The 212,097-nt window shown below is 41.7% G+C and overlaps 18 protein-coding genes across 34 annotated transcripts; 10 read left to right on the top strand and 8 right to left on the bottom strand.

Annotated features, from left to right (window-relative positions):
- The first annotated feature begins 33,493 nt into the window (after positions 1 to 33,493).
- derl2 (derlin 2) lies at positions 33,494 to 37,531 on the top strand. 2 transcript variants are annotated; one of them, XM_053851357.1, is made up of 7 exons: positions 33,494 to 33,638; positions 34,398 to 34,463; positions 34,599 to 34,672; positions 34,758 to 34,851; positions 36,040 to 36,235; positions 36,309 to 36,399; positions 36,787 to 37,497. In XM_053851357.1, exons 1-7 carry the CDS (start codon positions 33,546 to 33,548, stop codon positions 36,890 to 36,892), a joined length of 720 nt encoding a protein of 239 aa, XP_053707332.1. In that variant the 5' UTR covers positions 33,494 to 33,545; the 3' UTR covers positions 36,893 to 37,497. The 2 variants fall into 2 exon arrangements, with proteins under 2 accessions (XP_053707332.1, XP_053707321.1); XM_053851346.1 differs by having other exon boundaries at positions 34,398 to 34,672; positions 36,787 to 37,531.
- Positions 37,532 to 37,822: 291 nt separating this feature from the next.
- Positions 37,823 to 43,434, top strand: LOC128750806 (SWI/SNF-related matrix-associated actin-dependent regulator of chromatin subfamily B member 1-like). Its single transcript, XM_053851332.1, has 9 exons — positions 37,823 to 38,069; positions 38,781 to 38,892; positions 39,152 to 39,260; positions 40,253 to 40,390; positions 40,702 to 40,829; positions 40,922 to 41,088; positions 41,604 to 41,794; positions 41,882 to 42,013; positions 42,465 to 43,434. The coding sequence occupies exons 1-9, from the start codon at positions 37,980 to 37,982 to the stop codon at positions 42,502 to 42,504; spliced, it is 1,107 nt and encodes a 368-aa protein (XP_053707307.1). The 5' UTR covers positions 37,823 to 37,979; the 3' UTR covers positions 42,505 to 43,434.
- Positions 43,435 to 44,404: 970 nt separating this feature from the next.
- On the bottom strand, positions 44,405 to 52,245 carry LOC128765663 (stromelysin-3-like). The gene is made up of 8 exons (XM_053876626.1): positions 52,132 to 52,245; positions 49,471 to 49,772; positions 48,027 to 48,170; positions 47,032 to 47,165; positions 46,745 to 46,959; positions 46,474 to 46,678; positions 45,331 to 45,591; positions 44,405 to 45,251 (listed from the first exon to the last, which is right to left on the bottom strand). The coding sequence occupies exons 1-8, from the start codon at positions 52,243 to 52,245 to the stop codon at positions 45,124 to 45,126; spliced, it is 1,503 nt and encodes a 500-aa protein (XP_053732601.1). The 3' UTR covers positions 44,405 to 45,123.
- Positions 52,246 to 53,686: 1,441 nt separating this feature from the next.
- On the top strand, positions 53,687 to 57,329 carry ppp6c (protein phosphatase 6, catalytic subunit). The gene is made up of 7 exons (XM_053866890.1): positions 53,687 to 53,884; positions 54,397 to 54,492; positions 54,670 to 54,735; positions 55,853 to 55,994; positions 56,071 to 56,150; positions 56,302 to 56,511; positions 56,762 to 57,329. The coding sequence occupies exons 1-7, from the start codon at positions 53,810 to 53,812 to the stop codon at positions 57,008 to 57,010; spliced, it is 918 nt and encodes a 305-aa protein (XP_053722865.1). The 5' UTR covers positions 53,687 to 53,809; the 3' UTR covers positions 57,011 to 57,329.
- Positions 57,330 to 58,081: 752 nt separating this feature from the next.
- scai (suppressor of cancer cell invasion) lies at positions 58,082 to 75,111 on the top strand. 2 transcript variants are annotated; one of them, XM_053853975.1, is made up of 17 exons: positions 58,082 to 58,203; positions 60,334 to 60,449; positions 63,502 to 63,597; positions 63,720 to 63,806; positions 63,895 to 63,993; positions 64,843 to 64,939; positions 65,917 to 66,015; positions 66,139 to 66,291; positions 66,497 to 66,598; positions 67,804 to 67,905; positions 68,159 to 68,237; positions 69,021 to 69,120; positions 69,409 to 69,490; positions 69,573 to 69,645; positions 69,734 to 69,907; positions 70,041 to 70,141; positions 71,893 to 75,111. In XM_053853975.1, exons 2-17 carry the CDS (start codon positions 60,343 to 60,345, stop codon positions 72,037 to 72,039), a joined length of 1,698 nt encoding a protein of 565 aa, XP_053709950.1. In that variant the 5' UTR covers positions 58,082 to 58,203; positions 60,334 to 60,342; the 3' UTR covers positions 72,040 to 75,111. The 2 variants fall into 2 exon arrangements, with proteins under 2 accessions (XP_053709950.1, XP_053709949.1); XM_053853974.1 differs by having other exon boundaries at positions 58,095 to 58,348.
- A 510-nt stretch (positions 75,112 to 75,621) lies between these two features.
- Positions 75,622 to 82,111, top strand: odf2a (outer dense fiber of sperm tails 2a). 2 transcript variants are annotated; one of them, XM_053878477.1, is made up of 19 exons: positions 75,622 to 75,783; positions 76,226 to 76,342; positions 76,527 to 76,634; positions 76,724 to 76,903; positions 77,152 to 77,339; positions 77,695 to 77,833; positions 78,002 to 78,133; positions 78,459 to 78,533; positions 78,693 to 78,764; positions 78,860 to 78,976; positions 79,070 to 79,255; positions 79,326 to 79,435; positions 79,629 to 79,758; positions 79,886 to 79,996; positions 80,075 to 80,338; positions 80,893 to 80,993; positions 81,099 to 81,261; positions 81,399 to 81,524; positions 81,601 to 82,111. In XM_053878477.1, the coding sequence occupies exons 1-19, from the start codon at positions 75,781 to 75,783 to the stop codon at positions 81,766 to 81,768; spliced, it is 2,490 nt and encodes an 829-aa protein (XP_053734452.1). In that variant the 5' UTR covers positions 75,622 to 75,780; the 3' UTR covers positions 81,769 to 82,111. The 2 variants fall into 2 exon arrangements, with proteins under 2 accessions (XP_053734452.1, XP_053734463.1); XM_053878488.1 differs by having other exon boundaries at positions 75,641 to 75,783; positions 76,229 to 76,342.
- A 911-nt stretch (positions 82,112 to 83,022) lies between these two features.
- On the top strand, positions 83,023 to 106,789 carry sptan1 (spectrin alpha, non-erythrocytic 1). Of its 6 annotated transcripts, none has more exons than XM_053858298.1 (56): positions 83,023 to 83,136; positions 88,707 to 88,946; positions 89,163 to 89,288; positions 89,677 to 89,817; positions 89,992 to 90,272; positions 90,358 to 90,502; positions 90,583 to 90,737; positions 90,805 to 90,940; positions 91,025 to 91,126; positions 91,206 to 91,343; positions 91,412 to 91,522; positions 91,625 to 91,702; positions 91,791 to 91,946; positions 92,045 to 92,249; positions 92,322 to 92,503; positions 92,584 to 92,827; positions 92,931 to 93,053; positions 93,128 to 93,345; positions 93,450 to 93,542; positions 93,633 to 93,767; positions 94,131 to 94,279; positions 94,467 to 94,523; positions 95,437 to 95,635; positions 95,735 to 95,839; positions 95,913 to 95,945; positions 96,018 to 96,053; positions 96,408 to 96,455; positions 96,858 to 96,949; positions 97,333 to 97,477; positions 97,621 to 97,802; positions 97,909 to 98,008; positions 98,096 to 98,293; positions 98,370 to 98,516; positions 98,593 to 98,696; positions 98,857 to 99,019; positions 99,198 to 99,212; positions 99,894 to 100,025; positions 101,024 to 101,161; positions 101,239 to 101,343; positions 101,545 to 101,753; positions 101,819 to 101,939; positions 102,045 to 102,166; positions 102,243 to 102,375; positions 102,460 to 102,558; positions 102,619 to 102,778; positions 103,100 to 103,176; positions 103,250 to 103,459; positions 103,533 to 103,829; positions 103,984 to 104,096; positions 104,279 to 104,296; positions 105,382 to 105,436; positions 105,524 to 105,720; positions 105,789 to 105,842; positions 105,918 to 106,064; positions 106,141 to 106,288; positions 106,374 to 106,789. In XM_053858298.1, exons 2-56 carry the CDS (start codon positions 88,710 to 88,712, stop codon positions 106,497 to 106,499), a joined length of 7,440 nt encoding a protein of 2,479 aa, XP_053714273.1. In that variant the 5' UTR covers positions 83,023 to 83,136; positions 88,707 to 88,709; the 3' UTR covers positions 106,500 to 106,789. The 6 variants fall into 6 exon arrangements, with proteins under 6 accessions (XP_053714273.1, XP_053714304.1, XP_053714297.1 ...); XM_053858304.1 differs by lacking the exon at positions 83,023 to 83,136 and adding an exon at positions 85,736 to 85,888; XM_053858329.1 differs by lacking the exon at positions 94,467 to 94,523.
- On the bottom strand, positions 106,788 to 109,372 carry dync2i2 (dynein 2 intermediate chain 2). Of its 3 annotated transcripts, none has more exons than XM_053858351.1 (9): positions 109,139 to 109,372; positions 108,784 to 109,032; positions 108,596 to 108,699; positions 108,381 to 108,538; positions 108,203 to 108,312; positions 107,693 to 107,860; positions 107,398 to 107,630; positions 107,157 to 107,314; positions 106,788 to 107,086 (listed from the first exon to the last, which is right to left on the bottom strand). In XM_053858351.1, the coding sequence occupies exons 1-9, from the start codon at positions 109,214 to 109,216 to the stop codon at positions 106,848 to 106,850; spliced, it is 1,497 nt and encodes a 498-aa protein (XP_053714326.1). In that variant the 5' UTR covers positions 109,217 to 109,372; the 3' UTR covers positions 106,788 to 106,847. The 3 variants fall into 3 exon arrangements, with proteins under 3 accessions (XP_053714326.1, XP_053714336.1, XP_053714344.1); XM_053858361.1 differs by having other exon boundaries at positions 108,381 to 108,526; XM_053858369.1 differs by having other exon boundaries at positions 108,784 to 109,028; positions 109,139 to 109,330.
- Positions 109,373 to 109,942: 570 nt separating this feature from the next.
- LOC128765592 (protein SET-like) lies at positions 109,943 to 113,428 on the bottom strand. The gene is made up of 8 exons (XM_053876385.1): positions 113,186 to 113,428; positions 112,294 to 112,351; positions 112,080 to 112,222; positions 111,883 to 111,986; positions 111,694 to 111,807; positions 111,390 to 111,560; positions 111,125 to 111,244; positions 109,943 to 111,053 (listed from the first exon to the last, which is right to left on the bottom strand). Exons 1-8 carry the CDS (start codon positions 113,253 to 113,255, stop codon positions 111,033 to 111,035), a joined length of 801 nt encoding a protein of 266 aa, XP_053732360.1. The 5' UTR covers positions 113,256 to 113,428; the 3' UTR covers positions 109,943 to 111,032.
- A 1,827-nt stretch (positions 113,429 to 115,255) lies between these two features.
- pkn3 (protein kinase N3) lies at positions 115,256 to 128,502 on the top strand. Its single transcript, XM_053853192.1, has 22 exons — positions 115,256 to 115,515; positions 117,177 to 117,453; positions 117,699 to 117,868; positions 118,142 to 118,265; positions 119,335 to 119,486; positions 119,814 to 120,027; positions 121,258 to 121,431; positions 121,524 to 121,633; positions 123,371 to 123,514; positions 123,602 to 123,677; positions 123,769 to 123,928; positions 124,411 to 124,483; positions 124,585 to 124,640; positions 124,887 to 124,956; positions 126,083 to 126,174; positions 126,556 to 126,732; positions 126,803 to 126,865; positions 126,935 to 127,011; positions 127,091 to 127,233; positions 127,458 to 127,565; positions 127,636 to 127,716; positions 128,026 to 128,502. The coding sequence occupies exons 1-22, from the start codon at positions 115,495 to 115,497 to the stop codon at positions 128,224 to 128,226; spliced, it is 2,763 nt and encodes a 920-aa protein (XP_053709167.1). The 5' UTR covers positions 115,256 to 115,494; the 3' UTR covers positions 128,227 to 128,502.
- A 12-nt stretch (positions 128,503 to 128,514) lies between these two features.
- On the bottom strand, positions 128,515 to 131,902 carry zdhhc12b (zinc finger DHHC-type palmitoyltransferase 12b). Its single transcript, XM_053853193.1, has 5 exons — positions 131,539 to 131,902; positions 131,337 to 131,476; positions 130,812 to 130,904; positions 130,140 to 130,306; positions 128,515 to 130,007 (listed from the first exon to the last, which is right to left on the bottom strand). Exons 1-5 carry the CDS (start codon positions 131,633 to 131,635, stop codon positions 129,692 to 129,694), a joined length of 813 nt encoding a protein of 270 aa, XP_053709168.1. The 5' UTR covers positions 131,636 to 131,902; the 3' UTR covers positions 128,515 to 129,691.
- Positions 131,903 to 132,253: 351 nt separating this feature from the next.
- Positions 132,254 to 137,155, bottom strand: uap1l1 (UDP-N-acetylglucosamine pyrophosphorylase 1, like 1). The gene is made up of 9 exons (XM_053884487.1): positions 136,623 to 137,155; positions 136,251 to 136,455; positions 136,018 to 136,193; positions 135,780 to 135,952; positions 135,061 to 135,254; positions 134,664 to 134,804; positions 134,402 to 134,587; positions 134,154 to 134,220; positions 132,254 to 133,008 (listed from the first exon to the last, which is right to left on the bottom strand). The coding sequence occupies exons 1-9, from the start codon at positions 136,900 to 136,902 to the stop codon at positions 132,925 to 132,927; spliced, it is 1,506 nt and encodes a 501-aa protein (XP_053740462.1). The 5' UTR covers positions 136,903 to 137,155; the 3' UTR covers positions 132,254 to 132,924.
- Positions 137,156 to 138,642: 1,487 nt separating this feature from the next.
- On the bottom strand, positions 138,643 to 151,387 carry slc25a25b (solute carrier family 25 member 25b). 3 transcript variants are annotated; one of them, XM_053884475.1, is made up of 11 exons: positions 150,638 to 151,387; positions 145,682 to 145,808; positions 144,831 to 144,918; positions 144,611 to 144,646; positions 144,391 to 144,502; positions 143,491 to 143,649; positions 143,280 to 143,432; positions 143,100 to 143,207; positions 142,605 to 142,772; positions 142,380 to 142,530; positions 138,643 to 140,812 (listed from the first exon to the last, which is right to left on the bottom strand). In XM_053884475.1, the coding sequence occupies exons 1-11, from the start codon at positions 150,947 to 150,949 to the stop codon at positions 140,628 to 140,630; spliced, it is 1,599 nt and encodes a 532-aa protein (XP_053740450.1). In that variant the 5' UTR covers positions 150,950 to 151,387; the 3' UTR covers positions 138,643 to 140,627. The 3 variants fall into 3 exon arrangements, with proteins under 3 accessions (XP_053740450.1, XP_053740461.1, XP_053740458.1); XM_053884486.1 differs by lacking the exon at positions 150,638 to 151,387 and adding an exon at positions 148,103 to 148,690; XM_053884483.1 differs by lacking the exon at positions 144,611 to 144,646.
- A 1,460-nt stretch (positions 151,388 to 152,847) lies between these two features.
- On the top strand, positions 152,848 to 155,580 carry psmb7 (proteasome 20S subunit beta 7). The gene is made up of 8 exons (XM_053875376.1): positions 152,848 to 152,942; positions 153,254 to 153,347; positions 153,508 to 153,605; positions 154,310 to 154,450; positions 154,548 to 154,663; positions 154,784 to 154,842; positions 154,918 to 155,069; positions 155,369 to 155,580. Exons 1-8 carry the CDS (start codon positions 152,881 to 152,883, stop codon positions 155,478 to 155,480), a joined length of 834 nt encoding a protein of 277 aa, XP_053731351.1. The 5' UTR covers positions 152,848 to 152,880; the 3' UTR covers positions 155,481 to 155,580.
- A 142-nt stretch (positions 155,581 to 155,722) lies between these two features.
- nek6 (NIMA-related kinase 6) lies at positions 155,723 to 169,405 on the bottom strand. Of its 2 annotated transcripts, XM_053853719.1 has the most exons (11): positions 169,314 to 169,355; positions 167,197 to 167,309; positions 162,465 to 162,565; positions 162,019 to 162,159; positions 160,312 to 160,374; positions 159,771 to 159,881; positions 159,598 to 159,706; positions 159,430 to 159,537; positions 159,008 to 159,102; positions 158,811 to 158,924; positions 155,723 to 157,192 (listed from the first exon to the last, which is right to left on the bottom strand). In XM_053853719.1, exons 2-11 carry the CDS (start codon positions 167,207 to 167,209, stop codon positions 157,082 to 157,084), a joined length of 966 nt encoding a protein of 321 aa, XP_053709694.1. In that variant the 5' UTR covers positions 167,210 to 167,309; positions 169,314 to 169,355; the 3' UTR covers positions 155,723 to 157,081. The 2 variants fall into 2 exon arrangements, with proteins under 2 accessions (XP_053709694.1, XP_053709695.1); XM_053853720.1 differs by lacking the exon at positions 167,197 to 167,309 and having other exon boundaries at positions 169,314 to 169,405.
- Positions 169,406 to 170,864: 1,459 nt separating this feature from the next.
- Positions 170,865 to 185,378, top strand: dennd1a (DENN/MADD domain containing 1A). 3 transcript variants are annotated; one of them, XM_053864847.1, is made up of 23 exons: positions 170,865 to 170,997; positions 172,725 to 172,789; positions 173,826 to 173,869; positions 174,072 to 174,121; positions 174,330 to 174,449; positions 174,991 to 175,060; positions 175,273 to 175,353; positions 175,653 to 175,706; positions 175,896 to 176,006; positions 176,119 to 176,219; positions 177,064 to 177,109; positions 177,480 to 177,581; positions 177,670 to 177,795; positions 177,869 to 177,970; positions 178,033 to 178,120; positions 178,197 to 178,237; positions 179,451 to 179,522; positions 179,598 to 179,654; positions 179,878 to 180,024; positions 180,105 to 180,169; positions 180,740 to 180,877; positions 181,883 to 182,126; positions 182,206 to 185,378. In XM_053864847.1, the coding sequence occupies exons 1-23, from the start codon at positions 170,981 to 170,983 to the stop codon at positions 183,232 to 183,234; spliced, it is 2,970 nt and encodes a 989-aa protein (XP_053720822.1). In that variant the 5' UTR covers positions 170,865 to 170,980; the 3' UTR covers positions 183,235 to 185,378. The 3 variants fall into 3 exon arrangements, with proteins under 3 accessions (XP_053720822.1, XP_053720830.1, XP_053720838.1); XM_053864855.1 differs by lacking the exon at positions 180,740 to 180,877 and having other exon boundaries at positions 182,206 to 185,375; XM_053864863.1 differs by lacking the exons at positions 180,740 to 180,877; positions 182,206 to 185,378 and having other exon boundaries at positions 180,105 to 180,179; positions 181,883 to 182,028.
- Positions 178,445 to 201,855, bottom strand: crb2a (crumbs cell polarity complex component 2a). Of its 2 annotated transcripts, XM_053864836.1 has the most exons (14): positions 201,602 to 201,855; positions 199,771 to 200,173; positions 194,103 to 194,795; positions 193,305 to 193,500; positions 192,590 to 192,729; positions 192,338 to 192,508; positions 192,154 to 192,267; positions 191,138 to 192,085; positions 190,180 to 190,748; positions 188,786 to 188,951; positions 187,849 to 188,719; positions 187,668 to 187,784; positions 187,268 to 187,394; positions 178,445 to 186,914 (listed from the first exon to the last, which is right to left on the bottom strand). In XM_053864836.1, exons 3-14 carry the CDS (start codon positions 194,719 to 194,721, stop codon positions 186,693 to 186,695), a joined length of 4,260 nt encoding a protein of 1,419 aa, XP_053720811.1. In that variant the 5' UTR covers positions 194,722 to 194,795; positions 199,771 to 200,173; positions 201,602 to 201,855; the 3' UTR covers positions 178,445 to 186,692. The 2 variants fall into 2 exon arrangements, with proteins under 2 accessions (XP_053720811.1, XP_053720803.1); XM_053864828.1 differs by lacking the exon at positions 199,771 to 200,173 and having other exon boundaries at positions 178,446 to 186,914.
- A 2,861-nt stretch (positions 201,856 to 204,716) lies between these two features.
- fbxw2 (F-box and WD repeat domain containing 2) lies at positions 204,717 to 211,139 on the top strand. Its single transcript, XM_053883463.1, has 8 exons — positions 204,717 to 204,977; positions 205,800 to 206,092; positions 206,228 to 206,450; positions 208,439 to 208,633; positions 208,724 to 208,857; positions 209,146 to 209,232; positions 209,313 to 209,482; positions 209,761 to 211,139. The coding sequence occupies exons 2-8, from the start codon at positions 205,826 to 205,828 to the stop codon at positions 210,047 to 210,049; spliced, it is 1,365 nt and encodes a 454-aa protein (XP_053739438.1). The 5' UTR covers positions 204,717 to 204,977; positions 205,800 to 205,825; the 3' UTR covers positions 210,050 to 211,139.
- The last annotated feature ends 958 nt before the right edge of the window (positions 211,140 to 212,097 follow it).

Here is a 212,097-nt window from a genome sequence, read left to right as displayed (position 1 = left end):
GATTTCCTTTTTAAGTCACATATATTATATATGTATACAGTATTGATTGAATTTCTTGCAATATATGAGATATCACAGAAATTGAATATTGTGATTTTATCATTATTGTGGACCAGATATGACCACAGTATCAAATCCCATACTGTCCCACTCCTACTCAGATCAGTACCTACAGTAAAATGAAAATACAACAGAGCCACTTAGTGGCAACACTTTTCTGCTAAAAACTACAGAGCTCTGAATTTCTGAATAAGAAACTGCATTATATTCCTGTTCATTGGTTTTCAACATCACGTGTTTAGGTATGACACTTGATGAGATCAAACCTTGGAAAATTAAAAAAAAAATGAAACTGCCTGAGAATAAGCTCAGCTGCAAAGGGACTATTTACTCATACCTTCTAAAACTGACAGAAAAAAGAGCACATCTTCTCTGAATATGTAATATGATCGCTATCTCAGTCGTCAACAAAAACAACAAAACCATCTAAAACAGTCCACAAAATTCATTATTACTGATCATATTGATCATAGTGCAATAAAGAAATAACTATGTTCAATAACAAATAACAAGTTTACATCCAGATAAGTGCCACTTTCTGTTATTACGCTCTTCTACTGCTGCTACTTGTGTATATATTATTTATTCCTTTTTCCTTTTTCTTGTTTTCTGCATGCTTGATTGTTTTGATATGTTCTTTTTTACATTGTTTGCACCAAGGGAGTAGCGCTCAAATCTCGTTGTACACTGTACAAGGACAATAAAGGCTATTCTATTCTATTCTTCTATTCTAAAACAATGGTGACGTGTTGAACCCCAGCGATGATGTGTTGATTCTGGACCTCAGTAGCTCCCCTTGACAGTCCGTACATTGACTGTTAAACCGGATGGACTCTCACTGGGTCATGTCGGCAGCCTCTGCAACTGGACTAGTGCTGAAGTCTGGATCTTTGAAGTTAACGCTTAATATTTTATTATCATTTACACCTTCATGTCTGGAGCCCAGTCGTGCCTCACTCTGCTAAACACTAAAATCAGTTCATGCCTGGCGTGAAGAGGGTCATTTAGAGGGCGGACGGAAAAAATATATATTTTCGAGTAAACGGACAACTTCAAGGCAACAACTGCCTACGGAAGCACGATCCCACATCTGTGACAATTAATAAAGCATGAAATTATGAAACAACATTATTTGTAAAACACATAGCCTGCCTGTGGAGATGCGTGCTGATCTCAGCAATCTTGCTCAAACAAACAGATGGAGTTTTAAATATGCAACGAGCTGCTCAACAACCTGGCATTAAAAATGAATACCCTTTATTCTTCTATCAACATCAGAGTCTGGGTCTGTAATGTTGTGAACATCAATGTACTTTTTATATAAGTAGTCTGGATCCAAATATCCAATATTTTTGGATACAAATAAAGCATTTTTCTGAAAAGTTAGCAGAGGATGTCGACATTAGGTGATACAGTGCAGTGTTCTAAGATCATGGACAAGTCACTTATATGAGAAAAACTCTGTTGCTGTTGACCTGTGAAGAAGAGAGCCGGACATTAATAACTGTATCAGTGATGCTGCATTATATATGGAACTAATGGTGTTTTTGCTGTGATTCTTGAGTCACAGTTTAGATGAAAAATCAACTGGTATTTCAAGTATTTATTGTAGGATTTAAGTCAACGAATGGTTTGCCTGTGATTTAATGATGAATGATGGGGGGGAGATATTCTTCTGACTTTCTCAAATTTTCCCTTCAGGCTGGTTTACTTTTCTGCAATTCACAGTGTTCCGCCTAATGAATGCTTATCAGCGATCGAACCCGGGGGCCCCTGACATATTCACTCCGGCTCGCAGTCGGGCGGTGAAGACATTAGACTTGGGTCTGTTCTGTCGCTGGTCAAACAAGTCAGCTGGGAATCAGGGAACATCAATCCTGCTGCCAATACTGGACTTCTGAGCCATTCATCCTGTATATACGTGTGTGTGTGTGTGTGTGTGTGTGTGTGTGTGTGTGTGTGTGTGTGTGTGTGTGTGTGCCCGCGCGTGTGTGTGTGTGTGTGTGTGTGCGTGTGTGTGCGCATGTGTGTGTGCGAGGGAAAGGTGGCGTTGTGTTTGTTTTTGTCTCCAGCTGAAAAATGTTGAGTCTCTCAAAGTAACCACACATTTACTTGATAATTGCCTTAAGAGGAGCAACTTTATTTTTCTTCACTTACGCCTTACTTAATCATGAGATTGAAATATTTAAGGGTGAAGTTGCATAGGCCACAAAGCAAAGTAGTTGACCTTCTCTAGAACACCTTCAAGTGTGGTTATGGGGTTCCCTATTTTAGGCTACTGAATACAGCGAGGCATATTTCCTCTTTTGTTTGCTGTTCATTGTAATAAAAGAGTAGCTGAAGTTTTTGTGTCACTATCTATAATAAGCTCCACAGCTGTTGCTGAATGAGCGCTTTGAGGTTATCACTTGTGACATGATGACTTTGAGGGGACAGAGACGATGCAGATGTGGCAACAGGTTGGAGTTCAGCTATACAGATGGATGCAGAGTCAGCATTTTCAATTCTTTCCACTCTGGCTTCCAGTTTCAGAGACTAAAACTGCAGGCTACGTGTGTGAAAAAAGGCTTATCCGACACAACTTGTTCTGTCTCAGAGTGGAGCTCAATGTGTTATATGGCAACTGGCTCCGATGCTCCATCAATGATAACCATTCTCTGTCTATTCCCATTGATGCGACTAAAAACCACTATGTTATGAAGTGTTTTGTTGAGTTGTTTTTTCCCCACACACCGACTCAACAATTTATTCTTGTCATTTCCTGCATCTTGATGTTTCCTACGGCAAAAGTTCACACTCCCTGTTGCCAAAGAAGTCCAGGATGAAATCCATCTCTACAGGCAAACTCAAGTCTGTGGCCAACGCCTGGTTCATTAGTGCTCACATCACTGAATTTTGAGCCGAGTATGTGTTGTGAAAGCCCAAAATGTTTTCATATCTGTTTGAACAAAAATACTAACAAGTAACAATATCCTACCCACAAGCTGTTTTGGGCTGTGGGAGGAAACTCGAGCGTCCAGAAGGAACATGAGAAGAACATAGAAATGCCAACAGAGGAATGCATTTTGACACATTAGGCTTTCAATCGACCCACATGTTTGGTCTTCCATGGCGTACAGTGACAGTGTGGGTTGTGTGTCAAGTAAAAAAAAAAGAGGTCGGAGTAGGCCATGGGGTGGCGCTCTTTTCATTTAATCACTTATAGGATATAAAACAATTTACAATCAATGACTGTGCGCTTTAGTTTGTCAGTATTTGACTCCATTGTTTCATCTATGTGTCAATATGCCACTTGGGAAGGCTTCATCATCCACATTGAATGCAAAAGTACACTTGAAATTTGACGCCTCAGAGTGACAATAGGTTGCAAGCAGTGCTCAAATTGAGGGGAGGTGGCATCCTTCCTGAACAAAAGACAATTAAAATCATCCACCATCATTTCCCGTTCCATCCTTCTGCTTTTAACAGTAAATGCTGTGAATATAACTTGGCAATCTTTAAGCCAAAAGAAGGAATCAATAGGAGTGGATGTCTTTTATCCCACAAACCGAAGATTATCAACATCTTTTGACTCAACACAATTAACATGTATCACTGTGATGTGCTTTTTTTTCTCACAAATCCAAGAGTGAATAAAAACTTTGCGCTTTTCTCATGAGGCTCATGCTCGACCCCTCTAGAGGGCCATTAACCCAGGAACGTAGCCCCCTCGCTCACTTTTTTTAATGGTGAAAAAATATTCTCCTCACTTTCATCTCGCTCACTTGTCCCAATGATTGTGTTCATTCTTGCCTTTTCCAGTCATCTGTCTGTTTTTTTCCCCATGAATCCAGTTGTACTTTGGAACAGAGCTGCTGTTGAAATGTTATTTTCACACCCATATGTCCAATTAAATCAGAATCTGAACAGCAGTTCATCACCAGGCTGCAGACGTCGACTCACAAAAGAAACTGCCTGTTATGATTCATGTGAATACTTATGAGAATTCATTTACATTTATTCAGCCCTCGCCTGTGTTTTTCCTCGTCCTGAAGCGGTTCACAGTGGGAAAGGGGCTGATCCCATCTGACATGGACTGAGTGGCCTGATTCACCCAAGACAGATTATCACAGGACTGACAAACACAAAGGATTCTGAATCTTCTTGCGGGTTTCAGGACTGGCTGAGGTCACAATGTGAACAGCTCTTTAAGTCTAAGGTTGCTGCTGTTTGTTAGTCATTCGGCAATGATCTTTTATCGTCAGCGCTTTGTATTTCTAAGATGTGAGAAACAAATGGCTGTTTTGAATTACTAATGGAGATCGAAAGGAGACGAAAACCGTTCCCTAAACTTATCCAGCCCTCCTGAAATATAGAAATGTGTCTGACAGGTTTGTGTGGAGAAATATTTATATATTTTACTTTTGACTATGCTATTGTTGATTCATTTTTAAATCTTAAATCTATCGCTTCCTTTCCTTTTATTTACTTTTTGGATTTGATGGATTTTTTTTAAATTATTGTATTGTGCATAAATGAATGTGATCTGGAAGGTCCCAGAGAATTCAAATCAGTGTTTCAGCCAAATGATTGTCCATTACTGTCATTTGTGTCTGATATAATTCATATCATATCAATATATCAATTCATTCATTCGGCTCTCTCTTGACCAATTTGAAACTTGAAAATGAAAATTGTGACCTAACCCGAGTTACCAAATTAGGTGAATCAAAAACGGCATTAAAAGGTTTATAAGTCCTCAAAATATTGAATGTTTTTGAGCATTTTAAACAGGAGTAGGCATTTTGTCTTTGCATGTTTGTCTGTGTGTGTCACAGAGAAGAGAACACCTGATCAAACCTGGCCTTGAAACTTCCAAATCCTCTACTCACCACTACGTTGGCTCCTTGGTGAGGCAGTCAGTGAGCGTACTCAACCTCATGACTGTGCTAGATTGCTTTTCTCTTGTGGGACGCAAACTCTCTCAAGCAGCCATCACTGACCCTCCCAAATCCATATTATGACCCTCACTCAGGGTTTCCTCAAATTTCTGGTGGCTTCGTGTGATTGTCATCCCACTTCTGCCTCCATCTTTTTATTGTTACCTGGTCTTCTCTGGGGACAAGTTCTACACCCCAGAGGACATTATTTGTGCAACATAAGAGAGGTATGACTTGTGAGCAGCTGATGTCCATGAATAAAACATATGGATGACTGACTAATCTGAATGATAGAGAGCAGCTAGGAACACAGTACGCATCACTTTACCATATCCGGGTCCCAGCTGTGTATAAAAAATCACTTCTGCATTAGAAGAAATGAAATGTCACAAGTCAAGTCAGTCCACGACCAGTGCATTCATCACCGTCCCTGACGCCTCTGTCCCTCTCTGTGCGTTCAGAGTGAGGAAGCTGCTGCTGGCAGCGCAACGGAGAGCAGATGAAGGCCGTGTCAATAGTGGGTGCTCACAGAGAAATGTTTTTTCATTGCTCGCTGTCACAAGACAAGTGTCTGGCCATGCATCTTCAACTCCACCTCACTCAGCCTACATTTATGAAGCATTTGAGTGCGTGTGTTCAGCAGGTAAACATGCATCTTCGGTCAGGAGTGGGATCAATTCAGCAACATGGAAGACTGAATACTGAGCAGGAGGATAAACGTGAGCTAATTTGTGTGCAGAGCAGATCGAGCTAGAATCAAAAAACACTTCAAAAAAGCAAGTGTACTAAGCTAGAGCTGACACGATCAATGTCATTCGGAAATAAATATGGAAAGCACAACCTCAAACAACTCAGCAGCAGGTGACAACTTTGAAAATAAACAAAAACTTTCTCAAAGTTTCTTGTTCAGAACCAGCCTGCCTCCCACACAGCTCCACTGTCAGCCACTTGCTCATCTTGACTCCTCAGACCGCCGACAAGCTTAGCTGAGAGGAGACAATTGCTGCGAAACTTTTGAGAGACAGTGCAGTAAGAGTGCAGACTTGTTTATTAATCTGCGCTTATGAAAATGATTAGGGTCATCCTGCGCTGTTCCTTCTCAATTCAGTGCTGCATCAGTCTAAAGGGGAACTTGTCTGTCCAGTATGTGTTGATGTTGGGGATCCAGTCTGTCCATGATGGAACATGATGGAAAGCATTTTTTGCGAATGATCAATCAACCATTATGTCATGTTTTTGTTACAAATAAATGCAACATTACGTTGTGTATAGAATAAGAGAAAGGTAGTGCAAACTGAACTCATGCTTGAAGATCAGTATTGTTAAAATGTTTTGGGCTCTCATATCCAGTCTAGAAATTTACAGTTGAGGAAGCACTATCTGAGGACCACCAGCATTCAGATCAAATAAAGGGACATAACAGAACCAGGAGTTTGCCGGCGTGAAAGTGTGTTTAAATAATACTCAAATTCAATCACAGAAGGGGCCAAAATTTTAAACAAAATATCATAAATACTGCAGAGTCAGCGGTTCTCAGTATCCAGTTTAGTTATTACAGGCTGTCAAATACAAATTTATTCTCTTTCACTTCAGCTATCCTGACATCATCCATTCCTGTCAACAAGTTCAATCCCATTCACTTTTTTCTATATTAATTGTTGGCATGTATAATCTGTTCATTACAAAAAAAAAACCTCATGCACCTTCAATGATTCTGTTTTTATTTTATTTGCATTACTGCAATATTAATAGCCATTTCCCCATCTTAATATTTTTTGGCACACCTTGCATGACAACACAGACACAGGCTCTCTTTTAGCGAGTGAGCTCCCCAGTCAGGGTTGTTGCCTGTCATGCCGTGAACGAAGGGATGCCTCAATCGAGTGTCCTCAGTTTCGCTGAAAAATAAAGGCAGTCTAGTGTCATCTCATAAAGAAGACCCATTCTGAGCCAGCCCAGCAATTATGTGAACTAAGTGGCTGCTTAAGATACACCTCGCCACACTTCCCAAATACCCAATGGCATAGGAGCAATCGTAATTCAAGTAATGGTCAAATCCCTCCAACACTCAATGACCACCAACCTTTCATCAAAACGACTTCACAGGACAATTCCATATTTCAAAGGACAGGTAGCAACTCTATCCTCAGTTCACCCTGCCAGTGGTCTATCCTAGTCCTAAATATTATTGGTACTATATTGGTACTGTCATACTATAAATGGCTGTATACTTCATTTTAAAGTGATAATTGAAACCTAAAAATAAATTCCTGCAGACGCACAGTCAATTTATTCCCCGCTCAACTTCTGATCCCAGAGTTGAAATGGAATGGCAACTGATGGTTGAGGAGAGGATGAACCTTTTTTTCTGTAAATGTATTTAATTTGCCTGCAAATCGTTCTTCCCTGTGGTGTGAATTTGTCCGCCAGTGTTTTCCTTCAGTTTATAGACGTAATAAAGTTAAAAGTGTTATTGATTTGGACTTGCTCTGACTCTTGCCATCAGCTTCATCTCCATGTCGACCTGTATCGACCAGATTAATTCCAGTAGACAATAAAACTTAAACTGTTCCACTAATCACCACTGCCAGACTCTAAACTGATTGTTCTGCACTATTAGTATGGGGGATGGTGAGAGAGGGATGCAAGAGGAGGGTGGATGGAAGAGAAGCGCATCCCAACCCACTATAGAGAAGTTGCAGCTGCAGCTGTTTCCTCAGGAGGTCACACTTGAAATACTTTTTCATACAGGTTTTGCAATGAATAATGTGATCCTCTGTTTCATTTCAGTACTATGCCATGTGACTGTTATAAAATACATTATCATTTATTCTATTAACTCACATCAAAGAATGCTTCACACTGGTGGTGTATAAAGACGTCACAGCTACAAATGGACATGTTGGTTGCTTTAACCTTCACCAAGAAAATGATTCATTGTCAAAAACCTTCAGAATTCTGTTTTTCTGGAGCAATATTGCAAACAGTAACTCCCCTGCCACCTTCAACTGGCTCAAAAGTATTTGATATTGTCCTCATCAAACAAAGTTAGACTCACAAAGCTAGACTTGCTGGCAATTGTTCTTGCCAGACTTCATTGAAATGTATTCACCCATAACATTTAAAGCTTATAGAATCCATGATCAAGACTGACAAAAAAATGTTAGACAGGAATGTACGGAAATGAGTGAGCAGACTTGTTTGTTTCTTATTTTCAAATAATGAAAAAGAATGGTGATAAAAGTCAGAACAGTTGATGTGCCTCATTGAGATGTTGGGGTGGAGTATGCAGGGAACAGCATAATCTAAAATTCCTCTCTCATTTTCTCTTAAGTTCAAACTGTTTTGTGTTGTTTTTTTTTCCTAGAAGGGAAAGAGATCACTTGAGTTAGGAAGTAAGGGGGATGGCAGCAGTGCATAAGGCTGCTTTTCATGCGCACCACTAAAGGTTATAATACAGATGCTGCACAAAAGAACCCAGGTTAAACAGAAGTTAGAATAAGTCAGTAGTTTACAAAAGTACGGTGAAGCAGATGGAGCATAAATGATTTATAAGAACACACTGAGGCGGCAGCGTGAATGCATATAGGTGTGGTAAAACAGGCTGAGGAAAGAAAAAGCTAGAGAAAATGAAATATTGATCAGTCCCCTTAATGCCGATTAAAATGACAGTCATGTCAGCAAAATATTTGACATGTAGACGAGTCGCTGTTTGATGTTTTGACAGTCCAACAAAAGTCTCATTCTGATTTGTTAATATATTCAGACTGCTTAAGTGTGACTCATTTGGTTTTAATTGGCAACTGCTTGTGTTGAAGTTTTTATTTTACATCCCACTCTTAAATGTAACACACATTTAGTCTCAAAACATAATTCAAATTATCGGGTTATGACTGGCTACATACCAGCAACATGAACAGAGCTAAGCTCACCTGTGGAAGAGAATGCCTCATATGCGAAGAATTTACTTCATGAATTAATCTTTTACTTTTATGATGGCAGATGGATTCCAGCGAGCTTCTTCCAAAACTGACAGATGTTGGTACTTTTGTGCAGAAAATTGCAGTTTAATGCTGAAATATACTGTATATTGATATTATTGATTTATTATTGTTGCATGTAAGACGTTCTAAGTTGAACAAACTGCAGTGCTTCCTTTCTTGGTGGCAAGACCAATCGGGTCTCTGTCTTGGTCTGATCACCAAAGTGTCACAGCGGCTGTTGGCTTTCGCTGCAACTAATCAGAAGGACAAAAACCATTAAATGTCTGGTGACTCTTAATGGTCCAACTGGTGCTGTTTCAGCTGCCACCTGAGGAGCTTAACCAATGTGACCCTGCACCACTACGCCTCATTTTTGGATCAGTTTGACACGCCTTATATCAGAATCAGCTTTACTGACTTAGTCTTGACTCGGTCTTGACCTCCAAATATCTTGGTCTGGATAGTCTCCAGTCTCCATAATACCTTGGTCTTGACTACAACACTGACAAATACTCAAGTAAAGCGTTAATTAAATCTGCATTACTGCATATGAAACACCATATCATTGCCTAAAGAAATACCACTTGCACACATAGATATCAAGTTCATGGAGTTCAACACTGCATATACCTTGTATGGTGAAATGGGGAAATAGCGCAGGCCTCAGTCAGCCTGTTAATAACCCAGTAAACATGTAGTTAGCCCCAAATAGCTCATGAACAAGGATGTAGCAGCCTGCTCTAATATGAAGTGTTGACTCTGCATGTCCACTTGTTTAAGTGAGATGTTTGGCCACATTTAATTGATGCAATATATCGAGCTAATGTAAATAAGTCAAGCCTCGATGGATTTACAGGTTTTCGGGAAGACTAATTTCATGGCTGCTTGCTTCTGAAGATATCCTACATTGTTTCCGTCCGCATGCAACATCTTGTGAAGTTAGATGTGTTCAACTCGGAGTATCAACTTTTCCTTCATTGATTTTAACTTAATCAATTTGCATTAAACAGGCAGGCGACTCGCAGTGTTCTTACCAATTAAATCTAAGTGACCACAGAGCGGTCCATGTGGACTCCTCGCTTTAACTTCAAAACAATCCAGCTTTACTGGAAAATGGAAACTTCACGTTTGACTTCAGGACAGTTGTTCTTGTATTCTTCAGTTGGTCATGACATCATCTTATGCTATGTTCCGTATGAAACATTACTTCATATAAAAGTCATAAGGGCAAAGCTTTGCAATGGTTTTTGTAAAAAAACAAATAATAATAATAATATTCATTTACTTGCTCTTAAGAATTTAGTCGTAAAAGTTTGCGCCCCATTGAGTTTTGAGATGACATTGTTTACATTACTGTTCTCGCTCACAAATCAGTCGTCTGAGACACAAATGCTCATGTGCATCGAGCCACTCTCCACCATTTGTTCTGGCGATCTCTTGTGCCTGCTACGTTATATCAAAGAGCCTGCAAAGGAATTGCTGTGCATTTGTGGTGTGGTGGAAGTAGTAGCCGCAACCTGGAAGGGTTGATGCCTTAAAAGCTTGGGTTAGTGCATTCAATGTGGGTGTCTTTAGAGTCACTTTGCAATTCCTCAAAATCATCTTGGAACACCTGTCATGACATCACGCTGTACCGACTGTGGACTACCTGCTTTTGTCCAGCACTGATGGACAGGAACGGGGTGCACTTGGGTCTCTTCATGGGCATCTCTTCAGCTGGTTTGTTGGGAACTGCAGCAAAGTTACCAGCCCCATATGCAAGGATTTGAATCCGGGAGCATCTTGCATTGATGCTGCAGCAGCTGTTAATTCTATGAAGGGACCAAAACAATAAGAGCTCATTCACCAGTGAAGTTCTGGCCGACTGCTCAGCTTTCTTGTCTGGTGTGGCGAGGGAACTCACACCCTCACCATGACTGGAATTATTATCTTGGAAAAAATGGACGACAGTCAGATGTCTCTTATTCTACCATTGACGATGTTGTGCAGTTCCGACAAAAGGGGTGTGCACGGCAGCCTTGCACCACTGAGATATTTGAGTCGGGGACCTGCAGGGCATTTTCATCAAACATCCAGACACCTGCTGGCTTCATCATCTTATTGATGTCAGGTCAATCAACAACCCACACAGGTGGTATCCCTGTTTTTAATCTGCAGCCGTCCTCGGGGCACGTCAGAAGGTCACTGTTGGAACCAAGCTGCAGACCTGGACACGGTGCTGGTGGACACATTTGTAATTACCCTGACAGATTTAGGATTACTTCAGGTCATTTTTTTACAGTGTCCTGTCTTGAATATCCCGCAGAATTATGAACACTGCCCACGGAAAATCTTTTAACTGTCTTAACTATAATGTCACGATCTGGTTATATTTTCTTACTGCTTCCTACCACACTGCTCACAAGTGCAACCACTCTCAAAACCACACTCCACCTGCAGCACTGTTGAAGTGCCTTTGCTACCTTGCAGATGAGCTCCTTGGCTCGACTTGTGTTTCACCCCGGGTCTGTGATGCCCTTGGGTCTTCCTTGTGTCTTTTTTTTCCATTAATCAATAAACCCTTGTCCCAATCGCCTTGCAGCTGGTTACCACCTCAAATCTTTGCCATCCACACGCGTAATCACTGCCCTCGAGCAGATGGCTTCCCAGTCCCACCCTGAAGATCGTTCATGCTCTCCATGTTATTATTTCTATAACAGAAATAAAGCAACCCTTTCCTGTCTTGGTTTTGGCTCAGCACATTTAAAGCAGCAGGCTCAGATCTGACTGTTATGAATGATGCTTCATAATCGCATAAGCTTCGCCTCAGGCTGCACAGTGTGTAATCACTTTGCGAATTTAATGAATGCAGATTATTAATATTATATAATTAATCAATACCACGAAGACAGTGATGGTGCACAGAAAACAATATTTTTAGTTTTTCTAATGAATTTTCTAACTACAATTATACTTAATATGCAAACCAAGTTCATGACATTGAAATTCAAGCGAGAAGCCTCAAGGAGCGTAACTTAACCTTTAGCCCAACTACTTTTTTTAAACCTTCCATGTCACTGTGGGACACAAAGGTCCATTGGCCAATATGTTACACCTTAGGCAGGAGAATGTGTTGGATAGTGTGGCAGGGAACAGATCGCTACATTTCAGTTGTGTTCATAATTACCATCTGGGTGCATATATCTTTTGGAGGATTTGTCGCACTCTGAAAGAGAAAGCTGCAGCACAAGCTCCACTGCTTTTCGTCTGTGTCGCTCAAGCTACTTCCAGAATGCTGTTTATACCTTCTGTCCAAATAAAGTCATTTAAATATGATCATGGATGTGATAGATAAAATAATGAATTTAAATCCCTTATTAAACTGTAAATATGAATTGGATTTGATATCAAGACGAGTCTTCAGAGGCACCTTTTGACAACCTGAAAATGTCTTACAGAGTTGACCTAGCTCCTTGGTCACCACCCTCATTTTAGCAGAACGATGGAGGATTTTGACATCATCATTATTCTTTTTCTTTCATATTTTCTGTGATTTTTGGTTTGATATTGAACAATCAGTATAGCTTTACATATAAGAGTTGCTACTTTAGCTTTTCCTGGTGTCTGCCTAGGTCAGAGGTGGGCAATTAAATTTCCTTAAGGGCCACATTAGAAAGTGTAACGGTTGTGAGGGGCCATCATCAAAAGAAACAAAGCAATGACTACAAAACATGACAAAAAAAATATTTAAAATACTTAAGTACAAGGACAAAATGAACCTAAGGAGACGAAATGTAACTATGGATATTAAGAAGTGTAAATATGGCATGAAAGCTAATGAAATATTTCATTTCATATGCACTTAATTTGAATATAAATCAAGTATGAACTAGACGTTCAAGATAAAATGGCAATTTATCTCAAAATATATTTTCATTATTCCTTTAATGTGTTTTGAGGAACAAGAAAAACACTTTTTTTTTTTTGTCTTAAAACAAGTACATGCTATATTTACTGCTGAAGTGGTAGTGGTGACTAAAAGAGAACAAAAAAAGGCAAAAAAAAATTAGGACACAGTAGTTATAGTTTTAGTCAAACGTCAAACGGGCCGCATATAGCCCCCAGGACGCACTTTGCCCAGCTCTGGCCTAGGTGAACAGCATTCTGCTGTAAAAACTATTATTTCGGTCAGTTCGTTCTCTATCAGTTTCTTCAGCCTTTCTCAGGACTTTCGACACAAGTTTGCCATTACACTCTTTTACCAGTACTGGCGCCAAAAAAAAGTGTTCTTCAAATACGTAGTGCTGCTTTAATCTGTTGAAATTCGGTGCTTATTGTACACAGCCACAAAGATTTCATTTGGCGTCTGACTCGGGAGGTGAAATCCGAGTACGAAAGTTCCAAATAAAGTTCCAGCGAACAAATCCCAGAGAGAACCTTGAAAACAACTGAACTTAATTTGGCCACGGCTGTATCTCTCCACTTTGTCTGTTGCTGCAGGCTGGCGATAGAGAGACGTCAAGTCTGGTGGTTGATGCACTTGTTTGGCAACTTGGAATTACAGATGACTGCATTAAATTTTTTATATTTGACTGAAAAATATGTGCATTTTAAATGTTTTTGTTTGTTTGTTTTCTTTTGTGTGTGTTAGTTAATTTTTCAGTTGATGCTAAAAGTCTATCTGCCTGTTTGATTTCACTGAAAACATCAGTGGGCTTTTCATTTCACTCTGAATCGACATTTGCTTTGTGCCACTGTCCTCAAGAGGTATCTTTCCATTAACCACTGTGTGTTTTGTACTGTGGGAAGAAACAGGAGTGCCTGGAGGAACTGCATGCAATAGCGGGAGAGCATAAAAACTTAGCATGGAACCATTTGAGACGGAAATATTAATCTCAAAGTTAACACGCTAAGTGGTCCTTTTTTAACGCAGAACATAGTTGAGTGGCATTGAGAAAGTCTAAAGATCTCTGAGATCCAAACCAGTATCTTCAGATGTGACAATCATAGCTTAATATTTCAGTTGGCTGGTCTTGAAAAGCTTCTTTCATCTTACGTGGCGTGAGCTAGCGCCGTTACGTGTCGCCATAATGACCATGCCTGTGCGCTGGCGTATGTGACTTGGGCAGCAGACGGAATGACAGAGGAAATGATAAGCTGCAGTGACCTCCCTCTTCTCCTCTTCTCGCAGCCTCTTTAACCTTCCTCTGTGACCCAGGGGATGGTGCTTGCTATGCTGCGCACTCCACAGCCAGTGAGTAACAAATTGAAGCTGCAGATGCTGCAGGTGCAGGGTCGACTCATGAAAGAGAAGACTTGTGTTTGAGCTGACAGATGTGATGTTCTCCCATCAGGAGGAGGATTCAACTGTTTTTTTTTTTTATTTCATGTGTGACTCACTTGACTGCTACTCAAAGGAAGAAGACAGCACAGGATAAAAATATTCAATTGTATTTGATAATGTTCATGTGTTTCAGAGACAAAAAAATGTGCATTACCAACTTTTTTTTTCATGAACATCATTCTGAGATGTATTCACTACAGTCTATTAGCAACTGAAAATAATATAATATGCCACGTTATGATCCTTTGTATTAAGTGGTTTAAGAGGTTAAAAATGAGAAACTGAGCTTCTGCCATTGACTGACAGCAGTGTGCCAGAGAAATGGTTGCACCTACTTGGTCCTTTTCAATGGATAATGTGCCCAATGAAAATGCCCACTCACTGGACTGATAACAACCATATCGGTTGCCATGTTTGGTTACTTTACTTACCGACCGTCTGCCAACAAATGAACTGAATAAATTTGAACGGCAGCTATTTTGAACAAAAAAAAGCCATTCTTCAGTTTGTGCTTTGCCGTGTCTTCTGTGTTTTCAGGCGTATTGGTGTTGATTTAGAAAAGTATGCCAAATTCAAGGTTTACTCTCTGACCTCTCTCACTGAGTCTTAATATTATCAATTAGAAATTGTGTTTACCTATTTTGATGGGTTTGGGTAATAAATAAAATTTAGGTTCATGCCCTTATAAATTGATCTCTTAACTTTGGGGCTCACTAGTCAACAATTACATTTTGCCTTTACTTGTTAGGTGGAAAAAGAGAGACAAAGAAGGACATCTCTGCTTTATAACACCATAGTGATGAATTAAAGACAGTAATGTTAAATACAGCAGCATCATTGGATTTCAGTGTCATGCATTATTGCGGACTGATAGTGGCAACCTCGAAGCTGGTTTTGTTCTTTTCTCGATGCGTCTTACGTAACTGCGATTTAGCAGTCGTCCCAGGCCTCACATCACTGTCAAACATTGATTTTATTAAACATGGTTCACAATTTTTAGCCCTACTTCCCCGCCAGTGGCAGATCTTTGAGCTCATTTGACAAAAGGCTCATATCAGAGCCAACACGTTGCTCGCTAATCAGATTTTGAGGCTACATCAAAGTCTCAAGCTGAGCCGCCCAGGGACTCGGCAGTGAGGACTCCCAGATGGAGAGCAGGTTAAATATTGTAGCTCCTTCAGCAAGAAGCCCAGACAGTCAGCTCACTTACTAAAGACTCAAATGCAGGTCACATGTTTCTATCATTTATCGGCTACTTTCAACTTTCAACAAGCATATATTTTAGTCAGATATGGTTGCCAATTGCTCAGCATTTACTAGCTTCCTTTGGTATATACAGCATTTATTGCAAAATAACTGCTCATGTAATGCAACTTCACATACTCTTACAGCATTTCTACGACTCCCAATAATGTCGACGAGTCAAACGGGTGAAGAACAAGACAGACGCGAGGAAAATTCGATGACCTCTCTTATGCCATGGCTGTGATCACTTATGTAATATAACATATATATAATAACATATTATTTAAGCCACACTTCACCAAAAGAGGTGCGTCTAGCCACTAACCTGAAGCCACTCCAAACAAAAGTTGGTCTGCGGGACAATTAGGTGAGTCAGATTTTCACAGAGATTAGATTAGATTAGATTAGATTAGATTAGATTAGATTAGATTAGATTAGATTAGATTAGATTAGATTAGATTAGATTAGATTAGATTAGATTAGATTAGATTAGATTAGATGGGATTAGATGGTTTGTATTAGTTCCGCAGTGGGGATATTCAACAAATGATGTGGCAACTGTTAAGGAAGATTTTGAGCTGCTACACATATTCCATTTTCTTCAATGATAATTGGAAACCACATTGTGAAATATGTGCAGTATATTACTATTTTGCATCGCCTGACTGAGTTCTCTGGGTCTTAAGCGGTCAATCATTTGTCCTACTTCTGGAAAACAACACTCCATCATATGCGACTCGCCAAGTGACCCTGACATCAGTGGTGATGAATAGCATTGAGCAACGTGTTGTTTGATTTACCAGTCAAACAAAACGATGCTGTCTCTAACATGCGACACCACCTTGAACCTCCTTAAACCTTTTTGGGGCTATGGAAACATGACAAGTGGACTGAAGATCGAGTTGTAAAAAAAAAAAAAAAAAGGTTAATTTTTTTTACCATAAAAAAGGGTGCCGACTGAATTTGTGACGCAATGGGACGGCCACAGTTTCCCCTTCCATGGTGCTAGAGCACCATCCGTTTTTCCCTCTTTTTCCCAGCATGGGGAAGGTGCCTCTTCTTCTACTCCCTTGCTTGTCATATAACAATACCCAAAGAACTTTCAGAAGAAATGATTCATAAATACTATATTTGTCCTGGTGGTGAGCTATGTCCAAAGCCTCAGCTGCCTGAGGCAGACAGACACATGGCTGTCTAGTATAATGTGCCACTGTACTTGATGGTCCCACAAAGCCGCCGATGGCCCACTCTACTACCTGAGCCACAGCCAACCCAGGAAAGAGGATGAAGGGGAATTTGGCACTGCACTCTGAAACTTGGTCCACAGCCCGAACTCCAGCCCCCTCTCCCTCAGCGTTGTGGCTTGAGTTTTCTCATTTAGAATATTTACACCTACCTATGCATTGCTACTAGCTTCAACTGTTGTTGTTCCCAAACAAACATTTTTTTTGCAGGTAGGTGAAACATTAATGGAAACACAATCACATGTATTCAAAAACATCACTGAAATTGATTCAGACATGTACGGTGAGAGGCAACTGAAGGTAAAGCCATCGTGAATGTTTCATGCATACTTTTTTTTTTACATTCAAATTCAGTTGTGTGACGGTGTGGGAGTTTTTTCATCCTGATTTAGCTATTGGCAGGCCAAATCTTCTGCCTCAAATGTAAGGTAATATATATATATATATATATATATATATATATATATATCATAAAAAAAATCCTTTTGATTTTTTATTATTGTTGTTGTTTTTAATGGTCTTAAAAAAGTATTGTTTTTAGTAGCAGTAGTATTATCTCCATGGACATTGATATTGATTATGTTCTTCTCTATTGTGTCTTTATGATATTCCTGATTCACTGATCTACATAACTGATTCATTATTTTGTTGTTTTTCTGGATTATAAGACATGATTCAATTTGTACGTATCATCTCATCGCCTGTGTGTGTGTTGTTCTTGAGACCGGAGTAAGCAATGAGTGGTCACAGGCAGAGGGATGCGTGTGATCATTCACTGCTTCAAACCAGACAGCCGGTGGTCTGTCTTCCGTCCCCCACTGAGTTTCTGTCTGTCTGTTTTTCTTAACAACCTCTCACGCTGGGTGCAGTTTGTGATCGCTCACTGAATATGTCTGTGGTTCTTGTTTAACCGACTGCCTGACTTGGCTTTAGAGGAAGTGACATTATCATCAACAAAATAACAGTCAACAAATGTTCTCAGCAGGACAAAAAGTAATTTACCCGGTGACTGAACACCAGTGCTTGTGTGTGGTATTTGTTTTTGGAGGATTTGAGCAAGGTAGCTGGACCTTTAGTTATAAGAATTGTTCCACGTGTCTTTTCATTCGGGAATAAAGCTGGATTGTTTTCTCTCTGGTAAGTAGTAATATGAAAATGTACACAGTAATGTAACTTGATAGGACGAAGCAACACGGCAAGCCCGCAGCATCCAACGCTCCTCCTAATTAAACGTTTCTCTTTGGACTCACTCAACAAAAGTCCCTTTGACATCATTCTGGTGACTAGGGCCCATCTAATTAAATCTTGACAAAGGCAGTGTCCTTTATTTACATAATCCTCCGGAGGAGTGTTAGTGTGAGTAATCATTCTGAATCTAAATCAACATCAAACCCACAATGGTATGACAGTGACGAATCATGTATGTGAGCGGATTTCACTTTCATACACTTCCTTAATTTGAGCTTGTCCCTCGAGGGAGGAGAATCTACCCACATCCAAATCACAACTCTGCCGTTTGGCCTGTCATTAAAGGCTAACTCACATGTCAAAGAGCCTAAAAGATGCACTTCAAGTCAGTGAATCAGTCTGTTCTGTGCACAGAAATGTCAATTATTTCCACTCGTGTCTGACATTTAGACGTCTATTCTTCAGTGCATTTGAAACCAAAGTGTGATTGTTTGAGCAACTGAGTCGGGCAATGATTTCCTTCAACACTTGAGCCACAAAGGCTGAGCAGATTTAAATGGAAATTAAAAAGAAAGACCCAAGAGACAGTTTAGGAATGAAGCGTTGGACTGACTGTTGCCCACTCTCCTCGGCGGACCCCCTTGTAGGGAGTGAGTTCTCAAGAAGGTTGATCTTTGTTTTTTGTTCTACAGGATCCTGGTGACCCTCCTGTGGTTTGTCTCACCAGGGACCTATTTGCATTGTGACGGATTCTCAGATCATTCAGTCGACGATTCTAGGAGAAAGCCTGTATCGTAATCCAGTTTCACAATTTTGTCTTTCATGATATGTAAGGATAAACCAGCTAGCTCAGCCAATCCATGCCAATTCTGGTCCTGAAACATCATATTCTCCTCCAACCCCCCTCGAGGAGTAGGACATTCTTCTGATACCTACAGTAAATGAAAGATAGTCTTGAGTGTGATGTTAACATGTGAGATCCAGCATGCTTTAATGCAGAAACATGAACACAGGGAATTACTCTACGTGAATAAACCATACGCCCACTTGAGCCCGCATCCATGCTCATATATCTGTCGGCGTCTTGTCCCGCACTTCCTGTCAGCTTGTAAACAACAAGAGTGGTGTCCGATTTGCAGTGTTGCATTTACAGCCTTTACGCACGGACACACCAACAAGTCGATGTCTAGAAATGCTTCCGCAGTGTAAATGTTGTGAGGGTCAAGCCATGCTACCAGCTGAGCAACATCAATCTGTGAAATGTATCAAGTGATGTTGTGAGAGCTCAGAAATTGTATTACCTGCGAAGAATTAATGTGCAACAGCAGCATGGGGCTGTACAGGAGATGCTGGAGCTGTCAGGTAGAGTGAGGAGGGGTCATTACTTACAGATGAATCCCGCAGAGCAGTACAGGGTGACCTCTGCTTTATTAAATCAATGATGTAAGCTTTGTAACAGATCCCTGTTAGCGGCTTTCTGAAGATCAGCATTTATTTTAATCATGCCATCATGTCGATGCTTAACAGTAGAGATGTGTGAGTGAGCATTTGTCATGGCATAGCTGCATTTCCCTCCCATCTTTCTCTTATTTTGCTTACAAAACTTAAGCCAGAGTTTTGACTCATTTTCTGCTGACCTTCTGTCTTTTTGTTGCAACAGTCACAGTTCTAACTGTGGTCGCAGGGGAAATGTAATTGTCTACCACTTACGCAAGGCATGGAAAAAAAAAAAAAAACAATAGTACTTATTTACCACAACATTAAACATTCCCGAATAGTATAAATATATAAAAGGGTGGTGCAAATGACATGTTCAGTGAAGAGACTGCTGATGGGAATATGGTCCTGTGGAAACTGAGGCACTTACTAGATGGGAGCGGTTTAAAGAGTCCATTTGAGAAGAGTCCACCGTGACCCCCCTGCCCTCCTCTGAGTCCTGTATTGAGGGCTTAAACTCTATAAACTGAAACTGGCAACATTCCAGCAAAATGTCAAGTCGTTCCGATATTCTGCAGCAATTCTCACCCAATTGGAGCATGAAACACGTAAATAAAGCTTGTCACAGGCTTATACTATGTATGTCTCAGAGATATATGTGTGATACATATACCATAATGCTCTCTGTAGAGACTTTAAAACTCCCGTACACATGACTTTGCAGTAGTGTCGTGGTGAGACTACAGCCACCTGTATCACGAGGTTGTGAGTTGGCGTCCAGGTAATTTCTTTTATGCATTAATTTTGAATTAAATTATTTTTCCGTGCGCTAGTACAAAATATAATTCCTAACAATCAGCCATAAATGTACCTTCTACTCAGGCTCGAGACGCTCTCACCTTCGTATGTCTCACATATTGGAAAGTAAGTTGTGGTAAAAGTTGAATAAAGTGAATGTGTCAAACTGGATGTGTCATTTCAGGATTCATCATTTAGCACTCATTCTAAAACACGCTCACATGGGCACTTGAACCAATCCCAGCGACCACGTGTAATAGATGGGGGATATCCCGAACCATTTCCAAAAACCAGTGAATAAAATCTGAGAACAAGAGTCTCCATCATGGCGCAACACCACAGTGAAGCATCGACGGGACCTTTCATGTGTACTCTCCTCTCATTCCTCCCCTCTCATCTGACATGTGCTCTCCGTCCACACCAGCCAGCCCTCGCTTAGTTAATCATCCTGAGTGGATAAGTCAATAACTCAACTTGTGCAACAAAGCTGGGCTGCATTAGCATCAGAACAAATGTCACAAACTCCATGAAAAGCAAATTAACAGTTCAACCATTATTAATTTTTTTGACCTTTCATTCATCCACTAAGTCACGACGCTTCCTCCAACCACAGTGGTCTGTCATTATACAAGCAGGAACGCTGCTGAAACCTCTTGTGAGCGTTAACATTTCACGCAAGGGTGCATCACTGACTCAAAACCCAGTCTGTAATTTCAAATAGAATTGCTAATTTCAAGAAAATGAAAACTAAAACTGGAGAGCCGGGAGGCGAGGGAAACCCTGCAAACTCATCGAAAGTGTGTGGTGCATCGTCAGCTACAGGTATATATTCTATCACCGCTATCGGCTGCCTGCGTTTATGTGTGGACAGTTTCACATAATTAACAAGCTCCCTTGATGTGTGTGTCACATGACCAGTCCACGTAGTCTCCAGGGAGTGTGGAGTCCATTATTAACCACATGCAGTCATTTGGTGCTGGAGTAAGCACCCTGCGTCCCGGGTCTACTGGACGCATAGACACAAAAGGATTTATATGGAAAGAAAGGCACAGAGACAGCGCATTGCCATGCCATATCCACTTCACCACCACTATATTAATATTAAATATGTAGGTCATTGAGGCCATCCTTTCCCTGTTGAAGTGTATTGGTACACTACTGATCAGTCTGATGGATTCGGTGGATAGATTTGAGTAAAACCCTACCTGTAGGCTCAGCTGTTTTATGGCACCCACCGAGAGGAAGAGAAACTGAGGGAGGAGATATACAATACTGTATGTGTAAAGTTGAGAAAGGGGCCATGTTATGTTATCCAACAGTGCTGCTAGCAACATGATGAGCAAACGGCGGAGTTGGGGTTGAAAGTGAGAAAGTAATGACATAGCGTCACCCCGAGCCTAGTCCCAGTTGGAGGAGTCCGGAAAAATAAACAATAAAGCAATTTTACTCAGTGAAATAACATTCCTGATGTGCAAGCTTGCAGGTTCGAACTAAAATAACATGCAAAATATTTGTACAAAAAATATGTGTCCGAAGTGCAAGGACCTAAATGCTGTTGAACACATTTTTAGGTTCACCTATTTTTAGATATTATAAAATTGATTTTTTTTAAATGATACAAATAAAAATAAAAGTACGATTAATATAGGTATTATCATGGACTAAATGGAAAGGGGGCTGAGATGACTAGCTCATACTGAATACACCAATACTGAAGGCTGTGACATCAAACTTGGACATGAAAACTGAAGTCATCCCCTCAGGATACCACCCCAGAGAGGCAAAGAAGTCAAGCTTTATTATAAACTCAACGTTTTAAATACTGATGTCCACAGTCCTGTTCTTTCTGTCTCTATCCAAAGCTTCTAACCATTAGAGTTCCATAGATCGACTGGTAAATTGAGAGCTCTGCCTCTTTGAGAGCTCTTTTTCACGCTGTCCCAATCTGTCTCTCAACCTCCTTCTGGAGTCACTCGTAATAAAGACCTTGGAGGAGCACGTCTGGCTGCTTCACGATTTCCACTCACCGTTGGAGGTCTCGTTTGATTATGTTCCTAAAAAAATGTCAATGCTAGTGCTTGCTGGAAACAATCTGAATTATTTCTGAGGAATTTATCTTTCCTTGGCTCGCTGGAACCAGCTATGAACGACAGAAAACAGCCAGCACATGATTATTTCCACCCTGGTTTTAAATATCACACTTTTTTACACTTCATTTCTGCAATGCTGAAACATAAAAGTATTTTCAAAAAGTGAGATAATCGCTGCCAAAACACGTTTTTACCACAATTCAAATGTGATCTTGCCCCATAATCGGCTTTCACCTCAATAGTCATTCTGTGTTCCAGTCCTCCCCCCGGTGGTTTGTTCCCCAGCCTTGCTGCCCTCCAGTCTTGTCTGGGTTTGCTGCAATTGTCCTGTTAGATGTGTTGCCTCATTGTGATGGAGGCACAAGAGGAGAAGCGCGCTCTTTTCTTTTCTCTGTGTTTACACTCACATTATCCCCAAGTACCTTTGAGAGGTAGGAGGAAGGTTAAATGGCAGGAGAGAAGAAACAGAACTTGAGAGAATTTAAATGAGACGTGAAGGCAGTGAGCAACAGAAGGAAGAAAGGTATTCGTGAAAAGAGGGAAGAAAAAGGTGGAGATGAGAGGAAGAAGCACAGTGATGCGGAGAGGAGGATCTTGGCTCAGCTCCAATGAGCTCATAGAAGAAGACCCTGCTGTCAGTGCACATCAACATGACTGACGTCTGAAAATTCAATGCAAAGCTGTGGAAAATATTACACATTCATTTTTAGGAATCACTGTATCTTTCATTGAGCATAAACAGAAATATCATGAAAAAAAAAAACATTTTCCACAGAAACCGATGTGTCCTATGTAATGTTTCTTGAGAGACACTGTCCTTGCCCCGTTGTGTAATTTGGTCCAATGGGACTTCTCCTCTGTCCTTGTGACTCCTTGTGTGCGTGAGCACACATGCACGTGCTTGTGCCCAAAAAACCTTCAGCACTTGCCCCTATATTGCTGATAATGATGACACCATTGACCCCAACGTTCCACTTTGTCCTTCAGTGATCACCAGCCAATCGGTACCGGAGGAAATCTTGTTAGTGCCCTTACAGCAATTAGGGAGCAGGATGGGAACCCTGGTGGCATGAGATGGGATCCTGAGCACCTCCTCAGAACATCCTTGACGAACTGCAACGTCTCCTTTAGGATGTGTGATGGTGTGTGTGTGTCCATCATGGCACTGGCTGATTTAATGGAGGCAGCAATGCCATTACTGTACAGCAGTTTGGATCGATAACCAAACCCTTTTCCTGACCTGCACCTCGCCTCACTGGTTATCTGTCATTCCCCTGTCCCTCCTCTTCTGTCGGCTTTCCACCACACATGCACAAGCGCAATATTCCTGCCCACTACCATGCTGTCAGAGCACGTGTGGTGTTCTCACAACCGATAGATTTAAAGTCCAAAAAGAAAGTTTCGACGTCTGAGTTAAAATGACTGAATAAATAAAGAATAAAATAATGGCATGATTTCTTTTGCAATGCATGCAATTTTTGCTTCACAACATGCATGGGTTTTCTTTTCTATTTTTTTATTTATTTATTCATTTTTTTATTAAAATAATTTGACTCCGCCAATGGTTCCAGCTAATTGGAATTGCAGATTGTCAGATAATCATAATAATAATGTTGATTAGCCTTCTTGAAATATTCATACACACCTGTGGACCAAATACTTACTAAAATTGAGATTAAACTGTGATGGTAATCACAGATAAAATGACTTTTCATTCCAGATTTTTGGACGTACATGCTTTTTCGGGCCCCTGATGGTGTATTCCATAAGTTTATGGCAGTTAATTTTAGTGTTCTTCAGAAGACCTTTTTTCTTGGGGTTCCCTGCAGGAGTTTATAAACAAATGTTAGCACTGGTGACCAGTGTCAGAGCCTGGTCACAAGGTCAGTCAGTACTTCCATTCATCCATTCGATCCATTTCCAGTAAGGATCGAGCTCCATTCCTGTTTAAGATTCCGCCAGGGTGCAGAGGGTTTCCTTTGTAGGGGCCTGAAGGACGGCACTAGCACGCAAAGATTTTCAAAATTTTAGAGGTCCACTGTCCTAGCAGTCTGATTGGCCTCAAATATTGCATTTGAATGTGCATAAACTGGGGTAGACACTCTATTCTGACACACCATCTTGAAACTGCTCGGTCTTTTGTGAATTCCGCTGTGACACGACAAACTCAGGCGCTGCTCATGGTTAGCGTTGGACTACACTGGACGTAGCGTCTTCTTCATCCAGAAAAAAAATACAGACTGATAGTACCTCTCTCACTTTTTGTTACATTTCATTTCAATTGACAAATGTTATTACAATGTAGAAAAATATAATTTTTTGTTATTATTGTTTATATTATTGTTAGTCGTTGGCACAACACCGGCAATTACTTACGTAACACTTACATACGTAACAAGCAGAAGAATTCATCATTTGATTAAAGGATGTCGTGCACTCGAGATGTTAAAAAGACAATCGATAAACTCCAATTCAATCTCCAATGAGTGGTGACGCGTTAGCTTAGCCATTAGTTGAGCTAAAGCGAGTAACATTACTTATGAAACAGCAACACAAATGCCTTGATTCAGATCATGCCTATTCAAACTTTCCATTCTGAAATGCTAAAATGATGTTTGGGGATCTGGCGGTGTGAGTGAGTGAAATGGTCAGAAGGAATGTGTCACACGGTTAATTCGTGAGACTTGAGAACCCTGCCTATTGCTATCTGGGTAGATATACATGGACGACATCTTGGCATTTTGAAACATGAAGGCTCCTGTAGCTGTTATACTGTATGTACTTTCTTGACTGCAGTACATAGTCTCAACAGTAGATGGGAGAAATTCTTTTAAGCAATTGTATTTTTATCTGACATTGAGATTTTAAAAACTGTCTTGTCTAGGAACACCTCGATAATTTAACCGCAGCAAACCACACAAAAATATCTGGAGGTCAACATGATGGTGGCGATTTTTAGATGTTTTTGTAACATGGACATTCCTGAAAGAAGTATTTTAACAACTTAGTGACAACTTCAGTTCGCACTTGCTGCCTGGACACCAGAGGGAACGGACCGAGTGATGACGGCAGCAGATTGGAGTGAGATTTACTTCTCATGATTAAAAGCTACCATTTTTATTGTCATCAATTCTATAAATGTCAAAACTGTTTGCTGGACCACTGCCTAAAGTGGTATCCTGGACACATCTCACTGGGCGCAAGCCCTGGCAGACTAAGATATCTCTGGGGAGAGTTTTCTCGCGGCATAAGAGACTAAGCTAAGGCTCTGGATGTTATCGGTCCATTGAATGGCCATTTTCACAGTAGCACATATCACACATTCATATGGGCCAGTAGGCCCCTACTGAGTTATATATCCCTAACATTAACCCAGATCCCAACCCTGATGGGATGATCACATGCAGCTGTTCCAACGACAAGGATCAGTAGTACTAGCCCACATGAATGGGAGATATGTGCCATAGCAGTTCCTTTCAGAAGACTGATAACAACCATACTCAGGTTGACATTGCTTTTCTTCTTACTATACTATGAAAGTAAAAAATCTGACGTGGAAACTCTCAACTTGTAGCGGATAAAGTAATACCAGAAACTGATTTATTTGATCAAGAAGATGGTGCACTTGTTGCCCTCTGCATGACGAGAGTGGTCCGTCCTCTCATCCTGTTCTATCAATCCAACTGGAAAGCCCCAAAAGCTTTTGACTGATGAGTTTGTGCTTCTACATGGTGCACCCTCTAAAAAGAGTTCAGTCAAACTGAGGCCCCACAGGGATAAATTCATGAAACGTTTTGGCACGTAGACATCCACCCTACTTAACATACAGTTGCACGGTGAGTTTCCCCAAGCTCATCCACGTCTCAGCTCATAGTTTGGTCAGCTGGTTTCAAAGACTGCGGGTGATCAAGAGGGAAGAATGAGAGAGATGCTGCAAGTGGCAAGGCAGTTGGATGGTGATGAGTGATCCACCATGTGTTCTGAATACTAACCACGAAAACTGAGAATTCAAATTCTGCATCTGGCTCCTCTTCATCATCCATTATTCTATCTCTCACTTGTGATCCACTTTACTATTATACTATTCCCACTGCTATATTTAATTGTCGTCTGCTTTCTCTAATCACCCTTTCAGCGTTTTTCACAGTGTTTAATTTTTGAAGTAGAAGAGATGTGATGCATTCAAGGCTTGCACATTAATCCTACACAATCCCTGAGTATGCAGCTTTTGTAAATAAATCAATATGCCACCAGGGGTCAAATATATACATAAACAACTGAGGCTGCTCCAAAGGGTTTTGACATGTAACATCCACCATGCAGAAAAAAAAATAACCAGACCCTGCCTGTTGTCTGATTGTTTTGATGTGTCAGTATTGTTAGGGCGTAGACATTGATGTCTACTCTACATCAGACCTTTTGTGTGGATATTATACTTCCATTCATAAGTGTTATTTGTGCCTATGTGGCTATGGTCATCGCATTTTTTTTTACTTTTCTAATCTGCACTGCTGTTTTAGCTCATGGACTGGGAAATTAGTTTATTGTTATTTTTTGTCACATGGGAGGTTGCATTCTCAGATATAATAATAATATATAGAATAGTAATATATCTTATGAATAAGAACCTAAAAAGGTGAGAAGCAAAATACAGACAACCCACTGATAGATATGATATCAAAAGATAAATACATCTACGTCTACTTTTTAGAAGCACTCCTGCTGTTCTTGTTTCACTCCCCATAACACAATGCAACATCGCAACACGTCACACACCACATTTCAAGAGGGACTAACTGAATATATGCAAACCATCGAAATACTTTTAAAATGCTGTTTATTGGCCCAGTTTGTCTCCGATTAAAACCAACTAAGTAACACAGAATACTTCAACAGTGCGAACATCTGGTCAAGAGCACTGCAGCCATGATTATATTCACTCGTGTTTATTGTCTATGATGACCACCATTTTTGCTGACTGCAGCAGTGCGGCATGTGATCTGCTGAACATGGTGTACATCTTGTTGGTGATAGAAAAAAAACCCTGCAGATTTATGATGTGATAATTTACTGCTGCACTTCCGGCAGTAGCAACTGTTGTAGGTGCGGGCATGCGTGCACGTGTGCTTGTGTGTGTGTGTGAAGGAGAGAGAAAGTGAAATCAAGACAACACAGAGATCTAACGCTTGTGTTTGTAACTACTTTTCTTTTCATTGTGTTGATACAGGTGTGAGTAAATCTCAAAGTTCGACAAGATTTTTTTTTTTTTTTTTCTGTAAACGAGACACAGCAGTGCTCAACTGAAAGTATCAGCCATCCAGAAGCGGGCATATACAACAAGAGTTAATGAATCCTAACAATAAAATGGAACTCATGTTTCTAAAAATGTGAATTTTTATTAATGTTTCTGGTGTTTCCTTTTACTTTGTTCGTGTTCTTCTGCCTGTTCTCAGAGAAATGTCCTTCCTCTTTGTATGATGACTGCATAATTAATGTGTCCACTATACATGTTTTATGTTAAAAAAGCACCTTTAAATTATATATTGTACATGTATATCATACATGATTCATAGTTTTCTGTGTGTTTCTCTGCTTCATGCTCACATTAAAGTGAAATATTGGTTGAGAACAACGTGTAAGTGTTTTAATACAACAGGAAAAAATCTGCCGTGTTTTTGAGCGTTTGTAGGAACAATGAGGGGGTCATCATTCTCACTGTCAGACTGAAGACGTGGAAAGGTTAAATCAAGGCTTGGCAGTTGAAGGAGAGGGCATGATTGATGATTTGGTGTTTTCACTGTGAGGGAACGAAGGTCCTTTATTCCTAATCAGGTTCGGCATTTCTGAGGTCAAAGATCATTGTGGATCTCTTCAAACAAATTGGGAGTTAATATCTCAACCAAAGTTCATGTGTACGTCAGAGAAGTCACGTCAATTGTGCATGTGTGTGTGTGTTAGTTAGTCATCAGCCAGCAGGTCAGTGATCTTCCATAAATTGCAGCAGCACGCTCATGTTGGCACTTGATGACAAACATTGCTCCGATATCAAAGCATCCTTGGAAGCTGGACAAGCAACTTGACTTGTCCAGCAACATTAAGAGTGACACATAGAGGACACTCAACCCTCCTGAAGTTGACTATCTTGATGTTATCATCTTTTAATTGTTGCCAAAGCCAGAACAACACTGAACATACCTCAAATGTTTCTTCACCTTGAACCACACGCAGCATGCTTGGTAAAGAGCAGGTAATTAATGAGTGAGTGTTGTAAATATAAAAAATAAATAGATTAAATGACCTCAGTGGAAACGTGATAGATGCCAGGGAGGGCTCAGCAGAGCCAGATTACCAGGCTCATACGACATTACCAAGAAGGCATTTAAAATCTGGTTTGACTGTTGAGCTTAGACCCACGATGTTATGCAATTTGGCTGTTTTTTTGTTTGTTTGTTTTTTTGTTTTTTTTTGTGGCAGGATTATCTCTGATAATGTGTAAGTGTAAATGTTTTTAGTCATAGGTAAATTGTACCTATCTTTATCAAAGTCGGGTTTGATTTTGATGTAATTCCATCAGAACAAATAACAGGCAAAAGAGACATCAATCTGATATCTCCTGGTCAGGTTCGGATGTGTTTACATGTTTAATTCCAGTCACAGCAGTTCATGTAAGACTGTGAAAGTTCGATTAAAAAAAAAAAGCCCTAGCACATTGAATTATGTCTGAACCTCCTTTCTCCTGACTGATATAGGATACTGACAACAGAGAGATATGGTGATTACAGAAAACAAAATGTTGCTAAAAAAAATGTCCATTTAGAGATTGAATTGGCTTTCAGATTTCTGTCATGTTCACTTCCTTTATATTGCTTTTCAACAGGGACTCAGCATGAAGGATCAGTGTGTGGCCATCACAGTGTCTTTGACCTTGCTATTCTGGTTTTGTCCTTCTGGAATCCTCTCCCCCTGTTGCTTGTATTGGCTGTGGCAGGGCCAGAATGCTTAAGATACCTCAATCACTCAGGATTCCCGTCCTCATCCTGTCACTCCAAATGGTCCCACAGTTTCCTTCAGACCTTCTGTTCCACTGTCTTACATTCCCAAGTGACTTTCAGGGTGTTCTTTTTTCACCTTTGACCTCTGCATTTTTTTCCTTTTTTTTTCTTTAAAAATGTTTCCACTTATCCTTGGTTCAGTCACAATGATCCTTGTTGCACATATATATTTAGTGAATAACCTGCAAACATGGGCCAAGAAAATTCCAATTCAAGAATAAATTGTGGGAAAATGAAATGCATGAAAATGATCTGCTGTCTGAATGAAGGATCATTAGATACTCGAGTGTTTCATACAGAAACAACAAATAAACCTTTTTAAGGTTAACAAAAAAGGAATATTGTGCAGTCCAATATTTTTTTAAAGTGCAAGTAAACGTTTGTGAGAAAGTGGAAAATGGTCAGAAATCATACCCTCATCAAAAAAAAAATGATAGCAAGACAAAAATACATACAAACAACTTGAAAACAGTCTTGCTTTGATGGACCATGCAAACAACATGACACATGAGTAAACGGATAAAAATGATCCGCAAAAGAAGTTAAACTAGGCCTTTACCTAAAAAAAATGACTTGGAAGCATTGTAGGACCAGGTAAACAACAAAGACACAGAAAGAAAAGTGTAGAAAAAAATGTCCGTCCTTTTGTCCGGCTGTACCTCAGTGTCTGCGGTGCAGCGCACGTGACCAGTTGCCGCGACTTACAGCGCCCTCTACCGGCTACTCGCTGAAACACAGCGTCTAGTCAACTTGTTTTGTACACCACCTGCCCCGTCATCAGTGTCTGAGTGTAGCTCTGCTGTCTGAATGAAGGATCATTAGATACTCGAGTGTTTCTGAGGGAGTCGCTGGCTAATCACTTAATGGCTTTGAAGTCAGAGGTAGAAAGAGGACTGGAACGCTGCGGTGTGGTGCCCATCAATCGAGAGGCACCCACACTCACACTCACACACACACGCACACACACACACACACACACACACACACACACACTCACACACACACACACACACACATGCACACACGCCTGTGGAACCCTCAGGTTACCAAGGAGGGTGTATGGCTTCCATCTGTCTGTCCGTCCGTCACTCTTTTTGCAAGCAGAAAAACTCAAAAATAAGAAACAATTTTCAATGCAATTTTTTTTAAGAAAATGCCAATAATGGTACAAGGAACTGATCTTTTTCCAGAACGCTTCAGGTGATTGGTCACTCTCTGTTGATAGTAAGCAGCAATGCGCTCAATCTTCAGTCGGAAGTAGAAGATCATTAAAAGTAACTTACACTTTTCGACTTCTGTATCATAAAATAGGAAAGTGTAATTACACCATGATATTATATTATGTAAATGTCTTGTTTCATTACATATATTCTTTGCTTTTTATGTACATTTTAAAGATTCTCAGGACAAGTACAATCTTTCTAAGTGGTGAATAGAAGCTATGGGTAAATCAATATAAGATAAAGTCACTTTTTTTCCTAGATATTTTTACAAATACAATTATTGCTTTTTTACAGACAAAAATAAATATGAGTATCACAAGAATACAAATTGAAAACATAGATCTAAAAAAAAGAACAAATGAGTATTTACTTGAAAAGTAATGAATGATGATAAATGCTGGATATATTGTTTTTTGTTGCTGTTTTGCTTATGAGGGCGTTTTGAGCAAAAGACCACCACTGACTCAGGCGCTGCTCGAACACACCCAATGTCATTCAATAGTATGATCAGTATCCCAAAATAATGTGATGATATTGGAAAATAACATGATAATATCACAAAAACACAGAAAATTGATCCAATAGTTTTGTCAATCTGGGTAGGGAAATAATATTGAGTAGAACATGAGCAGCTTGACAGAGCTCAGAGCACTTTTGTAGTTGTTTCATTCCTGATGTGATTTTGATGATTGCGCCTTTAAATTGTGATTCATGTTTACGTTACAAATGGGCAATATACAGTATTTCCAATTATTTGTGATAGTAGGGCAGCAGCGTTTAATGCTACCAGACAGGAGAAATGAATTGCTCAATTCATCAAATGGAAGTGTTGTGCCCTTCTCTTCTTCAACACCACCTGGAGGTCAAGCCCCTTGAGAAGGGCAAAATGCTTCCTGCAAACAACCTTGTGAGGAGATTGTTGACTATGAACTCTGGATGGTTGACAGATTGATGAATACAAATCCAGCTGCTGCTGAAGTAGCGTGAGAGACAGCAGAGGGGAGAACAGACGGAGAGCAGAGGAGACGAGGACTGCGGTATACAGACTGACAAAAGACCAAAAGAGCTTCTGGAAGGGTAAAGAAGAGGACAGGATCAGCCTGACAAAAGAGTCTGTCACACTTCAAAAGGAGTTGGTGTCAAACAATAGAGGGGAAAGCTGCAAGCACAAGTTCCATATAAAAAAACGGAATGAAATCCTTTTTTTGTATGCCATATGAAAGTAAACAAAACATATGCTGAAAGCTTAGTCGAAACTAGTTTGTATGAAGCAAACACAGATGGGATTGATGCAACTCGAGTTTGAGACAACTGGATATCCCACCTTGATCATGGGTTGTTTTCTTCAATATGAAAAAGGGTCTTTCCTTCCAGATACTGTGACATGACTTGAAAAGCTGAAATTTGACTGTGAGTAAAAAAAATTCTAGCAAATGCTCTGACTTCTCTCTTGACTTTTCTGTGACCTATTAATGATTATTTCCCTTCATTCTGTTGCTTCATATGAGTCAGGCCAACAGAGGGACAGCCTTAGTAGGACTGCACATAAAATAGGTTGCTACTCATGTTGATCATCTGTTTTCTTATACCTTTGTGTGTATGTGCGTCACAGAGCTTGGATCAATCTAATCCAGCAAGAGTTCATAAAGAAAAATATATCTCCATATTCTCACTTGAAGCGTGCAGGCATCCACAACAAAAAGTGCCAAAACGCTTTCATGTTGTTGTCACCACACTTTAGGGTTATCTGAGAGTTCCTTGCGACAGCACATCTGAGTGAGCTTGATATCTTTATGTAACACGAGAAAAAAAAATCAAGGGGTTTGAGAGGAATCGGGGCACGTCTGGATGAATCATCACGTATCACAAAATGCTTCACAAAATCATTGAGGCACACAAAGGCAGGAAAGAGGGGAAATTCATCAGAGTGAAACTGACGGAGGTGAAAGAAGAGAAAGTTCCCACAACCATGATGCATACTTTTAAGGCAATGTACTTTATGCAGAAGAATTATATTTTATAATTTTGAATCATTTTGTTTGAATACATGAGAGAAGTTATAATATACCTCTGTGCGTTGGTATAAGTTCGATGAGTTAAAAAAAAAAGACTATAAATTCTGGTTTAAAATGGATGAATGTGGTGGAGTACAAGTATGCAAATATGGTCTTGCTCATGATTGAGAAAAAAACATCAGTCTTCACCATCTATGTTCTCACCCCCATCTACTGTTAAATCGACCTAAAAAACGATTTGTCAAGACACCCACTCTGCCGTAGGCCTCCCTGGTGGGATGTTCTGCCCATGTGGCCCTTAAAGAGGACCCTGAGTCCAGACAGATCACTGCGACAGATCTATTTGAAATTCCAATTAACATGCTGTATAATCTAACTTAATCTTAATAGACCTTTGGTCAAATTGAGTAATGTCCAGGTTGAGGGGGCAGCAACTAAAATAATAAGGTCAAGTCAATAACAGGGACATAATCACTCACACATGTCCACCTTCCATGGACATGTCCAGAGCTGGCCCGCCTCAAATGGCATTTCTTTATGCAGCAGTCCAGTCTCTCTGGTGCAGCTTCAGCTTTTCACCCCTGGGAGAGCGGACCTTTCGAGGACAGTCCATTCACCCTCTAGAGAAACCCTCTTTCAATTGCTACACAAGGCTCTTCATCATCGGAGATGTTACTATATTTATTCTATTTATTTTAATAATATAATCATCATTGTAATGACGTTATTATTATTATTGTTGTTGTTGTTGTTGTTGTTGTTGTTGTTGTTGCTATTATTATTATTATCATTATTATTATTATTATTATTATTATTATTATTTCTTGTAGAACTACCACGACTGCTAGTTGGCGTTTTATGGACGCGTCATTTTCACGTTGGCGCTTGCTGATGTCACGAGTCACATGACCTGCCACCACGTTTAGTGACGTGTCAGAAAAGTGCCGGAAGCTTTGAGCGCATCCAAAATGGCTTATCAAACATTACAACAGGAATATTTACAGATTCCTGTAGTGACCAGAGCGTACACCACCGCGTGTGTCCTTACAACCGCTGCCGTGGTAAGAAGCAACCTTCGTGTGGTCGTCATGTGGGTCAGGACCGGGTTGAAATGGATTCGTGAGTGAGGAAGGGGCTTTCTTCTTTGCTAGCCCCGTGTTTAGCTGCAACGCTAGCACCGAAAAGAGACGTGTCTGAAAACGGTTGTATGCGTGGTCCTATGGTTATTTTATTTTTTAGTCAAAATGTTGGATTACGTGGGTGGCTGAGTGCGAATATAACTCTATGTCTCGAAGAAGAAAAACGGTTAGCATATTTAACATTGACAGCATGTTTTATTTTTTTTCCACGTTGAAGTACTTCTGTCATTTCCCATCGAAGGTTGCGGTTGCAAGTCAGCTCCCTGCGCCTGAACCTATGACGCGCATCTCCCCTTGTCACACCTGTCCTTTTCACTGACCTTCTTTACCAGACCCATGAACGTGGCCATCCTCCCTTGGTCCCTTCACCTCATCTCTCTCAACATTCTTCACCCAATATGTCCACTGTCTGCCGTTAAGACTTGTTTAGGATTCTGTCCTCCCTCTGTTTCCCCCAAACTTTACTGATGCTACACCTTCTAGTCTCAACCAGAAAACTAGAAGTTCAGGAGTTATGGTGACCCGCCAAATCATACCATCAAATCATATTTTCATTGAGGAACATGTACAAAAATAGATTAGGTTATTAAACTAGATATGTTAGATATCCAGGATCATTTGTTTTTGGCCAACAATATTTTTGAATGATGGAGTAATTTTATTTTATTTTTTTCTTTCCAGCAACTAGAAATTATCACTCCATTTCAGCTATACTTCAATCCAGATTTAATAATAAAGAATTACCAGGTAAGATTCAGCCCGTTCTTGTTGCCATGGCAGATATGCGTTGCTGTTATTTTTATATTTTATATTGAATATATATTGAATATATATACATTGTTGGTGCCCAATGCTATGCTAATGTTTCTTGTGTTTCTACAGGTATGGCGACTCATAACAAACTTCCTGTTTTTTGGGCCTGTTGGCTTCAATTTTCTCTTCAATATGATATTTTTGTATCCTTTCACTCTCAGTTTCTGTCTAAACATGACAAAATGCAAAAATGCCCTTGGGTATGTTCCCTTGACTGTAATTTCACAGGTATAGATACTGTCGCATGCTTGAAGAGGGATCTTTCCGGGGACGTACAGCTGACTTTGTCTTCATGTTCCTCTTTGGTGGACTTCTCATGACTGTATCCTTCACTGAATATGGTTGCTTCATTTGAATATGGCTGCTTTTCTCGCCAAAACAGCACGGCTGAAACAGAATGTTTTGATCATTCAAACAAAATGTGTGGCCTGCATGAGATGATCTGGATTCGCCAACTGTGGTTTAGAGGTATTAATGCATCTGAGAGACCAACGAATGCCGTTTTGTAAGATGTGTATTGCTGACAAGAGGCTGCATCTGCAAAGTGTTTCTCTATGTCGCACTTGGTACATGCTGGAAGCCTCTATGCATGATAGCAAGTCTTGACCGCAGCACAGTTCATGAGCTGCGGTCTTTCATGTCAGCAGTGGGTCTTCATAGACAACATTATCTCTTTTTCTCTCCACTGATGTATCTGTAGCTGACATTATTCCTTTCATTGCCGCAGTATAATGCCTTCCGAGCAAAGAGGTTGAGACGGGCCATGGAATGAAAACAGTATGAAGTACATTCAGAGTCTGTCAACAAGCATTTCAATGTGCTCTACTTTGATCTTTTGCTCTTCGTCGTGACTGATGAACCCCCAATATCCCGTGTTACCTTTTTGTCTGATATGCCTACCCTTAACGTATTTGGTAGTTTTTGTTTTGATCAACAATCGTGTTTTTGGCAGAGAAAATGTTCTTATCGTTCATCAGTTGCACTTTTTCTGAATGCATTTTGAGGACATGTTTAATAATACTGTCTTTCAGCTGGCGGGTCTGTTATTAGCCTGTATCTCATTCATGAGTGGGGCACAGTTTGACAACAAACGCTTTGTTTTTGATTTAATTTTATTTTATATTGTGTATTGTCAAAATGTTAGTAGTAAATGTATATTTTCATATGACTTGATTCTTTATTTAAAGTTACTAATTTATGCAATTTCAATGGCTTGTTTAATGATATCTGCACTCTGTCTTGTCCGTAATGAATGCAGTGGTGCCAATAATTGGCTTAATAGTCCTTTGGGTTTTCAGCCTTGGTTACTTGGTTTCCAGTTTCTGCTAAGAATTTTCACTTTGGCGCATCCCTACTGTGAATGGAAATGGCAAAATGAGAAAGAGGTTTACTGTGGTGTTCTCTGAAATGCCTATTTCATTGTAAAACATTGCTTTTGTCATTCACCATAATTGTGTTGTTTATGACAAGACTCTAGTTGTGTTTGCTGAGTTCTTTAACAGCTATTCAGATTTTTGGCACTTTTGTGAGTCTAGTGTTCCTGGGGCAAGCCTTTACCATCATGCTGGTTTACATATGGAGTCGGCGAAACCCAAATGTCCGCATGAATTTCTTCGGTCTTCTGAATTTTCAGGCACCATTTCTACCTTGGGTGCTAATGGGATTCTCGTTGCTGCTAGGCAACTCCATCATTGTGGATCTTTTAGGTTCTTATACAGTTATTTGTTACTATTACTTGCATAGAATTGAACTTGACATGTTTGTTTGGTGTGTTTTAAGGTATTGCTGTTGGTCATGTGTACTACTTCCTGGAGGATGTATTTCCGAATCAGCCAGGTGGTGGGAGATGGCTCAAGACTCCGTCCATCATGCAAGTTTTTTTTCCCTTAGTCTTCTATGAAAGTATGTGATTAAGTCTCATACATAATACCGTCGTCCACTGAAGTTGACAGGGAGAAGTTTTGCCTCAGAAGCGTTTCCAATGCTGCACAGAAGTACATTAGGTAGCAAGAATGACACACTACTGAGTCAGAGAAGCTGTTTTCTAATGAGTGTTCGTGCCTTTCCTATGTCCAGACTGAGAATAATCCCATTTTAAAAGCATCGCTTTTATATTGCTGTTCTCTTTGGCTCCCTAAGACCAGAAAGATTTTTAAATGATCAATGTGTTTTTAAGAAGAAAGATCATTCTTTCAAAACAATTCAGGTCATGTTGCAACTCACGTTAAGGTCCTTCCGTTGTGTCTTTTTCTTACAGAAAGATGTTGTTTGACACACCAGAAGAAGATCCTAACTACAATCCACTGCCCGAAGAGCGACCAGGAGGGTTTGCCTGGGGGGAAGGACAGCGCCTGGATGGTTGAACGTGCCCCACCTTATATACGAATGATGGGTTACATATGTGGACGCACGCTTTATGATGCAGAGGGAATGAACAAGGTTCCTTTTTTTATTTCATCTTGGTCAGAAATGCCTAATCAGCCAGGACATTTTCTGGAGATCCGCATATCCTGAGCTTATGCTTTTGGGTGAAGTCATCCCCAAACTCCTCAAGATGTCTCTTGGAGGGTCTTGAGTTATTCAGCAGGACTTCAAGTGGGATGGTACTCTGGATATGGACTCTTAAGGCATGCTGCTACTTCTATTGCGACACACTGGTCCAAAATTGAACAATGACTGCAGAAAAGCATTGGGATCTGGAGTGCAGTTTTTTGTTTGTTTTTTTCATTCATTCTTTTTAAACAATAAAAAAAGATGTCTAATATGATCTTTTTTAATTTACATAAATATTGTGATGTGTGGTTGCATTATCTGTTTTAACCTGTTCAGTTTATGTTCTCCTTTAATACACAAGCAGCCTTAAATTGGACATCTTTCCATTTAGTTTCATTCGTGTGTTGTATTTTTATAATCTGATAATATGCTTTTCTTTCAAATAAATATGAAAGCAGTGGTGGACATTGAATATAAATGAATTAATGTAAATTTCTGTCATACCGACTTTTCATACAGAAACAGTATGTGTTGATTGCATTGTCCCTAAATGACACATGACACCATCTCGCCCGTAAAGCATCCATGTGAGGCACAGGCGTTGCCCGTTCGTTGTCTTTGTAAAGCACTGCGTTTGGAAAGTCAGTTTTAATTTTAATGCTGGCTCTGACGCCAATACTTACATTGAGCGACAGATGTCGCTGCCCTTCCACTTGAGTGATTCGTTAAACTGATAAAAAAATATATTTATATAGAATTTGTTAATGCTTATTCATTTAACTGCGGCGATGTCTGTTTGTTGCCCTAATCATAATAATGTCCATCGTCACTGTTTCTGTCACATGCATGCATTTTTTTATCTTTCTGTGTTTTATGTCCTACGCTTATTTCAGTACTTGAACGCACCCTTGCGAGAGGACGGCTACTTCTAGTTAGCCGTTTAGCGACACCGCAGAGATGCAATTAGCTCTTAGTAAAACGTTTGGCCAGAAACCTATAAAATTCCAACTCGAAGAAGATGGGGACTTTTATATGGTTGGATCGGAGGTATGAAACCATATTCCGCGAATGCATTCATGCATGAATTTTACGTTTTAGCTTTTTTTCGCGGCTAATTTGTGTTAGCATGCGAGTGTCCTGTGGCTGCTACACAACAAAGAAACGCTCAGCGTAAACCCCGCGGATCCAAACTTGTTACAAAACTTTGTGTTTTGTTCGCCACTTCTCGTTAAACCTGGCTTCTGGCATCTCTGCGTATCTCTCGTGATATTCAACATTAAAAACTGTAACGAAGCTTAAAGGACATAGTCGTCATTTGCACTGATTTATATTGATGTTCTAAACGAACATACCACTGTAAAAGACAAACAAAATGAAACAATGTATGTATTCATGTAGTGGCCACTTTGTTGCACGCATTTTATGGTAGTCAATAGTATGCATATTCCCTTGTCTTTATGATCCGTTATTTTCATGTGCGGGCAGATCTGACTTTTAAGCAAGGCTTTTGGTTATTAAATAACGGTTCTGCGAAAAATATGTCCGATTTGAGGTTAAGATGCTCCGTTATAGCACTTACTACTAAATGTTGTATTAGTTATTATTGCACAACCTAACACTGAATGTGTAGTCTGACAGCTCCAGTAACTTTTCATTGATCTGTATGCTAATGTTACTTATTTCGTTTCAATTTTAATGCCTGTGAACATTTATTTAAATGTTATTTGTAAACCACATTTGTGTCCAAACTCTTCTCAGGTCGGCAACTATTTACGTATGTTCAGAGGCTCCTTGTACAAAAGATATCCGTCTTTATGGCGAAGGTTGGCTTCAGTGGATGAGAGGAAGAAAATCGTTGCATCGTCACATGGTGAGTGTCTGTGGTGTCCAGGCTGTTGGATTTCACAATCTAGAGCACAACTTGTCCCTGTCTCATTTATCTATTTTAATTTCAAGCCTAAGTATTTAAGTCGTTTTTATTTATCAAGGTCGTGGTACATTTTTAGGGAAGAAAACACCATCATCAGAAATCAATGGGAATATAGTGACAGCATTAAAACATATTGGTGGAGCTGGAATGAGTCATTTACAATTGTAACTCTACATTCTGCCCTGCCATGTTTCTGCAGCAACCAGTGTCACACTGTTGAAGGCATCAGAATGTGAAGAAATCTTTGATGGGAATGATGAGAAATACAAGGCCGTGTCCATAAGCACAGAGCCCCCGTCCTACCTCAGGTACATTTCTGTCTGGTTTTTTTTTCTGATGGAGTCTTTACAATGTGACTCATTGTGAGCTATTTGTTCAGGTGTATCTGTGTTGTGCATTTATTTATTTTAAATATCTATATCGTCCGCATTGGTTATGGCTATGTGTAGACTCGACATCACCCAATTCTGCACAGGGCAATGAGCAGCTCCTTCCCTTTGTAAATGCAGTTTCACTAGAAGTGAAGATTGTGCATCCAGTCGCATTCACTGGTGCCATCGCTGGGTAAACATAGCCTCGTCAAGGCCAAAGCAAAATGAGGCCAAGTCTGAGACCAAATACATTACAGAAGCATAGGTCTATTAGACTCACAGACTCACACATTTGTTTCTTACTGCATAAAAATGCTACTCATTTTTCTAAGTGAATCAGAAACTGAACTGCTTTCACTGGAACAATTTGCTCTGCATTCAGTTTGGTATCGGTCTTGGACTCTGCTCCTAAAGACTTGGAACTGTATTCTGAATGCGCCGCTCTCAGCCCACTCTCGACTGCAACATCAGTTTGGGCATCCAACGTATGTCAATGAGTGCCTGCTCCCCGAACTGCTCACCGAGGGATTACAGCCTTATTATTTGCTGATGGATTTCACCGGTGATGTCTGTCTACATTCCCTGATCTGCTGGTCCAACAGTGGATCAGCGCCACACAATGTCCCGGGTCCTAGTTGTGTTGTTCACTGAACAATCAATTATTCTGTTATCTTTGTGTCTGCAATTTTTTCTATCCTTTATTTTATCTTGTGTCTTGTCTGTGTATTTTCTGCTGCTCTTACACCATAATTTGGGATCAGTAAGGTATATCAGTTGTCCCTAATGCTATAGCGACTCGCCGTTTTCCTGTTTCAATTCCCATGATAATGGCGAACAGGAATATCAACTGCTAGATTAATTCTAATATCTAAATATATGTTGATGTTGTGTGTAGTGTAGGTAACCCTACTTTAACTTGCCTTTTACAGGGAGCAGAAAGCGAAGAAGAGCAGCCAGTGGGTCCCCACTCTGCCTAACAGCTCTCACCACCTCGATGCAGTGCCTTGCTCCACCACCATCAACCGCAATCGGATGGGTCGTGACAAAAAGAGAACTTTTCCACTCTGGTATGAAAGTGATGTCTGTGGCTGGATGTTTTTGTTTCCAATTTTCTCCAGAGAACAAAGAAATTAACACTACATGTTTTATGAGTTTCTCATTCTAAGAGTTCCATGCTTGGTTTGACTCGCTTATCGTGGTTACGAATAGAGATGTGGTACTTCCTTGGAGGCAAAGATAGTGTTCTTGTGTATCTTTGCTTACTCAACAGTTCATTCATTCATTCATTCAAATTATTGTTCTAGTATTAACACTGTTCATATTTGTGATTAAGATATTTGGAGGTCACAAACATTTTGATGTTTTGTCATTCTTTAAGCTTTGATGATCACGATCCAGCTCTGATCCATGAAAATGCTGCTCAGTTGGAGATGCTGGTGCCCATTCGACTAGACATGGAAATAGAGGGACAGAAACTCAGAGATGCCTTCACGTGGAACATGAACGGTAAACACCAGCAACAGCAAACTCACAGAAGTGACCCATTTAAGTCGTTTAAGTTCATGCGCACTATTTTCCTCCTTCACATTCACCCACAGAGAAACTTATGACTCCGGAGATGTTTGCAGAGATCTTATGTGACGACCTGGACCTGAATCCTTTGGCCTTTGTTCCTGCCATTGCTTCGGCCATCCGTCAGCAGATCGAGTCGTATCCAACTGATAGCATTCTGGAAGAGCAGGCGGACCAACGGGTCATCATTAAGGTGTTTATGGCATTATAATTTAGCTTATTTTCTTCAGTCATTAAAATTATTCAGGTTGATTTATGGATTTTTCACAGTCAGATGTGACAACGTCCTGCGTAGTATTTGCTCTGGAAGTTAGATATAAGTAGCTGCAGTTGCTGTGATGTTGAAGCTTCAATATTGCTTTTATTACATGCCAAATTAAAAATGAAGATTAATGGAGACCAACTGAGTTATTCTAACCGTTGTAGGGCTGCAACAACTAGTCGACATAGTTGACTAAAATTGACAATCAAATTAGTCGACCAGTCGTTCAAGTGTGTAAAGTTCACCTTGGAACATTCACTCTGGACCACTGGGCTTGTTTGTAAATAGTATTTGTCCTATCTTCATTCTAAGATGATATTTTTCAGTCTGGCTACCATGGGGGCCAGTAAAAGCTTCTCTATGTTACCATCGGGCTGGAAGTTCTCTGGTCTTTAGTTTGCATTGATTAAAGTTCTCGTTCTTCTATTTTATTATGAATAATATAGCTCAACATCCACGTTGGCAACATCTCTCTGGTGGACCAGTTCGAATGGGACATGTCAGAGAAGGAGAATTCTCCCGAGTCCTTTGCTTTGAAGTTGTGTTCCGAGTTGGGTCTGGGTGGAGAGTTTGTCACCACTATCGCCTACAGCATTCGCGGTCAGCTGAGCTGGCATCAGAGGACTTATGCATTCAGGTGACTCACTTATTGTTGGTTGACATATAGCACGTCTCAGAGGAGCTTTGGTCAATGGGAGCTAATGTGTCGTCATCATTGTTCCAGCGAGAACCCCTTACCTGCAGTTGAGATCGCCATTCGGAACACTGGCGAGGCGGACCAATGGTGCCCTCTACTGGAGACCCTCACTGATGCTGAGATGGAGAAGAAAATCAGAGACCAAGACAGGAACACGAGGTGAGATATTGAGATGGTAATAGCTGGTTAGAAGGTGTAATTGCATGACATTTTGTCGTAAGTGAACAATGTTAGTCAGAGATGACTAGTTGTCTTGTTAAATAGATGCTTTTGTCAATGGTAAATTGTATCATCTCTTCTTAAAGTGAGAATATTTGAGTGGTGAAAGCTCAAATTGTTTGGCAACTGGTCAACTTAAGCCTTTGTAGTCCTAGTAGAAAGTGATGGTCATTAATATTTGATCAGTCAGAGCAATAATGTGACTCTCTCTCTTGTATTAATGCAAATTTTTAATCAAATTATATTTTTACAGAGATTCAGAATTTCTTTTAACGTTCTTTTAATGTAACGAGGTTAGGCCAGTAAATGCTAGGTTGAGACATTAAATTAGTCAGTGGTTGTATTCAAAACTTGGTGCCGTTTCCATGGATTTTTGTGGTGTTTCCTTCAGGCGCATGAGACGTCTGGCCAACACAGCTCCCTCCTGGTAGACTGAACCGGATACAGCAGCAGATGCTTTCTACTGGAGGGTCCTTCTTGTGGGTGACACACACCGCAGTCATCCATAAAGCACCTGGAGAGTTCTCATAAAACCCACTCATTTTTCCATTCACAAACTCACATCAGGTTTTCCTCTGTCTTTATGTCTGGACAAGTGATAGTAGATGAAATCTCAGATGTTAGATTACCTTGTACTGTCGCAGTCGATGGTTGTTTTGTACACTACATGTCATTCCAAACACTGACGTCTTTTAGCTATAATAGGAAGTGCCTGATGAGCATGATGGCAGCTTTTTTAGGGTACTTTGTTACATACACAGCCACTTTTGCTCACGTGTACAGGCTGTGGGCTCTGTTGACTCTCTATATTGACGACATGTTTGGGATTTGTCGGCTGCTGCTCCATCCTTGTGTGTTAAAACTAATATTGGTCACATGAAAATGCATTGTTAGCAGTGTTGTTCTTTCCTATTGCAACAAATATAAAACTGCAAGTGATTTATTGTAAAAGCATGGGCTTTTTTGATTGCCTGAATGGGACAGGCAGCCCTTAAGAATTTTGTTGTTTCTTTAAACCAAAACGGAGGACATTTAAGGTGTTTGTTTCCTGTTTTGTAGCTATCAAGCCACATGACTATTATTGTTACATTTGACCTTAATGGAATGTCAAGAAGTGTTGTTGTCCCCATATGAATGTTGATGGTCTTAAATACGTGGAGGATAATTCCTTACAACTGCTCTAAAGAGTTTTTTTTCTTTGCCATTTAAAATGAATGGAAAATGATCTGGCTCACTTGCATGCTAAAGCACAGATCATGAAAAACTAGGGTCACATGTAATGCGTATTAATAAACTATGGTTGTTTTTGTACTCAACTTTGTTTTTATTGAAATAAACCATGTTTGACAGAACTTTTTTTATCCTTTATTAGCACTGTTTCATAGCAAGGGAATTGGAATCTAGCTATAAGTGTCTGCATCACATTGTACCTGTTGAGATTTAGATTTAAATTTCTCCCCTTAAGGGGACACAAGCTGTTTGCTGTTTTTTGTCACTGTTTAACCAGTGATTGTTGCACCTTAACCTGAGGTTTTACACACAAGTGTGGGACGCTGACCTTCATGTCAGCTGTATTTAGTTGTGTGACGTCTTCTTGATTTGTTGGAACAAAAACCTACACCCACTGTGGCCCTTTGTAGAAGTAGATTCAAGCAAAAAAAAAGGATGGCATCCATTGAGGTTCATGTTTGCACTCAATCAGGACATGAAGAAGATACTGGCGAGCAGATTAATTCTCCAGGAAACCCTACTCGATAATTCTGCAAGTAGGAAAAAAAGGTGTCTCTTGATTTAGAATGATTAGTTCCACATACTTGGAAGACAGAGTCACACACTTTTCTTCATTTCAAAGCTGTTCTTTTCTACGAAAACTGTTCCTTTAATCAGACAATTGAAAACACGTATTTTTCAATATTTTCCAGTTTTATTGTCAATTGAGAAAATTGGTTAATTTGGAAACAAATGACACTCTACATTAGAAAACATAACATGAGCGGACACCACGATTCATCAGTGTCCTGCACTGAATATCGTCAGAAGTACATTGACTATATGCAGTAAAAAAACACGGTGATTTTAATCGCTTTGAGTCTGATCTGTACTAGACGCTGAAGTATTTCATCAATGTACTTGCAACATCGTAGAATGTAAAGCAAAAGATAAATATTTTTCCTCAAGTTCTAGAACTACTGAGGTAATGCTTTACCAAGCACCATGAATATATACATGTCTTGAGTGCAGTCAATCTGATCAACGCAACTTAAAAACAAAAAAATACTGACAGTCAATGCTAGCTGCAGCATTTCTGTAGAGGCTATAATAATGCTGCCTTGTTTCTGGAGAGAGCTTAAGTATCCATTAAGGGTGACTGCTATAAATATTTCCTGATGTAAGCTGTAAACAGACAAAATTTGTTGAAAGACATCAAGAGTTCAATGAGTGCAGCGGCTGCTCCTGAGGACCTCTGTGGCAGCATCAGCAGCTTCTTTGAGGTGGTCTGTTGCTGCAGTGGCGGTTGCACAATAGCTGATTGGAAGACGCTGAAAGGGAGTGATAGAAATGGCAAGTTGTGTCTTGAGACATTGACTAGAGCCAGGACGTGTGGTGGGTGACGTGCAGGTTTTGGCAAAGCTCTCATTCATCCTGAGAAGCTGTCTCACCCCCGTGATGAGAGCACTGTGACTAAGCAACTGTTGCAGTGAAGCCGTGAAGGAGAGCACTTTTCTGCAGCTGTGAGAACTTTTCTGAGTCTTATCGTCTGCTATTACTATTGTAATCCAGTTGTTGATTGTATTGTTAAACATGGCCAAAGAGTAAGAAGTCTAACTTCATCTCGATGGAATTGAACGGCATCGGTGGTAACAATCTTTCGAGTAGTTGCATTGCAGCCTTGAATACAATTGCTCATTAACTATCAAAACAATTCACCTAAAACTAAAACACAGCCGGTTGTATACATTGTCTTGTCCAATATATGCACCATGTGAATACTTATACAGTGTTTTCTTCAACTCAGTAGTTAACCTTCTCCAGGTCTTGGACACGTGAATCTATTTATACAGAAACGGCGCACATCCGAAGAAATCCATGCCAATGTTGCGTGGATAACCTTCCAACACCCTCAAACCTGCTGGATCGAACCTCCAGTAGTCCAGCCCACTCAGGAAATTGACATAACCTGTCGAGTGGAGATGAAACAGGTCATGCTCACAAAATCTTCCCCCTCCCCAAACTACACCTAGTTGGTCCATTCTCACCATATTTGTCCCGATAGGCAGCATCGATATGGACCGGCACTCCGCGCCACTCGTGCATGCTGTGAGCGTGGACAAAGTCCACCTTGTTGGTCTGAGGATTGAAGGGCCAATAAGAAGTAGACTTGAAGAGATAAACTTTCTCAATGCCGTCTTCGTCCCACTTCACTGCCGCTTCAATGTCCGAGACAGGAAGTCCCAGCTGGTGCACAGAGTCGGGTCCGGTTATCATCCTCTCGGCATCAAACACCCAGTACCTATCACCTGTCCCACAACAAAGAGTCATATCAAAAGCTGCAGGCCACATTTGCACCCCAATATATGTGGACTGTGACACAATTTGTCATTACCGTAACGTACTGCAACAGTTCAAGCTCGTGCAACAGCTAACATTTAAATGTCCCTTCTTCTTCTTCCCCAAAAACTGCTTCTAGCTGTTCTCTGAGAATACAAGTCTAATCTGTCCAGCATGTCCTCGGGCCTCCTCACAGATGGACATGACCTCACGAGCAAAGAGGCAACCTGAGAAGATGAAGAGCCACCACAACAACCTATCTCGTAGTGGGAATCCAAAGACCCCGTGGAAGAAACTTAAATGTGCCATTTGCATCCGCAATTCATCGGTTTCAATCCCTTCCCAAAGACTGAGAACATACTGTAGGTGTGAGTCAAAACATAGATCTACAGGGAAATCAAAGCTTGCCTTTTGGCTCAGCTCTTTCCTCTCCAGATAAACCAATTGAAAACACTGGCCTGTTATTTCTATCAGTCCCTTCATTCTTCAATAAGACCCCAAGAGAAGTGTACCTCTCCAACCTGGAGGTTTGAGGGATCATTCTTGGACATCAGACCTTGGTTCTGGCCACCTCACCTTTCACCACCCAGGGTCTCAACTGGATGACACCACTTCACCTGAAAAATGCTGTGACAAGATCTGTGGGTCCCCCAAGCCAACGACCCTTTCTGACTCTTAAGATGTTGCACACCACAACAGGGGCCACAAAATAAAGGTGTCTGATGGCCTGTGTTTGGTTATGATGATTTTGTTATAAGTTAACCTCCAAAACCAGTGGTTGCTGTGTTTTCAGGTTTTACCAGAGCTACCATTAGAAATGGGTATTTTTTTAAATCTGCATTGCGACCCACCTTGGAAGAACCAGATGTTTCCAGATTTGTCTTCGTAAGCTGCATCAATGCGATCTGGGATGCCTCGCCAGTGGCGAGAGGCCAATGCTGGGTAACCTGCTTGTAGCTGTCCATCACGAATTCTCCAAACAAAATGAGACTTGAAAAAGAAAAGCTCTCCTCGGATCATGGACACGGCATCAAAGTGCGTCCTGCAGGCGTCGGGCTGGAGCACAAACACATCAGAGTTGAGAGATCATACTCTGAACCATTCTGCTCACAGTGATCTCACCACTCCGTTGTCAATCTCATTGGTCTCTGCTGAATCAGGTAAGACTTGGTGAGGAGGTCCATACAGGTGCTGGATGCCCCTCTTGTCATCCTCGCTGAGCTTCAGGGGGTAAGAGGCGCTGTAGAAAGGACACATCACAGCATCCGGCTCCAGGGAATGCTTCAGGCCCAGAACATGGCCAAACTCATGTGCTGCCACTGTAAGTAGGTCTGTACCTGCACCCGATGAAAGTCTTTCTTCATTTCACCACCAAGTCAAAGTTGAACAGTGATATTAGACATACTCACCAACTCCATTGCCCACGGTCCAGTGTTCGTCATAGTCAAAGTGGACTTCTCCTTGTCGGTGTGTCCGAGGAAAGAAGGCGTGGGCCAGGATTCCACCAGGGCCATCAAATGGTAAACTGTCTCCATGCCAGTACCTGGACGAGAGACAAGTCTTTAGCCTCCTATCAAGGTTAAAAGTTTTCAGTCATTTTGAGTGAAGTCCACACTGAGTTCCATAAAAATGTGCTTTATTAAAAATGAAAATAAAACAATTTAAAACTGATAAAGCACAGAGAGAGCCCAACCTCTGCCATTGAAGAATCCTATTTTAAAAAATGACTCTCCCAAACCGAATTATATGCTCCTTGTCCCGTTTCACACATTTCCAGGAGACGTCTTTGAAATCCATCCACAACTTATTTTGAACGCTGACAAACCAAAGCTGTTGAAAATATAAGCTTCTTGGGAGAGGAAATGAATCTTAAACGCTCAAATAAGTTCCACTTTATTTCTCATGTGGAGGGACACAATTGTGGCGCTAAATCCAAAAAAACAAGTTTGGAATCTGACGTTGAACTTTGGCCACACAGTGTGGTATGTGAGTGTATTAATAACTGTGTTAGTGAGATACTGTAACTAGTAGTGATGTTTTTGCAGCTGTAATTGTTTACATTGGTAAAATTAGAGGCACTCCTTGTACAGTACAGTAGTAGCAGTTGCATAGAGTGTGCTATGAAAGTTATGAGTGATCTTATGAAAGCAGATTACTAAACTTCCACCGCCGCAGATGATTGGCAGTTGACGAAGTTCCAGCGTGTTGACTCAAACAATGCCACAGGAGTTGGTGCAATCACGTCTTCCTCATTTGCCGTGAAGAATATGTAGCTGTGGGCAATTGGAGCTGCTAAAAACATCCCAGTGTTGTGTTCATTCATGTTCCTGAACTCTTACTTTTCCAAAGCTGTTACACAAGCGAGTGAATTGTACAATCAAATGCTGGTGAGCAGATTTCTCACCTGTTGAAGTCGATGATGACGTCTGCTTTCTCACCGGTGACCTCTCGGAAGGTCAGTGGTGTCACGGCACTCCAGATTCCCAGTGCTTCCTGCACAACCTGCCGGACCCTACTTTCACTCATCTGCCATGGGAAGCGTTCGATCCTGTTGAAGATAATCCAGACACGCTTGTGTGAATTGGTTCTTGTAGCAGTGGTCAACATTAGTGTTACATTACAGTATGTAACACTAATGTTCAGCTTGACAACATTTTTTTTAAATCTCAATATCTTGTATAATAGGCTACAGAACATCTGCTGCTTATATCCTCATTATCATGTTCCTCCTTTGGTTGCAATGAAACTGCTTATAAGTATGATAAACGGAATAATAATTTCATAATAAAAAACTTTCATAATAATCTATATATATGTATATATAAATATGTATATTAATTCTAATAACAACAATATTATGTAATATAATTGTGCAGATAATTTAATTCTAATGCTAATAAATTATATAAATATATATATGAATTATATTACAAATAAATAAATTATAGACTATATGAATAATAACAAAATAATAATAACCAAATGCAATATCTACCTCAAAAGCAACTGTTTCAATAAAAACACTCTTCTCTTTAGCACTCCTCTAGTAGTTGTTCTCCTAACTATGATCTATGGTCTCCTAACTATGGTCTCAGGAGGACAAAAGGCAAATCTAAAAAGCACTACATAACGTGAATGTGTGCCAAGGAAGGCACCTGCTGCACCGCAGTGCTTATATGCCAGGAGAACAACATGGATATTCTTCTACCTATGATGCAGCTAACCATGTACATGATGTTGGATTTCGATGTCAAAGGAATCTTATATCCTACATTTTGGTTTATAAAGCCAAATGGTGATTTACTTAATGTAGATTTACATAAACATGACAATGACAATATCTCCCTTTGTAGATGTGATAAAAACTACAGTTTGTCCAAACTATCACTAAGTTTAAAAAAGTAAGAACTAGTTTCACCAGCTAAACTAAACTTCCAACCTGAGCAGTTCACATTGTATTTACTCACACATGAGAGTTGACTTCCTCTGAGTCAGAATTTTGTCTTTTGTTCAAGAGAATGGCCTTCAGATGGCCATGAAAGGATGACGTGACTCTATAAGTGGCTAAATTAAAGCCTCCTGTTGAAGTCAAACATGGGTCTGTGCATAGCAACAAATGTGAAAATTGATCAAACTGTCTTTCTGTTTCCCATGCTGCACAGGGAAATACACTGTTTTCAGGGCCCATCTTGTGTGCAGCCGCTTGCACTGACCACTACGCCACCATGCTGCTCTGATTCAACATTGTAGTAATGACAAAACATGCTTGCAGTATGAGCTCTAGCTTGCGTTAATGTGTTCATATGAAGAGTTATCACAGTCAATTCTGCTTTGAACGTCTCTTGTACCTGTACGTGAGGTCATTTTTCTCCCACCGTCCTCCAAACAGGGCGTATCTCTTCCTGCGCTGCTGCTGTTGCATCTTCTGTATCGTCTCCTCTTCCTTTTTGTGGGCGTGGTGAGGCAGGCGGTTGTGGGTGATGATGGCATGGTCTGGGTAGTCAGGAACGCCACAACGGGGACGCCTCCAGAAGACTGTGTCATTTTGATGATGCAGGATGTACTTAGAGTAGTGCTCTTTACTCAGTTCGTTTTCTTTCTGACTCTCTTTCTTCTTGTGAGAAGAGAGGCGACTTCTGCGTGGTCTTTCCTGCAACACAGCAGTCAAATTGGATTTTATGACCACTGACTCAAAGAAAGGGTTCTCAAGATACTCCAAAACTAGAGAGGCACAATGCCCCTCCATTTCACCCTAAAGCTGTTGACCCTTGACCTGTTCTACTAAACATCCAACAACCTGACTTTTCAGTTGTGACTCAATCCATCATGAGGCAATGACGGCTATTTTTCAAATCAGCACCCATCCTGGACTGATTCTCTGGCACCCGTTTTGCTCTTCAAAATCCCCTTGCTAGGGTCAACAAGTTCACCTTTCACTCAATAGTCTGGAGCTCTGCTCCGTTTCCTCCAGCCACTGATGAACTCAGACAGTTTGTCATGGATGAACGTCTGTTTCGTTCCACAGCCAAAACGAAAATATTGTTACAATTCAGGTCTAAGTCCTGAGACAACATAATTCAGCACCAGTTTCTCTTGACTGATTTTGTTATTTCAAAGCTTAAAGTGATAGTGTCGTGACCCAAAAACAACGCTTCTCCTATTACGGGGGAATCCTGGGGCGGCAGCTGACATGCCCGAGCAGGATCTTAAATCATCTGAAGACTGCTGCATTGTTATTCTAGTTAATAGGTGTCATCTGTTATACTGTCCAACCTTTTTTGGTGTCATTCAGGTATGCGAGTATTAAGTGGGCATGCAGGTATGAGCATGAATACGAGATGAAGAATGAAAGGCGCACACACACACACACACACACACACACACACATCTACACATACATATCCTATACTTCTGATCTTCACACACTTTATGACACACACAGACAGAGCAGATGTCTGGAAAGTCCCGCTTCAGGCTCGACATCAGTGTCTGCGCCAGACAGTGGAAGTTTGTGGAGAATGCTGATATGACAGAATATAGGATTCAGCCGTATACACGACTCCTGTATCTGAAGGATTCTGTTTTTCATGATGAAAGGTCAGCTGGTATTTTTGGAAAATCGAGGATGGAGTGTGAGTCACTGTTCAGTAAACAGATTTAACTAATCTTCAGGGATTCTCTCTGCCACATTTATTTAGCTTTAATTGCATTGTTTTCCAACAAAACCGCCCTTGGAAAATAAAAATACTATTCGTAAATCATCGCCAACAAACAGAAAGAGACATGTCCTGATTCCAGCACATTACACCCAGGTTTATGGAGATTAATCCATCAACAACGCGACTGATTTGGATTAGCAGATTATGGTCTTGCAAGTAAAAGTTATGATTTCTTACATTCCCAAGTCTTTATGACTAGCGGTGTTGTGATCAACAAATTAAAGTGGCACGCTGCCTCCGAGGTTGAACGTCTGCTCCTGTAGGTAGTTATCTTCTTCTGTTTTTCCTTGTGAGTCAGCAAACTAAGCGATTCTTTTTTCATCGGGAGACTTGTCTCTGCCTGCACGCCCTCATGCTACCGACAGTTTACACCCGATCACCGGCCGGGCTCTTATCAAGCCTCGGAGAGACTGGCATCCTGTTTGGACATCCAATATCATGACATAATAGACCTTAGGTAATTCATTCGATGATACATAAAAGATCACACTGTCAGACCTCCTGCGCCATTTGAATCAGACGAAAGGCAAAAATCAGCTACATTGCTGAATGCAATGGTGACTATATCGATTTCTTTATTCTGCTCTCTAGAGAGTACAGTTAATCTTAAATTTATCATTTCATACTCAAACAACAGTTCAATACTTTTAATGCATTAAAAAAACATTCTGATCTTTGTTGATATGATGTATTAAATGACTATTAGGGCAAAATGAGCCTGTTCAGTTTTATGTCAGCATGGTATTATTAATCCTCGGAGACGTGCACAGTGAATTTGTAATGAAAGAAAACAAGGTCAAGCCATTACAATACGTCTGTAAAGGCCATTAGACAAATCAAACACGTTCATTTTTTATGAAAAAGTGATTTCTTTTCATCTTAAATTAACTCTAACTTGACAACAAATTAAGACGAATGAATGAATTCATGAAAATCAGTTTGATTCAGTCACTTTGTTTTCCTTACAAATGAATCACTCATTTGTGTGGCTGGTTTGCTTTTCATATTCATGCATTAAACGTTGCTACTTTAAAAGAGTATCTGTCAGTCTTGTAACTAATTCCACTGAGCTAAAATTAAAAACAAACTTATATAGCAAATACATGTAGCTTTTCTAAAATCTCAGGGAGTTAAATGTAGAACTACAAAAACACTTCAACTGGTTCGCTTGGCTTTGATAGCAAATTAAATACATCTTACTTTATCACATATGACCACCGAACTGCCAAACAGAAGAAACCTCTGACCTGAAAATCTCCTTTTATCTTCTCAAAGCTTCACTTCACCCACCTGTGGCAACTTGTACCTGCGGCTGGAGGTCCGGTCGGGTACTGGAAAGGAGAGAATGCAGAGGAAAATGTGCAAGAGCAAAAAGCAGCCACAGAGCAGGACGGCCCGCACCATCTTCTCCCTCTGACGGCAGAGGCTGGGATACCACTGATTTCTTTACCCCAAACAAATGACACTTTTTACTGGCACCTGAGTGCACAAGGATTTACGTGGGTTAACCCTTGTTTTGCCAAACACAGACGCACAGTGCAAGCCAAAATTCAGGCTTGCAACTGTGGATAGCAAAACATAAGGATATAAATAATGGCAAAAACTCAACATATATATGTATCTGCACAGTCTAATGTCACTGTTAATAAATATTCGGGTAATATATGACCAGGTTAGAGTCAACTGTTAAAACATCAAAGGATTCTTTATCATTAAGAAAAAGATGTTGGTTTTCTGATCAGGCTGAATATGTCAAATTGTTTCACCTATTTGTTGGGGGGCAATATTTCGGGATAAGTCAAATGAGTACACAAACTCCTGTGGTTTGTGACTCCACCATCTCTTCTGACGTCGGAGGGTAAGGGCAAATGACCGGGTGGCGTTTTGATTTAATGACACCTTCAGGACATCAGCCTCACCTGACCCTGACAAGTTCACCTCCACCCACCGTTGAAATGCTTGTCAACCAAATAGTTTTTGTGAATGAGAAAAGTTTGTAAAATACTGCATGTTGCACATTTTATTCTACTTTATGGTACAATTCTGTGTTATGCGTCCTCAGAAATGTTGAATGGATGGCAGAGGCAGGGAAGGAAAGCTAGCTTTTCGCAGTGTTACTGTCATCGTAGCTCAGCATATCCGCACCTAAAATGCTTTCCCTCTGTTGCTATTTTTAAAATTGACCATAAAATGACCATTTACATTTTTTAAATCTTATGAATACTGGAGCGGCGAACAATGTGATGTCACATTGTGATTGGCAGATGTTAGTCTGCCTCCAGCACAGCTATTAAAACGTCGACTTCCTTATGAGATTGAGCCATGCTGAATAGTGTTCAGTGTCATCTGCATTGGATCAGTGCATATTATTCTATAAGTAAATGAAAAATATATCTAGCTTTTATAACAAAAAGAAATATACTACACAGTTTCATTGAGATCCGATATCAGTTTAAAATAGATTTTCTCATTCTTACACTAAATTGGGTTTAATACAACCATTTTGTTATCATAAAATGAATTGTGTAATAATTCACATTAAAACATAATCTAATCTAAAATACATAGTCAACAATTGTACCACTAGAGGGCGTTGTTTCTCTGTTTCTCGTTTGTCACACTCTAAAGTCAAGCTGTATTTCTGTGTTACGTTATCATTCCCCTCGTCATTTCCTTTCAGATTAAAATAAGCACATTTATTATTCCCACAATTTCCCTCTGCGGATGGTATTAGTTCGATTACTCAAAGTATAGTTGAAAACATTCAAAACGTTTGTGTTTGATCATTGGTGCATCCGTGGATCCAGGCCTCTGTCATTTTATTTTGAAGGAGTTTTCAGGATGAGTTGTGACCGAATAACTTTACACCGGTAATGAAGGTTGACAATGAAGCGTTGGTGAGGAAGACGTGAGCAAGCTTGCTAACCATCTTCGCTTTTCGCTTAAAATTATCGTTAAGCGTTTCGTCATGGCTCCTTTAGATTTGGATAAATACGTGGAAATAGCGAGACACTGCAAATACCTCCCGGAAAATGACCTGAAGGTAAGAGCTCGTAGATTAACCAGAGGTAGAAAAAAAACAAGCTAACATTGTGCATAAAGTTTCTTAAGAAAACAAATGCGACTGTTTTACCGCTTCGACGGGCACATTTAAAAAATCACATTTGTTCACCATTCACCCGCGATGGTGTGTGGCGGCTAACGCTCAGAAGAACTGTCGTTTGTTGGGATATCAAAGTTTTAAGGAAGCTACATGCTAACGTTAGCATAAAATGAAACTCGAGATCTCCGTTGCAACACAGCTCCGACTGGACGCTTGAACTGTTTACTTTCGACGTCGGTAGTCACTTCTAAAAGTCAGTTCTAGGTGCACTCATCTTTGCCAGTGTGATTTAATCTTTTTCATGATCCCGTAGAGAGCTTCGTCCGTCATGTGTTATGTGTAGACCCCTTGCCCGTAAGCAATATACTGTGTATACAGTCTACAGTTGTGTTTTAAAAACAGTTCACTGAATGGCTCCGCATAAGTAATGGTGTTATTTTTTTTCCTTCCAGCGATTATGTGACTATGTTTGTGATTTGCTGTTAGAAGAGTCCAACGTTCAGCCAGTTTCCACGCCTGTTACTGTTTGCGGGGATATCCATGGTCAGGTAAATGTTTGTTAGGCCTTTTAATGCTCGGATAGTGTACGCTCTGGAGATGCTTTTAAGATGTCAACATTGGTAGCCTAAGTATTGAATCCTGAACCCTAATATTGAATGACTGGTGTAACGTTTGTGGTATAAATAACTACACACATGCAAAGATAAATATCTTTATTTTCACAGTTTTATGACCTGTGTGAACTCTTCAGAACTGGAGGCCAAGTTCCAGATACAAATTACATTTTCATGGTGAGTGTCAATTTGTCTTAGAAGAATGGTCGATTACAAAACTCTAATTTTGTTGTTACTCTATTTTGACTATAAATATTTAATCATCAAAAATCTAACTTACATGACGGCTAACTGTAGCCATCACTGAAATAACTGTTGAACCACAGGGGTGCCCAGACTGTTTCAGCTCCCCAGCTACTTATAAAGGACCAAGTCACAATGATCTGCCTACCATAAAAATGCAAAAGTAATATTTCTATATAAATATATTCAGTAGTCTTTATTGTTCATTTTTCTATCTCTCTATGCTGCAGGATCTGAGAAAGATGCTTTAATTTGGTGACTGAGACAAAGTATCTTCAAACTGCTGAAAAATACTGAGCATATCAGCCAAATAAAATATAGTTAAACCTAATAATAATTGAAGTTTCACGCATCAGACCAATAACATTACAGGCATCTTGTTGACATTAGAGCACATAAATGCGCTGTTTTTGTCCTGGTCTCTGGAGGTGGAGCTGCACGGACGCTGGTGAGTTGGACAGCATTATACCAAAAAAAAAAGAAAAAAAATTGGTTGGTTGACTGTGATTGGTTGACTGAGCTGCAGGGCATCATGGGAATTGTGCAGCTTCAAGCCACCGTAACTGACGTTATTATGATTGGACCGCACATGCTGAGCGATATACAATTGACCTTTCTAGTTCCCAGAAGGTCTTGCAATCTACCGGCTCTGCCTTGGGCATCAACCAGTAGATGCCAATCGACGTAATCTGCACCCCTGTTTTACAGTGTTACATGCTCAAATATAGTCCTTTTAGGTGCTCACTGAGCTCCACGATTGCCTTTGCATTTTCTTTGCCATGGTGATGAGGTGACTGAAACTGCTGTTTATCAGCATGGTTGCTTATAAGCAAACAATTTGATATTAAAGTGCTTGGAATATATATATATTTTTAATCGAATTTTTATGGAATGTTCGCATTTAACTATTGACGTTTAGCTGCATTGCTCAATGAGCAAACCTCCCAATAAAGGAGATTATTCATGTGCATCTACGTTTTTAGGTTCACTCACCAAGTTTCTAATGACTTTCACTAAAATATCTATCACACCTTGCGGTTCTTTCATTCAGGGGGATTTTGTAGATAGAGGATATTACAGCTTGGAGACCTTCACGCACCTGCTAGCTTTGAAGGCGAAGTGGCCGGATCGCATCACACTTCTCCGAGGAAATCATGAAAGCAGACAAATAACACAAGTGTATGGGTTTTATGGTAGGTTCAGTTTTATTTACTTTTGCAAAGATTTTGGTGATTTATTTATCAATTGGATGTTTTTTCTTCTTTTCAGATGAGTGCCAAACAAAGTATGGAAATGCAAATGCCTGGCGATATTGCACCAAGGTTTTTGACATGCTCACTGTGGCAGCTGTAAGTCTGTTTTTGAAATGTTGACTAAGGGAAGCCCAAGTTCCCATACAAACAGTAAATGACCACAGGCAATAACCATGATATTAACCATTGAAATTAAAAAAAAAAAAAGAATGGTTCAACTAACATGTCTCTCTCTTTCCTTTGTTAGTTGATAGATGAGCAAGTTCTGTGTGTTCATGGTGGTCTCTCCCCTGATATCAAGACCCTGGATCAAATCCGCACAATAGAACGAAACCAAGAGATTCCTCACAAAGGCGCCTTCTGTGACCTTGTGTGGTCTGATCCAGAGGATGTTGATACCTGGGCACTCAGTCCAAGAGGAGCCGGCTGGCTGTTTGGTGCCAAAGTCACAAATGAGGTGGATTTTTTTCCCTTTAAAACCACTGCCCAATATAATGCCTTCCTGTCAGTCACACTGGTTTGGTGGCAATGTTCACTTCATTACATTTGTGTACCAGGCATATCAGTGAAATGTTTATCAGCATAGAGGCTGTCTTTGATGACAAACAATTCCCTGTTGTCCATAAGAGCTTTTGAACTTTCTATCGTTGAATTAATTTTTCTATTTTTGAGGGTCGATACTCATAATTGCCCTTTTTTTGTCTTAGTTTGTGCACATCAACAACCTGAAACTCATCTGCCGAGCTCATCAACTGGTCCACGAAGGCTACAAGTACATGTTTGATGAGAAGCTGGTGACTGTGTGGTCAGCGCCCAACTACTGCTACCGCTGCGGTAACGTCGCCTCCATCATGGTTTTCAAAGACGTGAACACACGAGAGCCCAAGCTATTCCGTGCTGTGCCTGACTCCGAGCGTGTCATACCTCCACGAACGACCACTCCATACTTCCTCTAATGGTCTGAGTGGTATCTCTTCACCTCAACATTATTTATATGCAACACTTTTTAAAACAACCTAGAGGAAATGTCTTTCAGCTCATTCACTTTCTGTACTGAAAGGTCTTTCCTCAGGGGTGGAAGTCTGTTTGCACCTCACTACCTTATGTTCATTCTTTAAGGATAATTCTTATGCTGAAATGTTTTAAAGGTGTATTCATATGACATTGACAAGAACTATTTTAATTCAGACATCACAGTATCCCGTAGATTATGTACCAAGACTGCTTGCTCTGACCAGTGCATCAAATAAAAGGTGGATGATTTCATTTTCTTAACTTTGGTATTCTAGTTTGCTTTTGTTGCCTCTTTCCATCTTTTTCTACCAATCACACCCCTCTGTCTCCTGTAGCCATCATCTACACTGTGTCAAGTGCGTATTTCATTTTCCCTTGCCCATGAGCAACAACAATATAAGTTTCGCCCATGGTATTGTGCTCAGCAACATGGTAGAACTCACAAAAGGTGGGATTGTGATTTCTATGAAACACATTTTGTTGTGGGATTTGAATATTTTTGGCTCTTGGCATGCCTTAGATCCACTCAATAACTGTAGTTTTCTCTGTTTTCTAAATGAATAAAACTATTCTTGTGATCTTGTTGATTTTTTTTTTTGTCTTGTTTTGAAGGGGTCATATTGCAGAGCTATGATTAATCCCAGGCCACAATGACGTTTCTATCAATAAAATACACTCAAATGGTCACTCATGTCCTTAAGTATTTCAGTCATGATTTCAGTCAGGAAAAACTGTAGAACAGCTGGAGCAAATGAATTTGTGGGTCTCATATAAAGAGAGCAGAGCAGGCTATAATAGAGGACGGTGGCTTATCTGATGCTGAGTTCAAAATCCACTTCTCTCAATAATGTGTCACATATGGCCTGAGTATTGGGGGGTGTCAATATAATTTTTTTTGCCTACGGTGTTCATTCTGATGAACATTAACCACCGTTATTGGAGGAAAAAGCAGATCCGGTTGCATTACTTCAACTCGCCATGCTTTTATTTTGAAGCACTCGACCCGGATGAAGCTAGCCAGTGGCAGTGAAGGCAGCAGCTGTCTTCTTCACCCCGCCGTCCCCTGCCACCTTGTCCGTCACAGGACAACTGAAACCTGCGGCGCCACTCCGGCCGGAAGAGACCGCAGTGCAGTGTGAGTTAGTTGCGGGGAGATGCAAACAAAAGCGGGCTTCGCAGACGCAGCGCAGTGTGGCTTTTACTCTGAATTGTGAGCCGCGTCTCTGTCACCGCCGTTCTTCACCGTTAGCCGGCAGCCTAGGTAGGACCACCGAAGCGAGGTAAGATTAGTCGAGGAATTTGATTTAAACCCGCACTGCATTACAACCACGCCAGGTTGCCGAAGTCACAATGTTACATCATCGTAAAACTACAGTGCTTCCATGTGATAGTCTGCGGAGTAACAAGGTAACAGTGCTGTTGTCAATGGCTAGTTCGAAGTTCGAGCTATTTATTTGGCTCAAAGCATGTACCTTTCTGGTCAGTAGATGTATGACGCACAAGTTACAACCCTGGTTATACAATTCTTAGTAGGCTTTTTCTTCTTCTGCCTCGCCTCCCGGTACTGTATGAGAACTTACAACCATCCGTGCCAAGTGAGCCTCCATCACTCCAAGTCTCATTCCACTGTCAGGCAATTATCCTGTAGGAGTCACTAGTGTTCACTTATAAAGCTGTAGAAGAAGTGCTGTCCTGCTCCAGCAACATAACAAACATGGCACATTTGATCAACCGCCTTTATTTTCCAGGGAATGAAAATGTAGCGAGCCTAAAAGAAACCTGTACCATTTTAAATGTGATGAAATTATTACCAGTGAGTAATATTTTATATAAACCTTTTTTGGACTTCACATCTTGTTTTAACTTGTGTTTCCAATTTTAAGTGGTATTCTTTCATACTGGGTATTTTGTTTAGCATTCACGTTTATGTACATCTTCATTCATTCACTTATGACACCAATGTTACGGAACACACAGTTAAGATTGCTCATCTGTCTTTGGTTTGAAGGGAACAAAACTTCAAATTAATTCAGAAGTGCATATTTTTTTACACACATAAGTCTTGATTTTTATTAATTTCAACTTGTTTTATTGTAACTGAAGAGACTGGTTGTATGATGGAAGAAGAATGTTAGAAATGGAAGTACCAGGTAGATGAAGAGGAAGATCTCCATTGAGTGAATGTGAAAAAGGTTGAAGTTATTGTAGCTAATGTGACTTGTATCCACACCATCACACACACAACTTTGGAGTCATGTTGTGTCAGCTTCAGTGCATTGAATTGACTGTTTTCAAACTGTTGAAAAGCTGACTTGACTTGTTCTACCTTGACCTGATATCACAGTTATCTTGGCCCCACTGCGAAGCTGAAATCTGGGACACATTGGTTCTAAAAAGGGTGATCATGTGACATCCTTCACAGTGTCTTATTAATGTTCTTGTTAAACTGGGCCGACTGTCAGGTGTCAGAATTGAGAAATGTCTGTTTTCCCAACAACTTTTGCCATTTTCAGTCAGTTCATAAACCATGTGCTATACTTCTGTGTCACGTGTTTTTAGTTGGACTTGCATACACACTTTTTTTCCCCCCACGTTTTATTTATTTATTTGTTTAATTTTTTTTTTTTTTGCAAGAAATACAGCAGAAACATGACATTGCTCCTACAGTCCAGTGTTCATTATTGTTTTGTGCTTTCCTTCTGGAGGGGCAATTTCTTCCTGAGTGCTCAGGTCAACTTCTGAGGTTTGAAAGGATCTCTGACTTTGCTGGATGGGCCTATAATAACATGGTTGACTGGAGACTTTGTTAAGCCCATTATTTCCCCAATGTGAGCATATGAATAGTTTGTATAGCTAGTGCATGGCTACAACTAGCAATTGTATGATTCTCTGGTATTCCTTTATATGTTATATATTTGGTATATTTGCACGCTGTGTGTTTTTGGACAGTGGGATGAAATCTGGAGTGCTGGGAACCAATGCTAACCCACAACATACAAACTTCACACTGAAAGGACCTATGTTCACTGGAAGGTCACAGACCAAGACCAGGACCAAGACCAAGTTGAATCCTTTATCACACATCAGGAGTGTGAAATCACTTGCTAGAACTGAGTTAAATTGCACAAATATCGACCCTAAAGCCCAAGTCTTTACATCTTGGATCTGTTGTATCTGTGTTGCATAATGGGCTGGGTCGCACCATGCCGCACAAAGGGCTGCAATTTCTGTGACAACTTCCATCATTTTTCTTTTTCACCTTCAGGTTACTGCCATGACTGGAGCTGAGAATGAGGATGATATTCCGCTAGGTGAGAGGAAGACTGTCACAGACTTCTGCTATCTCCTGGACAAGTCCAAACAACTCTTCAATGGTCTCAGGTTAGTTGAAGTGTCAAAGCTGAGAGATGTGAGTGACTAGAAAGGAAAGATTTAGTTCATCAGAGGGAGAATTAATGTGGAGAAGTTAGAAGAGGCCAGGTGTCTGGGGACATGAATGTCTGAGATGGTGATGCATGGAAAAGGTAGAAGAGGGAGACACCCAATGAGCAATTGCAGTGGACAGTTGAGAGGATGACTCTTGCCAGGATGACAGTGAGCAGCAGGTTGAACGGGGTATTGTTAAGAACCTCACAGTGCGATTACATTTCGATTCTTTAGGTTGTGAATTAATATCATATCATATCAATTTCATTCGGTTCTAATTCAAATGGTGTTGTGCGAGTGCATGAGAGAGAAACTAAGTTTCCAGCTTCAATATCAAACTTGAGCAGTATCAGTTTGCATCATATATGTGTGAAAATTTTATGTGACGGTTATCCAAACCTTGTACATATTGCTCATCTGTTCGATATGAATTACTTGTATATTCAGTGAAACTTGTATTAAACAAACCTAATTCCTTGAAATGGCCTTGGTCAGAACATCACAAGAGTAGACGCTCATGCAGCGTTCTGAATCACAAAAACAATGATGGCTGCTTGTTGGAAACGTTACATTAACCAATGATTATTTGGAACCTGATATGAGCATGAGAACGACTTTTTTTTTTTTTTTAAACAACCGACTTTTGTCAATGTACTGTATGAATTGATACAACAAATTTAAGTTGATTTCCGTTTAATTTGTGGACATTTTACTCCTTTACAACAAAAAAATAAAACACTATTGGGCACTGAAATTTAAAAATGTGATTCCCACAAATAGATATGGAATTCAGAAAAATTAGACAGAGAGTAAAATGGAAAAAAATACATTGGAATTTGGAAAAATAAACAATCATGAGGGGGCAGTTCTGACATGTATTGATTTGGTTGGTAATAATCATGAGAAGTAAATCTCCTATCTGCAGCCACCCTCACCCCGTTTGTCTTTTCATTCTTATGGCTGGATGCTCGACTTAAGTTCCTGTCATCTAGTTTTGTTTGGGGATTTTTCCGTTAAAAACACACCATAACTATATCCATGTCCATGATGTGTTATGTGTCTTCCCGATAGTTTGATGTTTCCTCATCATTTTAATGTTTGATCACATGAGAGTTCTTTAAAATATATGGCTCCACGATCATCTACATGTTGCGGAAACCCTGAAATGTGTACTCCATGTATTTTTTTACTCTGTGCCAGTTTTATTGCTAAGTTAAAGATCAGCTTTTCTAAATGTTTTCTAAATGCATACTTATATCATTGGTAAACCACAGCGACTTTTCTGATTTCAAGGCTGCGATCAGAGAATCAGCAGGGAGCCAGTCACCCAACTTTCAGGTGTATAAATAGGCCTGAATCTAATAAAAACAAGTCACTTCCTTAATTGTCATCCAGTCACAGTGTTAAGCTACTGTTTGACTTCAAAGCTTCATCTGTTTTCAAGGAAGAACTTTGTCAGTTGTTTCATTATTTCATTTGTATAAACTGAGAGCACTGTGAGAATAATAATATTTGGCGTAGTATTAATAATGTAATTGTGTAGTACCTCTTACCTTCTGTGGTGATTTTTTTTTAAGCTTTGGCTTTTAGGCTTTGGACAACATCATTCCTTTATCTATAGTTGCTCCCGCCCATTCGAAGATGATTGTACTGCCTGCATGTTACTAATAGAAATCATTTCTAAATTCTTTTAAAATTACACAGGTGTCAAGTTGGGCAACTAATTGTTATATGCTAGAATGTATTAAATATGCAAATTGAATTTGTTGCAGCTCTTCATTTTCATTTAAAATCATGGAAGAAGTCATTGCAGTATGAATGTGGCTTACAAAATATTGTTTGGTCGAGAGACTGCGAAGGGCTATCAAACTGTGGGACCATCTGGAGTGGTGGTATTTTTCACGCTGAGTTAGTGAACCTGCCACCTACACAAGTGCGAGCCAAACAACACATCACTGCCAGAGACAAACACAAAAAGGCCCGGGATATTGGAGTGGGACTGACGGATGGTTGCTTTCAATTGTTTAATGATTTGATAAATCAACCGTCAACTCTCCCACATATGTGGTTCTATTATTCTGCATTGATTTGGCTTTGATTCTGTTCCGCTGCTCGATTGTTTTATGGAGTTATAAATTATTTAGTTCAGAACCCAAGTGAAATGTTCCTCTCTTCCTGTTGTGGTGAGGTTTTGCTGGTCTAGTTGGTCAGACTAAGCACTCATACGTAAAATATAATCACTTGGACATATTATTGATCAAATGGAAAACATGACCTTGAGCGAACGTTCGCACACAGTGATTTCACATCAGACATTGATGAATTCTAATAAACTCAGGTGGATAGTCATTCTTTGTGGTCTGCACTATGAGCATGACATGTCAAACTTAAAGTTTAAAGTTAAATGCTAGTTTACCGTGTAGATAGATCAAAAGCTACCGTTTCTCTTATGACTTGGAACGTGATGGACTCGACAACTAGATCTTATTATCACTGCTACGAGTAGTGGAACTGGCTAAACATCTGAGGTAAATAGCGGAGAGGTCATCTCACCCAGCGTTGAACAATTGAGGTAAGTAGCCGAACAGAGGCAGATGTTTAAAGAGAAGTTGTTCCTCAGAAGCAAGGAAGGCGGTATCTTTCCTCCTGAGATTCGAAAGCACGCTCCCTGGAAATGTAGCATTTTCAATGGGCGAAGCCTATGCACATTTTCTAATGTACGTATTTCAATCCACAGAAAGTATGGTGTAAACAGACATACTGATGTGTTCAATAGGGGTCCAATGTCGTTTTAAGAGAAATTGTCACATTAGTTCCTCTTTAACAGGCTGTTTTCCAGCAGTCAGTCATGATAAAGTTCCATTATTAGACTCAAAATAGGCATATGGAGATGGGGAGTTTGACAACATATTTATGTAGATACAAATGTGTTGTGTATTCATTTATTTTCCCCCCACAGATCTAATCTCGATACAATGCTTTCTCTTCCCTCCGTACTTCTACTCAGAGACCTTCCTCAGTATGGACACAAGCAGTGGCAGTCCTACTTCGGCAGGACCTTTGACGTCTACACCAAACTGTGGAAATTTCAACAGCAGCACAGGTAACATCTGTTTCACTCTTGGTTGGAGTAGGAGACATTGAAGTATAAAATTCCACTGAATGAGAGTGTACTGCTTACTTAATGTTTACTTTACTATGTAATGTTTCCTGCTTTGCTGACAGGCAGGTTCTAGATACTCGCTACGGCTTGAAGAGATGGCAGATTGGGGAGGTTGCCTCGAAAATCGGACAGCTTTATTACCACTATTAGTAAGTGACCTGTTTTCTCTTTTGCAAATAATAATGGCGCTTTAAAACGATAACATAATCCAATGAAATCTGTCCTTTGTTTCAACAGCCTTCGTACCTCAGAAACAAGTTACCTGAATGAGGCCTTTTCATTCTACTCTGCCATCCGCCAGCGATCCTACTACTATCAGGTCAACAAAGAGGACAGGTGAGTACTGGTGCTGAATATAATAAGAATAGCATTTGGCACAAATGAGTTCAAGGTTTTTAAACTGTAACATCACTGTGACAAACATGACCTCCAGCCTTTGAGAAAACTGGTGATTTTGACCTGTTCTCTGGTGCTACATCACACTGACCAGCCATGCAGGTGACGATGTCCAAACCTAGTTGCACTTACTTTGCCGACTGAAGAGACCCATCTGTGGTCGCAGATGACTCTCCCAACTATCAATTGGTCCGTCCTTATCCATCACAGTTGGGTTCTCTGGAACTACTATAGGTAGAAAACAGACTGCAGAGGACAGCATGTTGAAAGTTTGGGTCAGGACAACCTGAGCCAAAACCTGCCACCTGTCATCCCTCCATCTGGAACTTGTTTTTTTTCACTATTTGTCAACCTAAAACTCTTTATCTGGGGTTTTAATAAGTTATGTTTGTTTACTGTATTATTTAATTACTGTTTCACATCACTCTATCGCAGTCCTGTCCAAGCTGTTCCAGAACGGGCTGCATTGGCTGCAATGGAGGTTTTTGTTCCAACTCATCATGGATTCACAGTGTAACCAATCAGATGTCAGCGGAAACATGCAGTAACTGGTGAAGCTGTGTGCTAGCTGGGTTGGAACATAGACATGCACCCACTGCAGCCCTCGAGGACCGGTTTTCTAGAGAGTTAGTGTGTCACTTCTTACCTGGCTGAATCAAGTGCATTTGTACCCTTGAGGTAACAAGAAATATTATGTAAACGTTCATACTGTCTGTAGTAGAATTGATTGATCAAGAGTGATGTTGTGATCATCATCAAGTTCTTTCATGTCTTTTTTTTTTCTCATAGGCCGGAACTAGTCGTCAAGAAGCTTCGATATTATGCTCGTTACATTGTTGTGTGTTTACTGCTCAACAAAATGGACCTTGTCAAAGTTTTGGTGAAGGTATGGAAAAATGTGTTTTATACTGCCTTGCTCAGTGTCACTACTGATGAAATCCCCTGTAGCTGAGAGTATTCTAGTAAGATTATGTGTTAATGTACAGTCTGGAAGGGATTACAAGTGCTAAACTCCTGCTGAGATGCAGCTTCTGTCACGGAATGAGGGAAGATTAAAAACCGTTCTACTACCAGAATGTTTTCTTTTTTAAAGTCAGGCCTTTCAGAGACTCCTACACCTTCCTTTCCCCAAGACACTCAAAACACTGTTACACCTCAGAGTTCACAGGTAGTGATGGCTGCTACGTCCTTTCTCTTCAATAGCAGGTTTTATTGTACCTTTCATGAAAACATGGGCTCAGGTGAAGATAGGGAAGAATTCTTAAAATTAGCATTCAGAGAGCACAGACCTCCACCATTCTGCCCTTTCACCCCATTTTTAACCCAGTATTATTGATCTACATTTGTTGTAGCTATCTAGTATGATGTCATTTAGCATTTTAAATACCATTGATTGCAATGAGCTCACTCGGACAACAGGTGGCAGTAGCATCGTACAACTTTCTTAATTAACACATGCCATAAGTGTGAGGGAGCATTGTTTGATCAGTGCTTCTCGACAAAGTATCTGTGATGTTTGTCATAAGGTTTTGTGTTACCTGGATTTATACCTACTTACAGCCTGCCATTGAGGATAGCTTTTAATACCCCACAAAAGCTAAAAACCCACTCCCTTTCAATGACGTCTTTAATGTCACTTAATTTGGCAGTTGACACCATAATAGCAGCCATAATCTGAACCACGAAACAGTGTGACTTTATTGTAAAAGAGTGTCTGTATCAGTGTCCAATCCAAACAAGATGGAAACAATTCAGTAGTGTTGTGAAAACAAAAGATTATGAGGCCCACTCCAAGATTAAATTAGTTAATTGAAGGCCTGAAGTCATTTCATTGAGTTCTTAGTTATGATGCTCTGTCTGCAGGAATTATCAGAAGAAATTGAGGATTACACACAACGATTCAACACAGAAGACCAGTTGGAATGGAATCTAGTTCTGCAAGAGGTGGCGGCTTTTATTGAGGTAATTTCTATGTTAAATCATTATTACTTGTGCTTATATTATTGTTTGAACTTGTCCGTGTTGTGTGCATGAAAGTGAAGTTGGGCTCCACTCCAGCATGACCTTTCACAATTTGACCAACAGGCAGACCCAGCTGTGGTTCTCAATGACAATAATGGAGTCATGGTCATCAGCAATCGGCTGCAGGAAGGAAGCGTTCCTCCCCTTGAACAGGGCATGGTGGTCGGGCAGCTCGTCCTTGCTGATGCACTGATCATCGGCAACTGCAACAGCCAGGTTTAACTCACTAATTCTGACTCTTAATCCTGAAAGCAAAGATTTCAGAGAGGCACAAATGCAATACCTCTTTTCAAAGACACTCCTACTATAAAATTTGAATTCTTATGCGTATATATTTTTCTGCATCCTACATGTTCTTTTTTTTATTCAAAAGTTATCTGCATGCTAATGTTGAGATAGTTTTCCATTTTTTTTTTTTCAGGTTAAGTTCAGCGAGTTAACCATCGACATGTTCAGAATGCTTCAAGCTTTGGAGAGGGAACCTGTAAACCTTGCAACTCAGACTTCCAAACAAGCAACACTTGTAAGTCTTGTAATTGTTATTAATCTGTCATATGTTTTTTCTATCTTCCTTACACAACACATACCTTTATGTATGCTCCTTACTAATGCATAATGTATCACAGACACCAACATCAACCAATACATAATTAGAAAGAAGAAGTACATCATTTCATATCATTTAATTGATACAAAAAAATTCAATAGAATTTCATTTCCACATACTACCATAAAATACATTGTATTTATACAAGGTTATATACAGTTAGTGGTCAAACACAGCCACCAACTTGTGTCCTCAATGGAGGTACTGCTGCACTGTGCACTGAACTGGTGGAAGTGGCATCAATAACAGCAAATAATAATGGATTTGCCAGTGTTTTTTTTGTAGGAAAAAGAGCAGCTTCATGTAAACGAAGGACTTGTTTTTATTGTTTTTATTACTCAAGCTATTGTGACAAGTGTTGAAGTGTCTGAACGGATGGGAGACGGATGGAATGGTAACACCGAACTGTAATGTAAATGTAATGCAGAACTCTTGTTAGAAGGGTCCGCTGTACAAAACATATAATGCGTTTGGGTAAGGAGTGGATAAAGAATTTGTCTTTTACTGGCGAGGTTTGCCTCCTCACAGATGATTTTATAACTTCTCTGCGCTGTTTTGATAGTATTGGTATCATTGCTTGCTTTGCATTCGAAAACCGCGGGCATTTCCATTTGGTTTCAAACCCGTTTGAGGCAGATTTTTCCAGGCAAAATAATCCTGCAAAGAAGTGAAACACAGGTTTTGAACTTGCTTCACCTATTTCTAATGATGTGCTTCCTTTGGTTAGAAGAACAGGCTTACATGCTCCGTGGCACAATTAGGACATCCAGCTCTCATGCAATCGTTCACTTCACTTCGAACAAGATTCATTTGCATTGCAATTCAGCTCAACCACCTCTGTTGACGATATACTGTATGATCATTTCATACTGCCTACTCATGCATTGTTCCTGAGGTTACATTTAATTTTTAGTTTATTGAAAGTTGAATGCAGAACAAAGTGTGAGTATGAAGCAGTTTTAAATGGGGATATTGACTCCAAACATGTTAAAACTTCATGATGCAACACTCCTACATCATGTCAAACAGAAGTCCAACATTTTAAACCTACCCATGCGTCAATATATCCATGAAATATCCAATATATCCAGCCACTGAACGCTGTTTCTCTCTCTCTACAGGAACCCACTGAGAAGCCAGCGAAGAGGGAAAACCCTCACAAGTATCTTCTGTATAAACCAACATTCAGCCAACTTTTTACATTCTTGTCTGCCTCTTTTAAGGTCAGTGTTCCATTTTCACAACACTAACAAAACACACAATTTTCGTACAAACCAATAGTTTATGTATTGATGAAACAAAGTCCAGTTCTTTCAGTCCTGAAGTTTAAATGGCCTGGAAGAATGAGAACCAACTCAAACATATCTCTTTTTTATTATTAGAATAAACCTTGCATGATAGTGATTGATCATCTTAAAAATGACCATCATTTTTAATTCATAGCCTGACTTTTTTTTTTTTTTTTGCAATTTACAGGAATTGCCTGCGAATAGTGTCCTACTTGTTTACCTGTCGGCAACTGGAGTCTTCCCAGTTGGACATTCAGATTATGAAGGTAAACGTCAACTATTATTAACTATTAGTCATACTCCTAAGTTATGTCGTGTCAAGATTTTATGACCATGGGGAGAGGTCTGAAAAATATTTTTTTTGTGAAAATTACTATCTTACCCAATTTGGATGTAAAATGCAACTTGCACAAAAGTCTTAACCTCTCACACAAATATATACTCACTCACACATCAATATACCCACTAAATTTAAGCGAGAATATGCACCTGTCCTCAAAATGATTCGTACCCCATTAGAAATAGCATCCTATTTTACATTCTTCAAAGGCTATTATTCTAATTCCTGTGAGTCTTGTCGTTGGTCAGCACAAACCCACATATGAGTAGCTATACTGTACTGTTGTAACTCAATATATGGCCAAAACTATTAATACCTCTGGCAAAATCTCAGAAAAACGTGTCATTTGAAGTATAGTTTAGCTAATCATAAGTAGGTTTGTGCCTAGCCACGAGATGACAAAACATACACAGGTATGAGCAGTATAATAGCTTTTGTAAATGAAGAATCTAATATATAATGTTTTTTTTCATGTGGTTTGAATCATTTTGAGGCCAAGTGTATATGTGTGATAGGTGAAGAATGATTTTTCCTCCTTTGTCCTATACGGCCCCTCATATATTTGCACTGTCAGTATTTAAACATCGTACTGTGTCATAAAACTGTCATACAGAAATATGTATGATCGTGTATGAAATATGTTCAGGAAACTTTTCTGTTGTGGACTACAAGAAAATGATCTCACTGAAAAAACCCTCTTTATGGACAGGGCCATATGATTTTGGTGGAGTCCTCACGAATACAAATCGAGACGTGATAAACGGCGAGACTGTCCAGAAGAGGACTCAGGCCCAGAAAGAAATGCACTGGTGAGGACTTTTTGGGGTTTATTACCCCTCAGTTTACTGAATGTTTAAGTGTTTTTGACACTTTTTACTTCCTTTAATATTGTTAGTATAAATCCAAATTGAACCTTCATCCATTCAGAAATTGAATGCATGAATGACAATAATCAATCATAGGCCCTCACTGACCTACTTTTTAGTTTATATTTTTACCTTAACTATTAAAACAGTAGTGATGTCTTGTGTTTAAGATACATGATTCCTCACTCAAAATGCTGCAATCCCACGATTCTCCTGTTTATTCTGTTGCAGCCTTCATCCTGGTGACTTGTTCCCTTTCACCCGAAAGCCTCTTTTCGTCATTGTGGATTCCACCAACAGCTCAGCCTACAAGGTATCTGCACCGGTTGTCACGGCTATAGTAGCAAGGATTTGCTAACGCATTCCGCCATTTTGCTTCATTCATTTTTCTCTAGAAATTCACAAACCTTTTTGGTCAGCCACTGGTTTGCCTGCTGTCACCAAAGGTCTATCCCAAAAATATTCAAGGTGAGGTTTTTTTTTGCATTCCAATCAATCAAATGTTTCGAAAAAGTTTTGTTTTTGTCATCCTCACTTGCATCTTCTCTTTGATCAGATCAATCCCAGCGTGGAAGTCTCTTCACTTTGTTCCTCTACAATCCGCTCATGGCTTTCTTGTCTGTCTGTGGATTAACCAGCGTGCGACGAGGACTCTGGGAGAGAGCCCAGGAGTTTCTTCAAAATGTCTACCGTGACATTGGCCAACTAATAACTAGATCGAGATCTATAGGTATTGTGTTTGTCTGCTGGAGTGGTGACAACATTGGTGGGGATTTGGCCTCAAGGCTTTGAACTTGTGGAACAAAAAATAAAAACTGAAATTAGCTGAAGTTGTACGTATTTGTTTTCTTTTTCATCCACAGATCAGGCCTTTTTGCAATTCTTCGGTGATGAGTTCCTCCGGCTGCTCCTGATACGCTTTGTGTTTTGTTCCGCTACATTTCGACTGCATAAAGTATTCCGGGTAAGTGACCATCCACATGCAATTCTCAGAACTTCTTCTTGATTTGGATTCATGATGTTCCCCAAATATACGTCAGCTCTTCATTTCCACCCGTGGCTTATGGACCGCCGTCTCTCAGAGATATCTGTCTTCTATCCTGCTGCACCAGGTGTGGAGGAGGGACTTCTCTAGCTGACACGATGATTGCCACATTGCACTATAGGATGGGAATATAAAGAGATAAATGAACTGGCTTTGTGGGAGTGGTGTCATGTTCGGACGTCCTCCAGCGTTGTGTTTGTGTGTGAGAGTCTAGACACTCCTCAAAAGCAGCAGCTGCTGCATCACCTCCTCCTTATGTCAGGAGATGACTCTACAGCAGTGCTTCTCAATCACTTTCTGTGCCACCCAACTGTAAATAGTATCATTAGTATAGTATTAGTAGTAAAGAAAATAATATAGATCAACTTCCAATAAAGAATAACTTTATTAACATTATCATTGTCTGTAACAGAAAAGACTTCAATTTGTACATCAATTTGCCTGAAAAAAAAGTCATGAGTAGATGTGAAATTACACTTACAAAATACACTAGTACGGCAAAAAACTATGTTCCCCCGAGGTCAAATGGGCCGCTCGCCTCCATGGGGGCCCGCCCCACTATTTGAGAAGGACTTCTCTACAGAAATGGTTCAACACCATCCAAAGATTAAAAGGGCTGGGCTGACCATTGTCTCACCGTTCACCGTTCACTATATCTCATACATGTCATCCTTGGTGTCAAGTGTCAAGTGAGATCATCTTTCATTTGACATCTTGGTGCCAGTGCCGGTACCTCTGCTGTCATGTAGGTGTATCAGACTAAATTCTACATTTAAAATGTAAGCTTTTCTTCAGCTGGCTTCCTGTCTGAACTACTACTCTTATTTGACGTCCCCAAAAAAAATGGAACCACTATGTTGCAATGCTCCAACTGACGTCGGGGACACTGACACAGGCTGATGGAAACACTCTCATTAACTACAATTGAAGCAGATCAGTCGCGAGACGGCAGCGCTTCACTGCTGCATTACCCAGTACACACACTCCCCATAATTCTGTTTGCTACCTCACTTCAGTCCAACAGTGCTTTCACATTAATTGATGGCTTCAGTCTGTCTTTTGGTGCATGTTCAAGATCACATTTCTGTGAAAATTAGTTACAAGCGTCTGTTAAATGTTTACTTGCAAGACAATTTATCTATTTTTCTGTCACAAAATTATCTTTTAGGGATTTTGGAATGAACAAGTGCTGATCCAGGCTGTCACAAACCACTATAGGTTACAGTTTAACGTCAAGCATTTTTAGTCTGCTCCTGTTTTGACTTAAATCACGCACCAGTTACTTAATCTTGTTTTGAAAATGGGATTCGATTTTTAGAAAGTTTTTCCAACGTTGTTGTTTTGGCTGGGTGATAAATTACTGAAGAGCTTTTCAGAGATTTTGCTTTCCTCAGTGAATTCCGCCTTCACCGTACAATTCTTTTAATACTCATCTTTGTTTTTAAATGATCGATAACTGACTATGTTAAAAAGGGAATCCAAATTGTACTAAAACATTTGGCTGTTGGCATTAGATTGAACTGTTGCAGTGCATTGTGAGACAAGTGGTGAAAAGTCTTTTTCAGGCGTGACACTGTCAAATGAATTCTGTTGGTGAATGTCACTTGGGTAAATGTCTGTGTTTCAGGCTAATATATGTCAGTCAACAGTATTTCCCTGTGTTGCTGCAGGAAGCACACAGCTTCCCAGAGTCGTACCCTGACCTCCCCAAACAGGAGACGGTGGAGAGCAGCTCGCTTCAGAGGCATGTCCTGGAGCTGGCCACCATGTTGGATGTTCAGAGTCTATTTTGGGATGATTCTCTGGAAGCCTACTGACATCGCTGCAAGGACAAAAGGAACATGTGTACATAGTGACACATCAACACACTGCCTGTGTTTTTGATTTGCATTGTTCATTTTGTGGGCAAAGAAAAAAAAACCTTTTGCACAAACACTTGTATCAAACACTCATATTTGTTTACTGCAGCGCACCATGGTAATGTTTACATACAGATGGAGTGAAATTCATTGTAAATTCCCCATTTTGCCTTGTAATTTTCAGCATCATGTAGGATGTGAGAGAAATTGACCGTCATTTACATTCCAACCAAAGGTGAAGGCCGTGCATACAGCAGCCTTCACTGGTGGGATTTTTGGATTTTTATTTTGAGTCATGAAGGTTGTGATGAACCTGATGGGACAGAAATTAAGGGTAAATTGCAGGTTGACATTAAATGGGACGAAATGTTAGCATTGGAGGAGATGCACACAGTTTATTGTCTTGCTGCTTGCCATTCCATTCATCGAAGCCCCACCCCAAAGTTTTGGATGTTACATTTGGAGTTGATCAATTCTACTTCGTCTCCACCAAATGTGACCTTCGCTTTTTACATAAAATTTGCATGTGTGCAGGGTCTCAAGTATGCAAGGAGGTCGTTTTTGGGGAAAGTAAGACAATCTAATGGTCGCACACTGATGACATGCATCATTCTATGAATGCTGTGTCAACTCTCAATAATGTAAACACAACAACCTGAACCTGTTGGTTCAGTCTTAAATTGTTTAAAACCATGTATATTTAAATCACTTTCAAAATTACTTGCTAAAATTCTCTCCTTACATCATAAATAGATTTTCACCAGTTAAAAAAATGCATTGAATTCTTAGATAATTTAAGTTGTCATCCAGCAGACTGAGACTCATCTGGAGGTTGTATGTTAAATAACTGTAATTGAAGCACATTTGTCCGTGTATGAAATCATTGAAGCCCCATGAGGCTTCTACAACCGTCCCAACAGCCCTGATTTTTTTTTTCCTGGGAGACGACGATATGTTTCACAATTTCAACTACTGAAACATGAGAAGAGAGTAATAGCTGTTAAAGAATAATTACAATTTTTACTTATTTATCCATTTCTCCTCAAGATTCCATGTTGCTCTTAAAATGGTTTTGCAGAGGTATGTAGCATCTCCTGGATTCTCTTCCAAAAACTCGCCCATTGTGCATGAAGGACATGTCTGAATGCTCATATATTTGCTTATCTATTTGTTTCTGTCTCGGCAGAATCAATGTACCCCTAGCATGCTCATGTAGCGAAGTTAAATTGCCAAAATGTCAACCTTATTTGACATTTGGTTATTGTTTTTAGCTTCTTTTGATTTTATTGTGCTTGTTATTTATTGACAATAATTGTGACAAGTGTTGTGGCATTTATGTGCAGAGCAATTATGTTCATTACAATTATGTGATACCCAGGCCAGATGTGTTTTGCTTCTTTTTTAAAAGCCATTTTTGTAACAAAATGACATTCCAGCCTCACCTGAAAGTGGCAAGAGGTTCATTGCAGTTTACATTTGTGTGTGAGCGTGGTCTGTTAATTTAATTGTGAAACAAGCTTCTACATTCCCCTGGTGTTGACATTGTAAAATTGCACTTTAAACTGTTTTGGTATTGTTCTGATCTTGTTTGCGGTGTTATGGTTAAAAAAAATCTTGATGAACATACCTGGCCTTCACATTGCAGTCAAGGTCACATTTAGTTTATTTTTTTCTTCTTTTTCTTTATGCACCTCAAACACATTTCCTCAACAGCTTCTGTCTGACTGTTCTGTTTGTTTACATGCTGAATAATTGAAAAATCCATGTGTAAGAAGGTCATTCCAGATTTGCATAAGCATATGTGATTACTGGATGAATTATATTGCATGTCACATCTTCTATGGTTTTTAATGTGTGGTGATTTAAACTGAGGCAATTGTGGCTAAAAGATTAAATATGACATTCATAAAGGAGCATATTTTGCAGTGAAACCTTTCAACGGGTTTGAGTTAACCTTTTTTTTTACATTTAACAAAAAGTGAGTATATTTAAAATTCCAGCACATTCATTGAATAATTTTATTGTCTCTTTATTTTTATTTTATTTCAAAAGGCAGCCCAGCGAGTCGAGACTCAATGCATGATGTTTAAATTTGGTAAATGTCTTTTCTACTTAAATATCCAGTAGTTTTAATGTCATTGCAGCTGCCATGTTGCACAGACTCTGTTGGTTGGCAATGTTAAACGTTACCAGTATGCAACTTCTGTTCTCTGCTTCATTGCAAAACATACTTATGGAGATTGAGCTCCAAAAATAAAACTAACATTATGCAAATGAGCCTCGCATGGACAAACTTGTGGTGGACAAAACAAGTGTGTTCCAACAAAATGACGTGTGTCATTTTTTTCACTGTGTAAGTGTTAGAATTGGCAGCTGATCAATGGATGCATGCGGATACAAATACATGAATGTGAATTTGGTTTTATTTGCTGCTAGAGCTTTAAAAATTGTTTACAAACTTAGTTTAGGTGAAACAAGTTCACTAACCTGAGAAGTGTGCTTCTTTAAATAGCAAATAGTGTAATGACATTTCCAACAGCGAATAGCAGTGTGATCACTGTTTCAGTTATTGTTTGTAAAGCAATGTCACCTGTGTCTTTCCTGTCTTGCTGAGGCAAAGAAACAGTTGTGAGACAAAGCGTTTTCCACACATAAGCACAAGCCGCCACAGCTCCGTGTCCAGGGCTCACATCTACTGCTCTTTTGACATCACAACTGCCTACAGATCAATGTTGAGCCCTCTGAGATAACCAGGAGTCATTTCTACCTTTTTGTACTTTTGAGAGGTCATTTTTTTAAGCCGTGTGTGATTTGCTTGCGATTTTCAATGTGTCAAACTGTCAACGGATTTAAAATATTTATGTTAAGAAGGAGAAAAAAAAATGCACAAATGTTTAAAAGCAGCATGTTTGTTTAGAGTAGAAAGTGCCAAAGACGGGTGTACTCTTACTGTCCTGTCCTGACAATGATTCAATTTAATTGTTGTAACAGTGTTTTTTTCTGTGTTGCCACAAGAAGCCAATAAAATAAAGGAAGAAATCTGTCATATGAAAAAACCTCCTCATGACTTGTGATGTGGTTCAGATGTCTCAATGGACAGTTAAGAGCATATAGTTCTTAACTATACTACAGTTCTACTGTTGGAACCATTATATATATATATATATATATATATATATGTATATGTATGTATGTAATGTCCCTGTGTTTAATTCCACCAGAAGAAATCAATGAAAAACACATTGATTTCACCTCCACTTCACGTGCATGTCAGTGATTCAACCCCTGTCCATGTGCATGTCAGAAAACAGAGGTCAAGTACACCCACTATATATATATCTTCTCTTTTTCGTTGTTAAACTCTCGTTCCAGAAAGCGATGCAATTTCATTAAGCGATGCAATAATTGTGGACCGACAGTCATCTCAACTCTCGTGAACATCTTCGAAACGATGAAAGCTCCGCCCTCTGCTTGGCCGTTGCTTGGTGACGGCTAGAGTTGGGTCTCAACCAATCACTGCGAAGTTTGCATGACATGTGACATGTACCTGCCCAACCACAGAGTGACTTCTACGACCGATGTGTTTTGACTGAGCGTGTTGGTTTGGTTGAACGTTTACACATTTTCTGCCAGTCATAAATGCTATTTTATACATGAAGGAACTATATTTAAACCAGAGAGATTTAAAGTCGTCTTTTCATGGTAAGACTTTTTGAATATTTCCCCATTCTCGCTTTGGCGAGTAGTCAAAACGAGTTAGCTGGTCAGCTAATGAAGCTTGCTGCCAAATGTAAAGCCTCACGTATTGTTGTGTCCGTGTGTTTCCATCGTCCTGGTGTGTTACATGTTACACATTTTTCAAGCTTTACCATGTATGTTAGTCATTAGTAAGTAGTCATTGCATATCTATCGCCACTTACTGCCATCAATGACATAAATGTAATATCCAAAGTGTCTGATATTATTTGTACTGATTTGCCATTTGAAATGTGTGACATCTATTATGCGTCTGACAAAGTAATTATCATTTGTAACTAATATAGGTCTGCAAAGGGTAAGTTAGTCACAAGCAAAAGTTTGTCTGACAGATGTGGCAGTGAACAAGTCTTAATGAAATTTCTGTCCCTGTGTTTAATTCCACCAGAAGAAATCAATGAAAAACACATTGATTTCACCTCCAATTCACGTGCATGTCAGTGATTCAACCCCTGTCCATGTGCATGTCAGAAAACAGAGGTCAAGTACACCCACTAAACGTCAGGTACGCAATTTACTTTTTTATTTTTTAAATTCACAATGTGATAACAGTTTCTCATAATTTTCTTCAACAAATATTGTTGTCATCAGCTTGTACACTATTTAAGTGTCAACAAATTCCTATGTTTTATATTTAGTCTTCAAACAAAATTCCTATATGATTCATTGACGCTCATTCTGTTTCACAGGTCAAAGAAGATGGACCAGCCTCGTGTCACACAGGCAAGGCTCAAACCCATTTACAGTGGACTCCACCATGCAAGACCACCCTACGTAATGGGTCATACAAGTGGGAGGTAACAGCCACAATATATTTTGCTTATATCATAGAAGACCATGTATAATGAATAGCTTTAATCACTGTCTCTTCTCTGTCTGTTCGAAGGGTCCAAGGCACCAGCTTGAGATTGTTCCCCCGCTAGCTGAGTCGTACACACAACATTCCCAAGGTGCATTGCAATTGGCGGACCTTGCAGAACAAGACGAGGGGCTCCATAATCGAATTACTGATTATGAAAAGAAGATTGACAACTTAATGACTGGGGTCAGCTCTCTGAAAAATGAGGTCTGTCTGCTCTCTGTTTTACTTTTGTGACATCCTCTGCACTGCGCTTTGATCCCTATTTTGCTAAAAGCACCAATTGACTCATTTAATCTTCATTTCTGTAATACTAATGTGAGTACTCAAACAGCACATTGAGAAGCAAATTTAGAAAGTAACTACTTGGGAACCTCAAATCGAAAAAATATCTTTAAAAAAACAAACTTGTAAAACGTACGGTCAGATTGACTGTTGCGTATCATTGTGTCCAGGTGGAGCTGCGTAAAAAGGTCAAGTTTCTGGAGCAACAGTCAGAGCAGCTAGATGTTTCCAAGCGTGTGATTTTTGAACAGGAAGAAGAACTGAGTGAGGTGACAAAGGAGCTGAAGGAGACAGAGCGGGAAAACATACGACTGCGTCAAACTGTGGAAAAGATGCTGCAGGAGTCAGAGTACACTGGGTAAATATCTGTCGTTTTATATTCAACCGCATTAAGTGTTTTCATTGTTGAACTGGTGATTATCAGCAACATACCACCACAAATCTGAAAATGAGCAAGTGAACGAGATAAAATTGTTGTGTGTCTGTGTATATATATATATATATATATATATATATATATATATATATATATATATATGCTTGTGTCTCTCAAAGCTAAAATAATTTCAAAATTACAAACCTCAACACAGCAAACTGACCTGTAATCAGTAATATAGGTATGTTTACCGGGATTTTAGTTCATTGTTCTGCTCTGTGATATCACATTTCCCTCTATCTAAACATGACTATTTAACACATTTCTTTTCTTGCAGAGCAGAGGGGGACATGCGTCCAAAGGCTGATGCTCTGCTTAGAAAACTGATGGAAGCAGAAGAGCATGGAATAGCTGCTGTTCATGCAGTTAAAGCCCTGCGGGAGTCCATTTCTAAATGGCCTAGTAGTTTTGGAAGTGTGAGTGATGAGAAAGTGTCATGTAATATCAATTGTGATTTTGAATGGACTTGTCAGTCTTTTTTAATAATATATCATGAGCCCAAATTTAGTTACTTCAGGTGGCCTGAACTTTATTTTCCATTTATATGTTTTCCTATTTACAATGTAATAATTTCCCCTTTTAAGTTAAAGAGGTTCTCTGGGTCAGAATCATCGCTTCTGGGACATCATCATGACCTGTTGTTGCAAAAGCTGGAGACGTTTGAGGCCACCAATAAAAGTCTGCGGAATCTTCTTCGGGACAATGAAGGACCACAGGTGCTTTTTGTCATTGTTTGTTTTTCTTGATAAACAAAATATGGCGTCAGTTGTATGTCTCTGAGAGAAGCAATGTGCATTTTTGCTGCGATGCTTACAATGAAATATTTCATATTGCGGAATATTTCGTTTTCCAGTTAGATGTTTGGTTTCTGCAAGTAACAAGCACTTGGAAGTCTTTTTTTGTCCATTATTGTTTTCATCACTACCAAAACAATATTGGCAGTTCTTTTGTTTATGTTGATGAAGAATCGATTAGTCAGTATCACCTGGATCACGCAAATGCTGATAGATTAGTTACTTAATAATCTGCTGTTTTATACAGATGGAACTGGTGCGCCTGTCAGAGCGGAAGGACTCATTACTGAAAAGACTTGCGGAAACGGAGGCAGAGAACGCTGTAAGTTTAACAAGAGTTTCATATTTGATAGTAGCATGTATTCCGTTCCCCATCTCATTACTGTGTGTGAAGTCACTGGGAAACATCAAATTTTAAAAGATCAGAAAAACGGCAATGAATTTGTGTTTTGTTTGTTTTTCTTTTTATCTTCTGTTTTAGCAACTTGTGGTCAAACTCCAAGAGAAAGAAAATGAAATGAGCCATCTTTGCAAACGTTTACAAACCGAGAAGGTAAAGTTCTGAATGCAAATTTAACATTATCATCACTTTTTTTAATTTTTTGTGGATATTTTCATGGTAATTATTTACATTTTTGCCTAACGTAGGAAAATGCCAGAAGTACAGCTCATATGTCTAAGAGTCTGGAGCAAACCAGAGCCCATTTACAGGGACAGCTACGCAACAAAGAGGCTGAAAACAACCGACTCACAGTACAGATAAAGGTCGTTGTATTCACCAAGTTGACTGAGAGTTCAGTCTGTTACAGCTTTTTGGTTACGTAATGCATCATTTTTGTTCTCTTTGCATCTACTCAGAACCTAGAGCGAGCGGCTAGTCGGCAGAAAGCAGAGATGGATGGTCTGCTGCAGCAGCAAACTAGATTAAAGCAGAAGGTCAGTGCAGACAAAAACACCCTGAAACAGGCCACAAGGCTCCAAAAGCAGCGAGCAGAGCGTAATGAGGACACATCTGGTCAGCTGAGCGTCCAGCTTCTAGATTTGGTCAGTTTGCAAATGTTTCTATTTTTTGTGCTTTAGGCATGACTAAAATATGAATATTTTATTTCAACAGGAAAAGCAAGTGGAGGAGGCACTCTCTGCTGCTGAGATGTGGCAGAGCCGTCATGTCGCAGAAATTGAAGACAAGAAGAAACTGGAGATGGAGCTGTCCATGTTGAACAGGTGATCTTGATTTTTGTTGATCTGCTGAGCCTTGACACTCAACAAATCTGTTGTTATAAGTTTTTTATACTACAAATGTAAAAGAAATGGAGATGAATGACAGTTAAAGTGAAGTCTCTGGTACATTTTGTTGTAATCTATCACAATCGCTGTAGCCAGTCTGTGTCTTGTTATATCAGCAATTGTCTTTCAGGCGTGTTAAGGAGTTGAATGAGCAGTTGAACGAAGGGGATAAAGGAAGACCAAACAGAGATTTGCTAAATCAGCTGCAGGAACTAACCTCCCGCAGTGCTGCTGCCAAGCTAGAGAACCAGTCACTTAAGGTAAGTGCAACAAGTGAAATTCCTCCTGGGCCCGTTTTTCTTGTCATTGGCTTTGATCGCATTAGTCTGATGAAGCTTTTACTCGATTCACTTACCCTTCATCTCAATGTACGTGTGTGTCTGCCAGGCTACAGCCTCTGCAGTGGAGAAGAAACTGGCCTTGTCTCAGTCTGAGCTCCAGCAGGTCAAAGAGTCAATCAAACAATATGAAAGTTTGGTGGACAGTTATAAAATCCAGGTGCGTGAGACTGACTTCGCAACGGGGAGTTTCCTCTGTCTGACTGTCTCTGAGCTTCTTCAAATTGATGATGATTAGGTGGACAATACCAGAGCCGAGGCAGATGAATACCGGGCCAAACTGGCTCAGGCGGAGACGGATGCCCAAGCAGTGCGCAGAGAGGTGGAGCAGGAAGTGGAGCAAGTGCGCAGGGAACTGCTGACAAGAGTGACGGAGCTGGAGTCACTCCCAGACACTTTGCGATATTCTGAGCAACGCCTGCAGGATGCTCAGGACAAAATGCGCAGCCAGGAAAGACGCAGTTTGGAGCTGAGTAGCACCCTGACTGAGCTGAGGCTGAAGGTGACCACCGTTGTTATGACTGTGATTTATATCCATATTTTTAAATGGGTTAGCGCTACTGTAATAAAACGTACAATTTAGCATAGTATAGCAACTGAATAAAACAAAAGATTTGTATGCAGAAATACTTTTTCAATGTTTCACATCTCTCAGAACCCGGTCGTGACTGCTCTGCCGGTTTTATTTAGGGGTTAAATTGAGCCATCCGTCTGCTGTCCCCAATCATTCTCATGTCTCTTAGCAGTTCACTTTTACTGTGAATCCATCTGGACACATTTCCTAGATGCTATGGAAGAAATGTTAGAAATAATGTGAATAAATTATCATTTAGTCATATTCTGTTCTCGAAATCATTTTACAAGCTGTCAGTCCTTTGTCTAGTGTGATGAAAAATATTTTCATAATTTTCTCTTAAAATGTTTTTCATTGGCATGTTTCAAGAGTCCATTATTTCATTTTCCTTAATTTTTATCTTTCCAAATGTTAACAATTCCATAAAGATTGAGCAAAACTGAATATTTGATGGTTGACTGCTAATGTCTCCTTTTGTGAAGGTTGAGTCTCAGGGCAGCCAAATGGAGCTTCTCAAGCATAAAAACAAGGTTCTAATGTCTGATAATAAAGAGCTGCAGCAGAAAGCTGAGAGTCTGGAGAGGTTGGTTCTATGTTTCATTATGTTGTTTTTAACACTTTGTTGACTGTGCAACGCAATAGTACATCTATTATATGAATGACATTTGTTTCTCTTTGAGTCGTGCAGACAGCTGGAAGAGATGGTCACTCAGAACAGCGATCTTACGTCTGTCATCTCTAAGCGGGAGGAGATCATCCAAAACAATCAGTCTCGTCTTCAAGATAAAACAAGAGAATGTTCTCTGCTGAGCAAAAGGCTGGATGAGGCTCTGGCTGATGCACATCAGCAGGTTTGTGCTGACACTTGTGTTCATTTTGGCCTGCATGACAGACATTTAGTCACTTTTTTGCTGTCATAGATGAAGGGATGATGTATGTTGTGTTCTTGTTGAATTAATAATTGTTGATTTTTTTTCTTTTCTCACAGATGTCTCAAACCAGGGAGCGTGCTGCCATCAAAGAAAGCACTGCCCAGGCCAAAATTTTGGACTTGGAGACCCAGCTCAGCAGAACTACATCTGAGATCAACCAAATGCAACGCTACAAAGACGAGGTGAGACTCTCGCTAAGCACTGCACGGAAAGACTGTGTCCTAGCTGTCAGTCATCATCTCCAAATGCCATGGGCAGGTGGAGAGGCGGTACAAAAGCAGACTTCTGGACCTCAAGGATCGCTTGCAGCAGTCGGACAGAACCAACAAAAGCCTGCAGAACTACGTCCAGTTTCTGAAGTCTTCTTATGCTGTGATGGAAGACACTGCTCAAAGAAGTGCTTTCAGAAGCCCTTCGCCCATTTAGGTGCCTTAATAGGTTCTTGGAATGGGAGGTTTGGCGTCTGCGGTGAAGCGGTTTTGTCCTTGACGTTCAAAACTTGATATATTTGGTGCTAGATAATTCTGATGCCGGTTTTTCCTCTGTATTTTTCATTGTTTTTGTTTTAAGGTTGGTTGTTTAACTGGTGAAATGTTTTTTTAAACAAAGGTGAATTGGCTTTAAACGTCATTTTTAATGTAGCAGTGTAAAGATGTGTTGTTGCTTTTAGCAAAGTCACTTGTCTCTTCTCGTCTACGAAAGATGGTTTGATGACTGCTGCTCCTTGGCTGGTACATATACAGCATATATATATTTTTTCCATCTGAAATAAAGCAATGCATATTGTAATTATTTAGACTGGACTGTACTCTATGAATAACTAAAGGTTGTGTTTTGAGAGCATATTTATTTAATTACCAAATACCTTAATAGAAGAGCTATCCACCAAATAGAGCTCCATAGTTGAGGTAAATATCACAGGATAGCAAGTATAATTTATTGTTATTTGACAATGACTGATCATTTTGGGTGTCCAGGAAGTGAATTTTTAAGCCCTGTGAAACATTATAGATCTGAAGAGTGGTACACAAAATAACACAACTAGGGGTTACGAAGATGAAGAATATGTAATGGTTTTCTTGTCAATAGATGTTCTCTTGTCCGGTAAGCCATGGGATAGTCAGCTGATGAAACAGCTGAGGGAGTCAGCCTTGTAGACAAACAGATACTCACCAAGAAATGACTTCTTTTTTCAGTTTTCTCCAACAGGCTTGTGTTTGACAAAGTGTTCCGTGAAAGTCTGAAATTGAATCCAATGTACAGATTTTACAGTAATTTTTTTTTTTTTTTTTTGGTGTCTTGTCCTGACAAGGATAGAAATAGATAGAATTTTAATCAACAGAGTGAGGACATTTTGGCTGGTCCTCACTTTGTCAAGAATTAGTTTTTAGAGTTAAAACTACAAAATAGCTTGGTTATTATAATTGGGGTTTAGTTTGGTGAGGAGTAAAGGTTAAGTTTAGCCATTTGTTTTAGATGGTTTGGTTTAGGATATGGGGATAAGGTTATGTCAATGACGGTACTCACTAATATAGGAAGACAAACGTGTGTTTTCTTTATCTATATATCTATGTATATGTCCCGGTAAACAATGTCCATGTTGTGATAAGCGGTGTAACACGTAAAAGCGTTCCGACCTTCGTTTCGACACTTTTCGTTATTTTCCGGAGGCCTGCAGAACATGACGTCACACGCACGAAAAAGAAAACAGGCAGCCTCGACTACGACCTCGCATCCTCCGCTCTGCCGTCTGGACGGAACCCACTTTCCTAACGCGTTCACGCACACACCGAGGTAAGGGAATGTGCTGCAAACGGTCCGTTTCGGCGTAATTACGCGTAATGGTGACCAGGCGACGATGCTTTTACGTGCTAAATTCATTTAATTCAATTATCCCTCTCTCGGCTTAGCTTGATGCTAACGCTAGCGACCTGCCCTTATTTGTTAAAAGCCCAGTGGCGTTTCTTAAGATGGATGACCGTAGAAAAATTGAGGGCTATTACAAAGCACAAACCTTGCCAACAGTTGCACTCCGCTGTGGAGCACAGCTAAGAAACAAACATTTAAATGCAGATTAGCCTCACTGTGAAATGACAGCTTGCGTTTGCGTTCGATGGCCGCTAGGGCGGTTGTTAGCTGGTCGACCTGAGGAACAAATAGTCGATTTAAATACGATTTTACCATATATTTGACATATTATCAGGAGATGTCGCGGTGAATGTGTTGTAAAGGTGCTCGATAATAGTAATGCAATAAGAACAGCGTCGTTCTTTCTGAGCTGCAGACCGTTAGCTTGCTCGAGACTTATTCATAATGATTTGCTAATTTTTTTCATTCGGTGTGGTGATCTGGTGTTGGTTGTAGACGATGTATGAATTACTGAGACACTATTGTGATAGCAATGTTTCCGTCATGACTGTGCTGTAAATGTTCCTGGGTGAAGCATGTCGCTACATTAGCATGTCGGCCATGGTTGAATGGGAGCCGCCCTGCATACCTTTGGCCAAAGCAGGACTCCAGCTGTCAGCGCTGTCTACACGTTTAAACTCTCCCCGTTAATTATTCACTCGTCTGAGCTAATGTTCTTTTCATGATGATATAGTGTCGAATGCACAATTGCGTGTCATCTTCTGCATCATAAACTACTCAACACCTGATGGGCTTAAAGCATCCCAGCAGTCTAGATGTTGCTGCGTTTATTGTAAAACATTTCTGCCTGATAATTTCTTGGATCTTTCATTTCAGTGAGGGCTTTAAAAACCGCCATACTCCCTGTAAGCAGGGAATGTGTGGGATGTAATAATGACATGCCCCTGCTATTTTACACCCCCGCTTCTCAGCCTCTGCATCTGTGCTTTTCAGTGTGGTGTCAAGTTCTACACTAGCTGCTGCCTCTGCTTCAGGAATGACCTGGTATCTCTTTATATTTTAAAAACGTAGTTGTAATATACATGGCATTATATCTGGATTGCAGATTTAGGAGATTATTTTGTGGTAATCTGTCCTTTTAAATGAAGTCATTTTTGTATAACTATGATGCTTTTCATTTGGAATTCTAGTTTAAGTAGATTGACACCTACTTTCTACTATCTATAGATATAGATATATACACAGTATCTTAATTGTAAATAGCAAACTATGCTTGCACTATTTTTGCAACTCATACACATCCGTTTTAAATATTTGCACCAACCTCCATTTCAGTGAGTAATAGTCTGTAAACATGTAAAAATGAGTTAATATTTGGAATTGTCACGTTGACAAGACAAAGGTTTAACTTTGCGAAAGCAATTCAGGCTGTTAGGATAACTATGGGTTTGGTGGCATACAATATGTCAATATTCATTTTTGGTGAAGGCAAAAACATTGCATCTTAAGTGTTGTACATGTCATATTTTGCTGACAGCAAACAGTATCATTTATGTGACCTAAGTCCCATGAAGACGTATCAAGTATTTTGGAAGGACAGGTGGGTGAGTTTGGCTTGATAATAGCGTGAACCAGAAAGGAGCAAAGTAGGACAGCTTTTTGAACTCATTTGATAAAAATACCTGCTGTAACATTCCCAAGGCACAGCAGGGTCTCGCTGTCTCATCTTTCATGCTCCTCTTTCTGTAATGTAAGTTGATTAGTAATTATTTACTGAATTTAAAGTCCAATGTATATAAATTGTAGATAAATTTGTCTTAATGAAAACCTTAAATGAAGAATAGATGTTTAGGGCCGATATTGGTCACTATTATATTTTGCTATTCAACCAGGGTTTTCCTCAACATTGTTACTATTATAAAATGAGCTATGTGCTTAAGTTGTTTTTCAACAATTTTGAATCTATTTTCACATTTCGCATTATGTTTTTAGGCTGCTTCCTCTGTGTTGACCGTCAGAATTTTGTCATTCCATTTCTGACCTGTGATACTTCCTGGACTTGGGCGTATGCTATGAGTTTCATTTATTCTTCATTGGTAGTCTGCATTGACAGTTGAATCATTGTTAATATGCACTGCTCCATCCTTAATGCAGCCTCTTCCCGTAAATGCTTGTTATGAGCCCTCATTGCTGATTGGCTGACTGATCATGTGGTCAATATTCCGTTCTCTGTTGCAAACCAACAAGGATACACAACATGGCAACGTTCACTAAACCAAAACTAAAGGTAACAAGTGTGTGATGTTAACTTTTGAGTGCTTCTATGTGCCTCTTTCTTCTGGTAAGAACGCATTGATGATTCCAGTTACACATAAAAGAAGTTGCATTTTTCCCCCCAGACCTAATAATAATTAATGTTCGGGGGCGGAGGGATGAAGTGGGGAGAGAGGGCTGTGTGGGCCGGGCTCCTGTCTCTCCTCTCAATACAGCATAGTCACTGCAGGTGCAATGCGTCGATCTCTGCTTGGTCGATGAGTCCTTGTTTTCTTCACACGCCATCAGACTTTTTAGGAGTGCATTACATCCAGGGTGTAGTGCAGTATGACTCTGCTGCCTGTGTAGGTTTTCAACGAGCAAGAGGATAAACAAGATCATCCGGACAGAAATCTCAGCTGAAGTATTCTCTCTGCCTCATTTGTTAAGATAGACTTGTGTGATCTTTTTTTTTCCTCTTTCACAAAGTTATGATTATAAGGATATTTCTGCTGTGGCTGTTGCATGGGAGGAGACTGACGCTTATTGTTTCAAAAATCAAGTGGGACTTGCAGTGTACTGTGTATGGAAAATGTGTGTTTTAGCTGTGTATCTACCTGTGTTAGTAACTTTTTGTCATATAAACTGCTTTTCATCATCTGCATGTTTACCTTGCAGTGTGCTTGGACGCCATGTTTGACAATTGGTCATACCGATTGTCAATTAACATGGAGTTTAGTTTGTGTTTGCTGTGCATTTCTATTGTTTCTGGTGAGTTTTGCCATTCTTAATGATACTGTTCACTGAGTCAGGACCGACCACCCTTTCTAATGTTGGGCAGAGGAGTGGATTAACTTTGAGTTAATGACTTGTTGAAGAACAATACTGTCTTCATCCCAATAATACACTTAAACTCTCTGGTGATCTCTGCTTTATCAAAAATTCAAATATTGACAATGAGGTGGTTGAATTTTAATGTTGGTGCGTCATCTCATTCTACCCCCTCCCTCCATCACTTCCCATGAGCCTCTCCCATTTCCTGCAAATTCCTTTAGCTTCCGCCCTCTTCACTGTGGCTTCTGGTGACAACAGATGGTTCCTTTTAGGAACAGTTATTGTGCGAGTTATTAGAAGAATACATTAGCTATATGTCAAAACCCTTACACAAGAAAGGCAACTTTGTTAAAACTGTTCCTCAGTCTGTCATAAAAGTGGTGGGGTTTTTTTTTATTACATATAGACTAAACAAATTTACCTTTGATCGTTAATTATTCTGAATGTTAAAAAATATTATCTCAGGCACATGGTTAATACAGTACATATTCATTTGTATATTTATATAGAACAGACCTGTTGACTACTCTCCCTGATGGCTACCTGGTAACTATTAACTATAATGATCGGAATCACTTGACAATTTTTTTTTTTACATTTCTCTCATTTATTTTTATCTCTTCAGTGGAGTACAATGTCGATCTGCATAGCAACATCATCTGTGTTTTACACTGCGTGGTGGGTGTGTGGGTGGTTGCTAAAGGGAGAAAAACTCTGCGAAGCATCATCTAGATATGAAGACAGAGTAAGCTGTTATCTAGTCAAGCAGGATGGCGAACGGAAAGGCTATCAGCCTTTGCAGCTTTAGGAGTGCCTGAGAATAGCTGCTCTCTCGAGGGAAAAAAAAGTTAAATTACTCACCCACACATTGAGATAACACTCCTGCTTTTTAGGACATCAAAACATTGTATAGGTTTGTCACAACATTGTTTTAAATGGGTTTAATGAATTTTCAAAAAAATATTCAGTCCATTTTAAAATGATAGTTGGTTTTTAAGATTTGTCTGCGATTTCTTCTGTTTTATCTTTGCGTGGATTGGCATAAGCCATATCACAAAAAAAAAATCCACTTAAACTTTCATTATGGTTGTTTCTGTTATTGAGTTTAGTGGGGTGGTTTTGGATTAACATCAAATTCGATTTGGATGGACATCAAATTCTCTGGTTTCGAATCTTTAACTATATTTTCAGACCGACAATCGACTCTTTGGTTTTGGTCTCTGTCAATGCGTGTTTTAAGCGCTGTGTGAACTGGGGCACACTATGAGTGGGGGAGGGCGATTGGCATTTTGGATACTCTTTTTAGGCAGCCGTTTGCTAGGATTAATCGTCTTACTGAACATCAGGCCTTGTCCTTACAATTTTGGTAGATTGTACAAAATGTCCCTGTTCAATGTACAACATATTCCTGTTTAAATAAGGGAAAGCCATGAGTCTTTGTCAGGACTTGAACTTTACTGAGACAAAAAGCCATTTCTATGGTATGCATGTCTGTCTGGCGATAAAAGCATCTCTGGCTCAAGCTGAAAACCCCATTACAGCTAGACTGCTGATGCTGCTAATCCCCACATTGAGTGGAAACATGGGTCAGTGGATGATGTCACAAACATCCATTGGTTATTGTCCTACAATGTGCAGTATCGACAAAATAAAGCTCCACCCATGTGGCTTGAGGGGGTTGACCTTGGTTGTGACGGACAAATGAACGTCTTGTTTTTGATTGAGGATCTGAGTACCATAACCTGATATTTACCGATGCTGTTTGTCTGTAGTTGTGTTATATGCTATAATAATATATAACAATACATATACTATAATGCAATTGTACAAATAGCAACATTGTAACTTAAAAAATATTTCCAACACAGAGGACGAATATGGGTCACACTAGTTAAATATGAAAGTACATGTGCCAGAGCAAAATGAAGAGAAAAGTTGAAGTCTCACTTCATTTGTTCGGTGATGCATGGTTACTGTTTGGGTGCCTGTGGAATTTCTGTTCCTTTTGTCATTCAAGTTGAGTATTTCAGCTGCTTCCTTTTAGTTGCTCAGCCAGTTAGGGAGGAGGATTTGTTTTCAGCTCTGACATGTATATCCCTTCTTGAAATTCATCTTTTTTGTCTTTGTATTAAACGAAGCACGTCCAAGATGGGTGTGTTCTAAAGTCTTAAATGAACTGGCCAAGTTTAGTTGTATTCATTTTCACTACTCATCAGACTTTGTTTATAGTTGATTCAATAGTTATGTAATGATGAATTACGTGAACTATTATGGGGGTTTTTTTTCTAACCGTCTTACTAACATTTTAGTATTTTATGTACTGGTATATTTTGAACGTACAATGGAAAACATTTTGTACAAAGTTTTTTTTATATTAAAAGTGATTACTTCTGATGTGTTTTGAACAGAAAATGGACACTGCAGGGGCCAAAGTGCTGGAGACAGCTGAAGACATCCAGGAGCGGCGCCAGCAGGTGCTGGACCGCTATCGGCGCTTCAAGGACCTGTCTATTATGCGCCGGCAGAAATTGGAAGACTCTTACCGCTTCCAGTTTTTCCGCCGTGATGCAGATGAGTTAGAAAAGTGGATCCAGGAGAAGCTGCAGATTGCCTCAGATGAGAACTACAAGGACCCCTCCAATCTGCAGGTCAGGATTTTTACATCTTTAACCATTCGGTGAAATTCTTGCATGTTATTTCATGTTGCCACCCTTGGTGTCATTCTGATAAATATAATTTTTCAAATGATGTTATTATTACAATCTCATTATGACGTCCTTAAACAAATTGCATACATTAACTGTATGATCCCACAGCCAAAAGTTATGTTAGGTGAGTGAGTATGTCATCTTTGTTCACAACAGGGTAAGCTGCAAAAACATCAGGCCTTTGAAGCTGAGGTTCAGGCCAATGCTGGGGCCATAATCAAACTGGACTCGACAGGAAACCTCATGATCACCGAGGGTCACTTTTCCTCAGAGACTATTCGGGTAAGAACGGAACTTGTTGTATGTTTCTGTAAATTGTCTTGTTGCCAATTTACTTCAGAGAGAATAAAGCATTAACCATTTCCTCTGGTTCAGTCCTTCACGCCCTACCGGACACAGCAAAGACCCATAGTTACTAGTCTTAATTTAATTGAATATATACAAGTAGGTGTTGAACTGCTGTGTGACTTCTGAGTGCCATTGACATTTTCTGGAACCTCTTCCTGCTGATTTCTGTAGATGGCCACTGATTATCTTTAAGATTACCTGTCGTATTTTCAAGCACTTTGTGTTCTTCTTATTTCAAACCAGTGTGTGGTTTATTCAGCAAAATACTTGCTGTTTTGCTTTTCTCATATGTTATTGTTGCTTTTTTCTTTCTGCAAATCAGTCTCGTCTGGAGGAGCTGCATCGCCTTTGGGACCTCCTGTTACTGAGGACCAAAGAGAAGGGCATGCGCCTTCTGCAGGCCCAGAAACTTGTCCAGTATCTGCGCGAGTGTGAAGATGCCCTCGACTGGATTAGTGACAAGGTCAGTGTTACTGCTCCCTAAATATATATAAAATCTGTACACCATGTGTTTAATTGTCATGATGTGACGCTACAAGCAGTTAGAGAAATGTCCATATTGTAGTACAAGGTTATACTTGTTAGTACATTTCTGTGGCTGTTTAATAATACCCTCTGTTTCTATCTTGTTCTGTAGGAGACTATGGCAACATCTGAGGAGGTGGGACAGGACTTGGAGCATGTGGAACTGCTTCAGAAGAAGTTTGAGGAGTTCCAGACCGATTTAGCAGCCCATGAAGAACGAGTGAATGAAGTAAACCAACTGGCGGAAAAACTAATTCAGGAAGCCCATCCTGAGGCTGAATTAATTGTCAAAAAGCAAGATGAAGTCAATGCTGCATGGCAGCGTCTGAAGGGCCTGGCTCAGCAGAGGCAGGGAAGGCTCTTTGGAGCTGCTGAGGTGCAACGCTTCAACAGGTAAAAAGGCGATGAGGCAGAGTTCTGAATTATAAACCTAGAATTGTTTTGGTTTGCTTATCTGCATTTTTGTTTAAAACTACAGAGATGTTGATGAGACTATCAGTTGGATCAAAGAGAAGGAGACGCTGATGGCTTCTGACGATTTTGGTCGTGACCTGGCCAGTGTGCAGGCTCTGTTGCGTAAGCATGAGGGCTTGGAGAGGGACCTGGCTGCTCTGGAAGATAAGGCAAGATTTTACAAAACCAGGAATATCTCTACAAATAGCATGGTTTGTTTAGGTCTCATCAAATTCTCTTCACTTATCAGGTTAACACGCTGGGCGGCGATGCAGAGCGTCTTCAGCAGACACACCCTCAGAATGCCTCACAAATCCACCTGAAAAAAGACGAACTGATCACCAACTGGGAGCAAATTCGTACTTTGGCTGCTGAGCGTCATGCCCGACTGAATGACTCATACAGGTAAAAAATCTGGATATGTTTTCAGTTTATACCTTCTCAAATTCATATTTTTTACATTTTTTTTTAGGCTGCAGCGCTTCACGGCAGATTTCAGGGATCTGACCAGCTGGGTGACCGAGATGAAAGCTCTGATCAACGCCGATGAACTGGCTAATGATGTTGCTGGAGCTGAGGCTCTTCTTGACCGCCACCAAGAACATAAGGCAAGTTCCTTGAAATTCAAGTGAATTGGACTGATCCTTCACCCAATGACTGGCCCTTTTAAAATGAACGTCTTGTGTTTTTAGGGCGAGATTGATGCACATGAGGACAGCTTTCGATCCACTGCTGAAGCCGGACAGGCTTTACTCGATACTGGACATTATGCATCCGATGAAGTCAAAGAGAAGGTTATATCGCCTAGGAAACATACCACAAAACTACGTCCACATATGTGAGAGTTTTATTAATAATTGTTTTAATATGCAGCTTGGAATCCTTGCTCATGAGAAGGAGTCGCTGCTCGAGTTGTGGGAGGTTCGCAGGCAGCAGTATGAGCAGTGCATGGACTTGCAGCTTTTCTACAGGGACACTGAGCAAGTTGATAACTGGATGAGCAAACAGGAGGTAAACCAACAGCAGAGAAGTTTTATTGTCGCAAAAGCAAACTGCTAAATTGCACGTTTGGTTAACAGGCGTTCCTCCTCAACGAAGACCTTGGTGACTCTTTGGACAGTGTTGAGGCCCTACTGAAGAAACATGAGGATTTTGAGAAGTCACTCAGTGCCCAGGAAGAGAAGATCACTGTAAGTTTGTACATCTGTATTTTAATATGATCCACTGCATGTTTTCAATATCCAGATTATGAATGGATTTATTTTTGACGATTTATTGTGCCCCTTTTTCAGGCTCTGGATGAGTTTGCTACCAAGCTTATCCAGAACAATCACTATGCTAAAGAGGATGTGGCTACAAGAAGAGATGCGGTAATGTCAGAGTTAATAATTTAATGTATAAAATCTTCAATCCTTTGATTGTCAGGCCAAAATGAACCCCCTTTTTTTATATTTATAGTTGCTCAGTCGCCGCAATGCCCTGCATGACCGAGCTCAGTCTCGTCGTGCCGCCTTGGAGGACTCTTTCCATTTGCAGCAGTTCTTCAGGGACTCGGATGAGCTCAAGAGCTGGATCAATGAGAAGATGAAAACTGCTACTGATGAAGCATACAAGGTAGTTTAGCAAAACATTTGGCAGACTCTGATACATTCTTATTTAGAAATGTCTAGACTAACATTTTTTATAACTTTGTGTCAATGCTTCATCGATAGGATCCCTCAAACTTGCAAGGCAAGGTGCAGAAACACCAGGCTTTCGAGGCAGAGCTGTCTGCCAATCAGAGCCGCATCGATGCACTCCAGAAGTCTGGCCAGGAGCTTCTCGATCGGAAGCATTATGCTGCCACTGAAGTGGCTGGCCGTATGGAGGAGGTGAGCTCTCAATGGAAGAAACTACTAGAAGCCACTGAATTGAAAGGTAAGGTATTTACCCAGAGTAAATCTGGTGTTGTATTAGCATAAGGTAGTAAATGTTGAATGTCTTATTCAGGCATCAAACTCAGAGAGGCCAACCAGCAACAGCAGTTCAACAGGAATGTTGAGGATATTGAGTTATGGCTGTATGAAGTTGAAGGACATTTGGCTTCAGACGACTTTGGAAAAGACCTCACCAGTGTCCAAAACCTACAAAAGAAACATGCCCTTCTGGAGGCAGATGTGGCTGCTCATCAGGTGCATAATGTTGTTTGTTGGGTTATTATTTAGTTCTTCAATCCAACTTGACAAATCCGTAACACAATTTTGTCTGTCAGGATCGAATTGATGGAATCACAATCCAGGCCCGCCAATTCCAAGAGGCTGGACACTTTGATGCTGATAACATCCGCAAGAAACAAGAGGCTTTGGTTGTCCGCTATGAAGCTCTTCGGGAGCCCATGGCTGCTCGCAAGCAGAAGCTGTCTGACTCTCTTCGCCTCCAGCAGCTGTTCAGAGATATTGAGGATGAAGAAACTTGGATTCGTGAGAAGGAGCCTATTGCCTCTTCCACTAACAGAGGTGAATTTATTCCCATATATTTGGAAAAATAAGACATCAATTCTTCTCACTTGTTAATAGACCCTCGTGGTCTGAACTGACTGGATAAATATCTTCTACATAGGCAAAGACCTGATTGGTGTTCAGAATCTCCTGAAGAAGCATCAGGCTCTGCAGGCTGAGATCACTGGCCATGAGCCTCGCATCAAAGCTGTCACCCAAAAAGGAGAGGCCATGGTTGATGAAGGTACTGACACTGAAACCAGCAAGATGAAGATGATCATTACAGACTTTTGAAATCAAATGAACATGTTTTTCTAGGTCATTTTGCTGGGGAGGATGTGAAAGTCAAGCTGGGTGAACTGCATGGACGCTGGGACACATTGAAAGCAAAAGCTTCTCAGCGGAGACAGGACCTGGAGGACTCTCTTCAGGCTCAGCAGTACTTTGCTGATGCTAATGAAGCCGAATCCTGGATGAGGGAGAAAGAGCCCATTGTTGGGAGTCCAGACTACGGCAAAGATGAGGACTCTGCTGAGGTAGCGCCACATTAATTTTCTGAACCCTGCCTGAATATTCATAGTGTTCCCTGGCTTATTTCTAGTGTCAACATGTTTAATTGTAATTCTCTTTTCTTTGGCAGGCCCTTCTTAAGAAACATGAAGCCCTGATGTCTGACCTGAGTGCTTACGGCAGTAGCATCAATTCTCTGAAGGAACAGGCTCAGTCCTGCAGGGTAACTGTCTTGAGTTTATGGCTGAATTTATGAATGCACACTGTCTATGGTTTGGCACTCACATGTAACTTGTTCATTGTTTCCCAACAGCAACAAGTGGCCCCAACCGATGATGAGACTGGAAAAGAACTAGTCCTTGCCCTGTACGACTATCAGGAGAAAAGCCCCAGAGAGGTTACCATGAAAAAGGGCGACATCTTGACTCTGCTGAACAGTACCAACAAGGTGCGATCACAGTTCTGTTCTAGCTGAAATATGGACTAACTACTTAATGGCACTGTTTTTGGTGGGATTTGAGAGGTGAATAATAATCCAATAATAATTTGGTATGAGATGAGTTTACTGAAAATACTGCAGATCATATGGAGCTTTCATATTTGCAGTTAGTTTGGATAGTGCATATGTAGCCCAATGGCCTTTTAAAGATCCTGCATCTAATGTAATGCATATTATTTATATCTTATAATCAATTAAATTTACTGAAATCCGACTGATGGCCATAAAATGGATTTATATAGAGGTTATTATTGATCATGGAGCGGATTCCTTGCACGTTATTTTTTAAATGGCTTTGGATCTCTTCCGCAGGACTGGTGGAAGGTGGAGGTGAATGACCGCCAAGGCTTTGTTCCTGCTGCATATGTGAAGAAGCTAGACCCAACCCAGTCGTCCTCCAGGGAGAACCTTCTGGATGAACATGGAAGCATCGCTTTGCGCCAGGACCAGATTGAGAATCAGTAAGAGTCACGCACCATCTAATTAGTCTTACCAATTCCTGTGTCCATTTAACAGTGAAGTTCTTGAGTAGTCTTACTCTGCTTTAAATGGTTCTCTTTGTTTGATTCTGGTTTAACCTCTAAAGGCCTTTCTGTATATTTTGTCTCCGTTAAACACTATAATCCATCCCGCCTTGCCACTGTGCAGGCTGGTCACCAAAGAATCCTGCAGCGTGTCTGTACGCATGAAACAGGTGGAAGAGCTGTGAGTAGGATTTGATGTGCATCTCCATGTTCCTGTGATTGTGCAACCACCGAATAAGATGTATATCTTTTCCCATCCCATTCAAAAACATCAAAGGCGATGTGGAGCTCGGTCTTTTTTACCCTTGACTTCTATTCCACACCAGAATAGAAGTACCGTCAAGAGACCACCTCCCTGTCATTCCTGGCTTGCTTGTGAATGTTAGTTCCAAGGATTTGTTTGTATACATAAACCATGACGTGTCATTTCTAGTGCTACAAAATCTTTTAATTTCATTTTACATGGCTCTTCATGACTCAAAAAAGTTCCAGATTCAGAATTATCCAATTGTCTTCCTACATGTCCTTAAAATATTAGAGTGGTGTCGAGCAAGATATTGTGACAAGTTCAGTGAAAGTTTGTGCGTTATCCATCCATCCAGGAAATTGTATCAAAAAACATCCTGTCAACCCAGGTCTTCGACAAGTGTCAATATAGTGTATAGAGCGCATCGAAGTGTGTCCTTTGTTCTTTTGCACCAAAGCACTTATTTTAATGAAGACTCCTAATATAAAAAATGTGCAATATGACAAAAGATTCAATTTAAGTCGAATCCCCTTCATTTTTTAATGCCACATGATAGAATTTAAATGGGTTGCAGTTGACAAATTTCAGTATGATCCATTAAGGTGATGAATTCAGGCTGGGTGAAATACACAGGGGTTAAGAGGGTTAGGGTTGTTAGTAATTTAAAAAAAAGCATTGATTCATTTGTTCATTCTTCTGTTCTTTTCCTTTTTATGCATCAATAATAAAATTTCAGAGGCTCGTTCTCATGTTCTATGTGTACAAGCAAGGGTTCATATAAGTCGCCGTGCACTTGCTGTCTTGTCTTAGTGTGCTATGAAATGCTTTTTTTTTCTCGTCCCACAAGGTATGGCACTCTGATTGAACTGGGGGAGAAACGTAAGGACATGCTGGAGAAGAGTTGCAAAAAGTTCATGTTGTTCCGAGAAGCCAATGAGCTTCAGCAGTGGATTAATGAGAAGGAGAGTGCTCTGACTAATGAGGAGGTTGGCTCTGACCTGGAGCAGGTGGAGGTCTTGCAGAAGAAATTCGATGACTTCCAGAAGGTAACCTTGACATGCTTGTGCTATCAACAGCTACGTTACTTGAATCATTTTGGCGTTCCTCTTTGAATCATCTGTGTACGTTTTTTTTTTTTCTTCCAGGACCTGAAGGCCAATGAGTCACGTCTACGGGACATAAACAAAGTGGCTTCTGAGCTCGAGTCTGAAGGTTTAATGGCTGAGGAGGCCCCCATGGTTCAGGCTCAGGTAAATTTGTCATCAGTAATTGGTGCATATCATGAGTTGAAAATCTTACTGGGATATGAATGTTTCATTTTAGCAACAAGAGCTGCTAGGATCTGCACTTGGAAAGGTATGGGACTTTATACTTATCTTTCTTTTGTTCTGTGGTACTTCATATTTTCCCTATGTTTCTCCATGTCAGGATGAAGCCGATTCCAAGACTGCTTCTCCATGGAAGGTAAGCCTTGCCTTGCCTTAAAATGACCAAGATTTCAGTAGGCATCAATCTTGGCCTTGAATTGGTTACTTTGCATGACTTTTCTGCATTTGAGTTCAACTTTGAGACTGTGTTGAATTAACTGTGATTAATATTATCACAAAATATACAGACATCATCTGTCCTTGAAAATGGATTATAATTTTACGACAAGTTATTTTAACATTTTATTTTCATTTGTCTCTTAATCCTTATAAATGGTTAAATAGTGTTGGGTCTGATGTTGGCCTTATTGCTCTTTGGAAGTTTCCATAACACTCTTGACTGGTGTGGTGTTCTCTCTTTCTTCTTTTCTGCTACAATTTGCCACTGTAGAATGTACGGTTGGCTGTTCAAACCACGGCTAACTTTAATACCATCAAGGTAAGGTTAATAAATCGACTCAGCCGCCCTTTGAATGTTAAGTCTGTTTGGAAAACTAATCCCATTGTCCTTTTTATGTTTTATTCATTTCCAATAACCAACCTCTTGAGCGTCAATAGTCTTGTTTGTGTTACCCTGTTAGATGTTGGTTGATTAACCCTGTTATTGTCCTCTGTAGTTGTTGATATGTGATTGCATGCATCAATGCACTTTCGTCTTGGTGTATGCCAGGTTGATCATGAACTAAAGGAAATGTTTTCAATATTCTTTTGATGTTAAAGAATGAAGTAAGCTCATTTAGTGTTTTTCTCACTTGCAAGATTGAACCTTCACTTTAATTCTGTTAAAACTATTTTATGGAAAGAAAATCTTTATGTTAAATAACCTGTACTGTATTTGAAGGAGTTAAACAACCGCTGGAGATCCCTGCAGCAGCTGGCCGAGGACAGAAGCAACATGCTGGGCAGTGCACACGAGGTGCAACGCTTCCACAGGTATGGGCAGCTGCCAATCTATGCCCTGAAGCAATTTTTTTTCTATCTCACTGAACACCATATTAACAATTCCATTCCAGAATGAAGATAAAATGTCAAAACATCACCCCCTTTATTTAATTTTTCAACTTTGTATACTTTCCTTTTTTAGTAGGTCATATCCTGAAGTCCTGAAAGTTAGCTGAAATAAAGTATGTTCGAGTGTGAACTATAGTCTGTTGACACACTCCCCAAAATGTATCCCAATCATACACCAATAATCATGGTCCGCCCCTTGCCTGAAAGTTGGACAACAGTCTAATGCATCATCTAGAATCTTACTGAACGATGAGATTTAATTCATCTGTACCCACTGGTGGCTGATTTTCTTTGATCCTCTACAGAGATGCTGATGAAACTAAAGAGTGGATTGAGGAGAAAAACCAGGCCCTCAACACTGACAACTATGGCCATGACTTGGCCAGTGTTCAGGCACTGCAGCGTAAGCACGAAGGATTTGAGAGGGACCTGGCCGCCCTCGGTGACAAGGCATGTTGATTTTATTTTTATTATTACTATTATTATTATTTTATTATATGTATTGTAATTTATTTATTTAAGTCACCATTTGATGTCAAGTTTCGTTTGATAACTCAATGTCTTCTTTATGCATAAATCCTTATCCAATCTAGGTGAAATCTTTGGGAGAGACGGCCGAACGTTTGATTCAGTCTCACCCTGAGGCAGTGGATGATATTCAGGAAAAGTGTACTGAGCTCAACACTGCCTGGAGCAGCCTTGTTGGACGTGCTGACCAGCGCAAAGACAAGCTTGGAAATTCTCATGACCTGCAACGCTTCCTCTCTGACTTCAGGTGAGAACAGTATCCAGGTCCCACTTGGAAGAGTATGGTGGAGAAAAACTTGCATAGTGGTTAACAACGTGCCAAGAAAGCTGAAGTTTTTTTTTCTCGTCTTTAGAGATTTGATGTCTTGGATCAATGGAATTCGTGGACTGGTGTCGTCAGAGGAGCTGGCGAAGGACGTAACTGGAGCAGAAGCTCTTCTTGAAAGACACCAAGTACAAAATTACCCCTTCATTTATCAACCGTGATGTCAATAACAATCTCTGGTCAATAACTGAGGCTCCTCTGTGTTAATTTTTCAGGAGCACCGCACTGAGATTGATGCTCGTGCTGGAACCTTCCAGGCCTTTGAACAGTTTGGTCAGCAGCTTCTGGCTCGAGGCCACTATGCAAGCCCAGAGATTCAACAAAAGCTTGAAGCTTTGGACCGTGAGAGAGCCGATCTGGAGAAGGCCTGGGTTCAGCGGCGCATGATGCTCGACCAGTGCCTTGAGCTCCAGGTAAGCAAGTTTGAATCAATTGGCAAGGTTTGGGAATCCCATCACCTGGGTGACAGCTGTCTTTCTTTCTTGTTAGCTCTTCAACAGGGACTGTGAGCAGGCTGAAAACTGGATGGCAGCACGCGAAGCCTTCCTGGCCAGTGATGATAAGGGAGACTCCCTGGACAGCGTGGAGGCTCTCATCAAGAAACATGAAGACTTTGACAAGGCCATTAATGTGCAGGTAAGTTGAGGTTAAAGCAGTGAAACATGATCTTGGGTTCTACTTGTTAATGGTTGTTGTTGTATACTCCCAACAGGAAGAGAAGATTGCCGCTCTGCAGTCCTTTGCTGACCAGCTGATTGGTGCTGACCATTATGCCAAGCCTGAAATCTTAAACCGTCGCAATGAAGTGCTTGACAGGTTAGGAGACTGTCTTTTGCAGACCAAAGGGCTGTTTGCAAAACTGCAGCTCGAACACTGTCTCAATATATTTTAGACAGAATTACCACAATATCACAATTGTTTATTAATATTGTGCGCATGGACATGAATTAATGTGTTTTTGCAACCCATCTCATAGGTGGCGCCGTCTGAAAGCGCAGATGATTGAAAAGCGCTCTAAGCTTGGAGAGTCGCAAACTCTTCAGCAGTTCAGCCGTGATGTGGATGAGATTGAGGCCTGGATCAGTGAGAAGCTGCAGACTGCAACTGATGAGTCTTACAAAGACCCGACCAACATCCAGGTACGATTTGACCATAGAAGAACCCAGACCACCCATTTTGTGATTCAGTTATTTTAAGAGAAGCTTTGAAGTGAACATATGTCATAAATATCCATTTAATTTCCTTTCATATTGTCTTGACAAAAACATGTATATGAGGATTCACTCAATCTGTCTCTCAATGTCTTATGTTTTTTAGCTGTCCAAGCTGCTGGTAAGTTTGAGTGTTAGCTGACTAACATCCAAGCAGGTTGTCCTCCACATGTCCACGTCTGTGCTCTATGTGTAGATACGACTAGAACAAGTCCTCCATCCATCTTTTTTTTTTTTTATTTCTCATCAGCACTGTTGAGTGCTCCGCTTACTTCCCACCTGAGTTCATAATTTTGTCAGTTTTAGCTCTTAATTTTGTAATTGTTTATCCAATGTAACCATTGGTTGTGGCTTCTGTTGCTTTCGATTCTAGAGGGGTCACTTTTAAAAATGCTTCAGATATTTTGACTAGTATAAGAGAAGTATTTTTAATTTCCCATGACACAAATAATGTAAATATTGAAAGGTTTGGGAACACTAACTGTTTATAAACAGAAGCATCTTTGATGTGACTCCTCTAAAAGCAGCTTTTCCTAAAGTCAATTCTTTGGCAGATGTTGTTCCCTCCATTATGTCTGTCCATGTCCGTTGTCCACCAAAGTCAGTGTATTGTGTTGTTTTAATTGTCATCTACTATAATTACAAACACTGTTTTTGGCATTAACATGATGCTTCAAATGGTTTGTGTAATTGTAGCATTCTTTTTGGTCTTTAAGTGGTATCTTAAATTTCCATTACTCTCTCGTATTACATCATGCCATTAGCTTGTTGTAACACAGTTATCCCTCCTTGCTTCCGTCAGAGTAAACATCAGAAGCATCAAGCATTTGAGGCTGAGCTGCACGCTAATGCTGACCGAATCCGGGGAGTTATCGATACTGGTAATGCTCTCATCCAGAGAGGCGCTTGCGCTGGCAGTGAAGATGCTGTGAAGGTCAGTAAACTCTATGATAATGTAAAGTTCATATGTATTAGACGGAAAAGATAAGGTGACATTATTGCGTGTAAATCAGTGTCAGTAAATATTAAACATATTGAAAGTGTGACTGTAGGGGCTGTCAAGATGTTTTTAATCGCAGTAAAGGTGTAGTTAACTCGAGATTAAATGCAAGTTAATCAAACACTTTTTTGCTTCGGTTGTAAATGTAAGTTAAAGAAAGACTTTATCAACACAAGAGTGGTCATTGTTGTTTTCTTTCTTTTTTTAAGTCTTTGCTGTGTTATATTCCACATGCCTCAAATAAAAATGGAAAGTGTCGTCTTGTCATTATTTAAGGTCACAATATCAAATAGTAATATTTTATAAAAACCTAGGCTCAATAGAAATTAGCCCCTAATAGCTAAGTTGTCGATGGTAAGATGGTGCAGCTTTATTGCTTATATTTGATCATGGATGCTGCGCTATATCAGTATCACGATGAGACAAGCCTCTGCAGAGATCCTCCATGGCAGAGCTGGCAGTGTTAAGGACCACCACCATTTCACACAGACAAAAATACAGTGTTCATTCGTAGGGAAGAGAGACTTTGTTAGCATCTGACTGCTTTTGCAAACAGACTACAGACCCATGCATTCCAGGGGTGTGAATACGCCACGAGACTTGGCGTATTCCGTGGACAACAGAGTTCACATCGACAGTCACTACAAATAACTTCAGCCTTGTCAGAAGAAGCCTCTGGCTTGACTTTAACAACACACTACACACACAATCAAGAGACAACCTCACTTTCAACTCCGCTCATGTCACAACTGCTCGGCCTCCTGACTTCCATACTACGGGATGGTCAAACACGTGCGTTATTGCATGTCAACAATATTAGCGGTTTAAGATTGACAAAAGTTAACACCTTAATTCTGCTCTAATTATTATATGTTGGACTATGGTTATGATCATTGATCCGTTTTACAGTCTCTAAAAACAATTCTTTCCAGGTGCGCCTTAATGCTCTGGATGAGCAGTGGCAGTTCCTCGTCAACAAATCCGCAGAGAAGAGCCAGAAGCTTAAAGAGGCCAACAAGCAGCAGAACTTCAACACCGGCATCAAAGACTTTGACTTCTGGCTCTCTGAGGTGATGAGCTCCTCTTCACAGATACTGTCTCCCCACAGCAAGGTTATTGGAAATGTTGACAGGTTTTGTAACTGCAGGTGGAAGCTCTTCTGGCCTCTGAAGATTATGGTAAAGACCTGGCATCAGTAAACAACCTGCTGAAGAAGCACCAGCTGCTGGAGGCGGATATTTCAGCCCATGAGGTACTGTAATTGACATGTGGTAGTAAGTGTTGTGTGCCTTATGGAGAACTGCAGACATGTGGCATGCGCAACATATCAATAATCACTTACTTAGTTTCATTATCAGTTATGATGTTTATGATGCATGGCAGTGATAATGTATTTCAAAAATCTCATACTCATACTGTTGCAATTCCTCTGACCATCGCTCTCCGTTTGCAGGATCGCCTGAAGGATCTCAATGGTCAGGCAGACAGCCTGATGGCCAGCAACGCCTTCGACACCTCTCAGGTGAAGGACAAGCGCGATGCAGTGAACGGCCGGTTCACCAAGATCAAGAGCATGGCAGCAGGCCGTCGTGCCAAGCTTAATGAGTCGCACAGGCTGCACCAGTTCTTCAGGGACCTGGACGATGAAGAGTCCTGGATCAAGTAGGAGTTGTTCTTGCTCAGCATTGGTGTGGATGAATCAGTTGTATAAACAAAGCTTGTCGCAGGGAAAAGAAGCTGCTTGTGAGTTCGGAGGACTATGGACGTGATTTGACGGGAGTGCAGAATCTGAGGAAGAAACACAAGAGGTTGGAGGCAGAGCTGGGAGCACACGAGCCGGCCATTCAGGTACTGCTTCCATGGAAAACGGAAAGTAGATTCCAACTTGATGTTGGCCACCAATGGTCAGATCGAAGTTGTGACTTCTCTTAAATGCTGCTTTTGTGTCTCTAGTCGGTGCTGGACACTGGGAAGAAGCTGTCTGATGACAACACCATTGGCCAGGAGGAGATCCAGCAGAGGCTCGCACAGTTTGTTGACCACTGGAAGGAGTTGAAAGACTTGTCTGGAGCGAGGTGACCATTCAATGAGCTGCGGTTGATCTGTGAAGGACATGTGGAAGGATGCCTCAATGTGTGTGTTGCTTGGTAGGGGGCAGAGGCTGGAGGAGTCGCTGGAGTACCAGCAGTTTGTGGCTAACGTTGAAGAAGAAGAAGCTTGGATTAATGAGAAGTTGAATCTGGTGGGGAGTGAAGATTACGGTGACACTCTGGCAGCCGTGCAGGTGATTTCCAATGCTCCAGGTTATACATTGCATTTCTTTTAGGTTTTGCATTTTCACAGATCCCCATGTCTGTCTTCTCTGCAGGGTTTGTTGAAGAAACATGAAGCATTTGAGACCGACTTCACCGTGCATCGGGACAGAGTCAGCGATGTGTGCGCCAATGGAGAGGAGCTCATCAAGAAGGTATTATATGATTGTACTGCCAGTTTGTTCATGGACCTCCTGACCCATCGTCTCCGCCAGAACAACCATCATGTAGACAACATCAGTGCGAAGATAACAGCTCTGAGGGGAAAAGTGTCGGAACTGGAGAAAGCAGCTGCTCAGAGGAAAGCCAAGCTGGACGAAAATTCTGCCTTCTTGCAGTTCAACTGGAAGGCCGACGTGGTCGAGTCCTGGATCGGTATGAAGTATTCAGTCAACTAGTTTCAAGGCAGCTTGAAAACATGGATTGTGATGCGTCCATCAATTGTCCCTAAATGTTGAATAATTCATCTTAATGAATTATGTAGTGTGTGTCCAACTCTCTTGATCTTGATAAATAAAAATGTTCAGGTGCTAAATTCCACTTGAATATATTTAGGACTGGATGGTTCTACTGTATATGTAGGTGCATTGTTTGACTTAAAGTACTGTATGTGTTAGGTTTTACTGAAGCTTGACAGCTTTCTTAACTGCTCAATGCCCATGCAATTTTAAGCCACTCTTGTATTGGTCTCTGTAGGAGAGAAGGAGAACAGCCTGAAGACAGATGACTATGGCAGAGATCTGTCTTCAGTCCAGACTCTGCTCACCAAGCAGGTATGGACTCCTCCTATGGATCTTTCATGGTCCCCTTCACATTCTGTTGAGGCTCTTTTCTGTCCATCTGCAGGAGACTTTCGATGCTGGCCTTCAGGCTTTCCAACAAGAGGGAATCACCAACATCACTGCCCTGAAAGACCAACTTCTGTCTGCCAAACACGTCCAGTCTAAAGCCATCGAAGCTCGTCATGCTGCTCTGATGAAGCGCTGGAACCAGCTGCTGTCCAACTCTGCAGCTCGCAAGAAGAAGCTCTTGGAGGCTCAGGAGCACTTCAGAAAGGTGAAAGTTCATGTTCTACTGTCTTTGCATCGTAGTACGAGCGTCTCACATTTCATACCTATTTTCTCCACAGGTTGAGGATTTGTTCCTCACATTTGCCAAGAAGGCGTCAGCCTTCAACAGCTGGTTCGAGAATGCAGAAGAAGACCTGACAGATCCCGTACGCTGCAACTCCCTGGAGGAAATCCGGGCACTGCGTGAGGCCCACGAGGCCTTCCGATCCTCCCTGAGCTCAGCGCAGGCAGACTTCAACCAGCTGGCCGAGCTGGACCAACAGATCAAGAGCTACCAGGTGGTGTCCAACCCCTACACCTGGTTCACCATGGAGGCCCTGGAGGAGACCTGGAGGAACCTTCAGAAGATCATCAAGGTCTGACATTCAAATCAACTTCAGTTGGTTCTTCATGTTGACAATCGTTCATGACCTCTCACCTCTAACCCACCTTGAACATCATAGATCAGGATAACCTGTCAGAATGGCCTGCAAAGAAGGACTTTCATTTGTTTCTGTGCACCTCCTACAGGAGCGAGAGCTGGAGCTGCAGAAGGAGCAGAGGAGGCAGGAGGAGAACGACAAGTTACGTCAGGAGTTTGCACAGCACGCCAACGCTTTCCACCAGTGGTTGCAGGAGACCAGGTGCACTACTCACTTGTTTCAACACATCTTCACTCTGCTCTCTGCCAAATTGAGTTGTCACTCTGTTGTTTAAGATGATTATGACCCAAAAATCATATTCTTAACATGTTTTTTTTCTCCACCCCTCCCTTCTCTCTGACTGCCGCCTGCTCGCTGATGCTTGGGATTCTGACACTAATCAGGACGTACCTGCTGGACGGGTTAATATCAAATCTCTTCTTTTACATGTGTCTGGGGTCAAGTGTGTTTGTTCTCCATGATTGTGTCCTCTGGCCTGCTGTCTCATGTCCCGTCCTCCTGCTCTCTCTCTGACTAGCATAGCCTATCGGCGGGTTATTGCTGTCTATCAGTACCAAGTTGCTGATGATCTCTCTGGAAGGTCAACTCTTTTAAAGCATTGCTCTGGTTTTTTGTTGCTTCTCCTGACCCACGCAGTGTGTGACCGCAAGCACCGCCAACCCGAGCTCCTGTGTGCTCTCAACCTCTTAGTGTAGTACTAACAAGACACCACACGGGGACGACTCATTGCCACATCCCTTGTTTCTGATAGTCATTTACTGTTATTCTTCATGAGGCAGTTCAGCGATGCGTTCAAAGCCCACCTGCCAATAGTGAGCTCATAAAAATATTTATCCATCTTACATGTATTTATGTTAGGTTTCTGAAATATTCAGAAAAAAAATACGTATTTTTGTCATATTGTATCATAGATGCAATACCAATGTATCGTTCAGCCCTACCCTAGACTTCCCTCAGCACCTGAACACACCATCTCTTTCTTATGAAGTGAGGGAATCTGACCTAAATGGGCCGTGTTGGCAGGTTTGCAGGTCAGTCGTATTTAAATATGTGCGGCTACTAGTTGTCTCTGACAGTCAAATCAAGACGACTTTCACTTCAAAGAGACTCGAGCAGCAAGTGACAGCCACCAGTCAGCAAGCGCAGTCAGGACAGAAGAGATTATCAGTTGAACCCGACTGAATTCTAATGTCTCAGAAGTCGCGTGTGGCGAGAACATGCTGCTGCCGCCCAACAACTAATATCCACATCAGTCATCACCCTGGTTTGACCCTGTCTGCATGTGTGAGTTCACATTCAGAGTGAGGGAAGAGTTTCACCCGACGACGAGCTGCAGTTTCCAGCTCTGCATGACTTTGACAAACCAATTTAGACACCACTGCAGAGTGTTGGTTTTGGGCACCAGGCGTCTGTTGTTGGAGGTGGAAGTGGGTCATGTCTTGTTGCGTCATGTGTTGTCCACTAACTGGAAGTCATGTTGACACAGATCGTGTATGGTGGAGGAATCCGGCACTCTAGAGTCACAGTTGGAGGCTACGAAGGTTTGTTCCATTGGTTTTCCTCCTGCAGCTCTGGTAGATCACATGTTCCAGATGTTCTGACCCAAACGTGTTACCAAACATGTGTAGCGTAAGCACCAAGAGATCCGGGCAATGCGCAGCCAGCTGAAGAAGATCGAGGATTTGGGGGCAGCCATGGAAGAAGCACTGATCCTGGACAACAAGTACACAGAGCACAGCACGGTGGGTCTGGCTCAGCAGTGGGACCAACTGGACCAGCTAGGCATGAGGATGCAACACAACTTGGAGCAACAGATCCAGGCCAGGTCAGGACCAGACACTTGTCATGTCATCGAAGGTCACCGTCTGATCTCATCATGTCCTTCTGTTTCAGAAACACGACTGGAGTCACAGAGGAGGCGCTGAAGGAGTTCAGCATGATGTTCAAGTACGGGATCAGAACGTCTGGCCATTTTGCTTCTCCTGAAGTCACTTTGGTAACCGTGGTCTTATGAACACACAGGCATTTCGACAAGGAGAAGTCGGGTCGTCTGAATCACCAGGAGTTCAAGTCCTGTCTGCGGTCGCTGGGTTACGACCTGCCCATGGTGGAAGAAGGAGAACCGGATCCTGAATTCGAAGCCATACTGGACACAGTGGATCCAAACAGGTCAGTTGCTTTGGTCTCACTGTATTATCCCTGAAATGCTGCGTCCTGCCGCTAACTCCTCTATGTGCCTGGGCAGAGATGGCAACGTGTCGCTCCAAGAGTACATGGCCTTCATGATCAGCCGCGAGACGGAGAACGTCAAGTCCAGCGAGGAGATTGAGAGCGCCTTCAGAGCTCTGAGCACTGAGAACAAACCTTATGTGACTAAAGAAGAGCTCTACCAGGTGGGTTGGCTCCACCCTGCAGATCCTGCTGAAGCCCGTCCAGAGGTCTCACTCTCTGTCTCTCTCTCTCTCACCCTTGTTTCAGAACCTGACCAAGGAGCAGGCCGACTACTGCCTCTCACACATGAAGCCCTACCTGGACAGCAAGGGCAGGGAGCTGCCCACAGCACTGGACTTCGTGGAATTCACACGCTCGCTGTTTGTCAACTGATCCGTCACCCACCAGTGACCAATCGGAACGCGTTTGTCCCCACACTCGCGCACATGGCTGAAAATGCATGACGGGCGCACACACTCACTCTGAATACTCACTTTTAACAAATCTATTTATCTTCTCAACCTGAAACTCTTCGTGCTGATAGCCTAGTGGATCTGTCTGCATCTGAATGTGATTGTTTTAGCCGTTTAGCTCGTTCTTTTATCCACCTGATTGTAACAATAACGTGGAACAACATGTATCTGCAGTGTGATCTAATAAACGCTACTGATTAGAACTGGAAACCTTCCATTCTTGACTTTATTTCACTTTGGAGGCATTTCAGGAAAAGCAGCAGAGGAGCTACTCTGCTGCTTGAGTGGCCATATGCTCCAGCTGGTCCATCTCTGAGGGGATCTGCTCCGTCAGGTGCGAGCTCAGCTGCCAGATACCCACTGTACCGTCTGTTTTTCCCACCGCCAGCAATCGTGGATTCTGGCTGTTGAAGGACAAACAGGTCGCGGCCTGACCAGTCTGGCCGTGGTCGATGGTGGCCGCCGGTTTCAAGGACCTGCGACTCAGATCGAATATTTGCACATCACCTGCAGGGGGAGTAAGAAAACGTCTACAATCGCAGAAGACATCAGTGACCACCTTGACATTCTTGCTAACCTTGTCCAGTCGCTGCAGCGAACACCAGTGGTCGTGTTGGAGACCACTGAACCTCAAACACATAAGAGTCTGACACCCTCAGTGAGAGCAGCGGGTCTGTCTGCAGCAGAGAGTGGAGGTGGGCCAGACCGTCGGTCCCAGCACTCACAAACACGTTCCTGCAAACACACAAGTGTCAGTCACGCTCTGTGTGCGTGCGTGCGTGCGTGCGTGCGTGCGTGCGTGCCAGGAGGGTCCTCACCTGTGGAACGGGGAGCAGTGGATAGCGTGGATCGGACCTGTGCTGGGCCGGAAGGAGAAAACTGCCGGAGCTCTCAGTGTCACGCTTTCACCGTCAGATGGTGTAGCTGCCAGAGTCTGGGAGGAGAAGGAGCACCGCAGCAGCAGACCCGCCTCAGAGCCCACCAGGAAGGTGTCAGGGTCCCAGTGGGACAGAGCGAGTGAAGTGATGCCCACCGCGCTGCTGCCTCCAGCCTGTGCTCACCACCAAAATGGTATTCAAGAAATGACCCAAGTCATTGTCAGAGAGAGTTTACCTTGAAGCTGCTGCTGCTGCTCTGAGGAACCTGCTGCATCATGAGAGCGTACGCTGCATGGAGGACCAGCTGGTTCTGCTCAGAGTCCAGAGTCCACAGCAACACTCGTCCTCCCGAGCAGGCGCTCAGAACCCCAAACTCTTTCTTCTGCAGCGGGACCCACTTCACCTGCACACACAGGCATTTTCACACTTCAAGTCGACTCTGCTCATCCATGTCGCATTGTTAAAACAACAAAATCCCTCTTGGCCTAAATAAATGACACGAATGAATCTCTTCAACGCAGTGCTCTAAAGCAACCAAACCGTTTGGGAATTTAACCTCCTATAAGCCAAGACTCAGCACTAGGTGGAGAGTGGATACACAAAACCAGTGCATGTATGAGTCAAGTAGAATAACAGACATGGCCAAGCCACCCCAAAATATTGTAGTGGCACCACCACAGCGACTGCTTCCACTAGATGTGTAAGGGGGTTAAACACTCCAAACAGTTGGTGGTCTCACACACACCTGGTAAACAGGTTCTCTGTGGCTGTCCGTGGACATTCCAGTCTGAGCAAGGACCAGATCCTGAGCCCGGCTGGTGTCCCACACCACCACCTCACCGTTGTACAGACCACCTGGAGGCATGACACATCATCTTTATGTTTCAAAAGCTCTCGCTGCCACGGAACCGCTGTCCTAAGACCTGCGATGATGGCCGGCCGCTCAGGGTGGCAGCAGAGAGCGGTGACCCCGGTGGGCACGTCGATGACCTGGTCTGCTTGTTTGAGGCTCACGTTCCGACGGTCTAGGTTCCATGTGCACACGTAAGACTTGTCCGAGTTCCAGTCACTGTGGGAGGTGCTGTCGACAGCGCAACATGAACATGTGACGCTGAAGGCTGTACACGGTCAAACGTACCGACCGTAGGAGCAGGCGATCACTGCACCTGTGCAGCTCCAGGACACGCAGGTCACCTCAAGCTCTTCCTCGCTGGGAGGTTGGAGTCTGTGGAGACACGTCACCTGCCGACACGACGCAGAACAGACGGATGCAGCAGATCCACGCGCACAAAGCAAGACCTCAGCGTCGGTGCTGCTGCTGCTCACCGGCTGGCTGCCGTCCTCCCACTGCACCCGATGGTCATCAAAAGCGTGACTGCGGCTGTTCTTCAGCAGCTCCAGCGTGACCAAGCCTTCCACCCGCCGCAGGAACTCGCTCAGTCCAGGTGATGGTGGTGGATCATCCTGCCGCTCCACTGACGGATCCGGCTGCTGGGTCTGAGTGAAGGCAGCGCTGGTGGACCTCACCTGGACCGACACCTGACAACTGTGGACTGCCTGCGTCTGACAGCCTTTCTAGATCAAGCACAGGAAGAGAGGGTGCGGTAACCAGCATGGAGTTGTCTTGGTGTTCGCAACTGCCTAAACTCGACAGTCATTCCAACCTGTGGATGTTACTCACCGACTCCCGAGAAGACTCTTGCGCTGTCCGCCATGACGGCTGGATGCTCAGTGAAGCCAGAGTTTCGTCACTAAACATGACGTTTACGCCTCTGACTTATGGCTACACGTCGTGTTTGGCGGTGGACAAACTTGCGCCAGTAACTGGCTTCTATATTGCGGAGTTAAATGTCTGTTGTTGAAGACTCCAACAGGGCGGCCATCTTTAATTCGCCGAGCGTTGCCATGGTTCCAAAGCGACGTAATAGTCACAAGAGGGTGATCCGCTTCTAACTTCCGCTTTGGTTTCTGTTCACTTTTAAGGCCTAGTCGAGTTGTTTCTTTAAACTTTTAGTTGCTTTAATATTAAAGCATCATTTTAAGACGCAGTAAGAATACCAACCATGACTAAAATAGCTGTGCATTTTTGACAGACGTCAATAATATTCTTGAATCTGAGAAACGGGCGAACTAGGCCGCCGTGAGGTCACTTCCGATTGAAATGGCCGTTTTATGCAACAGCGCTGCGCCCGAGTCTCTTCTAATGTGACTGCGTGTTCAGGCAGATGCGCGAGGAAACGCGAGCGGACGTGTGTCAAATACACAACTTAGACATGCAAACCGCACACGCGCTCGCTTTGATGCGCTGCGTTGTTGAGTGTGACGCCCAAGCCTCATCTACGGTCCAATTGCCACATGAATTCGTCGATAAAAGCCGATTAAATTCCAAGAGACTAATCGATTAAGACAGGGGAAGTTGTTGCAAGTCGCCCATTATTTCCTGAATCATGGCACAATTCAGTTAAGTGACACAATCACGCCAGAGTCAACCCAAATTGTTTATTTTAAAAACCCACTTGGAATGAAGTGGGGGCTGCTGACAGGACACACATACACAGTAATGATTTACAAGTCACATTAGAAATCAGTTCCATACATTTCATATGATCTCCAGAGACAACATGAATGCAGGTCAATCGCCGACGACAGATTGACCCAAAACGAGTGCAGTCATTGTGAACTGATCTGAGACTGAAAGATACCCGTCTGTTTTGTCCGTAGTTAGTTCACTCTTCTCTGAAGTGCACCGACACAGATCGGAACAGGACCTGGACGCGTGGGTCGGTCCGTCGCGTCGGCCGCCACCAGCTGCTGAAATACTCCAAATATCATTGAACAAAGAAGCTGGTAGACATAACTTAACATCGTTTCCAGTGGAGATGCAGCACAGTCCTCCTTCCACAACCGTTAGACAACTTGATATCTATAGATATATATATATATATATATATAAAAACGAAGTACGTTTAAATTGTGTTACACCCAAACCCATCAGCCCCACCAAATGCATGGCAGAGTGTTAGGAACAAGCTGGTGGTTATCATCCTCAGGACTGTGAGACAAATGCAACTTCTAGGAAAGAGAGGCCGCCCCACCACTTCACATATTCACATAAGAGAGAGTCACTAAAGATGCCATGGTCAATCATCACTGCACCATGCCTTCTTGCTTTTAATAAATTCACAACATAAACAGGGTTTTTTTTTTCAAATTCCACATAGAAATTGCTATTGTACGCATCTGGAATCTACGCAGGATGACGTGCAGAATGCTACAAATGTGAATCGTTCGATGATTTTTTTTTTTTATTCTTGACATGTGTCTTTGGGAAATGTAGAGAAACAAATAGTGATAAGTCCAAAATGTAAGAGACCTGCTGCGCGTGGAGCGGAGGCTGCAGAGGAGGTGGGAAGGGGCACGAGGGAGAAGAGGTTGAACGGGCCAACAACACAGAAAAAGTATCTTTTTAAACAACTACCACTCCCGAAATAAAACTGAAAACTAAATCGTTTGCTCCCTTGGCTTTGTAGGATGATCATGAAGGGAGGACAGGTAAAATGTGTTGGCCAAATGTTTTAGTCATCATCACCATCATCCTGAAAGACCAAATACAAAGTGAGTTAACACAGATTGTTACGATCAGACTCCAATGCCAAGAGCAACTCACATCTCCATCCTCATCTTCGCCTTCTTCATCCTCCTCTTCCTCATCGATGTCTTCCAAAATCTCCTCTTCGTCTTCATCGTCATCCTCGCCTTCACCTTCTTCATCCTCCATGTCAGGCACCTGAAAACATGGATATCCAAAGTTCAGAGCAGCAAAACCAGACACCCCTCACAACTATTGCAAACCAGGTAAATGGTCTCCAAGCTGATAACTAGTAGTCCATACTGACATCTAGTGGTGCGTCTACACCGCGCAGTCCTCTTACCAAGTAGTACTGCAGCGGATTGGGCCAGATGTCATCTTTGATCACTTCTCCCAACTCGTCAGCCCCTGCGTCCGAGTGGTCAGTGAACCAGGTGAAGAAGCTCTCGGGTTCATCGTGAGGCCGCTTCTTTCCAGCTTTGGTCGACGTCTGGCCGGCGCGCTTTGTGAGGTCCTGAAAACAAAGACGCATGACTCAGGACACTTTAGCGGACCATTTCCAAAACAATCCCGTGCAATGCTGAAATGTAGTTGATACACAGTCCAGTTTGCTTGATCAAAGTTTAGGAATAAAAACAGGAACAAACCTTTCCCTCTTTCCATTTAATTTCAGACGACTTTGAGACTGGATCTCCACCCTCATTCACATTAAACTCTTTGGAGAGGGACTTGTTGTCGAAGTATGGATTCTCATCAAAATACTAAAAAAAAAAAAGAACAGGGTACTTGTAATAAATATTACTATTATTTTTTAAAGCAAACAAGAAAATACTCACAAAATCTATTCTGTATCCAGATTTGATGTCTTCAAACTCTGTTACATCGACCCTTGACAGGTAATGAAGCGCTTCCTCGTCCTCCTCACCCAGAAGAGCCGAAACTGAAGTGGAAAAATGAGAAATCATCAGTACGCCGTGCAGTCCTACAGTAAAACGTTGTCGAAACTTGTCTCCGTAACAAGCGAGTCACATACCTTGTGGATGGTTGACGAATGTTGTGACCCAGAAGTTGGGGATTTTGGCTATGAGTTCTGACCGTTTCTGAAAGTATGGCTGGCGCAATTTGTTGTACTTCTGCTCCACTTTTAAGATTTCCTCACTTGCTTGTTCGTTGAGTCTGCAACGGGTAGGTGACAAACATCCACATCAGAACTGCACCACAGTCGCTCAAAACACAAGAGGACTCACCTGTCAATTTCGTTCTGTACTTCATCAATGTGCTCGATTGCCTCCTGCTGCTCCTTTTCTGAAGTGACAGAACAACATGAAATGATTAAACCAGGGGAGGAAACCTGTTTCATCATAGTAAAGGCCTCATCTTTCAAGTCACAGTGATCAGATTGAATGGTGGCATCTTCAAAACACTGCGATATGACACTTCTGACTGACTTATATTGAGGTAAATCTCAAATTAATAAACAGGCTTAGTGGCATATTTCTTCAAAAATAGAAGATTTTAGTCCGATTAAATTTCTATTAAGTGCCTTTGAAAACGATGTTATATTTGCGGAATCCAAGCAGGATAGATGAGATAACCCCAGAATGGGGAGCAGCAGGAAATAAATAACGCAGGAATAAAAAAAAAATGTAAACATTGATGGGCCACAATAAGTAGTATTGGTTATTTGTATTCATTCGCGCAGACGGAGCAAGTGCGGGAGAGCGTCGGGGTCTGGCGTGTTAAGTCTGCGCATGCACCAATGAATGAATGGGTTGATGCACAATTAAAATACCAGCGATCCCATCGCAAGTACAACTTTTAACCACGTGAACAAGTGAATCAAAAGTTGTTGCCGTGGGTATCCAGGGCTCGGCTGCAGGTCCACACAAACGAAAGCTCCCTCGTGAACTGGCAGCCTCTCACTTACACACACACACACAATAAACAGCTAGCACTTGCTAAAAGCTACATTGCAATAGAGTCGCGATATGCGCATAAATAACAGGCGTGATCGGAAGCTACCAACATCTCGGTGAACCACACGCGGCTCTGTAATGTGCACGCGCTGCTGGCCAACATTAACAAAGGGACAACAAACCAATGAAAATGGCGTTGTGCAGAATAAGCGCCATTCCTTACCAGAGGTCTCGTCCGCTCCATCGTGGTTTGAATTTCCCTTCTTGCTGACTTTCGCTGGAGAGGCAGACATGGTTGCGATGCGAGGCGACTCCTTCAACTGCGGCGGTTGTCCCCGGTGGCTGTGAAAGTCTTCTGGCGAAGATAAAAGTTAGTTCCACCTTTCATAAAGCTCACGATGAGCAGGGATAAAAAGCGCCGTTTCACACGCTTGTTTGGCTTCTCTGACGTCGCGTATATAAACACATCGAGTGCACTGCACCGCCCCCTGGTGTTGGGAGGGCGGCCAAGTCATGGCCCACAGCGAAAAACACTGATTTCATCGGAATGTCGTGGCGCGTGGAGCGTTTGGCCGAAATAGATTTTGATGACTGAGCGGGTTGGCACTTTGTCCGGGAAGATGGATATGCACAGGGAAGGTGAATGGCGCAGCCGTCTAAGTTTGTTTATTGTTGAACAGCACGCTTCAGACTATTATACGTTTGGTTGGGAGGTTTATTTGTAAAGTAAAGACATTCTAATTCAATAATAGTCACAAAAATAATCCACTTGAGAAGATCCAGAAGACTGCTTTTACACTTTCAAACTTTGGTTTCAAATATATATATTACTGCCACACGGAGTTAGAACTACTGCTAAAAGGAGCGTGTGCGAATCAATGTAATCATTGGATTACATTAGAAGGCCTTTATTAGTTCCACAGTGCAGAAATTCAACGTGTCACTGCAGCTATTGACAACAAAGACACTGACATACCAAAGACATGAAAGGTACACAACAAACATCAAAGATGTCCACAAAGCATCAGCAAAAACAAAGGTGCTATCAAACCACACAAGACAACTAAATACCCATAATACAGTATATAAACAAATGTCAAAATGAATAAAATGGAACAAATAAAACAAACTTAGTTATAGGTAAATAGACAATACATAGATAATAATATATTATATTTAAAAACATTCTATAACTAGATAATAAGTAAACAAATGATTGACAATCAACAATGGACAGTGCTGGGAAGAAAGGAGCGTCAAAATAGCTCTGCCCTGCTACTGAGGGTGCTGCCCAGTGCCGTCTGTGTGTCCTGCAGGGGGTGAGATAGGTTGGCCATCATGGATGACAGTCGTCCTGTCTCATCCACTACAGGCCTACAGGACCGAGCTGGCCCTCTTCAACACTCTGTCAAGCCTCTTTCCATCCCTAATGCTGCCAGCCCAGCAAACGACTCCATAGAAAACGCAGAAGTTCCTCAGGAGCCATTTCCATTGTGGACTCCTTCCACTTCCCGGGAACCACCATCACCAAGGAGCTCAAGTGGGAGTCGACCATTAGTTCCCTCAAGAAGCGCCAGCAGAGAAAACTCCAACTGCCATCCAAGATGCTGGTGCAGTTCTACACCTCCATCATCGAGTCTTTCCTCCTCCTTTTTCTGAGCCTCCACAGCCTCCTGAGCAGGAACAGCCTGCGCTGGCCATTTTTAAAAAAGAGCATCTGTGTTTTTAGTCCAGTCCAGTTTGTTGTTCAGGTGAACACCCTGCTACTGGTATGATGCAACCCCCAAACCATTTCAGGTGACTGCCTCTTGAAGCTCATCGAGAGAATCCTAAGAGTGTGCAAAGGTGGCTATTTTGAAGAAACTAGAATATTAAACGAGATTTCAGTTATTTAAACTTTTTACATAACTCCATGCGTACATAACTCCATGCGTTCATTATATATATATATATATATATATATATATATATATATATATATATATATATATATATATATATATATATTTCTTTTTCCCAATCGTCATTAATTTATCAACAATTGACAACTGATCTGTTTTCGCTCACGAACATGACTCATCACCAAAATCGTCACAGCTTTGACTGAGCAATGAAAAATGCATGCAAATGAGTTATGTAACGTCAACAAGCGTGAAACCTTGGGAGTTCATGAACGCACCAGAGGACTCCAACAGGTGTATTCGACTCTTGGACGCGATTGGCTGCGACTTCGATGCTTCTACTTCAAACAGCCAATCACTTGTCTTGAACACACAGCCAGACGTCACTCTGAGTAGTGGGCAAGGTTTGTTCAATTCAAATTTGGCTTCAGATTTCTTTCGAGATAAACTCAAGTTCGGCCTCATGGGAAGTTGCTAGATTTCACACAGCGGTGGTGCTAGTCGCCTGGTTGCAGCCTAGCCACCGACCTCCCGAAGCGGCTTTGCTAACTTTCCGTACTTTCCGTTCCGGAGGATTTTGTTCGGACGTTGACGCCGTTTGAATGTCCAGCAGCACGGAAGCACGGTCACCATGTCTGGGTTAGCGCCTCAGGTAAATGGAAAACACTCTTCCTCTGACCAATTTTAGGTGGATAATACGCCACTTCTCCTGCTACACATGGACATTTAAATGATTGTAAAATCCTTTGCTTCTTATCCAGTCAAACTGGTGCTGCGGACATTCCTGTTTTTCTTGTTTGTTTCACACTATAGTGCCACTGCTGATGTGTTCAAGCGCTTAAGTGTTGACTGAACTTTGTCAATAACGAGAAAAATATTTCCCTCAGTCGGGACACATTCTATCAGCAGACAAATACATTCAGCGTAACAGTCATAAATAAACATGTATTCATTCTATTTTCAACAATGAATTATTATAAAAACGACTGAGTTGATATTATAAGTTAATTTTAAATTTGACCTATCTCCATTCATGTTAATTCAAAATATATTTGTCTGCCTGTTTCTAGAGATACTTAATGGAACATGATATTTTTTACAAAACAGTCTGAATCGGGTGAATAACAATCCATTAGGCATAAGGAGTTTACTCTGAGAAATCACATCTTTAAATGACAATTGTATCTACAATCAATAATACCTACTGGTTTATAGTGTTAAGGGGAACATTCTTATTTTGATGATAGATAATATGTGTTGCTCTGTTGCCATGTCATCTCAAACTGATCTTGTCAAAACATTTCTCCTCATACAAGTCAAATATAGACATTAGTTTGTTGACATTTGACCGACAGTGATAGTTGTAGTAATTTCAGTCCCTAAATACATTTCCTTCTATATTAGGAAACTACAACTGATATGTTATCTAAAAAGATATGGTCCTTAAATGCTGGGCCTCAATGGTTTTAGGAACTTATCAGTGAAGATCGTGTCTCTGAGACTAAGTAGATGTAGAAGAGTCTGAGGCGACGATGCTCAGGTTTACATTAGGAACAGCAGGATTTCAAATGAGAGGGTAGAAGGGTTTGCTGACAAAACTAGGGAGGCCAGACTCGCATGGCTTGGACACGTTCAGAGGAGAAACAGGGTACAAGTGGACAAAGAATGGTAGAAATGAAAGGCCAACATAAGTTGTTTTTCACCTTGTGCAATACAAAGAATCTGGTGTAATTATTTGCTTTTATTTTCCAGTGGATACAACAGTTAGACAATGTCTGCTCCATAATACTCCACAAATTATTATTAATAAAAAGGCTTTGTTTAGTGTGCTTGCTGCCATTGTGCTGTTAATTGTGTTTTGACATGGTTCAGTTTTGACACCTTTTGGGTTTTGTTTGGAATAAACTGTTTCCATTACTGACATAGCAGAGGATACCCATGTATAATATTCATCACATATTCCAAAGGTATTTCCTGTCTCCTGTGATTTTTTTTTTTTGTGTAGAATTCACTCTGGGAAGATACTTTTTTTTTTTTACAGAAATATATCAGGAATAACTTCTCTGTCACGGTAAACATTTTGAGTTCACATGCTTGAAGCTTAAAGCAAAATGTTAAACGTTATTTGTGACTTCTATTCATTCATCTGGCCCCAAAGAGCCACAAAGCACTTTACGCCAGAACGTGAAGATGATTACCATTGTAAAAATGTTCTTTTGTCACATTCTCTCTCAATGGAATTATATTCGCTTGCAAAAACAGTTTGCACACCCTTGGTTTGGAATCAACGTACACTTCATTGCTCTGCCGCAGGTCAACAGTTTGCAGGGTCTGGTGGAGGGAGACATTCTGGACCCAGAGTTCCAGCAGCGTTTAGAAGATGCTCGCACCAACTTGAGGCAGGAAATCCAGAGGGAGCTGAAGATAAAGGAGGCTGCGGAGAGGCTTCGGAGGGCAGTGACCAATCGTAAGAGTGCGGCAGATGTCGAAGGCCAACTCAAAGCTTCCAGCCGTAAACTGGAGAAGTTGCACTGGGAGCTGCAGGAGCTGAATGCAAGATCAATGACTTCAGAGAAGGACTGTCACACAGGTGACCGAGCAGCTACACAGGGTTCTTTTCAGAGCTCAAAGACATGAACACCATCTTCCAAACGTTACATCAAGTGAAAGAAAACCTGTTTCAGCGGTATTTGAAGCATGTTCCGGACTGGTGGAATGGCTATAGTTTTGCCCTGAATGCGATTGCTAGTTATGAATGTAAACATGCTGCTGACTGACCAAGAAAAGGTGTTAACCCATTTGGACTCTGGGATTTAATGAGATTGTCTGATGCAGACGGTGTTCGGGAGGAAGGGACTCAGTCGCTAGAGTCGTGTCAATGGGAAGACGTCACCTCCCCACTGGCCACGCGGGTCAGAACCCTGAAGAAGCAGCTCACCATGGAGACCAAAGTCAAGCAGGGAGCTGAGAACATTATCCAGACGTACAACAACAGCTCAGTGAAGGTAGATGCACGACACCCAGGATATGTCACTTCATTAAAACTATTGTCATTTGTTAAACACATCTATCTGTATTCATAGTTCAACCTTTCATTGTCATTGTTAGTGAGTGATAGGAGACACGATATATGTTCTCAGTATCAATAGAAATTCTTAATGATGAAACTTCTGTGTTTTAGGGTTAAATACAGTACTGCATTCACTAAGAATTCTGTTCTTTCGAATAGAATCCATGACATCATGGATGATAGCGCTTCAATGTTCTTTACGTTGCAGGACAGGAAGATGCTGTCGACGGCCCAGCAGATGCTGCAGGACAGTCGCACCAAAATCGAGCTGCTCCGCATGCAGATCATCAAAGTCAGTCAGGCGAGAAGTGGCGAGCGAGACGGTTTATGTGGTAACTAAACTTTCTTTGAATTCTTTCATTTCAGTCCACCACACTGTGGTTTCCATCTAATCTGGCTTTGGGACACGCCATCATTTTCAAATGAAGAGCTCTGACCCAAATCAGAATTGTTAAATCTAATAATTGTATTATATAATATGTATTGAGAAAAATGCAGTTTGAAACAGAATGACAACACTATATATATATATATATATATATATATATATATATATATATACACGTGTGTGTGTGTTTTATGAAGTTCCCCCTTCTGAAATCTCAATGAACGAGAGGTTACATTGCACCTGACTCTTCCTTCTGCGCAACTCTGAACCTGCGTACCTCCTCCGTGCCTGAGACGTGTCTGCTTTGCATTCAAGTTAGACCTTAATAAATATGTGTTGTGTGTGCACGTGTACCACACACTCTCCCATGGCTGAAATTAAATCTTTAGTTTGCTGTGTAGCTTTCTGTCAGTCATCACAGACAGCTGCGGAAGTGAAACAGTGAAAGAGGGAACCGAGCAAAGTCTCCATTCCAGCATCACTGCTGTATGTGAAGTGGAGTGGTTTTGATGGGCGGGGCTTATGTGTTTAATAGGGATCCAATATCGTTTTAAAAGACACTCAAGTCAGTGCAGTAGCTTTAATAAAGAAAATGCTGAGTATTTTTGGCACAGGGAAAACTCACACCGCCCACTTTAGGTTGGGCATCCTAGATCCTCCTCGATTTGAACCTGGGATCTTGCTATAAGCTGCAGCTTGTCCCCGCCCCATAGTGTGAAGGACGAATAACAGTCTCTTATTTATTTGTTTTGAATTGTAGTTGTGTACATGCAACATGTGACACCCACACAACTTGTTTTTCCAGACCAATGTTCCATCCTCCTTTGCAGCCTTTTGTCCAGCCTAAATACACTACACACTCATTCCTGACAACACCTAAAATGTGCTTGTGGAGAGACATTGTCATATACCACATCCAAGTTTCAAAGCGATTTGATTTAAAAACTGTCCATGTCCTAGTACTTTGCACATTTGGAACCCTATGTGCCTTTGACTGAGCCGTCCGCTCTCAGGTCATCCCATGGAGATGATCAATCTTCTAGAGCTGCGAATTGCTGAGCTGATGCACCACATGAAAATTGAAATAGCTGTGGCAGAAGGTGCCAAAAATGTGGTGAAACAGCTGGTGGAACGGAAGATTCAGGACCGGCGCATACTTGCAGAGGTGAGTTCTACATGCATGTTGGGGAACAGGAATCAGAGATCACTCGTTTTACCGTCACCTGTGCAGCTCGGCCTTGTGGCTCAGCTGGTCAGCACAAATAGTTCTGGCAATGCTTGTCATAATAAAAGCTCTGAAAGTGATGACTCGTCCTCTCTTTGAGGTGGAGTGTCGGCAGTGTAAAATGATACATGGGCTTGGTATTTGTTCACATTGTCAGATCGTGGGAAAACAGAATGTAAAGAAAAGGCTGCCGTCTGTGTTGCTGTGAGAAGTAGCAACATTAAATGTTGTATTTGATGTTATAATGCACATTTCTGCATCTGCCAGGCTCAAGCTAGAATGCAAGAATCAACACAGAAAGTGGAGCTGTTGCGCTTTTCTCTGGAAACTCGCCTCAACGAGCTGCCGAGCGACCATCCCAAGTATGCTGCCATCAAAGAAGAGCTTGTACAGGCGACGTCGCCTTCCCACAGCGCAGCGCTGAAGAAGCAGCCCAGCACTCTGTCCTCTTCCTCCTTTTTCAAACCAGCCAGTCTAACAGGTTGCTGCTTCACTTTTCTGGATCGCTGTCAACCGATATGTGTGACTTAATGGAACAATGCCGTCATTCCAAAATACATGGAAACCAGTTTTCTGTGGATTTAAACAACGCTAATTACGTAACACTTATTTGTAACCTGCTGTATCCAGAAGTCCAGATCGTATTACAGTCGCAGCTGGTCCACGCAGTGGTTTGCTCAATAACAGACAAAAGGCGTGTCTTTCTAAAGAATGAAAGAGCTAACATGACGTTTCCCTTCCAAACGTTATTTACAATCTAAGGGTTTGCATTTAATAGTAGCCGTAAAACTAAATGCAGTTCCAAATTAATTCACTGTGAACACACAAAGATTAATAATTGTTATGAAACAATAGTGCATGTTAGCTTTATCTGTAAACTCCTCAAAACTAGAACACCGACCATAGCACCCTGCCAGTCAGATGAAGGTGACCAAATGGTATTCCTGTCTTAATATCCATGATATTACACCTGTATGATTAATATCTGTGGTATTATATAGGCCATCTAATCTAATCTAGTCTAATCCACATTGTCACGACACAAAGGAGATGAAAAGTGTATAAAAGATGCAATAATACGTTCTAAAGCAGCTGGATCTTTAATAATCAATTTCAGTAAGTTTCACTTTGATATTTTGTAGATAAATTGTTGCAGTCAAAGCGTTAACATCAGTTAAATTTGCATATTTTTTGTCTGCTGTCAGCTTGCTATTTAGTGTTGTGGTGCACTTCAGTCCAGTTCCATGACTGTGTCCAACGTCCTGCTCTTTAGCAGAGTGTTGTTGTTCTTGTTGTTTGACTTTTGGTCTGAATACGTTTCTTTGCTCTTTGTCCTTAATTGTCAGATGATTTTTATAGCACTGAATTATACAGAAAAGGTTTGGTTAGACTGAGACTTGCCAATTAGTGTCAAAAACCAGATGCAAACATATGTCTGAATGTCTGAAAATATTCTTAATGTATTGTGGTGTAAAAGAATCTTCCTTTCAAAAATCAAAAGCTAATACTGAGCTTTACATTAAAAGTGCTTGTGAATTTGTGTTCACCTGAAACAGTGCCTAAATGGGCATTTTAAACTCTCATATGAGGCTTCTATTGACAAAATGTGTTTGCACAGATAATGGAGAGGAAATCTGAAGTTGTTCCCTCAACATGAATTTCGTTTTTGATTGTTCAGATGAAAGAATCTGAGTGAAACTTTTTCGTGCAGGAAGGTTGGAAGTGTGTCTGATGGGCTGCCAGGACCTGTTGAGCTCTGTCCCCGGACGTGGTCCTGCTAGCATCATCTCAGCTGGAGGAAACGTTGAGGGAAGATCTCTGAAAGTGAGAGCCGGACTGTCGGGCCGTGCCAACGGGAAATCGGCCAAAACAGAAGATCTTTCATGTATGTTTAATACTCACTTTTGCTCTGTAAATGTTGCCCCTTTTTTATTGCTCACTACTTCTAACTCAGTGTCTGATCTGTTTGTGCATTAGCGGAAATCAGTGCAGTGCTGAAGGTGGACAACATGATCGTGGGCCACACACACTGGAGACAGCTGGGCAAAGAGGCCTGGGGCCAGAGCTTCAGCATCGAACTTGAACGGGTAAGTGTCTTTCTGTAAGAAAAGAACTGGAACAATTAAATCCTTTTACAGCAGACGTTGGTATTCTGTGGCCCATGACAGCAAAATCTGACCTGTATTTTCACGTCTTAAATGATTGTATCTTAACCGTTTGACTGCCAAGGTCGCACAATTGCGACAGGCTGGCCAATCTACTAGTTTACACAAGCAGATGCACCTAAACACCTGTAGCTTCCACCTAAGAAACATTTTAGGGTGTGTTTATGTGAAAGGTTTGAAGTAAAAAACGTAAGAAAATATCAACATGCCCAAATATTACATTGATGGATTGTGTTATATTTGATATTTATATCATATTTTATGTCGGCTATATATACATTTAATACATAAATACTTGGATATGCTGCTGCATTTGTGACGTGTGTATTTTAACAGTTTTATACAGCCTCTCATAAAAGTGGTTTTCTAGTGGATCCACACCTGCTCTGTTTATGTATTGCTGTGGTGTCTGTGTCTGGACTTTCTTTGTTTATTTGTTGACATGGTTGCTCCAAAACCGACAAACATATTTCTAAAAAAAGTTGTGAGGATGGTTGCAAACAAACTTTAGAAAGATTTCCCCATTCCTTGCTACGACTTTCAGTCATGTGACCAGCTCCGGTTAAAAAACAAGTTTGAGCCTGAAATCCTGACTTTTTAAAACACGCCAGACAATCTGAAATGAATCAACTTTTACGTGTCTATAGTTACAAAATATGTATTTATATATGTGTTGAAGGTTGTCTCATTCATCCATGCTGGCATTGTGTGTTGATGGAGCGCCGTAGCACTGCTGCCACCTGCTGTGCGACTGTGCACATTGCATTCTATTAATGCATAAATGGTCTTGATAAAGTACATTTAAGACAGTTATAACAAATTTACAATTTACAATTTGGGTGAAAATAAGTGGGTTGGTGGATTTCTGTCTTCCAGCTGGTGCCTCTCATTGAGACGTAAACATGAAGCGATCTACTCAAAGTGGAGAGTCTGTGAAAAGTGTTGTGGGCTTTATTGAGGTCGCCACCTCAAGCAGGATGCTGCAACAAGTTGGAGATCTTTAACACCCCCCATGGTGCTTTTGGAATTTTAGTGTCTTGACTTGTGGACACTTGTGCTCTTAGCATGCAGTAGTGACGTGTGTCTAAACACTCATGACCGTGTCATCATTGCTACCCTCTCTCCTTCTTGATTTTAATGTCCAACATCTGTTAGCCGCAATAAGTTAAAGCTGTGAATATATCTGTCCGTCCCTCTTTTGGTCAAGTCATGTAATCTCACTGCTAATCCTTTGACAGTTGCTCTAATCTGGCTTCATCCATACAAGATCAGCAGCTCTGCTTCACGTATCCTTCTCTCTCACTTTGTCACAGTAACTGCCCCGCTCAGTCCCGCAGCATATTCTGATACATGAAAATAAATGTGGTCATGTTTACTCCATTCACTCTCTTTATCCTCTTTATGTTTACTGCGCGGTCCATTTTTTTAATCCTTTATAGCTAAGTATATGTTTGTTGCACCAATCCTCATGAAAAATGCTTTTTATCAATCCAACACAAAGACGCATGATTCCATGCCTTTGGAAGCTGTTTCTATTGTGTATGTGCTTGCTCTGTCTATAAGGGTCTGATTTTAATTCACTCAAATTCCAATAAATCGGGTTGAGGCTCAGAAAACCTGCTACAATTCTCTAAATATTTGATGTGTGTTTGCTTTCAGTCCCGGGAGCTGGAAATCTCTGTGTACTGGAGAGACTGGCGAGCTCTCGGAGGGGTGAAGTTCCTGCGACTTGAGGACTTTTTGGACAACCAGCGCCACGGCATGTGTCTGCCACTGGAGCCGCAGGGCATTCTCTTCATTGAGGTGTTCACCTTTTCATTTGTGTCTGTGGTGTCAAACTTAACTGTTGCGCGCCTCCTTGATCAGGGTTCTAATTGCTTTGGGCTGCAGGTCAAGTTTATAAATCCAGTTATCGAACGTCCTGCAAAACTCCAGCGGCAACGAAGAATCTTTCCCAAAGAAAAAGGTATCGAATTATGAATGTATTCCAACAGTATGGAGCATGTGTATTAAGTAATATATCATCTGGCTTCATTGCTGTTTGTTTCTCTGCACAGGGAAGAACTTCCTGCGTGCCGCTCAGATGAACATGAACTTCGCCACATGGGGACGTCTGATGATGAGCATCTTGCCCCCGTGCAGCTCCCTGGAGCCCATGAGTCCTCCAATAACCAGTCCAAATGCTGCCCCTCCGCCAGGCGCCACGTCTCCTCCACAGTGAGTCTCGCTGGCCGCACTTCAGACCGTGACCCAGATACTTCTATTCTCCACATCTATTTGTTAAATTCTCTAATGCGACCAAGTCAACTGTTAACAGCTCCTGACTGGGGGGATTTTTCCGCTCGCTCACGTTATCCAGGATTAATGCAGCTCCCTTTAATGGTCAGTGGCTGCACCAGAGTGGAGATACTGCCTGCTTCTCACTGCGAGTTTGGGAATCAAGAACCTGATGTGAACAAATGAATGAAAACGTCAAGTTTGAGTTAGTTTTTTTTAACACACTGAAGCTTCTGGAATGTAAACTTAAAAGATAAGTTGTGGACTTAACATCCAGTTCAGAAAAACTGGTCTCATCTTTCCAAAATGTAAATGTTATTTTCTTTACATTGAACAATCTAAAAAGGTAAAAATGATTTTGACACACCACATGATCCATTCCTAGTTGTCATGCAAACTGTGTGTCCTTGTCCGTGTTCCAGTGAGAGCGTTCATTCAAATGAAGCTCCGGACAGATCTCCTCGCAGCACACGGAAGACCAGAGATGCTCACCAGGTGACTTTGACCTGCCCGGAGTGTCACTTGCCTTTTGCTCACTGTAATGGGAATAAACAGAAGGGGATAAATAAGCATGTTTTATTCTGTATTGTCTTCAGAGTCCTGGTAAAAGTCCGAAACCCAAACAACGATCCTTCATCCATTCTCCATCCAAGTAAGTTGTAGAGATGGTCTTTATGGTTGCAAGATTTCTTTACACTGTTCTGAGTCAATATAGTGACATCGTGGGGTAGAACTCACACACCGGCTCACAGTTGAGGCAGTTGCGTCGGGAGTGGAATTTCAAATTTAAAAACCTGATTACCGAAGTAGCCACTGGTGATATTGGAAAATAATAGGACAGTCAAAGTCCCACAGGCGGTTTAGCGTCTTGAATCTAACGAGGTGTTATTCCCTGCAGGACTGACAGGGGGCTCCACCTGGACGACTTTAACTGCATCTCTGTTTTAGGAAGAGGCCACTTTGGAAAGGTAACTCTTCCTGTGATCACTTTGTCATTCTCTGACGAAATATATGAAGCTGCTTGCAAAGTAATGGGGACCACGTGTTTGTATTTTCTCTTTGTAAATTGATATTGGGGGTTTTTTTTTCGCCTACGACTGAATGGTAGACACGTGGATGATTTAACTGGACTGTTGTGTGATGTGCTGTATTCAAGTTGTTTGGCTGCTGACACAAACCTGGACAAGTGTCTTTGACATTGGTGGGATCAGATGATGGGTGGATTTGGGGTATTTTCAGTACAAGTGGTCATAATAGAAGTTCATGTAAAACAAATTATGAGACATGAGGGTGATGCCAGAGTTTGGTGCTGTAGCTGTTGATTTACTTTCAGACACAAGGCCGGCAACAATATCAAAGCAACATTTGCCTGTTTGTACTCGGGTTCTGGCTTGCTGTTAGTACAGTGGAACCTCGGTTCTTGACCACAATCCGTTCCAGACGGCCGTTCGAGAAGCGATTTGTTCGAAATCTGAATCGATTTTTCCCATTACAATGAATGGAAAAAGAAATAATGCGTTCCAAGCCTTAAAATAGTCTTTTGTAGGAGTGAATGTAGAGTGTCTGCTGCAGGTGCGCTGTTCCTCTATGTGTGTGGCCGAGTGAGTGAGGTCTCTCCAGAAGTGAAGAGGTGCCCAGTGCGTGTCCAGCTCTGAATGTGCGCTTCTGTGCAGTTTGGCTGTGACAAAGTCATAAACCAAGTCACGCTCTGTCCCAGACTCGCCTCATCCCTGTCCCAGCTCCAGCCCACAACAGGACATCAAACCCTGGCGTGCTCGCACCCCCCCTGTGACACTCTACTACGGTCCAGTGCGGAGACAGGAAAGGTTTTACACCTCAATATGAAGAAAAAACAGTCAGTAAATGTAGCTAACGGGACACATCTGCATACAGAGGCTGCGTTATACACAACAACAAAGCGCGTCGTGGGTCAGCTGGTCGGTCCGTGCACGTGATGTTTTTCCAGCTTTTTTCTGGGGCATTCGAGTTCTGGATTTTCGTTTGAAATCAGAAGCAAAAAATCTCAAAATTTTTGTTCAAACCGAGGTACTACTGTATTTCAGTCTGATGTAACACAGTGTCTTTCCATCCAAGGTTCTTCTGGCCGAATACAAGAAGTCTGGAAAACTGTACGCAATCAAAGCCTTGAAGAAAGGAGACATTGTAACTCGGGATGAAGTGGACAGGTAATTCATTGTGTTGTAATAGAATCAAACTGCTCAGTGTCTTTTCATACTGGTACAGTACATTTTGAAACTTAGCCACACGTGCCACTTCTGCTGCTTCTGCTCACTGATGTGAGCTTGAGTGGCCCCCTGAGGCTCCTATGCTACTAACAGCTAGCCCATATTTGGGTCAGTGACCATGTTACCATGAGGGGACGTTGTGCTGCATCACTTTGCTCCTGCAGACTTTGCGCTAAACAAACGGCGTATATATCATTAGATGCCATGTTCTACTGCAGGCCAGTATGGTTCCCTCACGACTCTGTTGGTGGAAAATGAATGGATTCCATCAGTATCTTTCCTTGCATTGTGGTTGATTCTTTAAACTTGTGTTCTGTTCAGCCTCATGTGTGAAAAGAGGATATTTGAGGTCATCAATGCCTCCCAACATCCTTTCCTGGTGAACCTGCACGGCTGCTTCCAGACTCCGGATCACGTTTGCTTCGTCATGGCGTATTCCCCCGGAGGAGACCTGATGACCCACATCCACACCAGCATCTTCACTGAGAAACAAACCCAGTCAGTCCAAGCTCAATCAGATGTCTGGGGCATTTCTCTGTAGCAACCATCTCCGTGTCTCCTTCACCAGGTTTTACTCGTCCTGCGTGTTGCTCGGCCTAGAGTTTCTTCACCAAAACAAAATAGTTTACCGGTCGGTTCCTTGTCGTGGTCAATAGTTTTGACTCTTTACAATCTGTAACGTTTTTCGTTCCTGTCTCAGAGATCTGAAGTTGGACAATCTGCTGATGGACGCTGATGGTTTTGTGAGAATAGCAGATTTTGGTTTATGCAAAGAAGGTACGCGATTCTTCTTCATCTTTGTAGAACAATGAGTGCGACACGTGGTGTTAAGTCTGAGGTTAAACTTGATGTGCAGGAATGGGGCACGGTGATCGCACCTCCACGTTCTGCGGGACCCCGGAATTTCTGGCCCCTGAAGTTCTGACGGACAACAACTACACTCGCAGCGTGGACTGGTGGGGGCTCGGGGTCCTTATCTATGAGATGCTGGTGGGAGAGGTGAGTGGCTCATAGTGTGATGAGTTTATTCTGTGGATTGTAACTAAAAACACATCTCAAGACGTCATCATTTTGGACGGTATGCTTGTCGAGGTTTGAAAATTTGAATCTCTTCAAGCCCTATTCCAAATATTTACTTTTCTTGGTTGTGTCCTAAAATAATGATCGAGATTTATTGACTTTAGTGAAATACTAATAACTACACAATGACTGAATTTCCCTAGTCGCCGTTTCCCGGTGATGATGAGGAGGAAGTTTTTGACAGCATCGTCAACGACGACGTCCGATTCCCTCGCTCCCTTTCTCCTGATTCCATCTCCATCATTCAGAAGGTCCTGGCTCCTTTTTAACGTCCACCTGAATCCATGATAACAAGACTCTAAAGTGACCTTTTGTTTCCAGCTGCTGCAGAAAGATCCAGAGTTGAGACTCGGAGCTGGAGAAGAAGATGCCCAGCAGATCAAAAGACAAAGATTCTTCCAGGTCAGTCTGTATGGCTTTGTTTGTTTATACCAGGGGCAACATTTTCACTGAAGCACAGTGCATTTATTGGGCTAAAGAATCTTTTTAGAATGGCTGTTGATGTGTCCCAGAACAAAACACAAAACCATGCCACCAGTCGGTGTGACTCAAGAGTGACTCAAGTGTGGACCGCTGTGCTAACTAAGCCTGGAAGGGGCTGTTGAAGTTTGAGCCAATGGCGACTTAAGCCTCACTTCCTTCAGTGCATTGCCATCAGCGATAGACAGTTATGACTTCAGTACCACCTCTGCTACCTGTCGACCCTCACAGGGTGTGGACTGGGACGCTCTACTGTCAAAGAAGGTGAAGCCGCCATTCCTGCCGGTCATCAGGGCGCAGAAGGACGTCAGCAACTTTGACGAGGAGTTCACCCGCCTCAAGCCGGTCCTTACTCTTCCACGCACGCCGCATGTCCTCACTGAAGACCAGCAGGGGATCTTTGCGGATTTTGACTTCTCGTACTTGAGCTGACTGTCCGCACACACACCAGGGACGTTTACTGTTTACACTTGAACCATGTCGGCAGTGCAACCTTTGTCCTTTTATTGAATGAAACTCCTCAGCACTGCCTTCATTCAACACTGTACATATTTATGATCTTAATGGAACTTTGCTCTGCATCAATAGTTAAAATGTTATACGTCATGTCATGAATATCACTTAAGTCAAGGTCACCCTGAGTTCTATTTAAAGCAAAGCAGTGTGTATGGAAATGCAAATAAATTTATGTCAAAAGAGATGAACCAACAGGCTGTTCTTTGCGCATTTATTGATGTTTGGGCTTTTCAACACGGTAAAAAAGACAGTATTGCATAAAACTTGAGACAACATCTGGTCACTACTTCTGTCCCCAGTTCAGTTTCACATGTATTGCTCTCTGAGGAGTCTGCTGTTGAAATAAAAATAATATTGCACGCAAAGCTCATACTACTGAGTCACACCATGTTTTTAAAACAGTCGTACAAAGCCAGGTCAAAATTCTGTACACAAATGAAACTGGTTGACATATAAAATAGCTTTATAAGATCGTTGTTCATAAAAGGGATCATCAGGTTTGAGATGCTGGATTCATATTGTCTAAGAACAGTTGTCCAACAATTTGACCTCACGATACAAAACTTTTCATAACTATAAATATGATTCTACTCTAAATATAGTCAACATCGCTGTTATTAAATGATTGTTTTGAGCCACCAACACACGTGCAGGTCACACAACGCAGCGTCAGACGATAACACATTTTGGGAATGAGCACTCCTTCACTGTGTGTAATACAAGAAGTTAAAACATAAATAATGCAGGAGGTGGAGGACGCAAGAAGGGTGAGTGCTTGGCTGTTGCCTGACTGAGGTCCAGGTAGTAAGAAGTTTGTGATGTATTGATTGAAACATTAATGCAATAATTATTAGTATAAACCCTAACATTGTGTCCAGACCAGTCTATTTGTCATATAGACACACATGAATTTCTTACTGCAAGAACCATAAAAAACATGATCTGTTAGATCTGTATTCAGTTGGGTCTCAGTCTTGGTGTCACCCCCCTCATTGGTCATGGTCTTGACTCAGTCACAGGCTTGGACTTCCTCGGCTGCGAAACTTATCAAACCTGCAAATGTCCAAAACTGTCCTGACGCAGAAGGGACTGCATGGGAATATGTCTGTGGACTTTGGTGGTTACTGAGGCGGAGGCTGAGGACACATCTGAGGTTGAAGGGCTTTTGTCTTTTTTGTTTTTTTTAAATGTGGAACTCTCCCGCTGTGAGAGGCAGATGATGATGTTAATGAAGCTGCTGGTGACCTGCTGTCTGTTTTCATTCCCCGCCACAATATAAAAAGAAAAAGCAGAGGATTTTAAAATCCAGTGAAAAGAATGAAAGTGCTTTGGCACAAAAGCTCCAGTGCCTCTGGAAAGGTCAATGAGAAGATGAGGTGGACTAGACTGGGTCACTGCCCTCTCTGAAGTACACCTGCTCCCACACCACAGAGCCCCACTCGCAGAAGAAGCCCCACAGGTTGTGGAAGGTGCCGCGGTCGAAAGGGTTCTCGTCGGTGCCGCAGTGTTTGAGGTAGGAGATGCGGTGGCGGGACATGAACTCCCAGGTGGTGGTGTTGAGGGAGACCAGGTAAAGGTGCGAGCTGAGTAGCAGCAGCACGATCAGCGAGAGCAGAGCCAGCAGCACCGCCACACCCAGGAGGACGCCGTTGGTCCGCAGCCACACCTCCCATGTGGGTCTGTAGCTGAAGCCGGTCCTGTGAGACACATGCCAAATAGTACGTTCACATCACTTTTTGTCAACCACTTTGTTATCATGTATTCTCTGCGATTATTCCCCCTCCAGCCAGCCCCATGCCCCGGTGCTTCATGCAGATGACAGAACTCACCAGGCAATGTGCAGCCCCCACAGCAGTACCAGCAGCTGGACTGCCAGGTAGAGAACAAACCAGCGATGGTTCCGCTCGCCGACACAGTTCTCGATCCAGGGACAGTGGTGGTCGTAGCGGCGGACGCAGTGCTGACACGTCTGGCAGTGTTTGGATCTCATCGGCTGCTGCTCGGGAGGAAATGCACTTGGTTGACCATCTCAAGCACATAATGGATTCTTTTTTTCCCTCTGCAATGGTTGTGGGGAACTCCAAAAAATTCTTCAATTCAGGCAGCCAAAAAGTGTATTCATTTGAAAATTTAAGTTGTTTTTGGTGCTGTCTTTTGATCATCAATTAAAAATGTAGAATTTCATTTTACTCTTATGAACCTCTCAATTGAATTTAAATGAATCTCCCATCTCCACCATTCTTCTATTAGGAATTGCAAGTCATGTAGTTTTTGGTTAAAAGTTAAAGGTGAAGCCTCACAGCACCAAAGGAAAGAGTAAACAAAGCTCCAATAGCATCAAATGGGCACTTTCAGGAGTGAAACACAAGAGTGACAGCAGCTCAGTTATTCGATCCTGAGACAGGATCCTTCATCTCTTGTGTCACGTAACGTCCTAAATCATTTTTTTTTTAAGTGACTCAGAAGTAAGAAGCAGCCGCAGCCGTCGGAATGACAAGTACCTGGAGCAGACAGTGGCCACAGCGGCGCTGGCGCAGAGACTTGGTGGAAGGTGGGATCATGTCCTGCTGTTCCTCAGTCACTCCGAGTGTGAACTGGCACAACAGGAGGCACACACCGTCATACATCCCATAATGATTTACTGAAATAGCTGTGGACTGACAGTTTCTACTAAGATGTGCTCAAGCAGAAGAGGTTGTCTTCAGACAATACATAGTACAATACAATAATCTTCTTCACTTCTCTTGTTACCACTACAGTAATTTGATAGAAGGAGATCGTTTGACAGAAAACAAAAGATCCAGTTGTTCACCACAGTTATTTAAATGTGCGTCTTGTCCAGTAGAAACCGAGAACTTGATCATTGCGTTTGGATATGGAAAATATAACATGGACTATTACTAGGTCAATTAAACTGCCAGAAAATGACAACTTTCAGGGATTTTATTTAAGAGTTGACAAATCAAAAGTTGAAGAAAAATAACGCCGACTCAATGTTGTAGACATATAAAAGCAGGTGTGTTTACTTGTAAATCGCTGTCATCAGAGACGATGAAGCCGGGGTCCATCAGGGAAACGGCAAAATACAGTAACACCGAGATCAGCACCAGGAGGACGAACAGCACCGGCTGCACCAGCTGACCCGTCTCCTCCTGCTTTCTCAACTCTAGGAACAAAGAGATGTTGAAATGAAATGTCTGGTCCTCTGCGCGCAGGCATCACACTCACCTGTGTCATAGAGGAAGAGTATCAATGTGACGACCCACGTAAGAATGACATGAGCGGTCCTCACCAGGAATCCAGAGCCGAAAACATTTTTGAACATGGTCCTAGCATGTTAAATCGCACATGCCTATGGTCCGAACTCAAGTCAACACGCGACGCTTCAATGCTCTATAAATATGTCAACGTTGGTGTCGTCAAGGAATCAGGACATCGCGGCGATCGTCGAATAAATTGGCGAAATGCTCAAGAAAAAAGGCCAGTTTAGAGAACGCACGCACTCACGGTCGCACACATTTAAAAGAGAGCAGTAGCTTCGTTTTTAAATGAAGATGTTGATGTTCCAGTTGCCGTCCATTTCAACGTCTCAACTGGGATTGGTCGGCCTCAGTCACGTGACGCGTGAGGCGGAAGTGCCATTAAGGAGCTTAACTTCCGCTTGATTTACCGCTTTAAGTCACATGATTAAGCCGCTTCCAAAGCGTTAACGTGGAAAAATTGACGTAAGATGAATAAAGCAAAACGACAAAAAACGTATGTATATAGAATCCATTCCACCAATACCAGCTGTATGACATTAAGTGGCAAAAGTCTGGCCCTGTGGTTTAAACCTGGACCGCAGTGAATCAAGAAGATCGTCATGGCAAGTGCGTTTGAAGCTTAGTTACACCACAGTGAAGCAGAAACGAGGCTCTGACAGATTTATTTCCATCTTGAGTAAAAAAAAAAAAAAACACTAAACATGACATGTAGAGAAGCAACGTTTGTCCTGAATTCTCATGACATATCACTGTTCACATGAATACGAACTACAGAAATGCCATGGCATTATTTAAAGGGGTAGTATTTTCCCCCCACAATACACAATTGTATCGCTTCACAGTCTGCAGACAATTAATGAAATTGTCTAATAAGAATAAAAACCTGCGGAACTCATCAAAACAATTGGATGGTGATGATCTATCAAAATCAACTGCCATTTGTCTTGCAAGTAAACAGGTTAATGTTTATTAAAGGTTCTAAAATGGAAATGCTGCGGCCCCTTTAAGTGCACTTTTAATGGCTTTCATTTAAATGCGCAAATATTTTAGAGTAAATGCTAATAAAAGTGAAACGTTGCCTCGTCAGTCACAGAATGAAGAGGTCAGAGGTCAGATTGTTTTGCATCCATCTGTGTTCCAACCCTTGACCTTGACTTTGTCAGTGCCCCACCACAATAGTCAACCTTGGAAATGTATTACAGCTGGCACAAGTAAAGACCCAAAAGCCAGGCTTTCACTACATATGAAAATCCCTTACTCTTGAAGGCAATGATATCACATTAACTGCAGTTTGACACCATGTCTCTACTACACTGTAGACAATTAATCTTTTGCCGGTAAATTTAGAACATCACTGAGCTTGAAGTACTTTGGCTTCTTCTTCTTCCAGCACCAAAGGTGTTTGTAGTGTCTTGCCTTTCAGCAGCTCCAAACCCTGCAGCAGCAAAGATGAACCATGTGAGATCATGAAGCACATCATATAGTACATCAACAACAACTGTAAACCGTAGCTACTAGCAGTTATAACTGCTTCAGTTGAATGTTATGAATATGAATGTATAAAACCAAATGTATATATAAGTATATGTTGTTGACATGTTTTTGACTCTTTGGAAATCTCACATGATACAACGTATAAAAACTAATTGGAAATATCAAAACGGATAACACATCATGGAGGTGGTCGTGAACATGAGGTTTCCACTGCGTTATTCGAGGAAAAATCCGGAAAAAAAAACCCCAATAATAACTGAATGCCGTTGCTCACGGAACTCAAGTCGCGCATTCCAGCTAGACATACGAAGAGACAGACCGTGAGAGGACGGTGCAGATTGAAGAGTTACTTCTTATGATTAAAAACTGGCATTTTATTGTCATCAATTCAGAAAATTCTGCCAAAACTTTCCCCTTTGCTTCACTTCTTGATTAGATGCGTTACACTCCATGTTTTGTGTTTTTTTTTTTTGTTGTTGTTTTTTTTGGAGGGAGCTGCTCAACCACAGTTCCTGACGGAAGCCCTGAATGATATTAAACCCGCTAGTGCAGGGGTCACCGATATGGTGTCCACAGCCAGGTTGCCTGGAGGAAGTAGCCCACGGTCCTTCAAAAAAAAAAACCTATTTTTTCATGTGATAATCATTATGTTTCATTTTTGTCACTGAATTGATAGTTATTGTGAAGAATCTCTAATGTGATCGGAGCACAGGAGGAATATCATCCATAATATATATTGCGTTATTTCACAAGTGTGTACTAAACTGATGGTAACCCTTCAGGTGACTCAGTGCCCTTGGAGTAGTTCACAGTTGCAAAAAGGCTGGTGACCGCTGCTCTCCTGACTTTATTTTAAATAAAAATAATAATTTGGTGGAATTCAAACCTGTTATTTGAACAATGGATACAATTTTCCTTCAACAATCACGACACTGGCTCCTGTACGCCCTCTAGATGGTATCTAATGCATTGCATCAGCAAGTCTAATAAACTTAGAAAGTTACTTTAACTTTTGTCAACATATTTTAAACAGCATCAACTTATTCGACACAGAAAAATCACAAATGTGTGGTATCATGTTCTCACCTCTCCAAAGTAAGAGACTAGCGGCGAAATCTCAAATAGCGCAGGAGGCTTGTCAGCAGTGATCCCACTGTGGAGACACCATGTTTGATGTAGGGATAAGGGTTAGAATTATCCACACATCTGTGCAATAAAACCATCATGATCAGACACTACGTGTCTAAAGACAGTTTAACTTAAGATCTGGCATGAAATACCTCTGTTCTGACTTTCCTAGAATAGGTTCAATACAGACATTGTGTAGCTCTGACCTGGCAGGATTCAGGAGGACGTTCCCCTGTTGGTCCAGGATAGTTGCTCCGGCAGCGGCGGCCCAGCGACAGTGTTGATTCAGCAGAGAGTTCCTGGCCGTGGTTGGACTGTCTGTGGCTGCACCGTCAGCATTTTTCAAGGGGGAAAACTCGTCCTCCCTCGTGACTTCGAACACCACCAGGTTCCTTTTAGACAAATGTCAACATGGAAGTCAATTTAAACATTACTTGAGTGCTAAATCAAGAAAATAAGAAAGGTCACCTTGAGAATGGAAAGACGTCAAACACAAACTTTTCCATCTTTATGCCATTTGGCTTGGTAGGTTTGACCAGGTTACCATGCTCATCCACGAATGGAATCTTCTTTTTGGCAACATGTGGGGTCAGTTTACTTTCGTAGTTCCTGTGAAACAAGGCGTGGATTATGACAGACATATCCAATATGTTAATGGAACTGCACCAAACTTCCATGAGAGGTTGAAAAAAAAAAGTCTTATCTCCCATAACATGATCAGGGATGGGGAATAGTTAACATCAATCCAACTAGAGTTTGTGACACCACCACAATGACACAATCATCCCATTCATCTACACAGGTGACAGAAGATCATGTCTGTGACCTTTGACTTTTATATGTGAGACAAGAGACACTCCCTTACTCTGCCACATCCTCCAGAAAAGCTCTGGTGAAGAAATGAATGCAGATGTTTCCAGCACTGTAGACCAGCTCCCCTCCTGGACCACAGAGTTGGGCGGTGGTCTCCAGGATCTCGCTGTACTCCACCACCTGGGGCACACCTTTCACCCGACACACCACACCCACAGGCTCGGTGGCGTATGCCTTCTCCACTACCTGTTTTACCGACAATCACATTGAGTCTTAAAACATGAAATCATTTATAATCAAATATCTTATTTTAAGATTCTTCTTCTTATGTCCTCCTGTCTTTTGGTTTGACGGCCCCTTCAGTCGTGTTACTGCCACCCATGATTTAAGGTATCACTGAGAAAAACAGTTCAGTACAGTTCTTTATATGTTTTCAGCCAAGCTTCTATATTTCATACATCTATTCCCGGCGAGCCATTATCAACTTTATACTGCCTTTGGAAATCATTTATCGAAAGATAAGCAACGGGAAGCTGAATGTCATGCACCTTTTAGTAACAGTTACAGGCTTCATGTGCAACTTCTTTCGAGAGAATCGCGATGCAACAATCTTTTCCATCGCAGTTAAAATACCACAGTGAGGCTTGTTGACATTAGCTGCAGTTGCTGCTCCTTCTTGCAAGAACAAAGGTTGATGTTTGTACTTTGATCCTGGCGTAAAATAAAGGATTCGCTGTGATAAAACTATGATTTGGGAGGGAGAGAGGATACCTTGGCACCGCAGTCTGCTCCTTTACTAACACAAAACCCGATAAACACCGGGTCGGCCATCTTGACCAGGATGTTGTCGACACAGTACACATGCAGGAACTCCACTCCTCTTCTCTTCATGTCCTCAAGCACTTTGTTATCCACCATTGCCCGGTACAGACCACCGTTACCATCTGAGCGGTCGGGAGACATGACATTAGCAGCTAGGGAGACTATTGAGGTGCAAAAGCGCTCGTACCTGGAGCCATGGCCAGCTTCCCCTTGTTCTGCAGAATGAGCTTCCCATCAAAAGACACCGTCGGGATCATCCTCTGCTCAAACATGATCACGTTGGACGGGTTCAGACCAAAATAGTTGTTTTCTTTAAAGAAGTTCTTAGTTGGGGCCAGCGTGAAGTCGCTGGTCATGATGTACCTGGTGGTGACAGGACAGTTTTAAACTCTCTTTCACGCGACGTCTGAGCTTCCTCACCATGGGACGGTGCACTTGGACCCGAGCTTCTCGTCCACCACACGTTGGATTTGCTGAATCCGCTCGGCCTGGATCTGGTACAAGGTTTTGCCACTTGGCAGCCCAACTTTATACATGCCTTTGGGGTACTGGACCCCGAGTCGTGTGCCCTGACCGCCGGCCAGCAGCAGAACCCCAACATGGTTCTGTGAGATTTGCAACAGTCCTGTCAAATGAATATATCATTTCAATCTTTAAAAAATTGGATTCATACTTTAACTTTATAGCTCATGTTCATTTCATTTTAAAATTAAATTGTAATACCTCAACTCGATCTGCGGTCAGAGCAGAGATTATTACCATAATGCCTGTGCTAGAACACCTGTAAAGTACCTTCATTCTCCCACTCAGTCAAGGAATCGGCGTCGCTTTTCTTCACGCTGCCGATGAACTCAGGAGGCACCGGTTGCATGTGCTGATCCAGGCGGTCAGCCGAGGACTCTGCTGCCCTCGCGGCCCCCTCGCAATGAGCCTTCAGTCCGGCCAGGTCTAACTGAGACAGCTCGTTCAGGAAGGCGTCTCTCTCCTCCTCAGACAATTCTGGCCAAAACTGCAGGACATGAGTCTGTCCGGCCGAGGCCAAACGCTGCCGGATCTCCTCCAAACAACTCATGTTGAACGTCGAGCGCTTCAAGCGAGGACTCCGTGGGAAGCGCGGCGAGCAGGAAACGGGCGTCTCGCGAACGAACCCGTGACTTCAGTCTCCGCGGAGTGTGAAAACAGGATCCAGTTGTCGAGACGGTTTCAGGTTGACAGTGTCTTATAGTCCTTCCAGCCTGAAGACTGCTGATGTCAGCGAGTTTTCCGTCCGCCACGAGCGAATAAGACTACAACTTTATGAATCACAGGAGTTCTTAAAGGCGCAGTCAGTGTTTTCTACCGCTCGTGGCGAAGACTTGCTGTCGGAGACCATAGTCGCCGTAATGTAAGTAGAATTAGGCATGTTGGATGCAGAACCTCAGTAATTCTGCAAACTTGTATGGAGTCTGAGGAGTGCCACAACACAGCCATGGAAATAAATACACATATGGACGAAGAAACACATGAATAGAAATACATTCGTTTAATAACAATATACACATAATGTTATTCTGTGGATATTGAATCTTTAGAAGATCTACTCCACAATATTTTAAAGCTTCCACAACAACAGTTGTCAAACTTGGGCCATGAACTGAAGGATGGAACATGACTGCAGGGTGACCGTGGAAATCTCCATGTAGCAAAGATTTCCAAACACAGTGTTTGTACTCATGGCTTGCATGGCAGAGTGATGGCTTATACAATGAGACATACTTCCGTGGTGTTACTGGGAGCTCACTGGTGATGGAGCCCATCATCAAAAGACTTATAATGGACAGCAGTGTAAATCTAATGTCAGTGCACCGTCCACCACTTCTCAGTGGTCACCGCGTCACTGCCAGCCCCAGCACTCTGCACGTGTGTATTTTTCTGCCAGGGCTCAGGTGTTCCCGGCGCTAAGCGTGGTGCACGGCTGCAGTGAGGAGGCAGACTTCATTTTTCACCATTAACCTTTTTTAAAATGATGTCTTTATGCATTCCTGCTCAATGGAAGTACAAGTAACATCCGACTTATGACTGGGATCGGTTCCGACCAACTGGTGGTAGGTCAGATTGTAAGTCGAATGCCATTCAAAATGGCAGATGCCAGGGTTGCTACTGTAGTGGTAGATCGCTGTGTGAGAGGGAGATGCTGGGATACTGTGCTGCCGTAAATGTCGTACACGATTCAAGGCTGCTACGTGCTGCGGTGCCAGACATTGAACAGAAAAAAAAGCATCTGCTGACTGTGGTCGTAAGTACAGGTGGACGTAAGTCGAGCAGGTCGTAAGTTGGATGTTAAAGGGAAAGTTATGATGCAAAAAAGAACATCACCTGAATGGAAGTGGGAAATATTAACAGCAGACCGAGTAGAAACAAAAGTTAAGACTTTTAATTTGGCTGTGGTTTAAAAAAATCAATTACTTAATCTGAATTGATTTTCCTGTGCATGGCCTGATCGATTAATGAGATGCCCAAACCCATTAGTTATTGTCTTGTCTATGGTGTGTATAGAAAAATAGGAAAATGACCTAATGTGAACCGGACACCTGCGTGTCTGTGCTAGAACATACTGTGTGTTTTAATACTGGAATTTCAAAACAGCTGTCAACGGTGAAAGTGCATGTAGTTCACTAAAACATCCTTGTTGCTTCGGATGACTCATAAGGACAAACATTAAGAGCTTCGGATTCGAATAACAATTCTTGAGTTTCTACCGGAGCACAATGTTTCCTTTGTTTACAGTTCAGCAATCCAAGCTAAATGAAAGCCAACAAGTAAAACGCTCTGAGGAACTTTAATGTTGAACATATTTACTTGACAATTTGTTTCATACAAGAAGCATTCATATATTATTTTCACCATCACATTCTTTCAGTGGATGCAACTATAAACATACAGCTACTCTTCCAAAAATCATACTCTCTGTTGCAACATACAGCGTCATAACAAAATAAATTACAAATATAAATATATAGAATACATGTAGTGCGCTAAGTCACCATTGACCAATATATCCTAACCTTCAGTCAATACAGTTTAATACCCCAGTACATTTCAAGTTCTACTGGCAGATGGTCAGTTTAAAATCAAGTATGGCTACTCTTAAGACATAAAAGAGGGGTTAAACCTCTTTTTAATAAAAATAAAATGACAATGCTTTGAGGTAAAGGGTAAAGAAAACATGTACTTTTTTCCACTTTGTCTACAGCAGTGTCAAAGCTTTATGTGTCCTCCATCAGCCACAAAGACACTACAAGGTTTCCAATGCAGATGTGGTTCTTAATAAGGCAGCGGTCAACACAAAACATCTGAGGAACTAGTCTTTCAAAATTCAGGTGGGTTACAGTTCAACTGGGTTTTTGATTAAACCAAAATATAACTCATTTGCATTTTAAAATTCCACAAAAAAATTCCAAAATTCCAAAAGCCTACATGGAAATGGGTATTTAAAAAAAGTTGCACTAGGAAAAATCCTCAGACTGAATTTTTGGCTCTACTTCAAAATTCACAATGATCAATGTACAGTGCAAATGCAGACAACAAACCTGTCAATGAAAGACAGAAATCTGCAAAATCGCAATAAAAGTGGAGTCAAACAGTCTCTTAAAGTGCAAACTAATTCCACAGCAAACACTGTGTGATTCGACACAGGAAGTGTCCAGTCACTTGATGGAACCCAGTGACCTTAGTAATGGCAAAACTTTACAATTTCAAATGACGAGAATGAGCAATGCAAATATCTTTACATAGAGGCAAACATTAAAAAATATATGTAAATAGCATTGGCAAAACTATATCTTTTTAAATGAAGAATTGAAGTGACTTTCTTACATCAGTGTCTAGACGTAGACGTGTTTTCTCTTCAGAATCCATATTACTGTCTAAGCCACACAGATCACAGTGTAACTCCCGCTCAGCTCTAACTTGTTTAGATGTAAAAAAAAACAATAAGTTGCAAATGAACTATAGTTAAGTCTCAGAGGTCTAATTTATTCTTTGAGGGCCACAGCCAACACACGAGCCTTCCTGTGTCAGCCTGTCAGGGCAGATACTGAGGGGTTCCCAGGACAACTGAAAGACATAATCGTCCATGTGGGTCTGGGTCTGCCCCAGGGAAAAGACTCCTGAAACACTGACACCCATTTTGGTGCCTCATATGCGTAGTCTTGATGCCATTCGCCCTTTTATTTTTTAGATTTTACATGAAGTATCGAAAGCTTCGATTGCCACTGCTTCACAAGCCACACCCCATCACTGTGCAAATATGTTGCATACAACAAGGGATTGTGCAATTCCTGGAGCAGATATTCTCACTACAACAACACGTGTTGAGATTTATCAGAAGCAGCAGTTCATGGCAGAGCAGGAAGAAGAGCTCTAGTGCAAACTCTTACTTTAAATTGGAGTTATTTTTCTCACTGTGGAAACATGCATCTTAACTGTTTGTGTTGTTGACTTGCCTGATATAAGACGGATGCACCGCTGCGGGGGCTGTGCGGCATAGATCATGTATTATAGGACTAATACTCACAGGTGGCTACTTCCACATTACAAAGATGATGATTGTTTTGGGACATGTCTTAGCAGAGCCCTTCAGCTGCTCTGCCAAGGCAGTGCAGTCACTCCAATAATATCAGCCATTTCTATGTAAACATTTTTCAGTCTGCTCAGAGAAGAAGCTGCACCTTTGAACAAATATCAAGCAGCGGAGAAGCTCAAGTTAAGCAGCATGTTTTATGATTCATACTTCACATTTGAAGTCTCCTCATCACATCACTTTGACTGAGCCCCCAGAGCGATCTTGAGGTACTCGTAGACGACGTAGCTGATGCTGACTGATGGAATGACCTTCATGAAGTTGGGCGCCAAGCCTCGGTAGAGTCCAGTGAAGCCTTCAGTTCTGATGATGTGCCCGAACAGTCCCGACATGCTCATCTGAGGCCCTCCTCCCAGAGTAGCTGAGGGTCACAGAGCACACTTCAGTGTCATGACACCGCCTAAAGCTTGGCTTGTCATGTATAGATGTGCAACTGATGTCTTCCATTTAAGTGGCTTTCCAATCTGCTTTGTATGTTTGAAGACGTAAGAGACAAAGAAATAGCAACAAGTCTGCACATGCACAAATCTCAGTTTTTGCAGTGTGACATTGTGCACTGTGCTGTCAATTTATTTTGATTGAACGCTTTTGTGCGTTTTGTCGGCTAACGAAAGCAGTGCTGTGTTAATATTTCCAATAAGATCAACATCTGTTGAATCTGATTCACTCCCTGCTGTGCAGCCTCGCACCTCTGCGCCTCAGGTGATGTCCTTTTGTTTCTCCTCAGCTGGCAGCACTCTGCGCAAAATAGCTGGTTTGTGACCCATGACGAAGCGCAAAGCGAGCCCGAACCTTTCTTTGATCATCACCTTATTTCTCTGTCACTTCTTAACATTACGAGTCATCGTCATCTCAGACCTTATGTGATGACGGAGCTCCACCACAGCTGTAACAGAATGTGACGTTTCACAGCCAAAACTAAACATGAAAGAGTCTTGTTATGTTAATTTCACGAGTAAAACAAGCTGTGTAATACGGAGCGTCTTGATTTATCCACACTACTCTGACAATAAAGCTAGTTTTATCTGTGAAATACAGATCCAGACATCAAAAATGACTAGTCTGGTAATCTTCAGAAAAATATTCGCTGTTCTCCACATGCAGACAGCTGCGGCGCTGCAGAATCACAGCAGTGAAAACAGTTAATGTAGAGCCCAACATTATTAATTTACATTAATCTGTGGGTCAATAAAATCAGGTGTTTATTAGCCTGATAAAGGCGAAAACATGTGAGTTGTCAAACACCTGCCACATAGCGAGACTACTGCGCTCCACTCCTGTTCCCCAGCACCAGCTCCCGGCTGCTCACCCCAGTGTTCTGGGAGTTTGTTGTTGAACGATGTTGTCGGCCCAGACAGCGATCAGTCCCTTTACTGCTCTGCATTTATCATGTTTGTGTGGAGTTGTGCTGTACACGTAGATTCCAGCATCTAGCGCCGAGTCAACTGAGGCGAGAAGCTCACCCTGCTCTGAGAGCTTCCCAGGACAATGTGAAAGTGCAGCTTTCCAGGCGGGATCAAGTCCACGACCAAAACCAGTTTGCTGAGCGGTGAGCCAAACACATTGTGAAGAGCCCCATAGTCAATGTGGCTGCCACAACTACTGAATATAGTGCCTTGGGTTTGGAAGAGGCGTGTGACCCAAACAAAAAAAGGAACTGCGGTATGGGGTGTTGACGGATCTCTCATATCTCAGATCAGTTTATGCTACCTTTTTAGTTGACTTTGCTCAGAATTAAACTACAAGAGAAGAGAAAGTGAAAAGACAATGCTCTAAGGTCACGGTAGATTAGGTGATTAGGTCAAAATAAGGAATTGAGGACGTGAGTCGGGAGTGTGATCTCCACCTCCACGGTTCAACTTCATTCAACTGAGGAAGCTGACTCCTGCCAGCAGCATAGCACACTGAAGACGCTCGACTAACCTTACCTTGTGCCTGCATCCGTGTCCGGACTAGAGCCAGTGGGTAACTGGCTAACTGTCCACATGTGCTCGAAGTGGTGCCGCATGCCAGAAGCACAAACACGCCCGGATCCGCACTCTCAGTGGCAAAGCGCTGCAACCAGGAATTCTTCAAAGTCTAGCCAAGCAGCAGAGAGACAAGGATTAGGTAAAGAAACAGCGAAGAACTGTAGAGAGCGCTGCAGCACACACCTCATACACAGCCAGGTCGATGCCTGCGTAGGGGATGATGCCCAGCATGTTGGGCACGTAACCCTTGTAGAAAGCCGCCGGACCTTCCTTGTGTAGGATGTGTTTGGCGCAGTCCAAGATTCCTGAGTACTGGCCCGTCTTCCTCAGTGCTAACCGTGTCTTCAGCACCTGAGAGGACAGGGACGTGGAGTTAAGCCTACACGGTTGCATTTCGGATTCACAGAGAATCTTTCTGTACAGCAGACATACATAAACGGTGCATTATTGGTCATATTAAAACGAGTTGCTCACACAGAATGTGAGTTTGTGTATGAAGGTCTGTTTTCCTCCTGATAAGAGGTCACAGTCCAGTGTCAGATGATGCCTTCAAGGCTAAAAATTTAACCAGCCACTCAAAAGACAAAAGATCCAAGAGGACATTTCTGCATAGAAACACAATCACCAATTAGTCGTCTTGTTTGAAACTCTAAAGGGAGGTCAAGTCTGATTTCATACCTCCATTGGGTAGATGCTGCTCTGAGCAATGGCTCCCGCCAGAGACCCAGCCACAAATCTCTCCGAGATCCCCAGTGTCTCCTGTTTGCTTCCAATTAATCGCTTGATCTGATGGTCAAAGCAGAATTTTGGTCACAAGGTGTCAAGATATTAGCTCCACATCCGCAGGGGCACACGCACCTGCTCGTAGGCCATGAACTTGATGGCAGATTCGGGAGCAATCTTGACAACATTGATACCATTTCCTCTCCACAGGGACCTCACGCCCCCCTCCTTGAGCATCAGAGTGAAGCCTCCAGTTATACGCATGTTGTTGCTCTTGGAGGAGTGGACCTGCAGGGAGCTCAGAGTCAGAAACCATTGTAACCGCAAGATGAGTGTCATGTCCCACCTGCATCAAAACTTTCAGTCTGTCCAGTGGTGCAGTGCACGTCCGTGACACTGCGCCAGCTCCTCCACCAGCCACCAGATGTCGCCACAACATTCCTGTTTTTTTCTCTTCAGCTGTGAACTCGTCTGGTACGATCAAACTCTCGCCAACGTCAAAAATCTGTGCACAAAATACAATGTTAGGAACACAATATTTTGCCGTTTATATGGGACTAATAGACATGGCTCTGAGTCGCCGTGACTCGATAGATTGTGTGATTCCTTTAGTACACAGTACAAGTATTTGGAGGCGTGTGCTGTTGAGGAACAATGAAAGTGAGATTACTATGTTTTATGGTCATGATAAATGATTACAAGAAGTGAGGGCGTAAGTCTGGAGGCTCGCCATCAACCTCCATTGTTCATTCTTCAATATCATTCAGTTCCACACTTGTGACTGTATACGCAAATCCACGTTTCATTCTAATGTGGCATCAGATTTGAGTTTCTAAGCTTTACATATACTGGGATAAAGCTGTTGGGCATATAGTTTTGTCCTCAGTGTTTTGGTATTCTTCCAGTTTCATTCTTAATTCCAGTGAAGGGCGATAAGGAAGTACTGTGTCCTCTGCCCTAGTTTTGAGTAAATGTTTAATAGATATTATTCATACAAGTCGCATAAAGTCACATTACTACTTCTTTAAAGTCACTAAGGAGACAACGGAGCAAATTCATAGATGAACATCAAAGCATGTGAGTGTGGCGTGTGGCAACCTCTCCAGTCTGTCCCCCAACAGGTCGTGATGTGACATTCACAAACATTCAGATGCTTCGATCCAAGTCTCTCTGCGTTGTTCTTGAGGCGACCAAGGACACGGGGCTACACGTGGTACACGACAGAGCAAAGTCCAAGAGTGAGTACCGTGGAGTGTTTCCAGTAGAGGATGATCTCAGGGATGTTATCAGCAGGATGCAGGAGGTGGTAATCCCGCCACTCATTCCAGTCGATGGTCATTGTTCCATTTTTGTCCATACTGCAAACAAGAAGGAGACGGTGAGCTTTGAACTGCAATGACCCCGGATTGTCTTTCCACGTACAGAGTCACTGGCTGATCAAGGAAACTATGGCAGTGACTACTTACTACAAGATAGGGGCCCAGATATGACCCCTCCTTATTCTGAGATCAGCCAAAGAGAGGAACACACAGACAGACAAAGAATTAGTGGAACTAGATGAGTGTCAACTATAGAAGGATGAGGAGACACAATGATGGCAAACATCAATGAACAGTGAAGGGATTCCATTAAACTGCCATGCACTGAGGTAATGACAGAAGATCACAGCATGTTTTTGCTTCTAACCTTTTCAGTATTTTCTCCGCTTGCTCCTTCGAGATGCTGACTCCCAGGTCACGCAGCGACTGCATGATTTCCTGCGAGTCGATCTGACCTGGAACACAAGAATTCACAAGTCTACATGGACATATTTGAAGGATTTTGTTCCATAAGAAATGTCAGCATGAAGGTCAGTTTTGATCTTTAGAGAGCTACTTTTCATCATAACGGGGGACACGTATTTTAAAATGAGGAAGTATGACTTCACAATGTTTATGTTTTAATTAGGGGTGGGATTCGATTAAAAAAAGTATCTGGTTAATTAGATAATTTGTGATTAATTAATCTCAATTAATCGCAGTTTAATGGTATGAGAATATTTGCCACATTTTTTTATTTGAATGAATTTGGTATATTACTGAATCAAATGATGGACCCATACATACATTTAAACAACAAAAGTTTTTATATCACCTTATCTAAACTAAAGCTCTTTTAATGTCTTGAAAATATTTGTAGAAGAATTTCAATTTTATAAGAATTTCAAATACATTCAGAGTAGTGGAAACCCTGGCCATTGTGTAGTGAAAAACATCCCTGAAACAAAAGCCAACAGAAGCTTTTGTTTGCTTTTGTTCAGGGATTCCTCCATGTTTGTTGTTGTTGTTATCATCCTAGCTGCCACGTGTCTTGTGCATCAGTGTGATCAGTGGACCAGGAACTCCTGCACTTACAAAGGTTCCCTGTTGTCTGGAGAGCAAACTGTTCAATTAAATTACATTTCCCACCACTAGTTTTGATCAATATATTCCATGATTCTCAAATTATTCCCCATAATTTGGTAGGAGATTAGACGGTCACGTTCCAACATTCCTCACCATCATTCTTTCTGTCCAGACTCTTGAATACCAGCCGCAGTTTCTTCTCGTGATCTCGAAGATAGTGCACAAATTCCTCAAAGTCCAGCTGCCCGTCCATATCTTTGTCTCCAGCTTTCACTATTTTCTGTAACGAGAAAAGTGACATGTTTACACATTCGTGGGGGGAGGGGAGTTGGCTAAAGCACCTCTGTTGGAAAGGTCATCTGACCAGGAAAGCCTCCACCAGCTGCCATCTGTGCCCTGTGGACTGTAGTCTAAACCACTTTATAGACAATCCAGTACTTTCTGGCAATACGACCTGTCGAGCCAAGTGGAAGGACTTACAAGCAATGCGCTGAAACGAGATTATACACTTAGCAGCAGGAAATGGCTGCGTTGAGTCGCCTGGCAACTCTGGATGATGTCCAGCAGACTGCTGAAGTCAACCATGTGCACCAGTGGACCCAACGATGAGCTCAGCAGATGTTTTCCCTCAAATAAAATGTTTCAGTTTAGAAATAGCAATGACTGCTCCCAACAGCGATGGAGGGAGACAGCTGTTCTGAAATAGAACCTCAGGAAAAGCCCATTTCTGTTGAAGAGAACAAAACCATTCATCTCGGGACACCTGTCAGCTAGTGGCCCCATGGGAAAACTAATTGATCTGGATTTCTAAAGACCGAGACTCTGACAGAGAAAACAGTGAAAAGGTGACATTAGTCGAGGGGGAAGATAAGCCTGTCAGCAAAATTAAATTCTCCTTTTGCAGGGAAAAGCTTTTTTTCAAAACAGATACCATCTCTCATACTGTGCTTAACTGGAACGGATGGTAACTGACATTTATAACTTAACCTAAAATATCAGTTTGACGTTGGTTACTGTCAGAAGCCTATCCTCCCAGAGATTACTTGACTCACATTTTCAAGACATGTGAAGCACGAGGTCACTCAAGATCAGCACCTCTCCAGGATAACATCTCCTGCTAAATTTAAGTGCTGGCATATCAATCTTAAGGCCTTTGGGCCACATCCGGAGTACTAAATAATTATGTCTGGCTGCAACACACAAATCACTTCAATCTGACATACTTCATGTCTTAAACTCAACTGAGTGTTTAAAGCTCTGATATCATTTACTTTTACTCTATTTTTTGAGTGTGACCAAGTTTGACACCTTGACTTTTGCCCATCACCAATTCAAAGACCTTGATAATCTTAACCATTCATCTAAAAGCTGTAGCTCTTCATTGGCACTTCACCTCCACCAAATCTTTACCAACTTAAATAGCTCAATGAGTACCTTCTTTTCAAAAAAGGGACATGTTTTTGTCAGAGAGTAGAGCATAAGAAAGATGTAGGAGGATGAGGAAGGTTGCAGGTTCGATCCCCGGCGGCATTTCTGCATGTGCGTGTAGGTTTTATCCAGGGTACTCCGATTTCCTCCCACTATCCAAACACAAGCTCACTAGGTTATTTGGTAAAATTGTCTCTTTTGCGTGTGTGTGAATGGTGTGTGTGCCCTGAGATGGCCTAGTGACCTGTCCAGGGTGTATTCCTGCCTCTCGCCCAATGACTGCAGGGATAGGCTCCAGCCCTCCCCGCAACCCTAACCAGGACTAAGCGCTGGTTGACTGTATGACTTGTGATGTTTTGTAAGTTGCCAGCTGACAGACACAATATGGTCGAATATGGTGCCTTGATTCCAATTGAGATGTGATGTGATGAGAAAGTCGGCACTCCTGGTAAGAGACAGGTCCCAACCAAAATTTTGCAATCGTGAAAACAGTGCATCTTGTGGTTACCGTGACAGGAAGGCCAGATTCACAGGTTAATCCAAATTCCAGTGTACATTACCTTGGAGCTATTTTCTTTTGCCACTCTTCGGGCAGAGATTTTACCCCAAAAAGTTCAGGCGTGTGTTTCACCCTTGTTAATCCATTCCACTGTTGGTCAGTGTTTCTCTTCCATCTTCTCAAGATGAATTAAAATCTACTTGAAACGGTCTAAATCAAGTTTGTTTTGTGTAGATTTTCATTCATTAAAAACTGTGCAGCCTGTTTCACTGCCAAACGTTATTTTCAAATGTTTTCTTGCATCACAAACACACATGTGCATGCGTCGTTGGTAACAGAAATCAGTCTAATGATTTATTTGCTTCAGCACAGCACACTGGAATTTCAGGTATTTTAATTTATTTAACTTCAAATAGAAAAATATTTCCAGAGTCCACATACCACTGATTTGTATATTATTATGTACATAATATTTTATATCATATTTTTACAAGGCACACATTTTAAACTGAGCTATCATTCCATGCTCATCTTAAAATAACATTATTTCTATTCACCCACGGTTACTAATAAATCACCCATGTTGCACATATTGCAGACACATTGCTGATAAAGAGTGCATAAATGCACCTAGAAATATGTGTTACCTGTTCATGGTCACTAGATGGATCGACCATCAGCAACAGTACAGTCTTCTTTGGAATCACTGAACTACAATTTTCATCTTCACTGTCAGCTGACTGTCCTGTTTGCTTCCTGGAACCAGCTGACACATTTGTACAGAGATCAGGGCACTCCCTCTCCTCCCCTTTTGACTGGTTCTCAGCAGGACTGTCCCCAGTCCATCCATAGAGGCTCTGGCATATAAAGCTCCACATGTCCTTCAGCATCTCTGAGACTAGTAAAGGTGCACTGCACACAGACCAAAAGAGGCTGAGATGATGCTCACTGTATCTCAGATGAGTCACACTGGCAAACTTAGAGAACCAGTGGAGTAATATCCACTGAGTCCACGGTCCTCTGTCAGTGTGTAAAAGTATTTACAAAAATATATACAGTCCACATTCAGGTCCACGTGACTCCATCAAAACATTAAATCCATCATCAAAAGCCAACCTAGAAAGCACAACGTTCCCATGTTGGAAATCCTTGAGAAGCCGGCTTTACTATCAGCATCCGAAGTAATGCAGCAGTCAGCCACAGGAAACCTGCATCTTCACTGCAGTTAACCTCGGCCAATCAGAGAGCCTCATAGTGGCAGGTCGCAGTGACGACACATGGAGCCAGCACTTCCACCAATAGAGGACAAGATGGCTCAAGAGGGAATTCATTTCTTCCTGTCAGATAGACCAGTAAGGGGGGAGGAGCACAGGGCTTCCCCCACACTGTAATTCAATGGCAGCAGAGATTCTGCTGAGTAATGACTCCCCCTCCCACTCAATCTTCTGGGTCTTTCTGAGCATCCAGCTGGCTATTTCATTTTTACTTTCAACCGAAAGGCAGTTTGCTCAACCTATGTCTGTTCTGATGCCTTGTCATGTACATGTCTGCTTAGAGAGAACAGCAGACGACTGCCAACAGATGTGTATCCACTTTCAGTATTGTTATTTCATTGAACATTTGAAGCTTCTGTACGGCTGGCTGATACCCAAATTTGATAAAGAGTTTACTCTGACAGGCAGACTCGCTGCACCTCCTGATAATATGGGATTAAGGATGTGGATAAACAATTCAAATGTGTTCAAATTGTTAAAAAACCAAACTTGTGTCTAAATAATTGTTCAACTGTCCAAGTCTGTTTTCACCTTAAAAACTGGGCCGTGTGTACCATGTGTGGATCTGTGATGTCCACGACACTATGTTGTCTGGTACCAAACGTGCTCTTGGCTCAGCACTTTAGTGACCAATGTCTAATCAACAAGACGATAAACAAGGTTTGTTTTCAACAGCAAAATTTAGGTCAATTTCAATACAGGCAGAAGAATCATTGAACACAACAGGTGTATAACAAATAACATTCAAGCCAGTAAGAATTCCATGAGAAGAATGAACAGGACAGGACAGGACACTATAAATTTTGTGATCCAGCACCAACAAATGTAGATGAAATGTCTTATCTTATCTCTTTTTTGATGACTGTCAGTAGAAAGACTAATGTCACCTATTCTGTCTGGGCGGTAAGCACTGTTCCCAACATGGGGGAACACCACAACCCATGTGAACTCACATGACCCTGCCTGTGATGTGATGTCATCATATGCCAAACACACACACAGGAAATATGCCTTAAATCACTGATGCTCTTGTTTATCTTCACCAAAATTGGCTTATAGGTGATTTATGCAACAAACCCACGCAGCAAACAGAAATGCACATATTTAACCAGCGGAAACATATCATTTTCTCAATAAACCAGTACCTGGCCCATGCCATGCTATTGGGATATAATTCCGTAATTCACCTCAAATGGTTTTAGCCCTACAATGACTCTGGGATGGATGACTATACGTCCATGTACTCAATATCTAAGGGACACACCAGCCCAAATCATCTCTCTGCATATGGTGCAGCACAGCAAACTTATCTTAGAGCCAGCCAATAACTTGTGACTCCTAATATTTCATTTCCTGGAAAGGGCTAGCGTTGGCGAGCAATAACTTGTCCTCAAGTATTAATGGTCATTCCCTCTGTTTTCCTGCTGAGAAGCTTATCCTCATCCTCACCATGACACATTCAAGTGCCAACAGTCGCCTGAAAGTCACAGCTTTGGAAATGGGCCCTCCTCGAGAGTTCACCAATTCAAAAACATGACCTTTTATCTACTATTTATTCATTCAATTATTTATGCATTATTTATTATTTGCATAACCTTTTTTAGTTTACAAACACCTTTATTTCAAACAAGGCAAATCTGACCATTACACTGACATTATCTCTCAAGCAAATGTTAAAATGTCTGATCATATCAACATCTAACAAACAAAATAAACACCTAAAGCCAGACAGGTTAAACTAATTTGATTACAAAAGTATGAGACAAATGTTTGTGGGAATCTCTGAAGGATGACGGGAACAACCAATTCAATTTTAATGACAAGAACAATCTTTACAAGGCTTATTTAAAAATCCAAAAGTAAAATTCAGCAAAAAATATAGAATGCAGAATAAAACAGTCTACCTACCATGAGCTCATGTTCAGTCCGATGGACTCCCAGCTTCTTGAGTCCAATTGTGAGGTCGTTGACACAGATGCCCCCATCACGGTTCACGTCCAGGACCTGGAACAGAACCTTCAGTCGGTGTTCCTGCTCCGGTTCCCCGCACACGTCACAGTGATGGACGTTATGGCACGGCTCGACCACCGGCGTCCGTTTGGCCGATTTCGATGCTGATGCTGAAGAGGCGTCCTCCAGAACAGGATGGCTGTCCGTGGATCGACACTGGCAGAGCACGTCCGTGAACAGAGGTGTCACCTGCGGGTCCTTCAGGTGCATGTTTTTGGTGGCGAGTGGGCGAACAGCAGCAGCAGATCCTGCTCGGTGAACCACGTCGACTGTCCGTCTCTCCTCCCCCCGTCGCTCCTTCGACGACCAGCCGCAAACGAACCGACTAAAGCAAGCCTCACATCACGAAAAAAATAAAATAAAATCTAAAATTTGTGTCCGCGCAACTTCCTTAACGACCGAGCGTTTTCGTAGAAGTGACACTGATGCGGATGATAAAGCCGGCAAACGACGACGACCGCGTACTTTCACAGCATCGTTTCTTCAAACTGTTGCAGTGAGTCGTTGCCACAAAACATTTCTGGAGAAACCACGAACATATAACATCGCGTTCCTCACCGTCTGCAAAACCATTGTAATGACATACCGACAACAGAGTGGAAGGCGCTTTACGCGGACAAGAAGCCGGGTGCGTCTGGATGCTCTCTTCTTCACTGGTAACACCAGCTCACAATCCAGAGCTACTGGAACACTGCCCCCTTCTGTACACACACGATGCTGTTATAACACTATAACTGTCCGTTGCCGTTATGCAGCAACTTGTTCTCAAGTATCTTCTCATTCAAATACATGTTTTATACGTTTACAACACGTGAAACAAAGTTACTCACTACTTTGCGTTGTCATTCTAATAACTCGAGTGTCTTAAATGGGGCCAAAAAAGCGCATATATTATGTATGTTATGGAGGAATAAAGGAGACATATTTTAGATCATTCTGATTGAAAAACGTCCCTTCGTAAAGATTAACATTTATATTGGCTTATATGAAGATAGTAAATGATACATAAATCATATTCACAGGGGAGAGTTTGTGTCACAAAATTCACTGCTTTTCAGGAGTGGCTTGTAAAGTTACATTTAGTTCAACCCAGAAATACAGTGAACAAACTATATTTCTGACCTATCTAGAAATGCAGTTTGTGTTACTATAACTTACTACTGCTACTGATTACGCTCACTAAACTCAGAGTTAAATGAGTTAACAATTAGTTTGCATGAAACATATAAACCACATTATCTTGTGTCCTACTGGGAACACATTTATACTACAGGTGTAGTGAGGTTTATCATATGCTACCCTGAGACTCGAGAACCACTACTGGAGATATGCTGAAGTCTTGGTACAATTTGATTCATGTTTATAACTTTTCCTTTGTTTTTTTTTTATTTCCTCCTTTGGCATATATATATGAACAGTTTGCTCATCCATTTGTAATAATATTGTGACATTCAATAATTATGTTACATGCAGTGAGCAAAGGTTTTACATGTAGTCCAAGTTACGGGCCAAAAATAAAATCTTTTGAACTTCTTTTGATTTGCAATCCTTATAAATATAAGACGTTCCCTTGCTTCATTGTTTACCACACTGTACATAACATTTAATGGGTTATTAATGGAATCAGATTTCGTATTTCTCCTGGTTCTCATGACTCATGCCACTGTCCTGTCACATGATGGATGTGTCATGCTACAATGCATGTGTCAACTTCTGTGAACTCCAGATGGACAGGTGGCAAATCAGTCTTTTCATGGGAAACGTAAGAGCTCGGATCGCAGGAGCAATTTACCCAGAGAAATGTGTGCAGTCAGGCTGGTCCAGCATGAGAAGTGCCAGGTCGATGGTCAGAAGGAGGAAGTTTCAAAAACTGGTGCGGGGGCAGCAGCAACAGCACCCACATTCACATCCATCTAAAAATCAGGAATACAATGCACAGTGTACTGGACCTGACGATCCACTATTAAAAATATCACAAATTCCTTGTTCCTGCATGCGTGTTTTTTTGTTTTTAGCCTGTGAACTGAAATTCCTGTTTGTCCTTGCAACTTCCTGTCCAGTAGATGGCAGTGTAAGCCGATTTGTTGCTTGTACGTACCATAAACCGGAAATCGACGAGAGAAATCACAAAGTAACGCAAGATGGCGACTCTGACTGTGTGCCGGCCGACGTCTGGTGGCTTTAATTTCGAAAACTGCAAGAGGTATATACATTTTTATAGTTGAATGTGTAGTTGATCATGAAGTGCTCTACATAATGTGGGTTCCGACTTTTCCATCTTTTAGCAGATGGAGTTAAGCATTGGGCATCCTCGCTATGACTCAGCCATTCCTCCCGCTAGCATCATTAGCCTGACATTTATCTTGTTTTGGGACCTTAAATTATAACCCAAGTAGTCTAGATTGCATTTATGGCTTTTCGCGTGATGTGTTTTCCTTCCTCGGATATTTTTTTTCATTCACGATGGCACCAGGCATCGAAGTGTTCTTAAAGAGTCATACATTCCTCCCTCAGAAATGCACTTGTGGAAAGAGAGGCTAACTCGGTGGGTTGCAGTCTGCCTTCTGCCCGGAAAACGGGAACCACCATCTGTGGCGTTGTTTTCAAGGTGAGTGATATTGATTCAAATGGGAATATATTTTACCTAATGCGATGGCATCTGTGGTTAACATAACAGTTGTATTATATTTTTTATATTTATGGGAACGACCGTCCGTACCCTGGTTACAGTGAACTAAAAGGATGATTTTTCCATGTTTTTTATGCAGGATGGAGTTGTCCTTGGAGCAGACACCAGAGCCACAGAAGGCATGATTGTTGCAGACAAGAACTGCTCCAAGATCCATTATATCTCGCCGAACATTTAGTAAGTGACCAATTTTGTTGCCTGTCTATGCAGAACCTAATCTAACCACAAATATTTGTACCGGTACTTAATATACATGTTTCCAGTGTAAACCTAATCTGTACCTTGTGTAAAACGTAACATTATGAAGAGTATGTGGATTGATAATGACCATCACTAGGTTGTGGCTAGTTCAGCATAGTTATGAAGTGGTTGATCTGACTGGTTTCATGATTTGTATATGATGAGGTTCATATTCAATTATTGAACTGCATTTATTGATTTTCCAACAGTAATAGAAGGTACACTATTTTCTATGGTGTCATTAGTTACTGAAATCTTAATTTGTTGAGTACCAACTCAAAGCTCCTTAAACAATTACTTGACATTTGCTTTATGCAGGTACACAAATACATGTGTACATGTACATGATCTTATGCTCATGCCTCATGATTACTGCATGTGATTGATCACTTCAGTTTGTCCATCATACAGTTAAGAGTTAGAACCATTGATTGACTTATTCTTGGAGAGCACCCTAATTGAAAACATGTTTTGTTCTCAACCAGCAACTGGTCTGGTTGTTGTGGAGTTTGAGTGTTTACACTCAAACCTGGAAAGCATTGTTTCCTTGGTGATTTCCCTTAGTTTTGTCCTGTGGAGGACATGTTGATTCAGTTCTGTCAATTTAAATGTTGAACTTATTTTCTCACTTCGTCATCCAGCTGTTGTGGTGCTGGAACTGCGGCAGACACGGAGATGACCACGCAGATCATATCCTCAAACCTCGAGCTGCACTCACTGTCGACAGGCAGAGTACCTCGAGTCGCCACTGCCAATCGCATGTTGAAGCAAATGCTATTCAGGTTTGCTCCTCCTTCTTTACCATTGATATCGCCTCTCCTTTTGTATTGCTAGATGTTTTATTCTCCTCCCTCTAAATTCACCTTCTTGTATCTTCAGGTATCAGGGTTACATTGGAGCAGCTCTGGTTCTGGGCGGTGTTGACTGTAACGGTCCTCACCTGTACAGCATTTTTCCTCATGGCTCCACCGACAGACTACCCTACGTCACTATGGGTCTGTTTTCAACCTGCGACTTTTAATTTTGTTTATGTCCTATTTGTCTTTCACCCACTTATTTCTGCTACTATTGATGTGTTACTCCTAGTTTGGTGTCATTTAATTTTCCTTCTACAGGCTCTGGTTCTTTGGCTGCCATGGCTGTTTTTGAAGACAGATACAAACCTGACATGGAGGTGGGTGCACTTTTCCTTCAATTTTGACATATTGAGCCTGATCTGACTTTGCTTTTTTAATGTATTGATTGACAGGAGGATGAAGCTAAGAAGCTTGTGCGTGACGCCATCGCAGCAGGAATCTTTAATGACCTGGGCTCTGGCAGCAACATTGATCTTTGTGTGATTTCAAAAGGCAAGGTGGACTACATCAGACCCCATGATGAGGCCAACAAGAAGGGAGTTAGGTAAGAAACGTACTCAGTTAAAAAAAATGTATATGTCTGATATTTTTAACTGCCAGCATTCATTGTTTGTTTAGTCATGAATGAATGATACTGTTTAAATAAAGCTTACGCCTTAATGTAGTGCTGTTGTCAAAGCCCATTGAAGTGTTTTTTACTCTGCTGTTTGACTTGTTGCTTGTTCTGATGTACTTGGAGTTGAGACAACAAGGTGGTGTTAGAGTTTTGATCCCAACACGCACTTTGAATTGGTATGGTCCTTGAAGACCGGAGTCTTATGTCATGTCTTCTTTTTGCTGCAGGGCTGGAGACTACAAGTACAAGAGAGGAACCACCAGTGTGCTGACAAAGGTGGTAGCCCCACTGAACCTGGCCTTGGTGGAGGAAACTGTACAGACCATGGACACATCCTAAAATGTCTCGCCCCCCACTCATGTACCTTCGCTTCTATAAGTGATGGGAAAAGCTTGTTGCTTGTTAATTCCTGGTTTACAATAAAAACATTAGTACTTCTTGTCTGTTGTTTTTTTTTCAAGGAACTGTTGTGTGTGTAATTCAAAATTCTTTTTTGAAGGGACCAAAAGAAACAGGATTTCAGCTAGGGAAATACTTGGATAACAAAAGTCACTTATTACTGTACTTTGGTGGTGTCCTCATCTCACTCCCACCAAAAACACAGTTTTTATTTTAGCAGTTTACTTACAAAAGCAAGACATTTCTATAGAAGAAAAAAGAAAGCACTGTATAAAAACACGATCAATACAGAGATTAAAATACCACTTACTTTTAAATGTTTAGTACAAATGATTCAAAGTGGCTTTCACAGCATCTCGATTCCAGGGAGTGTGCAGTTTCACAGTAACAATGGTCGTCATTTGCAACATGTAAGTTGAAAAACGGGTTTTGTACAAGCACTCTAAATGTAGCATACATCAGACAAAAAAAAGTCCCACCACCACAGTGACATTATTGAAAGAGGATGGTTTATTGTTCAGTAAACAAGGTCTTATAAATGTGTAAACAATATGCTGTGGTCTCCATGTCTATCAAGTAAATATCTTACCACCGATTATTTGCATTTATACTCCACATGTATTATGCTCCTACTACATATCAATGACTCACTCCTCCTGTGTTGAGCTGTGTTTGGCACGGTTTTTATTGAAGAGAGTTCTAAACATGAAAACAAAATTTAATTATGACTGCAATCCAGTAGTGCCGGCCCAAAAAAAAACGGTGTTGGTGGTCTGCACTGGTTAAAATGGTACAATCGAAAACGTTTGTCATAACCAGCCTCCACTTTTTCTTTTACCACTTATCCAGGTCATTGAACAAAAGGCATTTATTTCAGGTAACATGACTTCTGCCTCACTATTATTGCCAAGTACGGAGGCCTCACTATTACGCAACCATTTGTACTTTCCCAGGTTGAACGCTCAGCTCGGACCACTCGCTATACTGCACGCAGCCACTAGGTGGGGACCAAGATCTAGTTGCAATGATGAACTTCAGCTAAACAAGGGGATTTAGATTAATAGCAGCCTTTACAACAGTTGCTCAATAAGGACGTCAATAAAAGCAGTAAGTACCTGACCATTGAAATATACAGAAGAACTATGTGTGTTTATGAATACAATGATAGATGAGAAGCTCAGCTCTGCTGCAAACTTCACCTCAGAGACAGGGTATAATTTGGAATGCAACCCTGCAGGTGTGATGTAAGAGGAGGCCAGATAGTGATGTCATCATCATGAGACTCAAATATCTGGTGAAAATAATATACACAGTCACTTCTCTCAAAGAACTCCACCTCCCGTGAGGGCTGCCCCACTGAAGCGCTCCTTATCCACCATGGAAGTCAATGTTTGGACGTCAGCGTCAACATCACAGTCCACTGTGCAAGTCGCTTCCTCCAGACCAGAGCAGGAGAGGGTAACAGGCTTCTGCCAGGGCGGCAGAACTTACATGGAGTGGTATGAGGTTCTCATACAAGGTCAGATGGGCCCCCTGCAGAATCAGGTGCTGGCAGTCCACATGTGCATCTGTTTGGCCATCTGATGCACAAAGACGATGTCTGGCCGCTGGTCAGGGTCCGGGTTGATGCATGTGCTCACCAGTTCCCGAAGCTGGGAAAGGAAACACATTGTTTTGCTGTTCAGTGTTTGACATGTATAGCCCAAAAGCAGGCAATAACATGTTCCCAAATAGGAACCCGAGACTCTCACTCTCACATGACAAACTACTTAGCACGTTTTTAATACTTTTAATTTAGAGGTGCTCACGTGGCTCCGTGCGGCCTGAGGGCCATACCTTGCCCACATCTGTTGTAATTTTTATAGATCAGTGTGGGTTAAGCTCAGGCGTGTCACATGCAACCAGACAGACCATGTTGCGTGCCAAACAAAATTCATATTTACTGAACAGTCTGTAAATGACAGGAGGAAGAACATAGTCTGATATCTGGCTCTTGTCATTGTTGAACTGTAATTTCATCTGCTCTGTGCTTCTGAACACATACATTGTCGTTCTTCAGCACTGACTCGCAACACACAACATACATTCACTTTCCCTTTCAATGACGACCCTTTTACCTGCATCAGTTTTTGGAAATATTTCAGATTATTTCTTGACGTTTCATGGTAACATTAATGTGATATAGTTTTTGCGGCACTGTAAAGGGGCCCTCATGTCCAAGTTTTCCTCTTCAGTAAACATATCTCACACACTTCAGCTTCATATCAAAAATTGACTTTAAATGTTTGTAATTTCATAGTTATAACAAGCTAAATTTGCATAATGGCTGTCTCACTCAAAACGCTCCTCAAAACCGCACAGAACTACAAACATGGGGCAAGACAATTGTGTTATGGAGATGGTGATGTTTTGAATGGATTTTTGAGTCTCTTTGGAGGACAGTTTTCTGTTTGTTGAGGTGTGAGCGTAAGAACATGTGTGACCATCTTTGAGTGTCATATTTACTTTCAATAATACAATTACTTCCTCATTTATACGAGACTGGTATCTTCATTCAGCAGAAGTAGATGATTCAATGGCTGATTGAATAAAGACACATGATGCTTAGTGTACATCATATTTCAAACTGCTCAATGGCCACTCTTCTATCCTTTCATTCACCCGCTCCTTTAAGTTAAGCGTCTTTCCAGTTTGATCGAGGGGATTTGTCACAATGTCTGTCCTCAGTTCACAGTTTGATCCAAGAGGAGTATTTTGGTGTTTCAGTATGTGAGTAAACAACAGTATTCAGTTCAGTGACAGCAGCTCCAGTGAAAGCCAATGTACTGATTCTGACATCAAACTTCAGATCAGAAAAGCTAACTGACTGGCTACTGCGTGACAGACTCTGCCTTCTAGGGTTTAGGTTTGATTCTTTATTCCTTATGGGATGTCCAGCCGCTTGAAGTCACGATGCAAACGGTCCAAATGGATCATGTTGGGGTAAACCTTTTTTAGAACTAAATTACTCAGACATGGACGAACATAGTTCTTAACCACTGACACCATGGCCATCATTTAAGGTAGCCAACACTGTTGATAACGCTTAAACCAATCCTGGTCCCCTTTAAATTTGATATCACCTATATGTATCTATAGCTCGCGCAGACCGCAACCAAACTGATGTGGCAGGCCTTGCGTTTCACACCTTGGTTAAGGCACCAGAAGTGTCCTTCTTCGGTGATGCCAGATGTAGTACATGTTGATAAAGTAGTGCGTGCATTACTCTACCTTCTCAGAGTAATGGTCAGGCGGGAGCGGAGGGTAATCACACTGCTCAATTTTATGGCACAAAGACAGCAGATTCATCTTGTCGCCGTAGAAAGGACTGTGTAGTGCCGCCATCTAAGAGAAGCAAGCAGCAGCACCATTAGACATTTGAAGTCCTGACACCGCAAGACACATGATGATCCCAAATTTGCTCTCACTTCATACAGGAGGCATCCCAGCGACCAGATGTCCGACTTAAAGTTGTAGCCGTTCTCATGGATTCTCTCAGGCGACATGTAGTACGGAGTCCCCACTGAGGAAAAAACACACACACACTCTAACATTGCTGGGTGATTCAGGTGCTTCAGTTTAAAAGCAGAGGGAGAAAGCCAAAGCTCTGGCTCCATCAAGCTGCATGAAGAAGTTTCATAAATGGTTAATGACCTCTGGCAAGGAGGTGATGTTTTCGAAGGCACTGGTTTGTTTGTCGTCTGTGTTCAAAGAGACTTGAAAAGTTATGGACTATTGAATTAAATTTTGGATGAAATATGTGAAATGGAATCAGGAACAAGGCAGTCAAATTTGGGAGTGAATCAGGATCCAAGATTTGGTTTGTGGTCCACAATAGCGAGTACTTCACCCAGGGAGTGAGCCGCAGTTGTTTTGGAGCTGAAGAAGCGTCCCAATCCAAGATCTCCCAGCTTGACCTCTCCGGTGGCAGTGATGAACACGTTGGCTGGTTTGATGTCTGGACAAAACAGGCACATGAAGACCCGAAGGATCACGCTTGTGACACGTCACAGCTTACCACGATGCATGACTCTGCGTGAGTGCATGTGCTCCAGAGCACTGCACAGCTGCACAAAGTACTTCCATATAGTCCTCTCCGGAATCAGGCGACGCTTCTTCTTGAAGAACTGATCGAAGGAAGTCACGGACAGTTCAGCAATGCTTTGAAAACATTTTTTATTTACTCCTGACCTTTATCATCTGAGACAGATCTCCAGCATCCGCCAGCTCCAGAACAATGTTGAGTTCATTATCTTCTATGAAAGAGTCGAGGTATTTGATCACATTGGGATGATTGAGCTGCTGCAGAGGAGAAACACAAGACACTGGTGTTGGTGATTTGGGGGGTTTCTATATCAGCAGCTTTTGTCTGTGTGTGTGTGTGTGTGTGTGATGTGTGTTACTTTTGGGTGCATTAAGCCGTTTATATCACTCGATATCACTTCTGCCTTTCTACAGATGGGAAATCTCTAGCTTCAAACAGGAAATCAAACAGGGAAGTGCAAAAAGTGGCGGGAAATGGTCGACTATTATTAATGATAGAAGCAGGTTGTTAGAGTTGTCGTTGACTGATGCAGATCGCTTTGCTCGAAAAGGAAGTCGTGAGTGGAATCGAACCTGACTGAGTCACGCAACTGACTGATTTACATACAGAAAATCAACTTGACGAAATGTAAATTGATGTCAAACGCACGCACTCCTGTCACCACTCCTCCGTGATTCATCTCTTTACCTTCAGTAGATCGATTTCTTTGATGCAGTCCTGACGAGCCTTGGCATCCATCATCTCGAAAATCTGCGGAAAAGTCATGTATGTCGAGTATCAGCGTCACCCATTTCACCACTTTCAACCACGCAAGTTAGCAAAAGTGGATCTTGTTATTGTTGTATTCCACACACCACTAGGCACCAGATCAATTTCCTGCCCGGCTGAGTCACCAAGGCGTTCACTGGCTTAAAACTGCTTTCAAAACCTCACATATTCATTTCCAATTAGATTTTCTTCTATGTAAACATCAAACACAACTCCCACTCTGCACGAATGTGGAAATGTTCTGGTTCAATGTTTGTATCTGAGAGGAAAGACCAATTTTGGGGGCATGGTAGTAGTGCACTTTTTAAAATGGTCAATATTTGGGATGACTACCGACTGATAAACTAACAGGTATTCAGTCCCCTGAAATGTGTTTTCACACAATCAGCATTTAAAGGGTTAACATCCTGCTCATTGCTCAATACCTGACCATTGAAATCAAAACTCTTAATGTCTTACCCAGAAATTCAACCCTAAAAACAGATTACATGATAATCTGTAATCTAAAGTTTCAGCCTCATAATCTCCCACTAGCAAGATAAACCAAAATTCTATCTTATCAACTGGTATTTTTCAAAGTGGTTTCTGACTCAATAGACACGCGACTCGCTGCAAACATTCCTGATATGAACGTCAGTTCAAGCAGGCGTGTCTGTTTCTACACGCAGCATCACGATGCAGACATCATATCGCGACGACACATTAGTGAAGGTTCTAGCAGCAGATTCTTCAGGTAAAGGAGAAGGAAATGACGCTCAGACATCAAGTCTGCCGCCCCTGTTGGAATCCGCTCCACTGACCCGCGAGACATCCTGTTTACCAAAGGCAAGAGGCTGCTGGTAGCCATACAGGAAGCACTTCCATGTTACCTGCTGATTTACAGCTTCATTACACAGTTTATTTCCTCAAGTAAATAGGCTAAGCCAGTTGGACCTATTATCCGGGAGTCATTTGGGTGCCACAGCTTCACATAAGAGACAAGCAGAAGGTCACAAGTCATCATAAACATGTTTTGGAAACTAGAGTATGAAAATTTCCCTGGTAATGATCTTGCTGTTTGCTCTATTTTCAAACACACAAGTCGAACCGTTGTGGACAGAGGTTTTGGGTACCGACTACAAGAATAAGACCTTGATACAAAGAGAATTTTTTTGACTGGGGTTATATCTAACCTCATTAGCCCTTAGTATTTGCATTATATTATGACCAGTATTATCAATTAAGCCACAGTATTAGTTGACTGCTGGTGTGCCTTTTCACAGGCTTTTTGCCAACTACCTATAAAAATGTCATCCTGCAAGTCTGCATTCCATACTTTTTATTTACGCAGAAAAGACTAGCCTGCCTGGGGACGTCCCAGTATTCCCTAGAGGAGTTGAAGAAGGCTTCCCAGAAGAGGCAAGTCTGGACTTTAAACATGGAAAATGGATGAATGTTTGCCTTGTCTTAAATATGGGGACCACGTAGCTTTACTATAGCTGACCCGGTAACCCCAGCTATGAATACTTTGGTGACACATTTCTAACAAGATACATTGCAACATACGTGGAGCAACACCAACCAGAATCGGGTTTCTCAAGCAGGTCTATCAGTAGAGTGAAAGTATAGCAGCAGAGAAGGACGCACCTGGACTTTCTTCAGAGCCACCAGACGTCCTTCAAGCAGGTACGTGGCTTTGTAAACCACGCTGAACTGACCACGGCCGATCTTCTTCTCAATCCGAAAGTTGGAAAGGGTACAGCAATAGTTACAGCTTTGCAAGTTATTCTGCAGGAAGAGGAATCACCAATCAGGACACACACATGTAGAAGGCCTCAATAATGACCTTTTAGTTGCGTTCAATAAAGAAATTCCCTCAACAAACAACGTTACATAGCTGGAGGACATCCTCCATCTTTGATCAAGAAATGTCACAGTGGGGTCTTGTGTTCTGGTCATTTTACATGAGGCCAGCAGCATTATTACATAGTGCCCATGCGTACTTTAAGCTCCATAATACACTGCAACAGTAGAATATATGACATGATAGGAGCTTAAATGTATTGTATTGTATGTCATTTGTTCGAGCTCACCTGATCCTCCTGACCAGGTAACTTGTACAAGCTCTTGAGGTTGTCTAACGCCGGCTGGTTGTTGTTGTGCGTCTCCATGGTGGCATCACACCACCTCACCTCTGAAAAAGAGCAATTTGGAGTCAGCAAATATATTTTGGATGGCAGAAAGGCATGAGGTGAGGTTCAGTTTTGAGTCATCACACAGGTTAGACGTCGAAACAGCTCTGACTTTATGCTCACCACCGCAGATCAGACTTTACAAACCAGTAGTGAAACCATCACAACCACTATCCCCTGTTGTCGTGCATCAGCAACGCGTGGGGCGGTGGAAAACTACGCATATGTGGTTTTCATTTTGTCAGAAAATGAAATTCTTAGAATCTTAATCAGGCTGCTTCACGCTCTTGTGGAACCTGTTTAGTAATTCAGCAACAAGGTCGACACTGCAGTACATTGTTTGAGTGGGGCTGCCCCCTCCTCAGTGACGATGACTCAAAATGTCCCTGCCGTGTTATGAATTGGGTTTTTTGGTAAATTCACTGTGGCTGACCAGAAGTAATATCACATCTGCATATGATCCTAAACACTCTTACTTCCTTGACCAGGACAATAGGTATTGCTATGAAGACACTGTATCACTGATCAAAACTGTTAAAAGCTTCTGGGCGATCAATTGTAAAGTGCACAGCAAGTAAACATGTTCTCCACGACAGGGGTGACGGTTGAGAGTGAACTTTTAGTTGAGTAACAGTTGGGAGCCTCAGGGCACTCATCTTTCCTTGTTGATTTCACTGCGTTATAGTCTAATTTCAAGGTAAGCCCCGGAACGGGGAAGTGGTGACGAGGTTACCTAATGTAACCATCGTTCTCTGAAATGTGCAAAGTGTTGTTTTGATTAAATATTGTTATTATTATTGGTATAGATTACAAGTTTTTCACTTTCGTCACTTTATGATCTTTTTTTGTTTGATTCTTTTTATGCATGACATTTAATATGTAATTGAACATTTCTGTAAAACCATTACTAGCTATGGAGAAGGAAAACACACAGACACATTGGAAACCTATAAAATAATTTAAGATTTATTTTTTAAATTCAAGTAAAAATAAGTACAGTTTCAGGTAGAAAACAGCTTCCAAGATGAACAAACAATTTCCTATACAAGAACATGAAGAAAATGTAAGTCTGGTTGAACTACGCAGGCATTATATAATGACCAGCATCTTCACCATATTTCCTCTTCAACCCAGAGAGTTATGGTTGCTCTAACGATTTAAGTAGTTTTCAGTTGACCAGTACAACGCTTCTATTCTGTGGACAAAGTACAGTCACAGAGCATTTAATGAGTTAATGAGTTTTGGAATTGCTCTGACCTTGTTTTCCAAAATTTTAAAGGTTCCTTGAACCTTGAATTATTGATACGATGTTTGTGCAGTACAATAATCTAACTGTACTAGCTGGAAAAAAACGGCAACATCTGGAAAGCTGCAAAGGTTTCTCTGACAACTGACTCAACTCCAAAGTAATGCTTGCAAGCTTTGCTTTTCAGCTCCAGCTGAGTCCCACCTTTATCTAGGTTAAATCCAAAAAGACACTGCTAAGATTTGAAGACTTCCTCCAGGCATGACAAAAGGCCTAAATTAATCGCTTATTTTGGCCTAAAATAGACACCAGCATGTCTGCTATGAGTCTCAAGTCAGAACTTGTTCTTTGACATCCAACATTACACGCATTATACCACAAAGGCCACGTTCCTTCCCCCTCCCACACAAACATATCTGATGAGTAAGCTTTAAGTATTTATCAGCATACATGTGCTAACGTGTGCACACCTCAGCTCTACTAACCATTAAAATGTTTGCAATGCCAACTGGGCCTCCTACCACGACTTAGGTTACTACAGTCGAACACATCTGTGCTGCACACATGCACACACAAACACACTGCTCTGGATCGTGGTATTGGAGCTTGAATTGATGTTGGCATTCAGGCGGACCTGGCGGACTTCAGTGTGTGGCTGGCTACAGCAGGCTTCTACTAAATACATTAAAATGCCAAACATGCGTTCCTGCTCCTGAAACCAAGAGCTCTGCTTTCTTCGAAACATGAGTGTGCATGTTTCTGGAATGGTAAAACAAAAATTGGACCTTGTTTGTGGTCCAATAAAATCAACATAACATAAGCGAGGTAGATGAGGGTCTTTCTAGGTGAATACGTCTAAAATATGACCCAAAATTCCATCGGACTGAAGTGTGTTCCCCAAGGCTCTCACTAACACAGCTTCCTGGAATCGTCTCTATATTTAAATTCTATACCCAGAAAAGAGATGCTGCCAAACAGTAAATTCTCCTTCTACATTTTCCGTCTTCAAAATGGCATCACTTTGGCATACAGACAGGTGAGAGATAAATTTAACAAACTGTAGCATAGAGTGGAAATAAAAAGTATTCTCATCGCAACACAAACTTGAAACTTTCATAGATTTATAGAGCTTCACACTGAGCCCATGAGGACCAACCCAATTTGAGTTAAACGCTGGGTGCCGTTTTCTAATTGAAATAATTGATAATTTTGCTTTAAATGAAGAGGTTTATCGTACCGGTAAATTATTCATTCAATGTTTTTTCTCATTCATGTTACTATAATGACAAAAAAAAACATCTGCAAACAGTATATGCACTATTCTTAAGTAGAAAACATTATTTGAATATGTCATTTGTCCCTGAACCTTCCTCAGGTCAGGCTGGGTCATGTGACGTGCTTCACAGTCTAAATGGTATCTGGCACCAATAAAACTGCGTATACATCCTGTTCGGTGCATGTAGTGTGTTATTTGCGTGACTTCACTTGAACGCCAGTGAAGTATATGTATCACAACATCTGCTTAATCAGAGTCAACAGCCAATAATGCCACCACAGACACACAAGTGTGAGCGTCGAAGACAAACTTTCCACTTGATCTTTGCACATTTGTCAGCTTGGTTTCCTAAAGTAAAGCAAACACTTTCATGAATTAGAAGCAACCTCTCATGAAGGAGATATAAAGTAACGACAAGTTGGCTTTGGGTTTTTTTTTTAACACAAACTTCTATTGACATATGAGAATGAGAACTATCTTCTCAGAATGCCCTAATTTCTCTTGAATGACAGCATGGTCTCCACAAGTTTCAGCATGACTCATCTTATCCAGAATGATTTGACAGCGTTCCACATGGCTTCTTGTGAGTTTTGGCATTCTCTGTGTTTAAGTGCCCCCCATAAATAGTCTGTGAGGTTGAGTTCAAGTGACTTTGCAGGAAAGTCCCTGACGGTTGTGGAGTCTGTCGTTCTGTTGGGACTTCATTTTGAATTTGGAGTTTCACACTTTTTTCAAAGACTCACAAAACTATAGCTGCCGATGTATCACCTCCACAGAGGCACTTAGGTTTTTGCCAGCATACCTCTAACAAAATAAAAGGAACAGATGATTCCATTTTGGTGGTGTTCAAAGTCCCTTTTGGATTTAGGAAGGAATTATCATTCACTTGTTTGGCCTCTAACCGCCGCGGCTCATTTGAATTTTCGCACACAATTCTTGGGTCACAGATGTGTTACAGTATTGATTTGATGCACGTGTAGGTGAAAACCTTTTAGGCAAAAGCTTTCACATTAATTGACACAAACCTTTCACCTGCCCCTGACCTGGCTTTAGATCCAACTGTACCCCTCGAGTGAAAGCCCGCCCACAATTCACAATGTTGCAGTGACGACTCGCTCCTCGTGGATTCATGTGAGTATCCAAATCAAATTAACTTTGTCATTAACAATGTAAATTGCTCTGGGATACCGTCCAGAATACAATTTAAAATTGCTTGAATTTCCTGGTGTGTAATTAGAGACAGTTAAAGGAGAATAACTGTGAATAACATGAATCACCATGCAATCCATTAAGTCAACCTATTTAGCTCGAGAGTGACAGCATTTATAAAATCAACCAGCCCATCTACACAGGTTAGTCTGGCTAACAAAGTCAACCTTGAAGCCCTAAAGGTAAATAAAACATTTCTAGATTTCATACCAGTTGGAGGTTTTCTGTGTGACACAGGAATGCTGGACCTGTCCTGTGTGGTTTACTTGGTTTTCCTCCCACAAGCCAAAATGCACAGACCAGGTTAAATCGAGACTATAAAGTGTCCACACTGGCAACTCCACTTACATTTCTCTTTTAATGTTTTCTGGCATCAGCTCGGGACCTATCCAAATTCTTCTGGGTGAGCAGCAGCCAGAATAAATCAGGTTTTAAGTTGCAGCCTCTGAACTCCAGCATCATCTATAACTTGAACCTTTTCACACTGATCTGGAGGCTTGTGAATCTGCATTACTCCCATGACAAAAGCCATGAAGACTTTTGGGACAAGTCATTGGTATGTATTTTCTGCTCCAGCCCATAAGCAAGTTTCAGCCAAAACATTCAGAGAAATGCAAGATAAATGTCACCAATGTCTTATAAAAGTTGCTTTTATTGTTTTAAGAATTTCATTTCCGTTTTCTGTTGAATCTCATCATGGCAGTAGGTTGGAAATTTGATGATTATGAAATCAAATGCATGAAAAATTATTAACTTTCATTGGTGACCATAGCAAAAAAGAGAGAACTCACATTTTTTACTGGTCATCTTGAGCATTTTTTAGATAAAATATATAATATCCCTATTTTACCGTAAGATCATGTGGCAAACATTTAAATGATTAAAAAAAACTTAATACTCACTTTCTTCAACCATAACCTCATGGTCAGTTTGAAGTATGAAAAAATAGAAAATGTTGATAAACTCTTCTTCATGTGACTTTTGATTTCAACATTTCACACACTGACTGTTAACACTGTAGGTTAACCAGAAATACAAGTGATGACCACAGGGTTGTATGAGGTTTGCGACAGGTGATGGACGTTAATAGGTCGACAAATAAAAATTCTAATACAGTAATTTATGATAGCTGTATTCACACTTACAAAGAATGGCAGGTTGAACTTTCCTTACATTTCTCAGCCACCTCAGCTCAATGCCACAACACAAACCACTAAATATACACCTTTAAGAAAGCCGATTTGCATTCCTGCCGTACGCTAAATCTAACCACCGAACCAAATTGTGAGCTTCGCGACCACAAAACCGACTGTATTTGTCATCGTCCAGCTGGTTCCCGACCACGAAAGGTCATAATGGTGGAGTCAACACTCGGCCTAAGTGAGGATGTGTGAAGACTTGGCTGACGCTAACCAGCCATGCTAGTCATACAGGACAGTGGCTCCCTGTCGCAGCTGACACGTGACTAATTTTAGCCAGTTATGTGACCTTGGATGGCCAGGCATCCTAATAAGCAGCAGCGCTTCTCACACCGCACAACCCCCGCCCCCCACTCTGAAGCCAGAATGCGACCTGCTGCTAATATTTAATGTTAACTGTGTCAACAAAGGTGGCTTCTTTAACCACCGGGGGACTGGTTAGGTTTCATAGCAATAATAGAAGACTCATAGTTTTTCCACAGTAAATATCTTCAAAGTTGTCATTCAAATTACCACTTGAGGGCTGAGGGTTAAAAGGAATGAATTGAAAACTAATATTACTAAATGGATGAACCACAGATCTAGAAAAACATATCAGGCTTCCGTTGATGAAGGAGAAAAAATGAAATTGCACTCTTTTAGAGGCATAATTATACCCATAATGGAGACTTTTATTTTTATATTAAACAATGTCTTTAGCTGACAAAATGCACTTCAACTTTCCTGAAACACTCTGTGATTAAGCTGTAAAAACAGTGAAATAAAAACAAACAAAGAATATGCCACAGTCATGACACAAATTGACCATATGATCATGACTAACGGCCTAATATTGTGTAATTACCTCTTTTCCTGACTAAACTGCAGCTTTTAGTGGATGTTCAATATATTCCAAAAGTTATCCAGGAAAACAGAAGTGGTGAATCACCAATGGGGTCATTGGCGGCCAAGGCTCACTACTCCATGTGCAGAGTTCAGGTTGGACCATGTCACCGAGGAGTTTGGCTGTACCAAATTGTTTTTGTTTTTTTTTAAGTTCATGCTGATGTGTGTGTTGCTAAAGACCTGTGAAGAGTGTGTGTGTCCAGCTTATATGCCAACATCATCAGCATCAACACACTGACATATTGGACTTCACCAACCAGACGTCAACGCTGTTTGTTCAGACTGCTCTGTATGAGCACTAAATAAAGGAGAGCTTTCACTAACCTAATTATAACCCTACCTTCTTTACCTTGGAGGTACTGACAGGTAATGACCATTGCAGACTAAATAAACCGAAACAGATCTTCCACTAGGACAATTATAAGTGTCGTACCTCATTTTTCCTTATGTTTCAAAAAACACAAGGAAAAATATATGACATGTATTAGTCCCAATGAATGAAAATTAATTATTTTAGAAAATATCTGCATGACTTTTTTAGGTTTAAATTGACATGCTTGACCTCTGACGGCGACTAGATGGATCATATTTCATATGCATTTCAAATTCCAACAACTTTTCTCCAGCATCAACAGCCGCCCCAGTTTATTGCTTTATACCCAAAGCTGCAGCTATTCTACTGAAAAAATACAAGAGAGGTAAAAAGGAAAGCCCGATCTCAATATCATTTCCACATGTTGTCAGTAGCAGACTAATGTTGCTCTTTAGGTATGTGCTAAGTGGCTTCGCAGCTCTGCAGAATGAGTAAACAGGCTGTTCTCAGCTGCAGGATCACAAGTCCATGTCAACAGACTCTGCTGCAGCTCGAAAGCCTGCAGGACGGTTCAGTCGAGTCACTGGCCGCCCGCGCTGTTTATCAGGAGATGTCCTCTTACCTTAATGTCCAATGATGTCCGGTTTACTTGAGAGCACTTTGAACAGTTTAACAAGTTACATTGGTCCTTGTTATTGTGAAACTCCCCCTGCCTCCTCCCCCTCCCCCTCCTCTTCCTCCCCGTCCTCCCTCTGGTTGGTGCCTTCGCTGCCACGCAGGCTCCTGCATAGTACAATCTCGCCCATATTGTTGGTGAATAAATCCGGCTGTTTAAGCGCTCCGGTCTTTTAACTCAGCCTGGTATGTGACCGCGAACCTAATCAAATGAACAGACAATTTAACTCACCGTAAGTGTCGCTTCTGAGGACGAATTAAAAGTAGGTCAAAAGTCACAGCTCCCTCTGTCGTCAATGGGAGGAACTTTCCTTTGGCGCTTTCTATTTTCCCAGTTTATGTCCCGATGCAAATATATTTATTTTATATTCATGCATTCATAAAAGCACTAGAAAAATGCGGACAATAGAATACAGTGAAGTTGGTGTAGTTTATGTCCCAATGCAAATATATTTATTTTATATTCATGCATTTATAAAAGCACTAGAAAAATGCAGACAATAGAATACAGTGACGTTGGTGTAGTTTATGTCCCAATGCAAATATATTTATTTTATAGTCATGCATTTATAGAAGCACTAGAAAAATGCAGACAATAGAATACAGTGAAGTTGGTGTACTTTTGTTTTTGCTTTTGCCACATTGGCTTTGCCCAGAAGTGTCAAAGTCACTTGCACAGGGATGTAACATTTTACTATAAAGGTCTTGGGCCGAACAACGTTTGTATTTATCAAAATATGATGAAGCTGCTGTTGTATTTCTAGTGGCAAACAATAACTCCAGCGTAGTGTTCAGAGCAAAAAATACACAAATTATATTAGTATTATATATTATATTAGTTTGTATTTCTACACTTGTGGGTGCATTATGAGGTTCTTATTGCCATAATGCTTTTCTCAGCCTCTCCCCCTAAACCTAACCACCCAAAACACCCAATTATAATGACAGTTTGAAGTCTTCATCATCAAATTGAGATTTGGACCTATGGGGACCGGCAAAAAGACCCCATGAAGGCAGAAGGTCCCCACCAGGATAGTGCTTTGTCAAGAATTAGTCCCTACAAAGTGGTATGAACAAGCCCAGGCACACACATAAAGTAGTCAAACATCTTTCGCTAAGTTGCATCCATTTTCTGCCCCACATTTCCTGGGGCTTTGTGATCTAAAATCTAAAAAAGTAAAAAAAATAAATAAATAAAAAACCCTCGAAATAGTGTTTCAAGAGTTGTTAAAAACTTTGTGGGCGTAGTGCATGCATATAAATGCAAACGAAACATGAGGTAATCTAAAAAATAACGCGGCTATTTAACTTTTCAAATAGTTCTCTGATTTATGATCTATTCTGAGGGAGCAGCAAACACACTCCCGGTGTATTTTATCACGGGATCTTGCTGCCGAATCGGTAATATGGAACATGTAGTTTTTTTTAACAATGGTTCTTTGGTTTTGTTATAATGCCGCGTCAACAATAGAACTACACTTCCCATAGTTCTGTGCGAGATCGAACGTGCTGTACGTACGAAAACGGTCTGTGTGACAGGTTAGCATCAGAAAAAACACCTCCGGACAGACGCTACTGGATTTTGTCTCCAGTGAAGCGGCCTGAGAAAGGAAAATGGGGTCCCGAATCAAGTAAGAATAATGAACGTTTATTAACAATGACATGGTAGCGCAGCATTACTGCTATTAGCTTGGTTTTGGTGAGTCATTGTGCTAGAAGAGTACCAGGCCCAGACTTGTTGCGACACAAACACTCGGCACAGCCAGTGCCTGGAAAGCAAGATGTATCTTTCTCTGGTCATAGTCCAAGCGTTACTGAAATGCACCTGCAATTATCATTTGAACGTTTATTTGACTGTCGGCTACGTCTTGGTGTCCACTTCCTTCGTAAACATAAGGGTCTGCCTGTGGTCCCAAATGAGATGCTGACAGCAGACTCCTCTGCTTTCCCGCAGCGGCAGTCTGTTCCAGCATAGAAATTAATATGGCTCTTGTCATCCGTTCTCTGCGGTCTGTCCTTGCTAATGTAAATGAATTATCAATTGTCTGTAGTTATTTAGGTCCAACGGAAAATTGCCTCCATCCAGATGTGATGAACTGAACAATCTTGGGAATAAAATGAACACATCTGTATAAAGAACAGAAGGACAGGATTTTCATTTTTAATACAGTTTTAAGGAATTGGTTTGGGTTCCATTGCAATGTAAATGTTCTTCCTGCGAAGCCATTTTATTTGGGAATTAAAAACCTGACTAACAAGCTACCTTGTGATGTTCATCAATTACAACCTGGACCCATCCGTTAATCTTTGGCCCTGCAGTCTGCATCACCTCACTGTGGACGTTCACTGAGTCTAATAGCCAACTGCTTTACCACCTGTAACAGTTGCTTAACAAGACCCATATTGGAGTAGCGGTGCCTCAGCAGTATGACGATGGCAATTGGAACCAAATTTTTAATTCCTTGATTTTTTTTTTTTGTCATTCCCCGATAACAAATAAAAAGAAATGATGAGAAGCATCTCAAGAAAGGTTTGATGCCTCCAAACCCCTATTCATAAGTTGTTTACCCAGGTCACACAATAGCTTGACTTCTGACAAGCATGGGGATTCTCGCAGTTGTGATACAACTTTCCTGTGTCAATTGGTATGGAAGAGTTGGACAAACTCACGTCTCATTGTGATGCACATTCAGTTCCATACAGTCTGGTGCCCTGTAATCAAGTATTTTCGTTAATGCATTAACAAATCTATCACGTGGACAGGCCAACTGCTTTTAAAGCCGGCAGGAAAGGCCTAATTCTTTTATTTTCCGTCTGCTGGTGTGTGTGGACATCACAAAAAAAAAAGGGTGTGGGTTCGATGCTCGGGTCGGACCACCTTTCTGCATGGAGTTTGCACGTTCTCCCCGTGTGCGTGGGGGTTTTCTCCTGTGTGTGTGCGTGTGCATGCCTGCCTGTGATGGCCTGGCGACCTGTCCAGGTTTTATTCCTGCCTTTCGCCCAAAGACTGCTGGGATAGGCTCCCTGCAACCCTGAACAGGACTAAGCAGTGGTTAGACTGGTATAGTGGTATAGACCAGAGTAAGTGGAAAATTCTATTTTTAATGAACCAAGTGGATTTTTATATAATAAATATTATATATATTTATATATAAGTCTTGTGATTGTTTAAAGTTTTTTGTGCAGAAATGACCAAATAGCCCAAGTACATGACAGTGTTTATTTCACAAACTGTAGTTTTATGTCTTGGATCATAAATGTTTTGTGTTGGGGTGGGCAGTTCTCTCTAAATTATTGGTTAGCATTTATTTTAATACCTGCAAAGATCTTCAATCTAGACTCTCATCCTTTCACTCAGGGAGAGCCCAGATTACACTTTCGAGGTCTACATGGAGGTGGCAATTCCAGGCACACAAAGCTCTGGTAAGTTTTTGTGATAATTAGAAATGGCTGGGGCTATGGTTTTGAGCTCTTAAAATGTGAAGTTTCAAAACACCATTTAAGACAGTACAAGTGTATACAACAATACTACTGTACTACTACTACTATTCATTTTGCATTTATATTCCATTTACAACTCTACAATCACGTCGGCTTAGTCAACTCTATGCGCCATATGCTGTCTAGTCAACTAATTGTTAGGTTGTCGACTATCAAAATAATCGTATCGCATCCCTAATTAAAAGTGTAAAGCAACGGACTATCTTGTTTATAGCCAGTCTATATGTTTTGCTGAGTCCTGATCGAAATAATTTGCTTTAAATGGAGCATTGAGACTCCTGATCTGCGACTATTGGTCACAAGTCACTGCCATGTGTGTCCACGTGCCTGGTCTGATGAAGACACATTTTCTGTATGAGTGAGTGTGACTCATTTCCTCTCAAGCAGAGAAAAGATGGTTGTTTCTGAGAATTTCTTCCCACTTGAGACTGTTGTCATTTCCTGACTAGATTTTTTTTTTACTTCTGCCAGTTTCACTATCTGCGATTCTCAAAAGTGCTAAAATAACTTTCCAGTCACCTCTCAGTACCAGACCACATGAGGTACACTGTAGACACCAGCTTCTACGCCCAAAATCATTGTTAAACCTTCTGAACCAGGAGAGGAAACAGTAGGTATAGAATTCCATGAAGTGTGTGTCTCGGACAAAGATCCTCCTTCTCCTTTATTTAACGTGATAAGAGTGGCATCAAATTTTTCAGTAAAATAAAAACCTGACCTAGATCCATCTCCAGCCACTGCTGCTCCTTCTGCAGTGGTGACCTCAGCAGCTAAAAAAAAGAAATATGATATTAGATAGATAGATATCCTTTATTTCTCCCACAGTGGGGAAATTCCACATATCATATCACTAACAGCAAAGTACCAAGTTCCTCAAAGAAGAGATTTTTTTAAAAAGTACAGTATTTATTATGTTTAACATAATGTCAATGAGCTCACGTTTGTTCTCTTCCCTAAGGGCCGGAGGTGCGAAGACAGTACCCTGTAGATTACACAGACCAGGTCGGTAATTTTCTCTACAAACAATTTTTCGACTCAATTTTTTTTACATTTTTTTTTGTTTGTACTTTTTTTTATTTTGTCGCCTGTTCACATCTGCACTCACGGGTACAATTTTCACAAGAGTCCACATCCCTTCATTGTGTTTATTTTGTGCATGCTGTGAGAGGATTCTTCTCATCCGCTGCCCATCTGCATTTTACAGGAAACACTTCAAACTGTTCCCAAGTTCTGCTTCCCCTTCTGCATGGACAGGTAAACAGGCACACAAGCTCTCAAAGAGCAAATTCTGCCTAAATTCCTTTTGAAACATCACTTAATGGATACACTGCTTAAAACATCACATAATGTATATAATACTGCTGGAGTCACTGACTTGCTTGTTAAATGAATGTATTCTAAGATCACATTTGCATTGTGTGTTTTTGAGGCTTTTTTCAGTGCATCATTTTCTCCTTTTCAGCCTCACAGTCAACCAGGTCGGCCAGAACTTTACCTTTGTTCTGACTGACATCAACAGCAAACACCGATTTGGCTTTTGTCGTCTCTCGTCTGGTGCGCACACCTGCTACTGCATTCTGAGGTGAGGCGCCTCTTCATATGCTTGTGTTTAAAGTGTCAAAATGGAAGAGTGTGGTGATGTGTAGATGAGGTGAACACGCGAAACAAGCCTTGCAAGGTTGATTAAACGATGTCTTCATTTTTAGAGGCCTCCAGATGGTGCTCTTGGTTTTGAATTTATGTGAGGTTTAACATTCTACATCAGATGGTGTCATCTAGTGGCATCTAAAAATTAGGACACTTGTTTCATGAAACCTCATGAAGTCATACTAGAGTAGTAAAGTAGGCACACAAAAAACCCTGGAGAAAACGAGAGACTCAAAATACATTCCATTATGATACATGACATACCAACCATGCTTTTAGAGCACTTTAGGCAATCCACAGCCCTTTATTAATAATTCATCTGATAAGACAGTGGACAGTGTTGGAGCAGTCAATGTGCTATGTGAAATTATAAAGCACAGAAACATGTCTGAAACCTGTTTTGTTGGCATAAGTTTTTAAACATTACCCAGGACAAAGGTTATTAGGTTTGAATCAATGTCTTTGTTTTCTCTCAGTTACCTGCCCTGGTTCGAAGTCTTTTACAAGCTGCTGAATATTTTGGCTGATTACACCATCAAAGGCCAGGTATGTAAGACCCTTCATCCCATTATTGGTGGCATGTTGCTGTTGCATTATTCCATTATTCTTTCACTTTAATGGTAGTGGGCACATGTCACCTTGCAATCCTTTAAGTCACCTTTTGAAAAAAGAGAGATTGAGATTGTTATTGTTTTTTTTTTTCTTGTTTGCACATGATTTTGTCCTTGCATTGTCTGTAACTTTCTCGTTTGCTTCAGGAATGTCAGTTTCAAGAACTTCTGGTATCCCTCCATACACTTCCCATACCTGACCCCAAAGTTCCTGTCCATCTTGGTGTGGTGAGTTTTGCTCAGCTTACATCCAGTGTTAATTTTGACAGCAGAATTTGATTTTGTTTTAGTCAGTCTTTTAGTCCCAATTTTGTCATCTAAATTGTTTTAGTCTTAGTCGCCAAAACTCATAAGATTATAGTCACTGAAAACTACAGTAGATTTAGACGAAATGAAGTTTGTAAGAGAATATTTTCTTTTAAAAGAGTTCTGTATCTGTGGTTAAGAAACTGAATTGAGTAATATTTTCATGTAACATCGATGTTGATATCGGTTTGTTTTTATTCCACTTTTTCTGATTTTCCCAGCATTCTTTCTTCACTGTGCCTGACACGAGCGAACTCCCCAGTATACCTGAAAATGTAAGTCTTTTGACTGTGGCATAATATGTTGGGACGAATGAGGGGAAATTTTTAAGTTTGTAGAATAGTTTAATGTGCTTTAATTGCGTTGTAAGGTGGCATTTGTCTTCATGAAAACTGTTATATCTGTTAATTCTGGTCCCGTTCAGATTTCCACAATTTGTATTGTTTTTCCTTTTGCATTTGCAGAGAAACTTAACAGAGTACTTTGTAGCGGTGGATGTCAACAATATGCTTCATCTGTATGCAAGTATGCTTTATGAACGTCGAATCCTCATCTGCTGTAGCAAACTAAGCACTGTAAGTTCAAATCTGTTTCTCATTTATTTTGACGTCCTTGCTATTGTATACCACTGAGTTAAACCACAATCAGTCATTTCTTTGACCCATTAACTCTGACTTCTGTTTGCAGTTAACTGCATGTGTCCATGGATCTGCAGCTATGTTGTATCCAATGCACTGGCAGCATGTTTACATTCCAGTCCTGCCTCAGCATCTATTAGACTACTGCTGGTGAGTCACTGGCCAGCATTCAGACACGTGTTTAACAGACTCAAGTGAACCCCACAGTGGCATCCAGACTAGACGCACATGGAGGGCAGCAAATGCCAGTCTGCATTTTTGTCTGCTTACTTGAGTGTTGACAGTGATTAGTTTAGTTGAGTCATCGCTTGTGTTTGGTGCCAAGTTAGAGCATAAACTATAATAAGCCTTTGGCCGAAAGGGCAGCTCAGGGGATGTTTTACTTCAAGTCTAGGAAACCTTTTATTCTCACTTTAATATAAGTCTACAGCAGTACTTTCTGGACTCAGAATACTTTGTTGTTAAACAGGTTTTGTAACGCAAACAGGTGTAAAAAGAGAATGTAAGAGATACCATTAGCTTAATTTCTTGTACTCTAATCCACTACCAGTGATGGGAGTTACTTTTTCGATAATGGTAATTCTCTATATGAAACTTTATAGGTATTGAACTGTTATCTTTGCAGCTCATGACTTAGATCAGTTTTGAGAATTATCACAGCTGTTAAGTGGATTGCAGACCACAGGCTAAATCCACTGATACACAGTGGAAAACGATAACACAGAAAAGCCTGGCTTAACATTCACGTCATGGGCTTTTCTGTGGTTTTTAAACCAACCCAAATAATTGTTTCTCAAAGTCTTATCTCTCATGTACCTAATCCACATGGTCTTTACACCAGCAATTAGGTGTCTCTCAATATGAGTGTAATCATAGTTGCTTATAGAAAAGAGCGAGAGTGCACTTAACCCCGGATATCCTCAGCCTGCATCTTTAATGCATTAACTAGAGTGGGAAACTGCGAATACAATCTGACGAGTCTTTTACTTTTCAGTGCTCCCATGCCATACCTCATCGGAGTACATTCCAGCCTGATGGAGGTAGGTGTGCTTCTGTTTCAGTCTAATGCAATGGATAAAGAGTTCACTCGACCATGAACAAAGTCATGATAATGCAGTCTAATACAATATTGAGAGCTATATGACAATTAAAACGTAGTTGCTACACACAAGGTCTATCGCATCATTCATCAGGCTGTAAGGGCTTAACATAAAATTATGAACAGCTTCTTTATTCACTAGAACTTTGTCATTCTGGAGCTGGTCATGCAAGACATTTTTATTACCTGCATATAGAAGGCCTCAGAATTGGATGCAAACAATGATTGTTATACTGTCAATTTGACCAAGAATTTCTGATCATCAGCTTGCACCCATGTTTTATCTGTGCCCGGCTCCCTTTTTCATGCAGAAAGTTCGAGGAATGGCTCTGGACGATGTTGTAGTATTAAATGTGGATACAAATACCCTTGAAACGCCCTATGAAGACCTCCAAAGCCTTCCCAATGACGTGGTGAGGACCACAGCCAGTATTCCGTGAATGAGTCCAGGCTTCTTTTAACAACTGTGTGTTAGAATTGTTGACCGCTTGTTGCTTTTAGGTTTCGTCTTTAAAAAATCGTTTAAAGAAGGTTTCCACAACGACTGGAGATGGTGTGGCACGGGCTTTTCTCAAGAGTCAGGCGGCGCTGTTTGGAAGCTACAGAAACGCCCTGCAGATTGAGCCGGTCAGGACTTGATACCCTTGATGTGGGCCTTCTTTATTTAATGCGTAATTACCCTACTTACCATTCTACTTAGGGAGAGCCCATTACTTTCAACGAGGAGACCTTTGTCAACCATCGATCTAGTGCCATGAAGCAGTTTCTATTAAATGCCATCCAGCTGCAGCTGTTTAAACAGGTATAGAAAATGTTTGGACTTTCTCCTTGTGAGTTTGGAGTAACTGAGCATTTGCCCTCCAGTTCATCGATGGACGATTAGACCTGCTGAACTCAGGGGAAGGTTTCAGTGATGTTTTTGAAGAAGAGATTAACATGGGGGAATATGCAGGTGAGCGTAACACTTTTTGATTTGCTTCTTTTTGCAAACCATTAGTGTGCTAACTGTGTTTATTTCCTGTCTTCAGGCAGTGACAAAAACTATCATCAGTGGCTGTTCACAGTAAAGGTAAGTCAAATGGAACCGCACTGGATTAAAAAAGTCAATTACCATCAGGTTACTGTTCAAAGCAAGTTCAAATCTTGTCATAGGGATTTTGCTTCGTATTTTGTTCACCAAAATGCAAAGCGGCACCTATTCTATCCAATGACTATAAATGTCAACAGCTATTCTGTTTGTGGTATTTTTCTTCTTTCCAGTTCTCATACTTGCATGCAATTTACTGAGAAATGGATCTTCGAAATGTACCTTTATTTCTTATCTCATGGCTATCGTGGTGGAGACATAGCACCATTCTCTGTGTCTCAGTAACTTGTCTACAGCAGTGGTAGTGAGATGTGACTGGTGAAATTCAGATAAATTTACTGAAATATTTTATTGAAAGTTAGTGTTCAGTGTACATTGGCACCAATTCACGAGAAAGGGTATCTCCATGCATTTTCCGAATAGATAGAGACCAAACTGTGTGCGTAGACAAGGTTTAAGATTTAACTCAATATAGGTATGATAATAATGTAATTTTGAAATGTTTGTTTATATGTGTGAGAAAAAGCTGCATCACTCTAGTGGCACACTCTTGAGAGTCGAGCATTCATTTGCATCCACTTACTTTAATTGCCACCTGTGATGAGTCGGAAAGATTGTGCATTGTACCATGTCACTCAGATTATAAAGAGGAACTGTGACTCCTCGTTCCTCCTTCAAGAAAAGCCGTACATAATCCTGTGCGAGAGAACTGTCAAACTGTATATTTTCTAGCTCTAGTTGAAAAACAGAGTTTGTCAAGTTTGGATGAAAGTACAGACCTCTGTAGAGAGTTTAATCAACAAAGCCTTAAGGGGACATAAAATAAAGTAGTAATGTGACTTTGATGAAAAAGAAAGCCTATTTAAACGGAAGGTCACCTGTGGCACTATGTGGCAGGATTTCCTGAGGAAGCCGTACGGTCTACGATGGTAATTTACCAAATGTCAGAGAAATGCCCATATTGGGAAAGCCAGGTCACACAACCTAAATAGAACATGAAAACCTTCTTAACCCTGTTGTAAAGTTACCTGAGGGCATTGTGAAAAAGAATCTAAAATAATCATTATACGACTTAGACTTTGTTTTGAACATGGTAAGGTATTTGCTTGCCAGCTATGACGAGTTTATAAATGTCTAAAAGCTAAAAGGAATGATAAAACCGACCCTGCTTTAACATACCACTTTCTCCTGACAGAAAGGGGGTGGGGCCATCTTCAACACAGTGAAGACAAAAGCAAACCCTGCCATGAAGAACGTTTACAAGTTTGTAAGTTCACCGATGACTTGTGCCTCTGCACCTGCATGCCTTCAAATTTGCTCTCATTGTGTTGTTTTGTGTTAGGCCAAAGACCATGCAAAGATGGGCATCAAGGAAGTGAAAAGTCGCTTAAAACAAAAGGTTTGTTTGTTTTTATTATTGGTCTTTAAAATTTTACCTGACATATGACGGAATTAATGAACATTACAACTTCTTTAATTCTGCGTTTTTCTAATGTTTAAAAGTCTTAACCTTTTCGAATCTGACTGCCTTACCTCAGCCACAACGTACCGCCTCCCTCCCCGTCCCTCTTCTTTACCCTCACACCTTTCATCCATGTCCACCCTTTGCCCTTAACCTTCAGGAGCATGCAGAAAATGGCTTCTCTGTGGGCTCAACTGTCATCGATGATGACGACCCTACATGTCTCAACTCCACCACCACAATCGGAAAGGAGGATCCCCTCCCCACCTGGGACGACAACCGGCCAATCACAATGCACTTTGGTCAGGTACATAAGGATCACGGCAGCAAAATACACATGTTGTCAGACGCTCTGAAGTATGTCGTATTCATGGGTTCTTCTCACAGGCACGACAACCCATGCTGTTGAAGAGGCCAAGCAGTAATGTGAATCTGGAGAGCAGCGTTGAGAAGTGAGCTCAGGTCTATTTCAGCAATTTCTGTATCATTTTGTCACCTGGTCGTATTTTTCAACCTTGTTTCTAATTCAGAGGAAATCTTATTAACAACTTTCAGATTACTGTTACATTTATGACCTAACAGTTGTCATTGCGTATAATCTAATAGTTTATACTCAAACCACTGCAAACTGAGGGTAATGTGTTACTAGCAACCATCTCTACATACTCACACCAGAAAAAAAAGACAATTGTTCAATGCGTCAGAGTTTTCTTTTTCTACATCTTCTACCCTGGATTCTTTTTGTTGAAATCCTAAATCCAGTACTGCACAGTTCCAAAGCTGCGCCTGGTTTAATCCTTGTAATATAATGCAATGGCAGTATTACTGTGTTACCCTGCAAATGCAACACTTTCACCAACGTTAAACTAGTCTTTTATTGAAAGGGCAGGCAGGAACTTTGAGCAGTTACGACAAGCCACCTTATAATAAAATAGCTTGTTAACTTCCGGTCACTAACCTTTAACTTTCTTCTTGCTGTCTTTCACCTCCCTGTCCTCATCTCCTGCTTGTTCTCTTCCAAGTTCTATCCGACCTACCCGTCATTATACAGTTTTTCTATCTGAAGATTCGTCCGGGGACGAGCTCCAGTTCGACGATGACTCCGTCTCTGCACTTCCCGACAGCTTTCTCTTCTCAGTCCCTTTCGAGTGGTCTCCTCTGTATGCACTTTTCTATTCTGACTGAAATGTCACTCGTTTGTACTTCATTAACCAAATTGTTAGGTTTTCTTTTTGGTTATTAGTGAAATCTATAGGGATGGTAGTAGTGGTTTATAATGGCGCCGCCTGCTGGAATGAATCAGGTTTATTATAAGCTGCTGCATTAAAGGCGCACTATCTGGTAGGGTGGTAACACGTATTTAGATTTAGAAAAGGAAGTTCATGGAGCCTTTAAGGTCCAAGGCGAAATACATTGAATGTATTTTCTCTACATCTCTGAACTTCATCTTCAATGATGCTCAGTAGATGGCGGTCTTATACAACATGCAGAAATAATGTTATAGTAAATGCCCTAATGATCAATGAAAAACGTCTGTACTGAAACGATAGGCTAGAATTTATTGCTCCATCACAAGTGTATTCCCTGTAACAACTTTTTATAAATAACCCTGAGATGTCAAATCATTGATGATGGAGGAAAACTGTCTGCAGTAGATTCACATTTGGACTCCAAATTCAATAGACTTATCGTAGTAGGGCGCGGCATGACTGGAAACGCTCTCCAAAGTCAGTTTTTGTGTTTTATACATTGGTGAAATCATTGCAGGGATGAATGGATTCTGTAAAGTCAGCAGGAAAGAGTGCCCTGTGTGTGATACTGCAGCACAGTAAATGACTTCAAGGTGATCGACCATGAATACAAGACAGGAAATACTGGACTTTGATTAGATTTGAATGATGTGGAAAAACTAAGGTCACTTTATGTTGCATGGGTCTGATCAAAGTTTGATGATGCATGTGAAAACTGATGACAGACATAAACAACAACCTGATCAACCTGAATTAGTCTCAAATGCCAGTATAATTTTTTAAAGTTTTCATCTGTTAAAATCTGTTCAAACCGTGATAATGAACCATTGGCGCTAGCTTTCATGTGTCTTCTGAAAGGTGGACCAACGAGCGCCCCCTGGTGGTCAGAGTTAATGGTTTCCCCTGTCCCTGCAGGCCACAACCGTATCGCTCCCTGAAAGAGTCTGAGCTGGCTGAAGCAGACCATGATGTCGGAGCGGAAAGTCAGACTGCTCCGCCGAGCCCTCTGATGGAGAAGTTCTCCAATATCAACCTACTGAGTGACATTTTCGGCTGCCAGGATGAGCCCGAGAGTCAGCCCATCACTCTGGCCAAAAGTCTGGAGGATCTGAGGACTCCCAAAGATGCAGATGAGCTGAAAACCAAATTCACATACCAGGTCAGCTGTCCGTCCCTCATACTCGATACTAAAGCTAATACTGTAAGACTCATTTTTTAATTTTTTTGCGTGTTGGCAGAGAATGGACCTAAGCGAACACTCTCGGACGCTACCTGGCTTAAAGCTGTCAAACCCATACAACAAGCTGGGAAGCAAGAAGGAAGAGGTGCCTGAGGGTCTGCCCTCCAGACCACCTTCTGTACAGCTTCCTGTTCAGACGGAAGCCTTTCCACCCAGCAATGACTTCTTCAGCCAAAGCTCAGAGCCGCCAGATCCGTCCGCTTCAGGAAACATCACCATCCCTCGTCCCCATGGAAGGAAGACTCCGGAGCTTGGCTCGGTCCTGGCGCCCCCTTTAATCCCGCCACCCTCCAGAGCAGCAGGCCTGTGTGAGGGGAGGACTACAGCAGGTGGGCAGGAATTTAGGCAAGCCCTCATCATGAGTTCAGAGGGAGACATGCTGAAGCCTCACAAGGTCACTGAGGACAGTTTAGATCTCATTAGTCTTCTTGACCCCCTCCACACTTCCTCCCACTCCACAGCAATCTACGGAGGGGATGGTTTGTCGACCTGCAAACCAGCACTTCCGCTCAGGTCTTTCCCTCAGGCCTTGCCTTCTTTCCCGGTTCATCCCCAGACATCGCTCAATCCCTTTACCCAGTCTCTTCAGCGAACCTCCCCTCAAATGCAGTTTCCTCCCACCATCGGTGGGAACCCTTTTAGTGCAGCCTATGCTCCGCAGACCGGGTCCTACTTGCACTCAAACCCACCATCGCAGTCGTACCCCACACACCCGGGACTCTATCGCCAGCATTCACCAGTTAGTTCTACCCTGCCCTCGAACTATGGAGCGCTTCAGTCAGTCTTCCCTTCCTCAGCCGCCGCCCTCCCTCACTCATCCGCGAGCAACAACGCACTCTCCAGTCTGGCAGACTCCACAGCTCTGCCCCCTGCTGTTCAGAACATTTTTGAAAAGCCACCTCAAGCAGAGGGGAGCAGCCACTTGACTCGGGACCCTTTTGGTGACCTGCTCACAATAGCCAAGCCTGCGACCCCCACAAAAAAGAAGGTGGAGGACCTTCGGCGGAGGTGGGAAACATTTGACTGAGACCTGTGAATATGCACTAGTAGTTTCTCTCCACGACAGCGAAAGACTCTCCCCTTGACTGCATCAGGACCTTTTGAGAAATCAATGTGGCACTTGCTTGTTTTAGTATTAGAACAGTAGCTTTCACAGGTGTAGAGGAAGAACCAGGTTGAGATTGATGGATTCAAAATTGAGGTCTCTTTTTAAGCTTATAAATGCTCATCAAAATGTGATTCCAAATGTCAGAAAAAAGTATTTGTTTTCTTTTTTATCTTGACATATCAGATGTTTTACTTCAACTCTGTCCCTAAAAAGTTATCGTCTCTCCACTGAGAATTGCCGCTTCAGGCCGCTGTTCACTTTAGAAAACCAAAACAATCACCGAATGTCACTGTTATGGAACATCAACTGTTTAATATCGACTTCTTTTTCTATGGTCGCATTAGAAGAAATATCAGCTTTTGAATGTACTCGCATTAAGTAAGGCCTCCAAAAACATGAACATACTTACCAGAAGACAATCTCATACCGTTTTTAACTTGAGTCAACATCTCCGTAATTGAGGAGTATTAGACTTCCAAGTCTAAATCTTCGCCTTTAATGTAAACAATTTTTGGTCGTGTCATTTCTATTGCTTCCTGTTGTGTTTGCTGCCCCTGGTGGCCAATACATGTCTTACATGTGTTAGAAGTCACCTGGCTGAAATATGAACTATTTTTTAATGCACTGTAAGTAATATATTTCAATCTGTTTAATGCAGTTTTTAACTTGTGATACAACTTTTTTTTCCCTTTAACTCCATTGTGCTGCTCGTAAACATTAGCGTTTGGAAAAACACTGCGGGTCCTGACCCATGATGCGCTTATGTGTTCATCAGATGGCTGTGTATTCCACCCCCCACAGATGCACCGTCTTTTATGCCATTACACACAGGGCCTTCGCTACAAGATGTTCAATGCCAATATTCGTCCTCTTGCCACTAAACTGCAACTCGTGTTCCGTGCACTGCCACCCTTTGTGTCACCTGCCTTATTAGCTAATGAACTTAGCACTAGATTTGTAGAGCCTTAGAAAAAGTTATTTACAAAAATAGCCTCTATTGTGCTGACGTAAGCATTCACGATGAAGCTGCTGCTTCAGTGGCGTTGTACTTGATCCTGTTACTTCAAAAGTGACTCAATTCCTTCATGCAGTCATTTCTCCTGCAGGTGCTTTTGGTGGCTTCATATGTTTCTTGATTGCTAAGGCCTTCATTCATTTTGGTTAATTCTGAGGAGAAAAACAGCCTTCATTGGCCTGTGTTGTCCCCAATGTGGTTTTGAACATTTGTCAAAATTAAATATGTGAAACAATGACGTTGTTTTCGCGAGTCACTCCGAATAAATGCAATGCTAGTTTTTGTCGAGGCATCACATGTCAATGGGGAAAACCTGGATTTCAACCCTGAACACAGATGTCTTTCACTTGTAACCACTCAAGGAAGAATGACCCCAAGTGACCGTTTTCAGAGCCATAGGAAGCCTAAGTCACAACCATCTACTTCTCAAGTTATCTAAAAATATGAACAGACCCAATGGAGAGATGAAAGTTATTTTCTGATCCGTCTTGAAATATGCCATAGCTCTCACAAATGATGTCTATGAATTTGAAAGATACATTCTAATGCCGTGAGAGCACTGCTTTTCGACCGGCATCAAAAGTAACTTTAGGTTTAGTGTGATATCTAGTAACCAACTACAATGCTCATCGCAAATTTATAATGAAGTACCTTCAACATCAATCTTAGCGTCAGAGCTGTCGGATTCTGCTGCGACGTCATACATGCAATGTTTGATTTGTAGTCCAAATCATTTTCACTAGTAAACTCATAAATATAAAATCATAAAGCTCCCGCAGTGTTTGAACATCAGAGTGATTCGAGGGTTCATCAGCTCATTTTATTGCCGTGTTGTAAAACATGTTGATGTTCTCAAACAAAAATAACATTAATGGGTGACCTTTATTTTTACTCCTTTGTTGCATTTTGAAGTGAACCCCTTTAGTTCTCCTCTAACCTTAATGCATTTTATGTCCTTGTTTTGACCCTGGAACTCCTCCCACTCTACTGTAAAGGTAAAAAAAAATCCTGGAAAATAAAAAAATATTTACATCCCTCCCCCTGCAAAAAAAAACAACAACAAAAAACTACATACAGCTTCTTATAGTGAAACCACCTTGTCATATGTGATTATTTAGACAGTGAACATATTTAGTCAGCGCCTTTTAAAGAGGGCGCCCGCTGCAGAAATGATGAATGAAGAGCAGGTGTTTGACTTTCAGTGAGCTGCTGCACAATCCCTGGAAGGACACCAGATATTCACTGCTGCCGATTGAAATTTCATTCCTGAGAACAAACACACTTTGGCAGATGAACTGAAGTGTGAAAGGTACGACTCTGCCTGTTCCATTAAACAGCCAGTGGTTATGACGACTGACGGACAAATCTGTCATCCTGTCGGATGATGTTCACCGGATCTCAGCTCTGAACCAGTCTCGACAGCTTGACCCTAGTATTACTGCTTATCTTTGGGCTGGTGGTTTGGTTGTGTCGAGGACCGTGGTTTTCACTCCATGATATGGCACTTGTGTATGAAGACCTTGCTGGCTGTGGGGGTTACAGTACAATCTGTTGTCTTTGAAGTGTGTTACATTCATAGCCTTGCTAAGTATTAGAGTTAGTGAGAATTACTGTCTAGTAAATCATGAGATCACAAACTTCTTCTGTGCTCTGGAGGTTTAGTTCTGGCTCTCAAAGTTGGAGCTGCAATCGTGTACTTGAGCAACTCTCAGCAGCCTCTCCATGACTTTCATATCTGATGAATGTGCGTTCTGCTGCAGTGCAGTTTCCTTTCTACTGTACAGTGTGTTCCGGCTCGCGGACCCCTGCTGACCTCGTCCTTGTTCACCTGTACAGTGTGTCTAAAACACTTGATCCCGGCCGATATCGATATCGGAAGAATCCCAGGAAGACCAGCCAGCTTAAACAGAGATTTGTCTCCTCGCCAACTTCAGTCTTGTGGCTTCTTCATTACATGAACTACTTGTGTCAGAGCTGGTCGTTACACTTAGTAAAATAAACCTCCCACATCGGGCGAGGTCACGTGATCAACAGGCTGAATTCATCAATATGAGAATTACACTGGTGGTCACAGGAATTTCAGATATATCATGATATATCCAAAGTCGCAATTGTCCTTATGCTGTCAACGCCTCAAGCACCAGTACCACCAGGGCATGATGGTCCACCTTGAGAAGTCCAAAAGGTCCGTCGTATATAAAGAAGCAGCACGATGAACCCAGTTGAGTTTGATGTACGCCGACCCTTCACGTACGCTACTGAAGGGAACAATGAGGTGACGCTCCCCCAGAATCCTTATGCTCCTTGTGAAGGGGTCAACATCTGGAGCCCTGCGCCTCCACAGTCCCAATGAAACTGCCTCTCAGATGAGTCTTTCCTCCGGCGGTACTTTGAGCATGCTGTCCATCTCCAGTCGAGCTCCAGCCAGCTCCTGCGCACTGGGGCTGTAGGCGCCTTCCGACTGACGCTTCTTCCTGGCCGTTAGGACCATGAACGTCAAGCCCAAAATCAGGATCACAACACAGAAGCACAGCAATGGGATGGCGATCATCAACCAGGTGATTCCTTGTTTATGGGCCTCTTTCTGCAAAATCGGGAAGAAAACACGTGTCAGTCGACAAGATCAAGGAGCAGACAAACTCTCGCCGCACTAGTGATGGGTAAATGAGGCATCGTGAAGCGTTGCGACACAATGACACACGATGCTGACAGTGTCACTGAATACTGACACCTGCGGGACATTAAAAATCCCTGCAGGCAACCAACTTGACAGACTGAATTGACACTGATTTTATGACCTGCTGTATACACCAATTATTATTATTCCTTATTTTTAAATAATGTGAACATGTATAATTGTCTTAAAGCGGTACGTGCACCAACGCGGGTATTGCTCCGTGAGGTGCAACAGGCTGAGAAGAAGATGTTCAGACATACGTTGGTGTCGCAGGTGGGGCCGCTGTAGCCTGGTGGACATTCGCAGACAAACATGTTGTATCGGTCCAAGCAGGAGCCTCCGTTCAGACATGGGTCTGACTCGCACTCGTTGATCTCCGATTCACATCTGAAACAAAACATACGCAATTGTAGCCATGTGAATGGCATTTCAAATAAAGGATCAACCCATGTCAAACACGAGGCCCCGTCGCAAATCTGTCCCGTCAAGATATTTTATGTGGCCTTCCGAGTCCTATCTGAGTCCTACCTGGTCATATTTGCCATCTGTCTTTTCTTGAATGTTAAATTTAAATGATCCATGTCTCCATATTGATACATTGTTTGTATATGGCTCTAAATGAGTGTCATGTTTTGCTGCTTGTTTCACTGGGGTGCATACCTGCTGCCTGTGAAGCCAGCCATGCATGTGCAGTTGGCCCCCCACTGGCCGTCGTGGCAGACTCCGTCGTTGGCACACTGGACATCCTTACCGCACTGCAACGGAGGATACTTCCACCTGTTGGAATACAGTGACATTTCAAGTGTTCTGTTGGAAATGGAAAACAGACTGGCACACTCACTGGCACAGAGGGCCTTGATAATTCTTCGGGCACACACACGTGTACATATTCAGTCCGTCTTTGCATGTGCCGCCGTGCTCACACTCGTGGTCCTCGCACTCGTCTATATCCTCCTCGCACATGGTGCCGGCATAGCCAGGGTGACACTGGCACTCGAAGCCAGCCAGGTAGTCCTTGCAAGTCCCATGAACGCACGGTTGGGACACACAGTCGTCTGTGTCGATGTCACAATGGTCTCCCTCCCAACCCAAGTCGCACACGCAACCAAACTTATTAAACAGATCCAAGCACGTGGCTCCATTCAAACAAGGCTCCGCCTCACAAACGGGGGCGCTGCTGCAGCCTAAATGGATCTTTGGTTTGCCCACTAAATGGAACTGAGACAGCTGCGGAGCGTTGTTGTCGTCCACAAACGGAAGGTAGACCCCGCCGACCCGGACGGCCCCGAGGCAACCAGAGAAGCTCTCTGCGATGTTCAAAATGGCTCCCTTGTAGTTGAGGAACTGCAGGCTTCCTGTGCGGTGCGGAGGGCTGGTCACATCTGTGATCCCATCTACTGTGATGATCCACCGGGATGTTTTCCGATCTCTCTCAGCCATGAAGATGTTCACACGATGCCAGTTGCCATCAGCAACCCGCCGCTGTCCCGTCACAACAAGAGCTTCACCACCTTTTGCGGTGTGGATTTCAACCCGCATTGATGAATCAAGTAGACCCACTAAGAGCAGGTCAGTGCCCCAGGTGGCCCGAAGGACCGCTGCATTCTCTGTCCGAGTCCTCAGCTCGATGTATATGGAGGCGACAGGCTCAGCCAGAGAGCTGCCGGCACTGAACTGCACGGGGTTGTTTTCAAAAGTGGCGTTGTGCAGACCTGGAATAATGAGACGGAAAATAAGGCCAGCACAACACAGACGTGTTTGACTTGTGTCATTCTTACACTCGTATCCATCAGGAAGGTCCACACAGTGACCACCGTTGACACACGGGCCACTGACACACCACACACGGGTTTCACACGTCTTCCCAGTGTAGTCCTCCGGACAAGTGCAGGTAAAGTCATTGAATGTGATTGTACAATCTCCGCCATTGCGACAAGGTTTTCCCTGCCACAGAGAAACAACAGTGTCAGACGGTATAATATCATCAACAACATCCACCTTTACACAATTGTCTGACTCGGGATAAAATACGCCTGAGGACAATCTCTGTTATTGGTACCTTAATGCCCGTCACGTTGGCATGGCATCCTCATGTTCTGAACCGTTTTGATCCTGGGGCCCACCTTTCCCAGAAGAAATGGACCCGGGGCCCATTCAAGTCATAGAACTGATTCATTACATCATTTGGGATCAATAGCCATTTTTAATCTACTCAACACGTAAACAAACCAAAACCTTGTGAAATAACATGAAAGCATGTGATCATCGCAAAAATATTTCTTTGTCATTGAAAAGTCCAACCAGCAGCAGAACCAGGTGCAAGTCATGTTCATGAAATTTACTAAAGAAAAAAAAACACTTGATGTAAACTGTTGAGAAAACTGGAAAAAACTAATACAATTCTGAATAAAAGAAATATAATAAAACCATGTCTAAATATCATAAAATATTTTATTTAAACTCCAAAGACGATATAAGACAAGGGTAAATGAAAGTGTCGCCAAAAAATAAAAAAATCAACAGGTGCTTTCATGAACTGTTTTTACTGTTGGAGGCGCCATCAACTTCTCCATAGTTAACTATCAAACATTCGAAGCAGTGAAGTCAATTCAGAGACACACACCATACGTGGCTCATGTATTAAAACTGAGCATCTAGTGGCCCTCATGGCCCAAAGGTGTAAAACAAAAAAACTTTTAGAGGCCCTCTAGGCACAACCATGGGCCCCGGCCCTATGGTTTGGTGTTCAATGTCAGGACCATGGACCATTTGCGGGCCTCGATCACATATCACGTAGTCCAAAAAAAGAAAATACCATGGTTTTTTTGTTTTTTTTTTAACAGTTTCAAGTTGTATTCTGTCTTTTTCTTCATGCTACATGAACTTAATTCTCATTTAGATTTTCATGAAATAGTTCATAGAACGTCAACATCAGTTACCTCTCACCTACTATATCTTCTCTTCTTATCTCTCCCTCTTTGAAAGGAAATATTTTTGTTTTACTTTTTTGGTGTACAGTGATCTCAAACTGGTCATGGTGTTGTAACGTGTTGGAAAATGTGGCGTTGCCATGTTTTGCCGACATGTTGTTCGTAACATACTAATGTAATAATTACAAAATGTTCAGAATTATGACTGAACATATCTCACCGGTTAAACCACCCTTCCTTACCTTACATGTGTCGTCACTGATGCAACCCCTCTTCACGTTCTCGGCATCATTCGGCAGATACACTTTCTCCCCGTCTGAACTGTTCCAGGCATCCAAATCCAGCTGCACAGAATCCAAACGAAGGTCCTGGAGACATCCTTTGTAGTGGCCGCCCCAGGGACTGGAGTCCCACTGGCTGGGGAGTCCCCCCACATGAGCCTGGTCGCCTCTGTTTACGCTAACCTCAGGGACTGCTCCGATTCTATAGCGGAGGCCTGCGTGTTCAAAGATCACCTGTCCCCGCTGGACCTCGACCAGTAGAAGCTGCCGCTCACCGGTGGTCACGAATATTGGTGCTGACAGCGGAGCGCTGCTGGGCAGGGTGCTGACAAAAATTCTTCCCATCCCAAGGTAGATTGAGAAGTACAGTTGATTGTCCGGAGTAGGTCTCCTCAGCTGAAACAGCAGCCCATCCTGCTTCAGTGACCTCAGGAAGAAGGACACGTTAAAGCTGTTCCCGTGGTCTTTTCCGATATCATAGGAGCTGAAGCTCAATGTGTCCTCATGACTGTAGGTCCATGACTGAAACTCTGCCAGAATGCAAAAAAAGAACAAGGTTTTATGAGATATTTTGTGACAATATATGTTTGAAATGTTTATTTTAAATGGCTGGATTATTGTTGGGTATTATCATTCAGAACAGAGGTCCTGAATTCAAGGTTCACGGACCACTTACGGCCTGCGAGATGATATTGTGTTGCTGGCCAGGAGGTGTTGAAATTTAGCATAGGTAACATCTGTATCAAAGTTTCACATAGACTTTAGTTCTGCTGGCCTCCAGTCAGTTACATTTGAGACCCTGTTTTAGATGATGTTAGTTGGGAAAGAGGTAAAGAACAACTGGAATATGACTGCGGTACTGACTGGTACTGTGAAGTGGTGGAGACTATTTCCTATATCCTTTTTTTCCAAAATATACCTTTAGTACAGCTCTCGCTGTGGAATGGTCGGTCACAGTCACAGCGGTAGCTTGTCCACAAATCCACACAGCGTCCATGGCGGTTGCAAGGCTCAGGTTTACACCACTCGATCTTATTGCATCCCAGTTCATGGCTGTGGTGCTCTGGAAATTCTTGGGGTAGAATTGGTTTGGAATCAATGATCAGGTCTTCCATGCACCCAATGAATCCTGCACCACTGAGAGTCGCTTCTAAAAGCTCCTCAGGAGCTCCACCGATGTAGACTTCACCAAAGGCTTCCGACGGCTGGAACGGTGGGTCATTGGCACCGCTGTCGCTGGATTTACAACCCTCTTGACCGCAGCCAGGACCTTTTAGTATTATCACCAGACCTTCATTTGACAATATTACGTGGGCGTCTCTCCACTCTCCATCACTGACCAAGTCATCGATTGGAGCATGTAGTTCAGATTCCTCCGAAAAAGCTCTTGCGTGTAAGTGTCCGTCCACAATCTCCAGAAGAAGATGGTTGTCCTCATTCCCGCGATAAAAGAGCAACATATTTGGTATTGTAGTCCTGAAGCGCAGCTGTACTCCGACACCTGGATGATCATGGTGCTCCACCTCCCTGCGAGCTCTATGCTCGACTTCAATCTGGATGAAACTTGGAGAGGAGAAAGAGAACGTGGTTCGTGTGGAGCAGTGCTCGTCGTAGAAGCCTGGAGCGCACAAGCACGTGTGGCCATGTTCCCCTCTCTCCAGCCAAGGATGGCAACTGGCCCCGTTCTGACATTCGTGGCCAACACAGCCATAAAGCCTGACATTGCAGAGGTCGCCTCCCCAGGGGAGCTGGCCAGGTTTAGGTTCTGGACAGTGGCAGACGTAGGAAGCTCTTCCATCCTCGCACCTTCCACCATTCTGACAGGGCTGGCTCGCACATTCATCAACGTTCACCTCGCATAGCTTCCCTGTCGACAGAACACGATGGTTAGTGGAACATAGATCATTTGAAAGGGCTTCAATTACAAAATCTCACCCAGAAATCCAGTGGCGCACATGCAGCTGTAGCCGTTAACTTGATCCTTACAATAGCCGCCGTTTTGGCACGGTTCAGATTCACACTCGTCAATATTGAAGGAACAGTTCTCTCCTGCAGTCACAGTAGGAGAAATATTAAATAACTGCAAAGGCCACAGATCAACGGGTGTGGTAATGCTGACCTGCAAAACCAGGCTGGCACTGACAAATATATCCAGCTGCGTCTGCAAAGCGAAGCTCCCACTCCAGGTCCCAGTGGCTCGGATCCGAGCGTTCAAAACAATCTCCCCCGTTGTCACAGGGTTTCTCGGCACACTCATCAATGTCAACCTCACAGTTTGTTCCCTCAAACCCTAGAGAACATTGGCTTTCAACTCTCACAGGGCCAAACACATGCTCTTATTCTATTTGATGTTGGGATGTTGACAACGCACCTGGCCAGCAGAGGCAGCTGTATCCTTTGACGTCCTCAATACATGTGGCACCGTGCTGGCAGGGGTCCGACGCACACTCAGGGATGTCCACTTCACAGTGAACCCCCTCAAATCCAGTGTCCGTGCAGTCGCAAGCATAGCTGAAGAAAATTAATATAGACATGAGTGAAATCTGAGCCACGATCCACAACACAACATCGCTGATCATTTCAGTCATTGTTTCCTAACACAATGATATGAAGATCCACACTTCCTGTCCAAAATAGAGTCCAGACCATAAGCTCTTTGAGAAATTAATTTTCATAATGCAGATTTTTTTGGTCTGAAACAGTGCAACGTAGAACGCCATCCATGATGAACACCTGAGGCTGCCAAATGAAATGTTAGGGTGTGTGACCTCTTTTGTTTGGTACCGACGTTTTGGCCATGGAGACACTACGGACTACAACCAGTGAAGGAAAAAAAAATAATTGGCCGACTTCTGACTTTAAAGTCAGGATTCTAACTTCAGTCTCAGAATTTAAAGTGAGAATTCTATAATCTCAGAATTCATATTGTGGGAAGTGAGAATTCTAATTTAAATCTCAGGATTCTCACTTTAAAATCTGCCAAATCTTTTTTTTCTTCACTGGCCCCAATCCTCTTCCCTGAGATAGATATATAACAAAATGTCAACCACCGTGTGCCGCAGCTCAGCCTTCACAGGTTAACTCACCCATTCACCATGTCATGACAGACAGCTCCATTTTGGCAGGGCTGACTCGCACACTCATCAACATCCACTTCGCAGTCGACCCCATCAAAGCCAGGAAGGCAGTCGCACAGGTACATGCCGACAAGGTCACGGCAGGTGGCTCCGTTGAGGCAGGGCTGCAGCTCACACTCATCAATCTCCGTTTCGCAGTTGACCCCTGAGACAAAAGAGGAAATCTGAATAATAATGAAGGAGAGATTCTGTCTTTGTGTCTGATGCTGTCTCAACATCTTGAAATGGAATGTTCCCAGATAACACTTGCCCCCTCTGACACTGAGCAGACTTGTGAGGAGAGGAAGAAGTGTTAAGACGGGAATGTGTTCTCTCACACCGCACTGAGACTTTATCAGCACCATAGATTAGATCCCTGACTGGAAATACATCTTGTCCTTAAAATACTCGAGGGCTGAGTGTGTCTGGAACAAATCGGAGCAAACTAATAAAGGTGTTCTGACTGCACTTACATGAATTTCATATTCTGCACATCTTTACTGAGCAAACCACTGATGATTCGTGTAATTTGAACCGCAACTTGTCAGAGATTCAACTGTTGCAGTGGACTTATGCATCTCACACATCCTTGGTTAGATGGGGCCACCAGGCATGAAGTTTGCAATGATACAATATCATTTTTCAGGTGGGATCTGTGGTGTTAGTTGGGGAACAACAAGGCAGGGGTTTAACATTTAGCACAGGTTGTCAGTTGTTGGTGAAGTGAAATGTCAATATAAAGAGGGACATGTGCATGTGTTTGTGTACCTGTGAAGCCGAGCAAGCACTCGCAGACGTAGTGGTCCTTCTCGTTGATGCAGGTGGCGTTGTTCTCGCAGGGTCGTGACGCACACTCGTTGATGTCTATCTCACAGTTGTACCCTTGAAAGCCAGGCACGCAGAAGCAGTGGAATTCTGCCACCTCGTCCACACAGATGGCTCCGTTCTGACACGGCTCTGACAGACACTCATTGATATCTTCCTCACAGGTCTTCCCCTCAAACCCCGGCGCACACCGGCACTCGAAGCCCTGCGGCTTCAGCACACAGGTGCCGTTGTTCCTGCAGGGCTCATCAATGCAGTCCGTCACATGAGTTCGGCAGTTCCAGCCTCCGTACCCTGGAGGACACCTGCAGAAGTATCCGTTCAGCTGATCCACGCAGTAGGAGCGGGGCTCGGAGCAGGGGTTGCTCTGGCACTCGTCCACTTGCTCCGTGCAGTTGTCACCTGTCAGGCCTTGAGGGCAGAGGCAGTGGAACTGCGAGGTGCCGGGGATGCTGATACAGTTCTCACACGAAGCAAAGATGCAGGGGTCGTAGAGCTCATCACAGTTCTTGCCCGTGTATCGGACCCCGTCTGTGGCACAGATGCAGGCGTAATCGCTCATGGTGTCCACACAGGTGCCTCCATTTTGGCAAGGGGAAGACAGGCATTTGACCGAAGTGGCTGTGCAGAGGATCCCTGAAATATTGACACACTTGTTACTCCTCCAGAGTCACAAGAACTCATTGTCATATTCAACAGCAGAGTCGCCTAGTGCGAGAACTAAAAAAAATCCCATCCCTTAGCAAAAACTAACATATTTCAAGTTGATTTTATTAAGTACACTTCAGTATCAGTATGAGTATACAAGTATAGTCCAGGCCTTATACCAGTAGTTTACTAGAACGTATACTAATGTCATACTTCTTTGGATTAAATAGGATCATTTTTAGTTTACTATAGTATACTTTCATGTATTCATGTATTCAAGTATACAAGACTGTATGCTACTACTACTATTATTAATCCACATGTCAAATATTCAATGTATAGCTAAAGTTCACATTATTTATAGGCAATACTGTGTGCACCAATCGAAGGAGTACTCATTCACCTCCCAGTCATATACAGCTGGCAATGTGCTTATCGTACATTCGAGCAAAAGTATCTAACAGTAACAACAAATGTCTCTTTTGTACCCCCATTCACCCACTCCCATGATCCTTTGCACAGTTTCTAGCTGGATCGCCTCAATAATATACTTGAAGTTAATTTTATTAACTGTACTTGACTATAACTAGAAGTTTACTTCAAGTATACCGCCTCAGTATTAGTATAAAATAAGTATACTCATAATACACTTGACTAAACTTTTAGCTAAGGGCAAGCACACTTAAAAATACGTAACATCAGGGCACAGTTTACAGTCCACTGAGAAATTTGTGTTTAAAACAATCTTAAATTGCCATTTACATTTTAGCATTGTGTTTGCCGATCATGCTTCTACAAGATCAGAGGCTGTAATGTGGTCCTTTCACAGTATGAAAATGGAGATCATATTAAGAACTTTTTTTATCAAGACTTAACTACTTTTATACAATATTTCAAAAACGTGTCTGGAGGTTGCATTTTTTTTCTCAACCCTATTCTCTAATACTACTTGTTTTGTTTTTTTTAACCATTATATACCTGTATTTATTTGATAAGTTAAACAATGCTCACTAATTTTGGCTTTATTACTGTTAAAATAAGGTCTCAGGATTCACTAAAACGTTATTTTCCATCTGTAGACAGTTACAGGAATGAAACAACCAATAACCTTGTACCATAAAACCTTTCGACAAACACATTTGTCTTTAGTGTGCATTTTTTGCACTCAAGCTTCGCATGATCAATAACTGGTGCACTAAATATCATTCTGATATTCTGATATACAGTTCTATTTATGAATGAATGACATCACCCTCGAAGAAAGCCACTATTCGCCTGGCTGACCTCCGCAGAAGTTTGTAAGCTATTATTATCATCTTCACTCATTATGACTGAGATGCAGACCAGTGCATCTATTTGTTGTCCACAAAAGCTTTAACAAACTGCAGGCATGCTTCTTTTATTAGCAGTAAATCTGGTCCTCAATTAACTGAGAGGGTCGACAGCCCACTAATGAGTGTACAGTGCATTCTTCTGTTATGAATAACTCAGGACTGCTCTGATTCGCTCCACATCGGGGTCCCTAATGCTGCGGGGGGAGGGGGAGGATTTACAATACGGTCGCTGTCTGCCCTCGCCGGCCAATGCCATGAGGTCTCTGAGGATTCAGTCCACATTCCTGTTATTAGACCAAACTCACCTCCCCATCCAGAACTCCCAGCCCCCAACACTTTGATCAGTGCACTCGTTCTAAAGTCTCACTGAAGCGGAAGATATGAACAATGAAGGGAGTGCAGTGAGTCAAAAACACAAGTATTTATGCTGACAAATTGAAGGTAAATCTCATGGTTTGTTTCTCTCTGGTTGGGGTCAGAACCGCAGTGGACAAAATAGATCTAATACATCTTTCTCATATTACAGTATATGACATATTTGTGAACTGTCATTGTCCAAGTTTATGTCAGCACTGAGACTGAGCTCTCTGGGCGTAAGCAATGAGTCAGAGGAAATCAGAAACAGAGCTTACTCGGCAGAAGAACAGGACGAGCAGGCAGATGGATAAAGAAAGTGTCGCCGTATCAAAATCTCAAGTCCCAGTTCAGATGGCCTGAGCCGTCATTACATGGTGTCAACCAGTGGGATTTTGTGTTCCTGCTAAAACATGGTCAACCTTTGCGGTTGATTTATAGAAGACCCTTTGCCTGTATTTCCAGCCCGTTCTGTTGCAGCAGGAGCTTGTAGATTCAAAAGCAGCTCAGTTAAAAGAATTGGAATCTTTCTTCATTGATTCCTACTGCATATATCACCGGAGATGGTCTCAGGCGGCCTGAAACTCCAAACAGTGACTCATGATTTTTATTTTTTTCACGCTGGTAGAGCCACTTTACCCGCCTGTGATCAACTTGGTGCAAACATACATATCCCAGTAAGTTTGACAGCCACATTCACAGTCCTCCTGATGCAGTGAGGTTGGAGAGTTGGGTTGCTGTCCTCTGACCAGGATGCGATACTGTGGATCAGAGGTCTGGCAAAGGGCGGAGTGTGAAGTCCTTACCACGGAGGTTAGTAATGAGACACAACAAAGGAATGTTCCAGACGTCCCATGTTTCATGTGAGTTATTACTGCTGTTCAATAATATGAGAGTCTAAACAAGAGGATAAAACCCTAGTGATATGTAAGAGGAATAGTGTCTGACATTAAAGCTTCGCCTCACAACGATTGGCTAGATTAAAGACAGGTGTTGCAGGGTTAACCCATGTGACTAGAGAGTAGTAAATCTGACACCAAAGCCAAAATCTGGACACTTGCTTCAACCAGAGGAAGCAGAAAGTTGTCAGCCTTAATTAGAGAGGGTTGAACTTGAAAGATTAGAGTGGACAGCGATTTAATCACCTGTAGACTGGAGACACCCAGGTGGCCGTGGGGAGGGGGGAGGGGGGTGGAGGGGATTCCAAGATTAGTTTCAGGTCTTCTCGATTAAAGAAGAAGACCTGGATGAACACGTTTACTGAGAGTGCTGGTGATCCTTTGCTTCCGTGATAATAAACTTAAGTAGTGTTGGGCCCAACACACGAGGCAAGGACCTCAGTCCCGTCACGTGTAATGGATCAGCATGTGATCAGTGTCTTCATGAAATACTTCCTCAAACTGAGGCAGGTGGCGTGTCGTGAATGAACCATGTTTACTCAGCAATACAAATCTGAGACTGATGGAGAGACCTTCATCTGCTTCTTACCGACTGGGCCTTCGGAGCAGACGTTGCAGCGTCGTGTCACAGGCGATATCTGATGCTGTGATCGTCCAGTCAGCAGCTGAGTGTACAAGACTTTTGCTTCATACATCAGTCTGGCTTCTGCCCACTTGACTCACTGCTTACACTAAAAAAGCTCATGTCAAAGTAAAGAACTTTTTTTTTTTGAAGCATGGTCTGCATCTATCGAGGTTAAGTTACACATGGGCACTGCCAATGCAACACATTTGCTGGAGCAAAGACAATAATTTATGGACAAGTCTATAGAAGCTTCGATGGCGATCTCTTTGATTTAATATCTTCCAAATGACAAGGCATGACTTTTTTTTTTATTACAGTCCCTGTGCTGCTTGGTTTTATCACTGAAAATATCATCACAGTTTCAACAGTGCAACATCATAAAAAAAAAAAGTAAACCTATAAATACTATTAACATACCCTCGCCATCCATTTCAGCCGGACACTATTGTCTTTCGATATGAAGATGCTTTTGTTTGATTATTTTTATTAAGGGAACTCATTGTTTCTGTGTGCTGAATGCTGTTAAGGGGAAGAGTTAAAGTCAATGTATTTCTTTTTTCTAGAGAAAGACAGAGATGATTGAAAATATATAACAGGGAGTAAGGAAACTGTCTCATTACTATTTTAATGTGAGAATTTTGATTTTGCTTTGTCTTTTCTGCAAAAATACTTTGACAAAAGCTATAAAATGAAGTCTAGTTGATGTTATTATAACTTTCTAAGACAAGCTGTTTATAAAAAAATGTATTTCTGAGATAGGTCATCGGTCGCTCATGAGATATTAATGATCAAAACACAAACTTATAGAATTCTATAAATGCCTTTTTTTTCTCAAGGGACTTTGGCGTGTGCAACTTGGAATGGTGGACATTACTCGAGCGCAGATCTTGTTGTGTGGACCCTGCTGCTCCAGATATATTTCCCCCACTCATCGTCCAGTTGCACTCTTCCTCCCACTTTTCCTTCCCCTTTGTCCCTCGGCTGAGTTGAGCAGTCTCCCCAGATTTGCCCCGTCTTTCCTGGTTGTAATCCCTCAGGATTCTCTAGGTAAATCCATGTGCTGGTCTAATCTCTTGGTGGCACAGATTACCGTTTCAAAATTCGGTCTTAACGATGTGTCACTCTTTGGCTATGCTTTATCCTCCCACGCAGAGTTCATCCAGGTCTCAAAGTGAACAATGAAATGAAATGATTGTATTTCAGATTCATTGCTTTATCAACATTTAAGCCACTTATAATTAACCAGGTGATTTTTATGAATAAATGTCTGAGCTGTCATGCGGTTTAGAATAATCCTGGATGCCACACACGAAGGCTTAGAAGTTTGAGGCATTCCCGAAAGTCTTGAATCAGTTAACTTTCACCCAAATAACACAACGTCTTGATTGTCCAAATAAACTAGCACATTTCGATCTGTTTATTTTAAAGCACGACATAACTATATTTCAGCCATTGAAACTTAAAATTAGATACACAAAGCATGCCCCATATTTCTGGCCAGATTTTCATTTTAATAAATAGCTTACGGTGCTGGTGGTCTCCAATTCACTTAGAGCAGGAAGAAAAGTACTTACACCATAAACTGATGGCCATATAAAGCTTTAAAACCTCAAACTTTATTGACGTGAGAAAGGCTGCAGACAGTGCGTTTACTTCGATAGAAACAAGTATCCATGTTAGCTTCATAGGAGCTGACCTATATGTTTACACTCACAAACACATAAACAGTTTGGCCCAATGCTGTGCATCACCTGCGATTATCCTCTGACTGTAAAGTGACAAACACAAGGATGATCCTGAGTCTTGAGACAGAGAGAAAACAGATCAGACAGCGTCAGGCTGAGTGACATGTCTCTCCCTCGCCGGACGCCCTCACTGTCAGCCAGGGACCAGTGAGAGGTGTCAAGCTGGGATGTTGGCCATCTCCATCCTCTCTGTGATAATCACTGTCTGAGCGTTCCAACATGGCGCCTTCTATTGAAGCCACTTTTTGGACACTTGACGGTGTTTTACAGCGAAGACAGAGGACATGGTGTACAACAGAGAGAGAGAAAGCACAGGGGAGGAAGGGGAGGACAATCATAAGGTTCATCGTTGTGGCAGGAGGAGACGGAAGTGGATAGTTGTGAGGAGGGCAGATGATTAAGTCCCATGCTGTGGCAAAAAAAAAGGCGCCATAAGAAGAACGGGAAGATGATGAGCGGTACAGTTCAGTCTACCAAACACAGTGAAAGAAACTCATCATTAAAGGAATAAATCTGAGAAGATGCACTGTGTTGTTGCTGGACACCTTGCTGTCCCTTTTTTCATGGTCATACATGACAGTGTTATGCACTTAAGGATGACGGATGAGCCCATTTTTATAGCTCTATCATAGATTTGACATACAGTATTGTGATGCATGTATATGAATGGGTCAATACTCTTTTTAAAAATGTTTCCGTATGAGTAGAATGGCCTGAGATTAGCCAGTGCTGGCACAGTAGAGATAATAACACAGCCACAATCTTTGAGCTGTTTCATCCATTCCGTGGTGGGGAGCCAATAACACGCATGTCTACGCAAATGTTATTTGATACTCATTTGATACATGAAACAAAGAAACATATTCCACTGCTGCGATGATACAGGTTGATACCAAAATGTCATGGACAATTCGGATAAAATTCACTAAAGTTCACTTGATGCTGTTTAAAAACTGCACCTTTCCCTTTATGAATATCTATTTTGTTTCTCACGATACTTGAATGGTGGTAAGGAACACTGAGTCATTCGGCCCTCCACTGCACACTGTTCACAGAGGTCTCGTCAGGACACCAACCATCTAATCCAATAATGATGTGTTAATTATGACTTGAAACACCTCAGTCATAAGATTAGTTTTTCAATAAGTGTATCATTGGAGCTAGCTATTTGTCAACAATCACGTCAGTCTCATCTTTTTACCGTAATAAAACCAGTGACCAAAGTCCCTCACCAGCGCGTACTAGATGATTTCTCCTCAACAGCGAACAGTACAGAACAGTTTACGGTGAGTACGCAGGATTTGACCCTGTTCTGCACTTTGGTTCATACACACAGTTCTGGAGAGCCCTGTCTCCGCTCATCTCGTCCTAATTTGTGCTATTTGGGTACGCATGACTGAGAAGCGCTCATTCTCAGCCAGTCATGTGTCAAATTCGACACAGAAAACTTTCATGTTTTTCCTCCCTAAAATAATGCAACAAAATCCATTGTGGTGTGAGTGTTTCTTCCCTCGCTTTGTCTTTATTTGTGTTCAGTAGTAAAGTGGAGAAAGGCTTGAACCACTTCTTCAGCATTTCAATGACCCTTTTGACATTCCTTAAACTGGCTGATGTCCAGCGCCTCCACATAACTCACTGAGAAGCAACAGCAGCAAACACACTACAACTGGACGGATGATATCAGTCCTTCTCTGCAACCTGTTGCTTTCTTGGATGGGTTGGATTATCCGACAGCAGCCGCCGGTCATTCTCACTTAGGATTAACATTTCCTTTGTAACTTGAGTTCTCAAGAGTAATCAAGACATCAGGCTGAAACACAACTCTCTTCTTACTCACCCCATTTGAACATCATCATTGTCAGCAGAAGGGTCTTCAGATTCAAATGCAGTTTCCCCAACTCCATGGCAACTGCACCGACTTGGGTCCACACAGGACCACAAGGTAAGACAGTTCAAGAGTGGACGTCTATGCCGCTGACATGCTGCTGCGTACCGCGGGAGCAGCTCACACTGTTGCTGTGATGTGTTTGGAGGTTGGCATGCTCGGCACCGTCCCGGAGTGGCTGTTAATGAGGGCAGAACTGGACCCACTCTCACACAGTCCTCCCTGTGCTGAGCTCTTATCAGCCACCAGAGCCAACAGGAAAACATGAGCTGGATTAACACCTGCTGAGTGATGGAAACAACTCCGTTAAAGAGTTGTGACAGGACATCGATTGGAAAGGTTGGTTAGCGGCTGTGCTAACGTTAGACTACTGGCACTCAGGTTTCCTCCCACAGTTAAGTTTTTTTGGTGATCTTAAATTTTGTGTTGGTGTGAGCAAGTGGTTGACTCCACAGAGTGTCTACCTCCCTACCATCGCTGGAATAGGCTCCATCTTTTCCCATCAACTTCAGCCCAATTGGGCACCTTTCTTCTCCCTTTTTATTCTATAAAAATGCATCATTACATATCTAACTTGCAAGTGTCATATCTCTCTTTTCTTTTACTCTCGTTTTAAAACTCAAAACATTTTAAGTTGGGCTCATGACAGCAAAATAAATGACTTACTAAAAATAAATAATCCAATGTTAAAGTCACTAAATGCCTAAAAAGGGAAAGGAACAATATTGTGTCCTAATGCTGTTCAAGAGTTAAATCCGACCAACGCCCCGGCGTGAACCTGTCAACCAAGTGTCAGTCAGAGTGTCTTTGGCTTGCAGTCCACGAGTCCAGGCCGGGTTTTGGTCTCTGACTCATTAACAGCTTCAGCAGCTTTTGTGGCTCCTTTGTGGAGTGGAGCTTAGTAGTCATCCACTTCTTTATACTAGTTACACCCTTCCAATCCCGCCAGCCGGTCACCCACCCCCTCACAAAGCCTCACACACAACATTGAAATTATATGAAAATTCTGCTTTAGTCTCACTTTCCTTCTGACCGTATCTCAAGTGCCATGCAGTGAAGTGAAGGTTTGGTTTCTCATGTTCCTGCTGTTTCATGTAATTGTTTCCTCGGTGAAGAATAGGAAAAAATCCCTCTCCACCTCCCAATGTCTGGAATTGGGATTTTTCAACTCATTCATACCTTTCAGTCAAGCGTTTTAAATAGTAAAAACAGCCTTAAGGACTTGTTGCTTATGTGTGGTTGGCCAGAAATGCTTGATATGCTTTGTGGTTTGTATGTTGTGAGTCCATATTTCAGTTTAAGTGACCATTCTGAGGATCCTCTACAAATTCAGAGGCTCAAATAGCACGACATTGTCCCTGCACTCCCTACTTAATACAGCTTAATATTGCTGTGTGTCTGATCATTTGATTGACATTCCTCCTGCAGTGTTTGGAACTTGGGCCACCAGGCCTTGGCTGTCATATACTGAGTGAATGTTAACATTTTAGGGCAAAACAGCTGAATGGTTGGCATGCAGTCTGTTCCCATAGTCATAATACATTGGCTAACATATGTGTCACTACACCTATTACCATAAATGTAGCCATCATGAAGTCTATTTGGACTGGTTTGCTTGCAAAGCTTTACACCGTCAGTAAACACAGAAATATTTGGCCCAGTATTTCCCGTGAAGTCAGATAAAGTTGAGCGGTCAGACAAACAGGGATGATGTATATTCAGCTCACAATAGCACAAAGTTGCAAACATGCTGACCTTGACACCAGTTTTGAGATAAATGAGTTGTGTGAGCAACTCAAGATGTTTATTAACTACTCACTCAGTCATGCATGTGTCATCTGTTTCGGGAGATATGGACTGTTCTGTCCCCAACCATGTGTAACTGTCTTTCTCTTTTATTCTGTAGTTAATCTACATGGACTTTTTTCAGGAGTGTTAAAAGAGCCATATTTCACTGTAAGACAATTTATGGAAAATAATCCAGATTTAAAAGAGATTATTTATTAGAAATGATCAGAGACCAAAACTGAAAAAAATGCCCCACCCCTGTGTTGCAATTGGTCTTAGTGAATGTTAAAAATTACACGCTTCATTTAGAGATTAGATTTTGACACTGCATTATAAATATATATATATAAATTCTCAATCCAAACATTTTTTCTTGACTCCATCTGTGCCATGGTGTGACATCAAATGTGGCCCCAAACCCACAAGTTCCTGACCCATAATTAATTTCAAGATAACCCCGAAACATACTTGGACTTATTCAATTGACTGCTTGGTCGCTGGGACTGTATATTGCTGTGACCTTTAGTCAGCTCCTGCTGTGTTTTATTTCTGTTCTGGGGCCGTTTCTGTGTCCCATGGAATCATTTACTTTCATCCCGAGTATATTCAGAAGGTGAGGAAAAACTACACTATGAAGAACATCATAAGAAAACCAGAGATTGTTTAGAAGGGAATTGCATGTCGGAGGAAATGCCTTCATCGTACCTGTTTCAGGCCACGAAGACACCTATCCATTCGACTCATGGATCCACCGACCTGACTGGAGGGTAAATGCCGTGGCGATGTAGTGACGCGGCTGCCCTCTGCTGGCAAGGATTGACCACCAAACTTACTACTGACCTCTCGCGTTATTTCACTCCCGCGCCGATAATCTGGTGAAATGCAAATGAATGTTCGGTGTCAAGATACACATCAGCACTTGATAAGATACCATGTATGTTTTTTTTTGTTTAACCCAAGCGGACTCAGTTTAACATGTTTCTGAAGCGAGAAATGACCGGATCCAAACACACCGGAAACAATTTTGTTGTAAGCCCTAATTTTGGTCTGACAGGCAGAGTGCATTCGAATATAGAGTTAACATTTTGCACGTGTTTTTTGTTAAAATGGACACCATCCTGAAATATCGTATTTACATTTGCACGATAGCTTTTGATAGATAGCTAATATGCATTGGTTCACCTTACCCGCCTTGTTTTAATAGGTTCAGCGCTCGCAAATACTCCTGTGAGACTAAACCAAGGGCTTACAGTGCCCTTTTGCTTGGCGTTTTTATTATCTCTCGGGTTTGGTGCTGTCATTCTGTTATACTGCAATTGTCCTCTTCTGGAAATGTACACAACATTACCCCTTTAGAAATATGATGCGACCTGTTCTGCCATAGTAGCAGCAGCCTCTCTTGCTTTAGCGGTTAGCCAAAGATAGCTATCTTTTCCAGGAGCAATCCTTTCAACTTGCTTAGCTTGCGACAGCTAACTTTGCTATGTGAACTCACTTGACCAAGAAGAGGACGGCCAGGAAACTCCTCGCAAACTGCCTGGTCAGTGCACGACTTCATCTTTGTCTTTGCTTTGCAGTAGAATGTTGACACCCGAATAATTCCTCTTCATCTAATAACAAACTGCACTTCTGCTTGTGGCTAACATTAGCCAATTATGAACCAAATCGCTAGCCAGCTAGGGAAGACTCTAGTGCAGGGCAAACCCATGGAAAGTACATTACAAATATAAACCTCTCATAGTTTCTTTGACATTGTCCATTAGCTAAACGCTGCACGCTGCATGACCCCCCCAAAGTATTTGTTTTTGTTAAAGAAAAGGGCATGTAATTTGCGTAGCCTGTCGCTAAAAACAAGTGATGTGATCGACTCTCTGCCTGTTTTGATTCATTGCTGTCTGCTTTGTTGGTTTTCCATGTTCCCGGAAAACTAGGTGTGGATTGTGCTTTGAGAGCATTTTGTTTCGTTTACTTTCTAACCAGATCTAGGTGTTGTCCCTCATTGTTAAGCATCGCATACTTGATTTGACATCATAGTTGAGTGAGAATATTCTATGTTCCACAAGTGCACAGTACTGTTATATAAACGAGTTGCTACACTGAACTGGCTGCACCTTTTTACTAAGTCGATTATTAATTCCCCATAAATGTTTAATCATTGCTGAGTCAGCTGGTGTTGGTTTTGTTCTTCATAATATTACAGATGATAATCAAATCATCAACTGACATTCATATTTCAATAAATTTACAAGAAACCATTCCTGTTTTGGCGTAGTACTGAAATCCATTAATGCATTTTGACTGTGGCTCCACAAGGCTGTAATAATTGAAGTTATGTGTTTGGATGATTCTGATGTTGCTTCAGGTGGTGCAGATCGCTCTCATGTGGCCATGGAAAAGACGGCCTTTGAGGGGTGGCTGGAGTCAGTCTCCGCCGCTTTCCTTACACTGAACGACCAGCAGCGCATCCAGTCTTTGGATCAGCTTATATCTCTAAGTGGTGCTGTCCAGCTCCGTCACCTCTCCAATGGACTGGAGACACTTCTTAAACGCGACTTCCTGCGTCTCCTACCTCTGGAATTGGCCTTTTATCTGCTCCGCTGGTTGGACCCGCAGACACTCCTCACATGCTGCCGTGTCTGCAAACAGTGGAATAAGGTAAATATCTTACTTGACCTGGCCAAATGGCATTGTAAAAATACATAGTTGACCTTTCAGGTGTGCACAAACATACTATTTGATTGATGTTACTTATTACAAACAAAGTAATGATGTTTTAATATCATCACATAGGTCATCAACTCATGCACAGAGGTGTGGCAAGGAGTGTGTCGGGACCTAGGATGGAAGATTGATGAGTCCATTCAGGATGCAACACACTGGAAAAAGGTCTATTTGAAGGCTAAACTACGAATGATGCAGCTGAAGGATCAGGAGGCCTTTGAGACGTCTTCCCTTATTGGCCACAGTGCTCGGGTGTACGCTCTGTACTACAAGGACGGCCTTCTCTGTACTGGTATTCCACCTTCTGTTTAAATATCTGTCAAGTAGCATGCACTTTGATGTTCTGCTGTAAAGTTTGTGGTTCTTGTGATAATTATCTGCCATCTTACGATGCTAAGTGCACCATGAGTTTATTATTATTATTATTATTAAGGCACTAGTGACATTGGCATATCACTCAGAAAAGTGGCATCAGAATATTTAAGAAACTGGAGGTAAAGGCTGTGTCCCACACTGGTGGTCTTGTCTAGAGTCCATCGCACAGGAGCTGTCTCTCCTAAAGATGGATGATACTCAAAATTGCCAGCATCTCTATTGTTTTAAATGTACCTTTTTCAGGGTACATTTGGTTTCAAACTCTTGACATGGGCCCCATGTGTTAATGGCACCTATGCAAAAAAGTTTTGTGTTTGTGCCACGAAAGACATCTCCCTCACACAAACTCGAAACAGCAGCATGTCTGCTGTGGAGTTTTTTTTCAATCCATCATTTAAATTTCGCATCCTGCAAGCACAAATACAGGGCTGTGCAGGGAAGCACGTTAAAATTAAATACGCCAGTTAAAGCACCAGCATTTGACGGTGCACGGAGAGTTTTCTGGGCTCATGAAAGTGAGACTGCTGGTTTTTCAGCAGCTGTTAGTGCAGCTAGCACTTAGCAACACCCGTCTGTCTGAGCGTGACATTCGGAACGCAAATTGAATTCCCCAAGAAATAATCAGTAATTTCTCTCAGCTAGATGACCTGCCTTTCTCAAGTGTTGTTTACGCCGAGACGGAAACTTAAAAATGTCTGGTGTTGAAACTTTCATAAATGCAGTGCTCTCTGTCTCGGAGTCCTGCTACAAGCGGCCAGCATCTAGATATTTCATAGGCATAGCAAAGTCTCAAGAGATTCACCAAACTGCGACATCTCACATCAAATTAAATGTGTTTCAATTGTCCATTTGACATAATAGTTGTTGCATTCTGTAAGGTTTTTTTTCTATTTTTCCCCCTCCTTGAAGATGTATATAATAATGACAATTAATATGATTTAACGGTTCTTTTTTCACATCATGTACACGGAAGGTCTCATTTTGACACATCATTTTGACAAATTCATTGTCAATCCATGTGATTGGTATTGGAGATCAGTGGTGATGAAAACAGGGTGAAACACTAGTGGTGTACCGTAGCAACAACAACAATGATAATAATGAAAATGTCAGTCAGCTCTGCACGAAATCTAGGTTTTGTTCATTGGACTCTTCCACTTCACAGGTTCAGCAGTGAGACCTGCTGTAACAGACAGAATAGAGCGCTTGTGTCGCATGTAGCCTGAATGTATAAATATCAATCTGAAATTACCTACCTGAGTGATAGTGATGCTGAGTCTCCACTCATCTACATGGTCATCAATGGAGCTTCTCCACTTCTTCAACCTCCTCTCCAGAGGCCTTTGTCACCACTACTACAGCTAGTATCCTAATTTAGTGAAGCTTTTTTCTTGTTACTGACAGACAGACACAGTCAGGATCTGCTGTTTCAAGCTGTGTATGTGTGCGTAGGTTTCTTTTTCAGTGTGGTCAGACTATTGGCACATTTAATGATGCTCCCTGATGTTTCTGCGAGTGTCTTATCCTTATGAATAGCTGACATGTGGAAATGGATACCCTCAAGCATTTATAAGATAGACTTGCAAAGGGAAGCTGTCCGTGGAAGTGAAAGACTTGATGCCCGCTGGCATCGTGATTTTTTGCAACCCATTTAAGTCTACATTTTAGCTTCCAGATTTTTCTCCGCTCTTACCAGCAGGGTGTGTGTGCCACCTACATTAAACTGATGGCTCCCTATAGTGCACATCTTTCTAACCCTTAAATCACATTTGCTGGTCAATACCTGCTTGTTGAAGCTCTAAGTGGGTTTCAGATATAAAATGTCAAATTAAAGTGAAACCAATGTGTGATGTTTTACAATAGCAAAGAAAAAAAAACCTTCTAAGTGTGATGTGTTTTCTGCAGGCTCTGATGATCTCTCTGCAAAACTATGGGATGTTCGCACTGGGCAGTGCATATATGGGATTCAAACACACACCTGTGCAGCAGTAAAGTTTGATGAACAGAAGCTGGTTACCGGATCCTTTGACAACACCATTGCATGTTGGGAGTGGAGCACGGGAGCGAGGATCCAGCAGTTCCGCGGCCACACCGGAGCAGGTTTGTCTTTCACAACTCTGGAGTTGTTTTGAACCGACACAGCACCTCAAAATACAGTGCAATTGAATAAGTTGCTTTGTTTATTTTCAGTTTTCAGTGTTGACTACAATGATGACCTTGATCTGCTTGTGAGCGGCTCTGCTGACTTCACTGTGAAGGTGTGGGCCCTTTCTGCAGGTGCCTGCCTCAACACACTCACTGGACACACGGAGTGGGTCACCAAGGTCTGTTTACAAACTCCAGTCTAGAATTTGTTTACTTAGGATCTTGTGTTGCTGGTTTTATCTTTGTGATTGTGCTGCTAAGTAGTAGAGAGTGACTTGTGTGTGTGTGTGTGACACACTCATCTGATTGTTTTGTAAGAAGTTATTTCTGCTCCTTTCCCAGATACGCTGTTAAGTGGATTGATTATTGTTTTCTGATGTGTCTCCCTTGCCCTTTATGCCATAGTTTACTTGCTATCAACCAGTTTGTTTATCTGATTTGTTTTTCATTTTGTTCGCTTCAACTAGGTGATACTCCAGAAAAGTGAAGTAGAATCTGTGGTGCACAGTCCTGGCGATTACATCCTGCTAAGTGCTGACAAATATGAAATCAAGGTCATCATTTTAACCACACAAGTCATCGGCTGCCTCAATGTTTGTGTCATGAAACCAACAAATGTTGTGTTCCTCTGCAGGTCTGGCCTTTAGGTAGGGAAATCAACTGTAAATGTTTGAAGACACTGTCAGTGTCTGAGAATCGCAGCATCAGCCTGCAGCCTCGTCTGCAGTTTGATGGACGCTACATCGTCTGCAGCTCCGACCTCGGAGTGTATCAGTGGGACTTTGCCAGCTTTGAAATTTTAAGGTAAGGAATGCAATTCTTCTGCCTCATTTGGTGGATTTTAGTGAGTAGTTTTAGTTTGCTGCCTGTGTTCAGTGTTGTTTACCACTTGTTTAGTAAAACCTTCTGTGCGTCACAGAGGCTGTACCAATATTTACTTTGAATTCCATCAGCCAGCCATTTTTAATTGAATGTACAAATTAAAATGTTTTGGAGTTGTTGTAATGAATTGAAAGGCAAATAATGACACATTTTTCTAGTCGAATGTTTGCAGATAATTCATCTTTTCTTGTCCCTTTCAGGGTCATAAAGACTCAGGACCCCGCCAACCTATCTCTGCTCAGCTTTGGTGAAGTCTTTGCGCTCCTTTTTGACAACCACTTCCTCTACGTGATGGACCTGAGGACAGAGGCCATCTCGGGCCGGTGGCCTCTTCCAGCATACAGGAAGTCCAAGCGAGGATCCAGCTTCCTGGCCGGAGTGACTTCTTGGCTTAATGGTCTGGATGGCGACAATGACTCTGGACTGGTGTTTGCCACCAGCATGCCAGACCATAGTATTCACTTAGTTCTTTGGAAGGAGAATGGATAAAAGCAGCAGGTCCTCACACCAGACTGTTGATTCTAACTCACTAATCATGCATGGACCAAAGCAATTTATTTTAGATCAGTTCTCCTTGCTATTAGAGGCCAGTCATGAAATCACTGTACGATAAAGACGACAAAGACACAGCACCTCATCGTTTTGTTGACTAGGTTGTGAAAAGTGTCATAATGGGTTGCAGTTGAATTTTTAAATATAGATATATTCTTTGTAACAGACTTTGGACATCACAGACTTACTCTTAAAGCATACCGTCACATCACTTTGTATATTTCAAATGAGCCGAATGCCAAGATTTGCCAAAATTAGCTTTTTAATTTTTCCAGAAAGGAAGGTTTGCCTTAAACACCGTAGCTGTAAATACACAAGGAGGAATGTTTTACAAACCATAAAGAGAGGAGCCTGTATCGTTTCCTCCACTTAATGATGGTTGTCATTTAATGTAAATGAAAGAGATTTCCTGATATTCCGCTCAAGATGCTTTTTAGAGGGGTGCCTGGTTCAAAAATCAGCTTCAGTATGTGTGATGTGCCTTTTTAGTTGATTTGATGTAACAAACTAGAAACCCTGTGAGCTCGAGCACTGCTGCAGTGAGGTAATAACTGTGTTGTGAACCTTAGTTTGATGTGACTTTTTCATTATTTATGTGCTCAAACAATCGAGATGTCTGTAATTTTATAGAGAACCTACCTGAATGACTTTCTCACTCGATAGGCTAGGTGAGTCACTGACTGTTCAAAAAGCATTAGGTTTATTTTTCTAAAAAAAAGTGGCTGCATTGCATTGTACCACTGTGGAGATTGCCTGGCATGTGTATATGGGTGAAGAATTTGTGCTTAAAAGAAGCATTTTCATGTTATTACAACATAATAATTTCAGACTTTCACCTTATATAATCATGACTAACCTAGATGCTGCTCAATTTTGCTGTGCATTTTCCTTCTCAAATCCTGTGGGTAATAGCCGAAGATTGTGTATAGATATGGACATCATCAAAATGCACTTGATTTTGAACCTCTTACACCCTGGTCCTGTCTTCGGTTCACGTGATTAATACAAGATTCACTACGCTCAAAAACACTTGACTATTTTTTTTTTAAATAGACTTGTTGCCATGGTGACTTAAACATCCTAGATACTGCCTGTTCATTTCTGCGAACGTTTCCTCAGGTGTTCTCCAGGCAACTTAATCAGACAGTCCTGAGCCAAGGAATGTGGATTTGGAGTTACAAAATGATCTCATTGTCCATTCTGGATAAATGTGCTTGTAAACTCTCATCAAAACACAGCCATGTGATACTCATATCATATCTATAACCTCCTTATATCACTTGCAAACTAGATTGAATCCACAGTCAAAGGCAGCTGAGTAGTTGCTAGTTTCTGTGATTATTGTTTTGTTTTTGTGAAAGTACCTCCTGAAATATGAGTCTAAGTCTAAATCATATTTCAGCTCAGACATTAGCTGTCTGACTCTGTTCTGTATCCACTGGATGAACAGATAACATCTCCACAGAAGATATGTTTGAGATGAGCACCTTTTCTCTACCTATTCACCAGTTGTTGTTTTTTTTTTTTGTATACTCATAAAGTCAGACTCGTCCAACTGCCAACTAAGCTTGGCACGATGCAGTCAGAGCTGTGTATCGACCAAACCCTTAATAACAAAGCGCCAACTAGACAAGCACACAGAAGAGCACAGAACTCTTACTATTCTATCAGAATATTATTGCCCTACATTTTTATTAATATCCCCGCAATAAGCATAATAATAAATATAAGAATATCAAGTGAAAATAGCATTTTAGATCTTACCAAGAGAGGAAAAAGTGGAGCACACACTCCAGCCCTCAAAAGTTTTGTGGACCCGGATGGAGCAACACCAAAATGAAACAGCAGGGCCATGTATTGTATATGCTATTGTATGTAAAGCCATTGCTCTTTTGTGAGGTCTTTTCTTTACAGACCAAAATTTTCACTCCACTCTCAGAAGTGAGGGTTTCAGCTTCTGTCCTTTCCTCTGTCCTCCATTTCCA

Source organism: Synchiropus splendidus, chromosome 1, assembly GCF_027744825.2.
Source record: "Synchiropus splendidus isolate RoL2022-P1 chromosome 1, RoL_Sspl_1.0, whole genome shotgun sequence".
Classification (NCBI taxonomy): Eukaryota; Metazoa; Chordata; class Actinopteri; order Syngnathiformes; family Callionymidae; genus Synchiropus; species Synchiropus splendidus.
Note: the sequence above shows the minus strand (reverse complement) of the source record. Positions and strands in the feature narration are given on the sequence as shown.

Bases quoted from the DNA above. Each gene is read 5' to 3' on its own strand.
- derl2 (XM_053851346.1), top strand. From the start codon at position 33,546: ATGGCTTATCAAACATTACAACAGGAATATTTACAGATTCCTGTAGTG. The intron at 34,852-36,039 runs GTATCCTTCACT...ACAGCTATTCAG, and splicing joins TTGGTGGACTTCTCATGACT to ATTTTTGGCACTTTTGTGAG. The intron at 36,236-36,308 runs GTTCTTATACAG...GTGTGTTTTAAG, and splicing joins CATCATTGTGGATCTTTTAG to GTATTGCTGTTGGTCATGTG.
- LOC128750806 (XM_053851332.1), top strand. From the start codon at position 37,980: ATGCAATTAGCTCTTAGTAAAACGTTTGGCCAGAAACCTATAAAATTC. The intron at 38,893-39,151 runs GTGAGTGTCTGT...ATGTTTCTGCAG, and splicing joins AATCGTTGCATCGTCACATG to CAACCAGTGTCACACTGTTG. The intron at 40,391-40,701 runs GTATGAAAGTGA...TCATTCTTTAAG, and splicing joins AAGAGAACTTTTCCACTCTG to CTTTGATGATCACGATCCAG.
- LOC128765663 (XM_053876626.1), bottom strand. From the start codon at position 52,245: ATGGTGCGGGCCGTCCTGCTCTGTGGCTGCTTTTTGCTCTTGCACATT. The intron at 46,960-47,031 runs GTGAGTATGTCT...CATCGGGTGCAG, and splicing joins GACCGTGGGCAATGGAGTTG to GTACAGACCTACTTACAGTG. The intron at 46,679-46,744 runs GTGAGATCACTG...TTTGTGCTCCAG, and splicing joins ATGAGATTGACAACGGAGTG to CCCGACGCCTGCAGGACGCA.
- ppp6c (XM_053866890.1), top strand. From the start codon at position 53,810: ATGGCTCCTTTAGATTTGGATAAATACGTGGAAATAGCGAGACACTGC. The intron at 53,885-54,396 runs GTAAGAGCTCGT...TTTTCCTTCCAG, and splicing joins TCCCGGAAAATGACCTGAAG to CGATTATGTGACTATGTTTG. The intron at 56,151-56,301 runs GTAAGTCTGTTT...TTCCTTTGTTAG, and splicing joins ACATGCTCACTGTGGCAGCT to TTGATAGATGAGCAAGTTCT.
- scai (XM_053853975.1), top strand. From the start codon at position 60,343: ATGACTGGAGCTGAGAATGAGGATGATATTCCGCTAGGTGAGAGGAAG. The intron at 63,994-64,842 runs GTGAGTACTGGT...TTTTTCTCATAG, and splicing joins CAGGTCAACAAAGAGGACAG to GCCGGAACTAGTCGTCAAGA. The intron at 69,908-70,040 runs GTATTGTGTTTG...TTTCATCCACAG, and splicing joins AACTAGATCGAGATCTATAG to ATCAGGCCTTTTTGCAATTC.
- odf2a (XM_053878477.1), top strand. The intron at 76,904-77,151 runs GTCTGTCTGCTC...CATTGTGTCCAG, and splicing joins TCAGCTCTCTGAAAAATGAG to GTGGAGCTGCGTAAAAAGGT. The intron at 81,262-81,398 runs GTTTGTGCTGAC...CTTTTCTCACAG, and splicing joins TGGCTGATGCACATCAGCAG to ATGTCTCAAACCAGGGAGCG.
- sptan1 (XM_053858298.1), top strand. From the start codon at position 88,710: ATGGACACTGCAGGGGCCAAAGTGCTGGAGACAGCTGAAGACATCCAG. The intron at 88,947-89,162 runs GTCAGGATTTTT...TGTTCACAACAG, and splicing joins AGGACCCCTCCAATCTGCAG to GGTAAGCTGCAAAAACATCA. The intron at 93,768-94,130 runs GTGCGATCACAG...TCTCTTCCGCAG, and splicing joins TGCTGAACAGTACCAACAAG to GACTGGTGGAAGGTGGAGGT.
- dync2i2 (XM_053858351.1), bottom strand. From the start codon at position 109,216: ATGTTTAGTGACGAAACTCTGGCTTCACTGAGCATCCAGCCGTCATGG. The intron at 107,631-107,692 runs GTAAACTCTCTC...TGGTGAGCACAG, and splicing joins GCAGCAGCAGCAGCTTCAAG to GCTGGAGGCAGCAGCGCGGT. The intron at 107,087-107,156 runs GTTAGCAAGAAT...CTCCCCCTGCAG, and splicing joins CGCTGCAGCGACTGGACAAG to GTGATGTGCAAATATTCGAT.
- LOC128765592 (XM_053876385.1), bottom strand. From the start codon at position 113,255: ATGTCTGCCTCTCCAGCGAAAGTCAGCAAGAAGGGAAATTCAAACCAC. The intron at 112,352-113,185 runs GTAAGGAATGGC...CTGTCACTTCAG, and splicing joins TGGAGCGGACGAGACCTCTG to AAAAGGAGCAGCAGGAGGCA. The intron at 112,223-112,293 runs GTGAGTCCTCTT...TACCCGTTGCAG, and splicing joins GTACAGAACGAAATTGACAG to ACTCAACGAACAAGCAAGTG.
- pkn3 (XM_053853192.1), top strand. From the start codon at position 115,495: ATGTCTGGGTTAGCGCCTCAG. The intron at 124,641-124,886 runs GTAAGTTGTAGA...TATTCCCTGCAG, and splicing joins TTCATCCATTCTCCATCCAA to GACTGACAGGGGGCTCCACC. The intron at 124,957-126,082 runs GTAACTCTTCCT...TTTCCATCCAAG, and splicing joins GAAGAGGCCACTTTGGAAAG to GTTCTTCTGGCCGAATACAA.
- zdhhc12b (XM_053853193.1), bottom strand. From the start codon at position 131,635: ATGTTCAAAAATGTTTTCGGCTCTGGATTCCTGGTGAGGACCGCTCAT. The intron at 130,307-130,811 runs GTACTTGTCATT...CCTCCCGAGCAG, and splicing joins GTGGCCACTGTCTGCTCCAG to CAGCCGATGAGATCCAAACA. The intron at 130,008-130,139 runs GTGAGTTCTGTC...TGTGTCTCACAG, and splicing joins TGGGGGCTGCACATTGCCTG to GACCGGCTTCAGCTACAGAC.
- uap1l1 (XM_053884487.1), bottom strand. From the start codon at position 136,902: ATGAGTTGTTTGGAGGAGATCCGGCAGCGTTTGGCCTCGGCCGGACAG. The intron at 136,456-136,622 runs GTACTTTACAGG...TTCATTTGACAG, and splicing joins GACTGAGTGGGAGAATGAAG to GACTGTTGCAAATCTCACAG. The intron at 134,588-134,663 runs GTGACCTTTCTT...TTTGTCTAAAAG, and splicing joins GACGTCTTTCCATTCTCAAG to GAACCTGGTGGTGTTCGAAG.
- slc25a25b (XM_053884475.1), bottom strand. From the start codon at position 150,949: ATGCACCTGAAGGACCCGCAGGTGACACCTCTGTTCACGGACGTGCTC. The intron at 145,809-150,637 runs GTAGGTAGACTG...TTCTCGTTACAG, and splicing joins GGACTGAACATGAGCTCATG to AAAATAGTGAAAGCTGGAGA. The intron at 144,919-145,681 runs GTGAGGAATGTT...CTTGTGTTCCAG, and splicing joins TCTGGACAGAAAGAATGATG to GTCAGATCGACTCGCAGGAA.
- psmb7 (XM_053875376.1), top strand. From the start codon at position 152,881: ATGGCGACTCTGACTGTGTGCCGGCCGACGTCTGGTGGCTTTAATTTC. The intron at 154,664-154,783 runs GTCTGTTTTCAA...TTCCTTCTACAG, and splicing joins ACTACCCTACGTCACTATGG to GCTCTGGTTCTTTGGCTGCC. The intron at 155,070-155,368 runs GTAAGAAACGTA...TTTTTGCTGCAG, and splicing joins GCCAACAAGAAGGGAGTTAG to GGCTGGAGACTACAAGTACA.
- nek6 (XM_053853719.1), bottom strand. The intron at 159,882-160,311 runs GTAAAGAGATGA...TCTCCTCTGCAG, and splicing joins AAGAAATCGATCTACTGAAG to CAGCTCAATCATCCCAATGT. The intron at 159,707-159,770 runs GTCAGGAGTAAA...TCCTTCGATCAG, and splicing joins ATCTGTCTCAGATGATAAAG to TTCTTCAAGAAGAAGCGTCG.
- dennd1a (XM_053864847.1), top strand. The intron at 177,110-177,479 runs GTAGGTGTGCTT...TTTTTCATGCAG, and splicing joins TACATTCCAGCCTGATGGAG to AAAGTTCGAGGAATGGCTCT. The intron at 180,170-180,739 runs GTGAGCTCAGGT...TTCTCTTCCAAG, and splicing joins CTGGAGAGCAGCGTTGAGAA to TTCTATCCGACCTACCCGTC.
- crb2a (XM_053864828.1), bottom strand. From the start codon at position 201,668: ATGGAGTTGGGGAAACTGCATTTGAATCTGAAGACCCTTCTGCTGACA. The intron at 190,749-191,137 runs GTATATTTTGGA...GCATTCTGGCAG, and splicing joins CAGCGAGAGCTGTACTAAAG to AGTTTCAGTCATGGACCTAC. The intron at 187,395-187,667 runs GTATGCACCCCA...GTTTTGTTTCAG, and splicing joins GCTGGCTTCACAGGCAGCAG to ATGTGAATCGGAGATCAACG.
- fbxw2 (XM_053883463.1), top strand. From the start codon at position 205,826: ATGGAAAAGACGGCCTTTGAGGGGTGGCTGGAGTCAGTCTCCGCCGCT. The intron at 208,634-208,723 runs GTTTGTCTTTCA...GTTTATTTTCAG, and splicing joins CCGCGGCCACACCGGAGCAG to TTTTCAGTGTTGACTACAAT. The intron at 208,858-209,145 runs GTCTGTTTACAA...CGCTTCAACTAG, and splicing joins ACACGGAGTGGGTCACCAAG to GTGATACTCCAGAAAAGTGA.